Source organism: Macrosteles quadrilineatus, unplaced genomic scaffold, assembly GCF_028750875.1.
Source record: "Macrosteles quadrilineatus isolate MER2022 unplaced genomic scaffold, UCM_ALF_1.0 Scaffold_28__1_contigs__length_1566739, whole genome shotgun sequence".
NCBI lineage: Eukaryota > Metazoa > Arthropoda > Insecta > Hemiptera > Cicadellidae > Macrosteles > Macrosteles quadrilineatus.
This window is the reverse complement of record NW_026542621.1, coordinates 136,177-424,534: the sequence shown is the minus strand read 5'-3', so window position 1 is coordinate 424,534 and position 288,358 is coordinate 136,177. Positions and strand designations below refer to the sequence as shown.

Genomic DNA, 288,358 nt, shown 5'->3' with positions numbered 1-288,358 from the left:
AATACTGTAATCATTAAGAGATTTCAGAAGTACAATAAGTAGATATGTTTGGTGGAGTTTCATGAGCCATCTAGTTATTATTTCTTCTGCACCTTTTGCACTTTAATTAAATTTATTGTATGTAATACTTTGTTTGTAAACAAATTGTTTTATTTTTGTTAATTTAATGTTTAAATATAAAAATAGTTTTTACTTTTTATACTCATTGGTTGTACCAATATGTGCTATTTTTTTCCAAAAGTACTGGAGAGTTGTGATGAAAGGTTATCTGATATTTTCTTTGTTATTTAAAAGACATATTTATTGTAAAAGTGCTTAGTTTATTGATTACTGTATGTGTTTTTTTTCTTGGGAGATATTTTGTAAATAGATTTGATTATATTGAGAATAGGATGTACGTAACTGGATGGGAAACTTTTTCAATAAGTTTTCGAAAGAGGTTCCTAGTTATATTTAGAAGAAATTTAAAGCTAGATAAGTTTTACAGCTGTTAAGACTTGCCTGATACCAAAAGCTTTAATCATAGAGCTGATAATGGTTTATTTTTAGTAGATTTACTATAATAAAATACTACTTAAATTATTTTCTGAGGAGAGTTGTGTCAAGTATTTAATATGATTACTGAATTGATTCATATTTTGTTTCCTTGCTGTAGGTACTAGTTCAAGATTCCAACCTATTTCTAAATTGTTTTAACATTATCTAACAACAATACATGAAAAGTAGTTTTAACACTTAATTAGTAAAGATTACACAGTTATTGATTTGCCAACATTTACAAACTGAACATGGTAGTCTCACAGAATTGTGGATGAATATTATATTGATGACACAAAGAACTTTTTAATTTTGATAATTCTTATGATCTACATTATATTTAATATTCCCTAAGAAAATGTTCTAGGATTTTGTTGTAAAATATGTTAACTAACCCTCTTTAATTCACTTGGAAATAAATAAATCACTTTAAAGGAGGGAGTTCAAAATAAGGCATAGTATAAGCAGGTACAGAAACATCGCCTCGTTTTAATTCATAAAAAGTTGATTTTCCAATAAGCCTAATCTGCTAAAACAAGATTTAAATTTAATATTTTATTACAGATTAAGAAAATATCACTTATAGTGATATTATTTTGTATTAGTTCATTCCGACATGAATGTATATTAGAGATTGTTGATTCTTGTAAATTGTAATAGCGCGTACTCCTAAATTGTAAAATGTAATAGGTACTCGTTAAACCTAATTTTATTGAAATAGATTTAATTGAAAATCAAATCAGGTAAATGGAAATTCACTAAGTCTGCAGGTTTGCTGCGGCGGAGGTATTTTTTATTAAATTATTAATTAGTATGTAACTTTTTAAGTAGGCCTACTCAAAAATTCTTTAGTCATTTGAATTTTAACACCACATTAAAATTTAGGCTATGATCAGTAATTGCCTTATGATCAAATTAACAATAATCTATGCCTTGATCATGTAAAACAAACAAATGGTATTGTATTTTGGTATCTTGTTTTTCAATATAATGTATCATTGTAAAAGAATATATATAACTTTGGTAAAATAATACATAAATATAGTGAAATAAAGTTGTTACAGCTTTGTAATTTTCTTTATATAGTTTTCCCTTTTTTCCTGATTGATTTGCTTGGCCACATACACTCTAAAATGTGGCCACAGATAGACTAAAATATGTACACCACAGATACAGTTTATATTGAGCTTTTTGCAATTGTGAATAATTCCTGAGCGATTGAGGCAAAATTTGGAAAATAAATTGAATTTGCTCTAAGGACTGTTCTCCGGTGTTTTGGTGCTTTCATGAAGACTTAAAACATTATGCTATGTAGTCCAGAGAAATCAGTGGCGGTTCCATGGGGGGGGGCTACAGGGGCTAAAGCCCCCCTTTGGACCCTGGAAAAATCAATTTTAATGTACATTTCTGAATTGATCAATATAGGAGGAATTTGTGGTGTAGGTTTAGAGGCTTTGGAAGATACACATTGGACTCAATATTGCAGTTGAAAATAATTGTATTACCTATCTATCTTTAAGATGCGTCAAAAAATAAACTGCAATTTCTAGAAATGCTATCTAAGAGTTACATTTAATTTCTCTAAATTAACTGAATTAAAGTACTGTACAATATATTTAATTCTGCAGAATATAAATCCAACTCAATTACGACAAGTGTGCAAAATGAACCGTGTGAGCCATCTTCTATTTTTGTGATATTTATTATGAAATCATTTAATTTATAAAAATTCAGTATTTTGGCTCGTATACGTGCTTATTCCTGGAATAAAAAGTAATCCAATCGTTTGGCTCATATGCACTATGATCCGTCATATATTTTCGATAGGCTCGTATAGTTAAGAATTAAGAGCCTGTAGTGCAAGCGCAAGAGTGAACCTGTTATATATACAATAATAACATATTTACAATAATAACATACAATAATAACACGAACGTCTAGACGTTCGTATAGACAATGATCTGTAGAGTAGTGAACCATGTGTTTTAATTACATATTTGGAGGCTCATAGCACAGACAATATAATATTGTAATATGTCTATGATTCGTAGTGTAAGTGAACCACTGCAACTAACCTCCAGTGGTCACGTATCACTAAAGCTGTCAAATCTCAGATAATATTCGTTCAATCTTAAAACATAAGGTGTCAATCGATATGTATTTAAATTGCCTTAAAAAAGTTTCCCTTGTAAAATGTTAGGTAGTAAAATCAACAGTTTTTGAGTAATTTAAGAAACAAAATTGTAAATGACCACCATTTTGTTTTATGAATATGGAAAATTATCATAATGTTTTGTAGCTTTATTTATTTATTTATTTCCAACGGACATCTCCATTTTACAGCATACAAAACAAAACATTAAACTCAGGATGACTCAATTGATAATAACAAATTTTGTGCTTATATATTAGAAATAAAATCAACAATATATAATGATCTAATAACAAACAACAGTAACAATGCCAAACCTAGCCAAACAAAACAAAAACTGACAAAATAACAAAAGGTATACTAATAAATAAATAATTTAAAACAACAACAATAAATAAAAAAATATGAAACAATAACAACAAACCCACTAACAACAATAACAAATGAGAAAGATAAATATATAGATTGACTGATATAAAATTAAATTGATTAAAGAGCAACGACAAACCTAAAGTTAAATGCAAAGACAAAAGTGAAATTTTTAACAGACAAGTAGTATTAGTTTGAATGGTACAACGAAAAACAATTTTTAATTAGGACTGACTGAGACTGATGATCTTCTTTTTCAGTGTAGTTACGCTGTCTTGAAAAAAGTCGACATGCCTTGTCACTTTGTTGCCAGCTCCCTGGACTCGAACCATCGTGCTGTTTGCTGAGTAGCTAGTGTGGTGCTGTTGCTTGATAAACAAATCAGTCGACCTTGTGTTGGAAGGAGTCTTGAAATGGATTTGGCGGAGCATGTCAGGACAGTCGACTCTTCCGTTGATAATCTTGTGCAGCAGGACCGTGTCAGCAATGAGTCTACGTTCCTCCAGCGACTGAAGACCAAGTGCCAGGGATATAGTGTCAATGGGCACCTGAAGGTATGGGAATCCCATCTTGAAGCCCACCATTCGAACAAATCTTCGTTGAATTTTCTCCAGCTCATTTATTAGTAACTTTTGATGAGGACTCCATATTGGTGAACCATATTCGAGAGTTTGCCTCACCAAGGCACAGTAAAGGGACTTTAGAGCTTCTGGACTGCTGAGCTGCTTTGAGAAACGGAAGATGAAACCGAGCGTTCTGTTTGCTCTACAGCTTTGTCTAGTTGTCATAAATATTTGAGCAAAGTTTCAATTTCATATGCTTAACCACTTTTCAAAAAAAAATTAATAAGTGAAAAAAACCAAAATGACGGCTTTGTGGGTATAACTACTAAAAAAATCCACTTCCGGACAATTTAAATATGATATTTAGATATGTTTCTTACCCAGGAACATTGCCCTAAAATATTGCTAGGGAGTTCCGGGACACCCTGTATATTATATCTGACTTGGTGGAAATAAATGAGTTATATTGCAGAGCTTTATCTGTGAGAAATTTTATGAAGAGGTGGCGAACCGGCATATCGGTCCAGGGGGTGGAAAAAATACCCTTGTCCGCCTACAGCATTCTTGACACATAAAATTCACACTTTGGGCTCTCTAAAAGAATGAATTCCCCTTTTAAAATGTTAAAATCTACACATTAGTTTCATCAATACGTATTAACGTAGATAAAATTAAAAACGATTTTTTATTTTAAAAAATATTACTCTTATAACTTCTAGAAAGCCTCTTAACACACTCCCTACTTATTACTCATTTCAATGGCCCTTCTACGAGACCGAAAGGAACTTTCCACGAGAAAACTCTTGGATCCCATTTGGTCGACAACCATAATCGTTGACATACAATTTGGTCGAAAATGAAACTGTTGACTACATGAGATGTCGAAAAACGGGTATATTTCAGTATCGAACACATGGGCTGTCAACCGTCTGGGATCCCACGAGGAAAGCTGGCTAGTTGTTGTTATTCCGTGGTTTCGAATAAATAACCTGCCAAATTGCTGCCACGTACAACCTTCCTCTATGTGCGATAAGCTGAACAAAGGCCTGCTACAGGATAAGACAGAAACTCGAAGTTCTTTACCCACGGGCATCTCAGCTTGCGCATGCGCAGAAATCTCTTGGAGCACTTTCCAAGGTAACTGTTACTTCTGATGTGTATTAGCATCGCACAGCTTTCAGCTGTAACTGTTATTCATTCCTTGAATTAAGTTATGGTTACAGTTAACGCTGTACCAATTAGAAGTACGTGATCGGATTTCAATAATAAATTCATCTTGGACTCGGACTGGACATTGTAACCTACGAAAATGGAATAATAAAAATAGGAAATAGATTTCTGAATATATGTAAGTTGTTTTATGTTAGAGATCATTTATACACCAAAATGTTTGTTTTCTTGAAAAGTATTTTAATAAATTGATTACTCGGGCATTAATTAAGTTAAATAATAGGTGTGTTAATTGATAGCTTAGTATGAAAAAAAAAATTCAGCACAATGTCATTAAGATGGAGACAAGCAAGCTACAACAGTATTTTATTTTATCCTCTATAAGAATAACAAGAAAATTTTAAATTCACTTTTTTTATTTTGTCTGTAATTGTTAGGCATATAACAACGCTTCAAATCAAATAAAAAAAACCCCTTTGACAAAAATGGTCTGGAAATTGCAAAATTTTGTTTTTAGGGTGAAAATTAATGGAAAAATCTCATTTTTATCCCATAAAACCCCAATAACCCATTCCACTCAAAACAGACATAGACATAATGACAAGAATAAGAATAAGAAAGTTTATTACAATTGACCAAGTTGTACATGGAATAAGCATTGTCAAATTACATTAAATAAAATATTATTATATTAATAAACATGCTCATATCTATAGGTACCGTAACAAAGATTGAGGATACCGATTGAGAATTCTTAATTTATAGTATGAAAGATTCCGCTTTAATTTTATACTTCATGAAGTCCTTAACTGAGTAGAATGGGTTAGCTCAAGTGGCTGTGGTTAGCTGCAAGCCAGTTATAAATTTTTGACTTAAAAAGAGGAAGAGAAAGGCTGTCTGCCTGATGAGGCTCAGGCAGCTTATTATATACCTACATTATACAGGGTGGCGCAGATGGATCGGGTGGTTTTAAAATATTTGTCAAACTGCCAATTTTAAAGGTATTGGATTGAAATAAAGTGTAAAACGTGTAGTTACAATGGAAGTTTATTGAAAAAAAAAAATTAGTTAAGTTTTTAAAAATTATATCCATCAAATGCCTTCCTTCTCGAGCGACGCATTCTTGGAGTCGGACCTAGAGGTTCCGCATTGCTCGCTCAAGCACATCACCAGGAATTGATGTGATTTCGTTGTGAATTGCAGCCTTCAACTCCTGAAGCAAGGGTCTACATGAACAAACCCCGGACCATTCAGGAGTTGAAGGCTGCAATTTACAACGAAATCACATCAATTCCTGGTGATGTGCTTGAGCGAGAAATGCGGAACCTCGAAGACCGACTCCAAGAATGCGTCGCTCGAGAAGGAAGGCATTTAATTGATATAATTTTTAAAAACTAACTTAACTAATTTTTTGTCAATAAACTTCCATTGTAACTACACGTTTTACACTTTATTTCAATCCAATACCTTTAAAATTGACAGTTTGACAAGTATTTTAAAACCACCCAATCCATCTGCGCCACCCTGTATTATACATACATTATATTATACTATATACCTGCATTATATTATATTAATTATATTTCATTATATATATTACCTATATTATATTAAATTATATTATTCATTATATTATATACCTACTATTATATAGACAAGGACAACTGTCTAAGTCTAAATGGTTTGGGCCCACACCTCACTCCTATCAAATAAACCTAGACTCACCAAATCTGTAATCTAACAAATTCACACACAACTCGACCTAACATAGACCTAGGCATTTATTAACAATCACTCTTTATTGAGGAATCAGAAAAATTAGTTAAGTGAACATTTAACACTTCATAATAATTACACACAACTTTTATTTGTCAATACTTAATAGCAAATCACTTCAGCTTCAACACTTTCATTTTCATAATAATAATAAAACTTGACTTTTCAAGCAGCTCAGGTCAAAAGTAGACTTCAGACACCGAAACACTTTCACATTCACACTCCACAGTTCGCAACTGCAACTGTTAAAAGCAACTACTATCTAACACTCGACGTTCTGTACCCACGAGCACCTCAGCTTCCACAAGCACAGAAGGCCTTCGAACAACGTCCATGTCACTGGCCCGGCCATGACGGAATTAGTACATAAGAATTATGCTAATATTTAGTACCTATTTCGTACTATTTAGTACCAACAAACAAAAAATTAGTACCCCACTCGGTACCGGATAACTAATTAATTTAGGATTCCGGGCCAGTGACATGCTGGCCCGGCCATTTTCGAATTTGATCCTAATATGTATACCATCATTTAGTACCTATTTCGTACTATTTTGTACCTCCATTAATATAATTTGTACCTCAAAGAAAACCAAGCTACGGGCCCGTTAACTGTACAGGTCAATGACCCCTCAGTCCGGCCATATCGGAACCTATGGTTATAAGCTATACTACTATTTAGTACTTATTTCGTACTATATTGTACCTCCATTAATATAATTTGTACCTCAAAGAAAACCAAGCTACGGGCCCGTTAACTGTACAGGTCAATGACCCCTCAGCCCGGCCATATCGGAACCTATGGTTATAAGCTATACTACTATTTAGTACTTATTTCGTACTATTTTGTACCTCCATTAATATAATTTGTACTTCAAAGATAACCAAGCTACGGGCCCGTTAACTGTACAGGTCAATGACCCCTCAGCCCGGCCATATCGGAACCTGTAGTTATAAGCTATGCTACTATTTAGTACCTTGTTCGTACTTTTTTGTACCTTTCGAGGTAAAAAAATTACCTCAAAGATAAACAAACTACTTATGTTACATATTGTATGTGTAATCATGTTATTGTTAGTGGTTAATTACCCCTCAGCCCGGCCATGTCACAGTTTCTAGTTATAAGGTATGCTATTATTTAGTACTCAATAATTATCAAGTGATGCAGTTATTTGGTGGTTATCTCCAACTATTTAGTTCTTCATATTAAACAATATGTACTACTCATACAACCCAAGTAATCAATGTGTCGAGGTTTAGGCTATTTTGGTGCGAGGGTACTGTGGTGATTTTTTTATTTCATTCAACATTAAGTTCACAACTTTGTTAATTTTTTCTTTCTTTTTTCTTAATTAATTTATGTTGTACAACTTAACGAGCTGTTGGCCCGTCCTACGTACGGGAATTTAGTAGTCAACTAAAACTGAAGTAATATCAATATTTCTAGAATGTAGAATGTTAGCGTCGGCTGCTAGACTTTTTCCAATTTTAAACTTATCTTCTAAAAAACTGAAACCCTAAACTAAAATTATGGCTTCAACATTCCCTAGTTTTCAAAATTATTTGTCTTTCAGTTTTTTTAGTAGTTTTTTTTAGTAGTTTTTTTAGAAGTACAAATTATATTAATGGAGGTACAAAATAGTACGAAATAAGTACTAAATAGTAGTATAGCTTATAACCATAGGTTCCGATATGGCCGGGCTGAGGGGTCATTGACCTGTACAGGTAACGGGCCCGTAGCTTGGTTTTCTTTGAGGTACAAATTATATTAATGGAGGTACAAAATAGTACGAAATAAGTACTAAATAGTAGTATATTTTATAACCATAGGTTACGATATGGCCGGGCTGAGAGGTCATTGACCTGTACAGTTAACGGGCCCGTAGCTTGGTTTTCTTTGAGGTACAAATTATATTAATGGAGGTACAAAATAGTACGAAATAGGTACTAAATGATGGTATACATATTAGGATCAAATTCGAAAATGGCCGGGCCAGCATGTCACTGGCCCGGAATCCTAAATTAATTAGTTATCCGGTACCGAGTGGGGTACTAATTTTTTGTTTGTTGGTACTAAATAGTACGAAATAGGTACTAAATATTAGCATAATTCTTATGTACTAATTCCGTCATGGCCGGGCCAGTGACATGGACGTCTTCGAACAGTACTTGGGATAACAGGTGTTTGTGTAATAGCTTCAACGTATATCTTTATTGGACCTGTTTCTGTTCAGATAGTGTTTTTTTTTCAACAGTTACAGCGAACTGTGCATTAGTGCATTGTGATTTTGAAAAGGTGTTTATTCTTTAATCTGTACTGTTTGTTTACTTTTGACTTGAGCTGCTTGAAAAGGTGTTTTATGATTATGAAAATCAACGTTTTGTGAGTGTGCTGAAGCTGATTTGTTAATAGGTATTGACAATTAGCCTAAATGTTTTGCGTGCATGAATTAATTATGAAGATTTAAATGTTTACTTAACCTATATTTTTCGGATTCCTCAAGAGAGAGTGATTGTTAGGTTAGGTTAGGTGTTTTGTGTGAATTTGTTAGATTGCAGTTTTGGTAGTGGTAGGTCTAAAGTTAGCCTCTAAGGTAAACTTAACTTAGGCATACTCTTATTAATAGATAAGATAATAATTTTACTTTTTTAAAGGCAATAACTTAGACCTAAACTCCACTGAAAGGCCCAACTAACTTAATCAAAATAAACCTTGACCTACCACTACCAAAACTCCAATCTTACAAATTCACATACAAACGCAACTCAACCTAACATTAACAATCACTCTTTCTTGAGGAATCCGAAAAAGATAGGTTAAGTGAACATTTAAAACTTCATAAATAATTCATGCACGCAAAATATTTAATTGTTAATACCTAATAACAAATAATCAGCTTCAGCTCACTCACAACACTTTAATTTTCATAATCATAAAACACCTTTTCATCAGCTCAAGTCAAAAATAAACATAAACAAACAGTAAAGAATAAACACCTTAAAATCACAATGCGAATGCACAGTTCGCAACAGCAACTGCAAACTGCAACTGTTGAAACGAAACAACTATCTCAACAGGTCCAATTAAAGATATACAGTGAAGCTATTACACAAATAGCTGTTATCCTGTGCATGTGGAAGCTGAGGTGCTCGTGGGTACAGAACGTCGAGTCTATCTAACCTGGTCCAAGAAAGTTAAACAGTGAAGCAATTAAACAAATAGCTGTTATCCCCACTGAGCTATAATTCTAACTGGAGGTAGCACTGAATGTCAAAGATGCGTGTCGCCAGCCGCCATGTTTGCGTGAGGTGTGAGTTATAAGAAGCCATATTATTGCTATGGCTATTATTATACTTGGCTTAAAATACCTACTTTGTATGGTCGCCATTTCAAAGAAAATTATTAAAGTATTAAAAGTATTCAAGTATAACAAAAATACTCACTGCTATACCAACCTAGTTATAAGAAGCCATGTTATTGCTATGGTAAGAAAACTTACTGCTATACCAACCTAACAAAATCAGCGACTCGCTTTTAACAGACTTCTGCCATGGCAGTGCTACCTCCAGTTATAATTTTAGCTCAGTGGTTATCCCAGGAACTATTCCAAGGCCTTTTGTGCATGTGGAAGCAGAGTTGCACGTGGGTATAGAACGTTGAGTAAGACAGGACACAAGGATTGAACTGAAAGTCAGTGAAAGTGGATTATCGGAACCGGAACACTGGAATTGAACGGAACATGGAACTGACTGAAACACTGAAACCAGAAACTTTGAAACTGAATCAATTTTTCGATGAGAAAATAGAATTCAGTCTTCGTCTCTTACTCTTACTTAATTTTGCTAAATCAGCAATTATTCAAGTCGTTTTTAGTAATGGTGATTCTGTTTACTTATATCTAGATCTTTTGGTTCAAGTTTTATTTTATAAGTGAGTATTTAGATTAAGTATTATCTTATTATAATACTTCAAATGTTACCATAGCTTACTGCATGGCAACACATTAATGACAAACTAGGCTTAAACCTATTTTGGAATTTGAAATTATGGATGCGTCAACACCGATGAAGTCATATATCTTCTTACGTGGTGATTTATGAATTATTCCTTTCCTAATAACTTTACAATTTGAGTTAAAATATGGTTTAGGCTTGAGGTGGATTACTTTAATAACTTGAGGCCCATGGTAAGTTACCGGTATCTAAAAAGTATTAGCCTAACTTTAAACACCCTGGTCAAACATGGCGGCCTAATTTATACCGGATGACTAAGTTGTCCACCGGCAACCAGTTCTTGTTTAATCCTAATATGTTATATCATTGTTACTATTGATGACATCACCTTTTTAGCCACCTAAGTTAATACTGGAAAACTAGTCCCACCCTAGACCAGTGTCTAGGCCTAATCTCAATCAAATTTAGTCCCTGGGTAGGCTAGGACTAGGTCTAACTAGACTAAATAACTTTTGCTAAGTTTAGGCCCACATTTGCCTGAAGAGTTATTAGGCCTACAATTTTCAATATCTAACTTAGCCTATGTTAGTGTCAGCGAATTTGAGAGTTGCCAATGTCTGATCTAAACCCTGTTCAACATAGGTAGGCTACAAGCTCTCGGCCTACTACAATAGGCTATCTTCAGTTTAAAAGCCTATTGAGCTCCTTTCTAGCAATTAGCTATGATTGTGTTATGTTATGATTGGTTTTCTATTAAGTTTATACCCGTAAAGGGCCTTTCAACTAGAACTTCGATCAATCAACACTCATGTAGGCTACCTAACTTAATTGCCAATAACTTAAGAACCTCTTATAGGCCTAGGCCTTTGAATATTTATCGTAACTAAATTTTTACTTATTAGGTTCTATATGTGTTACGCAGCAGTTAAAACAAATATAAATTATTCAATAAGTTGGGCTAAGTTTATGTTTATTACTTCTAGACTTAACCCTTTGCACTCCGACCTCCTATTTTTTGGACGTTGTCCAAAAACTCCGTGGTCCGATCACTTACATCGGACGTCAGCAAAATGTCCTGAAAACTCCGACGTCCGAAATATCGGACATCAGTAGAATCGATCGTACTGGCTATAGGCTATAAATAGTCCAAACGCGCTAATATTATGACATAGGCTATTTGTTAGAAAGAGCTGTGAAATATTACTCTAGGCCAATGCCTTTTTTTCTTCATACGTAATGTAGCCGTAATTTTTGCTTGTCATCTTTTTTTTCGCGGTGTATGGCGCTGGCCGGCTGACGCAATCCAGCTGTCCTCCAGTTAGTGGGAGGTCGGTGTTTGTTTGCTGTTTGCATTGTTGTTGTTTAGGTACTGCTAACTTAATTTCTATTTACGGTTGGTTTTTTAGTACAATTTTAAGCTTTTATATATTTTAAGTTTATAATGCAAGATTCTGACAGTTCTGATGAAGATAGGCCTATTTATAATAACAGACGACAATCACAGGTTAGTGAAAATGCAATGTTCAGAAACGTAGTGGAATCTTGGTGTTGGTGTTTACGATGACTTGAGTGACATTTTTTTGGAAAACATATCAGATTCTGAAACCTCTGATTGTGAAAACGAAAGTAATGTTTTGTCAGGGTTTGATGATGATAGGCTACTGATGAAGACCCTGACTATGTTTTATCAGAGGAAGAGAAAGTTCAGATGAAGATGCTCAACCTACAAAATCTCTTGATAGAAATATGCCTCTTAGTAGGCCTAGTGACATAGCTGAAAGTATTGAGTTTGTAATTTAGAATTCAGGTAGGCCTAGTCCTAATTTAGCTTCAAATGGTAGGCCTAATCCCTCAACTAACCAATTGCATGATACCAATAATGTAGGTTTAGTCCTAAATGTCCTTGAAGAAAATGTAAATGAGTCTCTTTTGAACAATGAAGTAAATGTATATGCACCCTTTTTTAACTTGGATCTTCTTATTTGTATTTTAGGAATAGGAGTAGTAGGAATAGTAGTAATAGGAATTTCTTATTACATCTTCAATCGTAGCATGAACTGTATTCATGCTACGATTGAAGATGTAATAAGAAATTCCGAACGTTGCAAAACCCCTAACCCTGACCCTGATATTCCACCAGATATGGACCCTAATAAAGAAGAATGGGAACCTGTCCATGAAAGTGATGACCCTGGAATTGACCATAACATTTTATTTTCAAACAACCTGGTCCAAAGCACTGTCCTCCTCGTGATTGTGGACCGATTGATTATTTTTATTTATTTTTCACGGTTACAATCCTAAAAAAATTTGTAAGAGAAACAAGCAGGTATGCTAATCAGTACATCAAATCACATAGACATAATTTGACTCCTAATTCTAGAGCCCATAAATGGAGACCGGTAACACTAGCTGAAATGAAGGCATTTATTGCAGTAATTCAAATATGGACCTAAATAAGAAGAAACCGACAATTTAGAGCTAAGTTACTGGGCAACCTCTGACTCCCAATATACTCCCTGGTACGGAAAGATTTTTTGCCGATCTCGATTTGAAAGTAGGCCTATTATTCAATTTTTTCATATGGTAGACAATTCAAATTTGCCTAAAATTGGGTAGCCTGGATATGACCCATGTGCAAAGAAGCCCCCGCTAGAAGCCATCAACAGACTGTTTAGATTGCACTATACACCACACCGTGAGTTGTCGGTAGATGAAAGTTTAATCGGAACTAAATCAAGGCCTCAGTTGTTGCAATACCTCCCAAACAAACACCATCACAAATGGGGTGTAAAAATATGGATGCTGTGTGATTCCATTTCGGGGTATTGCCTTGCGTTTTACTGTTACAAGGGAATCAAAAGTACTGGGCAGAAAACCACTACAGAGAACCAAAAAACCTGCGATGTATTAAGTTATCGTATTAAATATCGATTAAGATTCAATGATATAGATTCAGTTCCGTATATCGTTTCCAAAATATATGTTTAATTCCAATGTAAACAAACATGGAATTGGGTAGTGATCTGTTTACAAATTGTATTGATATTTTAAATGTAAACATCGAGTTGAGTTACTTATGATTGGTTTACGTTTTTGAATATATAAAACTATCAATATTCAACCAAAAGCAGACTGGCAATATAACTTCACGTCCTTTAAGGTGAGAGATAGGCTATTCTCAAAGGTGATTCACAAGATTGTCAGATGTTAAACCACTTTTTATTGGCCTTTTTAAAACCATTTTAAGAGGTAGGGCTAAACATTTGGGATAAAATAAACAAGCAACTTCATCATTAATTTTTTATTGGTTTTTATTTAAACTTGTATCAGATGGTAGCCTACGATACAATTAGGCTAGTTCTGATTGTTTTCCTGTCTCTGCTCTGCTCCTCCTCGTCGTTAACAGCCAAGTATAGTACCCATTTCTACCGACTACTTTCCCATTCTTGCTGGGTAATTACCCATGAATTACCCTTTTACCCGTCTAATTATCCTTTCTCCCCTATGATTAACCATGTTTTATCTCCCCCACCTAAAATTCTTTAAGAAACTTGTCTTATTGATGTCCTAGAATAAATTAAAAGTGATTTTAGAACATCATTTAAGCTGGGGTCTGGGTCCTTAATAAGTACAGTGAAAACGATTAAGATAGCTGACAAAACGTGATCGGAAATGGTTGCAGTACTGCAACTAAGTTGACCCTTTGCACTTCAGCCAAAAATGTTGGTCCTAGCCAAAAATGCCGGTAATTTGCCGGATAGTACTAGCCACAAACTCCAGACATTTTTACTAATTTTTGTAAGCGTTTGGTAAAATTTATGTAGCACTAATGATTGTTGAAAACGCAAAATGAAATGAAAATGTCGGGAATATTCAAAAAGTAAATATATTCAACCTCATTCATTTTTACTAAAACATGTCATGCAATTAAGTCAATCAATCATGCAAACACAAGACAAAAAAACTATTTACAAACAGGAATTATTTGGCACATTTATGTTCGCTGTTGCAAACACCATGTTACCGCTTGGGGTTGGTTTTATTGAATTCCGGTTAATATTTAGGACAGGAATTGCTTTCCCCCCACTTATTATCCACCAAAACTTCATTTTATTAACTTTTTACACAATTTCACACTTTGGGAGTGTTTAAGCTGAGGTCTGGGTCCTAAATTTTTTGTAGGATTAAAAACCTTGTGACTTACGTCCGTTAAATTCTACAATGCTTGGAAACTGGAACTTTTAAAAGATGATCGATTTAAGTTTTCATGGTTTCCATGGTAAAAGTTTAGTCATAACTTAGGGTTTATTGTGTTTTGCTGTAGATGGCAGAAGCAACAGATGTGCGTAAACTGGTTTACGCTATAGTAAAGTTCCTGAAGTCGCAACTAAATGACGGTGGCCTGTCAGGAGAATGTGCAGAGGGGGTGGAAGTTGGAATTCAGTGTCTTGAGGCAGCTTATAACATTGATTCGTCAGAAACTTCTCTGGATGTGCCTTGTGGTCTCAAGCAAATATTTGACAAGTACCTAGCAGAAATTGTGAGTATTATAGGCTATTTAATAAAGAATTATTCCAATAATGTGTTTGGATGTTAAAGCTCATTTTATCAAACAGTAAATGAACTAGCTGTTTTACCATATCTAGAAATATATTTACTGTCCTTCAGTTAAATTATTGCTAGGTGATAATGATTACTAAACTAATGATTAGTAAACTTACAGTTAACCAAACTTATCAATTACATGATCTGCAAAGGTTCTCCTTAACCTTCCGTTGGGCGCATTGATTTTCAAACACCAAAGGGCGCTCACAGAAGTTACCTCCGGGAGTACAAAAACTATACATTGATGAGTAAAAACATTTTAATAGCAATAAAACTGTAATAAAAACATTTTTTATGAGTTATTAAGTTACACTATTACTTAAGTTGTAAATCAAACAGAAAATGTTATAATAAACATTAAAAATACTTAAGTGTTGTGGATAAAAAAGACTTGCTTTTTGAAACATATACAGTACTATCGTATATTAGGAAAAAAATTGTAATAGTGTATGACATAAAAACACGTATGGTCTAATGAAAATAATCATTTGTTACAAGGACAACTCATTGGATCAAAGCTCTTAGACAAAAATTGCATCAGTGTATGACATAAAATCACCTATGGTATTGTAAAAAAAAAAAATCATTTCATAAGGACAACTGACTTTGTCAAAGGTCTTACAAAAAATCGCAACAGTGTTTGAAATAAAACACCTAATATCTAATGAAAAAAAATCATTTGTTAGAAGGACTACCAAATGACTACCATTTTGTCAAAGCTTTTTCCTGAAAAAAAGTTCCCGAACAAACGCACCATTAGGTCTTTCCACTAAATGAGGTAACTTCCGTGATGCGCCCGTTCGAAGGTTAACCCTTTGAGCCCCAAGTGCCGATTTATCGGCATGTCAATATGGTGCTGAAAATGACACAGTGCCGATAAATCGGCACCCCAAGGTCATGAGCAGAAAGACAATATGCCGAAATATCGGCCATCTACTATTTTATATAGTACAGCACTATTTTAACGTATTTTGTGTATCAGAAAACGTCATTGCGTAGCCAAAGCATAAATAAAATATATTACAAGTAATATTTTGTCAATTTTTATTTTATATAGTACATATTATTGTTTCTAAAACGATATCGGCAGGCTGTGTCGTCTGTATCGCTCAGCTGTCTCATGAGTCAGCAACTCTGTTGATTTGTTGTTGTTTGTTATTTGAGTAACTGCCGGTGTTTGTTATTGTTTTGTTACGTGGATACCGTTATTTTTACTACAGATTTGTGTTGTTTGAAGTTTATTTCAAAAGTTTTATTATTCTTTTAGTGAATTTATCAAAACATCATAATGGTAATCAACTATGAACTTAGTTATCAACTATGAAACAACTATGAACTTGACGTAACTGCATAAGTATTTGGGTGCATGCTATAGCCCTTGCATGGACATGGAAACCTATTTTCATAACTAACTAACTAACTTAGGCCTAGTTCCTTTCTATAAGTTCTTTATCCTTTATTTCTTGCATGTTGACTGTTTTTATTTGTCTCAAATATGAGTAAAAAAAGAACTAGGGCAGAATCTCCTGTTAGTGAAAACACACTGTTGAATAATATTGAAGAAGCTGGTTTGAATGTGATTTCTGATTATAATAGTGACAATTCCGATGAAAGTAATAATATTCTAAGCAGTTCTGATACTGATTCTTCTTCAGATGTTGTTGATGACACGGATGATGATCCCACTTATGATCCAGTGAACAGTGATAGTAATGGTAGGCCTAGGCTTAGCTTCTTGTCAGAACGTAGGCCTAACTGGTCCTATCACTTATATTCAGGGCCGGTTTAACCCATATGCAAACTAAGCGGCCGCATATGGCGCCACGAAAAATTGGCGCCGTGGTGCCAACTGCCAATTTCTTTTTTTTAGTGAACAACGTAATTTTGTTTATTTTCGCTCAGAGTTAAAGTATTCAAAGCACCACAATAAAGGCATTTATTCTGTTTGTACCAACAGCATATGAAAAATGCGTAAATGTGTACAGCACTACAACTCAAGGACGTAATGCCATTTGTAGTTTCGATTTGTAGTGAGCTGACGCTCGGCAGTCGGCAGCGTACTACAGCGCGCGGCGCCTGTGGGTTTCATTTCATGACTCATGTTCTGAACCACATTCTGATGTTCTGAACCAGATTGATACCAACTCTGCAATTAAAGAATTTGCCAAGATCAAAGCTAGGAAAATTAATTTTTAACTGCTTAGAGCTTTTGAACTGTTCAAATTGATAATTTTGTATTCTCTTTTTGTCAAGGTAATAAATTTGGTTTTTCATGTTTTCTTCATGTTTAATGTGTTCAATTAAAAATTCCTCTCTTGTCATCTATCTACACCTGTTTTTCATTGTAATAGGCTTTAACTTATATCGTATCCAAGTTATCCTGTAATAGTATATTACGTTTCTAGTCCTGAAAATAAGTGTTTACCGGACGAGTGTGGTCGTTCCCGTGCGAGACGGTCGAGTACGGGATTACCATACGAGTCCGGTTAACACATTTTTGGACAAGTTACTTACGATAGTTATTTACGCCATACTACTAAATCTGTACAAATCCTTACATATTACCAGTTACCACCAACTAAAGGACTAAAAATCACTAGTCATAACCTTTGAGAGAGGTTATGATTTTGTTTATAACCACTCATTGTCACCCAAATACAGTGTAATCAGCTGATTGGTGTCCGGTAAAACACATTACAGTACAGTAGTACGCAATGAAACCCCATTTGATTAAGCTGGCAGCAAACAGCTGTTTTCTGGACTAAATCCTTGTGTGGGAAGTTCGTCAAAATAGTGTAGTGTGGCGTAAATTGTTTTCACATTTAGAAATAAATTGTTAACTTAGGTCGTGATGCTCTTCAAGCATGACGTCACGATAGAAGACGGCAATGACGTAGGTATTTATTTTCCAAGGAAAGATTAAAACAAGCAGCTGATCACAAACGGCAAAAATTACGTCATTGCCGTCTTCTATCGTGACGTCATGCTTGACGAGCATTACGGCCTGTTTTTTTAGTGTAGCCTTGGTTTTGCTAAAGTTTATACGATGAGTAAAATTGTAAAAATGTTAAATTCCTGGGAATAATAAACAGTCTTTTATTGCAAGTATTCTAACCTAAACTTATAAAAAAGTTCTTCTCAAAATCTTTGGGAAAAATTTCACAAATAGAGTTAAGTAATGTTCATGGGTTGAGGGTGGGGTGGTGGGGGGGGGGTTTCTAAGTGGCGCTGATTCGGGTGTTCGCTTAACTCTGAAAAATTCCTAGAACCGGCCCTGCTTATATTCATCTGATGAAGAATACGTTGATGACGTTGCTCCTTTTGATCAACTGCCCCAAGGGTCCATGAATCCTGAAGAAACTGAAACTGTCACTAGGCCTATGTTCACTGGTACTCCCCCTAATCATACTGTCAGAGGTGTTCCGCAAAGGCAAAGAGGTAGGCCTAGTGAAGTGTTAGTCGGCCTAGAGGTAGGGGAAGAGGTAATATAAATACGCCAAGTGGAAGTGGTCACAATCTGACAAATAGGCCTAATAGGAGTAGGCCTCGTCCTCCTGAGCCTGAATCAAGTGACTGGGATGAGGTCAATGATGAAAATGATCCAGGACACCAGCATTATTTTGCATTTGATGAAGTCCCTGGTGTTAGACATTGCCCTCCAAGAAATTCAAAACCGATTGATTATTTTTTTCTATTTTTTACTCATAATTTGCTGACAACGTTTGTAGTGGAAACCAATAGATATGCTGCCAATTACTTTCAATCTCTAGATCATCCATTGTCACCTCAACGTACTCTAAGAAGTTGGGTAAATTTATCAATTGAAGAACTAAAAGGCTTCCTTGCAGTTATATTTAACATGGGAATAATCCGCAAGCCTTCAATTAGAAGCTATTGGAGCCAATCAAACTCACTATCCACTCCTTGGTTTTCAAAAATGCTTACCCGAACCAGATTTGAACTAATTTTAAAATTTTTCCATCTAGTTGATTCAAGCAAACTCGCAAAACGTGGGGAACCAGGCTATGACCCATGTGGGAGGTTCCAACCCCTGATTGATCATTTGAACCGATTATTCAAGTTTCACTATACACCCTCTCAAAAACTTTCAGTTGACGAATCCTTAGTAGGAACCAAGAAACGAATCAATCTAACCCAATATCTACCAAAAAAAAACACCACAGATGGGGAATCAAACTCTGGGTCCTGTGTGATGCTGTAACGCACTATTGCATGTCGATGTCATGCTACAAAGGAGCTAAGTTCAGAGACGCGGAAAGTGTTGAGCAAGGCCTTGGATTCTATGTTGTAAAAAAGCTTCTAGAAATTTCAAACTGTTTGAATAAAGGCTTTCACCTGTTCTTAGATAATTTTTTTACCACTCTCAGACTTGCAAGATTTTTGTATTCTAAATCAACCTGGTTAACAGGAACCGTTCAAATTGACAGACAAGGAGTTCCAAAACCTTTACGGGGTAAATATGAAGTTGGAAAAAAAACATACCTAAGGAAAGGACCTGCTTTATATATGGCATACAGAGAAAAATCTACCAACAAGAATCAATTTATATTGCTATCAACGAACAGTAAGGCTGGAAATGTAATGTACACTAAACGTAGAAGCGGCAAAGTCATTATAAAAAACAAACCTACTATTGTTCACCAGTACAACAACGGAATGGGAGGAATAGACGGAACCGACCAAATGCTGTACACATACTTGGACGAACGAAGATCAATGAAGCCTTGGAAAAAGGTTATATTTAACATATTTGGACGTATGATGCTGAATTCATATGTTCTTTATAAACTGAACACAGATTCGCCGCTCAGTCGTGTTTCTTTTATTTCAATGGTTATCGATGAACTTTCAAATTCGTGGCTACAAACAAAATTAGGAGTGGTTGGAAATGGAGGTGGAGGTGATGCTCCAAAGGGAAAGGGATTTGGTTTAGAAAAAATACCTGATGGTAAAGAAAAAAACTGTTCCGTCTGTAGTGGCAAGAAAAATCCAGAGGGTAAAAGACGAAGGGCTCGGACAATGTGTTGCATGTGCAAAGCCGGCTTGCACGCCGAGTGTTATAACAACCATCGATGTAACTAATCACATAGTTAAAATAGGCTATCACCTGTTCTTAGATAATTTTTTTACCACTCTCAGACTTGCAAGATTTTTGTATTCTAAATCCTTCAGCTTTTTGTCTAGGCCCTACTGTAAATTCTTATTTTCTTCTTGTTCTGTTACAGTAAGTTCTTGCATGATCTAGATTTCCTTTTTTACTTTGTACTAAGCATGTTTATGTGTTCAGCTTGGGTTCTTTTTGTAAAATCACATAGTTAAAATGGGCTATTAGGAAAAATCCTTCAGCTTTTTGTGTAGGCCATACTGTAAATTATTATTTTCTTCTTGTTCTGTTACAGTAAGTTCTTGCATGTTCTAGATTTCCTTTTTTACTTTGTACTAAGCATGTTTATGTGTTCAGCTTGGGTTCTTTTTGTACAATAAAGCCTAGTGTTAGTCGAAACCATAATAGGCTACCTATATTTTTGTCAAACTGTAAAAAAATCATTCAACTTTATAAAACCATGATATATATGCATACCAATTGTTTCTGCTATGTCAAACTAATTTCCAGCATGTTCTGTATATTTGACTTTTTATGTACCATCATGTGTCATTTGCGTTTTCAAGGACCTAAGCGCTAACTTAGACGAGGCAAATACTATAATTTTTTTTTAAATTTAAATTTTCTTTATCTTTTTAAAAACTAAGCTAAGTTAGTTAGTCTATTTATCTTAGTTCATATTGTCAGGTTCTCTCACATTTAATTATTGCATGTTCTGAATGTCTCGCTTTCCAATAACTTAGATTGATAGGCTACTGTAATGTTCACCCATGTTGAAATAACAGAAATAAACTTTTTCCTAAAAAATGTCATAACTTTTTTATTTATTGATATTTTTGCACAAACTTTTCAGGAACTACTTATAATTATATACTAAAAATTAATACAATAAATAATTTTAATTAAGTTATTGCTTCAATGTGGTTTTTACTTCTTAAAATGCAATTTAAAAAAATACACAAATATATTTTTTTTTATTCTAAAAGGTAATTTTTTTAAATTATTAAATTTTTATTTTTATTTTGTTAATTATTTGTTGCTTAGCTAATAAGCTAAAAGGTTGTACAAAAACCAAGTTTCTATCTTTAAAATGAAAAAAAGTTACAAGTGTTTCTATAGTAACCTGCAAAATTGTCTATTTTGGCCCTGTCATCCTCAGTACCGCTTATTCTAATTGAACCTGTCACCTTAAGAAAATTATCCAGAATTTCCTCAGGGCTCAAAGGGTTAAATAAAAGCCAGCACGCTATTTGACTAAATTAAGAAATTGTCATACTGATCAATTATGTTTCCAAGGATTTCAATGAAATCAGTATTAAAGTACAGCAGTCTTAATCTGCAAGCAATACGTCCCCAATTTTAGTCACTGACTTGATTGTCAATTATGGACATCCACTGCCGCCAACTTAAGTGAAAATGTGATAGGCCTTCTGCAGATTCCTATACGAGTCAACAATTAGGCTTTTTTCTATGGCTACATCAGGAACTAATAAAACATTGTTTAGTGGAGCTGAAAATGAACGTGTCTTTTTTGTTTACAATAATCATTTGTAGTTAATTTTAGGGTATTTTTCTGCATTTCAGGAAAGTGAGAAAGAAGCCTCTCCAGAAGATAAGGCCTCAGCTGAACGTTTGAAGCAGGAAGGCAATAAATTTATGAATATCCAGCAGTTCCAAGATGCAGTAGCTTGTTACACTAAGTAAGTTTTTAACACTTTATTAATAATACTGAAAGAGCTGGTTTAAAACATACAGTTTTTAGTAATGATAAAGTTAAATGTTGAGACAGACGAAGTTAATTTTGTGGAGGATAAGTAAACTGCTGTAGTTTGCTTGCTTATGAACATATTTTGATCAAATTTGGAAAATATTTTTATTTCTTACTAACTATTAACATTTTACAAACACATTTTTACCCTCCCTGTTGCAGCAAACCTAAGTACTCATTAAACTAATTCTATTTAAATAGGGAATAAATGTGATATTTTTAAGGAGACATTTTAGTGTAGCCTAAATCCAATCAGGAGAGTGGAAATTCGCTTAGTCTGCAGGTTTGCTGCGGTGGGGGTATTCTGCAATTTTATTGTCTATTTGATATAAAAAGTTATTTTCATTGATTTTATTGAAAAAAGTTTTGGTCTTGTAGCCTACGTTATGTAATTTAAGTTTAAGAATTTTAAGAAGTTTAAGATGATCCATATCCAGGATTTCCTTCAAATTCCAAAATGAAAGATAGCATTGATTCTTTAAACAATCTATTCAGCCCAGATCTACGTTCCTAATATAAAGATCTGTGTAGTTTCTAAGGTCATAAGAGTAATCTATTATCTTTGATCAAAAGTAATTTCAGTGAGCAGTGCCGGATTTAGGGTACTTGCGGCTCTAGGCCCTATTACTAGAGCGGCCCTCCCCCTTTGGTGGAAATTCCTTGCGATCGCGGAAGTAATCGTGAATATTGCCTAAGCATCAAGAGGACATCATCATCGACACTTGTGATCGTGGATGAAATCGTGGACATCTCTCCCAAACCAAGTCAAAGCCATCATAGGTTTCCGTGACCGTGGCAAAATCGTAAACATCCCCCGCGGGCTGCAACAAAGGGACATCATCCTTGACACTCGTGACTCCGGCGAAATCGTGATCATATCCCATGAGCTGTGACCTTGAGGACATCATCACCATCACCCGCGACCGCAGTAAAATCGTGAACATCTCTCGCAGGCCGCAATCACGGGGACATCATCATTGACACTCGCGACTGTGGCAAAATCGTAAACATCTACCGCGAAGCAGCAATTACGGGGACATCATTATTGAAACTTGCGATCGCGGCAAAGTCGTGTTAAAAACATCTCCCATGGACTGCGATCATGAGGACATCATCACCGTCACCCCCGGCCGTGCCGAAATCGTAAACAAACATCCCCCTCGGGAAACCATCATGGGGACATCCTCATTGACACTCGCGACCGTGGCAAAATCATTAACATCTCCCGTGATCCGCAATCATGGAGACATCATCATCGACACTCGCGACGGTGGCAAAATTGTTAACATCTACCGCAAAGCAGCAATCATAGGGACATCATCATCGACACTTGCGATCACGGCAAAGTCGTGTTAAAAACATCTCCCGTAGACTGTGATCACGAGGACTTTATCATTGTCACCCTTGGCCGTGCCGAAATCGTTAACATCCTCCATCCTCCTCGGGAAGCTATTACGGGGACATCCTCATCAACATTCGCGGCCAGGGTGAAATCATGAACATCTGCCACGGGCCGCAATCACGGGGATATCATCATCGACACTTGAGACAGCGGCTAATTCTTGAACGTCTTCCACGGATTGCGATCATGAGGACACATCACCGTCCCCAGTGGCCGCGGCTAGATTGTGAACGTCTCCCGCGGGACGCAATCACAGTAACATCATCGCCGGCACCCACGGCCCGGGCAAAGTTGTGAACATCTCCCTCGGTCCGCGCGAAGACATCATTATCATCACCTGTGATTGCGGCAAACTGGTGGTTTAAAATAAATTATTTTGTATCTAAAAAAAATTGCTTTAATCAATCCCCTTTTGCTTGCGGCCCTAGGCTGCGGCTAGTGGTAAATACGGCACTGTCAATGAGGGTTTTAAAATTTGGTCAAGGGATCTGACTTAAAATCAGATACACCGATTTATAATGTGTCCTTAAAGTTAAGTGCTACAACAGGCTACAACTCAATTTTTGTCAATTAATTACAGTCTGGTTTAGCAATTACTTAAAAGATTACCTGGAGGACATAGACATGGTAGTGTAGGCCAGTTATGGCTGCATCTACCTACTTAGACCATTGATCAACTAATGCTATCGATTTCCACATTATGGTACAAAACTGTTCTAACTATCCATCAGCATGTACATGTTTCGAATCTGTGATGGTTCATCAGCAGCAGCTAAGACCCTTTTAAAAACTGTCTTTTGTTTAATGTTTGTGTGAACTTGATTTTTTTTTTATATAGGCCTAATTTAATAATTGTATATGAAAGCGTCAAACTTCTCGCAATGTTATTACTTAGACCATAACAATTTTAAAAAAGGTCTTTCTGCCTCTTGTTAAAAGTAAACCTATTACCAATAAAGCTGATTGAAAAAAATGCTTCTATTTATTTACTGATATTTGTTTATTGAGTAGGTAATGTTTTAAACAATTTTAGCAATAAAAATTTCATTTTTCTAGAGCAATTAACCTTGATCCAAAGAATGCTGTATATTATTGTAATCGAGCTGCTGCTTCCAACCGACTCGGAAATTATGAAAGTGCCATTCAAGACTGTAAGACTGCTCTCAAGTATGACCCCTCTTATAGCAAAGCCTATGGAAGATTAGGGTAAGCTGTGTTAATGATTGAGTATTAGTTTTGGTTTTGATGTATTATGTTGGCAGGGAAGGTTATGTAGGAGCATTTAAACTGCTTAAAAGTGTTGAATCCAAAACATGCTGTATCAAAATAAATGTTAGAACCTCTCGTGTAAAATAATATAAAGCCATATCTAATACAGTGATGTTTTCTGTTGAAACTTGGGAGTTAAAAAAACTGATGCGCTGTGGAGGAAATAGTTTCAATAGTCAATATTAACAACTAAAATGGGAAATTGAAAGATAAGCTTTTCAGTAAATTGAAAATATAGTGTTTGGTGACAAAATAAGTTTTTTTGAGATTTTAGTTTCAAGATCCTATCCCCATATGTTAGTAATAACTACCGGTAACTATGTTGTTGTTGTTGTTTGAACAGATTGGCGTACGCTAGCTTGAATAAGCATCCGGAAGCAGTCATGTATTATAAGAAAGCTGTTGAACTGGAGCCTGATAATGAAAACCATAAGACTAACTTGAGAATGGCAGAAGAGGCATTGAGAAATGCTCCTCAGTCATCACCGATGAATTTTCCTAATTTGGACCTGGCCACGATCTTTACCAATACCAACATTCTCACTATGGCCTCTCAGATGTTATCTGAGCCCTCGATGCAAAACATGTAAGTATTTATATTTATTATATATTCTACAAATTCTAATCAAGTTGTAAGAAATTGGTGCTATGAAGAAAAATTATCAAATCCCAAAGCAATATGTTTTTGAAATTTCTGTGACGGACTTAAAATCTCTCAAAATCAATCTGCAGGGATTTACACTTGCCTGTGATTTATTTGAGGATTTCTGGGCTGTTCAAAGTTAGGTAAAATTAGTGATGTGCCGGTTCCAACGGTTCTCGGTGAATTAACTGGGACCGAGAACCATTGGAAAGTTGTTGGTTCTTCAGTCTGAGGTTCCATAAACTACTGTACGTTTTTTTTAGTTCTCAAAAAGATTAGTTAAATAATTTGATTTAAATGATTAGTAACCATGACAACTTGTTGAATAGGTAGATGAAGGGTTAGCCAAGAAAGAATGGAATAAAGAAGAGAATGAATAATGATGGTTTTATGTTGTTATCTTTACCCCCTTTTTAGGGGTTATCTTATGTTTTATAGGTTTACAAAATTATTGTTTTCAACTATGGAAATATCAATTTATAATTATCAACGTGATTCTCTTCTGAAACAGCATTACCGGATGTGTAATAAAGGTCAATGACCTAAAATATCATTATTGCGCAATGTTGTATTTTTATATAAAAATGCAAATCATGGCATTAATTCTAATTCGAATAATTTTCCTGGTCCCTAGCATTTCATACAGGGTGGCTAGTGACCTGGAAAACCTGGAAATGTCAGTGGGAAAATTCAGGGAATTTTGAGATAAGTCAGGGAAAATTGTAAAAGGCTTAAAATAATTTTAACAATTGTTAGGAAAGGTCGATCTGGTGAGAGTACGTGTGCCGTGTGGGTGAAAACTAAGAAATATGTCTGTGTACAGATAAATTTATTCAGTGACAAACAAAATTGCAGGCATTCAAAGAATTCTAGAATTTGCAATGCAATTGTACACTACCTCCTCAGGGAGGCACCTACATTACATTTTTACATTTACATTTGTTGTCATGAGAGCCGAAGCCCCCTGACTGCTTACCCGGTACCTATCCTTCAGGACATACCCGGGCCCCATGATGTAGGCCGAAGCTTACGCATCAACCTTTAGCACATCATGGGCGGATGACTTAAGGTCATCAGGCTCGCCGGCTGCCGAAAGCAGACCCTTCGGAAAGAGGGTTGCCCCTCAATCCTAACCAGGGATTCCGGCTGCTTGTTTAAGCGTCACTCCACCTGGGTTCCACTAGGTCGGAACCTAGAGGTCCATAGTAGAGCGCCCCGACGCATTTAGTGCAAGCAACACTCGGGACCTATCTAATCCCTGACAGGCAGAACCCGCCATCAATAGCCAGGAGGAAGGGGACCATCAGCACGCTGACGGGGGGAACCCCAACCTCCCATTTACACCGCTGCCCGATCGAGGCCTTACCCATTGCTGGGAAACCAGAGATAACCAGAGCGATAGATCCCCAGATACCCCTGGCGGGCTCGGACCCAGCACCCGATCTACTTCGTTTGCCCGTCAGACCCAACATCACTGCCAGGCCATCAGGGTTTCCCAAAAGGAGGCAGGTATAGAAGTGGGACCCACCCGGATGAACCTATCCACCAGAGGTGGCGACACCCTTGACTCAATTGAGGTTCCGGGAAGAACCCCCCACACTCAAGATAACCATACCGTCCGTGCTCAGAGACAGGGATAGGTTTGCATAAGTACCTACAAACCGTTGCCCTCACACTGCGGAAAGTTACGTTGCCCTTGAGTGTCCCCGTGAGCTGCGGGTACTTGCCCGTTTTCACCTCCAGGAAAGGTTACTTCCAAAGTCGAGGATTTGCCCACTGAATGCTGGTCGCACACAACAAGCAGGCCGAAGCCCAAAGAACCACAGACACAGGTAGGTTAGAGATTATGATGTACTTCCATCTCTCCTAGAGCTAAACACCCCTCCATCCTGGATAAAGGAATGTCACTGGGACCCGATGCCCAGTCGACCATGTCTGTGGCCAACTTGAAAATGCCGATACCAACACGGAGCATTTACCTCCCCTCTGGGGGCTCAGGGAGGCACCTGCTAGAAGTCTGAAGAAAATCATAAAAGTATGCCTAGGTCGATATGCAGTATGCACACAGTGGTGTAAGTACAATGAGGCAGCCGGCGGCCCCCCCCCCCCTGGTATATGTGGATGCCCCCGTACCAAAAAGATCACCTCTCATGTTGTTTTTGTTTATCTCAGCAAAAGCCGTGGTCGCGGCAAAATCCAAAAACTTGTGGACGTTCTTTCATCGCTTCCATTGGCCATGGAAACATCGTTATCGTTTTCCATGATCGCCGCCAAATCTTGAATATATCCTTCGTTCAAGTAGACGTCGTCTCCTGCGGTCATTAAAACTCATCATCGGTTTCCGTCATCGTGGCAACACATTGTTTATCATCCTTGTAGACATCATCATCGTCTCCCGTGATCACAAAAACCATCTCATCTTTTTCCGCGACAGCAGCAAAAATCATAATTTATTCTTCAGTCTTAAAGACATCATCCTCGTCTCCCACGGTCATGGAAACAACATAATCTTTTTCTGCGATTGCGGCAAAATCATGGATATATTCCGTCTACCGTGGTTACAGAAACAACATAATCTTTTTCTGCGATTGCGGCAAAATCATGGATATATTCCGTCTACCGTGGTTACAGAAACGACATAATCTTTTTCCCCGGTTTGCCAATATTGTTAATCTTTTCTTTTGTCTTCTAGACATTATCTTTGTCTCCTGCGGTCACGGAAACGATGTCAACTTTTTCTGCGATTTCAGAAAGATCATGAATATATTCTTCGGTCTTGAAGACATCATCTTTGTCTCACGGAGACAAAGTCATATTTTTCCACGATTGCGGCAAAATCATGGATATATTCTTTAGTCATGAAGACACTATCTTTTCCCGCAGCCATGCAAACAACATCATCTTTTCCTGCAATTGCGGCAAATCGTGAATATATTCTTCAGTCTTGAAGACATCATTTTCATTTCCTGTGGTTAGTGTTGTGCGATGCATTGACATTTCTATTCGATTCAGCGTGCATCGAAATCCCGATGCATCGATTTGGTCCCGATGCATCGATTATGTCCCGATGCATAGATAAAACTAATTTTGGCCTCTAAAATGAGTTTTAGATAGGGATGTGTCGATTATCGATACCACCGATACTTGGACGTTGGTATCGGTATCAAGAATTAATTGCCAAAAGTCGATTCTGACACCGACACCCGACAGGGATAGATATTAGGGGTGGGCGAGTACTCGACTGTTGAGTAATTACTCCAGTAGTTGGCAATACTCGACAGTCGAGTTGAGTAGTTAAAGATACTCGTGACTCGAGTCGAGTAGTAGACGTTAAGCCGATTTCGTTATTTTCATTGATATTTGACAAATAAATAGTAAGTTAGGAAAATGTTTAATAAATAGTAAGAAAGGAAAATGTTTGAGTTTTATTTAATCCCTTAACCCCTTTAAATATTGACATACTAGGCCTACTAATAATCGGCAACCTAGACATCGCTTGCGTCATCCATTTCAAAGACAGCGACAGCGCCGACAGCTGAGCTGACACTGGGTGAGGGTGAGTGGGTGATAGCCAGTGAGTGGTGTAGGTGTGCGAGTGCGATGCATCGAATCCCGATTCGATCCAGCATGCATCAAAATCCCGATGCATCGATTACGTCACGATACAGCTCTACTAGTAAAAAGGGATGATTCGATTATCGTCATCGATACCACCGATACTTGGACTGGTATCGGTACCAAGACTCGATTGTCAAAAGTCGATTCCGATGATACCGACATCTGACAGGGATAAATATTTTATTTTAACATTTATTTACTGTATAGCTACAGTATTAGTTTTGTCATCACGGTTAACAATTTTCATAGCCAACTTAGAAACTATCTAGTTCAAAACAGCGACGGTGCCGGTGACATTGTTTAGCTTCAGCATTGCACAACACAATCTACGAATCTACATTTCAAGATGTCAGACTCAACTCAAGAGACAACCGGCGCGCGAATGTCCTGCCAACACGAAATTAATTATACTAAACAATGTCTGTATCAATAAGTCAGACATTTAGATGTATTATTTTTATTTTTAGTACAAAATAAATAACCTAAACACGTCGAAATTTTCAGTTTATTAATCCCTGCATTATACGCATCTAGGGGTGTGCGATGCATCGAAAATGGATCGAAATTTCGATTCGATTCGATTCGATGCATCGAATCGCGATTCGATTCAGTGGTGGTCAAAAAACGATTCGATTCATGAGGGAGTCAGTATCCATATACGAAAAACGCCTGCAGAAAGTCAATGCAATACCCGCAATACAGGAGCGCGTTGCTGTTGCGTTTCGTTTACGAAGGCGTTCTTATTTAATACATTCTTTGCATTAATATAACTTAAATTGTTTTATATTTTTTTGTTTTGACATTGCAAATGATGAGAGGTTTTGTTTTTTGTCTTGATGTAAGCAGTGTGAAAAATATTTTACTACTTGTAAACCTAGCCAAAACAAGATAGGTTACTCCAAAATCATTTTTAAAATAAGTCTGAAAAATTGTTACTTAATACTTAACTAGTAAGATTAATGTTATAGACTGATACATTTGGTATTTTTGTTAGGGGTCTGCCGATCCCCGAATGTTCGGGCAAAAGAAAAAAAAGAACAATTTATTTCCAATGAAACACTCTTATATTATTAGTGTTTGCTATTATATCTATTATTACAGAGGAATTAAAATGTTCAAATGAGAATTAAAGATTAAGTTGGCTCACGACCTAAAGACACAACAGAGCAATTGCCGCACTGCCAGTAGCCAGAGCCAGTCTAGTCGTCTACTGACAAGAGTGACAAGACAAAAGCCGTGACGCAACACTAACAGTGCAAAGAAAACAAAGTCAAAAGAATAGAAAGACTATTTATCCAGACATACTAGTTTAATCATTATTGTTTATTCCACACCTAATAAAAAATATATTTTAGTATTTGTATTTTACATAATAATATAAACATAAGAAATATCTGATAATAGTGAACAGATCTGTATCTTGGTTAGATGGGATTAAAAAAATATATTTCTAAGATCCAATACAATATTTACAACTCACAAATTACAATGAATTAATTTCTTTGAAAATGGTCTGTAACAGTTTTGTGTTTTTGAATAAAGAAATATATTTTTTTGTCTCTACTTCCTTGTTTCATCACTTGAATTGTGTCAGCAATTGAAGCAACTGGGTAGCAACCGGGTTGTGTAAGAGGGGAGGGGGAGGGTCTATGACCTTGAATGCACACATCGTTGCCGGGCCTGGCGGTTGAGAGTGGTTCATTGTTTTTGTTGACATACTACTACCCTTCCTTCAGAGAAAAAGACCCTGCTGTTCCAAAAACATTTTGGGTAGTTTAAAAACATTGACCTGTTGTCCAAGGGCACTAGAAGTTAGCATTTAACTTTCTTATCTCTTAATTTAATATTATTTTAATCTTCTATATATTATTTAAGAGTTACTTTTCGGGTACCTAATTAATTGTGATATTGTTTGGCTTTATTTTATGGATTTTTAATTCTTTTCATTCATTAGCTATCAAAATCAGTTGTTTTAGGATTTTAATCTCGTGCAGTAGGTCTATACTACTGTATGACATGATATGCATTTTTTACAGTCCTTAATAATTATACCATAAACAATGTTTGTGTGTTATTTACTGTTTTTGAGTTTTATAGTAAATTAGTTTACACAATATCTTTTCTTCAATGAGTTCTCCACTTGTCATGTTGCTTAGCCTATTACTATTTTAGGCCCTATAAAAATAATGCCTATGTAAAGCTGTAGGCATACTCATGCCAATAATAGATAATTCTTTATTTATGATGATGTAACAAATAATGTAAGTGTGAGGTTATTATACTAAGGAAGTTAGGAGGTAGGGAATGAATGATACATATTGCATGGTGGAAACATATTATTTTTATTTTCTTCTTGCTTGCAGTCCTGAAGCCGTCCACAGGCCCTAAACTTGTGATATGTAAATTTATTTCTTAATGGTCTTTTTATATTAAGTTCCATTCAAATTTGTTGTAATTTAGCTACCGGTACCTATTTAGTTATTTAAACAGTTATTAAAATGAGAATGAATGTCTTGATAAAAAAAAATATTTTCTTTCTTGCAGTTGAGCCAATTCCAAGTAAAAATTATGAAATAGGGAAGTAAAGCAGCTCACTGGTATTTCCAGCAATACAGGTTATTCTAATCCCTATGATTGAAAATAAATATTTTTTCACCTAAAATTCTTATGTTAAGTATGAATAGGCCTACCACATCAAAAAAAATTTGTATTACACAAATGTGGTAAATTTTAATTATTGTTAATCCACTCAATTGACAATTATGAATAGAAAAATACCGTATTGCTTCGAATCGAGTTGCATCGAATCGAATCGAAAATCTTTTGAATCGAATCGTTGCTTCGAATCGAAAATTTTTTGCTGCTTCGCACACCCCTATACGCATCATTAGAAAAATTATATTCAACCATTAAACTTTAACATCGTCGTATGGTTAGGCTTGCTTTATATTGCGCCAAAAAGTAGATCCATATTTTGATCTGTACTATCTACCTGATTAAAGAGTTTAGTGAAGTTTTAAGTGCTACTATAACATAATGTATTTATTGAAAAATATTATAAGCCTTAGTCCGTGTCGATTTTGTAATGTTAAAACAATTGGTGAATGTTGACAATAAAAGTATGTAACAACAGTTCTCATTGGTCAGGAGGCGTCAGTGCACTACCATGTCAGCCAATCGACTTTTGTGTTTCAATGGAGCAAATGACGATTGCTTTGACATCGTTTAATGTTTTATTGTGGGTGGAAAGGGTATTGATAAATATCGTGATTCGAGATCCGATATGTAGGACGTGTTTGTTTATAAATAATGAGTATTTAAGTATAAAAAACTAGGTTACAGACAGGTTCAAAACTTTGATTGTTCCGATCCATTGTTGACACCCCTACACGGAGGTTATAGTGACGTCGTGCATAAGGGCCAGGCAGGCCGGTTCACAGTGAATCCACTCTGCCGAACCTTGTTCTTGGTATAATCGGGAACATAGTCAAACACTTTTGTTACTAAATAAAACTATGAAATGTTTTTTAAAAGCACTCTTTTGGTCTTTAGGAGATTTTAGTCTCAAAACATAATCTTTATTGTAGGCTAAAAGTAGGGATGGACGAGATTGGATTTTTAGTTCGAGACGAGACAAGATTTTTTATTTCTCATAAAATTTCGAGACGAGATCGAGACGGAATATCCCTTCTCATACACAACAGGAAATGCACGTTCAAAATTTTTACCTGATTTTGTAACATTGTTAGATGACTGTTTAAATACAAAAATAATGATAATAGGCAAGAATATTTACAATCTTTTATTAAAAACATCAGCATAACATTTTTTTATTAATCACGCCTAACTTATTAAAAATGCCTACGATTAGGAAACAAAGTGATATCAGTTAGGATAGAGTTCAACTTATCCTAAAATAAAATAAATCATAAAATAATAGCAATATTAATTTTTATAAAATAGTTACTTGTTTTGACTTTTTATAGTAATAAAACATTCCTCACACTGCTTACACTTAACAAAACTTCTCAAATGTTATTAAAGTAATATATTAAAATAATTAAAGTAATATTTACATTTAAAGAATTAATTAAATAAGAACGCCTTCGCAAAGGAAACACAACTACAACACGCTCCTGTATTGCGGGTATTGCATTGACTTTCTGCAGGCGTTCTAATTTTTTTTTTATTTTTATTTTTTTTTTTATTCTCGTCTTGATAAAAATCTCGTCCAAAAAGAAATCTCGTCTCGTGTGACGAGATTTAAAATTTCCCGAAAATTTCCCGAAATTTCGAGACTTGACCATCCCTAGCTAAAAGTAAAACCTATCTATTGCCATACTTTGCTCCACAGACGTCGACATAGGCTATTATGCAATGTCTTTAAAAAATACCAGGGTTTCAGTCAAAATACTTTTGTAAACATTGACAATGTGCTGTTTTAGCACTGTTCATTCCTTGACCACGATCGTTTTTACTCACTAGTAGAGAAAAGACTCTCCTTACAAAATGTATTTGTAGGCCAAGATGTTTGTAATTTTTTTAATGTATAACTGCAATTGCTTTTAAAAAGAAATACAAAAACTGACAAATGACTTAGATTAATACTGAGAAGAGTTTTTGTGGCAGTGACGTATGTCTCTTGTCTGCTCTTCAAGTTCACACATCTGGACTTCTTTAAAACAATTATAAGTGATAATTTTTATTAAAAATAAATGAAAAACTGTTGACATTGTCAAGGAAAAAAAGTTGAGAAATAAAAGTGTTAAAAATTTTGTTTGATTAGTTATTCTGTATTTCAATAATATCCTCATTTATGATTATGTTTTCAGCTAGACTTGGTGACTTTTTCATAGCTAAACAAATTTTGAAGATATATAATTAGTGAGAAAATGTCATTATATAGGATGTTAGTTTTTACTCACTTGGGGGAAAAAACTTACCTTACAAAGAGTATTTGTAGACCAAGATGTAGGCTAGTACGTAGTAAAAAAAAAAATTATAAACTAATGAGTTAACTAAGACAATTTCATGGAATTTCAAATAAATACAAAAACTGAGAAATGACTTAGATAAATACTTATAAGCCTATTTATAAATTAGAGGAAACTTTATTAAATCTCATGCTTTAGTCAAATTCAAACACGTACAGTAGGCCTATTTTTAAATAAACACTTAGTTCCATATTTTTGCAATTTTTTTGCAATTAATAATAAACCTTTAACACCAAAATATAAGTTTGATACACATACATATTGTGTTTTTTATATGGTATAAAAGTTTTTAACCAGGTCTATTTTTGGTGAATTGAGAAATGCTTTGTTCGTAAAAATGAAGATGGAATATATGTAAAATAAAATTGTTGATTTTCTCGTGAACTACTGGACTCGATACTCGAGTATTAGGGCTAATTACTCGACTCGACTCGAATCGACTCAAAAAAACACTACTCGCCCATCCCTAATAGATATTTTATTTTAACACTTATTTATTTTATAGCTATTAGTTTTGTAATCACGGCTAACAACTTTAGTAGCAAACATAGAACTATTTAGTTTAAAACAGCTACGGTGCCTCTGTTTAGCTTCAGCTGTTCTCTCTGTAGATGATAGTGCACAACACAATCTATATTTCAAGATGTCAGATATACTCAGACAATCGGCGCTCGAATGTCCTGCCAAAACGAAATTATACTAAAAATGTCTGTTTCAATAAGTGATGATTTCAATAAGTGTGGCACATTGGGTATAGTAATAAACATTGCGTAAAGGATTGTTGATTTTGTAATATAATATAATGATTGGTGAATGTTGACAATCTAAGATCAATCTAATAGATTGAAATTGCAACTGCCATTGCCATTTCTCCAGTGGTTGAAAAAGTGGACAGTGACCACAAAAATCTCTACTTTTGTGTTGTATATTTTATGTGTCTCTATGGACTTAAGCCTGCTTTCCTGTCAATTTCCTTAATAATTCTTGGCAAATGCCCTATCTTTCTATCAGATAAGATAAATCAAAGTATGTTACAAGAGTTCTCATTGGTCGACGCTGCACTGCCATGTCAGCCGATGGCACCCCCGTCATAGTAACATCGTAAGGGCCAGGCAGGCCGGTTCACAGTGAATCCACACTGCCCATTGCCCAGCCTTGCTCTTGGTATCATCGGGAACATACTTAAACACTTTTGTTATTAATTAAAACTATGGAATGTTTGTTAAAAGCACCCGAAGAAACATATTTTACTGCACAGTGCACACAATTCTTTTTACAATAGGGTAATGTAGGCTGTTATTTTTTAAAGAAAAATTTGTCGTCTAGTTGCACATTAACTTATTGAAAGTTTAATTGTATCAAACGTGCATTAAGGGGATTTTTGTCCCAAAGCATAATCTTTCTTGTAGGCTAAAAGTAAAACCTATCTATAGCCATACTTTTCTCCACAGACGCCGACTTATTTTAACTGCACTGTCATTAAAATACCAGAGTTTCAGGTTTCAGTCCAAATACTTTAAACATTGACTATGTGCTGTTTTTATCACAGTGTATTCCTTGTCAACGATCATTTTGACTCACTGGAGATAAGACTCTCCTTACAAAAAGTATTTGTAGGCCAAGATGTACGTAAACATTTTTAAATTTATAATGAGTTAACTTAAGTCAATTCATGCAATTGCTTTTACAAAGAAATAAAAAACACTGACAAATGACTGATAAGCCTATTTATAAATTAGAGGAAAGTTTATCAGATCTCATGCTTTAGTCAAATTCAAACGTTTATTTTAAAATTAACACTTAGAAACTTTTGTTTAGTAGAATTCTGCAAGCGACTGAGGGTGAGGGAGGGCATGTGAACCAGGCTTTACAACAAGGGCCAATTCTGCCAAACTTTCTCTTTTCATACCCCTTGTCCCGTTAGACGTTGGTGGGGAGGGGGGTACTTCATACTAAACACTCGCAGTAGAATTGAATTTTTGTGGTAGTGACACATGTCTCGTGTCTGCTCTTCTCAGCTCACACGTTGGCAGCTTTCGCGAAATTATAAGTGATAATTTTTTATTTGTCGTAAATGAGAGAAAAAATGTTGGCCTGTTCAAGGAAAAAAGTTAAGAAATAAAAGTTTTAAAAGTGTGGTTTGTTTCATTATTCTGTATTTAAAAGATATCCTCATTTATGAATGTGTTTTTAGCTAGACTTAGTGACTTATTTTCATTGTTTAAAGTGGAAATTAAGTTACCGTACATCATAAAATATACTAAATTTTATTTAATACAGGTTAAATACAGGGTTAGTTAATAATAATAAGGGTTAGGGTTGTTTTGGTATAGGCTTATTTTAATTGTTAGTGAAGTCTGGATTTCCGCACTGTGTGGGTTGCGGGGGTGTTATTTACGCCACTGTATGCACATCAAATTAAAGGTCTTTATTAGACCAATACAATGCCACAAATGTGAGCTCAAAAGAAAAATTGAGTCAAATTAGCAGCCGTTCAAAGATTCAAAATTGCAAATTCATGTTATCTTTGATCAGCTGTCATTTTTGACTCGGTTGTATGATTGAGTTTGGATTTGTGGCATTGTATGTTACAAACAAAGACCTTTAACCCTTTCCTTTCGTATGTCGCCGCTACGACGACATTCACGTCTGACCGTTCCACATCGGCTTTTTTATTAATAAATCCTTTTTATATAGTGTTTGTATGTTTTGAACTTGTGTTGTATACACACTAAATGATTTCCTCATTCATTTTACATGTCCTTGGTAGCACGATAAATATGTATGTACTATTTAGTCAGCTGTGGAGTTAAGAATAAAGAAGTGACAATAGTAACCATGACGACCAAAATAAACAAATCTTTTGTAAAAATGTAATGTAACCCTTCTTGTAATGGCTGATTTGAATTAGTACAGTAACTAGATAACTAATGTTGATAAAGTATTTTACAAATACTAAAAATATGTTTACTTTTTTAAAAAAGCCCCCCAAAACATATTTATTATTTTTTATAGTTTATTTTTTTTTTTTTTTTTAAATTATGACCATACAAAAACTATTTTACGGTTATATTTATGTTTATTTTATGTTTTACTTGTGTACCATTTTATGTTGAATAAGAATCAAGCCCTCAAGTACAACACATAATTTATTTTAGTCACAATATGTAGAAAAACCCCAAAACATGTTCATTTTGCATGAAATTAAATGCAAGCTTATGGGACAACGAGGGGTCAACTAATCCAAGTAGAATGGGTTAATTTGAAATTAATTGAAATGAAATGAGATTTATTTCCTTTAGGCATTGTACAAATGCAATGGGTATCGTTAATATATACAAACGTCAAACACTATACAAAACTTAAACTAAAGAAAACCATGCGAAGACAGCACGCAAAATAGGCTTTTACTCACATTTTGCTTGAATGTCATATTGAATCGGTGCATATCGTATTTAAAGTGCATGAACTTGTGCTTACTCAAAAAAAAAAAAGTTATTCTGTCTCCTAGTAGGAGACAGAAGATTAGAAGTCTCCATTCAGTATCAAGAATTATCTTTCACTGGCCGTCTATCTCATCACGACGCAGAGGAGATAAAATCACTGAATAATGTGTTAAAATTATTTTATTGCCAAGTAACTTTGTGTAAATTTTTGTAGCTCCATCCGTATTATTATTGTTTGATTAATTGTTCCAGGAATATTTTCCACCCTAAACAAAAAATAAAATTCATTAATATTGAACTTGAGTTAAATGAGAATTTAGAACAGATTATAATAGATAATTAATTAGAAAATCCTAATTTTTATGAATTACTTTACTTCTTTTTTAACTTTTCTAGGATGAGCAGCATTTTTTATGGTGGTGGAGGAAACCAAGAAGCAGGTGGCATAGAAGTTTTGTTGCAGGCGTAAGTTTTAGGATTTATATTGATAACTTATTTCCTGAAACTTCCATGTTTCTAGCGACTGACCACCCAAAGCTACCAGGTTTGAACTAGGGATGTTCAAATCTCACAATACAATCCTAAACATCTTATCCCAAAACTGTATTTTATTTGTAATTTTTATAAAATAAACATGGAATCTACTGCAAAGCTAAACTCTCACTATTATTTACTTTATTCTGAATAGATACTAAACTTTATGATTGATTTTCATAACTCTTAATGTCAGAATCGCAATAATGTTGTAACTCAACATGCTGTGATCATATTTTATGCGATCACATTAACAATAAATATTCTCTAAATGATTTAGATCCTGCACTAAAAATAGAATATGGACTTGAACACCCTTATTCAGAATACATTACGTTGAATGCCTTGAACATACAAAAGGTTTATGGTACTAGATATAGGCACAGGGTATACTAGATATAGATTTAACAATCATTTGATTCTCGAATCCAGTGGATAGAATCTATAGAATGTGGATCTATAATTATGATTTAGCGGATTTGAGATCAAAATTTAAATAGGGGTGGACGGGATTGAAATTTTAGTTTGGGAGACCTTGTCCAAGTAAGAAAAAAGTATTATGTTCGGGTTTCAAGTTTTGGTGTTAGATTTTTTAAGTTTTGGTTCTGAGGTTCGAAATTTCTGGTTTTGTTCATCACTACATAGTTTAAAATTAAGTAGCAGCTGACAGTCCGTTCTGCTGCGCTGATTCCTAAGTATTGGAGAACAATGGCCTTCATTTGCCCTTAGGTGGGATGGTTTCTCCATTAAACCTGTAATTCTAGCTGGATACTTTCCTGTGGTTTGGTAGTCTTCTGTGCTGCAGCTTTGATCAACCACTGTGATTTGGATATATCTTTTTCATCTTAGACTAGAAAAACAAAACTTTCAATTTTTTATCACAGTTTTTTTTATATCCTAATTACATTTCTTTTGCTTTCCCCGTCTATAAAAAATCTGCTATGAATAGCTTTTTCCTAGAGCATATCCAGAAATATCTCACCGTATTAGGTAGGTGAGCTTAGTTAAGAAATTCCAATAGCCTACATTAAACCAAGAACACTACTCTCTTGAAAGTGGGTTTTGGAAAATTAAAAACAAAAAAAAATCAAATTACTATGGCAACTGGATATTAGATGAATACAAAGCTTCTGATGTTGCCTTTAAGCCAAGACAACTCTCCCTTCCCTTCAACCAATAGCGCTACAGCATGAATTTGAAAAGATGCAATCATTCACGCTCCACCCTGTATACTTGTGTTAATTTGATTGTTCATTGACATTGATAAACAAACAATGTGTTTATTTTAGATCACGAGACCTGGCTCAGCAAATGGAGACTGAAAACCCTCAGTTGGTGGAGACACTTCGCCGCCATATGACTGCAGGGGGTGCAGCACCAGGGGTAGGCCCTGGTGGAGACGACAGAACTGGTGATAGTAGTGGGGATGGTGATCCTCTAGCCAAGGAAAACAACAAGGATCCCAAGCCAGAAGCATAATTATGTCTTATTCATACCAAAGGTTCTTCCTATTGCTTGCTATTGGATTTCATGTTTTATCGTTTGAGTTCACTTTTTTATTTTCCCAGTAAAACTTACATTTGTTGCCTTTTATAATTTATGGACATTTTGATTTTGAAGCAAGCATAAACACGTGTTAAGTTATAATGTTTTCCATAATATGTTATTGTTATTGTTTTTTTGTTACATCCTTGTTCTATACTCGGTTGATGCACAATGTATATTAAATATTAATTGAATTGTAAGCAAAACATTCACAGTTTTGATCTGTTTGCTTATTAGGATTTGAAGGCGATGTGGCATTTTTCTCTAAAACCGAAGCATGGAATTTTGTTTTATTTCAAGGAATGTAATTCAAAACAGTTGCTATGATTATGGCCGACTGAATAAAAATCTTTTGTTTAAAAACATGTAACTATCAATAATTTGATAATCTTAAGTATCAAATATTTTTTCACTCATACAATGCCGCATATTTTGTAATGTTGATAATCTTCAAATGGGTTTGTCGTTACTAAGAATTTAAAATCTAAGTTTTGTATTAAAGGTATTTGTTATGTTACTTCCATTAATACTGACATACTATATCTACCATACAAGAAAATGGATTTCAACATCCTAACGATGAGTAACGTGATTCTACCTATCCTCAGTCTGGCTACGGATCCAAAATTTGAATAGCTCCTTTGAGAAGCTAGTGAATGCTGTTTCAGAATGGTATATCACTATTATTATTGCCACTATCTTAGCTTTGTATAGTGCCAGTGTTAAATATTTAATACTATTTTTGGATGTATGGATAGTGTAAAAAGTGTTGATACAGTCAATAAATGATTAAAAGTCTGAGAGTTGTTAATACTAAAACCTTTTGATCAAGTTTTAAACTATACACAATTAGCTCAGCATGCACAAAGAAATCAAATTTTTGAAAAAGGGATATTTTATTGAGTGAAAGTACTCAATGAAAAGATATACTCTTCCCTTGAATATTAAGTGATAAGATCCTCAAATTTTTGATGACAAATCTTTATTAAGATCTTTGACTATTAATTAGTAACCTGTTATTTTTGAGCTTGAGATTATCAGTCATGGCATGGGAAATAGTTCGTTTTCTAAATTAGTTATCCAACTAAAGAAATAAGCTAATAGTAAAGACTACAACAAATTAATATAATAATTGGCTCCTCTCAGCCAATTTGCGATATTCATTGCAATAAATCCTGAGCAATATTTTTACATTGTTTTTAATCTGTAAAAGATATTTCTAATTTCGTGATAACTTTTACATCGGTGACTTTTGAAACATGACGTCATATTATGTAAAACCCAGTTTAAAAGAATCCTTAATATTTAGAAATCAGTTAAAATATTATTATTATTTAATTTGCTCCTTTTGTACTGATGCTTATGAGAGAGGCCCCAAACTTTAAAATATCTCACAATTCCCAATAATATATTGTTTTATATTTTAAAATGTAAATGTTGAAATTTCTATCAGAAACTTTCCATCTAACCTTAACATTCACAAAATAATAAGACGTAGATAATAAGTGCTTATATATCTTGTGTAGTAGATTTTGTATTTATTTACGTCAAGATCTTGACATTTGAACTTCAATGCGCAATAAGGAAACTTTGTACTTAGCAAGGTCACTTTACCTATCAGCCAATAGTTTTAAATATAACAAAGGCCAAATTTTATCTATTGATACCAAAACAAAACATTTTGTTTGTTTTTCTTACACAATCAATTATTTTATAAAATCTCGCTGAAAAATTCAAATTTATTAATCTAATGTTGACAGAAACTTTATTCTGAATTAACGGCTATTACATTTAATGTTTTTTTCAGGAACAATTGTCCTTCTGTTCATTAAAAAACTAATTTAGTATCAAGACAGGTAATGTAAAGAAATGCCCTCATATTTGTAAACAGTTTTTATGATTATAAAAAGAAATATGTAACCAAACTTATGTTGATAATCAGAGATTATTGTCTCAGATACATTCCAGTAATACAGTAGAACCTCTTTAATCCGAACTAATTGGGACCGGGGGTAGTTCAGACTATTGAATAGTTTGGATTACAGAACATATTGTTGTTTTTACATAACAATAGCTAGGAAAAAGTGAAAAATTAAGAGGTTCTACTGTACTTACTTAAAACGTTTGAAAATACTGGTTTACAGAAAATATATGGGGCAGTTGAAGTAGATGGTGCTTGGAGAATAAGAATGAACAAAGAACTACGAGAATTAGTACCAGACATTAAAAGAATAATACAAAGTTTGGTCATAAGTATTGAAAGGGTACAAGTTCATCCCTTGATTTTGAGTTAATAATATTCCAAGTGATCATAACTCCCATAGCTAAATTTGTTAACATTCTGAGCTCACTCACAATTAATTGAGAAGTTCCATGTAGAAGGGGCATATATGGTAAAATACACTTTAGTTTGAGGGCACAAGGTTCAAAGGTTGACATTAGTACAACATTCATACTTTGTGGTGTAGTCTTGTGCAAGCTGCCTATGCAGTTAGTATCTATGGTTACTTTATTTTACAAATATTCAAAGTAATTTAATTGTTGAGGAAAATTTAAACAAAAACCCTTGCATACGTCCTTTTTATAGAGACGAGTGTTCAGCCATGTTTTTTACATACCCTTTTTGAATAGACAGGTGAATAATTTGAATAAACAATGTTCAAATGTTCTTGCATAAGGTTTTTACTGTACCAGTAATAGTAATAAAAATTCAACACTGAACAAATTAAATCTTACAAAACTGGAACTAGGAAAATGGTAATTTAAACTAAACCGGTCCTTTTTTGGCTACTTCAAACATTTCTTCGTACCATTTCACTGTGTCTTCTAAAAATTTGAAGAGACTTCTCAAATCTTTCTCAGCCTCATTGATAAAGGCTCCATTACCTTAACCGGATGGCCGTGGGATGGCGTGCATTAGGCCTGGGTGCAGCAGAGGGTGTATGTGTGTGTGATTGTGTGTTAGGGAAATACATTTATTTAATGTTGTTACACCTATTTGTTTATTTCAATCTTTATTGTTTTATATTGTTAATGTTTATCAGTATTGTTAGTTTTTTAGAGGTTAACTGTAAGAAAGGACCGTGAGGTCCTAAGTTCGCCTCAATAAAGAAGGATTTTCATTTCATTCATTCATAAAGAATGATTTTCATTTAGTGGGATACTATTTGGAGGAGGCAAATGTTCATCCAAGTCAATAGAAATGCCTTTTAGTTTGAAGTACATAAAAGGAACATAAGATTCGCTGTATGTTGAAGCTGCTGCAAGTCTACCTGTGGGTAAAAATGTCAACCGTACATATGATTTAATTTTGAAAACGCATTTGATTCTGTGTGGTTTATTAGACATCACAGTTACAGTTTTTAGACCTTCTGACCACTTTTTTATCACAGGTGTACCATGTTATAAGGAGTCGGGTTCTCTTGAGATTTCTCTAGAAGTTCAATATATTCTTGTAAAGTATGCACTTTCTCTTCTGGTATAATTTTTAAGGCCAAAGTTTTACGATCATTAATAAATAAATTAATTTCCTCTCACAGGAAACGTGTGGTTGACTTTAACTTTATACTTCTTTGCTAACCAGCTGCAAAAGGATGACATCAACAAGTTTTTATTCGGCCACCAGCGGCATCTGAGAGGAGATAGATTTCTTTGTATGAGGTTGAGCCGTTGAATGACGTCAAACAAAAAGGAGCAAACAGAGTCTGGGTTCTTTTTAGATTCAGTCTCTAAACAAATAGTACAAATAGCTACTGTCATTGTGACAATGAAAATTGAACAAGTAAACCCACATTAGTCTTGTACAAATTAAGATGTCTCATTTGTCTTTGGGAGGGGTAGATTCTGCGTAAATTCGAGTAGCCGTAATTTTTTCACTACTTTTTTTTTTAAAAGAGGTTACTTTTAACCTTGTATTTGCCCGTCCACATAGACTAAGCGCCCGTGCGTGGATCGTTTACAGCAAAGCAAGGAGTGAGCCGGTACAGTACAAAGGTGAACTGTACTGATAAAATGTTATCGGCAGTGACCAGGATCCGAACCCACGACATCGCTGCCATGGGCCCGAAGTCCGCGACGCTACCGACTGAGCCACCGACTCACTTGCATCTTTACTTTTTGTAACCAAGTCATTGTTAATTTTTTTATGAGAGCATAATATTTCCTTAAGTGAATTTCATATTGGACCGTACATGGATCATTTGGATTACTTCTGACTTCTGAGTTTCTTGACACTCCGAACAAAAGTCACATAAATCCGTTTTTGGAACAGAAAAACCCATAGTTGGTTTCTTTTTGGAAAAAACCTGGTATTGTAAGCTCGTATTTTTCGTCCAGCTTCACTAACACGTCTTTCTTTACAGAACTGCTTGAACATTTCTTACAACTTATTTATGTACAGATTAGGATAAAAAAAAAACTTTTACTGGATTTTTTCCTAGGGTAATGTGACTCACGGCGGGGCTAGGTCAATACCTAGCCGTGAGTCTAGGTTCACATTTTTCCACAATTTCAATGAATGTTGGAGGAAATTAAGAAATATGTTCTTTGGCAAGATCCCATATAACTTACTGGCATCAATGTTGCGAGGTCTGTTACTGTGGGTACCCTGCCCCTCCCCAAAAGATTGACCAGTTAAAACTTTTTGTTGTATAACTCGCAATCTCTTTTCTGAAATTTCGTATAGTTCACCAAGGGCGGCTCCAGAGGGCAGGCCAGGTAGGCCCGGGCCTACCCAAAATGTTGGTAGATATTTCAAAATTATAAAGAAATGTAATTATATTCAAATAAAGGGAAAGCATTCAAACTATTTATTAAAATTTTAAAGTTCCCTCTTTTTGCTCTTCAAACCTCTCGTCCCCAGATCGAACTCTTTCTTGATCCTTGTCAGGCCTACCCAAAAAGATATTCCTGGATATTGCGTGTAGTACGCGCAAAAAGATCTGACAAACAGAAGTTTCAACCCTATTAAGTTTGGTTTTGTAAGACCATGCATTATCTCTGGATCGTTTTAGGTAAACTTGATGTGTAGCAGGAGTTATGTTGGTCATGCACCCTTGCCAACAAAGTGTGTTACTGCTCATTTGAGCCATCGCAGAAAAACTGAGTGAAAACTGTGTTTTCTTGATCGTTAACACACAAATTATTAAAACATTAATTTTTGCAAATACAAAGTGCAGTACATAGTTTGGTCAAGTATTTAAAGGTTACAAGGTCATCCCTTTATTCCGAGTATTTCCAAGTCTTCATAACTGTCATATCTAAATTAATTAAAATTCTGAGCTCACAATTTACAAACTGTCAAGACACAAACAGTAATTTCGGGATTTCGAGTGATTTGCATTGATAGTTGTTTAAGGATTTTGTTAATGAGTCTGTTAAAAGAGTTCCCATTTTTTTTAGGAAATGTCCTACCTTTGGTAAAACCTCATACTTCCCCTGCTTTTGGTTTCAAAAACTTTAGAGCATTTTTCAATATGTCAATATGTTCAATTTTGTTATGTGTATGTCATTGTACAGAAATATTACCAGGAGTAGTCTAGATGGAAAATGATGTAATAATTTGAAATATAAAAAATACTGAATACTGCACAGATTTGATTGCCCAGTGCAACTTTTTTAATTAGGATATGATATATAGACTATTACTATATTTTATACAAAAAAATCTCCAAACTTACATTTTAGTGAGTGGGGGATGTACTAAGGACAATGGCCTGTTATGTTCATAGATCACCAGCATTGTGAGTTAGGTTATTTTATTTTGTTACTTACATTTTATCATGTTATGGTTACTTCTGAGCTCATTCGTACAAGATGGGAAAGGTAGTCAACTTGAACTGTCACAGCCGCGCACACCTTTCAGTTTAGGGTGGCAATGGAGGCATGTCCACTGATCCTCCCTAATAAACTTTCCCTTGATCAGCATCGCTGGATTGATTGCATCAGAGTTGTGTTGGCTACATAGGGTCGCTAAAGTAGTCCTGCAACGAGTAATAGGCTCTACCAATGAGCCAGGACTTAATATCTGCCATTACTTCCAAGGAGATGGCACCTGGAACTGTGTTCAACATATTTTATTGTTACATCCTTGGAATGTAAATCGGAAACACCACTTAAATTAGTAAATTTAAGTTTTGGAGTCGTCAGTACAATTATCATTGGCCACATCAAATTTCAGGGGATGTAAATGATGAATGATTCGGTGACGATCTCGTATAATTAGAATATCGGGATTCACGCGTTAACCTACTGAACAATGTGCCATGAATATGCACGGAGCTTGGTACAATAGATGGACTAGTCAGCCGATTGTGAAGTGTTGAGTGGTAAAGTGACTGTGATAAGTAGATTAAATCTTGAAAACAACCTGAGGAACGTGCTTTAGAGGTAGCGTCAACATCAACATCATTCGTCATTCGTTACCTGGCTATTATTGTTAACATGATACATTAATTATATCCATACTTGAGGTTTGATGTTTATCTAAGATTCAAGTAATACATTTATGTAGGATGTTTGTGTTATAAGATTGCTTCTTTCCTTGGATCAGTATATAAATACAGTAAGTAAATTAGAGACATACATTTTTTGATGTTTACAAATATACTTTTTATTGAGTAAACTTTTCTTTCTTTAAAGCTGAGCTTAGAACAAAAGAATAATTCATTTGATATATTCTCTAAAACACAGTCGGCAAATATTCATAATTATAAATAACCTATTAGTGAGTAAATAAATTAAATTAAAAATCGTGATTAAAAACTTTAAAATCTAAGATTGCTTCTTTCCTTATATCAGTATACAAATACAGTAAGTAAGTTAGAGACATACATTTTGATTTTAACAGTGATCTCACTACCTTAATAACAGGGTGTCCCTGAACTCTCCTGAACCGACCTTTTAATGTATCGTTTCTGTACTAAAGAAAAACTAATGTCGCATGTTAAAAATGTTCAAACCTAAAAAATTAGGTAACTGAAGAGCCTAAATTTTTTTCAAAACTATTTTTTATTTGATAATGGCTTTTTGTAGTGAATTAACATTTACTGCATAAATTAATAATGCAACTACCTATTTTGAGAAAAAATGTATTTTTTATCTCATGTAGTATGGTGACCATTTTAAATATTCAAACTAAAATAACATAAAAACTAAAAAAAAGTAGTTGTACACACAACTACTGCAGTAATGGTTTACTTATAAGGTTTTCTTACAATTATAATGATACCAAATTTAAGAAAATCGGTTCATAATAAGGGAGATTATTTTAAGAGACTGTGTATCTAACAATATCTACGGTCATTGGGGAAGACTTTTAGTAATACTACAAACACAATCAGCCGTTTCAATTGTTGGTTTCCTGATGAGCGCATCTTAAAAATGAGTTTTTTCCTTATTTTTTAACCGATCTCGTTGGTATCGTTGAATTATAAGAGATGAATTGTCTGAATAAAATATGACTAGAATATTTTTGTTTAGCCTACCTACTGTTTTTATGCTATTTTTGTTTTAATATTTTTAATGGCCGCCATTTTGAAATTACACATGATAATAAATTAATATTTGTTCTAAAAAAAGGACTTAGTATAGTTAACCTGTGCACGAAATTTCAATACCCTACAAAAAAACTGCTATTAAATAAAAAAGTTTTGTGAAAAAACAAAATGGCGGCTCTACAGGTAATTTTGTAGTTTTGGAAATGTTTTACCTGATATTTTAGTTTGTCTTTGGTCCAGGGATGATACCAAGGTTTGGTATCCCTACCAACCAGACACTCTCAGGGCCCTAAGGGTGTTCAGGGTGTTCCCTGTATAAACCAATTCGAAGTCACTGAACTTCGTATTTCTCATAAAAAGTGTAACAATTTCATTGGTGTGTGTAATTGCTGAACCTATTTCAGTAATCTAACATTGTTACATGTTTTGACCGGGTGAATTTTGTCTTTATTGCCTTCTTGTCATCATGATTAATTTATGTTTCGTTGCTTTAACTTCGACTAGACAGTCTGCTATCGAATGCAAATTATGATTCATCTGCATGTGTTAAACATAAATATTTATGCGATGATTTAAAGACGTTTTTTCAGTCCTAAAAACTATGAACTACTATATAGTTTGCAATTCGTTATCATGAGTCATGATAACAAATTAATATAGTCCTAAGCAAGCCATTTCAATAAAAAAAAAACATTCTTAACTCACAAGCGCATTAAAATAAATTTTAAAATCCAGCCATTACAAATAAAATTAATTTTCCTTAAATTGAAAATAACATTCTATTTCAAACGGGAATTAAAAACCATTTGACCATTTTCCTTAAGCATATGCTGAAACAACTGATAGTTAATTGTTCTCAAACATGAACTACCCGCCACCATACACCATGATAAATAGCAATCGGTCAAAGATTTAAAATGGCAGATTAAATAAATATTTGAATGGCTGCCATTTTTGACTCGCTTCTCCGTTTGAGTTCGGATTTGTGGCAATTTATTTTACTAAATAATACCTTTAATTTAATGTCAATCTCGACCTATGCTGCTATTTAAGAATGTTTTTTCTGACTCCTCGTGGGCCGTCCTCGGGATAAACAAAGTGACAATAGCTTAAAAGAGTAGACATTTATGGTTATTATTGATATACCAAGTCTCATAAATTTATCTATATTGGTAAAAGATATATGACATGATTCCGGGACTTTTTAACCACATTGTATATTTGTTCCGGGGCTATAATACATATACAATACAATATATATTTACATATACATATGCAATACAATACATTATAGAATTCTATAGCATTGAGTAATTATGTCTCCATTTGAAGACTCTATTTTGAAGAGCTTAAAAAATAAATAATTTAGTATATTGAAGTGTTTTTGTACGGGATATTGGTTACGGAGAAAATTCAAAAATTGATACACTTAAAATGACCATGCTATTCTTATGGAGAATAAGTAAACTGTTGTAGTTTGCTTATGTCTATGGATATTTTGATCAAACTTGGATAATTTATTTATTTTTTACTAAGCTATTAATATTTTACTAAAAACACACTTTATTACCCACCCCGTAGCAGCAAACCTACTACTACTAGGTACTTGTTGAACCTAATGTTGTTTAAATAGATTTAATTGAAAATCCAATCAGTTAAATGGAAATTCGCTTAGTCGCTGCAGGTTTGCTGCGACGGTAGTATTTTATCCCATATTTTTAATGATAGTTTTTTGGAGTAGTATGTTGAAACAACAGACGAATTAATTTAAATATCATTATATTCCAACATATTTTGAGCAAGGGCGGTTCTAGACATATACTTTGGGGGGAGGGGGGTCACCCGTTGTGTCTGGGAAAAATTTTGGAAATAACGTGGTAAAATGAGTGGTTTTAAAGCTATTTTGTTGTCTTCAAGCTTCCCAATTTATTTAAAGGTCAAAGATTTTTTTTTATAAACGTGTACAATGTCATTTATTTTTGTAATGGCATTATGAGACTTGTGGTTTTAATTACGAAGGAATACTGCAACCACATTATTGATTTACGAAAATACCCTTTCAACTGGTGCCGATGTCCATGTTAAACAGAACGTTTTCAAAATCAGACCAAGATTTCAAACCAGAGAACTTATTTGATCTAAGAAGTGTTAAGAATTTGCACCCAACACGACTGCATTATACGTGCCCAGTGCCCAGTAAGCATCAGTTACCAACTAACGTTGCCCGTTGCCGTCACTGCTACCGAAGAATTGGTTCTCAATGCTCTACGCCTGTGGCATTTTACAAGGGGTCAACGCGAGAATAAAGTTTTTGTGCAATGTTTTTGTGGTTGTGCCGGGAATTAAATCCGTCCCTTCCACATCTAAGTCTGAGACAAAACCATTTTTTTCGTGGATAGCAACATACCAATTGGGATGTGCTATTTTTGTATATGATATCAGGTGCTCTAAATATGAATACTATTTAATATTGAAAGTTTTAAAATTTACTACGGTAATCATTGAATTAGATTACTGTAGTTACAAATTCCTAACGCCGAACTCAGTGATAATTTAATAATCATCTGCCTTTCAAGCTTTGACTATTGATAGAACTTCTTTTCTTTATCCAACCCAATAAAAATTTTCAATCCAAAACATATGAAGTGTTCAGGGTGTTCCCTGTATAAACCAATTCGAAGTCACTGAACTTCGTATTTCTCATAAAAAGTAATTGATAAAATAACTCATCTTTAATCCGTTTGTTAGTTTTAGGAAAAAAATTAGCTGTGTAAATATGAATGATAACATTAAAAATTAAATGAGAAGAAGAATTCGGCCCAAAGTCGAACACCAGCATCGGACACTGCCGTTGCCGTACTGAAAGCGTCCGTCGTCTGCCGATCTTCCCTACTTTTCATAACGTACAAAAAATAGTCGGACTAGAACGATCCCGAGTTTTAGCTTAGAGTTTGTAATTATTCCCTTTGTTCCCCACAAGTATAAGTAAAGACTTAAATGAATTTGGTAGAACGATTTGCAATAAAAATTATTAAGGTTCTCCTTGTATAATAGTTAATGTACCTATGTACAAATATTTTCGGGGGGTCACGACCCTCCTGCCCACCCCCTGAGACCACCCTTGATTTTGAGAGGTATTTTTGGGGCTGATGCCCAGTTGCACCGATGGTCAAGGGAATTTGTAAAGGTCGACAAAGTCCTCCCTCCCAAGAGTGCCCAGTTGTACCTAACCTAACATAACATAACCTAACCTAACCGTTTAACAACATTTCAATGGGAAAGGAGGGTGTCAGGGATCTTTGACCGCCGCACGCCAGTGCAACTGGGCATCACCCTAAAATGGCTATCGGTGCAACTGGGTAACTGCCATTTTTTGATTTCATATTGACTACAGTTTAATTAATTGTATTATTACAGTATACTCGAATGTCTTTTAAATACGATAAACAAGTAAATACAGTAATTGAATACGAAAATATATGCTCGCGAGTTGCAATTTATTACGAAGATGACTATTTCATGATTTTCTCATGATTTCAACAACTCATGTTTTCTATTCCGTTGGTGCTAATTATTTCATTTAATAGTAAAAGTTCTGCAAGGATAGTGTGCAGCCTTATTAAGAAATTTAACCGTAGAAAAAAAACTGTTTCATATCTCCGTACACAGAAAGTATCTGTCATAAAAGAAACAGCTGATACCAAAGAAAGTAATCGTTTCCCAAGCTCTCCCTTGGCTATTCAAGACCACGACGCGACGTTAATTTGAGTTACTCTTATCTTTGTGATAGATAATTTAAGTAATTAAGTGCAAGAAATCTTCTCTCTATCACATAAAAAACACACACGATATTCAGGCACCCGACACGACTATTTTTTTAATAAGGTGGTTTGTGTATTGGTCACTTTGTGTGCTCTCTTTCTCCATCTAAAAATTGTATTTTTATGTCAGCGTGATCCCTATAAGCTACTGTAGGCTAATTCATTGTTAATGGTTTACATGATTTTAACTTCGATATCGAATTATATCCACTGGTACACTAGTTAAAAGGTACACAAGTGTTTATGAATTTAATTGAATTTTATGGTGGTAATAAATTAAATACCCTAAGTAGCCTACTCACCACTAAAGAGTATTTTCCACTAATTTACACACAGAAAAAATGCAACGACTCCTACCGTTTCACATTAAACTCTTACTGGTCAAATCACTCGTATTTCCACACTTCAACTACTGCAAGCAACACTATGGTCAGTGATATGACTGTGACCTTGGCAAAAAAATGCAACGTGTCCACAATTATTGCATTAGATTTTTGTTTAATATTAGGCGTGACGATTACGTCACACCTTATTACATAAATGAATCGATTTTGAAATCAGATGACATCAGAAAAATCCAAATACTTCAATTACTCGTTCAGCCAACAATCTTGGAACTCCAAATTATTTAGCCAAAAAATTAAGTTTTAGCGTGAAAGAAGCTCAAGAAATACTCGCTCTGCTCGTCCACGCTGCGCATTCCACATCACAGGACGACTGTTAATAATAATTCTTAACCATGCCGCCTATGGAACTTTGTACCTTATCCCATAAATCCTTAGAAAACCGATGCCGACTGAAGGCAGTGCTGAAAGAATATATAACCGGATGACCGTGGCGTGGTAGAATAGCGTGTAGTAGGCCTGGGTGCAGCAGAGGGTGTGTGTATGTGTGATTATGTGTCATGGAAAAGTTCACCTCCAGCCTCAATAAAGAAGGAATTTCATTTAATTTAGCCTAATCCCCGCACAGCGAACTCTCAATTGCTTGCCTAGTAATCTGAAGATCGTCACTTCTAGTATAATACAAGTAGAGTCTCTTTTAGAAGTTTCTTAACCGAAGCCAACTATCTAATAGTACTGTATTAAAAATAACCTAGAATGTAAATGCAAAAGAAATAAAAAATAATAATAATAATCAGTTTAACGCTGAACAAACCCGTAAAAACCCCATCCTGTACCTCATTTCACACTTAACGTCACGAGATTGTTTTCACCTCAGACAACCTAAACTTTATCACACTTTTTTCGTCACACTATTGACCCAACAAGAAAGACCATCAAATATTGCAAATTCAAAGAAAATCTACGCCAGCGTAACTCAGCCTTCCTCAGCGTATCAGCAATCTTTGAAACATTGTATTGTAAATTCTAGGAAGTTTTACGACATAAAGGGAGATTCCCTAGTTGAAAGAAACCATATCTAGAAAAAAATGTTTGTGTATCAGGCGTAGTATAAAAAAATCTTTGTAGTTCTAGCTTTCCCCTTTTTAAGGTAATTTTTAAAATTCATTGCCCCCTAAGCTGCAAAAAAAAACTTATCCAGAAAACAAATCAGGACTCTCGGGCTAGAGGGATGCACCTACACTGTATTGTATTTATGTTGCAGCTATCATCTCGGAGGTCATGGCCACTGATAAGACATGTCGGGGCAGCGATCGCTCTCATGATTTACTCCTTCACTCCTGCAGTGCTTGTGTCCGCGATCGCGCCTAATCCACCCCTGTTCGGTAGTGTTGCCATTCTACTCCTAGCCCTCACTGTTCTCGGATATTACTTCTATTGTTATTTTAGAGGTGAGTACTTTGACATAGATATAATGTTTAAATATCCTCCGAATATGTATGAATAGTTTAATGAATAGTTGAATAGTTTTTAATCGGTTGTTTGATGTCGTTTTGATGAAAGATTTACTGGACGAATTTATGTAAATTCTAAGAATAAATAGCACGGTTGGAATGGCTTGTTTGTCGGTTTTTAAATGTTTTTCGTCCAGTTATAAAAATGTTCTTGTTAATTAATAACAGTTTTCGAACGCTATGTCCATTGCAGTATAAGGATTGTTGCACTCAATGGGCAAAAACTGTGGGTCAAACGCAAAACCGTCAAATTATTGTTGTAACAACTTAACCAATTACCGTAAAATAGTTTCATGCGTGTTACAATTTTGATAAATAACTATAAATCCGCCTGTTCGGAATCCCAAAAACCGCGAAATTCCGTTGAATATAAATTACCTGTAGTAAATAGAAGGCCAAAGATCTTAATTGCATTGTGAGTTATCCAATTCAAAGTTTAAAATCAAAACCTATGTTCGTACTCACCAAAATAAGAAGTAAACAGATCAAATATGTTACAAAAATGTTTGAGTTAGTGTTTATAGAACTGCCTTTATAATGCACATTTACTCCTTCTGGTAACCTCATCAAATCTGCAACTAAAATGGCCAATTATTAGAATAATTTAAAATTTCCCTTATACTTGAAACAGTAATATCACTTATATTTACAATAATTGATCAAGAAACAACATTCTTACTGATTTAAAATACAATTTACGTAACCAATTCAGTAACGGGAATTCTCTAATTTTCTTTCGATATTTACAAACAAAACTGGAAAAATAATTATTTAAAAGTCAAACTGAATTTCAATATAATTATCAAACAACATAGTATAGGCCTACGATATAAAGTTGCGTTGAACTTCGTAGTTTGAAATGTAAAACAATTCATTTAACAGTTTAACATGCGCGCTGCGCTGATTTTAAACACATTTTACACACTCTGAAACACTTTATTCTAAAAATAATTTGTAGATATTTACAGAAAATATAAATGACAAAGGAAAAATTATATGTTTACGTAATCAAACTTTGAAATATATGCAGATATTCTATTTTAATAAGTTTACTCTAAAAACCGTGTTATCTGCAATTTTCCTTGCAATTCTCACGAATCCGAAAAAAATAATTTTAGTAATTTAGCAGCTAATGAATGAGAATTCTCTCCTTTTATACAAAATACTACTAAACTATACGTATTATCATTGCAAAACAATGATTATTGTAGGCAAAACGTCTTGCCATGGCACTTTATACTGTTAAGTATTAGTATACTGACCCTACATAGCAAATATATTTATCAAACTGTATTGTTTTAAACATTCAAATATTCTTTGTTTTAACTAGTACGGATGTATATTTTGTATATAAAGAGTGAGGAACAACATAGGAAAACATTCATATACTTAACGGATTCCCTCCCTCAAGATTTTGTACAGATTTGTAGGTGTGGTGTTGATGTACAAAATCTTATTGATTTATCTGTTGTCGTTTAGAAAATATTAAGCCCGTGCGGGACTTAGGTTTGTGATCATTGCCAAGGAAACCCCTCTAAGGCTAAATAAAACTGGTTCGTCAAGGACATTAAATATATGTATCCATAAAAGTCAAGTGATTTTAGAAGACATCGTGAGGGTTTCCAATAGTTACACAATATTTGAGTTGACTCTTTTAAACTCATCGGAAATTATTACTGTTATTAGTTTTTAAATATATTCTGTAATACCGTACTTTGCAATTAGTTGAATTCGAGCAACATGTACACTAATTAATATGATTATTTCAATTAAAGAACATTTACAATCGTGTTTATGGGTGGCCGTGCGATGACGTCAATTGACCTTTAATGTTGAAGTGTTGCGTTTAATTCTCTATATTTTTGTAGTCACTGTATTATTAATTGTATTCTTAAATCAATATAATTAAAATTCTAGATAACTCTAGCACAATGTTCCTGCGTTAATTTGATTTTAATCTAAAATAAACAAACATAAGATCTTTGCTTCACAAAACTAAATCCTAGGCGTTGCGTTAAGCAAGTGAAGTCCAGCTTCTTTCTGAGGATACTCCGAGGACTGAACAAGAAGAGCAGGAAGAGCCATGAAAGGTTGATCATTGACTATGGTCGGCAAATATAAAAGTATGGCAATCAATAATTGATCGTTCAAATAGATTTACTAATACACCGATGTTTTGCAATACCATACGGCCATTGATTATGATGCGTACTAATAATGCTGCTTGAATTTCAAGGCCAACAAAGGATAAACAACATTCTATTAAAATTAGTGTACCGAAACCTATTGTTTACAATATTTTACAAACCAATTACTGAATAGTGGAGTTGTGACGAAATAAGTAAATTTATCATGTAGAGTTTCTTGGCGTTGAGGTTGGTTATAGTGCCACCTAATTTGTCATGTAGAGTTTCTTGGTGTAGAGGTTGGTTATAGTGCCACCTAATTTGTCATGTAGAGTTTCTTAGCGTTGAGGTTGGTTATAGTGCCACCTAATTTGTCATGTAGAGTTTCTTGGCGTTGAGGTTGGTTATAGTGCCACCTAATTTGTCATGTAGAGTTTCTTGGCGTTGAGGTTGGTTATAGTGCCACCTAATTTGTCATGTAGAGTTTCTTGGCGTTGAGGTTGGTTATAGTGCCACCTAATTTGTCATGTAGAGTTTCTTGGCGTTGAGGTTGGTTATAGTGCCACCTAATTTGTCATGTAGAGTTTCTTGGTGTAGAGGTTGGTTATAGTGCCACCTAATTTGTCATGTCGAGTTTCTTGGCGTTGAGGTTGGTTATAGTGCCACCTAATTTGTCATGTAGAGTTTCTTGGTGTAGAGGTTGGTTATAGTGCCACCTAATTTGTCATGTCGAGTTTCTTGGCGTTGAGGTTGGTTATAGTGCCACCTAATTTGTCATGTAGAGTTTCTTGGCGTTGAGGTTGGTTATAGTGCCACCTAATTTGTCATGTAGAGTTTCTTGGCGTTGAGGTTGGTTTAGTGCCACCTAATTTGTCATGTAGAGTTTCTTGGCGTTGAGGTTGGTTATAGTGCCACCTAATTTGTCATGTAGAGTTTCTTGGCGTTGAGGTTGGTTATAGTACCACCTAATTTTTAAAAGGTTGCCGGTTCGACCCTGAGGAACATCAAGTATTTCTTTACGATTTGTAACTGGACACAGCCTGATCATCTTAATACATTGTCCTGGCTAACCGATCAGCTGATCTTACAGTAGCAAAGATCATCTCACTCCATTCTACAATCACCTTGTATTCACATTCAGCTTATAATACACAATTAAAGTAACTCATCGCTGCATTGATAAATTCATTATGTGATTTTGCTTGTATAATCATTAGGTTATAGGTAATAGTTCATTTATAATGTCGTGAGCTGTACGTAAGTGTTTTTAAAATGACCATGTGTGTTAAAAGTGTCATTATGTAGGCTTCTGTTAGCTTGTTCAGCTGCCCTATGCATTACATTCTGGAGGAATCAAAATATTCAAACTTATTGTCTCATTTAAAGTATTTCTGGGTAACCTCAACCTGTGGACCGACCCAGACCAGTGAAGTTTACTGGGATTCAGCTTTTTAATTTTGTATAACAAGAAAATAAATAATATTTTATCTTTAATAAAACATTTTGTTGTACTCTTTACTGTTACAAAAGTTCGTGTTTTTTACAAGTAAGTCGACGAAAGATACAATATCAACTTAGTATTCACTATTAGTATTCCGAATAGTGAACTCAAAATGTCGAGAACATAATACAAACAAGTCTTACCAAAAAATTACACTTCGTCCATAATATTAAAAGAATCCAGTTATCAAACTGATTTTGCAGCCAGAATTTTGCAAGTCCTGTAATACCAAAGGTCATTGTTATAAAAAGATGAAAAGGTCAAGGAAGTTCAAGGGGAGTGAAGCGTCAGGATTTGATAACCCAAGATATCGAGACCTTGTGCTCGTAGGCTGACAACCAAGTGTTGGGCGATTGATACATTGTAATCGGACAAGTGACTTGAGCAGGATATGGTACATTTAATAATAAATACGTTGAAATTTGTACACTTAAGTTTAAACTCCGACCTACACCAAAGTACGTCATATTTCTAACAGTAATAAGTTCTGATTTAATTATTTCTATAAAAAAGTCTTCGATAAAAACTATTTTCACTAGTTCATTTGACTGAAATCCATTTTTAACATTTAAATAATACTACTGATAGGCTTCTATTGTTTCAACCTCATAGGGTAATTTGTTTACAATTTGTCAGACTCTACTTTATTTATTCATATATGTTCTATGTTGACAGTGATAAGTCATTAAGCATGGGTACCTCACACTTGTTATGTTATGCAGTCACTTGGTTGTGCCATCAACACTTTGTAGTGTACCTACATCGATTACCGTCGTATAACCAACGGTCAAGGATCGTGTAATACAGTGTACACTTTCAATATACATAATTATTATTATGTAGATGGAGAACTGGTTTTAAGAAATTATTTATTGGCACACCAGTTGGTACAAAAGATCCCCTCTTGTTATTTTTAAATTTAATGGTAGACTGTGTGCTGAACCTCGCCTGGTCATGAGAAGAGTCAGTAGCTTTTCGATGGTTCGAAACTGGACCTAGCTTAGTTCCCTTGATCATTGGGCTTAAGTAAATGGTGTTTGATAAAACCCAATCTTAGTCAATAACAAAGTTATCATAATCATCTTATACATTCAATATTCACATTTGCCCATAAATACGCCTCCTGGTGAGTTGGCGAGTATCCAATATATTTTCGTCTGTTTCTAATCACATGTCTTCATGTCTTGATTCAAAATCCAATTTCGCTTGCGTACATATTTGTTCCTTCATGCATTTTTCTTTCTTTGTGCTCGACAAACGTTTATACAGAACGAAATTTGCATCGTTGAATCATCCTACTCTTCACCTAAAAGTAAAATCGATGCCATTTTTATCAAGAAATAATCATGATACAGTAATGGTAATAAGCCGATTCGCTTATGCATAATATGGTCGACCGAAGAATATCAGATTTAGACCTAGATCCTGGTATACACTGATTTTGAAATTATAACACTTTTTGGTCATAAACCCCCCTCTTAACCTTTAGGAGGATGAAAATTTAGCTATGCAAATTACGAGTAGTGCTAAACGAGTAGTTGACAATAAATATTATGTATACATTTTTTACGTAATCCGGTACAGTAAAAGGTCACTTATACTACTACGAGCTAGTTCTATTTCTATAGATATGATCTAAGATAATATCATTCATCCTAAGCCGCGAGGGTATGTCCTTACCAAACCATAAAATAAAATAGATATCTATTTATTTAACTTGCATAGAGAACGAGCTCTTCTTTGTGAGTTTTGAGGATAAACTAATTTTATTTTACAACGTGACTGGTAGAAGATTAGGAGAGATTCGAATGACAGACGGATTGGTTGATAATTTGTTTGTGTCGCCGACCTTGGACCAGACGCGGGTTAAGTGTTGACTAAATGGTACAGGTCGGCCCATATAGGAAACATACGTATTGTGGCATAACCGGCATAACCACTTGTAACCGGTGCGTTTAGTATGTGTTGCAAGTGCCGATCTTCCTCGCCTAAACTCCACTTTGTTCACCTACCCCGCCTACCTAAATGATAATTGGTTGAACATTTCTTAAACAATTTACCAATTCAGTTTAACCAATTATCATGTAAATGAGATACTCAGTTTATTATACATTCATTTCAACCAACAGTTAGTTGGCCCCAAATCCCAATCTCGAATACAATATAATTAAATTAAATTTAATTTTAATTCAATTTAATTTTGATAATTAAACATTTTGATAATTAAACAGCAAAGTCTGTTTACTTAGTTGAGACTACAAATTAATTAATACAGGCTACTTAATAATAAAATGTTTACTACTATTAAATTGAAATTGAAAGAAGAAAATTAATAATTCTCAATAATTTCTATATCAGGCCAGGGCGTAAAATTCCGGGGGTAAAAATCCGGCCCGTACATCTACAGTTGCCTAAACGCTAGTTATATCGACAACGGGTAAAATTCTGGTTTTTATTTCTTATCTAATTTATCACGGTCTGGTCTGTCTATTTTCATTAGACTCCCAAATCCGCGGGGGTAAAATTAGCGCTCAAGTGACTACGTCATAGTGACGTCAGCTTTGCCCAGGGGGTAAAAGTCCGCCAACCCTATGTACCCACGTTCTGCAGGTAGCATTTCTTGTATCTTGTTGCTAGTATCTCTAGTGGCGTAGGCCGCTGCGAAGCAAGTACCGGAACCACAAACACAACAAGGTGGACGGGTCGCGAGGCCATCACCACTTCTTTGCGTCATTACCAGTTTTCAAATCTAGTTTTGTCGTTAGAATTTCATATTGAAGTTTCCTTGTTAAAAACTTCCCAGCAAAGAACAAAATTGTTACGTCTGTTCTACATTGGTAACAATCAGTGATTTCCAAGTCCGTTCATATTGGTGGGAAATTAAGAATGTTTTCATGTGTAAAAAAACAACAACCGATGACATTAGTGGTTCTACAATATATATATTGAACCCACAAAAAAAACCCGGTATCAATAAGATGACATATACCTTTCTCCTATTAGCTTGTCGCCAACCCTCATAATGAATGGGTAAGTAGTGGGGGTACCTATGATACTGTGGTAAAATCACAAACATTGCAATAACTTTTGAACCCTATTTTTTATAGCCTTGGGGGTCGTTGCTTAAGTGTTCATTTTATATATGAAACGATGTAAAATGGTTGCTCTTTATTCTGTGCTTATGCACCAGCCCATCGTTGAAGGGGGGTTTCGTCACTTATCTTTCCTCGTGAAAAGTGAGATATTTTAGCCAATTTGGTATTCTATTTTATGGTCAACAAACGCTACTAGTACGTACCGTACTGATTTGTAAATAACGCTAATAAAATAAACTGAGTATTCTGCGTATGTTTAAACAATTATTACATACTACACATATCTACAGCCTTACGAGATGGGTCACGTTTGCACAGGCAAACAATGAAAATAATCAAGTAGGAAATAAAATGCCAAAGTGTGAGCCTGAGATAAATTAAAAGAGACCGTTTCCATTCTCTTTTAGGTACTTGGTGTGAGGAAAACTATGGAGGGATTCACATTTCAATGTGTTTTGATGTTTGTTTCCTGTAGCCCAGCAAGTTTAACACCTCCCTTTTCCCTCCGGAATAATATATTTAATAAAATAACACCAGAAACTCGATTTGGATTACTACTGATTCTATCAAAAGTGATTTAATTTTGAACACCATAAGTATAAAGATTAAACTTAATTTACAAGGAAAATATCATCAAATCAGTCATCAGGCAGCACTAAATAATTCAGTAGAACCAAGATTCAAGATTATTTATTGTCATAAAACACAAAACAGTGCATAGACAAGCGTCAAGAGTAGGATACAACACATAACTTACAATTCTTTTTAGATTATGTACACTCTATGAAACAAATATCATATTATAACATAAGTAATAAATATGGTAAAATCATATGTGATTTTAACAAGCATCTGTACAAAATGTAGAAAAATTTGACTTTACAAATCTTATGTTTCAATACTAAAAACTAACAGTAACGTTCCCAGCATATATTGAAAAAAATCATCACCTTTATAAAGACATTCCATCGATGAGTATATCTTTGATTTTGTCTTTAAAAATTAGAATGTGGCAGTGATTTCAATACTGTTGGCAATGAATTGTAACATTTAATAGAACTATAAAACCAATTTTTTTTGGAAACTGCTATACTTGTATTGTTGAACTCGTAAACAATCTTTATGCCTAGTATTGTAAGAGTGTAAATCGGCATTAATACTGAAAAAGTATAGATTTCTATGAACCAGAGCAGATGAAATACATAAAGAGAGTGAAGAGTTAAAACACGGAGTTGTACTCATCGATGTATAATAACTCCCGATGTAGAGTTATAATCGATGCAGGGTTATACTATAATCGATGTAGAGTTATTATACATCGATGGTTTTACTAACAAATGTTTACAATACATTATGATGATTATGAACACACAGTTCAGTCGGACAGGACCTGCGCCGAAGATAACTAAAGCAACCTCTTGCTTTATTGTCCTGATTTAAATTTAGCTAATTAGATGTTAATGTGTCTAATTTTACTGTTTATCCAACTAAAATGGAAGGTTTTTATGTAATTCAAGAGAGCCTCAGTTAACCGATTATCCATACATATTTGTCTTACGACTAACGACAATGGCGTTCTGTTGTTGACAAGGTAGTTCATGGTAAACAGCTACGGTTTATAAACAACATACCTTCAGATTAAATAACACGAAATACAACTAATACTCGTTCGCGGTAGGCACAATCACCTGTGAGAATCGTTAGTTTCCTCGAGCCACAATCACTCCCAATAATATCTTTATCTAAATGACGATTAATCACGTTTCCCAGGAAAACACATTTTCAAATCGAGAGTGACTTTGCGAATCACTATTAACTTAATTTTAAGTTTCACATCTAAAAATAGTTAATATTGGTGTATCTTGTCGTGTCACACAGGCAGTGTTAGGAGAAGGACATCAATAAACTTTGTCCATTTTAGCTAAGTAGTCGTTTAACATCGTATCATGGAAAACTATTATCACATTATTTACTATTCTCCTGCTAACGGTTAGAAGTTCTCTGATACTATTTACATCTGAAACATGTGTTAATTCCCTAGTTTGCCTGTTCATAGATACAATCATTGAATTCGTTTGAATTGAAGGAGACTGGTGACTATAGTGTTGAAACTAAGGCAATAAGTACGGTAATGAAGTGAACTACTTCCCTTTACGTAAATCGCAAAAGCTAACAACTATACTCTACAACCCAGATAAAGCACAAACTTGGATGAGAACGATATGCTTTGCGATGGAACAAGATCAACGTTTCTGCTAATCTGTAATGTGTTTCTTTCCATTTGTTAGCATTGAAAAATTGAATTGGCCATTTGTGAACATGGTATTTCAATTACACTTATGGTTAGTAGATTCTACCATACCATTAATAACAATAACCGTCCAAGAGAAGATACCTAATTTCTTACCAGAGAAAAACAATGCAAAATCGTAAACCCATTGCAACCTAAGTGGTTAGTGAAATAATTGATTGATTTAAACAAAGGTATACGAATAACCACTTCTGAGAAACCTATCGGTTCAGTTTCTGTTTGACCTGACATACCTTAACCTTCCCGTTTCAGACTTTCCCCTTAGGATTCCTAATCCTAGAACATAACAGTCTAACCCCCCTCTCTCAACATCTGTTAGCGATTTTACTAAAAGTGAATCGTGCTACGTGGTGATCGTGTGGTCTATCTAAGTAGAGGTAGAGAGAGAGACACGTGCAAACTTATTTAGTAGGCATGGAAAATAATTTCTGACATTTAACTCTAAAGTCCTTGTAACAGGCTATGAAGAAATTTTTTTTGTTTTTAATCCAGTGGTTTCTGTACAATTTTTGACTTTGTCAAATCGTCCGCAGAGTTATGAAATAAATAAATAAGCAATGAATTATCAAGCAATTTTCAGTATAACGATTATTTTTCCGAATAACTCTCATTGTGGTCTTCTAATAAAAAATTCACAATAAATGTAAAGAATCACATTAAAATATACAACAAATGCTAAGAAAACACGAATATAACATCTACACTTCGTCTGATTAGTATTTGCTTTATTAAGTTACTTTCTTGACGGATTCAGAATTTTCCATTTATTACCTTGGAAACACGAAACAAATCAAATAAAACATTAACCAAATCAAGATGACTTTTACTCCTATCAAAAGCTGATTTTATTTATTTGTTATTATGTTTATCAACGCTAGTGTCATTTTGTAAGGGATAAAACTAAACCATGATCATTTTAGTCTCTGGATCACTGATCACTTGTTTACGAGTAAAACAGGGGGCCTGCTTTACGATTGGGTAAAAACTGATTAAAACCTTAAGGTTCATTTTCAATCAGAATCCCAAGTTTTTTTAAAAGCCGACAACTTGGTACCTGTTCACCCCTGGGACTGTGAAGAGTCGTCACGAAAACACACACTGGGGTTTCGGCTCCATAGACTGAAACATAACGAAACTAACGTTGTTGAAAACCCCCCCAAACAGAAAAATATCCCAGCCACAGAAACCCTGCAGACTAAGCGAATTTACATTTGTCTGATCTGATTTATTTCCAAAATATGTCCTTGAACATTTCACATTTACCCCCTATTTAGATAATACTGCAATAGGTTTAATGAGTCCAATATGCAATAGGGTTTCTGCTACAATTAATTTAATAAAGTTGGTTTTTATTGAGATTATAGCATTTAAAAAATTATCTGATTTAATTTAAGTATATCCATAAAAAGTAAACTACAACAGTTTATTTATTCTCCATAAGATTTAACATGTATGATGAACAGTGTTCTGAATTTCCTCCGTAACTATTTGGTGTACAACTATGCTCCAATGTACAATTTTGCAAAGCTCTATAACATGGTTAGGAAATAAATTGCGAAATGTTATCTTTTGAGAGTCAACATCGGGAAATCCTCAGTCATTTTCACCCATAAAAACCCGTTCCCATTGTCCGATATCATGCTGGTACGCGAAGGTTTACATGTTGGTACCAAATTGCAACAGAATCGGATGGTTTTGACTCAAGTTATAGTGTTAAGCGGACACACACACACGGACATATGAATTCAAACAGATGGTATTTTTGGCCCCTAGGGACATCAAACCGAAAGAAAATCGGTCCCGGGTCTAGGTCTTACCATTGACTATAAATCCTTAAGGATTTATAGTCAATGGTCTTACCATGAGAATAGTTGCTCCCTTATTGAAGATTAAATCCAAATTGATCTAAGTGCCACAAACAATAATTTTGGGAAATAAGGAAAAACATACCGGTAGTAAAACTGTCAAAAATATAGTTTTTATTTTTCTTAAAATTTTAAAATGTGATTACAATTGATTATAACCTTGGTTTCGCGTTTTAAACAAATTAGATTAAAAAACTACAATTACAAAACCAAAATTTAGACAATACTTGTGCACAATGGTCTAAGTCCTAGATCATAATCTGCTCATATACACTGTTTGTATCCGTCAAATTACTGAGTACATGCCGGGAATCGAACCTTACCTATCACACCGCAGCCCCCTTCCTTTCTCATCACACACTCCATAGAAAATCAAACCCCAGTGACGGCAACTTTTAAATACCAATAAATACTAAATCACCGCAAGAAGAAAAATAATTAAAAGTAACACATCCTGGAAAAAGGCTAATCAAGCTTTAAATGGCGGGTTTCTGCATCATTTCCTACATTTGGAGTGGCAGTGAGTGACAGTACTGCACCAACTAACCTTGTTTGTGTCGTCGCCCGGTAGACGGTAGGCACTGTGAAGCGACAGTAGTTCCGTGGTCTGTGCGTGGAACGGACAGTCTGTGTGTGTATAGTGTTGTGTCCACTTCTTAGTCACCCAACCTTTCAACTAGTCTGTATAAATGTTAGATATTACTCATTTTTTAGAAGAAAAATACATAGAAATAACATCTCAAGAGATAAATAATTTAGATTTATGTCACGGATTTTTCACCAATACGACTTTGTTCATCCATCTGAAGAGTAATTTTTGTGGAAAATCCGTAATTTGTTACCATTTCCTTGAATGAAAATTTCAACTGGCTGTGCGAGTATTAGATATTTAGGTGTACGTAGTTTTAGTATCCAAACTCCACATCAGTTACGATTACATTTTTAACTAAAAAAGTTAAATCTGCTTTAATACACTTTTTCCTCCTAACTATGAAACATTCATCAAATAAGTATCTATTCAAATTAAATCTAACACGTTTTTTGCATATTAAGTCGATTATAAGCGTATTAGAGTATATACTTATTTTATTATTAATATTGCAATCTTGGAAATGGTTATAGATTTGAATGAATCACTTTAGTTGATTCAATTAATTGAAGGTTATAATTTACTTGGAAGTGTGTAGTCGTTACTTTACACATGCATATTTATTTATTTCCAACGGATACCTCCAATTACAATAATGCATATATCTTATGGCGGAAGATGCAATGACTTGAAACAACTAGAGTACATAACAGTTATAATGAATCAATTAAGTTGTGTAACTATAGTAATTGTTTTACAGTGTTGCTGTAGTATAACTATAGTGAAACACTCTGGATAATTCTTTTTATCGTGTTAGCTTTCACACTGGCTTCAGAACCCGAATTCTAGTTCTAAATTTATCCCTTTTAATTTCTGACGAATTTAATTTGTTTTAGGTATATCTAAGATTCCTTAATACTGTAAATAAACTGATATATTTCACTCATAATCAAGCAAGTTTCTTTATTAAATATGATTAAATCATAATAAAACCAAAACGCACAAAAAGACAACCTGAAATTACACGAAAACAAGTAACTTATAACTAACGACGACGAAACATATTTAGAATTGAGATATTAATCAACGCGTTTCCCAAAGTAATTTACTGAATGGTCGAATCTAGAAGCTCCAACAAATTATTGGTTTAGACTATGAAACATAACATGTACTAAGTTGCACTTCTTGATGTCACTAAAATATATAATTTGATATATTAAACATTTTAAATCTACTTGAGCTTATTCTCGTGCCAAAACTTAAACTTTTGATGCAGTTTAACTTATTGAAAAATAGTTTCCACGAATTTACAATTTAACACTTTATTGAGCTTCCAATTCACAATGCAGTACTGTTGTTGAAGAATTCAGACGTATTGTGCAGTACAGTAGTAGTAGAATAATAGAAATAATTGCCGTACTTAATTCTATATAGTTGACTTTAAACATTTTGCGAGTTATCGTCTAAATAAGTTTCTGGACCACCAACCATCTTATTAATGCAGTTCACCTTATAAAATACATGGAGTTCTCGTAGGGTAGAGAATCTGTGTTCACATTCATGGACTTCTCGCCATGCTTTGATTTGGTTGGTGGCGAGAGGAGGGAACCATTGTGATATGAATGAGACGCAATTTACAACAAAAGGTCTTCGCACCAACAATAGACACAGCTGTATATTAGGCTAGCACTTGACTCAAACTGAAATTAATTTTAATTTCCAAGAATCCTTCGATTAGGCTCATTATTTATATTATACTATATTTTAAGCCTTGTTTTTAACAAGTTCGATTTTTAAGGGCAGTCCAATAGTCTAATTAAACATAATATACATTGATGATCAGGAATTTATTTTTTATATACTTTCAAAGGTTGTAGGGAAAAACGCATCGTAAATTATGTTTCATCAGAAGCATACGTTTTTTATAGTTCGTTGAGTTTCCATATAAGCGATATATAATTAATCGATAGGCCTATATCTTTCTCCCAGTAAATAATCGGTTTGTCTTACTGACCCTAGCAAAACGTCAGTCTTATAATGTATTCTCTTGGGTTGATTTTTATATTAAAACATGACGGTAAGATAATACGACTTCAACATATTAATGTATGATTCTTAATTAAAATTAAAAATAACTTTCTTGCAGACAAATTCAACTACCAATACGTCTTTTAGAAAATAGTTTTTATAGCGTGAAAGACTTATGTAAACTACAATCATAAATATGTTGTATTTTTTAGGCATGATGTTTCTGCAATGATGTGTATCTATGTCATTGCTTATTATGTATTTTATTTATAAATTGTGACGCAAGCCATGCATGTAAATATGTTAACTGGCAATGAAGGAATATTTGATTTGATTTGATATGTATAGTGTATAGTCAAACGAACTCAACTCCCTTCATTTAGCAGTTACGCACCATGCTTTACACAACTGAAACAAGCCTGCCTATTTTGAATTGAAGGAGTACAGAGCAGTGAATCTCGCTTGCTTGCGCTTGCATTGAATCGGAATCGTATTGTTTGTTTTGTTCCTTTCGCGTTCACACACACGGAATGATTTAAAAAACAATTCATTTTGTTGCCTATGATGTTATTGGAATAGTGACGCAAATCGTTTATAAGGTCAAATGCGTAGTTTAGACTAGTTCAGAGATAGTTGTTATGATGGTGAGCAAGTAAGAATCTCAAATCTGACAGACAATAATAAACAGTAAGTCAGTAAGTGACAACTGTCAGTGGAAACCATGTCTTTATACTATGGTTCAAAATGACTGAATAACGTATATGTGTAGAAGAAATATAGTTGTTTCTTGATTTGCTGAATAGTTTGAAATAGAAATGTGATAGTTTTGTACATCCAATACAAATATGACTCGAATTGAAGAGCTTTTCAGTGTAATAAGATGGTGTTTTTCGCAGGTAGGCTAACCTCAAAATTCCTCAACCTAACCTAAAAAATTCCTAACAGTACTTGAATAATTTTCCACTTTCCTGAGGGTTTATTTGATAAAGTTCTAGAGATAAATATGTATTTTTTGTGGTATGATTAACTTACTGAGTTGGTAATGTAATTAGAAAATTGTTAGAATGCAATATGAAAATACTTAAAGTAGGCTATTTTGATTGAAAATTGAATCTGCAAGCAGCATTTGCAAGTAAAATGCCTATCCTGTAAATTATAAAATATTTTATGGATATTTTCGGGTACAGTTTCTTAACTGGGCTAGCCTATGCTAATATCGATTGAAACTATCGAATTAAAAATATTGATTAATAATCGATATTTTTAAATACCTTATATCTATTATAAAATTAAACTATCATAACCTATCCTAACCAACCAAACTTGCTGATGGTGAAAAAATCGCATGAAGGTTTACTAGGCCTATCGATAGTTTCAATCGATATTAGCATAGCCCAGTTAAGAAACTGTACCCGTATTTTCTCTTAAAACAATATATTCATTATATTCTGAAAATTACCTAGGTATTCATTATATTGATGTTTATTTGGTAGCCTAGGCCTACTATTCTAGCACCTCAATTGTTGTCTTATTCAATTTTAGAATGTGTTTGACTGTGCTGATCTATGGCCGGAGAAATCTACAGTTTTTTTATCGGATCCTTGAAAGAAATTTTAGAAGAGGTAACTTAGGCCACTACAGTAATAGTTTTCATTGTGCGTTGTGTGCTTTGAAACGATTAACTGTGGATTCATCTAGCCATTCTAACCTTCTTAAGTACATTCTCCCTGTTTCCGAAAAAAAAAACAATGTAGGCCTAACTTTGTTATTGGTTATGTTCTTTAGTAAAATTACATTAAAGCCTGAGTAGGCCTACGACTCCAACATCCCATTATTCTGTCCAGTTAGGTTTTGGCCAGTAAGGCCAGATAAGTTTTGTGATTCCAATGAAAACACATGATTGCATTTAGTGCTATTTATTGACACAACAGCCAATTATCACAACATATGGTGTACGGTAACTTAGTAACTTTATTTGAAATTCAATCTGAAAATAGCGTTTTGAGTAGGGATTCATATCATCTGAAAGTATAAAAATATGTCAAATAATAGGCCTACTTGTAATAATATATTTAAATTACACCATATATAAAACATAAACATAGTCCCTTAGTAGATTTGTCATCCTAATGGAACAGCTGAAGCCAATTTTATTGTTAGTTCTAGGTACGTCCAACTGTAGGGATCATGTTTTGTCTACAATTTGTTTCTTGATAGTTCAGTCATTTAAAACCTCATTTAACCAAATAAAATGATATAATCATGAACAATAACTGGTCTCCTAGTTATATAACCAAATATTAAAGGACAAATCACCCGTACAAAATGTTGTCTATCCCAGGAATTAGTGTGGACGTACACAAACTAAATACATAAAAAAAAACAAGCTTTAAAATTTACAATGGGATGAGGAGTCTACTTGTGTTGCACTATGGTTACACTTATATACCTACTGTTTACTCATAAGACAGTAGATACATAAAATAAAACATAGTCAGTGGGGATCAATTTCAATTGGGCACTCCAATACCAGTTAATTTTGTAACCATAATCATTTGTTAAAGGCTTAATGATCAAAGCAAACTGAGTAGGTCTAATAGAAAATGTCAAAGAGGCTTCAAACCAGAGCGCCCCAAGGTAGTGCAAGGCCCTGCACAAACATTCAAAGCGCTGATTCTTACTACTAAAAAGTACTCCCCCATCACCAGTTTGTTACTCATGCTCATAAGATTTTTTAAAAATAATTATAAAAATAATAATGATATATATTGTATATTAGTCTTGGTATGGTACAATTTGTTTATTTTTATTCTTATGCCACGTTGTCTATACAGGGTGGAAAAAGTCCTGGGACAGTTAAATAATAAATAATAAAGATAGCCTAGAGCAACCAAACTTGGAACAAAGTTACTGATCATAAAAATCATATAAAGAATCCAGGGCCGCCCCCTGAGGAGGTAGGGGATCACTGAATAGTTTTATAGATTGTAGCTTGAATGGATAGCTATGACAACCTAATTAATGTCTATAATATATTTACTCAATGGGTAAAAACATTAAATAGGTAACACTAGACCCAAACATTGAATTAATGTTGAAACATTATAAACAACAATACACATACATACGATAACAATCTCCCACTGTAAATTAGGACTAGCCTAATTTATTTTAAATCAGTCATAAATTTGACAAAAAATACTTTTAAAACTATTAACACCATATTGGCAGCGATTTAGTGGGTATCTCACATGATCACAGCAGCATAATGATTTCGCACTATCTCAATACATTAATAATAATTTCCCACAATTACGGCAACACGCTTGATCATCTCTCATGGTTATAGCAACAACAATGATAAATTTCTGCGATCTCGGCAGATTTTGTCATTCATCAATCACGATCGCGGCAACAATCGTAATGATTTTTTTCAAACTCAGCGACTCCCAGGAGTAGGGCAACACTTTGATAAATTTCAGCGATTGCAATTTTTGCTTGATGACATTTCAAAAATAGGAAAACAGTGATTAATAAAAAAAAACTTCCAAGATAGGTACATCTTGTACAATATATGTATTGGTACAATATGTTTGAGCTATATGTTTATTTTGTCCCAAGCGCAGGGCCTTTCGAGGTCTCTTCTTTAAACATACTTGAGGAACTAAGCAGCAATCCTCAATTTACTAACCGCCCCATCCAGCTATCTTGTTATTTTGTTGATTCCTCAGATTTATTGTATCCTTACAATATAAATCACTTCTACAGGGTGTCCCGGAACTCTCTACCAATATTTTAGGGCATTGCTCCTGGGTAAGAAACATACCTAAATATCATATTTAAATTGTCCGGAAGTCCTTAGTTACTCACACAGCCGCCATTTTGTTTTTTTCAGTTATTAATTTTTTTCTAAAGAATGGGTAAACATACGAAATGGAAACTTTGCACAAGCATTATAGACAACTAGACAAAGCTACAAAAAAATTATGACAATTTTTCAAATTCATAAAACAAAATGGCGGCCATTTAAAATTTTGTTTCTTAATTAACTCAAAAACCGTTGATTTTATAAAAAATTTAAATGGCCGGCATTTTGTTTTGTGAATTTGAAAAATCGTCATAATTTTTTTGTAGCTTTGTCTAGTTGTCATAAATGTTTGTGCAAAGTTTCCATTTCGTATGTTTAACCATTCTTTAGAAAAAAATTAATAACTGAAAAAAACAAAATGGCGGCTGTGTGAGTAACTAAGGAGTTCCGGACAATTTAAATATGATATTTAGGTATGTTTCTTACCCAGGAGCAATGCCCTAAAATATTGGTAGAGAGTTCCGGGACACCCTGTATAAATCACTTTTTGTGATACTGGCAATCAAATCTTTGTTCCTTTAATTCAATTGTTGCAACTGTGTTCATATTCTTTACTAGTTAGTTCCCCTGAAACCTGTAAAGACAAGCATATTTAGTTTTATTAAGATTTTTTTAGCATCTTATGGCAGGTAAATACTGCTGTTTGTTGTTACTTAAATATTTTCACCTTGGCTAAACACATTTTTATTTGAGACTAATGTGTTTTGTAAATAACAAACTGAAGAATAAATCATTATATTTAACCTATCACTCTTGTGCAATAAGTTGTGTAGTTTACTTTAAACAATACAGTAATTATCCTACTCTAGCAAACTAGACAATAAAAATATGGGTTTTCTTATATATTTGGAAAATTTTCCCTGCTGACCAAAAAAGTAAAGGTTCTTTGGTATTACTAGATTACACCTATTAACTATGGATGCATCTGTTCAAAGTGGTGAATTTAGGATGCTACTGAAAAATGTCAGCTTGATCATGATCATTCAATACTTCTTTCTTACTCTTATAAACGTCTTATAGAAATTTTTACCCGTAAACCGGTAGTTTACACCAGGTATTGAGTTTTGTTCTTCAATTAAATACAGGCCTAGATCCTTGATAATTAATAAAGATCTCCATATTCACAGCAAGTAGCGTTATGAACAGTCCCAATCACAGCCTTTCAAAATTCCTTCCTCGAATTGAGAACCAACCAATCAGTTAGTTTACAGTGATTAAGTGTACCTATCATTAATTTCACAACTATAAAACCAGAAACTTTGTAAGTTTTGTTGCAAGTCTTAAAGGAAGCCATAAATAAATAATTAATTGAGAGAAACCTCAATAATATTTTTTCTGTGTCATTGGCATCCTTATTTTTGAAGGCAGTCAAGTTTATACTAATTAATTATTTTCTCTCTCGATGCTGTACGTGCAGTCAAACGTAATACTGTTACTGTAAATTTGCACTATACTATAAGGTTCCTTCAGATTAGACATATTAAAAAAAAAAAACTGTCTAAGAGCCGTACTTAAATAGATTACATACTTGGTACGACATATAATAAAAACAAATTTTTTTATTCACACACACATCTAAATTCATGTAACATGATTAGTTTTTGTAGACGACTGGAAAAATCATAAATTATATCTATAAACAAATACAGTAGCCTACAGAGTAATTTATATAGCCTAACCAAATGTGGATAAAAAACGTTTAATCAATTAAGTTATTTGAAATCAATGAAGTTATTATAAATACGTTAAAAATAACTTAAAGAAATTTTTCTCAGCATCTGGCAAGTGATAAAAAAAATTATTCAGTTACTGTTCCATCCTGGAGGGTCGTTTGATGGACTTTATATGAAAGAGACTGGTTGAAAGTTTGAGAAAACTAAGGTGTTAGAGTGAGTAATGCTAAGTGGGTTTAATACCACCATGAAACGGGTATATATAGAACTGCAAGCAAACTTCACTGACCGGCCTCCTGATGATAGTAAGTATGGAAGTCAAAAATCTATTTTTTTCAGCTTCCCATACATTTTTATTAAGTAAAATATATTGTTAGTAACAGACGTATGATAAAAAATTGTCGAATAGTTTCATTTTTACCAGTACTTTTTTATTTTTTCAAAAGATATGATCCAGTGAAGTATTCAAATGTAGCATCACAGGTGTACCGTGATAATATTTTTTAGGTTGAGATCATCTGTCATAGTTCAAGGCTTTAGCCTACATACAATAAATTACTATGTATATATGTTTTTCATTACATCAGCTATCAGCTTAAACACATTACCAGTTGACTAAAATTGATCTACCTTTAACACCCACTTACATATTAGATTTAATTTTATGGGTTTTAATTGACTTCTTAATATTATATAATTCGTATTTAATTGACTCAATATGACAATTAATGATTGCCGATTGATAGCCGAGGAGGAAGTGTCGAAGTTGAGAAGTTGTCGTAAAGACTGACCTCTGGCCTTACTTCCTGCCGTTGTTAACAGCTCTACTTGCATACCTTTCTTATCACTTCTATCTCAGCTATGTCCCACTCTTCTCTATGCTTATTAACATTTTTAAGAGTTATAATAGGCCAACGGGTGAGATTACTTGAGTAAGGATTTTTAGATTTGTAATTACTAATTAGCTTGACCAGATAACCTAATGATAAGATATCAGTGATTTGCTATTTGCTAGTTATTATTTACTTCAAATTTCCTTTAGTAGTTTACTAAGCTATGGGAATAGTGTGTGAGCTCTCAAGTACGTACGTAAAACCTTTAAAATGTATATTTTAAATGTGAAAACATAAATTCATTAAAGAGTTATATTATGTTGTTTTAATTGAAATAGATTGATAAAAGATAACAGTTTGATTCAAATAAGTAAAATAAAATATCTAATTAATTATCTACATAACTGAATGTACCAGCAGTTTTTTTTCAATTTCAGTGCACTGAATAAACAATTAAATGTTTTGTAGGCAAAATATGTGTTAGTTCAGTAAAATAATTTTAAAATGCAACTCTGTTTAACTTTGGGTTTCTTATTTACATACTTGTGGCATTGTGTCTCATAATTACTATAACATATTGAAACAAAAAATAACTTGTACGCAATTGTAACTTAACACCATTTTGAAATTTGACGTACTGAATGTTGATAATCACTGGTATAATTCTAATTTCAAATTATTTTGTTCTATTAAAATGACAAAAAAACTGATGTTTTTATTATAATTTTTCATCAGGAAATTTGCAATGCTGTATTTAAACAAAATCACATTTTTTAAGTGTTGTTCAGAGAAAAATTATGCTTAAAGCCTATGGGTTTTGTTTTATCATGCTGACTCAATCGAACTGTAAACAACCCAATTTATGAAGAAAACATATACTTACAAAATGTTATTTGTAATGTTGATTTTTAGTGAATTACCCATATAGGGAATAAGCTATTACCGTAGGTCTCATGGTAAAAACTAGACCCGGTACTGATTTACTTTTTACGTTTTGAGGTCCCCAGAGGCCAAAAACAGGGTAGCGGAATTTTACCCCCTGTCGAAACTGACGTCATAAACCAGGGGGTGAAATTCCGGCCGCGAACTTTTGAGTTGCACAGCATCAGTTAAATAGATTAATGGTGGAATATAATGTATATTTTCACGGTTGTGAATTTAATCAGAACACATCAAATTATAAAACCTAAAGTGTACTGGCTGGAATTTTACCCCCGGACTTTCCCCCCTTAATGAGGTCAGCTCAAAATGTATGGCCCGGATTTTTAGCCCCAGAATTTTACCCCCTGGCCAGATATAGAAATTAATGGGAATGATTAATTTTCTTCATTCAGTTTTAATTTAATAGTAGGCCTAAACATTTTACATACATATTAACCAACAGTTGGCCCCAAACCCGAATATAAAATTAATTACCGATAGGCTACTTAATAATAAAATGTTTACTATTAAATTTAAACTGAAAGAAGAAAATTAATCATTCTCAATAATTTCTATATCTGGCCAGTGGTAAAATTTCGTGGGGTAAAAATCTGGGGGTAAAAGTCTGGGCCGTAGGTACTTTCAAATATAGTGTACTAAAGTTGTATAGATTAGAAATTTTCCTGTTTATTTCTTGAACATTTCAGCTAAAAAAATACCCTGAGCTATGTAGGAATGATCACGATTACTTAAAGAGTAAAATGTAACTGTTATTGAATCAAAATCTATTGTTTCAGATCTCGTGAGTGGTGGACCATCCCCACCAGCAGAGGACGTAATGTCGGAACACGCCAACGGTGTTGGAACCGACCAACATCAACCCGAACACCTGACTAACGGGGATGAACCTCCAGTGCAACCTGTCAACTTCATAGTCGGGGACGAGGGAGAAGGGGCGTCCATAGAAAACGGCCACACGGAGGAAGAAAAACAAGAAAACACTGATGCCTTCCCTGGAGAGAACACCACCAAGAATGCTTCTTACAAAGACTTGTTTGGGCTTGCTGAGCGACGAAAAAGGCTCAGGTGAGTTTTGTAGTTTGGCATCTAAAAACATTTTGTTGCTTGATATTAAGGCTCTACCTCAGCTCCTATTTCTCAGTACGATGTTGCTTAACTCCGATGTTCCTATACTATTGCACTGCACAGCGCCATAAAGAGTGCTCTCAAGCGTTTTGAATCTGGGTGATTACATCGTTATCCTTAAACCTTTTAGTAAACTAACTGCAGATTCTCGCTTTTAAGAATCTATTGCACTTCGCTATACATACGTTAGTAGGGCTATTGGGTATGTTTGAATCAGTCTGATACCCGAAATGCTGAAATTTAATCTTTAATATAGTGGATAAACTGACACATACATCCCCCCATTAGATATTTAACAACCCTTAAAGCATGTTGTAAGCGGTGGAAGTAACTGATATTCCATGGGTAAACCACAAAAATTGTAATAGTAATCTTGAATAGTAATCTTTACAGCATTGGGAGGTTGTACAATTATGTCTAGAATTAAATGAGCTACCAGAAAAACATAGCCTACACAATTTTAATCAAAATCGTTCAAGCCGTTTTTGTCAAAATCTGAAATGAAAAAATGATCTTATATTTCCCTCTACATACAAGGCTAGTAAAACTCATTTCCCTCCAACATTTTATTTGCTTTTGGTAGGTTTTTGGACCTGTTGGTGAATGTGTTGTGCTGTTACCTACTAAACTCTTGGGGAACTATGTATGCAAACACTAGATTAAAAACACATTATCATTAAGAGAATCTTATTTTGGTTACAACTGAATTAAAATGATTTACCGTAGCAAATATGTTAAGGAGTATCAAAATGTAGGCCTAGGCCTACCGTAAGAACTTGCAATTTATTTTATTATTTACTTCTATTTTAGATTTTGTTATGTTTGTTGTTTTTATTACCTCATACATGCGAATGGCCGAGGTTTTGTTTGGGTTTGGTGCAGGGATGTCACTTACTTCAATGTCAACCTCACTAACAACGAGGCCATCCGTGACTTTCGTTAGAAGATAGGCCTGTAAGAGAGCGTGCGGGATACCAAAGGACACGTCGACGTGGGTGGGGATTTTAACCCTCCGAGTGTTATTTGTTGCTGCAGCGACACATAACACACTTTGTGTAGTGTTTTGTGTCGCTGTAGCGACTCACAAACACTGTTTACGACGAAGGCTCTATGACTGACAAAATCGGATTGAACTGGATCGAGTTAGGTATCGTTTTATTTGACAGATTCAGAGCTTTCTCCGGAGGTCTGTCTCTAAGCGCTATTCATTTTAGTTCCAAAAATATTGTAGCAGACAGCTGACGTGTGTATTTGTAAACAGCTTGGTTAACCTCGGACCGATGACTGATGTGTTTTATTACGTTTATCATTGTTTTAGTGTTAAAAATCAAAAGTAGTGATATACGTGGTGCATTATAAGAAGATTTAAGTGATTTTGAAGGGCTGGTTGATGATCCTGAAGAAGTAGGTAGGGATATTGATGTAAATTATCAGCCAGATTCCTAGCTATGGTTAGGCTATGCATTCTTAGCTAAACGCTATGTAGCCTACTGAAATCTGTTTTTTGCCCATAACTTATTTATTTGCAAATCTACTTCCTTATATTACTATATATTTGTAATTGTCATAAAATTTAGAACAAAGTGGCTATTTTCAAATATTTATAGGCCTATAATTTATACAATTTCATCGAGCGCGAACTTATTTTTTTTTTGAAAATTTTCCAAAATATCTTTTTTTTACCTAAAAAATTTTTTCAGTATGGGGTGATCTATGGTCGACGCTATTTAGGAGGTGAAGCAAGCCATGATGAGAGCTGAATATTTTAACCACTACTCTTGTAGGGTTGTGCTGCTCGTAACTCTTGATGTGCGAAACACATATTTAATTCCACAAGGTGGCGTGATATGCTGAGGACGCTCTGGAGAACACCTTTCACCTCCCGGCATACCTCATGCGCATCATAGAGGATTGAGGATGTTACCCCCCATTACTTACTAAGTAATGAGTAATAAGTGATAAGTAATAAGTTATCTGCTCATGAGGCGGTATCTCCGGTTCCGCATCCTCATGTATGACACTACAGAAGGCCCGCGGACGATGAGTGTCACTTCTGCTGCTGCCCAAGGTTCCATACTCGGCCCAAACCTCTGGAATGTCGCTTATGACAGCCTTCTGAGGTCTGAAATGCCTGAGGAAACTATTTTGGTTGGGTACGCAGACAACTTTGCAGCTTTGATAGCTGCACATAGCGTTGGGCTGGCTCAGCTAAAGCTGAACGAGTTATGCGTACCTTAAACGCATGGATGGCAGACCACGGTCTCTCGCTCACTTTGAACAAAACCGAGATTGTGATTTTGATAAAAAAAAAAACGGATTGACCCCGTCATGTCGTTCCAAACTGGTCCAAACCGTTCTTACTGCCAAGTACCTTGGGGTCATGGTGGACAGCAAGCTTAGCTGGCGGTATCAGATCTTCCGTACGGATCCCCGTCAAACTTTTGGCGGCGGAGAGGAAGGCAATTTATCAGCGCCGTGGGGAGGACCAGGCTGGAACAGAAGAACGCACCCTCACCTACCAGCTATGGCAGGAGAGCTGGGAACAGGAGACACGGGGACGCTGGACCAGGCGACTGATACAGCAAGTCCAACCTTGGCTTAATCGGCGGTGCGGGGAGGTGAACTTCTACCTCACCCAATTTCCGACGGGTCACGGCTTTTTCCGGTCGTACCTGTTCAGGATGGGAAAAGCCGTGTCACCTGATTGCATATACTGCCCAGGCATTCCCGATGACGTGGAACATACTTTTTTCCTCTGCCAGCATTGGGAAAGGCCCCCTGGAGGCTCAACAGTTCGTTGGACTGCTGTCGGTGGACACGGTCATACCGATGATGATGGAGAGTGAGGGCAATTGGATCTGTGTGTCACATTACATCCAGGGTATCCTCTGCGCTAAGAAGCTCAACCTTGACCGGGATGTGGTGCAGGTCATAAAGAATCTAAATGCCAGAAACAGTGCGAGCCCTGAGGGCTTAGGTCACATGTTGGCCTGACTTGAAGTAATGTGACAAACAATTCCAAGTCTGTGTCCAACAGAGTAGAGGGGGTTTTTAGTGATAGTCTGATAAATTCAGGAGTCTCACAATACAGACTGGCTACCTGTGTGCGTAAAAGCATTTTCCCTCCTCTCCCTAAAAAACCCATATATTCGATACTGTACTAAGTTTGGAGAAATATTTTTTATGTAGAGTGATATTCATTTGGGCTGATCATTAAATTTTATCCTGGGTAAAAGATTGATTAAGTAAGATAACAAAATTCAGGGAATTAAGAGAGAACTGGGAGTGAAATACAATGCTTAATATTGTAAAATAAAATGTAAATATTAAATTATCAATATACATATATACAGTATAGGAGCCTGATATAATGGGACAATTCAAGTCATGAAACAGATCATTAATATTAGATTCAGTTCATTACTTCATGACTTCTATTTATGTCTTTTATGTATATGTCTGTTAGCATGATAACATCAGTAAAAATCATCCAATCTTGATGAAATTTGGTACAAACGTATAAACCTACGTTAATAAATGAGTTTGCGAACCACCATGACCGGACTATGGGAACGAGGATTTTGGGGGTTTTAAATATGAACTCCACTGATTATATTAATTATAATTGTTAATAAATAATGACTTTAAACTACCTCCATTTCTTACTAAGCTACTTTTCTTTAACACTAAAAGAAAAGGATATTATATTTTTATTTTTTTAAATTTTCTGACGAGTTAAGTACTATTATAAAATGAATGGAAAGCGAACAACTATTTGTTATGTGTGAGTTTTATACTACATTTTTTGAATATGAATTATCTTAATGTTCCTGTGTTATTTTATATTAGATTATTATTGATTTTTCATACTTTTGGAATGTTAACTGTCTAAAGTATAAACCAAGAAAAATATATTTAAAGATATGCATTTGATTGGATAGGTTTTTGGTCTCTGGGGACATCAAAACAAACCTATGGTAATAGCTTATTCCTTATATGGGAAATTCGCCCAAAGAGAAAATCTCCAACTCATTTCTATTTAAAAGAAAACTGCAATTTGTAGCCAGCTGGTATATTACATTGGTTATTTAATGGGAATACTTTTTACTAGAAATACTTTTCCTCACTGAGAAGATTAGCCAAATAACCGCATCGATCTTTCAAGTACGGTATACCAAACTGGAAGGTATACCACTAATTAAGCTGATACATATTTATAATATGTACTTTTTCTAAAGTCATTTGTAGCGAGTGAATCGGTTTGTATTTAAGATGAAATCTTTCTACTGATATTTCCCCTGACCCATTATATCAAACTTATAAAAATAAACATTTGATTAAAACCAAAGTTGGAAAACAGCTCTTGAAGTTTGAACTAACCAAACTTAAAATGAGTATTACATTATTCAGGATGTTGTTATCAAATGTTTTTTTTTTTAAGCATAAGCAACAAAAAATAAACAGTTCAGATAAGTTCATAAAGTTGCATTGGTTTTCTTATCATTAGCATTCTCTAAAGCCACATTTTGCTATCAAGTTTAGTTGATTAAAAATAATGTACTATATATTATTATCATTGATTTATAAGACAAATGATTGTATAATATGTCTCTTTTCTATAGACTTATCTTTCATTCATTGAATCTTAAAAGTACTGTTGGTGTGTTTTCCCTTAACGTAATTATAATTTCTTTATAGGAATGAAGAGGTAAGCTTTTTAGTTAATTATTATATTATAACAGAAAATATATTTTGCATACTAACAGTTATGTTTAAAAACTCATTGAAAATTAAATACTGTAATTAAAACTTTGGAAGTAGTAGGCTATTTCTCTACAGGTAAATTATTTGATAAGTTTTGATTTGATAGGTCGTAGAAATTGTTTTTGGACCCAGTGAATAAACCATTTTCACAACCTCAATTGCCTTACAATTTATAAAAGATTTCTGCAAATAATGGAAGTCTTACTATGTTTATGAAGATTTCTGCTATAGAACCATGTCGCCTAATTCATTGTTTACACTTGTAAACATATATACGAGTATATATTATTTTTACTCCAATTGAAATCATGATTTCGCCACAAGGAAGAGAGACGATGATGATGTCTCCTTGACTGCAGTAGTTGTTTTAAGGCCCCTATTAGCCGTGAGCAGCATGTGGCGCAGCTAGTGGAGCCGCCGGTGGACAATAGCGTTTTGGAAACTGGACACTAGTCGCGCGACACATTCGTAGCTCGCTCAAACCGTGGAATTCACCACAATACTCTAGTGCCAAACATGACTTTGAGCAGTTCGGAGCTCCTTCTTCTTGTTCTCCTGTTAAAAAAAAGAGTTGCGATTTCTTCTACTGCATCCACAATTACCACGACACTATTGGCACTAGACATTGTTTTTTCAAAACTAAAGACAACTAAAAACGCTAATGAATGACACAAAAAGGAAAGAATACACCGTTAAAAAGGTCACAGGTAAACAAAGGGAACAGAAGTAACTAATTAATAGACCAACAATATGGCGATGCACGTCTCAATCGACTCAAACCACGATGTAGACTGTGTGGCATGCTCCGTTTTCGCGTTTTTAACGCATGCGCGAGCAGTCAGTGGCGTCGCATGTTGCCCACGGCTAATAGGCTCCATATACTGCAATGCCCCCCGACTGCCTGGACACTAAAACGGTCGGGACACATGTTGCCGGGCAAAATCACTCCCGGCAACACCTCGGGCAGCTTTTTCGGCGGCACCACCGGTCTCCCCGCGGCTAATAGGCACCATTTGACTCCATGCCCCTCTACAGGTCCGACACCGGCGGCTCCACTAGCTGCGCCACATGTTGCTCACGACTAATAGGGGCCTTAGATGGCGTGGCAGTCACAGAGAAATGCTATCCGTTAACTTGGGCAGAAACTGACAAACTTATTTAAATAGGAATTAAATCAAAAAAAAATTTAAGGGAATATTTTAGTACTGTAGAAATCCAGCCAGATAAATCGAAATTTGCTTAGTTTGCAGGTTTGCTGTGGTGGGGGTATTTAAAATTAACGGAATAATAAACAAATGATTTTGATGGTTCAAATAATTTGGGTGAAAAAGTAATAGCCTACTTAACAATTTTAGGAAACAATTCTTTTCATTATTCTGATAAGGGTGGTTTGTGGAGCTGTGCAAATAGATGTTGGTACCTAGGTTAGCATATTTTCAGTTTGATTTCCTATCATACTTAGTGAGCAATGCTTCTATTTGACATTGCATTGACCTAGGAGAATGAGTTTCTTATGTTACTTTATTAACAAGTAACAGATGTCCAAGTAACACCACTATCGTAGTCTGTTCTAGACTAGATCCTAGATTACTTACTAATCTGTATACTTGCAGTGTGTTGGTTTTGCTGGGCTTCTCTTCTCTAGTAGATGTTTTAGTTACCCTGTGATATTTTCCCATAAAATTGGTTTCGAGCTCCAGTTGCACAAACCTAGATAGCAAACAACAAAGATATCTTTTAGGATAGCAGAACTGTCTCTCTGTAGGAGATTTCTTTCACGTAGAAGTTGAACCTTAGTTGATTTGTATTCAGCATTTTGTCTTTGATATGACAAACACTTAGATAACTTCAAGGTTACTGATGAATTCAAAGCTGGAAATATAGCTGGGCAGCAACAACCTAAAAGTTGACAACTGGGACCTAGAAGAATGATTCTGTGTTATTGTTGAAGTATGTCAGTTTTCCAAGCACAATTTCAGGCTTGTAAAATAAAATTACTGAGGTTAAACATTTATGCTTTAATAGTCTAATCTCTTAGAGTACTTGTACACTGATTTCTAAAAACCTCGCAAACAAGTAAAATAGTGGATTGCATGTGCAAAAAGGAAATACCACACCTACGTGCTATGTGAATATTCTATTGGGTTTGAAATAGAAGGTTTCTTCAAAGAGAACCGAAATAATTGAATTAAAGAAGTGAGGGCTCAATCCAAACTATAGTCCTCGCCACCCTAACTTGAGGCAGCCCAAGGCCGCACGCCGTATATCTAGTGCGGGCTTGGGCTGCCTCAACTTAGGGTGGCGAGGACTATACAAGGGTGGTTCAAAGTATCCTTAGAAAAAGATAGAATAACACTTTTTTGTTGTATAAATGTAATTGATTTTTCAACATTATCTCCTTTCAGCTCTGCAAACTTATTTAAATGTTTCTCCAACTTCCTTTTGCTATCCAAATAGTAAAAAGTTGAAAAGCTTTTGAAATACTCATCTTTTTTAGACATGACCTCATCATCTGACATGAAAAATTGCTCACCAAGCCACTTTTTTTATATAAGGAAATTAAAAAAAAGTCACTCAGGGCTAAATCTGTAAAACGGTAGATGAGGCAATAATTTGTACTTCAACTCCATGATCTTTGCCATAAAAACCGTGCATGTGTGCTATCTGCAAAGGTTTGCACTGTCTTCATGAAGGAGGGTCTTTTTATTTTTCAAATGGTGATGTTTTGCCTTAATTTCATCAATGACTGGCTTAATAATGAGGATTAGTACTCTCCAGTTATTGTTTGTCCCTTTGCCAGGTAGTAAATATAAATTTTTCTTTGAGCATCCCAAAAACAGTTGCCAATACTCGCCAGGGATCTCACTGTCTTAGCCTTCTTCGGTGCTCGTTCGTTCGAAAAACCCCACTGCTTGGACTGTTCCCTTCTCATCAGGATTGCTACAATAAAGCGCTAATACAGCTTTGGAATCCACCACATGCTTATTCTCATCTGAAAGCAAGCGTGGCACCCATCTTGCCGAGACTTTTTTTCACACCCAGCTTTTCATATAAAATTGATTACATTGTACCTTGCCAACACCTGTAGCCTCAACTATTAAACACACTGTAATTCACCTGACATTCAAAACCATATCCTGGATTTTGTCAATCATATCAGGGGTAGTCACTTCCACTGGTCGTCCTTAACTAGGTTCACCTTGTGTCGATGTACGGCCACATTTAAACTCCTTTTTGTTTTTTTCCAGTTGTAAACAGTTGCAAATACAGGAACAGATGTGCCATGAACTTGATCCAACTCAGCTTTGATCTCCTTGGGTTTTAAACCCTTAAAAATGTAAATGTTTTATATCCGCTCAAAACTCACTGTTTCCAATTTTTTTTTTTTAATGCTTAAAGGTTTTTTTTTATAAAATCAACAACACAAATTATGAGCTTTTAAAATGAGCTCGTTTTGTTCAGCTGATTTTGACAGAAACTTTGTCAGCCACTTGTTGAATAGTTAAATTGGCTGTGAAAAAACCATTTGCAAAACTATTGTTTTCTAAGGACTTAAAAACGTCCCTGACATTATTGTAACAAAGATGGTAAAAATCATTGATATATTTACAATACCCCCGCCGCAGCAAACCTGCCGTCTCAGCGAATTTCCATTTGGCCGAATTGATTTTCAATTGATCTATTTAAATAACATTAGGTTTAACGAGTACCTAGGTTTGCTGCTACAAGGAAACTAATAAAGTAGTGTATTTTTAGTAAAATATTGATAGCTTACTATAAAATAAATAAATTTGCCAAGTTTGATCAAAATATATCCATAAACAAGCAAACTACAACATTTTACAATATTCTCCATAAGAATAACATGGGAATTTTAAATTTACAATTTTTTTAGTTTTCTCCGTAACCAATAACCGTACAAAAACACTTTGATATACTGAATTGTTTGTTTTTTTAAGCTCTTTAAGAAGGTTTGGAGAAAAATTGGGAAATTTTGTGTTTTGAGGGTAAAAAGTGAGAAAAAGCAATTTTTACCCCATAAAACCCCCCATAAAACCCTGTTCCCATGGTCCGATCATGCTGGATCGCAAACTCATTCAAGTTTATCCCGCCTTACACCTTCAAACCAAATTTCATCAAAATCGGATAAAAATTACTCAAGTTATCGTGTTCACGGACACATATATATATATATAAATCTATATATATATATATATATACATATATAAAAATTTTAACGAATGGTGTTTTTGGCCTCTGGGGACATTAAAATGAAAAAGTAAATCGGTCCCGGGCCTAAGTCTTACCATGAGACCTACGGTAATAGCTACTTCCCTATAGGGAAATTCGCTAAAAAGGAACATTTGAAAGACGTTTTATTACTTGAAATAACTGGACAAGGATATATTGGCATACAAATATTGTCAATCAAACATATCACATAGCTAGAGCTTACCTCTGGTGTCTTGATAGAACTGCACAAGGATATAATTCGTGACATATAGATAATGCCAATAAAACGTATCACATATGTAGCTAGAGCTTACCTCTGGTGTCTTGATAGAACTGCACAAGGATATAATTCGTGACATATAGATTCTACCAATCAAACGTATCACATATGTAGCTAGAGCTTACCTCTGGTGTCTTGATAGAACTGCACAAGGATATAATTCGTGACATATAGATTCTACCAATCAAACATATCACATAGCTAGAGCTTACCTCTGGTGTCTTGATAGAACTGCACAAGGATATAATTCGTGACATATAGATAATGCCAATAAAACGTATCACATATGTAGCTAGAGCTTACCTCTGGTGTCTTGATAGAACTGCACAAGGATATAATTCGTGACAGAGCATATTTTAAGGAATTTCCACTGGGCGACAGTACCGGGGGGTCTGAGGGGCATGGAATACCCCCTATCAAAAAGGGGGGTCCGGTTAAGTTAATTCTTAAGTTTAAGTGAAAATCACACATTGCTACGTATCTTTTAATGAATTTTTCGATTATATTTGCTTGTAAATAGTCCATATAATCTCACTTAATTAGGTATTCTAGAACGTTGTAACAAGCCAAGGCTCCCTTCACAACCTCTTGGGCCAAAATCATAGCTCATTACTCTAAAATATTTACATAATGTTATTTTTTAAATTCCGATACATTTAAAATGTGAATCATAAAAAAAAATACGCCGGCACCACCCATAGTCACTGGGTGACAAAATCTAAGCACTGAGCAACACAAGTGTCGTCCAGTTAACATGTTATTTTATGCCCTGATTCGTGACATATAGATTCTACCAATCAAACGTATCACATATGTAGCTAGAGCTTACCTCTGGTGTCTTGATAGAACTGCACAAGGATATAATTCGTGACATATAGATTCTACCAATCAAACATATCACATAGCTAGAGCTTACCTCTGGTGTCTTGATAGAACTGCACAAGGATATAATTCGTGACATATAGATTCTACCAATCAAACATATCACATAGCTAGAGCTTACCTCTGGTGTCTTGATAGAACTGCACAAGGATATAATTCGTGACATATAGATTCTACTAATCAAACGTATCACATATGTAGCTAGAGCTTACCTCTGGTGTCTTGATAGAACTGCACAAGGATATAATTCGTGACATATAGATTCTACCAATCAAACGTATCACATATGTAGCTAGAGCTTACCTCTGGTGTCTTGATAGAACTGCACAAGGATATAATTCGTGACATATAGATTCTACCAATCAAACGTATCACATATGTAGCTAGAGCTTACCTCTGGTGTCTTGATAGAACTGCACAAGGATATAATTCGTGACATATAGATACTGCCTGAGCCTACTGTGACAACGCATGACTTGTGATTCTCCCTGACCACCTGCTGACGCCCCCGCTATGGACGGTGGATGGGGCCCGAGGTCTCACTGTCCTAGAGAAAGTCCTCAGTGTGTAACGCGCTTGCGCCGTGTTTGGATCGTTACCGCGCCGCCGCGACTGTCATCTCGCCGTTATCATGGTTTGAATTTATTCCCTTTATACCTGGTAGAAGAATATTTGGGGTTTGTTTATTCGTTGACAGTTTATTTGATAATTATTATTTTGGTATAGTATGATTGCCGGCACCTAATTTATCTAGGGCATTAATGTTAAATATCGGTATGTTAAATATACGAGTAATTTTGATTTTTCATTTTAATTAATTCTGTTGTATTTAGGATTTTATTGAGTTCAATAATTAAAATTTCTTGGTGAATAACGTAGTTTGGATGGTAATATTCTTCACAGTAAGACACCTGCTAGAAGAATATTTGCGTTGTATACGATGTTAACTGTTCGGACATTATTTGATTGAATTGTTATTTATTCAGTATGTCAAAACGCTGGTAATTCATTTTTACTTCTAGTTTTGGGCTTAAAATTTAAGTAATTACGAGCGATTTTGTTATATTTTGAATGTTTTTTTCTTAATCTAATAGTAAACATGTCTCAGGGAAGATATAGTTTAGATAGTGGTTGAAGAAGAAAATTCTAATTTTAAGTAATCCCGACGTGAAGTTAGGTTTACCCACCTTGGATTAACTATCTAACTAACTATGTAATTCGGATCAAGGTTCGGGGTCCTTAGAATTTTACTTGATTATTAACGCCATTGCATACCTAGTATAATTAGCCTACTATATCACATATTCAACTAGTTGCATTGACATATATAACGCTGAATCGTCGTACTTGTTACATTGAATTGGACTTAATCGAGTGAGAATACACGTTGAACATTTATAACTGTAGTTTTGGTTAGTAAGTGAGCTATAAATTTGAAACAGTTGTATTTGTCGAGAACAATTTTATCATTTACACTCAATTCGTCAACGATGTGCCGTGTTTGGTCGTGAACTTAACTTAAGGCTAAACAAGATTTCTGAAAATATATCTCAGTCGAATCTCAGTGTTTATTTCCCAGGAAATCTTTCAGGCTAAACTCGTTTTGGTACCTCAAACACGTAAACGATCAAATGCTAGTCAAAATCTAACTTCGATCATTATTGTTTTTTTTATTAGTAGGAAAATTGATATATAAAATTCTATTTGAAAAGTGTTTTAAGCCCATTTGGAGTGGTTTTGATTTTGGCATCACGAGCTAAGTGAGTTATGAGAGGAGGCATGCAGTATTTAATTTTAACAACTAAACATGCAACACCACCGTTAAAATTTTTCAACTTGTAATACTAAAAAGTGGGTTTTAATATTTGATTACGATATAAATCATTGAAACTTGTTCTAAAGATTGATGAAATATATAGTACCAATCAATTAATATGTATTATAGTTCTACATACATTTTAAGAATCGCCTAAAAATGTAGGTATACCTATTCCTTCAGGAACTAAATGTCATTTTATCCTGTATGGGAATTAGGATTATACAATATCGTAACACGGAATCTACGTGTTTCCATGTTTGCTTTTGGAGTGGAACTTTTGTCTATCTTGGGGCCATGTCGACCAATTAGGAAGATGATTTTCCCTTACGCTCAAAGTGACGCGGATCTTCCATACCGGAATTAGCAAAACAGGGAAATTAGCTGAACAATTAAGTAATAATTAGAAACCATCTTCTTGTTCAAAACCCTTCGACATGAACGTGGCTGATTAGAGTACCATTACATTATTACTTTCGTCATTCGTGGAACATTTCCCTGTGGATCTTCAAAATATTACCACTCTATATAATTGTTATTTATGAAAATCTGGAATAATGAAATCTACTTTTTCAAACAACTTTTTAGCTACATGTAATATTATTGTTGGAGTAATATAAAATAACTTGTTCGTTAGCAATTCGATAGCGTTTGTATAGTTAGTTATAAAACCGATAGTGACCATATAGAATACTTCGTGGATAAAATTCAGAAAACTTCAACACAAATTAGGTAATTACAGTTAATTGTTTGGTAAGCACTTCGCTTAGTAATAAAAATATGTTACTTTACAACAGTTGCCTGAGTCTACTGAAGGTTACAGTGTTTACAAATGGCAAATAAGGGTCAAGGACCATACCCCACTAAATCAACTAAATTTGTTAAAGGATATGGCAGTTTTTGCGACCGTTTGTGGGAAGGAACCACAGGAAATACTAGTTTGCCTTCGTGAGGAAAAAATAACGCTAACCATCAATTGATCCTTGTTGTTTACAATCAGAAGCGTAATAATTCGTATACACAATACAGTAGTTTGCTGATTTAAGTTCTATAGTTTCTTTAAGGATCTTTATATACTCAGTTTGTCGTGAAATTTGTAAACTATTCGTGGGAACCAAAGAGGGGGTTTTAATATTAACAGGGATGATTAAATTTGTATTTTACGAAAGTATATGTTCGTGTAAAATAAACTAAAGCAGTTTTTGCGATCCCGTGTGAGGTATAATTCACGTGAACTACTTAGAACAACGCCAATGAATTGATCAACAATCCTCGACAATTCTAGATAATCGATTGACTATAAGACTTTATTGACTATAGTTTACATCACGCCATGTCCTGTAATTTGTGACCAACTGTTAACTTTCATGTTATTTGTAGACGGAGGTTTGTGCTAGGATATGTATACACAGACCTGGCAAGTCGACCTCTTTTCTGGCCGTTTAAAAATTAGGTATCAGGTTTACGGTGCGGCGTTACAAAATCTACCAATTTCAGAAATCAATTTTACAGCGTAACTTACAAACTAATCAAATACATAAAGTTTTAATATTACTTCGTGACAAATATTTAAATTTTGAAATCAAGGAATAAATACATACAGAAAACAGGAAATTTGTCATGCGAATTTAAATTTTAGGTCTTCTAAGTCAAGAAGACCTAAAATTAAAAGTGTATGGTATAACAGGATAACTAAAAAAGGTTAGCATGATATGAAATACGAACACAGTATTCGGCAGAGACTGAGCGAAATGTATATTCTTCGTGTGAACTATAAATTCGTAAGTTTTCAAAATAATTACAATCTCATTTTGAAGCTAGTTTAAGGCGTTAACATACGTTAATATTCTTCTACTACGTAGTTATTAGTGAATCCCACTTTTTGTAGGACCCCTAGAACTGTGGTGAAAGTCAATACAGATATAGTAAAGACATACGGGTGTATAATGATGTGCAAAGTGGGGAGTTGACGTGCAAACTGTGGGAGTTCGCGTCGCCATGATACAACGAAGGAACTCTAGGAGGTTCATCCTCTCAGAGCTGTCACAGGAGGAGGAGGAACCCGAGGTTGAGGTTGAGACCCCAGCCACCCCTGAGCCAATCCCGGACACACCACCTCCGACTCAGAACGAGATACTAAAATGGAGGTCCTTAAAGTCGCTCAGATCTCAGATAACGTAAGTGTTGGGTTTTCAACATTTCTCTCTGATTTTTGTACAGATTTTGATTACTTTTTAGGAGTTTGTTTCCCCCATAAATGTTAGTTTTTGATCTGTCATCGTGTAATAATCTCTTTGTTCGATTGTAATGGGAGAAACGTTAGCACGAATGTTAAATAACAATAGTCAAGTAACGAACTACTTACGATATTCAACTATATGGTGCAAAGACCATTACAAATTTGGACAGCATTGTTTTTACAAAGAGCCATACATGCCAAACTTAGATTACAACCAATCGGTAAAACAACATTTTGGTGAGTTGAATATTTCCACTGTACATATATATGGATTTTACATTTTTCAATCTATACATACGCTATAAACTGAAATGAATAAGAATACAAACCCACTATTGGGAGCCGCACATAATATCTTCATACTTGAAATCGAAACTACCCAGCCATCCAGATACATAATCATCTAGAGTTTTATAATAAAAACCCTTAGCTGCAGGTGCTAGGTTCTTTTACTTTCATACAGGGTTATTGAAAATGGTGCAAAACTTAACGGTTAGTACGTCTGTTTCCGTGATTTCAGCTAGGGCGTGTTTATAAGTTTGTTTTGACTAGGTTTTTTTGTCCCAGTAACTTAGTTGAGTACCACGGTCCACGAAACCTGTTAACAAATGGCTCAATAAAAAATAAGTATTTTGCGTTTTAGTTTGCTCATACTAATTTATATTGTTAGTGTTCAGCGTAATTTTCGGACCAAATCTAGGAAGGAGGCTCCTCATCGGAACTGTATAGATCGTTGGATCAGACATTTCAATACAACTAGACGTTTGTGCCGGGAAGATTCCGGGTCGTCATCAGACTCTGCCAGACGCTGTGGAGAGAATCTAAGCTATACGTTTAGTACAGTAGTGGACATCAGCTGAGACAACCCATGACCTTGAAAAACCTTATAAGTACACCCTTTCTATTATTGTTACAATTTGCTGTTTGAAATCACTGAAACAGACGTACCAACCGTTTCATTTTGCACCATTCTTATTAAATACCCCTGTATGAACGGAATGTGTTTTGGACCTTTGGACCTGATGATCATGTACGCGAGCATAATGAAACTATAAAGTTAATAAATAAATTAACCGTTATGAATTGGTGATCCCACCACAGTCAAAATTCACTGGTCGCTAATAATAATAATAATAATAGTCAATTCTCAATTCTCGGCGATATTACTATTAAAACGTATACTAATAAATGATGGCCAAAGCTAATAAATTAATATTGTAAAACGTGCTTGATATGTGTCATCAACCAAAGTTAAATCATTTCAAAACTTAATAAACATGTTAAAATGCTATACACTTTTGACAAGTTGTATTACATTAGGTAGCGTTTTTAAGCAATTACGTAGAACCTATTAAACATCTCATTTAAATGCATTAACGTTAGAAGTGTTTTCTGTGCCCTATTGTTCGTGTTTAGAGATTCACTTTTGGGTGGTTTGGTGATGTACATCACTGTCAAATGTCTATAACTGGTTACAGGGTGTCCACATTTTGGAAAGTCATGGAGATTAATGACAAATTTTCTGTGGACACCCTGTGGTTATGAAACTCAATTTGGATTTGGTCAGTTTATAGAGGAATTCAGGTTGAATATACAGTACTGCGGTCTTCAGGCCGTTGTATCAGCACAACACAATATTTTAGACTCAGCATTGTGCATCCGTCGCCTTAGCTCGATCAGCTGGATGTACTGTATTTAAAAATTATAAGTGAGTGGAGTTTTGTCCGTTCCACTCAATGGAAAGATTCAAGTTTTATAAAAAAAACTATTTTGGCTGTTATCCGCTTTATTTGGTATGATTTTATTTTGTGTAATAAGTTTAATGTCACCTAAACATATGCGTAAATTCTATAATAGTAGTAAAATAAAATTTACTTTTCACTATACGGGTAGAGTATTGAGTTCTTGACATATAACTGTCCTTAGCAATTAATTACATTAACACAGTTTAATCCCATCTTTCGCTTTGACACTCGTACACAATGTTTATAATATAATGTATAGGCCCTAAATGGTTCGCGACTTGTGCAGGCTCAAATCCCGCCAATCACAAATGGCCTTAAGCTTTCTGATGATTTCGTAACCCAGTGGTTTGCTGCGAGTCAAACTGCCTGGAGATAAATAAGGATGGACCTCTCAGGCGTGGTACCTTTTCTGCATGGAAGAAGTTTCGCTTTTGAAAGCCATGCTCTATATTCTATACAATTAAGCCCCTAAATACTGCTTTTTACTTGCAGTTAATTGGTCCTTTATTCAAGTGTATGCCATATTGCCCCGTTCAAGGTAGAATACAACCGTGAACCTCAATACGTAATCAACAGCAATATCGGGATTCCCTTGCACAAGGTCGTCAGTGACGCCATCATTTATCTAACTTGAGCAAACACTCAACTTATCAACTCTACGTCAATGCGTTATCACGTAAATCCAATATTGAAGGAATGTGCAATAATTAACTACGTTTGCGTTGTTTTATCACTTTTTTTATAATCGGGATTGTGTTCAACGTAAATTTGAATACAATCTGATACCCTGTTAACGTTATTAAAAACTAATGTTATATCTATAATCGCATATAATTCGCAATCCGGAGGCTACTCACACCACAATAATGTTATATTTTTTTCATGCCATATCCAAAATATGGTTATTATCTGGCGATGATCACTTGACCTCTATAGGTACATTTATGGATCGGGATTGGCTTTAATCAATATTCACTTATTATGTCAGCATAGTTTAGTTTATTAAACAAACAATAGACAATAGACAATTAATCTTTATTTACACATTCATTAAGAATAGTAATAGCGTCAAACAACCTCTAATATGACATTGTATGTTCAATTTGGGCCTGTGACTGTATTAGCGTCTCAAAACTTAAATAGTTATACCTACTAATCTGGGTTTGGATACTGTGCGTTTTCCAAACAAGGTGACAATCTCTCGAACTCGTCTGTCAAAGTATGCTCAACGAACATTAACAAATTATAATAATAAGCTAATAAAATAAAAATGTGGTGGTTCAAAGACACCTTGAAAATGTACACAGCGGGTTGCTTTTACTAAAAAGGTTTTACAAAAGTAGATGATTCCAAAAAACTACTAGGCCTATATTTTACCAAATTCGAATATTTAAAAAATTGTGTAAATTGATATTTAGTTTGAAATCATACATGTAAATTATAGTTTAAAAGGTGACTTACATTTTCCACGAGTTGTATTTATTTGAAACCAAGTACAGTCGTGAAGTAATGGTTGTTATTTGAATGTAGAAAAGTCGGCGAGCCTCCTAGATACAATAATCTTATTTAGTCAAGTATATAATGCTAAAGTTAGATAAATTATGTAAATTTTCACGGGTAAATACTTAATATAATAACTGGTATAAATTTGTTCTATCTTGTCAGAAAACAATCCTAAGAATCCCAAGAATAATTTCGTCAATTACTCCTGCTTAAATGGAATGACCATACAAATGAGAAAGCCAAGGTTTCAGTTAATGATACAATACACAGTCAATCGCCGCTAACAGTTTCCTATACATGTATATGCTTTCCGAATACCCTCGCCCAGGGTGTTGCAATGCGCGTGGTTTTTGCCCTCTATGAAAGTGAGTATTCGTAACAAAAACTTGACCTCAGCTCGATGTCCTGAATAAACAAGGACGGCCGTAGGACGCCAGACTACCAATTTGGAAATGGAAACTTACTAGTAGGGAAATGCTAATGATAACGCTACAATCAAGCCGGTTGAGTTTACCATGCCATGATTATGCCGAGAAAATGTGTTACTTTGTCAGAGTCATAGACGTCGGAAGTAGCCACAGTTCCTGAAACTAAAAGTAAATTGCTCATTTGGAATTGGATAACAATATCGCTCGATTCTGTTAACCATGGCGCGATACAGTCTCATTGGTTCTTATAGTTCTAGTTTTTATTCTCTTGTGGGACAATACACAGACTACAATTCAATTATGAGCCATATAGTGGTTTTTTACCCATTATATTTATTATATATTTTATATTTATACCTATCTTACCCCTTACATGTATTGTATACAGGGTGTCCCGGAACTCTCTACCAATATTTTAGGGCATTGTTCCTGAGTAAGAAACATATCTAAATATGATATTTAAACTGTCCGGAAGTCCTTAGTTACTCACACGGCCGCCATTTTGGTTTTTCATTTATTTTTTGTAGTTTTGGATACGAAATTGAAACTTTGCACAAACATTAATGACAACTTGACAAAGCAACAAACAAATTATGAAAATTTTCAAATTCATAAAACAAATTTTGTTACTGAAATAACTCAAAACTCGTTGATTTTACAAACGTTTTATATGGCTGCCATTTTATTTTATGAATTATAAAAATTATCATAATTTTTTGTAGCTTTGTCTGCTTCTATATTAAAATTAAATTTATTTTCTCAAATTATAGTTCGATATGCTAACAAGTTTTTTACAGCGAAATTATCCTATACAGGGTGTCCCGGACCTCTCTACCAATATTTTAGGGCATTGTTCCTGAGTAAGAAACATATCTTAATATCATATTTAAATTGTCCGGAGTCTTTTAGTTGTTAATTCAATTTTATAAACATAAAATTATTGCCCACTGATTATTGTAGAGGTGTGTGTTAAAATTCGAATTAAAAAGTAATCCAAAATTCTGTATTTTGTGAATAGTTTCTAACGGATAAGGTACTTAATCATAACTCACAAACAGAGACCACATTTTGATTCGAGCCTTGTGGGTAATATTTAATGACCAATACCAATACGTCAAATTAAGGTCAAACAACTTACTTAAACCTAAGATCTTTATAAATCGTGTGAGAAAGTCCTAACAAAGATAATGCTGAATCAATGTTGTTATGAAATGATCACATTACAGTTGAACACTATTGCGGTATGTCGGTGGGTCATATTAGGAGTTTGACTAAATGTTCTCTGTAATCCGCCTTACTTACACGTTGTATAGTTTATCTAGAAAGGAAAACTTATCGCTTAGGAAAGTAACCGTGATATAATTACAATAAAAAATTCGTTTTCCTACAGTCACCTGACAAAGTGGGCTTCCTTGCACTGATTGTAGTACAGAACGTTGCTGATTGCTGCACAAAACAGCGTGCTTTTATTAGCCACGTAATCCGTATACGTTTGGAAATAGGTTGGCAACACTTTAAGATACTACGAGTACGATCAGCTGGTGCAGCGTTTCCCATTTCGTTCAACGCTTGGATTTAACCTAACATAAAACGTGTTGTTAAGTGTTTGAAAAACTATTTTTTTCATTTTTTGTAGTAACTGTAGGTAAAATATAATGTGTAATACGAGTGCAAAGTGCATTTGCTGCACTAAGGAAACTTTCCACACTCGCCCGCGGCTCTATCACTTAGATAAAATCCATTGGTGATTTGGCGGGATTTTAACCCGAGACCTCGACCTCAGGGACCAAAGTCGCTCGCTCTAACCACTAGACCAGCTCGCTCCCGCGACGTTTGTACGAATGACAACGACCAATATTAAAATACGGTAAAGCGTATCCAAAATCCATGTCAGGTTTGACATCCACACTGGTTCCGTTTATTACACCTCTGGTTACTATGGAGGCGTTATATCTTCAAAATTCTGATAAACATTATGAAATGGAATACGTTTTATACTCGTTATTCTGGAGGAAACGACGCGTCGCTTAAATTCTGGTCAATCTCGAACCACGAGTTAATGGCTTATTTTGAAATTCAAAAGATCTCAAACATTACACAAGAGTTTGGTATCCAAACGCAGTCCATGGAGACTTACAGGGATTATATGAACAAAATGTGACTAAATTTAGGTTAAATTGTACCTCGCGGGTTAAGTATCACTTTTGTCTGTCACGTTTTTATTCCTGTTAGTAAGGATAATCTACTGTCTCAAGTTTTTACTCAATGAGTTGAGTTAGGCTATGTTTATTTTTGCGTATCACATCTCTATGGATTACCTTGTGGGTTAGTTTAACCTATTTTTGTCATGTTTTCACCCCTGTCACTTAGGCTTTATCTATATTCTCAAGTTTTTTCTTTTCCCGAAGTTTTTACTCTGAGTGTCAAGTTTCTCCTTTAAGGGTTAAAATTTACCCTGTGGTAGGTTTCTCTGTGTGTAATTTTTTTTAGATATTTGAGCCAGGTATCTATTGCCTCAAGTTCAGTCGCTGTCCCAGGGGGGGTTGATCTCCCCAAAATGTCAGGGTGGGCCCTGTTTTTAAGCTTTATATTTTACAGGGTAGGAGGGGGCTTCCCTTCGAAATAAAATTCCGTCACTGCTCAAGCTTTTAACGTGTGTGTAATTTTTACTCTGTGTGTACATGTTTCCTCTCTGGGTTGATTTTACCTCCGTGTAACCTTTTACTTACGTGAGCCAGGTTCCATCTGTTGTCTCAAGTTTTTACTTTTTAGCCTGAGAGGACAATGGTTACCCCGTCATCTTCGACCCTGCCAGTCATCTCCAAGCTATTTGTCGACCATTACTACAGTCACCACTAATTGCAGACATAACTTGTATTCGTGGCATCATGGAGGACTGGAGGAAAGGAATCCGAGTTGTGAAAACACATGTTTGTTTTACCCGCCTTGTGCTTGTCAAGCCAGACGGCGAGGTCGAACGAAGTCTTGTCGGTAGAAGCAAGAATTACCTCTCACGTTTTTAAAATTACTGAAAACACAATAAATTACAAAAATATAATAACAATTGTAGTAAAGAATCTAGTGGCTCAAAACGTGTTGTGTTCGTACAACTTTAGCTTAATGAAAAACAGGTATTTAGTGATTCGGTATTTATTATTTCATTGTAAAATACATAAAAATACATAAAATAACAGAGAAAGATGGGGCCTAGGCCTATTATAGTTAAAAGTAGTTAAATCGTGTCCATAAAACTGGATGTCGTTTACTTAAACTAAAAGTATTTCGTCTAACACAATAAATTTATTATTAAATATTATATAAACATTACAGAAAACGTACTTATTTGGCCGTATTATTAATTAATACTTTGTAGGCTTACGATTGGGTTTCCTATCCTCCCTATGGCCCGATACCAATGTTTTCTAATACCTTATCGCTCGATAGATATGATTAAGATAATTTGTTTTTCTTAATGTTGAATATGTTCTGGTTGTGAATATGATTGGGTTATTAATTTTTATCGCGTCTAATACGTGTAACACGTGCAATACGGTGTCCAGCTCTGGGGCTACATATAAATATCAATGGTCTGGGGCTATAGTCCTCGCCACCCTAAGTTGAGGCAGCCAAAGGCCGCACGGCGTATATCTAGTGCGACCTTTGGCTGCCTCAACTTAGGGTGGCGAGGACTATAACAACCATGTAGGTACTGAACTTACAAAGCCAGACCTTATAACACTTTCCCATCCTCATGCGTTATCGTATTGTCCTGAGGAATGATCGCAGAGGTTGTCTCAATCGCCTACGTACCCGTGAGAACTAACCAATATACCAAAAAGTAACATTCACGCGACAAGGAAATGTCAGAGAAAGGATTGCTTCAGCCGGAACTTCTGAGTGTGAAGCAACCATAGTCCTTTATTGCGCTAGACCAATTTCTACTCTGTAGTCCATTTCGGGGATCACACGAAATACCTCTGCAGGGCAGAAATGTTCGGTGACTTATTGTAAGTACATACGTAGTAAACCCGTAATCTGTTTATTATTGCAGCGAAAGCTGCTTTCCCAAGTGTGGATATGGGATTTGGATTTATGTTGGGTTGAGTTGATCGGCACTTTCATCCGTATTGGTTATCTATAGTTGTGACATTCTGATTTGTGTTTGAAAGCAATTTGTTCTGTTTATTTATTTTGTTTTTAGTTCTGCGAAAAGTCCAAAAACTTAGATGCTAAAAGACTCTCAAAAGTACAATACCAAAATCAAATTAATTCATCTATAATTTTCTCGTTCACAAAAAAAAAATATTGCCTTTGACGGTATCCTATTAATAAAAACTTATATTCTCTGAGTTATAGTTTCACTTGCTATCCCAGATCTTGCTTAGTTCAATTTTGTGTGTTCATAAAAACGTGTCTTGTCATACGAAAAACACCATGTTTCAAGTTGGTAATGAAAATAATTTATTGGGAAGGTCAAACCACGACCTACTCCAGAAGGTGAGGACTCGCTGCAAGGTCGCAGGTTCAATCCCCACCACACTGTATAATTACGTGCTGGAGGAAGGGGGAGCAGTTTGCCTAATGCCTATCTCTTTCTGTAAAGAACGGAGGGCCTACAGATTAGTGGAACACAACTGAAGAACTGTTTGCTTAATGTACAAATATCTCTAGTAGCCGTACTGTATTTTGAATTGATATTACAATATTTGATTGGAGACCTTGGTCGTGAAAGTTATGAGGCTGTTCGGGTCTCTGTGACTGTGACATGCTGACGTAACTGCAGCACCTTGCCCACAGGAGAAAGTACTGTACTTCGATAACACTTTCTTTGTTCTGTCATTCCTCTATGCCTCTCGTCCTCGTCTTATATTCTTCTACTTTTACTTCTAATGTTTCCTCTTTTAGGTGTCTTTTGCCAATTTTATTGTTGCTGGCGGGTTTTTGATCTGACGAGGCCTTCTATATCACTATGACACGAGTTATAGATATTCACGAAACTAAGACATATTCTAATCTAAATACAAAAGCAATACCAGTGAGGGATTAGTGAGATGATTTGTGTTGCGCAGCTTTTTTTACAGACTGAGGTCACTTTTTTTAGCCTGATCCAGTTTGTTTGGCAAAATATACAACTTGTGGTTTTAACCACAACAATTTCGAAAACTCAAAAATTTAAGACCATTGTATTTTTCTTGTAAAAAATGGTGCAACAATTTATAAATAAATAAATAAATTTCCATACCCCCCCGGCGAGGCCCTAAGCCTTCTGCCTGCAACTCCTCCCCCCCCCCTTCAGGGCAAAATCCTGCTGGATACGCAAATGATGACCCTCAGTCGTCAAAGTTTTCAGGCAGCAACAAACACTCCGGCCCTGCACTCAAAGTCGACGAATTAATCTTAATGTTCTCCTACATTTAAATAATTATCGGTATGAAAGTGATTTGAGTAAATCGCTTGGTACATTTTCGCCATAGAGTTTGAGTATACAGGGTGAATAAAAAGTCAAGCCCTCTATAATTTTGTAGTAAATATCCAGAGATACAGTATCCTTTTGGTGGTCGTACGATCTTAGCAGGAAGTTTCATTTTACGATTTTGAAATATTTTAATGTCCTACAGAAAGGGGGATTTTGGGGGCAACTCAACAATTTTAAATGTACCTAAACCCCCTTCAAGTGACACCTCATTTTGAAGTGTTTACAAAAACTTAAAGAATGGCGAATACCATAGTTCACTATCTCATCTCTATCCAAAATGGTAGCCTGTCAAATGTTATGGAAAATCAACGGTAATATTGGTTCGTAATGATAATATTTACAACCATTTTGGACAGAGAAGAGATACTGTAGCGAACTCTGGTTTTCACCATTCTTTAGGTTTTTGTAAACACTTCAAAATGAGGTGACACTTGAAGGGGCTTTACATTTAAAATTGTTTAGTTGCCCCCAAAATCCCCCTTTTTGGGGGCACTCAAAAATTTTAAAATCATAAAATGAAACTTCCTGCTAAGGTTGCACGACCACCATACGGATATCTACTTATGAAAGTATTAGATGGAGGGGTCTTGACTTTATATTCGCCCTGTATAATTTTGCATTTTAACAGCCTATTTACTTATTTACGGTAAATTAAAATTAGTGACTAACCATTTTTTTGTCTGAAAATCCAATAGGCCTAATAAGAAATTCCACTTTAACGTTTGTAGCCAGTACAGTAGCAAAAAATCCCGTTTCATCCAGCGTATGCTCTGAATATCCCGTATTCGGGAATAAAATCCCACGCATGGACATTCTGGTTTCCATTCATAATGTAGACTTTACTTACCAAGATGAATCATGCGTTGTCATTGGTCAAGAAAAATCACGCCACCATCGAGGAGTGGAGGATTCGTTCATATCTGGCATGACGTCACGTTGTTTAGTCAAAACGTCATCTTGCTTTGCTCCTGAGTCCTGTTGTCCGTATCTCTTAACACAGCTGTCAAAATGACTTAAATACTTTAGGCCTACCTTGTAAACTCTTACGATGTATATTTTCAATGGCATGGGATAATAGTTATTACAGGCTGTGTCTTTTGGTATGATTTTGAATGTTGTCACTCCCGTGCTTGTTTCTGGTGAAAATTTGTGTTTATGATTATGAAGCATAACCTAACTTAACATTGTTGTCATCTACCCTACCATGACTAAATGTAAATGTGAGTACTCGAATTTGAATGGTCTCGAATTAGAGAAACATTTTAATGGAAAGGATTACAGCGAAACAAAATGCTCTATGAGGTATGATAATTTGTACCTGAATTAATTGTTAAAGCGACTCTAGGTCCTAGGCTTTCCTGTGTTATTATTTTATAGGTTAGTTATAACTATTTTCACAATAATACTAGCGGCGTAAACTATTTGTGAGCAGTAGGACTTAATCAACATTTTAGAAACTGACTTAGCTTTGCAATTAATATAAGTTAGGCCTAAAGGCCACGGCTATACTGATAGGCCTAACCTTTGAGATAAAAACCATGAATTTATCTTAACTGGGCTACGCTACTATCGATTGAGAATATCGATTAGATTAGTAAACCTTCATTTTATTTTTAACTTAGGATAGGCCTATATAAATTATAAAATTAAACTGTTAAACCTATTAAAAACTGCTGATGATAAAAAAATTGATTGACGGTTTACTAATCCAATCGCTGTTTTCAATCGATAGTAGCGTAGCCTAGTTAAGGAACTGTACCCCTTAACTTAATCCTTTCAGTGCTATGCGAATATATATCAATATTTTCTTATATCGTTATATGTATATATTGATATACATACGTATTGAATAACTTAGGCCTATATCGTTGTGCGTCTTTTTCCCAAAAAAAGCTATGAAACAATATAACTTATCGTTGTTCACGTTTGATCTGAAAAGTGCTTAGCGACGATTTATTGTGCCGGCGCGACTTTGGAACGTGTGTAAATGGGCATAGGCTATCGGTTGGGGTTGACTCAGTTAAGAAACTGTACCTCTTAACTTAATCCTTTCAGTGCTTTGCGACAATATATCGTTGTGAGTCTTTTTCCCAAAAAGTGCTATGGAACAATATATCTTTGGTCACGTTTCATCTGAAAAGTGCTAAACGACGATTTATTGTGCCATGGCGACTTTGGATCGTTTGTAAATGGGCATAGGCAATCGGTTGGGGTTGACTCGGTTGTTGTTTCGAAACAGCATATGATTTATTTCGATTCCTCATATGATCGAGGCCCAATATATCGTTTCTTAGCACTTTCGAGATAAAAAATTTTATTTTAGATACCGGTTTTGTTTCACACACACTACACTTCGCCTCCGTGGCAAGCCTAGCACTTTTTAGACTAAATAAGTAAATAGGCCTACCTCTAGCATTTTTCGGAAAATTTACTAAAAAAAAAATTTGCATCGGAAGGGTTAAGTAGAGGTATTTGATGTTTTGGCCTTAAATTTTTTACAAACGTATATAAGTACTGTCTTCGTAATCCAGATTTGTTATTGCATTAGCCTTATAGCCGTTTCGGAGGTTAAGTTACTCTATCGTCGGGTGTGTAGTCGTACACTAATCTAAATGTTTAGTGTAGGAGGCTACAGGGTGAGTTTTAAAAGAGTTCCCCCCCCTACTGTTTTCTACATTTCTTAAGATATCAACCCCGGACCACGTCAGATCACTGTAGAGTAGTAAGTACCTACTTGATTTTGACTGGGTAGGTATACATTTATGGCCGCCATCTTGGATCCGCCATATTGGATACCTACAAAGTTTTTTTTTAAATGTAAAGGTAGGGTTGTGACCCATTATTTCAAACTAGAATTTTACGCTGATTACAATGTCGCAATTAGTTTTTAAAAATCTTTATCCGTTCTAAAATTATGAGGACTTTTTATACATTTATTTTGAGCCCATTTTAACATTGTGCATTTTTACAAACTAAGACCATAATCTCAAAATAGTATTAGATAAAGATAAGTATACACCACCATTTATTGTCGACCTATTTTCACTTGGTTATGACGGATGTATTTTTTCGACCGCCATCTTGGATCCGCCATTTTGAAATGTGACAAATTAATTTAAATATGAAGGTGATGTTGTGACCCATCATTTTGAGCTACCGTACTTTTTTATGCTGAACACAATGCCGCAATCCGTTTTTCATTTTCTATATTTGGTTTTTGAAATATTGAAGTTTTTGAATAAGATAATTTTAATATTTCATCAAGAATGCTTGATAACCAAAAACGGATTGCAGCATTGAGTTCAGCATAAAAAAATAGTTCAAAATGATGGGTCTAAACACCACTTTTCATATTTAAATTAATTTATCAGATTTCAAAATGGCAGATCCAAGATGGCGGCAAAAAAAAAATACATCCGTCATAATCAAGTGAAAATAGGTCAACAATGAATGGTGGTGTATACTTATCTTTATCTCGCACTATTTTGAGATTATGGTCTTAGTTTGTAAATGCACAATGTTAAAATGGGCTAAAAATAAAGTTATAAAAAGTCCTTATAACTTTAGAACGGATAAAGATTTTTAAAAACTAATTTCTGCATTGTAATCAGCGTAAAATTCTAGTTGAAATAATGGGTCACAACCCTACCTTTACATTTGAAAAAAACTGTTTTGTATCCAAGATGGCGGCCAAAAATGTATACCCAGTCAAAATGGAGTACTTACTACTCAACAATGATCTGATGTGGTCCTTGGTTAATATTTTAAGAAATGTAGAAAAAAGTAGGGGGGGGGGAACTCATTAAAAACTCACCCTGTATTTATCTACACACAATCTGCCAAATTGAAAAAAATCATTTATTATTTTATCAACTTATTTTTTCGATATTAGGTTAAGTTAATTCTTTTCAAAGAACTGCGTAGGCCTATAGGCCTAACTGTTTACTAGCTTGGACAACGGTTCGTATTAAGATGGCGACAATCTACCAATGTGAACCTTGGAAACTACAAAAACTTATGGTATATTATTTGTACTAAGAGTGAATATTTATTAGTGAATACCTAGCATCAGAAAACGGTTATAATTGTGGAACACTCCTGCCATACAGACATCAAAACAGATATAATGCGGATGTAAAAAACTGTATGTTATCCTAGTATAAAAACGCAGATTGTTATAGTTGATGAGATACCAAATATGCACATTACATTGAAAAAGGACGTTCAAGGGCTAGGTAGCCAAACTTCAGTTGTGTCTAGTTAAAAATTATTATAGGCCTATTGTAACGTCTATTGTTGAAGTTAGTCAATTTTTATTATTCCATTTTGGAATTGTTATTGTACTATTCTGTACTTTATTGGTCATTAAGTAAGAGTGGTCATAAATAGACTTTCTGCTTGTTAAACAGTAGGCTTACTTATTGTGCCAGTGATTGCCAGAACATTTATATAGGGCCTACACCATTCCCCCCCCCCACCAGACTTCACTGCTAAACATTAGGCTATTTGTAATTGCCAACGTTTAAACTGACTTATCATAACCAAACCCAATAATGATCGTATTTATTTTTTTAATTGGAAACTTAACAAATTATGCTAAATTTCAGTGTTTTGTTGGGAAAAGGTTTTTGAAGGTGTGTCCTCAATTTTCCCAACTTAAAAATTGGATTAGGCTAGGTTAAGAATGCCCATTTTAGACTTAGACCTTGAGTTATTGATTCTCATAACAGCAAGCTGTTTAAGTTACTCGCTTCGGCTGTTTAGTCTGTCTGATTATTTTAGGAGGTAGTTAGACCCATACATTTGGGAAAACACTTGAATACTAGTTTGGGTTTACCAATTTAGTTATATAAATGACTTCTAGTTAGAACTTTGGTCGCTAGCAATCCGTATAGGTTGTTCAACCAAAACGCCAATTGACTGCTAGAATCAACATGTTCAGTATATTCAAGTACCGTATTTAAGAGCAGCACGACATATTCCATTAGGCTATTTCTATGTGACTTGGCGAATAATAAATTTTTCAACGTTGAGTTGTAAGAATTTTGTAAGTACAAAACAAAACAACACCTACCTAACAACTACCTACTACTAGATAGCTACACAATAGTTAATCTATGTGTTTAGGTAATACATTTTTTTTTTTTTTTTTTTTTTTTGTGGGGGCTGGGGTAGTGGCATACCCCTAGCTACTTCGGCCTGGAGACCTTTTGTAGCACCCTTTAATTCATTCTGACAGCCCTAGGCTCCTCAAGTTGCCCAGGAGCTGAAAGACACCCAGCTTCCTTATCTCTGTTGGTTCCAGGAATAACCTCCCCAGAGATGTAACCTATACATTGGTCTATGGGCCAACGCTGGACAGTCCAGCCATAAGTGTTCTGAGGTTTCTACCTCGTTCTCACAGAACCTGCAGAGGTCTGTCTGTGACCTCCCTATGGTCCTGAGATGTTTCCTGATAGGACCGTGCCCTGTTAACACTCCTACTAGTAGACTAATGTCCCCTTTCTTAAGGCTCAGCAAGTCTTTCCAACCTTTATCAGTAGGGTCGATTAGTAATTTGGACGTCCTCATACCTGGGTGGTTCATCCAGGCCAGAGCCTTTTGAACCTTGACCCAGTCTTGGACTTTGGCTACTTACTCCAGTGAATCTAAATAAAAAGTATCTGGTTCATTGTTTCATTTCATTAATACTCAAAGAATTTTGTTAGTGTTGGTGCTTTTTCTGAATGTTTGTAGAGTGTAGTCAAGCCATCTGCCCTATACATTGGCCAGGGATTGTTGCTATGATTTAATCAGGCTAACAGCCAAGGGCTTGAGCTTAATGCTTTTGCGTTACTCACATAATTACCCTCAAAGATCAGTCAAATACTGCAAAGGATCTTGTGGAAAATCTGTAGGGTCCACGATTGTGTGTTCTTAACCGTTTGCTTATTCTCACTACTTGCACTATTATTGATTTGGGAATGGCATTATGTATTACAAAGGAAATAATTGATGTGCCTTATTGAAATGTTTAACATCGATATTCCCTTAGTGTATTCTTTGGTCGATCTTAAAAATGATCGACGACAGTACTATTAGGATCCTAACAACTTATTATAGACAACATAGTTTACTACTTTGTAAGTAATTCCTCCTTTGCAGTCCATCCTGCCTTTAACCTATCCTTGTTTCCTTCCAGAAATCGATTGCCAATATAATTTTACCTTCATCTTCCTAAGTTCTCAGTGATCCTGTAGCAAGATGAGTACGAATCCTCTAGACGGGTATGTAATATTGATTGTATTTTAAGATCAGCCTCATCAATCCTAAAAAGTGAAGCTCCTCTAATGACTTGTTTTGTCTTAATTTATTGTTACTAACTCTAATGAAGCAATTCACATCATGACAGTTAACTCTGTACGGTACTGTTCTAATTAAAAAAATGTTAGTTAATAACATCATTTATGTATTTTATAAAATGGCTTAACATTTTAAAAATCAATCTTTACTCTTTATTAGGCTAGGGGATATTTAATTTGTCAAGTAGGCTAATATTCAAACCAATAAATATTACAATTTGTAATAAACATTTTTGTAGGTTTATGATAATCTATAAATTTAAATATAAAATTTAAATTGTATTCATTTTGATCATATATTAGCCTATATATCTCTAATTATTTGTATTCTAACTGTCACAGATGCATTTTTCATATACATTTTAAGATATATTCAGTAGGAAGCTAAATACCATGAGGTAGAACAATTATGAGGTAGCTCATAATGTTATGAGTTTTATTAAAAAAGAATTATACTTCTTTAATAGTATAAAATTAATTTTACTCTTGTTTTATGAATTACTAGTTTAAACTCATTTCCTCCTAGCAAAGAAGAGTAGGCAATCATGTTGTTGAACAAGTTTTATCTGACAATCTTATCTACTATTTTGGCCTTACTGATATAAATAAGCCAAACATGTAACATGGTAAATATTTTTATTTCATTTGCATATCAAAGATTTTAAGAGTTGGTTTGAGTAATAGGATTTTAGAAGAAACCACAAGAGATCATTTAGGTACCGTACCTGTCCTGGATCCTGTCAGTCATTGTTACTTTTTCCGGACCTTTTCCATTAATTCATTAACCACTATGTGTAACAATTTACACAATTGAAATTTTAGGTTATGTCTTGGTTTTACCTTACTCTGAACATATTTGTAGATAATTCTAAAATTATTTAAACCTTAAAAACATATTGGTAAAAATAAACGGAAAAGGTCCCTCTTTCCTTCTCCAGAACTGTCATAGCCTACTAGCAGAGCAGCACATATGTATTAGTTGTTAGGTATATAAATTTCTAAAGTAAAATAGTTGATAGTATTTTGTTAATTTCAGGCCGAGTATGTCCCAAGGGACAGTGATCCATGCTCGCCAGTTGGACAAAGACTTCACTGTAGCCACTCCTGAAGAGTTTGTAAGAAGATTTAAGGGAACTAAAGTTATCAACAAGGTACGTTTGAACGTGATTTTACTCTTATAACGTCTTTAAAATATCAATTTTATCTCCTTTTGGAGAATTTCCCATATAGAGAATAAGCTATTACCGTAGGTCTCATAAGACCTAGACCCGGGATAAGTGACCATTTTGTAAAAATACGAATCTATTTTATTATAAAGCACAAAGTTATGGAAAAAATTTTTTTTTCTTTGGAAAAAGTTTTTTGATGGTTTGAAACTGGACACAGCTGTCCTTGATCAATGGTCTTTTATTAAATCATCAAGATTGTTGAAAAAGCTGATCTTATCAGTAAGGCTATAGCCACACAGGTTTTTTCATGCGGTAAAACGTAGCTTATTTTTGTGCCGGTTGAAATCCATGAGCGGTAAAACGAAGTGGGAACCCACAGTTGAATGCTGAATTCACACGATTTTATGTTGAATTTCTTCCTAATGGCAGGTTTTTGAATAGGCTTAGTGAAGAAGAAACATCAATGATTTTACCAAATTTTAATATTAAAACAATTTTTAAGTTTACTTTTATTTTGATGACCTTTTATGTAGCTATTTACATGTAACATAGTGCGTTAAATAAAATATAAAATAAATCTACATCTTGCCAAAGTGATTGTAATTTAAATATCCGTTAAAACGTCTAGGCTCCAAGGACTCTTAAAATAAAATTTCCAACAAGTTTTCGATCAACTCTAAGAATATTACTACAATTAATTGCTCTAATCAAAGCTCCAAGTTTTCATCAATGTTAGGTTTCTTTACTATGCAGCTCCGCATGGGTTTCCTTTTAATTCCATAAATGCTTCTTCACATTTTCTTAGTTCAAGTAAATTTCTTTCCTTGTCATGAAAAACTATTAAGTGGTTCCAGTAAGGTAGAAATTTCTGGGACAAAACCTGTACCTATAGTAGTTGGCTGGACCATAAAATATTTTACGCTTTTCAAAAGAAATTACATTTATCTCGATTTACGAACAATTAAGACAGGACCACCTGTTGACTCCCGCCCGTATCGTGTGGCCAGGAACTGAGCGTGAAAACAAACTTCAAGCTTTCATAGACACGCCCGCTGCTGGGGGAAAACACACTGCCTGTGGCATCTTACATACCCCATTACATATAGTGCTGCTGCTCATATTTCTCCCGGATTTTCACGCTGCGTTTGCGTGTGAAAAAACGCCTATGTGGCTGTAGCCTAACAAAGCTACACAGATAATCTCACACCATTCTATACTTATCCTTCACTCATACTTGGGTTAAAATAAGCACCGAGGTTTCGTCCCCATCTCAATTGCTAATGCTAATGCTAAGTTCAACATTCTGAGAGCAATCACCTGGTTTTAATGTAATGCTCTTGGTCTCAAATTTCAATGTTATCAAGATTTGTTTAGTAAGTCGGAGAGAGAAAACAAACTCCCTAGAAGGCTATTATGCTAAGTTCAGTGAACAAAAACCTACATGAGATAGCTATGTTGTCACTTCTATTATGCGATCTTATATTCACCTATAAGTCCTACTCACTTAGTTCACTTGGTAGTTAGTTGTTTGCCTTCAAATTAGATTATTGAGTTATTATACTCGAGACTGTAAGTTAGTTTTCATACAATTCAATACAATGACTTACCCTGATGATTTATCTTAGGTTTTGATCGCCAACAATGGAATTGCTGCTGTCAAGTGTATGCGATCTATCAGAAGATGGTCTTATGAGATGTTCAGGAATGAGAGGGCCATTCGATTTGTTGTCATGGTCACCCCAGAAGATCTTAAAGGTAATTATTATTTAATAATAGACCTAAGTAATTTGAAACAAAAGCGTAAACAAATTATTTACCTAAACAGACTCAATCATAGAGTACTATAAAGTAAACTGTTTGATATAAATTTGCAAGTTCTTTGTTTCAATGGAGAAAGTCAAACTGTACAGACCTACCTAAATGATATGATATCTAATTATCCTGACGAGCATTTAATTCTCTTAAATACGTATCTAATCTATGGAAGAAGATATCACATTTATTATTTCTCCCCTGTTTACCTTAAGAATTTCAAAATTATGATGTTCATATTGATGTCAAGCCGTAACAACAACAATATGTTTCTTCTACTGAAAATTTCCCTATTCAAACACATTGATTCATAAAACCGAGCAAGACCAAAATGTGAATATAACATTTTGATTCCATCAACTTTTTCTCTTGCATTTGAAGAATCACTTGCTCCAAAGTATTTCTAGTTACTCACTGTAATTATTGTGTCTTTAAAGTTACAACTGTATTTATTTCCTCTTAATCGTCGTTCAGCTAATGCTGAGTACATCAAGATGGCTGACCACTACGTCCCAGTACCTGGAGGAACAAACAATAACAACTACGCCAATGTTGAGCTCATTGTCGACATTGCTGTGCGCACACAAGTACAGGTATGACTTTTCTTGTTAATTGTTTATAATTTTCGAACCATTGTTTTAAATATTGGGCCATTCAGTACAATACATACTGCTCTAAGATCTCTATAATATTTTTACTTTGTTTTTGTTTGATAAAAATTAAGATCTAGTGTCGGTTCTGTTTTATTGAAATTAAAATGAATGTAAGTAAAGTTACACTTGCGTCCTAATGGCAAAGTCAATGGCAGAGTCAGAACTTGACATGACAATCTCAGTCGGAGTGCGTGTCTGGTTGTTGGTGGGACAAGTGTTTGTTTGTGTGTGGTTTCAAATTCATTAAATTCAATTGCAGCGTACAAAACTCTCCAATGTAGCTTAAGCTCCTTATGATAACATGGGTCAAAACGGACTGAAACAAAGTTTCCCATGGAAAGTTGATACAGTTTGAGATCTTAAAAAATCTGTTATGCTAGTCAGTCCTGTAAACCCAGATACAATAACAGATCAGTGCTATCGACTTGTACTGTCTCTTTTGATTAGCCTATTTAAAATATTACTTTTCCATTATTAATTAAATATGCTTTTTCACAGGGAGTGTGGGCTGGTTGGGGCCACGCTTCAGAAAATCCAAAACTCCCAGAATTGCTACACAAGAATAACATAGCATTCATCGGGCCTCCAGAAAAGGCTATGTGGGCCTTGGGAGACAAAATCGCTTCAAGTATCGTGGCTCAAACTGCTGAAGTTCCCTGTCTGCCATGGTCTGGCTCAGGTTAGTAACAAGAATTGAATAATTCTCCTGGTGTACTTTAAACCAACCGCTATACAGAAGCTGTACCTAACAATGTTGTTACCTAAGAGCCGAGCCAAACCCATCGAACCGACCCTAATGGGACCGGACCTAGGCTGGGTAACTCAAAAGGTCGGTTAAAAGGCACAATCCATAAAAACTAGGGATGGGTCGGTACCACGTTTTCAATGTCGATACCGGTTCCTAACCAAAATTGATTCTCGGTTCTCGGTTCTGGTGACCATCGGTACCTCATTTTAAATTAGGCTATTTAATTGTTTTATTTTAAAATCAAAATATCTTTTCAAAATATATTTCAATTTTTAAAACACTTTTTTTCATTAGTGAAGGTTTGTTATATTAAGGGATTAAGAAAATAAAACTTAGGCCTATTTGTACAAAAACACTTTAAGAGCCAACCAAAAACATTCAAATCAAAAGAATACCATACCAGAAGTGTTAAATATATAGCCTATATGTTGAAATGATTCACTGCTAAACCAATAAATTTAACATAGGCTACTAATCATGGAAAGAAAAGTGGCTCTGGAAATTTGTTAAACTATGTTAACTGCCCGTTAAGTTCTAGCTAAATATTTAGAAGGGAGTAATTTCAAGTGATTTTGTACCTATAGCCTGCATTAAGTTAATTTTAGGCTCCAGTATTAAGGACAATTTAGAAAAAAAAAATATTTATGGAAAGTACATTTTGAACAAAACTTTTAAAAAAATAGGCAAATATTCATTTGAGGTCATAACTTAACTTAATTTAAGGTGCAGGCTTGTTGAAAAAAAATTTTACAAAGGCTTAGTTTCGTGACTGTTATGGTTATTTTTTTGTAGACCTAGTGCCTGTACCGGTAGGGTTCATAAACTTCCATAGCATCAATGTTTATAGGTTTTACATTTTAAAACAATACATTGTCTCTGTCACACTCACTACGACCGGCAGCCACTGTAAAAGTAAGCAACTACAGTAATAGACAATGTGCTCGTGCTGTATACAGTCCTAGTTTGAAATAGTTCTGAGATTTGCCGTTAGATTCCACCACCTACTGGGCTGCGTCATGACTAGAGGGTCTCATAAAATCGCTGTAAAGAGTTAAAACTACTACACATAAGCTTTGGGTTTACCAGAATCCTTAGCAAGGTTTTCCGTCATTACTGATCAATATCCGAGCTGTCTAAGGTGGGTCAGGTCTGGGTGCAACTCATCAGTTCACCAATCAGCTGCTAAGTTGTTGGTAGAAGTTAGTTAAAATAAACGGTGGATGGCTCAGATGAATGTTTACCGCTTGTATGGATTCTTTGAGAGTTTGACCTCTGACGAGGTATTTTGTTACCAGCCGTACTCTGTGTCTCGAGCAAAAACTTGATCTGTTTGAATTTGAATTTTTGTGTACAAATACAAAGTAAAAACATAATAAAAATGACACTGTTAGTTAAATCATTGTAAAATCTATGGGAATCAAAGGGTAAAATCATTGTATCTGTAATCATCAGTTATATACTTAAATATGTTTCTTACAGAACTGATAGCTGTGTATGCCAACAAGAAGATTAAATTAATATGTTTCGTACAGAACTGATAGATGTGTATGCCAACAATAAGATTAAATTAATATGTTTCTTACAGAACTGATAGCTGTGTATGCCAAGAAGAAGATTAAATAAATATATGTTTCTTACAGAACTGAAAGCTGTGTATGCCAACAAGAAGATTAAGATTAGTTCAGAACTGTACAAGAAAGGTTGTGTTACAACGTGGGAGGAGGGGTTGGTTTCTGCCCAGAAGATCGGCTTCCCTGTAATGATCAAGGCTAGTGAGGGAGGTGGTGGCAAAGGTATCCGTAAAGTCGACGGTCCAGAGGGTTTCGACAATCTCTTCAGACAGGTATTTATTAAAATCATGATGGTTATTATAATTAGTCTTATACGGTAAAGTCCCACAATCTCGCCACCTGGTGGCAGTCCAATGTTCTCGTCAAATCTGTTCTCCAGAAGAATTCAAATCCAATCAAATCATTCTTTATTCGTTATACATAAAATGACATGTATTGAATAGAGTTAAATAGGCTATAAATACATATATATATATGTAAATATTACCTACTTCATATTACAAAGTGCTTAAAATATACTACAAGATTTATTGTCTACAAAATAATCTTTAAAAAGTGAAGAATCTCTAACTGAATATTAAAAAAAAATATATAACATTATTGCAATCACAATAACATGAGCAGTTAATAAAATAAAAAAAAACATGCATCCATTTTCCGGACTTAAATAAATAAAAAAAAACAAGTATCACTTATCATGGTGAAAATTTAAATTGTTCCCCTAATTTTTCTATGGAATTCAAAATATGCAAGCTACTATATATTTTTTTTGTTTTTTTTGTAGTTTTCTATGGAATAAAATTTGTCTACAAAATAATCTTTAAAAAGTGAAGAATCTCTAACTGAATATTAAAAAAAAATATATAACATTATTGCAATCACAATAACATGAGCAGTTAATAAAATTAAAAAAAACATGCATCCATTTTCCGGACTTAAATAAATAAAAAAAAACAAGTATCACTTATCATGGTGAAAATTTAAATTGTTCCCCTAATTTTTCTATGGAATTCAAAATATGCAAGCTACTATATATTTTTTTTGTTTTTTTGTAGTTTTCTATGGAATAAAATGGAAATTTGATTAAAAAGACTTTTAGTATTCTTTTAAATTTATTCAAATTGTCACTAAAAAGATGTTGTATTCGTACAACCTTGTTCCCTTTATCAATTGCATTTATAATAGACTCTATAAATTCTATACCTGCTGTTACTGTGGATTTTCCTTTTCGAAAGCCATGTTGCTTCCAATTCTTCCCTAAGTTCAACAAAACCAGGTTATTTACAACCTTCGTAACTTCAATAGCTATGAACTACTCCATTACTACAAACTGCTTACTTTATTTCTTTGCTATTTGGAGTTAGCGCTACTTGCGAACGATAGAAACAGGAAACGTGCATGACGCATGCCTGATTACCGCAGTGCTACTTAGTGAAATTGATGATGATTGTTTGTCAATCAGTTCTGTAACCATGTTTTCTCCAATACATTTTCTTCAACAAATCTACCTATTTTGACATTATAATGTTTAAATTTAGTATGGTAAAGGTAGTAAATTACATTCCCCAATTGAACGCATACAAATTTGTATTACAAGATATTTATTTAAATAAATACATATACACGTTTTAGTATGTTCTACAAATTAGTATGTAGAAAAATTATTCCTTGTGAGTCTAATTTATGTGTGTGAGGAAGAGTCCTTCAGCACAGTTGGTCTCTACAGTTGCTTGATAACCAATAACGGCTGTGTTTGTTTGATAACAGGTGCAATCAGAAGTTCCTGGCTCTCCCATTTTCATTATGAAGCTTGCCAGCTGTGCTCGGCATTTGGAAGTCCAGCTGTTAGCTGATCAATATGGAAATGCTATTTCATTGTTCGGCCGTGACTGTTCCATTCAGAGACGTCACCAGAAGATCATTGAAGAGGCTCCTGCAGCTATTGCCAAACCTGATGTCTTTGAAGAGATGGAAAGGGTAAGAAATTTTAGAAATGATTTTTTCATTCAATGTACAGGTCAGCCTAAATTTTATCTATGTAGGGCCTACATGTACTAACATGGATTGATAAATACCTCATCAGTAGTTACTAGTTTTGATTTTTGCTGTCTACAGTTCAAAAGTTGTCGTACAAAGTGGTATTTTGTTAATTTGAATTAGTTTGCAAAACAGCTGATTTCCCGACATTTCACTACATGGCCATTACTTCACCCACTACCTTGTTAACTACTTTGCTCACTCCAAATGACAACTGAACAAAATAAAATGTAGACTAACTTTATTTAATCCCTAGGAAATGACTCGTACATACGTTACACTAATACTTAGGTTTAAATTTAAAATATTACAAATATACAACAAAAACAGCATTTTAGGTCTAAAATGAAATAATTATTTATGAACATAATAAACAGCAAGTTAACAGAGAATAATTTTTTGAGTTTTTAAGTTGTCAAAGGCGTTGTTGCCTTAAGCACATAATAATCCATATGTTGTGTGATTTTTACTTATATTTGGAAGGAATGGACACTTTGGATAGATCAGAAGATGATAAAATTTCTAATGTTCCACTGGAAATAGTGGGAAAAGCTTAATATTTTGTATTATATTCACTTCCTCAACGATTTAGGGAAAGTACAAATATCAATATGAACTGTTTGTGTTGTAAACAAACAATAAAGTTCTTAAGATTTTTATCTGGTACAAAATAACAACTGTAGACAAAATGTAATGCAACTGTATTTTTAAACTAAGTAAAAAACAGTGTTCTCCCGTTTAAAAATTGCCACTTTTCTCACCAGTAATACAAATAAGTATGTATTTAATTTAATTAGTTTTCTCCAAATTTATTTGAGAAATAAATTGACAAGTAGGCTTATGCCTAATAGTACTAGTAGAGTAGAGAACCCATTGGTATACTTGGTCAAGGAATTATGTATTTGTATAATGAATGAGTCTTCCTCCTAAAAAGACATATAATAATTTTAATTTTATGGTATCATAATACCTTACTGTTTGCCATTGTTAGACAGTATGTGTGTGGAAGTAACCAGCTTGTTCTTGTTAGACTAAGCTAAATGTGGGTTTCAGGCTGCAGTAAGGTTGGCCAAAATGGTAGGATATGTCAGCGCAGGAACCGTAGAATACCTCTATGACACTGCCGAAGAAGACTTCTATTTCCTAGAGTTGAATCCTAGGCTGCAAGTAGAGCATCCTTGTACAGAAATGGTTTCTGATGTCAACTTACCTGCCTCACAACTTCAAGTAAGTTTTACTTCTTGCCTAAACATTGCCAAAGGTTAACAACATAGTACCAAGGATTATACTAAGACTTTGATGTAGTATAGCGGTCATATTAATAATATAGAAGAAAGTGTAGAAATTAAAAATATTAGGTAATCTTTTGTCAGTTTGTTTTCTTCAATCTTTTACATCAATCATTTTAATGTCTAAGTGACACCTTTTCAATTCGGGTTGAAGTCAGATTGTGGCTTAGGCCCCGGCCACACGAGGCGGTTTAACCGCGCGAAGTTAAGCCGCGCAAAGTTAAGGGGATCGACAACACATTGAATCAAATGAGAGTGGCCACACGAGGCGAAGTTTAGCCGCATGTGCGGTTGAGCCGCGACATGTCGTCCCCCGACCGCGCGAAGTTTAGCCGCGTTGGAGGGGATGACACACGTAGTCTTATAAGAGTGGCCACACGATACGGTTCGACCGCGCGGTAGCCGCGCTTATCGGAAATATTCTTCGGACATTTCCAATGGTTTTATAAGTTTGTTTTGATTGTTTTTTACCGGTTGTGTGTTGTTCAAACAATGTTTGATACATACAAACTCCGAACTATGGTTTCGCATGTGCACGTAAAAGGTTTGGAACACAAAAAATGGTTTTCCGTTATGAAGGGATGGACCAAATGATTTATGTTAACATTTGGTTCCAGATCACCACAAGCTACTAATGCACAAACTAACATAAGTGTTTTGTCCATGACTAAAAAGAGTGGACTGAACTATTTAATAGAGTACTGATACTGGAAAAACCCAACAGGAAGCGGTTCATCCGCCCCGTGTGGCCAGGCACTTCGCGCGGCTTAACTTCGCGCGAAGATAAGCCGCGCGGCTTAAATTCGCCTCGTGTGGCCGGGGCCTTACTGAAAAGTATATTTTGACTTACGAACCAACGAATAAAAACATGTTGTGGAAAAATTTTCTACTTCGCACAAAGTAGTTTATTTCTTATTATGGTATTTTTTATTTGTTATCATTGTAACTGATAATTGACATGATATAGAATGTTCAATGGCACAAGCACACACGCATACATTGGTTAAACTACACAATTTCCTAATTTTTATGTTTTAGAGATATTTTTGGCAAAGTCCCTATAAAAGACAAAAATGTATTTTTGCATATTTTCATATTTTAGACATTATTAAGACTACTACACCATTCCATATATCAGTAAATACTAATCATTTATTTTTTCCAGTCAAACCAATCAATAATGCTTTTGTTCCGTAGGTCGCTATGGGCTTACCCCTGCACAAAATTAAAGATATTAGAATGTACTATGGTGAATCACCTTGGGGAGACAGCCTCATAGACTTTGAAAATCCGACGCACAAACCATCTCCTTGGGGTCACGTCATTGCTGCTCGTATCACCAGTGAAAACCCTGACGAAGGTAACGTTACCCTCTGTACCGCTGTACCTAGAGGTTTCATATTCCCCTTGTTTGATAACAATTCGAGTAATTTTATTTACTAAAGTCAAAGTCTTTCTTTCCATAATATACACATTTGTATCTATGGCAATGTCACTTAGCATTAACTAACACTACTATAATTTGAACATACAATACACAAATTCAATAATTTAGCAATTTGAATTTAGAAGTGTTGTGTGCAAACTTTAAAATGTTTGCACAAATATTTTATTTGTTTTATTTTATTTTGAGAAAATGATTTCCTATGAATAAATGGTATTTGACTACAGTATTACAGTCATAATCATAGTCAGGAATCTTAATTCATTATGTACGAGGGTTATTACAAAAGTAAGGTCCGATTTGCTGCAACTATTTGAAGTGGGCGCCAACGATAAAACACGCAAACGCCCCGACTCCTGGCATGTCTTGCGTGTCAAGCGCCGCCATGAGCGTTGTTATTGTTACTGTGTGCTGTTTATAGTGTCAGATCACAATTTTTAAGACAATTGATCGGCCCGCCGATTGTAAAGTAAAGACAGCGAAGCAGTTTTGTCTGCAAGAAACATTTCAGCGGCAGAAATTCATCGACAGATTACTGAAGTTTACGGTCCTATCCTAATATAATGAGTGACAGTAAAGTGTGCAAGTGGGTGCAAGCTTTTAATGAATCACGCTCTGGCCGACCATCAGTGATTTCAAAAGATTTGGTCAATGCGGTTGACCAAAATATTTTTGAAGATCGACGATTCACTATTTCAGATCTCCACTTGTTTTCCAATTTTCTCACTTTGATTTCCACTTGTTCCGCTACCTCAAGGAGTTTCTTGGCGGCAATCGCTTCAACACAGATGATGAAGTAAAAGAAGCAGCTAAAAACTGGTTATTTTCGCAGGCGGCCGATTTCTACGACTTAGGCATTTAAAAGCTTGTTGAACGATGTGACAAATGTTTGAATAAGCATGGAAATTATGTAGAAAAATAGACAAATATGCACGGAATGTTAATAAAACAATTGTTTTGGGGAAAATTTTGAGTTTTAATTTGTTTTTCTCAACAGGACCTTACTTTTGGAATAACCCTCGTATATACAATTACAATATTTTACATGAATAACATCACCTAAACTACATAAACTAAGACTAACTAACTAAGACTTAAACTAAAATAACACGGCTGCCAAATCATCCAAAGAGTAATTGGACAAGTCTATCATATCTTTTCCTTGAGTAGGTGGTTTTTAAGTGTATTAATTTTGTCTTCCAAAAATACAATTAGGCCTATAGCCTTCCAAACTTTCGTGTATTTCTAAGGATCTCGTAAGTGATGGTCCTTTGATACAAAATAATATTTCTATCTTTTTTGAATCTACAATTACATTCCAATTATGGCCATGTAAATTTTTTTTTAATTTTCAAGATACAAAATATTAAACATCTTGATTTTTAGGTTACTGCTTAAATACATTGAAGACATTGGACTGTTATTAAAGTTGTATGTACCTCATTTAACAGGATTCAAACCTAGTTCTGGTACTGTCCAAGAACTTAATTTCCGTTCCTCCAAGAATGTGTGGGGTTACTTCAGTGTTGCTGCGTCAGGAGGTCTCCACGAGTTTGCTGACTCCCAGTTCGGTCACTGTTTCTCATGGGGAGAAAACAGAGAACAGGCTAGAGAGTAAGTCATCATAATAACACTAAAATTCTTGGTCCTAGCCATAAAGTTCAGGTCAAGTGTAAGAGAGGGCCATGTGGCCCTAACTTTGCCTGGTAAAACAAAGAAGTTTTCATTTAATTTAAATTTGGAACTGAGATGAGGGTTGTAAACTTGTAAATTAACATTGTAACAACTCAAATATAAATGTTGGTTGTTGTTGCAAAGTTAATAAAGATACACTTTTGATTACTTTGCTTATTCATGTGTTAGTCCCTGTCCTTAGAAGCTCAGATAAACTTCTGGATAAAAAACAGTTACAAAAATACCAATTACTACCGTATTTGGTAGCAGTGCACTTGTAAAAAAATTTCTAGCCATACTAGTACAAAACCTGTAATAAATCAGAATACCAACTTTCACTATACCTTGAAAATTGACCTTTTACTGTATATTTTATTTGTGGTTTTTTTATTATTTAACTATAATGAAAGCTGGTAATTTAATACGTAGCATAAACTTTAATCTGTGATATGTAAAATTGTAAATTTAATGTTGTAGTTATTTTATGTGATTTACGATTTTCAGAAACTTAGTCATTGCACTGAAGGAGTTGTCGATTAGAGGAGATTTCCGAACAACTGTCGAATACCTTATCACTCTATTAGAAACTGACGCCTTCCAGGTTTGTTTTTGAAGCTTGCATAATATTTTCTTAAGTTACCTATAATAATATGTTTTTCTATTATTCTGGATTTTGATTTGAATCTTTTTAACTTTTATTGAATATTTCAACTCGATTGTACTGTCTTATTTTTCAAAAGATATGTAAAATTAAATTTGTATTTAAATACAACATGTTTTTACTTACATGAGATAGTGATTATGATAGAATATCTTTGGTCAACAATATTTTAAAGGTGTTCTTAGAAATATCATAACAGTTTGGACAAAAAGTTTTCAAATTGCCCACTAGTTCTATTCACAACATTTAAAACTACAATTTGTTTAGGTATGTAACATCTTAAATACCTGTGTTAACGTTTCACTTTTTAAAATATTGCTGTCTGTTGTTCATACAAAATTTTTACGAAAAAATAAAAGAACTGAGTGTGAAATAGAAAACCAATAAGCCTACGCTGTAATCTCAGAAGAATATATAATTATTGCTTTATGACAGACTAAAGATCACTGCACCTAAGAGGTACATTCAGTACTCCTTTACCAAATAAATATTTTTTCAAATAGCAAATTTTCCAGGGATTTTTTTTTTTTTTGTTGCCTCTTGTAAGAAAATATTGTTTGAGAAATATCAGTGAACATTGTCTTTTACAGAACAACACTATTGATACTGCTTGGTTGGACAAACTGATTGCCAAGAAGATGCAAGCAGAAAAGCCAGACATAATGTTAGGAGTGATCTGTGGAGCTTTGCACATTGCAGACAGAAGAGTTGTTGAAAATTTCCAGAACTTCCAGAACTCGCTGGAGAGGTAGCAAAAACCTGTTTCATAATTTTGCTGTAATGTTGAGAGATTTTTTCATTGAACTGCTAAGCCCACAATAAATTTCTTTGAGCCTTCGGTCCAAAGCCTAAAAAGTTTTTATCTACTTTTTGTATACAATTGAAAACTGTATGTTTTGATTTACTTGATTTTAACATGTTGTCTATCAGCTGTTACACTCCTCTTTATGAGTGGCTTTGTGCCATCTGGTAGTAAACTAGTTAAACCTAAACAAACAGAAACATCAACACCTTTAAACAATGCACAATTACAAGTATAGTGTCAACAAACAACAGCAGGCTGTGAAAGTATACTCGTTATGGGTCGTAAATGTACAGAAAAAATGGAAAAAAACACATTATAGTATAGATCAATACAACTTACATGCCCTATCACTAAATGCATCACAAAGCAGGGACACAATTCCGAAAAATTAAATGTGAATTGCTGACTTAATTCCCCATACCATCTAGTGATTTTGATATAAATTTGACTTGCTACAGGGCAACTATCATATAACAACTTTATGGTTATAAAATTTAAATACTGGAAAACCATACATCATAGTCTTCTACAATCCTAGAAACTGGAAGAAAAAGCTTTTCAAACTAATGGAACTTGTGAATGATTGCATTAAATTCCCAATGCTACTATCATTAGACATGGAATCTATTCTCCCTGCAATAGGAATTGAGGAATCCAGCCACACAGAGCTACTCCAAATACTCTTGCAGTTTGGGTGTAATGCATACCTGCATCGCATTCGTCTCTACACAAAGGAGAGAAGAACAAAGAAGGCTGTAAACAAAATAATAGACAGCTGCCTTATTAAACATCAGAGAAAAATACAGAGGATAACCCCCTGCAGGGATACCAACTGCTATAGTATCAGAGCTGCAATGAATCAATAGAAAGAATTATGGAGAGCAAGAGAAGTATACCTTTTAATTCAGTTCCGGACCATCTACAAGGAGTATAACCTTCAAGATCTGAAAGAAGCTAACAGTGAGCTAGAAGATCACCTGTTTCCAGTATAAATGTAAATATGCTGTTATAGACCTAATAACTGGAAGGTTTCTTCTAAAACAAGAACTTGACAAACCTCACCAATTTGGCTTTGATGGTTCACAGTTTGTGGAGCTAGTAAGGAAGACAATGGAAAATATAAGGCTGCTCCAGACACCTGCCCAATCAACAACACCCTGCTAGTCTCAAGTGACACAATTTTAATGAATGACCTTAGACTGTTTAGTGCTGTAAAGAAACTAGACTTTGATAACAGCCAGAGATTGAACTAGACGTGGTACAAGGTGTCCCAGGGTGTGGAAAAACAACATTTATTTTGAACAACTACAGAGAGGGGGACCGGATCCTATTTCCAACTAAAGATGCTGTTCAGGATTTTAGAACTCGTTTTACAAAACTTCACCCAAACTGCAGTAAGAGTAATATAATTGACTTGTTTGAAACTACACATTCATTCATCATCAATGCAACCAGACACTTGAAAAACGGAGAGATGTATCACAGAGTAATCATAGATGAAGCCCTCATGCTGCATGCAGGTAAAGTACTGTTTGCAGCAGTACTCTCCGGTGCAAAAGAAGCACTACTGGTGGGCGATATTAACCAAATACCATACTTTAGCAGAACTGGATTTTTTGAAACCAAATACCACAGGTTAACAAAAATATTGCAAACATTTCTAATACCCTCAACATATCATGCAGATGCACCAAAACCACAACAGCACTCCTGGCAAACATCTACCAACAAAAAATTAAAACTACTAGCAACATAGAAAATGAGATGACCCTATCAGTTTTCAAAGACCTTAATAGTTTTTCTGTTGACAAACAAAAATATGAGCTTTTGACCTTTAAACAGTCCGATAAAAGAGACCTGCAAAAACTTGGCAACAAAGCCTCAACCATACACAAATTCCAAGGACAACAAGCTCGACATATAGCCGTAGTAAGAATGTCAAAAAACAAAGAACAAATAAATGACTTGGTTGCTATATCCAGACACAACGAAACTTTTATTTACATAACCCCAACCCCAACTGACCAGCTTGCTTCGTGGGTATATAAGGCTTCCTGTCTCACAACTAATGCTCTTAATAGTGTAAAAACAATGCACATACCAGATGACAATAAACCAAAACTACCTGAGATCACATTGCACCTTAGTATAGGGCCTCCTCACTTGGTTCTGTAGGTGGACCAACACCCAGTGGCAGAAGGTAGCTCTCCGCACCTAACAAACGAGAGTGGGAGTTTATGTGTGGTAAATCTGCCGAACCAACCCCACGTGCGAGGTTTGGCCAAAACGGCGCGAAAGGTTCTCCTACTCACTTAACCTTCCATTTTTTGTTCAACACAAAAATTATAAAACTATCACCCTATTTCACTCCTGTCCACATTCTCAAATATAATAGAAAAAATAGCACTCACAAGGATGTCACAACACTTAGACAATCAACAACTACTAAAAAAAAATTAACATGGCTTCTTGAAAGGAAGGTCAACCATCACTGCCATTGCAAGCTTTGTAGAGCACATTACAAACCAACTTGAAGATTACAAACATGTCTCACCCATTCTGCTTGATTACAGTAAGGCATTTGACTGCTTAGGTCACAAGCTAGTACTTAACAAACTATCCCTACTAGGGATTAAAGGCAAAGCCCTTGACTGGATAGCAAGCTTTCTATTTCTAGAAGACTGTGCACAGATAGTTGAAATACAAAAAACATTAAATGGAACAAGACACTCCTTCAAAAAACAAGCCCAAAAACAACCACCAGGGGAGTTCCTCAGGGTTCGGTTCTGGGTCCTTTTCTATTTATACTTTTCACTAATGACTTCATAGACTTTATTAATAATGAGAATGCCAAACCGATCATGATACAACATTGATTATTAAGAATGATACAACTCATGGACTGTAGTCAGAGATCACTGAACTAACCAATAAAGCAACAATGTACTGTCTTCAAAATGACTTGGCTATAAATCCAACAAAAACTATGCAGATAAATTTCAGCAAAAGACAGCTACAGTCAACTGAAGCTTCAAATATCACTGTCAATGAAAAGTCCAAACTAATAGGCATGACCGTCGATGCTAAACTCTCTTGGACAGAACATGTGAATAGCCTGTGCAAAAAAATAGGATCAGGAATTTATGTAATGCGTAGAATTAAATGGATAGGAGGACAGGAAGCAACTAAGACTGCATACTATGCCTTAGTAGAGTTCCACATATGATATGGATTAGTGGTCTGGGGTGGAACCACAGATTAGAACCTTACAAGAATACTGCGACTTCAGAAAAAAGCGATAAGAACACTAGCTGATCTCAGCCCTACAGAAAGCTGCAGGGAAGCTTATAAATCACTAAAAATCATGACTGTGATATCACTATACATCCTTGCAAAACAGAATGAGCTTACTAAAGGAAAAGATTCTCACTTTCACAACACTCAAAGAGCTACAGACTACCTTCTCCCAGCTCACCATACAACTCAATACAGCAGGAAGCCTACCTACAATAGTCTGCCCAACCACTTGAAGATCTTAAGAAATCAAGACCTGAAGAGGAAACTCAAAGACTGGCTAATGGATCAACCATTCTACTCACTAAAGGAATTCTTTGATCAAAATTGTTAAGCAAGATGAAAATTGAAATTACAATCTATGTATATGACTATTGTATGTCTTAAAGAAATCTCAATAAAGAAAATTGATTGATTACTAATAACTGAGACAAATATGAAAACACAGTATATCAAAGGATACAACCTAATGATAGTTTAGTTGGAAAGCAACTTGGTCTTTATTTGAATGTCTTTGAAAAATCACAAAACTAGAATTTGAATTTTGAAATTTGGGGGGCAACAAATATAAGCTTTCTCCATTCACACTTGTTCAAAAATCAAATATAATTTTCCTTTCAATTGTTTCTATATGCGAAAATCTTTATTTCACTGAAATGGACGTAAAACGATTTTGTCTAATCTTGTCACAAAATCAAACAAGTGAAGATTTAAAACTAATTTCCCTAAATTTACAATAATTTATGTTTTTTATTTCAGAGGCCAAATCCAAGGTTCTAACACACTGGACCATACTGTCAACGCAGAGCTGATCCATGATGGATACAAGTACAAAGTGAGTGCCACCAAGTCTGGACCTAACCAATACTTCCTTGTTATGAACGGTTCCTTCAAGGAGATTGAAATCCACCGTCTTAACGATGGAGGTCAGTACTACTTTGATTAAAGAAATGTATCAGCATAGTTGGATTTTTGTACACTGAAATATAATGTGTATTGTGGCTGTTAAACATACATAATGGTTGTTGTTTTATCCCTAGGTTCTTTATATTAATGCTAATTGAATTCCTTGACCAGAAATACTGTTACAGCAATTTGATAATGCTGGTAATAATATGATTTACCGCAATATAATATATAACACCTTTGACTATTAATACAACTAGACATTCCATCTCCATGTTAAATTTGTCGCTAAATTTTTTACCAAAACCGTCGTAGATGATGTGAGCCAATAACAGATTGTACTAATCTAAATTACTAATTTCTGTCAAATACAAGAACCTTTTTACCAAGTTAAACTAATAAACTAATAGAATGACTAATTGTGAGCTATAGCAACTGTAATGATCAATCAACTTGGTCAGCAACAACAAATAAGGTAGGAAATCAAACTTTAGCCTCTAACACATTCTGTGACGGGATCACACAACTAAATTCTTTTTCAATCAAAAATTGGTGACAGCTGTTCCATATAGATGGGATGGAATTACTGCTTCAGTATCCAATAGTAAATGATAACACTCTTGATAAATAAGAAAAATACATGCTGGGTAGAAAATCACTGATGGAAATTAAACCTCTGCATGTGCCTAGATTGGAACTCAAACTACGCCTTGGTATAGTTGGTGGCGAGAGTGAGAGCGAGAAGGTCATTATTCTGCATTTTTTAGGCCTACATTTGTCTTTGTCTCCTTTTACTTTGTTCTTAAAATTAAATAAAAAATGTTCTTATCATACCAAACAATATTTAGTTATTTACTTTATAACAGTAATAAATAATTAATACCCCCGCCGCAGCAAACCTGTCGACTAAGCGAATTTCCATTTGTCTGAATTGATTTTAAATTAAATATATTTAAATAACATTAGGTTGAACGAGTACCTAGGTTTGCTGCTACAAGGAAACTAATAATGTGTGTTTTTAGTGAGTTATTGATAGCTTAGTATAAAATAAATAAGTTTGATCAAATATCCATAAACAAGCAAACTGCAACATTTTACAATATTCTCCATAAGAATAACATGGGAATTTTAAATTTACAATTTTTTAAATTTTCTCCGTTACCAATAATTGAACAAAAATATTTTTATATACTAAATTATTTGTTTTTTTAAGCTCATTATAAAGGTCCAAAGAGAAATTGGGAAATTTTGTTTTTTGAGGGTCAAAAGTGAGAAAAACCAATTTTTACCCCATAAAACCCCCCCGTAAAGCCCCGTTCCCATGGTACGATCATGCTGGTTCGCGAACTCATTCAAGTTTATCCCGCTTTACACCTTTAAACCAAATTTCATCAAAATCGGACAAAAATTACTCAAGTTATCGCGTTCACGGACGTATATATATATATATATATATAAATCTATATATATATATATTAATAAATAATATGTAAAATAACATGACTACCCTTTTTTTATATTCTTTTTTATTTAATAAAACACAGCATGTTTCGTCTCTAAGGACATTTTCAAGTGTGTTAACCTAATTTCAAACAAAAATATTATGTTATGAATAAATACAGCTGTTAATTTTGTTAGTATGTGTAATTAGTATATACATACAAATTTGAACAAATGGTGTTTTTGGCCTCTGGGGACATCTAAATGAAAAAGTAAATCGGTCCCGGGTCTAAGTCTTACCGTGCCACCTACGGTAATAGCTACTTCCCCATAGGGAAATTCGATAATACTTCCCTATAGGGAAATTCGCTAATAATTTAACTAATAGAAAGAAAGTAGTGATAAGAGGATAAATGTTAGAAAATGTTTTCATACAATTTTAGGATTCTTAAGTTATCTAGTTCTTTCTGAAGGATTTGGCTGTCCCCATAGGACTCGGGCTGTGTGTGGAACAGGGGTGAACTACATTAGTACAGTACAAGAGTTGAACTGTAGCAGGTACCAGGGATCAAACCCACAACATCGCTGTCATGGATCCAAAGTCCGTTGTGCTACCCACTGATCCGCCAACTCACCAAACATGGAGTGTTTAACTTTATCCGAATTTATAAGTTTTATAAGTTTCCTATCTTGCTTTTTAGGTATTTTGCTGTCAGTGGATGGAGCCAGTTTTACAACATACATGAGGGAGGAAGTGGATCGGTACCGAGTGGTTATCGGAAACCAGACCTGCATCTTTGAGAAGGAAAATGACCCTTCTCTCCTGAGGTCTCCCTCTGCTGGTAAACTGCTCAACTTCCTGGTAGAAGATGGAGGACATGTCAACAAAGGACAAGCCTACGCTGAAATTGAGGTTAGATATAGACAAGGATGTATCATAATAATTAATCATAGCCAATATGCACTCCTTGGATTCTGTAGCCCACAGCGAAATACTAGAAGAGGCAAAACAATGATTAGAGCACTAGATCCTGAGCTTAATCTTAAATTAAAGAATTAATTTATTTGTTAAGGTAAAAAGCATTTAATATGGAAATGAGGGAGATAACTGTAGATTTACGAGTTTGGGGGAAAAATTGGTAATATGCACACAAAAAAACTTGAGAAATGAGTAAGGTGGAGATTATGACCATCCAGAAAAAAAAATAAAAAAACTGATGAAAAAGTAGGCCTATTCTGACAGAGAAAGTACAAATTTTTTCAATCTCATCCTTTCATATATTACATATGGGATGTTTTAGAGGGGTTTCAGGACAAGTGCTTGCTTGCAATATTGTGTGATTATAGGATTTGGAAAGGTAGAGATAGAAACAGACACATGTTGTCGTTCCTCTCTTCTTTGTCATTTTCTCAATTGAAAAATATTTAATAGCATAGAATATTGGCTACAAGTATGTTTTTTTTTTCATTTGAATTTTTTATATTTACAGTCATTTCAATACAAACACTTAATGACTATAGAATCTAGTCTCCCTAAATAAAAATTTGAATTTTCTAATATAGGCCTGGTTCTTTGTTTGAGGTTTAGTTTTGTGACAGTAAGTTTATGTTATTCTAGCTAATATTAAAAATTAAAAATTGCATACATTTTACATCAGGATTAGTATTAAAGGTTTTATGATGTTTTGGGATCTGGAATCTTATCTCGCCTCAGGTGAGAAAGTATCTAAGATAAAATTATTACACTCATACAGTCAAAGCTGAAAAATCACTAAGGAAAACCACATAGAGAACTAAGAACATATAGTTGTTTAGCCTAATTCAACGTATTTAGAATACAACTCCAAACATCAAAAAATTTTTGTCATTAGGTAATGAAAATGGTGATGACGCTGACAGCCAATGAGTCCGGTTCAGTGTTCTACACCAAGAGACCCGGAGCAGTGTTGGATGCTGGCACTCTCATGGGTCACCTGGAGTTAGATGACCCGTCCTTGGTCACCCGGGCAGTCGACTACAAGGGACAATTCCCTGAGTTGGACGTCTCCACACCCATCATGGGTGACAAGCTCAACCATGTCCACAACAGCTACCGCACAATGCTGGAGAACATATTGGCTGGTCAGTCGAATGTCATTTGGTTTTAACATTTTTAATTTTACCTTTCAGCACTACAAAAAGTGCATTGGAGTAAACTGAAATCAATGCAAAACATGGTAGCAAATCCTTCATGCTTGGATGTAACCTGAATGTTTTGACCAGGGTATTGCCTGCCTGAGCCTTACAACCTTGCCCGTCTCCGTGAAGTGATAGAGAAGTACATGAGCTCGTTGAGAGATCCGACTCTACCATTGCTTGAGCTACAGGAAGTCATTGCATCCATGTCTGGCCGTATTCCCATCTCTGTAGAGAAGAAGATACGCAAGTTGATGAACCAATACGAACGCAACATCACCTCCGTACTCACACAGTTCCCAAGTCAACAAATTGCTAGTGTCATTGACGGGTAACTATATTTAAACATCTATAGCTATTAAAGTTTTGTTATTTTTAGCTCTAGCTCTAGATATTTTGCTTCAAAGTAGTATTATTCAAAGGTTTTGCTACTCGACAAACTTGAGTTGTTGTACTTGAGCTGGGTTTGTGTATAAGACTATTTTAATGAGTAACAGTAGCAGCTCCATATGTTGTATCCTTTTTTATTAAGTTCTAAAATTTGATAATTAATTTTTATAAACAATAGTTTTAGCAATGTTTTTAGAGTAAACACTTAATTGTGTTAATACAATCAATGTATAGGTCTTGTATTCAAAACATTTAAAGCTCTTGATCTTCAACAAACAATACATTAATCACGCTTAAATACTTACTTCTAAAATATTACATTAGAACTCTAATTATCCGAACTCCAACTATCCAAATCGCTGATTATTTGAATCACTAAAGAAACCGTTTTAAAACCTAAAACTACAGTAACAAGATGTGCATGGTTATTATCTTTTGTGATCACAGCAAAATCCTGAACACCTTCAAGCGGTTTTTTAGACATCATCATCTCCTGAGATCATGAAAACATCATCATGCTATTCCATGATTGCGGTAAAATCTTGAATACCACCCGCGTTTGTGTGGACATCATCTTCGTCTCCTGTGGTCACAAAAAATCATAATCCTCCTCAGTCTCGGCAACAGCTTGAATTGTTTGAACACAAAATGTGTTCTGCAATAGCAATTCTAAGAGTTCAGCTTGACTTTGCCTATTTCCTGTCAAATACCAAAAAATTTCGGTAAAAATCCAACTATCCGAATTTTTGATTATCTGAATTTAGGGTCCTAATTGATTAAAATTCTACTGTACCTCAATTGGATTTTCTTGTAAACCAATTAGTTGACCTATTTATTCTAGTATTAAGGCATATTTTTATGGATTAATCTTAATTTTCAGGCATGCTGCGACCCTCCAGAAGAGAACAGAAAGGGATGGCTTCTTCCTGACTACTCAGGGAATCATTCAGCTGGTGCAGAGGTACAGGAATGGTATCAGAGGACGCATGAAATCTGCAGTCCACGAGTTGTTGAGGCAGTATTACGAGGTGGAGAGTCAGTTCCAGCAAGGTTAGTAGCTCCGTAGCATAGACCATAGACTGATGATCTAAATACAGTGAAGTACCAATACGGTGGGCCAAACACGCTACCAGTACCAAATAGCAACTGTGTTTGGTAGCTCAATACTTCCCTCTCAATATTTGTTAATATTTCCAGTAGTTATATTTTTCTGTTGATAATGATGGCGTATCCTTAATATCAAATAGTTCTCTTTACCAATATGCATAGGTGAAATGGTGTCTAAAAATAACAACGAGTTAAAATACCAGGTTTATTTTTAGATGTCTTAATGATCCAACAATCTATGATCTTACGATGACGATGATGTTGAGTTGATATAGTTAGCAGAAAAATAATGATTCAGCGTAATTTATTATTTTAAATCAGTAATCATCTTAATTGCCAATACTTTTTTTGTAAGTGAATGTGAATAATAATTATGAATTTGACACCTTGAAATCTAAAATAAAACCCAAAATTGAATGAAACAAACGAAACAAAATAAACTGCGTGAAAATGAAAAACAATAAAAAAATCACTTGTTCATGTAACACACAAGTTTATATGTTTTGTATGAATAAAAAAATCACAATAAATTGACTTAAATACACACTAATTACAACTTAAAAACCCAAGTTTTAAATCAAAGAATAACATAAATACAGTTGTAAAGTAAGTTTAGTTTAGTTAACAACAGTCTATTTTAACAAAAATGTCCAACTATTTTACACAAAACCCCAGAATGTTACATAAATTTGAAAAGTTTCTGTGGCCTTCATTGACATCTCTGGCAATGGTTAGTTTGTTATGAGGTTGGATATTTTACATGGAGGTTTCCTCCAATAGTCTACTAACATTACGATCCTTTGATTCCAGGAAGCTACGACAAGTGTGTTGCAGCCGTTCAAGAGAAGTACAAAGATGATGCTTCTGCCGTAGCTTCCATCATCTTCTCACACTCTCAGGTAAGCTGTAACTTTGAATACCTCTATGAAGCCTATTTTCGTACATCATAATGGCTTGAGGATTAGTTTTAAACAGTAATAAATAATCGTTACTTTTTTATATGTTTACAAAATAAAATGTACAGTTATTTTTTAGGGGTTCATAAACATTTTCAAATGCATAACAAAGTAAATCTGGGGTATACTATGAGTTGTAAAAGAAACGCACTGAAACATAAACCAACATTAGGAAAGTCTAGATGTAATATTACAACAATAAACAAGTTTTTGATTTCTTATGCTTATGAATTGAAATTTACATATCAATATTCCCCTCATACAATAACATAACTTTCCTCTTCTTATTATTCAGGTAGCCAAAAAGAACATGTTGGTAACAATGCTGATAGATCATCTGTGGTCTAATGAGCCGGGCCTGACTGATGAGCTCGCTGCTACTCTCAATGAGTTGACATCTCTCAACCGCAGTGAACACTCCCGAGTGGCCCTCCGTGCCAGACAGGTAAAATAACTCTCTTAACATTCATTTCTAATTTTTCGGAATCCAATTAGCTTTTTGACTCTGTTAGGCTTATATTTTAAGACAGAGCACAAAACACAGCTGGTTTTACTTTCAGTTAAGTTTAGACAATTTTTTACTTAATATGTTTTTAACTGAAAATATCCTATTGCAAAATTTGTTTTATAAAACTAGTTTTTCACAAGCATTTATTTTTAATATTTTTTTTTGACAGGTACTTATTGCCGCCCACCAACCGGCCTACGAGTTAAGGCACAACCAGATGGAATCTATCTTCCTCTCAGCCGTAGACATGTACGGACATGACTTCCATCCAGAGAATCTCCAAAAACTCATTCAATCCGAGACTTCTATCTTTGACATCCTGCATGATTTCTTCTACCACACAAACCGCGCTGTCTGTAACGCTGCTCTTGAGGTAAAGAAATTAATTTTCAAGTAAAGATATTTAGATATTACATACTTACATGTTAAACAAAGATATTTTAAGTTACATATGCAAAGTGTGGTTGGAAAGTAATAGTGCTTAAGGTTGAGTTGATGGACTTTTCCCATCCACATTTTAGTGGTGTAATAACTGTGGTAACTGAATTAACATAGAATGTTTAAATGTTTTTAATTACTTTATTACGAGTATTTTTCTCAGCATAAGACCATTTTTTACTCATAGGTTTATGTTCGGAGGGTCTACATCTCATACGACTTGACATGTCTACAACATCTAGAACTGTCAGGAGAAATTCCTCTTATACATTTCCAGTTCCTACTACCGAGCTCTCATCCGAATAGGTTGGTATTTTTTTACACACCTTTTTATTAATATATTTAACTACTTAGTGCAAGACATACATATTCTCTTTCAAAAACTTATAATAAAGGTTTCTTCGTAGCCTTTTTGCTTTCACTATTGCCTTTCCCTAACCATTATGTTGAGCCGGTCATAATATAACCTTTCCTACTTCTTAAACAGTAATTAGTGTTTTCATATCTACTAAATTAAAACCATTTGGCATAGTATCAAATCAAAATGTTTCAAATTTTAATAAAGATTGGTATTAAATTTTTAATAAGTTTTTGGTAGGCATATACATTGACTATACTTAAAATAGATTTCCCATATAATGTAAAATGTGAATCCCAAAAAACTTTGTGCAATCTGTTGAGATGGTCTACCAGCTAATGACAATATTCTGTGTCAAATGATAAATCAATCACCTGTTTGCTATGATAACGCATTGATTTCAATTAATATTTAACTCGATACACTAGTACCTTCTAGTAAGATGGTCCTGAACATCTATTTTCTTGGCTTCAAATTTTTACATTACTTGGGAAGTCTATTCTGTGTATAGTCAATGGCATATTGCAATAACTCTTTTTCTTCTCTTCTATGACTCAAACACTTCAAAAGTCACTATCCTAACTATGGGAGTACTGTAGTGAAATTTACTCTGATATTTATCGATACTTTTACTAAGAAACACGTTGGCTCGTTTAACAGGTTTACTTTGATGTTGACAATAGTGAACACAACATTTTGTTAAGAACTTTTCTGAATTTACACTTGTTTAAATCACATTTACGAGACATTTTAAGTTGGTTTGTAATAGGGGTGGGCGAGTAGTGATTTTTCAATTCGAGTCGAGTCGAGTCGAGTATTTGAGTAAAAACTCGAGTATCGAGTCGAGTCGAGTAGTTGCGCGTTAAGTAGGCCTAGGCCCAGGGTTTAAGCTGCGGTAGTATTTTTAGCATCTTGCTTTTCACAACTTAAAAATGCTAAGTTTAACTTACATTGTTTTGCAGGCTAGGTCTATGGCAAATTTTCTACAAATAAAATTTAAATATGTAACGTTCAAACAAATGTAATATTAGCCTACTGGAATTTTTTGTTTTAAATGCCTAAGTTATTGAATAATATTTTTTCTACAGTTAAGTTAGCCTAACTTAGTTTTTGTCTTTGCAGAGAGTTTGCAGCATTTTGCTGAAACAAATTTCATCCTAGCCTAAACCCTGCCTAGGCCTAAATAGGTAGTTTAAGTACTTATACCAAATTTTCTAAGTTATATGGTTACTAATTATTAGTACCTCCTACCTTAGGCCTAATACAAAATTTGGCCTAGACTACTTGTTGGTTGCAGCATTAAATTATTTAGGCCTACACATCACTTGTTCTTGTGTGTTTTATTTTTCCTTGCCTTTAATTCCTCCTCACTAACATGATAATCAACCTAAATAACTAACTTAATAAGGTAACTTTAAGAATTAATTTCTATTCAAATAAGAAACAGAATTTATAAAAATGAATTTATTTATAAAACAGAAAACTAATATCAAACTACATATTGTATCACAAGTTAAAAACATCAATATGCAATTAGGTATTTAAAAATAATCACTATTGGATAAGCACTTCATCTCTCTTAAGTTTGAAGGTTATGGGTACTAGGGCTATCCTCTTCACTCAGTATACATTTATAAAAATGATCAAGTCACTGTCTCTGACAGACTGAAAATATCAAACAAAAACATAGTAGGCCTATTATCTCGAAATAAAATCCCACATTAAACACTTAATTTAAAATAAAACACATTTCACTGTAGCCCGGTATAGCCTATTTGGCCTTTCTTTATAAACTCACATTTTCTAGGTTAAGTTACAATTCAAACTGTCGTTGTCATGTTTCTGCCACCAGATTGAAAATTGCACAATCAAAATCACAAACAGAATATGTTTATTTTACTTTCTATTAAACTTGCACTAACAAAATCCATTTTATTTTAAGTTACAAATTCACTTGAAAGTAAAAACATTCAAAACTGACAAGACAATTGACATAACTTCAATCACTCCAATCCATTGTTTTGTTGTTACGCCAGCCCAGCTGTCACCATATCTGCTCTCTCTCTCTCTCCTCTCTAGTCAGTCTGCTCATTCTGCTTCTGCTTTGTTTTCCCATCAAACAGCTGTTTTGCAGGGCTGACGTTGCCATATTTATCATTACACCATTATGGTGAATGTCGGTAAAATTATCACAAAATTGCTAGCTATAGCTTTTATTTCGTAAAAAAATTTATAGTTTGACTAATTTTAATCATGTTTATGTAAACTGATTAGAAAATAAATTATACTTATAGTTTGTTTACGCCAATACCACAGTTGTAAAAGTACAACAATTATCGTCCATCTGGCAACACTGAGTTTAAAGTGGAACTGATCTTTTCTTTCTTTCTGCCAAGACCCAATGAGATTGCGTCATTCAGATGCATCGATGTTCCTTGTAGTAACTTATCGGTTTGTAAAACTAAACACCAATACCGATTAATGTGAAAAAATATTATGCTACAACAGGTTATTTTTATTTGTTGTATTTCTATATTTTGGTATAAAATATTTTGTTATTTCTATATTTTGGTTTAAAATATTTTTATGGCAGTTCAAACTAAATCTGATACTGTACTTTATAATATCTTCAAGAATCGTCTGCCATTGTTATACTAGTCTCGAGAATCCCTTGTTGACTATCGACTATTGCAATTCGATAGATTCATTCAATGCTTTATTTCAACTTACTGTATCGTTATCGAGACGTATTGTTGACTGTTGTAGGATAGTGAAAGTCTGTTTCTGTTAGTAGTCCTCTTGCTAGCTCTGCTGAATGACGATGGGTGTTTGTTGAACATTTGGTTTACGCTGGTCTAACCTATATGAGGTTAGATAGTTGTTTTTGTAGGAATGGGGATTAAATAAAGCATCAACACAAAACAAAATATAATTTATTAAATATGGGTGTAGAAAATCGTGAAGTGGCAATATTTATAACTACTCGACTCGACTTTTCGAGTAGTAATTACTACTCGACTCGAGGTCGAGTATTTGAAAAAACTCGAGTAATTACTCGAAGGTCGAGTACTCGCCCACCCCTAGTTTGTAAATGCACTATAGTCAATTTGTCATAATTACCAATTTTGCTGATCATTCTTATTTTTGTTTATCACCCTTTGACAAGCATTGCAAATTAAGTTGATTTACGATTTTGTTTGGGTATAATTCTTGTAAATTAATTTAGTTTATTGCACCTTTGTCAGTAAATAGTGACTATAATTATCGTTATAGACAAAAGCACTCTGATGCATTGAAAGAGAACATTGTGGCTTTGGCTGGAAGTGCAGATACCCTGGAGACTCTAGGACCAACCATTCTGCACAGCTTCCAGAGAACTGGCTGCATGGCAGCATTTGAATCTTTCCAACAGTTTGAAAACTACGCTGATGAAATCCTAGATCTACTTGAGGTATGATATTCATCTAGAGAAAAATACTAGTGAATTTGTATTGTGTGGTTTTAGCCAGCATCTACTCTGTATACGGGAAATTCTACAACAACAAACCAGATATCATAAATAGTTACATTTTAAGGAAAAACCAAGTTGCTGGTTATAAATAATTTTTAAATGTTTAGAGTAGGGATGGACGGGATTGAATTTTTAGTTCGGGACGGGACGGGACAGGATTTTTATTTCCTTCCCGATTTTCGGGACGGGACGGGATTTTTTTCTGTGCATAAAAAGAAAGTCTTGAGTATTGCAGTTACCAAAAAAGGCATACGAAATCAATCTTTCCCGTTTGTGGCACTGATCTATAAAACCAAAAAATGGGTAACAATTTTTCAGGTACCTACAGAAACTTGTGACTCGCGGTATGACTCACGGTCACGGCGCGATCGTCGGTATGACTCCGCGGTCACGGCGTGATCGTCGGTATGACTCACGGCCACGGCGCGATCGTCGGTATGACTCACGGTCACGGCATGATCGTCAGTATGACTCACGGCCACGGCGCGATCGTCGGTATGACTCACGGCCACGGCCCGATCGTCGGTATGACTCACGGCCACGGCGCGATCGTCGGTATGACTCACGGCCACGGCGCGATCGTCGGTATGACTCACGGCCACGGCGTGATCGTCGGTATGACTCACGGTCACGGCGCGATCGTCGGTAAGACTCCGTGGTCACGGCGCGATCGTCGGTATAACTCCCCGGTCACGGCGTGATCGTCGGTATGACTCCGCGGTCACGGCGTGATCGTCGGTATGACTCCGCGGTCACGGCGTGATCGTCGGTATGACTCCGCGGTCACGGCGCGATCGTCGGTATGACTCCGCGGTCACGGCGCGATCGTCGGTATGACTCCGGGGTCACGGCATGATCGTCGGTATGACACCGCGGTCACGGGGTGATCGTCGGTATGACTCCGCGGTCACGGGGTGATCGTCGGTATGACTCCGCGGTCACGGCGTGATCGTCGGTATGACTCTGCGGTCATGGCGCGATCGTCGGTATGACTCCGCGGTCACGGCGCGATCGTCGGTATGACTCCGTGGTCACGGCGTGATCGTCGGTATGACTCCGTGGTCACGGCGTGATCGTCGGTATGACTCCGCGGTCACGGCACAATCGTTGTTATGACTCCGCGGTCACGGCGCAACCGTCGAAACGACTTCGTCTCCTGCGTTCGCGGACCTATCGCTCGCAATAGCGGCGTCATCGGCACTCGCGAAGCGGCAAAATCGCCGGCGATCAGACCAAATCCCGTCCCGAAAAATTCCCGAATCAAATGTAATCCCGTCCCGATAATCGGGAATATTTTTTTCCCGAAAAATTCCCGAAATTTCGGGACCCGTCCATCCCTAGTTTAGAGTTCAGCTAGCGTACCTAAGAAAATTAGTCCAGAGGCTAATAGATAAAAAAAAACTTAACACCGGTATTTATTTTTTATATTAGTGTAATGTTTTGTTTTTTTACTTTTGCCCTAGGTCTCTAATTTTCTCAGGTAAGCCAGCTGAAATTTTCTCCCTTTTCAAACAATTCTATATAAATTAAATTCAGCTAGCCTATAACTCAAATTTATAGATATGTAATAAATGAAAAGTATTTTGGTTATAGATTATTTTATTCATTGAATGATGTACTAGTTTGAGTGATTTGTTGTGACATACTTTTATACTATTTTAAGTTTGAAAATAACCTAATTTAACCTAAAATGGGGTTTCATTTGTTTAAATATACCTCTACAGTTTTTATGTAGATGTTAAATATGAATTAAACAATCAATTAATTGGATAGTTAACAACAGAGCTGTGAAAAATGTTTATTTCTTGCAGGACTTTGCAAACCCAAGTGTCGTATCGCCAAAGATTCTAGAAGCTGTTGAAAGTGGAAGTGAATCTCAGAACATGAGTACGTCCATCAATGTTTCACTCTCAGCTGATGTTAAGCCAGCAGTAGACGAAAACATCCAGGTAAGTCATGTCCAACTTTTAGTTTAACTACCTACAGTTTTTTTTTCAAAACAAAATTTCAAACAGGAAAGCTATTTTTATTTTTATTATTCCTTGTTTATGATTTAGATTCAGTGATTGCTCGTTAAATTGTTACAAAAATTTAAATCTGTATCTGCTTGTGTTTGTTATGCAATCAATTTTAATAAAAAAATATTTACTTTATGATTGTATTTAAGGTACAGAGAATCGAGTCATGATAAAAGTAAGTTTCCTCTTGTTTGTACTATAACCTATGTATAAGCTTTTTCTTACGTTTTAGTTGTAATAATAGTGTTTTTGTTGTAATAGTAACAAAAATAAAACAAATAGAACTCGTGTAACTTCTCTTAAAACATTTTTTACCATTATTAAAGAATTGTCTTTTTTGTAGACATGTATTTAGTACTATTAGCTGAAGCTGTACATGATAGCAAATTTTTAAATTATCCTTAAAAATCACCTAAAAATTAAAAGAAAAACCAACTAAGTTATTGGTAATCTTACTGGATGTTTTCCAATAATTAACATTATGGCCTAGAATTTCCCAGACATTCAGTTGATCATGCAGAACATGATATTTTAATTTTTAACGATCAAAAATGTTTTAACCACATTAGTGATTAAACTGTGTGTGTTGTATATAAATATATAACATATCATTCCTCATGTTAAATGTGTCGGGGAAGAAAAGAAAAGAAAAATAATATTAATAAGCTGAATGCAAAGTTACTATGAAATTAAGACCAGGAACATAATAATCAACATTCTTACTTGTATAACTCAAATACTTCTTTGCTTGAATAACATTTTCTAGACTCTCATAGCAAGTATGCAATTTGTTTGTACATTGCTTGAGAATCCAGTCAACAGTTAAGCCCTACTATTATTCTAGTTGTGGGATATACAGTAATACAAGTTCTTGAGCACTGTTTTCCTTCATTACACATTTTTTCTTACAACTCAATTACTCTTTCAAGATTCAACCAAACCATCTGCATTGAAATATTTTCTATTCAACAATTGGAACTGTTGTTCTTTGGCAATATCCTAAATAATTATAAATGTGAATTTACTCCTTTTGTTTCATTACGAACCTAATCGCACTAGTTAGTCTTAAAAAAACTACCTACCATTAATTAGGTACGCAATTTTCAACTTATAAAACCGTCATATATTGTTAGTAATTATACATGTATTTTACAATGAAAACATAGCCATAGTTTTTATATATTGTAATACTTAAGGAGTATGAATCTCGGTTCAAATTGGCTGTCCATTACTTCAAAATAGAAGTCCAAAAATCAGTAGGCTGAGTCGATACTGGACCCAAGGCGTACTGTGTTGCCATCTGGTTTAACAGTATTTGCCGATTTTTTTTTCAATTAACAACTCAATCGAGTGGGTCCCTTTCTGTAGATTCATATTTCATAAGTAAATGGACACATTTGTATTTCTCTGGTATCTGCTCAGCCTTAGCCCATCAATCATTGCAATATTTTGAAGGGACATTCTCACGGATCTGATTTGATAATGGAATCACATGATTTGGCACAAAATATTGCACATCTGTCAGGAGTCGTCACACAGGACGGGAAAATTGTAAAACAATACATTGTCAAAAATACCCTCGTTCTGAGCGATAGTCTAGGTAGAGGAGTGTCTCTTATATTGAGTGATAGATTAGGACCGAAACACAAAGTGAGTGGAGTCGTAAAAGCCGGGGCTGGGATTTTTGAAGTCGTAAAAGACACGACAAGCAGAGACAAATCAGAGGCCGATACGATCGTCATTATCGCTGGGGCAGATGCCACAAGACTCGGTCAGTTCAAATCTCTGTTTGAGAAGATGGAACACATTGTGACTAGTTTCCCCAAGAGTGACACAATAGTTGTGACTGTCCCGACCAGAGTAGATCTGAAAGAAGACGATCCCCTCAACTGCAACATTCGCCTCTTGAATGCCTATTTAAAAGAGTTGAGTGAGAGACTCCCCAACGTCAGAGTCCTAGATCTAGATATACTCAAGCGAAGGCACTTTGCCAAGAACGGAATCCATTTAAACAAAAAAGGAAAACTGCGGGTGTCTAAGCTTTTAATACCGATGATTCAACAAAATGAAGAGCCAAACAACAATATTATCAGAGAGACACTCCCTGGCATTTCTTCAGTCCCGCAGCAAAGTAGTAAGGTAGATATCTGGATTAATGTAGTCTATGTTACTCACTGTTAGGGTTAGTTAGGAGTTAGGCATTTATATTGTGATGGATGCAACAGTTTTCTCTGTCTCATAAATAGATGTTTCTATGTAATATTTAAGATTATCTCCCATATTAATTGAAACTTACTGAATATGAAAAGTGTTTAACAATAGTTTAGTGTAGCATTAAATAACACTTTTACACAACAGAAAATCACTTTATTAGCATTTTGTTTGGATCCTTTATTAGGTTAATTAATTGGAGTAAGTTATAGTTTAGCTTGAAAAAACCCGTCTTAAGTCATATATCTTTACTGCCCAGGTACATGACAATATTAAAAACATAAAACAATAATCAATTGTTCTTCATCTACACCATTGTTGTCGAATGGTATTAGAGTCAACACAATTTTTATCATGATATTTATATTGCCTTACAATTTTCAACGCTTTTAGAAACAATAATTGTGAGAAAAAATATTATTAAAATACAAACACTTTACACAAAATTGAGGAAAAGGAGTAAAATATGAGGGCTACATATTAATCTGAAAATGTTATTGAACATTATTTTTATTGTAACAACAAACTCTCGTAAGCATGCTGTAAAACCTCCCAGATCTGACATCAACTTAACCATTTGTTACCATATGTCCATCAGCTACCTTCTTTCCTGTTGCCTAAGTTTAGATTTGAGTTGATTGCATTGTTTAATCATTTGTAAATATCTTTTATTAAATTAATTTTGCGTACTAGCAAGAAATATTTGGTTTGTTTCACTGTAAAAACCCTTACACTTTACGTGACATCCTAACTATTGACGTCTTAACTATATTTTATTGACAGATATTGATATTACTAAAAGGAATTTAGCCCTAACATGCTTTTACAAACACATTTTATTTGGGTTTTCTTTTTACTTTTTAGTATATAACTGCAATATATTTGCAATATTATCTTGGGAATTCATGGTCTAATATCTCCCTCTCAAATAAAAGCAGTTTTTCCAATGTTTACTCCTGTAATAAAAGCCCTCGGTTGAAATCTTATCAGAAAATTGTTGCATCCTGACATTTTCCAATTGATATCCGAATCTCAATAAATAAGTAAATGAATTAACTGCCTGGTTGTACAGTAGAACCTGAGTGTTGCTCTCATAGGTAGATCAAGTTATACAAGTGTGGTTGCTCTCTTGTCTGCAGGTTGAACCAATCCATATCCTGTGCATTGCAGTCAAGGACAATGGAGACATGGAGGACTCTAAACTATCCAAGATGTTTGGAGATTTCTGTGCCCAACATTTGGAGGAGCTCAAGCAAAGATCAATCAGAAGAATTACATTCCTCGCTCTAAACAAGTAATTTCACTTTGGAATTCTTATCAAATGTATATGATTTACAACCTATTATTTAAATAGGTTATATTCGGTTATAAATAGGTTATAGTTTCGGTTTTATTTTAATTTTCCGTGTTCTATTAGTACACGATTGCCTTTTGAGTAGTGTTATGTAGGACAAACAAATATTTGTTCTCCTGTCTCTTAAATATTTATTCTGTATGTAAATAATGATTTCATAATCTGTGTCACTGTACAAAGAAATGATCATACTTATTTTATTGTGATTGAAATTAAGTTTCCCTTACTTTGTCTGCCCACTTGTGGAGAAATGAATCCCAATGAAGCTTATGGAAATAATCAACTCTTTGTTAACTCCTAAGATAAGACAGTTAATGTGAGAGGGCGTAAGATTCTAGATGTTATGGACAACATGGGATTTATTATTTTGAATGGGAGATCCAGAAGTGATAAGGACGGGGAGTACACGTTTATAGGGTCAGTGGGTTCTTCAGTTATTGATTATGCATTGGTATCTGTAAACTGTTTATCCATGGTTAGTGATTTTAAAGTTGTGCCATACCCGGGGTCTGACCATCTCCCTTGTGAAGTTAGTTTAATTGCTGTGAGCCCAGGTGCAGAGGGACAGAATGAAGGGAAGCTATTACCTTTATTACCTAAATTAAAATGGTCCACCAATGATTGTTTAAATTACAATGAACGTATTAAGCTGAACTTAGTGCAAGTTAAAATCTCAAATAACAACCAGGACAATGTGAATGAGTTAATGGAGTGTATCTTAAGGTCGTCTGAACACAAACAAAACAATGTCGTAGGAAAAAATAAAGTAGGAAATAAGCAGCCATGGTTTGACTACAAATGCTTAGCTGAAAGAAAAAGAATGTTCAGGCTAAAACCTATATAGGAAAACAAATTCAAAGATAGTCAAACTCGATTATATAAAACAGTCAAATATTTATAAGACATTGTGTGTTATAAAGAAAAGGTCTTATTATGATAAAGTTATATTTGATTTAAGTAATATAAAATGTGACAGTAAATCTTTTTGGCGGTCCATGAACACATTAAAAAAGAAAGGTAGTAATGTTGTGGGAGAAATATCGCCTGAAAGATGGATAACACATTTTAGGAATTTATTGAATCCCCCAATCAGAGCAGGTGCGATCAGCTATGCGGAACCGCTTATAGATAACTGCCGATTAGATAGTGACTTCACTCTTGCTGAACTGAAGAATATTTTGAAAACATTAAAGTGTGATAAGGCCCCGGGGCCAGATAGAATTCCTTATGAATTTTTCAAAAATGCACCCGAAAATTTTTTGTTTATTTTATTAATGATCTACAACAAAATTTTAAAAAGTGAAATTGTTCCAAAATATTTCAAAACCTCAATTATTTTCCCTCTACACAAAAAAGGAGACCTCGATTTAGTTGAAAACTACCGTGGATTATCTTTTATTGATAGCGTGGCCAAAATTTTCACAAGTCTCATAAACAATAGAATACAAACGTGGGTTCAAGAAAATGAAATATTAACGGAATTCCAAGCGGGTTTTAGGAAAGGTTACTCCACCATTGATAACATTTTTAATCTGGCTTGTATGGTTAAGTTACGTCTATCACAAAAAGGGGGGAAACTTTATGCGTTTTTTGTTGACTTTAGTGCGGCTTTTGATACAATCGATCGAAAATCAATGTTTTTTAAACTGTCAAGTTTGGGATTATCGACGCGCATGCTGAATGTATTAAAAAACTACTACAACAACACCAGTTCGAGTGTGTGGTGTGAAGGAGGTGTAACTGACAGTTTCGAAACTAACACAGGTCTGAGGCAAGGCTGCAATCTCTCACCGACTTTATTCAGTTTATTTATCAATGACCTGCCGGAGGCGGTAGGAGGTGGATGCCATTTTGGTGGATCGAAAATAAATATGTTGCTTTACGCTGATGACATTATTCTTCTGTCTCCAACTAGTACCGGGCTGCAGCACATGATAAAAAAATTTAGAAACCTACTGTGGGACATGGAATTTAACTGTAAATTTAAATAAATCAAAGATTATTGTTTTTAGAAATGGTGGGAAATTGAAGACGAGCGACAAATGGTGGTATATGGGTAAAATTATTGAGGTAGTAAATGAGTACAAATATTTAGGAATCACGTTTACAAGTTCCCTTTCATGGAGTAATCATTTCAAAGAAAAAGCCAGAATAGGTCAATTTGCTGTTAATTCAGTCTGGAGTGCTTTATTTAAAAACCCAAAAGTACCGCTAAGTTCTAAAATGTGTTGTTTCGAAGCGGTAGTGCGAGCTACAATCTGCTACGGAGCTCAGGTGTGGGGATGTATAGAAAGCGATCAAATAGAATCTGTTCAAAAAATATTTCTCAAAAAATTATTCTCTTTACCTTTTAACACACCAAATTATGCATTATATTTGGAAACATGCTGTGAAAAGTTATACTTTTATACTTTGAATGTAAATCTAAATTATTTATTGAAATGTTTAACGTTACCAGCGGGAAGATTGCCCAAAATTTTAGCTAAACAAATTATTTCAAGGAATGTATTTTGGAGTAAAGAATGGAAGCTTCTGGGACAACAATTTAATATAAATATTAATTTTCAAAATGATGATTTAGCGGAGCTTAGCGAACAGTTGAGGTCGGTATCGGAGGGGCTACGTTGTAGGTGGAGGGGGGAGTGTGTTGGTCAAGCGCGCACCTCCGTCCATCACAGCCAGTTACTCACGCTCGACCTTGAACTTGGAGATAAGAGTCCCCTCAAACTCAACAATACTCGTACCATTTCGTGGATTCTTAAAGCAAGATTAGAGCTTATCAACCTGAACTACAAGCCTTGGCTCAATCAAAATTATAGATGTTCTTTATGTAACCTAAATGAAAATGAAACAGTCTATCATTTTATTGCACTTTGTCCGATTTTAAAACACATAAGACATTTGTGGCTGGGAAAACCTTTTTTAAACGAAATAGAATATCATCAATTTATAAATGGGAGGAATTGGCGAGCTTTAGCTAGTTATCTAGAAAACGCTTGGAAGTATAGATGGGAGATAGTGACCTAATTTAACTTTTGAACCTAAATAATTGTATATGAAACTCGTCTACAGATAAGTTAGGATCAGTATGTTTTTGTTTTTTATCACTTATGTAATAATATTTCGTTCTCTCTTATATCTTTTCTCGTCTTTATTTCAGAAATATTAATAAATCTTTTTAGTGCTCAATAGGCCTACTATTCTAATCTTAAGTAATGGAACAACTCTAGTGCCAACAAAACAGACGGTTATTAACCATTGTTTTTATGTGTCTGTGTAAAAATGTATTTATGTTCTAAATTGTACAATAAAGCACATTTTCATTTCATTTCATTTAATTTTAACTCCTAAATTTGTTTGGACAGTATTATACTGATAGTTCACAGTTAGTTACAACAGTAAAATATTACAGTTGGTTAGTAGTTTATTCTTTCCCACAGGCGCCAGTTCCCTAAGCTGTTTACATTCCGTAACTGTGACAACTTTGTGGAAGACCGCATCTACAGACATCTAGAACCTGGCATGGCCTTCCAACTGGAACTCAACAGAATGAGGACTTATGATTTGGAGGCTCTTCCCACTTCCAACAGGAAGATGTACCTTTACCTGGGAAAAGCCAAGGTGATTGTCAATAATAAACCACATTGATCAAATAACATTTTAAAGTTTAGACTTTTTGGTTTTACTCTCACTATAAAAAAACAGTGACTATATACTTGCAGGACAACCAGCCTTAAGAAACAAAACAATGCATAGTGCGTGGACGAAAACCACATAGTTACCATCTGTTGTGTCTAGCACTAGTCCTTAAAACTATGGGAATGGCTCACGCTCTTCAGCAAAAGCAAAAACATTAGACATTTTGAATTTTTATCAATAAATTAAACTTTAGGCCAGTCATCTTGTCACTTCAAATGTTGAAACAAGCTCAATACTTACAAAAAAGAAGTGAGAAGAAAGGTTAACAAAAAGTAATTTTCCGTCATGAATGTAAAGGTGACAACGGCTTGTAATTAATTGTACTCGCCAATCGGCAATTAAATCACTGCCTATCTTGTTCACGTTACAGACTAATGCATTATGCCTTACATCCGTAGTGAATTATATAATCAATGGTAAACCCCTCTAGGCCATGACATATCACTCAAACTTGGATTTGATGTTACAGGTTGCTAAGGGACAGGCTGTCACAGATTTCAGATTCTTCATCCGCTCCATCATCCGACACTCAGATCTCATCACTAAAGAAGCCAGTTTCGAGTATCTGCAGAACGAAGGAGAAAGAGTTCTCCTGGAGGCAATGGATGAGCTAGAGGTTGCCTTCAGTCATCCATTCGCCCGTCGCACTGACTGTAACCATATCTTCCTCAACTTTGTTCCAACTGTTATCATGGATCCATCCAAGGTAATCATATAGGACTAAACCACTTAAATGCAATATTATTCACACTAGTGATGTGTTGGTTCCATTTTCTAATGGAACGGTTTCTCAGTTCCTAGTCCTAGGGGTGTTGCGTCGCCATAATAGTTTACAGCCGTTGTATGTATGAAGGCAATTTTACAACAAACTGTTTAATAGTTCCGCTTATTAGAGTTTTGGTTTTAAAGTACTGTTTTACAGTAGAAAAATCTACTACTGTACTGTTGCGTAGGCAATAGATTTAGTGTTTCAAAAAGGCAGAATAGAAACACTAGAAAGGCAAAACAATAGTAGGTTTGGGAAATGACCTCAAAAGGAGCTCTCGGGCCACAGTGAGTCAAGAAGGGCGGGGGAAGGGGTGGGTACGATCTTGAAGCTATATTTAGACTTGCACCACTTCCCTTGTAGATGATTCAAAGTTTTTTTTCGGGAATTCCTTGTCCGGTTTGCCTTTTGATTGTCTTTTTCCGTGTTTGGACTTTGAATCATCAAAAATATAATTTTATGTTTTTAGGAAAAAGCATTTAATCAAAAATATAATTTGGAATTTACTGCAATTATTTTTAACATTGATAGCATTGAAATACTAGGGACCAGGAGAAATATCAGAATTCGAACTGTATAATTTGCAATTTTACATTAAAATGCAATATTGCACTATAATTTAATTTTAGGTCATTGATCTATATTATGCACGGCTTAAATTATAAATTGATCCTCTCGTAGTTGAAAACAATTATTTTGTAAACCTATAAAACATTAGATAACCCATAAAACAGTGTAAAATAATACATAAAGGATAGTAACAGCTCTCCTAAAAGGGTATAAGATAACAACAAAAAAAATCAGTATTCTTTTCTATTCCATTGTTTTTTGGGCTTCCCTTAATTCACATTTAACAAGTTGCCATGGTTGCGTAAGCGTGACTTGACGTTGGGCTGCTTCAATTTTGATTTCCTCAAATGAAATGTGATGTTTTTAAAACAACAATTTGGGAGCCTTCTGACTGATGGTATGCTACAATTTTACTGTGAATTAGCTTTTTCCATATGCCTCTTTATTCATCCATACCCAACCCCACTTGAAAATGAAAAGTGTTTGTATTATAGTACAAAATTGTTTCCTATAATAGTAATTACAATCAGGGATTTGTAATTAAATGGGATTATCAATCGGCAATCAGTAACTGCGACAATGTTAATGAAACAGTTGATGTATTATTGTTTTTGCTTACAGATTGAGGAGAGTGTCACCAGCATGGTTATGAGGTATGGACCCAGGCTGTGGAAACTGCGTGTTCTTCAGGCTGAGCTGCGAATGACCATTAGGCCTTCACCCAACGCCAAGACATCCAATGTTCGACTTTGTCTGGCTAATGACTCCGGATACTACCTCGACATCAGTCTTTACAAGGAAGTCACCGATCCCAAGACTGGTGTGGTAAGTACAACAACAAGCCTACTAACTAGAATGTTGCCGGTTCTATCTTTCGATAAGAGTCAAAAGCTTTCGATGGTTTGAAACTGAATCCAGCTGATTTGATCAATGGGCTTTTAAAAAAAGTTTTTAAAATTAAAATTTTAAAATGGGTCTTATTTTAGTTGCCAAAGCAACTTCTTGTAATTTATTTTAGCTTCAGTTTGAGTTATGTATCCTTCATTGTATACTCTTTAAATCAACAAAACAGCTGTCAATCAAGTATGTTTTACTCTTGGATCTTATTATATTCTTGTTATGTACATTTCAACCAGCCAAGATCAATTTGATTTTTAAGAGGATAATTTCATGTGTCTTGGTCAGTGTTTACTGTTGTTGATCATTTATCAGCATAAAAATACGGGAAAATATTTCAGTTATTTCAGTCAAAAATCCACCAGGCAATTTAAAATTTTAGGGACGGATGGGTTTATTCTAGGTTGGGACAGGTCAGGATATTTACTCCCGGGCAGATGGGGTTTGTTTTAAAAATCTCGAGTAAACATTCTTGCAGACGGTAATAATGACAAACAAAATACTGATAAATAAAAACCAACAACAAGTAAACACATCAGTGATAACTGTTAGTAAATTTCATATTTGGTGCAATTCAACTGTGGACCAGACTGCGTTACCAGCCAGGAAACAAGTAGACGGTCGGACATGAGGTCAGATATCCCAAGGAGTCGGTAATCCCGAGGTCGGACATGGGGGGTTCTACTGTATTACTTTATTAATAGACCTCAAGTAAAAAAAAATTAAATTTCCAACGGAATTCTGTTTTTGATTGTTACAGTTTATTCCTATTTTTAGTTGAAATTTGCAAAAAAATCATTATCCCTATCATTGTACAAATGCCAGGGTGTGTGTTACTAAGCCTGATTTTTTTCAAGCAATCAGTGTAGAAAAACAAATCATTACACTTACCTAATTTAAATCTGGACAGATCCGTCTGGAGAGTATGGGAGCCAAGCAAGGGTCTATGCATGGTATGCCTGTTTCCACTCCCTACCTTACCAAGGACTATCTACAACAGAAGAGATTCCAGGCCCAGAGCCAAGGCACCACCTACGTCTACGATCTGCCAGACATGTTCAGACAAGTCACTGAGAGATTGTGGCAAGAGTACATTGACGAGAGACCTAGTGGTAAATTGTCTTTCTTGAACAAGTATCTTATTTGTAACTATTAGCCAGCACTGATCTTTGTAATGTTTGTTGGGCCAGTAGCTCAGGCGGTAGCAAGACAGACTGTGAAACTAAGACAGTGATGTGGTGAGTTCACGTCCTGGTGTCATAAAATTTATCAGTACAGCTCATTTTTGTACTTGCCGGCTCACCCTTTGTTTTGTGCGATACGTTCCACACACATACACAAAAGAACTGAAAGAGGCTGCCAACCTCTTAAAAAAAAGTGTGTTCTCTTATCAATTTGCTTAGCATACATTTACTGTTATTGTTGAAGGTCTATAACTAATTTGTCTGTTGTAGAGGCAATCGTGAAGCCAATATCTGTGATGGATTGTATCGAACTGGTTCTTGAAATTGGTGAAGATGGACAGATGAGTTTGGTGGAGCAAAAGAGGTTACCAGGAGAAAATAATGTAAGTATACATCTTAAGATAAGTCTTTAGCTGATGAAGGAAAATTTAATTCTTTACGATAGACCAGTATCATTGTACAAAATTGCAGTACGTTTAAGAGTTATAGTAAAATGTAATGTATGCTATATTTTAAACTTTTTGCTAAGCAGTTTTGTGTTCCAGGTGGGTATGGTAGCCTGGAGGTTGACCTTAAACACTCCGGAATACCCTGAGGGTCGAGACTTGATCCTCATTTCTAACGACATCACATTCCTCATCGGATCTTTTGGTCCTAAGGAAGATATTGTGTTCAACCTCGCCTCAGAATACGCCAGAAAACTCAAAGTCCCAAGGATATACTTTGCTGCCAACAGTGGAGCCAGGATAGGTCAGTTATCTTGAAATAAAGTTATTAAAAAAATTATAATATTTTACAATTGACTATTTATTTTTACATTAAACATTTTTAGACAGTTGGTAACCTGAGGCTCGGAGAGTTTATATCTAGACCAACACAAATTTACAAGCAATTAATAGTTGTACTGAAAATTTTATTTGGAGTATTATGTGGATTGTTAAATTTTGGCATATTAAAGTAATGTCAAATCAATTTAATCGGACTTAAATCTTTTAAAGTCTAATAAAATAGAATGACTCTCATTTATCTGGTTTTCTAAGTAACAGTTTCTTCCTTTCAAATATTATTGATTTACTTATTGATTTCTTGTGTTTCTAGGTCTTGCGGAAGAAGTCAAAAACTTGTTCAAGATTGCTTGGGAGGATTCTGAAGAACCAGACAAGGTATGTTTCTTTTGTACATTTTATATAGGAATGGGCTAAATCTGATTCTAAATACCTCGATAGGCCTACTTCACTTCATTGCACTCGACTGAAGTTGCAGGTTGTAAAGAGTGGCACATCTTAGTTTATTTGGAATACTCAAAAGTCGGCTAATATAAATAATTCCAAGTTGATTAGCTCACATCCTTAATCGTTGTATAATCCAAAAATGGGGTGTGCCCTTGCATTTCACAATGAATTACGTGTTACATTGACAACTGGTAGAACACTAGTTAAATTATAGAGGCTTATCACTTGTCACCATGTTGTCAGATCGAGGACGATGTTGCCAGATTGGCCAGATGGTACAAGCATTGAATTAGGGATGGACGAGATTGGATTTTTAGTTCGAGACGAGACGAGACGAGATTTTTTATTTCTCATAAAATTTCGAGACGAGATCGAGACGGGATTTCCCTTCTCATACACAACGGGAAATGCACGTTCAAAATTTTTACCTGATTTTGTAACATTGTTAGATGACTGTTTAAATACAAAAATAATGATAATAGGCAAGAATATTTACAATCTTTTATTAAAAAACATCAGCATACAATTTTTTATTAATCACGCCTAACTTATTAAAAATGCCTACGATAAGGAAACATAGTGATATCAGTTAGGATAGAGTTCAACTTATCCTAAAATAAAATAAATCATAAAATAAAAGCAATATTAATTTTTATAAAATAGTTACTTGTTTTGACTTTTTGTAGTAATAAAGCATTCCTCACACTGCTTACACTTAACAAAACTTCTCAAATGTTATTAAAGTAATAGGCATATTATTAAAATAATTAAAGTAATATATACATTTAAAGAATTAATTAAATAAGAACGCCTTCGCAAAGGAAACACAACTACAACACGCTCCTGTATTGCGGGTATTGCATTGACTTTCTGCAGGCGTTTTTAATTTTTTTTTTTTTTTTTTTTTTTTTTTTTTTTATTGTCTCGATAAAAACCTCGGCCAAAAAGAAATCTCGTCTCGTGTAACGAGATTTAAAATTTCCCGAAAATTTCCCGAAATTTCGAGACTTGACCATCCCTACATTGAATATAATACACACAAAGTGTATATAGTCAATGGCACTAGTATAACTCACATTTTCTAACTCACGATAGGCTTGATGTTCATTTCATGAGCAGCTAAAGAGCTTGATAACTTGCTGATCATAGTGTAAAATATGATTGACTTTTGACCCTAAACACATTTCAAGAGTATATGTATAGTCAATGGTTGATCCTTATTAAATTAATTTGTATGTAACGAGTGCGGAATCAAGAATCAAAACCAAAGTTTTGGAATCGGAATCGGTATCGGAAATGACCAATTCTGGAATCGGCCCATCACTAATTTAACGTAATATTTGTTCTAATATTGGAGTTCTCAACCTAAGAGGTTTATGCACAGAACCATTTGTTTAGTATAAACCTTGATTTAATGACTTTTGGGACATTGATTAGTTGTTAACACCCTTGGGAACATAGGTTAAAGATAAAATCTATATTTTTTACATTAGACCTATGATTTTCAAAATGTGTTGCATGGAACATCTTTTTAGAAAATTTAAATGCATTCAATTTGTGTTATGATAAATACTTAAATATTTAAACCCAAATTATTGATTTTTCTTGCAATTATTTATGTATTCAACTTTAATACATTTATGAATCAGGAATCACCCAATGTTTTAACTTAATGAGGGATTATTAGGGGTATGCTCTACAGAAATATTAAAGGTCGGTATGGTACATGATTTTATACCTCGATTCTCATTACAAAATCGGTGCGGTTACCAGTATTTTTGCTGTTTTTTTCCTCAGGATTGTATTAAATTATTTTTTATTTTGATATATTGAGATTACTATAAAGAGATGGATAGTATCCAACATTCATGGTTTTCTATTAAAAATCACCCTACATTATTGAAACATTTTACTCCTAACAGGATTATGTCAAGAAAAAGAAAAACATTTAAGATATACCTATTATATTACTAAGGCCGGGGCCACACTTGTAATTTTTAACCAGCGAGATTGGTTTTCACGTGCGACGCACGTGGAAGAGTTTGGCCGTGGCCACACTCGTCTTACGAGATAGGTTTTTCAGACTAACCTGTTCACTGTTCACTCCCATAAGCTGCAATGACCCGCAACTAGTTTTATGTGCAACGCCCGTGGAATGTTAGTAGAGAATACACGTGCAAATCTGTTTGTCTTTTCAAATTAGGTTAAGCATTTTTAAGAACTAAACCTGTTTATTTATGAAGCAACAATTCTACAAGATAATTTAACACAACTGGTAAACTTTATTCCAACTAATACAATAACTTTGGGGTTAATTTAAACTTTTAAAAACATATCAATGGCACAACACAATGTATCTTTGAGTACAAAGACAAAGCGAATCATATTCAACGACAATGAAAGACTGGGGGCTGAAGTAAAGACAAAAAAAGAAAAATACTTCAAAACCTATATGGTCTATAATAGTATCAATTTAAAATGTTGTACAATTTCCACAATACTGTTCATGTTATAAACTTATAGCGTGTTATTAAAAGTAGTGTTGAAAGACAAAAGTTATATCTGAACTTGAAACTCCGTTATTCCATGTAATGAGAATTATAACAAATGGGGTTATGACAATTGTTCCTGAGTACTGTCCAAGGGAGTTAGTTTGTTTGTCTAATGCAGTTGTAAGCTTGTAATCTTTAGCTGACTGTCGTCTGCTAGGCTTCTGTGTATGTGTCAGTACCTACAAATTGATTGAGTCCCTGTCTCTCATTATATTTAAAAAAAAGGTATTTTTTCTATATTTGATGATATTTTATTCACTTAACCTAAAATAACAAAAAAGGAACAAGGGAATATAATGAAACAACACAAATAATACTACTACAAATATATTTTTATTCTATATTCCTTTGATAATTAATTTCAAGTACTATTGCTTACATCGTGTCTGGCTTTTGCCATCTGCACACATTTTGTGGCAACCACCTTAACCCTTTGCGGTCGAATGGCGAGAATAGGTCGCCGCCCGCCACTTTCCCGACTGCTCAAAAATGGCAATCTCTACTTACAAAAAATTTTCCCGGCTGCTCATATGGTGACCAATACTCACCGAAAAATGAAAAAAATTCGACCTCAAAGGGTTAATGAAAATCTATTGTGCATACTTTGATTCATTAGTGTTATTGTTTGACTTGAGAAAAACAAAGTTTTGACTACGATAGTGAACTATAATAACTTCTTGATCAGCTTCGTAGGTGTTATTAAATTACCTGAAAAAAAAATAAAGATATACGTCTAATAACACTAGTAAACTACCCCACTATTACCCGTTACTAGTGTTATTAGACGTATATCTTTTTTGTTTTTTCAGTGAACTAAAAGTAATTAATTATTGTATAGACTGTACCGAACCGGATTTGTACCGAGAAAAATGTTGTACTGAACCGATGACGGTAATTAAATCAGAACCATACCGTTCTAACCTTTTTGGTCCACCTCAGACCCCTAGAGATTATTGCAGTATCGTTTGGAAAACTAACTCCATACAGGAGTGTTTGGTATTTTGTATCTCATAAACAAAACGCTGAACTTATCATGTGATTTTAATTTTCAGGGTTTCAAATACTTATACCTCACAACTGAAGACTACACCAAAATCTCCGCCCTCAATTCTGTCAAGGCAATACTCATAGAAGATGAGGGTGAAGCTAGGTACAAGGTTACAGACATTATTGGTACGTAAAGCATTCGGTGTCATTTAGTTGTTCAAACATATTTCGTACCATTTATTTTTTAATGTATTATTGTGATGTATTTTAATTAATTAATATTAATTTAATTGACACACATAATTTTTTTGACCACCAAGGTAGTTTCGAGACGGGAAATGGACGTTCGACATTTTTACCTGATTTTGTAACATTTTTAGATGACTGTTTCAATACAAAAATAATAATAATATTTAATTTTTTTTAAACATCTAAAAAAATGTATATTAATTAATTACGCCTAACTTATTAAAAATAATGCTTCCGCTTAGGAAACATGGTGCAATCAGTTAGAATAGAGTTAAACTTATCTTAAAATAAAATAAATCATAAAATAAAAGCAATATTAATTCGTATAAAATAAAATACTTACTTGTTTTTGCTATGTTTACATTAGTAAAACATGCCTCTCACTGCTTAAACTTAAGAAAACTTCTCAAATGATAAAACAATTAAAGCAATATTTACACGTAAAGAATTAATTAAATAAGAACTCCTTTGCAAAGGAAACACAACTACAACACGCTCCTGTATTGCGGGTATTGAATTGACTTTCTCCAGGCGTTTTTAAAATTTTTTTTTATCTTGTCTCAAAAAATCTCGATAAAAAAATCTTGTCTTGTAGAATAAGATTTAAATTTTCCAGAAAATTTCCCGAAATTTTCTCCGGAGACTTGTCTATCCCTGATAAAAATTAAGTGTAATATTTTATTTTGTTGAAAACGATATTGTCTGTGTCTGCTAAATCTGCCCAATCGATGTGTTGTTCCCTAAAACAAAATACTATTCTCCAATTCCTCTTCAAAATTTTTTCTTGTAAATTACACAGGAAATTATTAGGGGTCTGCGGTACAGAAAATTTAATGTCTGTACGGTTTGGTACGGTACAATATTTTGTACCTCGGTTCTCAGTACAAAAACCTCGGTACGTGGCCGTATTTTTGCGGTTTTCTTCTCAGAACTGCATTATTAAAACAAAACCTTTAACCCTCCGAGCGTCACTTGTCAAAAAATCGACTCACGACACACTTTGTGTGATGTCACTTGTCGATTTTTCGACACACGAACATCGTTTACGGCGAAAGCTCTATGACTGACTGAATCGGATTGAACTGGATCGAGTTAGGTATCGTTCTTTTTGTTAGATTCAGAGCTTTCTCCGGAGGTCTGTGTCTAAGCGCTATTCATTTTAGTTCCGAAAATATTGTAGCAGACAGCTGACGTGCGTATTTGTAAACAGCTTGGTTAACCTCGGACCGATGACTGATGTGTTTTATTACGTTTATCATTGTTTTAGTGTTAAAAATCAAAAGTAGTGATATACGTGGTGCATTATAAGAAGATTTAAGTGATTTTGAAGGGCTGGTTGATGATCCTGAAGAAGTAGGTAGTGATATTGATGTAAATTATCAGCCAGATTCCTAGCTATGGTTAGGCTATGCATTCTTAGCTAAACGCTATGTACTGAAATCTGTTTTTTGCCCATAACTTATTTATTTGCAAATCTACTTCCTTATATTATTATATATTTGTAATCCTCATAAAATTTAGAACAAAGTGGCTATTTTCAAATATTTATAGGCCTATAATTTATACAATTTCATTGAGCGCAAACTTATTTTTTTTTTTTTAAATTTTCCAAAATATTTTTTTTTTACCTAAAATTTGTTTTTGAAACAAATGTTCCTTATGTTTTATGTATAATATTGAAGCCCATGATTTTCCAACAAAATGGTATATAGAACAGTAGAATTAACATTGTTTTAAGGTTCTCAGATCCGTTTTAATAAAACCTTGCAAATGCGCCAAAAATAGGCAAAATAGGCGTAGGAGGGTTAACTACTACGAGGATTGTGTCAAGAAAAATCACAGTTATGATAAAGGCTTTGGTACCTATTTTACGCCGAGATACTTTGAATAGCCATGATAAAGTGGTTTTAAAATTAGGATAAGAGTGTTTAGGGTTAAACATGTTTGAAACATTTATTGATAAGATAATTTCTAGGGATGGGCGAGTAGTGTTTTTTTGAGTCGAGTCGAGTCGAGTAATTAGCCCTAATACTCGAGTATCGAGTCGAGTCGAGTCGAGTAGTTCACGAGAAAATCAAAAATTTTATTTTACATATATTCCATCTTCATTTTTACGAACAAAGCATTTCTCAATTCACCAAAAATAGACCTGGTTAAAAACTTGTATACCATATAAAAAACACAATATGTATGTGTATCAAACTTATATTTTGGTGTTAAAGGTTAATTATTAATTGCAAAAATATGGAACTAAGTGTTTATTTTAAAATAGGCCTACTGTAAATATTTGAATTTGACTAAAGCATGAGATATAATAAAGTTTCCTCTAATTTATAAATAGGCTTATAAGTATTCATTTAAGTCATTTCTAGGGGTGTGCGAATAGAAATTTTCAACCTCGAGCCGAGCCGAGCCGAGTTTTTTCAAAAATTTTCGAGCTCGAGCTTTTTCGAGCCGAGCTTTTTCTAGCGTCACCTTATCTAAATTATTAAACTTTTTTTCTTAAAAAAGTGCATAATAATAATGTTCAGTCAATTTTTAAATAAACACAATGTTATATTAATATGTTTAAAAACCTTGAGAATTGTCAAGACATCAAATAGTAGATAATCACGAAAAGAACTGAACTGAACTAAATTAAGATGCAAGAAATAAAAGGATATCGATTGAAGGCCTGACGAGATATGCAGTGCAGACTGAGACAATCAGATTGTCTTTCATAACAGAACAGCAACGCGACCTTGAATGACGACAAAACAACTAGCAAGTCGATTATATTATTATGTATATTGTAACTACTATGAATATTTAATTCTATTTTGTATAAATAAGTACAAAATAAATTTATAAACACGTGATTATTCTTGTTGTTTTCCATGCACAAAATATTTTAGTTTTATCAATCGTATTAATCAAAAATGAACATAGTTGGTTTGGATCCAAAAAGGTGGAGAGACAAGTAAAAAGTAAACTTATATTAAAAAAGATATAATTGACATATGGAGGAAATAGACCAAAACACTAAAATTAATAGAATAACACACAAATTAAACAAGAAATGAAATAAAGAACACTATGAATTAACACTGTCACTCAATTTTGTTATCTAGAAGGGTCGGCAACTAATCAATAAATAGCTAAAACTAGTTTCCTCCCCTTCTTGCAGTCCCACCACCACCCCTCCCCCCTAAACCGGGAGGCCCAACACTTTGTCCTTGAAACACCCACGTCCTTTGTACCCCTATGAAACAATAAACCCTTACACCCGTCCTGTTTTGACAACAGGTTTATGAATGCGATCACTATTTTTCATTTTCCAGAATTAACTATCAATTATAATTTGCAAGTTACAAATAGGAAACTACATCACATTATGGTATTCAATGACCCATGTATTATTATCAAAAATTAATAATTCATTACTTATTTTGATAATAAAAAGCATTCACTACAGCACGCACCACTTATTGATACATATAATCATCAAGGTAACTGTTACTTTATACAAAATAAAAAAGTACAAAATTGTGTGGCCAGTCAAACTTTATAAACAAACATTTTATTATATAAAATACATATGGTAATGGTAAATAGGGGTTGGTTTAAAGGAAATAAAATACAAAACAGATAATTAATTATTTTGATAAACATTAGAAAGGTTATAGGATTGATTGAACTAAAATAACTGCAGGGAAACTTATAAGTAGTAAAGTCTTCAACCACAATCTGTTTAATCAGTACATTGTTAGAGAGAGAGAGAGAGAGAAAGAGAGATAGCAGATAGGGGCGTTTGATAAGGAATCTGAAAAAGTAAACAGACAAGGAACAACGACGACATGACGATACTGGTTTACAGCCTTATTGTGTCGCCCATAATACATCAATAAGGATCACGCCTTATAATACATTTGCACACGTGACCACTTTTTGTTTCTTCCTTATCTTTCATCCGTCCCAAAATAGAATTCCTGAAATTGTTTGTTGATATAATCTCCCCTCCCACACAAGGCGCAGTGCTCAATGCGCACTGTAGGTTGTCACGGCAACCGTGTGTCGTCATAGCGACAAGCCAATCACGCACTCGCACTGCGTTGTATATTACGATACAAATAGCTGTTAGAAAGACAACCCGATAGGTTAGGTGGTCGTTTGTCTCTTTCCTATCTCCTCAAAATTACGATCGATAATCATTGCGTCTTGACTGAGCTGAGGTTTGTGCTTATCAAACCTCGAATGCATGAACAACGTAGAATTGTGATAACATTGTTTTCCATTATGACCCAAATTAAGTGTTTTGACTTAGTATTAAAAGCTCGGCTCGAACTTCGAGCTTTTTCAAAATGCCTCGAGCCGAGCCGAATAATGAAAAGCTCGACCAAAAAGCTCGAAGATTCGAGTACTTGCACACCCCTAGTCATTTCTCAGTTTTTGTATTTATTTGAAATTCCATGAAATTGTCTTAGTTAACTCATTAGTTTATACATTTTTTTTAAATTACGTAGCCTACATCTTGGTCTACAAATACTCTTTGTAAGGTAAGTTTTTTCCCCCAAGTGAGTAAAAACTAACTTCCTATATAATGACATTTTCTCACTAATTATATATCTTCAAAATTTGTTTAACTATGAAAAAGTCACCAAGTCTAGCTGAAAACATAATCATAAATGAGGATATTTTTGAAATACAAAATAACTAATCAAACAAAATTTTTAACACTTTTATTTCTTAACTTTTTTTCCTTGAAAATGTCAACAGTTTTTCACTTATTTTTAATAAAAATTATCACTTATAATTGTTTTAAAGAAGTCCAGATGTGTGAACTTGAAGAGCAGACAAGAGACATACGTCACTGCCACTAAAACTCTTCTCTACTGTGAATGAATGAACTGTTTATTGTGTGAAGCCCCACCCACCGTCTAACGGGACATGGGGGAGGAAAAGAGAAAGTTTGGCAGAATTTGCCCTTGTTCTAAAGCCTGGTTCACATGCCCTCCCTCACCCTCGGCCTCAGTCGCTTGCAGATTTCCATTACACAAGAGTATTAATTAATTATTTTGAAATACTGTAAATGTTTGAATTTGACTATGATGAGATCTAATAGTTTCCTCTAATTTATAAATAGGATTAACTTTTTAAGTATTAATCTAAGTCATTTGTCAGTTTTTGTATTTCTTTTTAAAAGCAATTGCAGTTATACATTAAAAAAATTACAAACATCTTGGCCTACAAATACATTTTGTAAGGAGAGTCTTTTCTCTAGTGAGTAAAAACGATCGTGGTCAAGGAATGAACTGTGCTAAAACAGCACATTGTCAATGTTTACAAAAGTATTTTGACTGAAACACCAAACCCTGGTATTTTTTAAAGACATTGCATAATAGCCTAAGTCGACGTCGAGAAAAGTATGGCAATAGATAGGTTTTACTTTTAGCCTACAATAAAGATTATGTTTTGGGACTAAAATCTCCAAAAGACCAAAAGAGTGCTTTTAACAAATCCGATTATACATGGATTATACCAAGAACAAGGTTCGGCAGAGTGGATTCACTGTGAACCGGCCTGCCTGGCCCTTATGCACGACGTCACTATAACCTCCGTGTAGGGGTGTCAACAATGGATCGGAACAATCGAAGTTTTGAACCTGTCTGTAACCTAGTTTTTTATACTTTTTAATACTCATTATTTATAAACAAACACGTCCTACATATCGGATCTCGAATCACGATATTTATCGATACCCTTTCCACCCACAATAAAACATTAAACGATGTCAAAGCAATAGTCATTTGCTCCATTGAAACACGAAAGTCGATTGGCTCACATGGTACTGCACTGACGCCTCCTGACCAATGAGAACTGTCGTTACATACTTTTATTGTAAACACTCACCATTCGTTATAACATTACAAAATCGACGCGGACTAAGGCTTATAATATTTTTCAATAAATACATTATGTTATAGTAGCACTTAAAACTTCACTTAACTCTTTAATCAGGTAGATAGTACAGATCAAAATATGGATCTACTTTTTGGCGCAATATAAAGCAAGCCTAACCATACGACGATGTTAAAGTTTAATGGTTGAATATAATTTTTCTAATGATGCGTATAATGCAGGGATTATTAAACTGAAAATTTCGACGTGTTTAGGTTATTTATTTTGTACTAAAAATAAAAATAATACATCTAAATGTCTGACTTATTGATACAGACATTGTTTAGTATAATTAATTTCGTGTTGGCAGGACATTCGCGCGCCGGTTGTCTCTTGAGTTGAGTCTGACATCTTGAAATTTAGATTCGTAGATTGTGTTGTGCAATGCTGAAGCTAAACAATGTCACCGGCACTGTCGCTGTTTTGAACTAGATAGTTTCTAAGTTGGCTATGAAAATTGTTAACCGTGATTACAAAACTAATACTGTAGCTATACAGTAAATAAATGTTAAAATAAAATATTTATCCCTGTCAGATGTCGGTATCATCGGAATCGACTTTTGACAATCGAGTCTTAGTACCGATACCAATGTCCAAGTATCGGTGGTATCGATGACGATAATCGACTCATCCCTTTTTACTAGTAGAGCTGTATCGTGACGTAATCGATGCATCGGGATTTTGATGCATGCTGGATCGAATCGGGATTCGATGCATCGCACTCGCACACCTACACCACTGCCTATCACCCAGTGACCCAGTGTCAGCTGTCGGCGCGGCGGGTCGGCTCGGCGCTGTCGCTGTCAGTGAAATGGATGACGCAAGCGATGTCTAGGTTGCCGATTATTAGTACTGTAGGCCTAGTATGTCAATATTTAAAGGGGTTAAGGGATTAAATAAAACTCAAACATTTTCCTTTCTTACTATTTATTTGTCAAATATCAATGAAAATAACAAAATCGGCTTAACGTCTACTACTCGACTCGAGTCACGAGTATCTTTAACTACTCGACTCGGCTGTCGAGTATTGCCAACTACTCGAGTAATTACTCGACAGTCGAGTACTCGCCCACCCCTAATAATTTCACACAACTGGTAAATTATTTTACCAACACCACCAACACAATGTCTAGTTGTTTTTAAAAATTTTAAAAACATATAAAAGCATTCAGTACGAAGACAGTGTAATTGCCAGCTGTTCACAGCAGACGACAATGAAAAACTGGAGGTTATGATGAAGTAATGGCAAAGCGTATTTTTTATCAGCTTTGAAACTAATTACAAGATGGATACAACTCTTGCAAAGTTTTTTTCTGAAACCAAAATTTGGGTTATCACAGAGTAAGATTTTTGTCTTTTCATTTACAAAGTTAACATCCACACATATCAATCATTAGTTTATCTCAGGCTCAATCCAATTTTCTTAGTATATTTTAAAGCTCTTCCAAAGAATCAAAAGACCCAGGCCTAGACCTAATTATTTAGGAGGGCCTATATATAAATTGATTAGGTTACAATGAGGGTAGCAAAATCACTATCTAGTTCATAAGATTTAGATTGCATAAAGTACCTTCAACACAACAAAAAATACAGGAAACTAAAAAACATTTAGGCCTTAAACAGCCACATCTAACAATATAAGACAAGATACAGAACATGCAACGACATAATTTGAGACCGAGTAGGCTTGCATAACGAAAAAAAAAAAATGCAAACAACAACAACTATGCTTGTGGTTTCGTCAATAGAAAGATAAAATATCTATAACAAATATAAAATAATAAAATATATAATATATAAAAAATGTATAAAATAAGATTGTAGATTAGTTACAAGTTTAATATGTAGCCATAAACAGTTTTATGGCAGTAGAAAATGGCCAGCGGCAAATTGAATATTCACGAAAATACTGACTGAGTTAGAGATAACATTTAACAGTCATCATAAAACTATTATTTTTATGATAAAATAGAATTGGGGAAAGTCGTAAATAGATAAAAGTGATAAAACTCAACACTTCTTGAAAGTACTTGAATGTACAACAATTGTTGTCGTGATAAAATGTTAATGGATTTGGGACTGCTAATGGGTTTTTTATTGCATTATCACCCTAGTAATAAATTATGAAGATGTAAACAAAACCCAAAATGCTTTACGAACTGATGACGGTAATTAAGCTTGTGACTTTTTCGGTGCACCGCAGACCCATAGAAATTATACATTTCTAGGAAAATGCCTAGATATACTCCAAACCATGAAATTACTGTGTAGTTTATAATTCGTATTATTCATGTACTGATCAAACCAAAAAACATTTGTTTTGTTAATAATTAAAAATTGTGATTTATTTAACATAAAAGTGTTTGGCGTTAAAATTTATTTTAAGAATTTTTAATTTATCTGTAGAATAGGCGAGAAGCCCAATCACACAGTAATATGGTCAGTAGTGGTGATCACATTTGATAATTCATCTCCCACTTTGACAGTAGGTAAACGTTGGGTGAGACTATAAACATAACATTTATCTTTTCTTATCATCAGTAGTCCTTCACTAGATTATCTCTATCTAGATATAATATTTTGTCACTGCACTATCACTTACACACAGGTACATAAAAGAAAAAAAAAATGTTAAATTTGAATGCAGCCAGCAAAGGCAATAGGAACCTAGACTTGTAGTAATGGATATTTTAAGTCCAGGGTTGGTTCTTCGAAGGATTCCTTCAGAAAGAAAAAACTCTTTCTTAAAACTAAAAGTGAGGTGTTAAGTCTTTATTAGCATGTTTGATTATAATTTTCACTTTTAACTGAAAGTCTGTTGCACATTTTATACTCACACACCTAACTTTACTCAAATTACACCTCGGTATGTTTAAAGTTTCTACAGCCTTGCGTATTGTTTTGCAGGCAAGGACGATGGTCTTGGTGTTGAGAACTTGAAGTACGCAGGTATGGTAGCAGGAGAGACTTCTCAAGCGTACAAAGAAGTGGTGACCATCTCAGTGGTGTCTTGTCGTGCCATTGGTATCGGATCCTACCTGGTGAGGTTAGGACAGAGAACTATCCAAATAGACAACTCTCACATCATCCTCACGGGCTGCAGTGCTCTCAACAAGGTGAGTTATCCAATGGATAAACAACTTGCCCATGAAAAGTGTTCCAGATAGTTCACTAAAAACTTGGTACAAAATTGATTTAAAATGTTACCTCCACTTCATAAATAAGTGGAGTGGGTATTCTACTAAGTCCATTTTACTGCTCCCTAATATAAAATTTAAGTATTATTTTATAATGTATCAACATTTTGATTAAATCGTTATTGGTTCCATATCAGTGTTACCTAGCTCTGATGGAAGATTTGACCATTGTCAAAACTGTACCAAATCTGTTATTATGTGTTGAACTTGTAACCAAAAAGGTTTTTTTAAGTGTTAGCCAGTTTTGCTGCCTTAATTGACCACCCACTATATGAATCTTTCCATATAATCAAATCAAATCAAATTTATAGTCCCCCTAATTATTGTTAAGGTTTTGACAGTATTTCTGGGTTCTGACATGGCATTTATAAGTACTTCAAAGCTCACCAAAAGGCTGACTTGAAACTGAGCTGTCAGTCTAGATAGTCGATTTCCTAGGTTTAGACTTCATCAAAACATCAATTATGGTATTTTTCAGATCTTGGGTAGGGCAGTGTATGCCTCCAACAATCAGTTGGGTGGTACACAGATTATGTACAACAACGGTGTAACACACAAGACTGAGCCCCGAGACCTCGATGGTATCTACACTACCATGAAGTGGCTCTCTTACATTCCTAAAGACAAGTTGTCTCCTGTGCCTATCATCAAACCCGTGGACTCTGTCGACAGAGAGATAGGGTTCATGCCTACAAAGACTCCATACGACCCTCGGTGGATGCTGGCAGGAAGACAAAACCCCAGTAAGTACAAAAAAATGGCTTTAGAAGTTATGAGTCCGTTGATATAAATAAATAAATTAATGAATAGTGATTGTTACTAATTAAAAACTGTCACAGGTAAAGTAGTGTACGCAACTCGCATAAATAGTCTTAACGACACTTGTAGATGTTTTTTAGACACTCAACAAAACTCTTACCTTAAATTTCTACTTGTGTCGTTAACACAATCTTTAAGCGATTGTTGCGTAAACTACTTTATCGACATTCTTCTGTCCTGAAACAGCATGTATCAGTAGCCTGTGACTAGCAATAGGTACTAAAATTTCTATTAATCTGTTCTTTATGTGATTTATTGCTGTACAGTGTTTGGATTTTTTTTTTTAGTTAAAGTTTGAGTAAGCTGTGATTTTAAAGTTCAAATGATAGCTTTTATTACTACTGAGCCAAGGTTAATGAATGACTTAACATATCATGATTGCACTAACCTACTTATTGTATTTTGATGATGTAATATGCAAATGATCACATTAACATCCATTTATACAGTTTTACACTTTTCTATGGGGTTTTTATGTTATGTTGGATTAACCTTGGTTTCAGTTATCCGTGGTCTCTCTCCTCCCCATCACTCCAGATAATCGAGGTTCTTGAAAACTGACACGAATTATATTTGATTATTTCCCTATAAATTTGTTCTACTTCCCGTTTAAATTGTGACTTATCGCAGCTCTTAGGTCCTGCCTATGTTGTCTTTTTCCTTGGTTATGGATGGTATTTTTTTTACAATCTTTTGTTCACTCTATTCTACGGGATATAATTTTTATTAGTAATGTTTGCTGTATTATTTATGAGTAAAAAAAATTCTATTACTCTATGTATAAAATTAATGTGAATAAAGTATAATTCCATTTAATTTTATTTTTAAATTTACTATAGCTAACTCAATTGTTTTATACAAAACAGCAACATTATTTATTTAAAATTTTCAGGAAAAGGTAAACTTTCATTGCACCTACCTTCTTTTTATTAAATTCATTTGGTTGTATTTAGTCCAGGAGAAGTGATCACTTTATTTTGTTGAAAGATAACACAGCTCAATGGGAGACTGGGTTCTTTGACCATGGTTCCTGGGAGGAGATCATGCAACCTTGGGCTCAAACTGTGGTCTGTGGTCGTGCCAGGCTCGGTGGTATCCCAGTTGGAGTTATTGCAGTTGAAACCAGAACTGTGGAGCTCAAACTACCCGCCGACCCTGCCAATATTGACTCTGAAGCAAAGGTAATATTAAACATGAATCTTTCTCAGAAAATAGTTATCACAAAGTAATTTTAACCAGTTTCATGTTATGAAAGTTCTCAAACTACAAGTAACGAAAGAAATCTATTTGAAAGAATATAGAAGGAAATACTGTCACCTCTGAACAATTAATTAATGACAGTAGTGTTTGAATTTTGTACAAAGCCAAATGTAATTAATGTTAGTTCAACCTTCTTTATTTTTCAACAAGAATAATTAGGTACCTAATTAATTTGATAAGTATGAGTATGTATCAAGTATGTAGTTCCAGTTAGTTATTAACGTTATTAAATCGTCAGCCAAGTGGCCTGTGTTATTTGTTTTAATAATAATAAACATTTTTATCACTCCATCCGGAAAGTAGGTATTTTCCACAACAGCTGATATCACAGGAATTAGCTGTTTCCCAAGTTCTAATTAAGATAAAGGGAAAAACGATCAGCTGAATTTCCCTCTCTCTAAATTTAATTTCCCTTTTTCTCTATTAGTTCTCCATTTATCCACTACGCATGGTTTATTTTAATGATTAAAATCAGCTGTTTTCATTGTTGCACAATCTAAATGTATACAGAATGAATGAATGAATGAGTTATCTCTTTATTCCAACAAATTATTTACAGAATATGTACACAAATATTTAAAGGAAGAAAAAAACATAAGTGAATTTAAAAGAATAAAATAAAATTAACCTTTTCATTACATCTATGATAAAAAAAAAAAAAAAACATACATGTTGAGAAACAGGCATTTGTTTGTTTTGCTGTGTTTTTGTTTTTAACATGGTATGTGTTTGAAATTGCTCAAAATATGTCTAACATTCCTGATGATTTGATGAAAAAAGCTTCAGAGATAACTAAACAAACAACTTCCATGATAAAGAGTGGTCTAAAACTATTTTAATATTACTGAGGTCTGTTAATCTGTATGTGTGTATTTTTGCGTTGTGATGAAAAGTATTGTTCATAACTTGTACCGAAAGTAATTTTTCCGGCACTTGCTCCATTACTCCCATCCTTGGCTTCGCCTCGTATGGGAAAATAACTCTCGTATTCGGCTTTGCCTCACACATGAACCTTGAGTGCTCACCGCAAAATGTTACTCTCGGTTGTAGTAATGAAATGTACTATTAGTAGTGTGCATATATCAGTGATACATTTTTTCTTTGCTTTCAGACTGTATCACAAGCTGGGCAGGTATGGTTCCCTGACTCAGCTTACAAGACTTCACAGGCTATCAAGGACTTTGGTCATGAGGGACTTCCACTTATCATCTTCCCTAACTGGAGAGGGTTCAGTGGTGGTATGAAAGGTAAGTTGTTCAACAAATACAAAATATAAAGTTCAAGTGTTGCCATAATCAAAAGATTCAGTTAATAATCTATAAGTAAATACTGTTGCATAAAAATGAGATGAATGTCAAAATTTAGTATATTAGGGATTGATGGGTCCCGATTAATATATACTATCAATCTTTAAAAATAGACAATTTGATTAGAGAAGTGCAAGTAGCTTGATTTTTGAGTAAAGCCAAACCAAGCCTTCAATGCCTTCAGGCTCGAGAGATTGAACTCCAACTCAGAAAATTGAAATTGAGCCTAGCTTTTACAATCGCTATCACAGTACGCGTCTGCTAAGATCACGTGATTGGAAAATTCTGGCTTTTGCCATGATCTTGGTTGACAGAGATAAAGTTTCTTCGATCGCAAATGAGATGATGATGTCTCCAAAACCGCAGGAGATATTTAGGATTTTGCCGAGATGGCCGAAGACGATAATGATCTTTCCATGACTGCAGGAACAGTACAGGATTTAGCCGTAATGTCCATGGAAGGGTTGCACAGGATTTTGCTGCAATGACCGAAGACGATCATTATATTTCCCTAGGCCACAGAACGGTCTAGGCAGAATTCGACCTTGATCGCGGAAGTGGATGATAATGTCTTTGTTACCGCGGGAGACGATGATGATGTCTACACAACCACGGTAGACATCCTTGGTTTTGTCAAGATCGCGTAAGACAATAATGATATTTCAGTTACCAATGGAGAAGATGATGATGGTTCCATTACTGCGGGAGACGATGATGATGGATTTTTCTAAGGCCACGGGGTTCGCCTAGGATTTTGCCGCGATCAATGAAGATGGTGACTTTTCCATGACCGCGGGAATGGCCCTGGATTTGGCTGCGATCTCATAAGACGATGATGTTTTCGGGACTGTGGGAGATAAACAGGATTTTTTACTGCCATTGCAGGAGATGGTGATGATGACCAAGGGAAATTATCATAATCTTACCGTGATATCATTGTGACATTGTTTTTAATGCAATGTAAACCAAATTTATGATTACTAAATTTAATACTGCTTGCCTAAATACATCATAATATCATTAGCAATTTCAGTGTGATTGCTTTTGACGACGATGGTGTCTCCACAATTGCTGGAGATGAGCTAGATTTCACCGCTATTGTGGGATGCAATGATAATGTTTTGCATATTAATACACCTAGTTACGCCCCCTTGATCTGTTGCAGACATGTATGAGCAAATCCTCAAGTTTGGAGCATACATTGTGGACGGACTGAGAGAGTACAAGCAACCCATCATCACTTATATCCCACCTAATGGAGAGTTAAGAGGAGGTGCTTGGGCTGTGGTAGACTCTACCATCAACCCCAACCATATGGAGATGTATGCCGATCCTGACAGCAGGTAACTGGCTCACATTACATACATCAGATCTTTGGTAGTTGAAAAACCATAATCAATACTTTTTACCTTTTGATAATCAAGATATCCTGAGAATAATGTATAAGAACTCAGAACTCTTATAAGGTGTGTTGCTAGCATAGTAGTTAGGGTCCCAAGCTACAGTTCTAGAGGGATGGTTTCATTCCCAGCACATACACAAAAATTTGAGGTTTTGGATTGCTTTCCCTCAAAAGTGTATGCAATTCTTACGTATAGACCTTTTTAAAAATTAGAACAATCTATGAAACAGTTAAACTATTAAAATATCTGATTAGATTAAATTCATTTGCTTGCAAAAGTGCCAAATTAGTTTGGAGTTTGGTAGTGGTGCTATTTTAGTCGTAGTTCATAGATTATTGCTCTTCCTACGTAATAAATTTAGGGCCATGTATAGTTTATTAACGTAACTACAAATAAATGGTAGGCCTACTCAGTTATCTGATAATTTTTAGTTCAACACAATCTGACGCTGCACTAAATGAGCCATTGGTCAATATCTGCACAGTTCTGGAATTTGATTCAATTTTTGTATTCAATAATAATAAATTAATAAATGTTAATTTGCTTAACAAAAATAGTTGCTTTGCTAAACTTATCAACTTTAATAACCATAATAGTGGTGTATGCATCAACACATCGTAAGTTGACTTTCTTTGCTGATAGTTAAGGAAGTCAGATGTTTTGGTTGTGCTAACACTATCCCAGTCCTGAAGTGAGATTGTTGAGGCTCAGCTGCAGCTCTATTGACCATATTATTATTTATTTTTTTTACTCGGTTGACATAATTGATTGTTTATTCAGGTTGCAGTTCACTGATTGAAAGAATGTATAGAAATATGTTTCATTAGCATTTAAAATTTGCCAACTGTCCAAAACTCGGAAGGTAATTATTTCAAAGAGGAAATTATACATGCTCAAAGTTAGTTAAAGATCATTTCCAGCATATGAGTGCTGTGGCTGGCTGAAATAACTTCCAATCTGGAAGTCCAGTTTTCGATCACTTTATCCAGCAGCTGGGGCCCTATACCGACAATCATATAACAAACACTTTATTCAGTGATGAGACTCATTTCTGGTTGAACGGCCATGTGTGTCAATAAGCAAAATTGCCGGATTTGGAGTAAAGAAAATCAAGAACATTTATGGAAAAGCAGTTGCATCCATTACAAGTCACTGTTTGGTGTGTATTGTAGGCTGGTGGGATCATTGGCCCATATTTTTTTCAAAGTTAGCCAAGTTATGATTTTATTGTAAATAGAGGGTTTTATAGTGCTTTGAACAACATCTTTTTGGTTCCTCGCTTCTTTGGTTTCAGCATGATGGCGCTACTTGCCTTACAGCACACGTAGTAATAGACTTATTGCAAGAATAAGATGTGTTTGGTAATGGCGTATGAACTAGCCTCCACTATCATGTGATGTGACACCAGTAGACAATTTTTTGGGGGGAAATGTAAAGAATCTAGTCTATGCCAATAATCCACAAACTTTGGACAATTTGGAAGCAAACATCAGTCGTGTGATTGGCCGGTACATGGCCCAGCTGCTGGATAAATTGATCAAAAACTGGATCCCCAGATTGCTCTTCATTTGAGCCAAATCACCCTTATTGTTGAAAATAGGGTTTAAAAACTATCTGTAAAATCAAACATTACTAATAAATAACTAGTTAGTGTTTAAGATGTTATTGAAAGTGTTTTGACGTTATATTTGTTTTCAGGGGTGGAGTCCTGGAGCCTGAGGGTATTGTGGAGATCAAATTCAGAGAGAAGGATCTCTTGAAGGTGATGAACCGAGTGGACCCAGTGCTGCTGCAACTCAAGAACAAGTTGACTGGAGAACTGAGCACTGATGACAAGACAAAGACAGAGAAGTCTATCTCTGAGAGAGAGAAGTTCCTGATGCCCACGTACCACCAAGTGGCCGTGCACTTTGCTGATCTCCACGACACTCCTGAGAGAATGCATGAGAAAGGAGTCATCGTGGTAAATGAACCTCCATATTACAATAAAACTATGGTTATACATTTAACATTTGTTTTTCATTGTAAATTTATAAAATGTCAAAAATATTTACCTATTCAACTAGCTTTTTGACTAAATTACACTAGACTAGATCCAGCAGCACATTTAGAAATTTGGCAGTGTTGGATTACTAAAAATGCTGGTTTACTGTGAGCTGTCTAAAAATACCCGTTATTGTAAGAACATCTGAAATATTACGCAAATATATACTCAAGAAGCTGTCAAGCCGATATCAGACTGCCTTGCCTCCTGCCTGCTCAAGCATCCTTATTTGATATTCCGGTCAGTTTATGAGGGACTATACATACCGTTTTGCACTTGTTCTAATTGTGATTTTTGTCCAACTGCTTATTTAGTGTTACGAAATTGAAACCAATATCATTTAAGCAGAATTACTACTGTGGTTGAATTTTACTAATTCAAAAAAAAAAACCTGTCCTTAGTTGTAACAATAAAAACAAAAACATTTTTTTCTTAATCAAAATTATCTTTTAATTTTAAAATACCCCTGCTGCAGCAAACCTAGTATAAAACCCAGTTCCTGTGGTCCGATCACGCTGGTTAGCAAACCTGATCAAATAAACATGGGTTTACACGTTTGTACCAAATTTGATCAAAATCGGATCACTTTTGCTAGAGTTATGGTACTAACAGACGTATATGCAAATTTGAACGGATGGTGTTTTTGGCCTATGGGGACATCAAAATGAAAAAGTAAATCAGTCCAGGTCTTACCGTGAGACCTACGGTAATAGTGTATTCCCTATATGAAATTCGCTATAGTAAAATAAAATCTATTTAAACAAACTTACAGTTGAATATTTATCATAGGATGAAATTTCCTCTCTATATTACTACCTCTCATATTAGCCTTAGATATATTAACTATAAAGGATATTTTTCTATCACTCTTGTATATCTACAGGATATCGTTCCATGGAGGAAATCAAGGACCATTCTGTACTGGAGGCTAAAGAGATTACTGTACGAGAATGAAGTGAAGAAAGAAATCATCAAGACACAACCGAACCTCAACGAGAACCAGCTACAAGCTATGATCAGACGGTGGTTTGTTGAAGACAAAGGAACTACTTATGCTTACCTATGGGAAAACAACGAATCAGTGGTTTCCTGGCTCCAAGAGCAACTCAGCAATGCTGATTCAACAGTACATAACAACATTAAGTCAGTCATGAGAGACGCAGTCATTCAACAAGTCAAAGCTGCCCTTGAGGTAAATATTAGCACTCTCATCAACACAATCAAATCCATTAATAATCTTACTTTTTAATTGCCAAGAAAGTATTTTTATTTTTAAATACACTATTTCTTTATCTTGGGGTTCCTACTAAAAAACTCAATTCCATGCATGTGATTGAGTTTAAGCAAGAAAGTAAGGGCTCAGTCAATGTAGTATTGAAGAATATTACATGAGTTTAACCACACAAGTTCCTTTGTTTGGTGGCTGGTCTATGGCTATTGTGTTTTCCCAGCTATGTCATTGGAAAACATACTACAGGGTGTATAGTAGATGCATGTGCCAGTCATACCACACGTGTCCTACGAACAACAGTACTCATGCATTATCTAATGTATTGTCTAATCCATAGAAAACTTAACTCAGCGGGGAATCTACTCAACAGAGAAAATTAAATTAACCAACCACTATAAGTTTTTAAATCAAGAAGAGCCCTGAATTTTGAGGTTACATAATTAAAGACAATTGCTCCAATTAATTCTCAATTCCGCAAAAGTTTCTGCAGGGATGATGATTTTTGATTGAATGGCCTTCAATAGTGTGTCGTTAAATGTTTAATTCCAACACAGATTCTAGAATCTACCGATTGTGGACAAAATGTAATTTTTTGATTGCACAAACCTTGCAGATGGTTTTGCAACTCAAGGTTCCGTCCCATACATTTAAGAAATTATTAAAATCTAACTTAACTAACTGGAATAAAAGTTTCCCAAATGTCAGGGTCTCACTTTTAAATAAAAAATTGAATTTTGAAAGCAACTGTCTGCAGGAACATGTTTGGTACCTTAATAATGTGTGAAGTCTGGTAGACTGCACCTCAATTTCACCGTTCTTCCTCCTTTAAACCAAGCTTATCTGAACCTTATCAAGTTCACAAAAACATTCAAATATGACCGTATGAATTTCATATTCTAGTTTGAGTGAGGACACTGGCCCAGTTATTGCTACTATTAATTCTTTCAATAAATCTGACACTGGTATATAGAAGAGAAAATTTGTTGAAACTGTTCAGCTGTTAATGTCTGATATTTGCAGAACTCCCCGGATGTAGCGCTGGACGCACTAGTGGAGATGTTCCAAGCCCTCCCTCCCTCTAAGAAGTCAGAAGCTGTGAGAACTCTCTCATATCTCGAGAGCATACCACCTCAGCAGCCTCCTGATGTTCAGAGTGACGGATGAAACCCACTCCAACTAGATTACGTAGTACTCGGTACTCAGGTATGCAACATCATATGTCTGTCAGAAAACACTTCCCATTTCCCTTTGTATAATATAGTGTGTATATAAGGTCTCTACACTTTCTGGTACATTTTTGCTATTTTATTTCATTTAACCTTGTGCAATATTGTGTTAAAAAACCTTTTAGTCACACATCAGTGCTAGCCAACAAAGATTCCAATGAATTGTGCTTGAAAACCACATGAATATTCTTTTATCACACATGTTGTATTTCAAATTGTATTTATTAATCCTACTTATTTATTTCCAAAAAATACAAATTTATAGAAATTTATAGACAAATTTATACAAATTTATTTTGATTTACAAACACATACAATAATATAGCTACAAAAGCCCGTAATGGCTTGTCTGCGGCAGATAATTATTATAATTAAAGTCATACCACAGTGTTTTTTTTTCTAAAAAAAAATATACTTTGATGAAAAATAGCTAGAGAAGAAATAAATAGAGGATATATTGAACGGTACACTTGAGTGGTGTCTGGCACCAGTCGCTGGTGTCTAGAGCAAATTCTATTCATCGTCCCCTTCCGCTCTCCTTTCCCCCTTCACTATCACGTACTACCACACTACGCTTGTGCTCACTTGTTAGGAAGACCCTGTGCGCTACAACTGCTCTACAAATATGCTGTGTGGCCATCGCCGTTTGGGCTCTTCCTTGTTCGAAACTAGTACATTTCCACCCCAATATACCAGAGCTGAAAGCGGGCGGTTGTCCCATTAGCTTTTATCTTATTCTCTACGTGAAGAATGCTACAGTGGAATAACCTGGTCACATTTATTTTCAATCTCCCCAATAAATGTGCTTGTGCTGTTTGGGTGGTTTTATTCTCTTTACATACAATAAAAAAATTGCCTTTATCTCAAGAATTTCATATATTATGACTCGGATATGTTTATTTCTGGCAATATTTTTATTTTTTTATCTGATAACATTGTAATTATTTTTATCAGCTAGCCTCATTTTATGAATTTCCTTCATGTAAGTTTTGCATTGTACTCTCTCTCTACATAGAAGAAATTTACTTATTTGGTTTTTGTGTAAAACATTTTATTTAGTCTCCTCATACCTCTTTTAGTGTTAAATTGCTTACAAAACTGACCTCTTTGTACCTTTGAGTAGAATTTCAATTTCAATATTTAAAATTGTAGAGACTTGGGCCTAATGTCTGATTTGATGTGTTTGTACAGGGCAGATTTACAGTAGCGAGCACCCCTTCGGCTTTGATGGTGAGGGCTCCAAGAGCTAAACTCTTGTGATGGAGATTTGCGCAACATGACATCTTGCGACACAAGCCGCCGCTCAAACCTACTGCGGTCTGCTTTCGTACATACACAATATATATATTGTATATAAGTGAATGACAGCAAATACCAAAGTGCCCTTGTTTGTTTTTATTCATGTTGGTAATTTTTGTACTGGATCATAATATTTATTGTTATTTCTATTAATTTAAGAAATTGTGGATCATTCTTGTAAAAATTAGTGTAAAAATTCAATAATTGAGTTTTTATCATTGTTCATATATAAAAGTTAGAAAAAAAAAAAAATACAAAGCAAACTGAGTTATGTACATTTTATTAACCTGGTAAAAGTTGTGATTTGATTGTGGGATTGATTGTTATGAGAAGGAGCAAATATATGAACATTAGGTTATCCTAGTTTTGTAACTTGCTAATGAGCTTTCTAACTTCAGTTAAATAGAACATGAAAAACACTGTCATTTAACAAGTAAAAGCCGCCTTGAGGTAAATATTGACATAAATCAATCCTTTCCATTCATAATACCTAATTTTTTTAAATCCAAGAAAGTTTTCAATACAATGTCACTAAATGTCAGTTTTATTATTTTGGTTGTTGTTCTTTGCCTGTGGCATTACATTTTTCACGACCGATATAATTAGCTGATGGTGTTAAAAAGGGGTCATAGTGAAATATGTTTTTATTTGAAAATTAAGACAATTCATCTATAGACAGTTTAAAACTATTTTTCCTACAGTCGCCCGACAAAGTGGGCTTCCTTGCACTGATTATAGTACAGAAAGCTGCTAATTGCTGCATTTACCTACTTTTGCCGCACACTTTTTTATTGCCGCACCAGTATTCCAACCAAACAACACAAAACAGTGTGCTTTTATTGTACACGTAATCCCGTATACGTTTCGAAATAGGTTGACAACACTTCAAGATACTACGACTACGATCAGCTGGTGCTCCCATTTCGTTTTCAACGCTTGGATTTAACCTAACCTAAACCGTGTTGTTTACTGTTTGAAAGACTAATTATTTCTATGCTTTATAGTAACTGTAGAAAAAATATAATATGTAACACTAGTGCAAAGTGCCTTTGCTGAACTCTAGAAACTTTCCTCACTCGTCTGCGGCTTGTGCGTAAGAATTTCTCTCGTGTGCAGCAAAGTGCTACTTCGCACACTAGTTACACAAATAACTATTGTCTAAAAACTTGTGTTTTTCAACACTCCACAATAAGCTGATGAGTTTAGTACTCTTTTTAGACCAGACAGGGATCGTTAAGTCATCTGGAGTACAGTAAATTTACTGATCAGTTATGCAATAATCTTTAAACATAGCTACCCCAACTATGCTACCTCCTCCTAGTAGTTAAGTTGAAAAAAATTAAATAAAAATTCCCTCATAGCAGCGAACCTGCAGATTAAGCGAATTTCCATTTGCCTGATTTGATTTTCAATTAAATATATTCAAATAACATTAGGTTTGATGTTATTAGCTGGCAGGAAACTGCAGCAGCTGCAAAGGCTGTGTAAAGAGTGGTGAAATGGATGAAATCCTGCCCCACAGCTGCAATGGAGGCAATATTCAACATGCTTCCACTAGGGCTGGAAGTCAAGAAACGTGCAGCCACTGCTGTGCTCAAAATGGGAAGCAGAGGTGAGTTGAAATATCAGAGGCTGGTCACCTGTCCATTCTAAGGGACTTCCCAAGTGTGAACATGGAACTAAATATGCCAGACCTCATGACAAAGTAATTCAACTTCAAGATTCCTTACCAAGTGACGATAGGAGGAAGATATGACTGGCAACAGTGCAACCTTAAGAGGGACAGAACATGATTGGTATACTACACAGATGGAAGTCAAAAGGATGAGAGATCGGGGTTGGGGATGTATGGCAACAAAACCAACATTTCCTTAGCACTGGGAAGCACAGTAACAGTAGTATTTCAATCAGAGGTCCTAGCGATTGAGTGCTGTGCAAATGCCATCCTAGGCAAGAACCTGAGAAAGGGGAAAATAGTGATCCTCTCAGACAGCCAAGCTGCATTAAAAGTAGTGATGGACGATACGGACGCGTATCGCGATACAGCGATACGATACGTATCGGAAAAAAATATCGAATCGGGCGTCTGTATCGCGATACGCGAATCGTATCGTCAAAAATATCGAAAAACGATACGTATCGTATCGTTTTCCCCCTCCCCTACCTAACCTAGAAACGGCTAATTTATATAAGTACCTGGGGATCGAGCTTTGCTCGGGGAAAAGCATTAGTTTACTCTGAAAACAGTCGGTACTTTCCTGTTAAAGGGAACATTCATTATTATCGATGATTTTTTTTCGATATACCGGTATCGATATTTTTGTTTACCGATCCATTACATATTTACAAATGATCTTGTTTAGGCTAAAATAGGTAGTCTATTATTTGGATTAAGAAATGAAACTGTTCTCAGCTAACCTAACATAACCAACAAAACTTGCTGAAGCCTAGTAGCCTACTATTTAAAAATCCTTTTGATAACAGAAAAAGCCAATTTAAACATGGAATGTTACACAGCAAGTTTGGTTAGTTATGTTAGGTTATTTTTTTTAGAACAGTTTCATTTCATTATTGTTTGTTGATACTGAAAAATATTTATCGTAGTTGTCAGCTGATATGTTTAAATTCGTAATATCGATACATCGAGAAAAAAAATCATCGATAATAATGAATGTGCAATGTTCCCTTTAACAAGAAAGTGCCAAACAGTCTTAAGTATTGCAGATACATTAATCCATTCCCACACTCCACACTGCTCGCCTTTACTACTTCCTTCACAACTCCCTACGTCTTGGACCTGTTTCCCTATCCTTCCCATAGCATTTTAGGATTGCAGATACATTAATGTAATTGCCACAGACAGTTCCCACACTCTGCAGTCTGCACTGCTAGTGCTAGATAGGACGCTAGTGGAAATAGACTGGACTGGGATGGGACTGGTACATTTTATCATTTTATTAAGTAAAAACCAAAAATACAGACGTCAAAAACTCCTATTTCAAACTACACATCCACAGAGTACAGATTTTGCAGTTTGCTCGGCCTGCGCAAAAAAAGCTTAAAAATATCGTTTTGACATGAATCGTATCGCTCTATGTGCCGATATAAATACAAATATCGTTTTAGGCGATACGATACGTATCGTTTTTCAAATATCGTATCGAAATATCGTATCGTCCCTCGCGTATCGCGATATTCCGATACGATACGATACGTATCGCACATCACTAATTAAAAGCGATGGTGTCTTGTGTGACAGAGTCACAAACAGTAAAGGGGTTTAAAAACACCCTCAAAAAGCTAGCTAAGCGGAACCAAGTGAAACTAGCTTGGGTCCCTGGACACTGGGGGCATGAGGGGAATGAGAAAGCCGATGCTTTGGTCAGGAAGGGTGCGGAAGAACAATTGACAGGACCAGAACCCTACTGTGGCACCCCAAACCTCTGAACACTTATGGCTGGATTGTCCAGCGTTGGCCCAAAGAAAGTTCACGTCTCTGGGAAGAGTGGGAAGGCTGCACTTGGAACCTACAGAGATGAGGAAACTGGGTGTCTTTCAGCTCCTGGGCTACATCAGAAGCCTAGGGCTGTCAGAATGATCTTAGGGGTGCTACAATAGGCTATAAGGCCGGAGTAGCTTGGGGTAGGTGAATACCCCAACCCCACCGAGGGGAAAAAACATTAGGTTTAACAAGTACCTAGGTTTGCTGCCTACAGGGAGGGTAATAAAGTGTTTTTTTAATAAAATAATAATAGCTTAGTTATAAAATAAATAGATTTGCCAACTTTGATCCAAATATTCATAAACAAGCAAACTACAACAGTTTACTTATTCTCCATAAGAATAACATAGGAATTTTTTATTAAAAAATTTCTCCATAACCAATAACCATACAAAAACACTTCAATGTACTAAATTATTTGTTTTTTTAATCTCTTCAAAATGGTCAAGAGAAAATTTGGGAAATTTTATGTTTTAGCGAATTTCCCTATAGGGAAGTAGCTATTACCGTAGGTGGCACGGTAAGACCTAGACCTGGGACCGATTTACTTTTTAATTTTGATGTCCCCAGAGGCCAAAAACACCATTCGTTCAAATTTTTATATATGTATATATATATATATATATATATATATAGACTTATATATATATATATACGTCCGTGAACGCGATAACTTGAGTAATTTTTGTCCGATTTTGATGAAATTTGGTTTAAGGGTGTAAAGCGGGATAAACTTGAATGAGTTCGCAAACCAGCACGATCGGACCATGGGAACGGGGCTTTACGGGGGGTTTTATGGGGTAAAATTTGGTTTTTCTCACTTTTGACCCTCAAAACACAAAATTTCCCGATTTCTCTTTAGACCTTTTTAAAGAGCTTAAAAAAACAAATAATTTAGTATATAAAAGTATTTTTGTTCAATTATTAGTTACGGAGAAAATTAAAAAAATTGTAAATTTAAAATTCCTATGTTATTCTTATGGAGAATATTGTCAAATGTTGTAGTTTGCTTGTTTATGGATATATTTTGATCAAACTTGGCAAATTTATTTACTTTGTACTAAGCTATCAATATTTTACTCAAAAACACACTTTATTAGTTTCCTTGTAGCAGCAAACCTAGGTACTCGTTAAACCTAATGTTATTAAAATATATTTAACTGAAAATCAATTCAGACAAATGGAAATTCGCTTAGTCGGCAGGTTTGCTGCGGCGGGGGTATTTAGGGTCAAAAATTAGAAAAACCAATTTTCATCCCATAAATCCCCGTATAAAACCCTATTCCTATGGTCCGATCATGCTGGTTCGCAAACTTGTTTGTATAAACGTAGGTTTACACGTTTGTACCAAATTTCATCGAAATCGACGGATGGTGTATTTGGTTTCTAGGGACATCAAAATGAAAAAGTAAATCGGTCCAAGTCTTACCATGAGACCTACGGTAATAGCTTATTGCCTATATGGAAAATTCGGTAAAGAGTAAAAAAGAGGCATGATTTGATTTAGAGTATTACTTGTTTTTTAAGTGGCAAAAGAGAAATATTAGCAAGGTTATTTATGTTAGTCTACATTTTTGAATTAGCAAAGATTTCATGTGCAAACGTGTTGCTGGTAGTGTGGTAAAAAGTATAATACGTGTGGCACACCCGGGAAGGTGTGTACAGTAAATGGTACTCACATAAAATCCTGTGCAGAGCAAGCATCCCATGGGAACTTTCATGCTCGTACCGTGAACGCCTACTTCCCGGCCTTTTGTGTAATACAACATAATATACAACTAAGGTATGCATACTTTGAGTGTTAAGTTACATGAGTGAATACCTAAACTGAGTTACTTAAGTGTTAATACCTGAGTATTATCGGTTTCAGTATTTACGGTCTTCTTATGTAATCATCAATCAGACATAACCTTTAGCTGAGGGTAGAAGTTACTTAATCCATAAAGATTATGAAACCGCTTCCTATTCTACTGACATTTAAGTAAGGGTTATTTTGTGTTTCTGTCCTTGGATACAGTGGTAACAGAACACAGGTAAATGATTGCAAACTGTGTTTCTAAAAATTCAACACTTTAAAACATATCTTATGGAAACTATGCAAGACTCTTCTAAATTCTAATGTAATTTACTTTTCTAATTTGTTTATAACATTTAACAAAAGTGGTCCCTAAAGATATGTGTGTCTTTCTTTGAACATTAACATTTTGATTGTGTTATCACTTTTTGATAATTGACATTATATTTACCAAATGTCTCAAACCTACATTCAATACATCCAAATGCACAACCACATTTAGTTGAATGATTCACATGTTGTTGGCAAACACTTTTAGGTCCGCTTTGAAAAGACTAAGTGTGACTGAGAATATCATCTTCGTATGACGTTCCTAAGGTCATGTTCTGGTTTGGTGAATCGTCTGTCCCACGAAGTTCTCCTGATCACCTCACTAAGTCTACTGGAGTTTTGAGTGTTACGGATCGCACTTAGTAGTTCATCATACTCGTCAGTTCGTGTAGTTCCTTTTTCATACTTTTCTTCCTTCTTGAGAAGCCTTTCTCTCTGAATTTGAGTCTTCACTTCTCTGGGTACGTCTGGGATCACGTAAGCCATTATCCCAGTTAGAGCAAAGACAATGTGCTGCAAATAACATTAAATGTTCTAAAAGTTGTATTAATCTACAGAATTACATTATTATATCTTGGATCTAATAACACAACCATTTTAGGTAAAGTATCGTAAGAAAGAATTGCAATTAAATTTCACCTAGGAAGGTGTTACTCACTGTTACTACTGCACCTCCCTTATCCTAGGTCGGTTGATGGGTAACTTTGTAAACATTTCAAATAGAAATTGACACAAATGAAAAACACAGTTTTATATTGATGCTTGGTCCTGCAGTGTGTTCTTGTAAAGTATACTGTACTCAAGTATCAATGAAGATACTTACTTGGTTAAGATTGTCTACTGTATTGATACGCATAGACGTGTTACACATTCTTTCAGACAGTTATTAAAATTTTTGTTGTTTTTTTTTCATTTAAATGAAGAACTAAGAAAATTAAATTAGAGACTGTTTTAGGAGTCGACTAACCTCAAAGACCACAACAAATGCAAGCCTAGCAGCAAACACGTGCCAATATTGTGGAGAGAGGCCGTACTTATCCTCATGCTCTGGACCGTTGCGATAACCTCGGTATTGACATATCTCAGGCTCATCATCATCGTAGTTGTTCTTATCAATGCCCATGTCCTCATCAAAGTCCGAAGTATTGAATACTATAAAACACATATAAATATATAACTAAACATACGGTAAATATTCGTTTCATATTTACAACCCCATCTTATACCTCTCTATGTCTTCGGAATAAGAACTACCCTAAAAACCCTAGTTCAGGAATATCTTGCTCGAAGATTTCATAGTAGAGACAGGTTTTTTGCCAGTCTTTCCTCAATTTTTTGTGTGAATGAGATCTTAGACAATGAACAAGAACAAGTAATCAAATACTAACTTACTGAACCACTGCAAGTTAATATTCTGGATAATTATTGTACAACTTACCAGACAGTGATGAGTCGATATATCCTTCTAGAGTTTGAGTTTTCGAATACACAAATACATAGACCATCCGAGGAATGTAATCACTGGTATAAGCGATGACAAATGCCTGAAAAATGATTAACCTTGTGTTCAGTTTTAATCCGTAATTGAGAGGGAACTACTTTAGTTCTAATTTTTTAAACACTGTAATGTTTTACCACATAATAATACCGAGACTCAATAAATTACTTTGAGCGTCTAGATAAGGGGAAATTTCAGTATCCATGGAGCTTTGGACGAGTGAACAACATGCGTTTGGTGTCAAGGTATATTAAAAAAATGTGGATATTGTGGTTTGTGCTCAGTGCGCTTTATGTTGTGAGGTCAGTTTACTGCCATGGACTCCTGTGTCGTCAAGGAAGCTACCCTTTGGGTATAGCTTTCAACTGCTACCACAAGAAGCACTACAAAACAACTCCAGAAGTTTTGCAGATGCTAAAAACTTCGTGGGTGGATTTCATTTCAGACTTCAATAATGTGTGCAAAACCACAACCTCACTGACATGGGTTGATAAAAAATTATTTTTGACTCATGTACTTAAGATTTATGTTAAAACAATATTCTTTTTTCTAAACAAATTATTTGTGATTCTTCAAAATCGTACCATTTTACTGCCTCATTCTGTAACACTTTCAATTTTTTTAATAATTCATTGCACATTTGTTTAGTTTACTACTCACATTGGAGACGACGGCGCAGTAGGTGATGCCTTGAAGGATGCCGTACCAGGCCCCAATGTCCTCCACTCTCTCTGCCAATGGCCGTCTTGCTTGGGTCACCATCTTGTAGGCATCCAACCTTATCTCTCCAATGTTGTTCAGCAGGGCAAACAGTGGGGCCAGGGGGAAAGCAGCAACAAATAACGTCACAAATCCATACTGGATCACTGTAACCATTTCCAGTAATGATGTAACATGGTAAATGTTGCTATGTTTTGGGAGTAAACTTACAAAGGTTGATATTGAAATTTAAGATCATAACATTAGATATTTGCAGTACTGCTTAGTCAACAGTTATGATTGAATAGTACATTTCAATACCAATAACTGCTGCCAGAATACCAAAACCAATTACAGTAGACTTTGGATCTGTTTGGTTGGACTTCAAAAGTCACCTGCATATGATTAAAACACTAGGACATCTTGGACCATAGTAAACAAACAAGTCGACAATGTGATTGATATGTACAGATGTGATTGATGTAGGCCTACTCTTTTATTTGCTCTTACTAACTCTATAGTTTACTGATATTCCACACATGTGATTTTGAAATGTATCCATCAGATTTGGTTAACTTCCACTGATGGTATAACTTTTTTAGTTTGGACAAAGGAGTCCAGTAGTGGTCAGAGGATAGGGAGTCCAGATTCAATTGAAGCTTGGATTTGTCCTCCCTTTCTATTTTCTAACCATTGTGGCCACAGTTTCAGGTACTTCCACCGCCATCTACCTATGTCTCTAGACTAAGTAACTGTAGAGTGTAGATGACAGAACGCTATCTTACCCATTTCCAGATATTCCTCAAACAATGCCAACCGCCCTGGATCCTGAAGCTGGTAATCCTCCTCCCACCGAGTGTAGGGTCTCGTTGTATCCTTCGTGTCACTCCGTTGTTTCCTGTACCTCCACCAGTTCAAAATTGCACTGAAAAATTACAATCGTTATACTAAGAGATGTTGTGAGGACCAGGACAGCTTTATAAAATTATCTTTCAAATATCGTAGTATCAAATAATATACAGGGTGTTTTTTTTTAAACTTGCATTTTTATTTATGTAAAAACCGCAATAGATAGAAATATGCAGTTGGCGGTAATCATCTATTGACGTAGGGGGCACAATGTTTTTGAATTCAACGTTACATTCACATTCCCCCCCTTTCCCCCCTGCCCCCAACTTAATTTTTTTAAATAGCAAGGTAGCCCTTGTGACATATCAAATAAAAGAGCATAAAAAAAGAAAATGTTTGATGAAAAAAAATTGAAAATCGGTTCATAAATGTGTGAGATATTCCCCCCCTCCCCCCCCCCCGGAACTTAATTTTTTTTAATAGCAAGGTACCCCTTGTGACATATCAAATGAAAGAGCATGAAAAAAGAAAATGTTTGGTGAAAAAAAATTAAAATCGGCTCATGAATTTGTGAGATAATCCCCCCCCTTTTCCCCTACCCATAACTTGTTTTGTAATAGCAAGGTACCCGCCCTTGTGACATATCAAATGAAAAATAAATTTCAATAAACATTTTCTTTTGTCATGCTCTTTTGTTTGATATGTCACAAGGGGTACCTTGCTATTAAAAAAAAACTAAGTTCCGGTGAGGGGGGGGGGGAAATATCTCGCAAATTTATGAACCGATTTTCAATTTTTTTTCATCAAACATTTTCTTTTTTCATGCTCTTTCATTTGATATGTCACAAGGGGTACCTTGCTATTAAAAAAAATTAAGTTGAGGGCAGGGGGGGAAAGGGGGGGAATGTGAATGTAACGTTGAATTCAAAACAATTGGGCCCCCTACGTCTATAGGTGATTCCCGCAAACTGCATATTTCTATCTATTGCAGTTTTTACATAAATAAAGATGCAAGTTTTTAAAAATAACCCTGTATAGGCTGTTGTATACTGCTTGTATGACAGTCATTAATGATAGATAATATTTTATATAATTATGAGAAATTTACAATAACTTTTCAAAGTTTAAAACTACAGTATTTAGCTTATATTATTTGAAAACTGTGAAACCCCGGGCAGGGGTCCTGGTCAGTACCGTTGTTAAGGTCGGCAGTGAGTGTGCTGGCCCCGCTGGCCCCAAGCCCTTCTGTCCCAACCCAATGAGTAAAAGTTGTGAGATCCAGAGTTTGGATAGGGAACCATGCACTCGAGTGTGGAGTAGTGGCCTGGTTTGTGAACCTGTGAGTGATGCAGCCTGGAAGAGGTGTGTTTTAGCCCTCTGGCGAAAGTTTTTATCCTCTGATGGCGAAAGTTTTTGGTGCTGGACCCATGAGTAGTACAACCTGGGATAGGTGGAATAGTAGGTCAGGGACTGAAGGCGGTCTAACAAAGAGGTGTGTTGGCCATCTATGTTTGTGTAGTGAAGGAAGTGATATAGTCGATCTAGTAGAGAGGTGAATACACACTGAGTTGTAGGAGGAAGAACGTGTATGGGGAAATGTTTTATGGAGGAGGAATTCCGAAATTGACTGATTTTGAACAATTAGTGGTTTTTAAATTAGCACACCTTCAGAAGGGTGATAGGGATAATATATTTCTGGTACTGTGGAAATTTAGATCACTGTTTTACAATGCTGCCGCACCACTAGGGTGTACAACCCTGATCGTTGTAATAAAATTCCCAAGGGGGATGCACTTCGGTAGTTCTGCACCCTACAGGTTGCCTGAGTCATTAAAGGGAGTTGTTCAGGAATTACACATTAGTGACATGTTAGATATAGACATAATACAACCGTCAACCTTGAATTGGGCGTCACCCCTAAATTATAAGTTAGTACAGATAGTGTCACGGTGTGTGGCGCCTCGCTGGAGCATGCGCACTGAGAGCTTTCCCCCACTACGCCTTGATGTACGGTACAGTCACGTTCAAATACTGAAGTTGTGAACTAGCATCAGCTGTCAAATTAGTTTGCTTTATGTTTACGTTTTTGTATTTTTCTGTCTCTCTCGCACTGCCTCCCCTACATGCCAAGCACGGTGAAACGGTCTGTACTGTGTAACCTCCTCCGGTGACCACAAATTCCGGCCGTTGTCGGTACCCTCGTTTTGCAACTAACTGCTTAAATGCCCGTAGTAGGCTAACTATATTTAGTAACTGATGTGTGTGTACTCTATTAATTACCAAATCATGTATTTTGAAAAGTAACATTGTCCAATTCATTAGGTAATATTCATTGCGAAACTCCTCTGTATTCTATGTATTTTTCTCTGTGTCAAGGATTGCAGAAATTGTATCCATTACCATAAGCAATACTACCTGTAAACTGAAATGTATCCTATGTCACGAGAGAGAGAGACTGCATATTCAAATTCATTAATGAGGGGCGATTGTTGTCACTAAAATCCCAGAAACCGTTATTTTAGTAACAACACTAGAAATCCCCCTATGTAATTCTAGTCCCGAAGCCATTCACTGGGGCTCTCCCCCATCCTGAATTAGGGTGAAACAACCTTACTATATTTATTCTATCGAAGCATTTTAACTTTGCTTCAAATCATCGGGCTTCCCAATCTATCTATTCATAGAGCCCCATATCACGGGATGGCCACTGACGCTACTGCGGATTATATAAAAAGGGCCCTTCCCTCCGGTGTTATCATTCCGAGTCCGTATCGCCACCGATCGGTATGCTGGCTGTACTAAGTGAGTTTTGACATTATCTCTCTCTCTTTAATTCCTCATGTAGACTATTAATGTAATTCAGCATCACATATTGTAATTTAATAGTATAAAAAGGGCTATCTTGTCTTACGATTGTAATACTATTGCCTATTCTTGTATCAATTAAATAATGTTACTTATCATACTCCTCTAGTGTCACTTCATATTCTAAAGCTCTTAATTAGCTTTGTCCTAAGTGGCAACTAACGCTAATACAGCACTAAAATGAACAAAATTAAAATTATACAGTATCGATATCGAGAATCGATAAATTTTCGTATTGACACATCACTAGAGTAGGTAGTAATATGAATTCCATCTCCTGCTAGTTTGTTGTTCTTATTATAAAATTCACATTTTCATAACTGATTTAACAGGTTAATCATACATAAATCACTACATCTTAGTCCTAAAAAGGTAGCCACATAATTAGAGTAGAACCCCTGATATCCCTTTGGCATAACCCACCCCCCGGGATATCCGACTTAGTCTCTTACAGGGCTACTGGCCACAGAGCTCCTTGGGAAAAATTACACATTTTCCCTGATTTTTCATACATAAAAACCTGGTTTCCCTGTCGCCTAGTGTACCTTTTACAAGGGGTCAGCAGGACCATAGCCCAGTCTCGTGATGGTCGTATATGTGGGGTTCTACGTAATTTCAAAGTAATAATAATTTTTCTTCAAAGATAGCTAGGCAACTAATAATTGTGTGAGTATCATCGATTTATCAATTTATAATTGTTCAAGGTAAACATGGCTGCAATTTTCAAATGTTAATTAATTATGACTTAATTATTTTTCTGAACTCGTATGAAGATTTTTAAATTTAAATAAGTCCATCAAATTTTAGTTTACCTGTGTGAATTTTAGTTAGGTACTTGTTGAATCAAATTGCAAAGTTATGCCTTACTTTTGCTAGTCACTGTAGTTTTATTATGTTTATCTTGTTACTAACGGGTAAGCAAGTTCCAGGAAGTTGTTGAAGCACTGTTTGCCGACCATGATGATGGCCAACTGGATACAAAGTTCACTGAGGCAGCCTGCTGGATCACATATGTCTCCCTTCAGCCGTAGAAACTGTGAACTCCTAGCGTCTCTGTCCCCCGGATGACTGTAGAACCTTCCCTGTCAGAATGAGGGCAAGGTATTTCAAATATGACATCAACTTTCTTTAGCAGTTGAGACTAATCGTCTCATAGAGATTGGAATGGGTTAGAATAGTAGTGGATAAAGTTGGTCTCAGATTTGAACTGACTTGCTTAATGGCTGCGCCGGGAGCCGGGAGCAATGGAGACCTTAATTTACGTATAGCCCCATAGTTTAGCTTAAACTACAGGTTACTGAAAATGGAGCATGCTGGTCTCGTGGCAGAGCGCACGTCTACGATCCTCAAGGACCAAGTTCCGAACTCAAATCCTGCCAATCACCAATGGATTTAGCGATGTGATAACGCCGCAACCCTCTTGTGCTAGCCTGCAGTAAAGTCTAAAACGGTTCCAGGATAGAGCCCATAGAGTCATGGGATGTAAAAGGAGGACATTCAAAGATCACAAAATTGGTATCTAAGGCTGGTATGTAAGCGGGTATATCTGAGTTATATTGAAACTATTGAAAGTCAAATGACTTTAATTTCAAGACATTTTAAGTTTGGGATTATTTATCAGGACTAAAGAAAAAAAAAATGAAAATAGTGATTTAATTCGTTTTTCAAAAATAATTGAAGCAACTATGGAAAAAAGATACAAAGTTAATTTTTCCATGAAATAAGCTTTACCGGTAAAAAATTAACTGTACAGTCAACGTATAAACTCATAATTTACTTAGCGATCAACTAATGTTTCCTGAAGTTCAGGGAGCTCCCTCTCTTTTATAAGATAGCATGCTGAAGATAATTCTTTACAGAAAATTTTCTCTGAAGATCACTGATTTTATATAAGAGAACTGATAGTAGACTTCCTGATAATGATGTGGTTGAAAAAAATTGGGATGTATATGTAGCATGGAATGTATTGGAAAGTATCAGATATTGTAAATTGAAGCATCTCCGTAGTGTTTTTGCCTACACTTATTATATAGTAGGCCCTATTCAAGATATACAAGATGGCCACAATATGTAGATAAAAGGATGTTGTGAAACATTTTGATCCACCACTCCCTAATAGAACGCCATTATTGGTCATTGGTCATTATCAGTATCAACATACATTCACCACGTCCACTTGACCATATGGGACTGAAAGGGCTGATTAACTATCAACTATCAGATAACTAAATGATTTATTGAATTCAATGAATATATTTGTCTATTTATTTAACATGAATATGATAACCAGTACAATCCTAATAAATAATATATCATTGAAAATAAAAATTTCAGTAAAAAAATGTTACTATCCTAAAAAAAATGGCCAATTTTCCATCATGAAAATATGACTCAGTATACTCAGAAGAGTCGAACCCCTCTAAGACCTTACAAACCTTACCTTAAAAAATGCAATATAGATGAGAGAAGAGTAGAAATTCATAAACTCAAAAAGGAAAATCTTGAAAGTGTAGCTATCTTCATACTCAGTCTGAGTGCGAGGGTTCTCTTTATTTGTAAGCCATAAAGCTAAATGATGATAAACCTGAAATTATGAAAGTCGGTTTTAATTTACAACATAAAACTCATCTTCAAAGTAATGTGGGAACTTATTTTCTTACAAACGTTTAAAAGAAAAGTCTAGAAAGTTCAGAAATACCGAAAAGAGAACAAACTATAGTATAAACACAAAATTACTACAGGTTAAATCGTAGTTATAATAGTTGATCAGCTGCTCGTAGTATTATGTATTATTTTTCTTTAAGTGTTGCCAGCCTATTTCCAAGCGTACACGGATTACGTGCATAATAGAACCACGCTGTTACGTTGGAATCCTGATGCGCGCTAAAGTATAAACCGTACGACAAAGTATAAACCGTACGACAATAGTTATTTGTGCAACTAGTGAGCAAAGTGAGCAATTGACTCACTCGAGAGAAATCCTTACTCACAGGAATGGTTTCTCGAGTGAGGCTAAAAATATGTCATGTTTCTTTACTAATTTTCTGTGTTTGTTGTAACTGTAGGAAAAATATTTCTCTGGAGTGAGGCAATTGCACTTTGCACTCGAGTTGCACATTATATTTTTCCTACAGTTACAATAAAACAAATAAATTAGTAAAGAAACGTGACATATTTTTACACAGAAGTGAACTTTTAATATGACATTATTTAATGATCAACACGATCAACAACAGTACAACAGCTGACCAGCTGATTTACAGCCAGTGCTAGTGCTGCCAACGTATTTCGCACGCATACAACCTTGCCTGCATGTTACGCGCTCACTATTTCGTACCTTCACATTGCAAATCTGGAGTGAGACAAAGTAATTAGAGTGAGACAATGTTAACATTGTCTCACTGATGAGCAAATTGGCCACTTTTCTTTCTCAAATCAGCGAGAGAACATGTACATTGTTAGGTAACTGTAGGAAATAGTTATTTGTGCAACTAGTGAGCAAAGTGAGCAATTGACTCACTCGAGAGAAATACTTACTCACGAGCCGTAGGCGAGTGAGGAATGGTTTCTCGAGTGAGGCAATTGCACTTTGCACTCGAGTTGCACATTATATTTTTCCTACAGATACCATAAAACAAATAAATTGGTAAAGAAACGTAACATATTTTTACACAGAAATGATCTTTTAATATGACATTTAATGATATGACAGTACAACAGCTGACCAGCTGATTTACAGCCAATGCTGCCAACGTATTTCGCGCGCATACGACCTTGTCTGCATGTTACGCGCTCACTATTTCGTGCCTTCACGTTGCAAATCTGGAGTGAGACAAAGTAATTAGAGTGAGACAATGTTAACATTGTCTCACTGATGAGCGAATTGGCCACTTTGCTTTCTCAAATCAGTGAGAGAACATGTACATTGTTAGGTAACTGTAGGAAAAGTATAAATATGCAGCAATTAGCAGCTTTCTGTACTTAAACAGTACAAGGAAGCCAACTTTGTCGGGTGACTGTAGGAAAACACCTTTTTTCGCAGCTAAATGGTGGAAGGCTGGATTTTTATATGTGATAGAACCATATAAAAGGTTTATGATCCCAGAAGTCCCCACTTCAACCCCTTGAGCTTTTCCCCCACCCCTCCAAACCTAGAAATTGCACTGTATTACTTAATTGACCATAAGTCGAATACCATGTATACTATTATGCTGCAATTTGTTTTATTTTATTCATAATTAGTTATGACAACTTTTGTGTTTAACATTTTTTTCTAAAACCAGTATTTAGGGAGATATAGAATTTAAACTTCGTTAAAAGCCTTGTTTCAGAGTACACAATTTTGTTTTTCTCTATAGGTATGTACTTTTAAATAGAAATAATTCTAAATTATGGACCGGACAAAAGTTTTAGTACGTTCTTCAAGGTTTACAAATACAATATTTGTTAGTCATCTATGTGAACTGGTGAACAGCTGGGCGTCGGCAAATAAAGCGCATTGAAACTCCTCTGCGCTGCGTCGTCGCATCTAGTCCAGTCAATAAACGCATAGACTGCCTCTTTTCGTAGCTAAATAGTGGGAAGCTGTTTAGCTGGATTTGTTATATGTGATAGAACCACTTAAAACCATCGATGTATAATTATACATCGATGCTTAAGACGTGTATTTTCGAAAAGTCCCCGATTCTCCTCCTTGAGCTTTCCCCCACTCCCTCCAAACCTGGAAATTGCAGTAGTTTACTTTATTGGATATAATTCAAATTCTACGCATGCTATTGTATTGAAATTTTATTATTTATAATTAGTTTGTTTACCACTTTTGTACAGGTATTCCTTTAAATATTTTAACAGGGTAGGCATGTTTAATACATTTGAAATATTTTTCAGTGTTTACAAAATATATTTTAAAACATGTTCAAAACATTGAGTAATATTTAGCTCTGAAATGAACATGGGTGCAGTAAAACCTTTTAAAATAGTTTTAAATGTTTTTAGAAATATTTATAAAATTGATATTAAATATTTTACAATCCTTTTCAAAATATTGCAGTAAAACATGTTTAAAATAATGTTAAAAGGGTTTCAAAATATTTATCAATCTTTTAATAATATTTTGATATCTAAAATCAAATCTTTTAAAAATGTTTTTGTGCTACTAGGGTAACTGTGCCTCGCGGTCAGTAAAATTCTAAACAGTAAACTGCAAAAAAAAATGCCAATTAGATGAAACCTAAACATTTGTACATTTCTTAAATTTATTGTTGGTTTTAACTCGTTTCTCAGTTGAAATAATAATTTATTTTATCATTTCTATCAACGGCTACACATTTTGCAATAATATACATGGATATATATATACAATATTAAGTATTATTGTGATTAGGGCTACTACTATATACAATTGAAAACATTTTAAACACATTAGTACCCTTTCAACTCATTTTAATTATCAAACGACTAGTTTCAACACTTAGGTCATAGTCATGTTAACATTTCATAAAACAATTTTTATATATATACAGGGTGTCCATAAAAAACGTTTCAGGACTTTGGGAAATGAATCCCAATATCCTCTGAATAAGGCGTATATCCGAAAGTTATCATGATTTAATAAAAAAACAATCATCTTCAATAGTTGTGCCCCCATACATGCAGGCAAGACTATTTACGTGATACAGGCAGATTATGAAAATATCCTTTCTTTACACATTGTGTAAATGTGTCAATCAAATTGTGTTTTTTATTTTCAGTATTGCGAATCTGCTTTACTAATTGCTAGTACTAATTCGTGGTCGAGATCAACCATTTTTAGAGACTGTATACTGTGAATCTCAGTGAAGTTCTGTTCTCTTATATTTGATTGTTTTCATGTTAAAATAAAAATGAGTCAGCATAATAGTTACTTATTGGTTTGTGGTAGACATTATGTAAACGTTTAACATTGCTAGTAAAGAAGAAGGCGTCTTATGAAGTGTTTTAAAATGTCCGGTATGTGGACTTAAAAAAAACACCTGCTAGTTTTAATTTTTAAGTTTGATTAAAAATTCCTTATAAATATTAACGACAGTTTCCTACGTGGTTCGTGATATAATTTAACACAGGGTAACAACTCGTGGCAAAGCGGAAGCTAACCCTTGTTAGCGGGAAGAGTGAAGAGGGGGCATAGCAACGTCAGGACGCAGTTTGTATCAAGGATTAGTTTGTTGGTGAAAAAGTTTTACTGGCCGCGAGGCGGTTCATTTAGTTACGGACCGTGACTCATGGGTTAGCTTGGAAACAGATTGTTTTGGTACAGTATTAAATAAAAATTGCAAGGGTTAGGATTTGTATCAAACAGTTGAAAACTTAGTGGTGCCGTTGCTTACGACTGGGTGCGACGGGAAACGGAACACTGGCGAGCTCTGGCCCTAATCCGGGGTCGAACCCTTTTACGCTTCATTAGGCTTCAGTTCGCACACCAACTAGCTTTCCCCCCAAGAATACCGATCTCCCCAAAAATACCTGACGCGTGGGTAAGAGAGGAGGATGCTCCGGTGGGGGGAGGAGTGACCTTCCTGGAATAGAATTCTTATTGTTGAGATATTAAGTTAAACAAAATGTATTGTAGCCAATTCTTTGAATCACTAGAGTAATAGGATAAAGACGATTCAGGAAATGAGCTAGCTATTTCCGTCTTAAACTTAATATATGATTCCGTCTTAAGCATGAGTAATATATGAACAGCTCAGGAAATTACCAAATAGTTTCTAATAGTATATTTTCTGTTCCCTTAGTGCACTGTTTTGTTTTACAATAAAAACCAAAAACTTAGCTATGTTTTTTTGTGAATTTTATTATCGGATCATTATTATTGTATATTTATTATTGTCAATTTGATTTTTTAAGTTTTGTTATCTATTTAGTCAATCAAATGCATAAAAAAATTAATAGTTATATACATACCTAGTTGAGTTCACAATAAAAGTAACTTTAATTTGGACCGTATTTAAATAATGACGATTAAATTTGAAATAATAATGTAGTAACTAGTGTTGCATATACAACATTCGGTTGTGAATTTTCTTGTGCTTTGTCTTGAAACAAACATTAGTTATATATGAGCGGTCTCTGGAAGATCACGCGGGTTTGTATGAATAGTTTAATGATGCCTATTGATTTGTTTCTATTGTTTCAGTATAAATTGTTAATTCGATCAGTTTGTTAAGCGAATTTCCTATTCAAAGGTGTAGGCTTATTTCCGGAGGTCTCTTAGTAAAACTCCTGGGACTAATTTACTTTTTCGTTTTGAAGGGTCATAGAGGCCAAAAACACCATCCGTCCACATTTTTATGTCCGTCAGCACGATAACTCGAGCAAATATAGTCTGATTTTGATTCAATTAGGTATAAACGTGTAAACTTACGTTCAATAATAAATGAGGGATTTCCCGTTTTGAACCTAAAACAAACAGTTTTTCTATTTCTTTTTAAAAATTTTCTAGAGCTTCAAAAAAATTATTTAGTACCACGAAGCGTTGTTTGGTACGCCTGACGGGGGGATAAAATTCAACAAAAATTGTAAAGTAAATATTACTATGTTATTTTCATGAAGAATAAATAAACTGTTGCAGTTTGCTTGTTTATTGACGGATATTGTACCTAATACAATCGGAGAGTTTGTTTATTTCATACCAAGCTATCGACATTTTAACCAACAAACACTCTCTTGACTATCACTTTAGCAGCAAACTTAGGTGATCATTAAATCACTGTTATTTAATTTGGAAATAAATTAGACAGTTTTAAAGGAATATTTTTTTGTAAATCATAGGTAAATCTTAGGCGATCCTCTAGGTAAGCGGAAATTAGCTTAGTCTGCAGGTTAACTACGGCGGGGGTAGTTTATTATGAAACCGTTTACACTCCAAAGGATTTAAATCTGTACAAAAATTAACCAATAAAGAAAATTAAAGATACAAAAAATTATCAATTTGTACCATACAGTTACAACTAACTCATTAAAATAAATTTGATTCCGATGAGAAATCAAACTGCGTTATTTAAAAATCCTCGCCGCAGCAAACCTGCAGACTAAGGAAATTTTAATTCGTCTGTTTGGATCTCCAAGAAGAACTGGTAATATTGCGATGAGTACAATTTAAATTTATTTACTTATATACATATAAATAATGTTAACTAATAGTGGTTTTGTCCATTAGGGTGCCAAAATGCAAAAAAAAAAATATATATTGTTCCCGGGCCCAGGTCTTACGATGAAACCTTCAGTAATAGCATTTTTACTTAGTTAAATATCACTATTATAATTCCAATAGATAAATTACTACATCTATAAAATGTTATAAAATGTACATCTATGAAATGTACATTTATAAATATATAAAACTAGCAGAGTATCCGTTCTTCGTACGCGGTTGGCTTATAGGTATAAAATGATTATTGCAGTTATACTCTAGCTTTGCTTTTGCAATGGGGGAGGATAAGACTTGAGAGAATTCGGTTCTTTATATTTACGGTATGCTATAGTATTACAGATATAGTTCAGTATATACAGTAGGCCTATAGTAGCCTATTACATATCTACCATAGCCATTCTGTTCCACCCCTGCACCTGAACAATATAAAATAGTAAATTATCAAACATTCACACAATATTACAAATTATATATTAAATTAAAAACATAAACATTACTGTAAAAATTCCTACTTTGACAGTTCTCATAGTGTATCAAAGCTTTTTGGTGCTGCTTACTTCAAATTAGCTGGTATCTCAATGGAAAAATATATAATAGTGTGTTGGTAAACCTTATCACTTTTTAATGCTATTGAATATCATAGAATAACTTTATTGGTGGAATCAGCTGACAAAATTATTTAACTCCTTTTAAATGTGAATACGCATAAGGTTAACATGGGAAACTCCAGAGCCACTGAGGCGGAGCCTGAAAGGAGTTTTGAAATAACAATATGCCTATATGTTAATCGGGAATGTGAGCTATCATCACCCCAAATTTCAGCCCAATCCGACCAGTAATTTTCGTGTTTACTTGTCACAAACATACATACATACATACATACCGGTACATCCAAACTTTCGTATTTATAATATTCGTAGGATGTTCTTGTTAGAAGAATCATTTAATTACTGCATTCAATAAACCAAACTTAACTATATTTTCTAGGCCTATTACATTATATTAGCCAATATTAGCCTAGTTAGTAGTGTACCATAACTTAACTTGACATAACTTGGTTAACATGGTTAACATAACTTGACTTGACTAACATGACTTTTCATTTTAATTTACCAAATTAAATTTACTTATCATCAATTGGTCATTTTTTTAACACAACGTGATCATTCCTATTTTGGTACTAAGCAAAGTATAATTTGAATCAAATGTAACAGTTTTAACTGAACTTAAATATACAATACTAGCGGAATACCCGTGCTTCGCTACGGTAACTTTCAAATTGGTAGAAGTTTTAAATGAATTAGTGTCGTATAAAATTCATATAAAAAGTTTGTATTATCAAAATTAAAAACAATCTGAAATTAGTTTTGAGGGGTTCTATTTTCATTTATTATCATAGAACCAACTTGTGCAGTTGAAATAGCTGACAAAATTCTGTATTTCGTATTGAATATAAATACTCATATAGACATGGTAAACTCCAGAGCCACTGGGGCGAAGCCCGAATTTCATTTTTGAGATAAGAATATGTCTATATGTCAATCGGGAATGTGAGCTATCATCATACCAAATTCAACCCTGTCGGTTTAGTATTTTTCGCCTTTACTTGTCACAAACTTCATCCATCCATCCAAACTTTGTCACTTATAATATTGTTAGAATAAGCACCGGTTAACATATGACTTTTAACAATAACTGGTCTCCTAGTTATATAACCAAATAGTAAAGCACAAATCATAAAAATAAAGCTAAAATAATATAAACAAAACTTCGTCTACCCCAGCGATCAGTGTGGACGTATGAACTAGACACGAAAATCAAGCTTCAAAATTTACAATGGGATGAGAAGTCTACGCCTTCACTCTCCTCACACTCTCTCTCACTCTCCCGCCCCCTCTTTACTCGACCACCCCTTTCCCCCAGTCCCAGCGAAATACCCGGTATGGTACTGGCGGGGAGAATAGGCTTATGCCAGGTAGTCTTCTCCACTCGCCTCGACACTTTAATGACCCCTGAATTTACGAGTTCGATAAGACGACTAGCCAGTTCTCCTACACTCGGGTGCGACGCATCCGTCGAATCGACGGACGACGGTGCGCGGATGTTTACACGCGCTCTATTTGCCGATGCCCAGCTGTTCACAGTTCATACCTAGATGACTAACCAATAATATATTTGTAAACCTTGAAAAGCTTATTAAAACTTTTGTTTGGTCCATTACATATTATTTCTATTTAAAAGTAACTTATATATAGAGAAAAACGAAATTTTGTACTCTGAAACAAAGCTTTAAACGAAGTTTAAATTTGTTATCTCCCTAAATATTGGTTTTAGAAAGAAATGTTAAATACAAAAGTTATAGGAAACCTAATCAGAAGTATAACAAAACCAATTGCAACATGATAGTATACATAGTATTCAACTTATGATCAATTAAGTGAAACACTGCTTTCTAAGTTTGGAGGGGGTGGGGGAACGTCAAGGGGGAAAGCTTAAGGGGTAGAAGTGGGGACTTTTGGGAAAATACATCTCTCATGTGGTTCTATCACGTATAACAAATCGAGCTTTCCACCATTTAGTTGCGATAAAAAAATCTTTATTTACTGACAAGGCTTTAGGAATGGGAAGTTTTGCCTTGACTGCTTTTCCATGTTTTTACAGTAGATATTGTATATCTCGCAAATAGGTTTATTGAAAATATTACCTTCTTTTGCTCCCCTGGCCCACGTTTTTGCTCAAACATTTAACATTTTCTGTGATTATACACCTTATAGATATAGGGGGTAAGGAATTGCAATACATGTCAACTAACTAAGGAAAACCATAACAATAATTAAAATAATCAAAAAGATCACATTTAATCCATATTACAGGGGTGTGTATCTTTACTTTTCTTATACCTACTAATTGTACCCTTAAGTTAATGCTGTTTACCTTTGTAAGAATCATGATGATGACCAAGTTGATGAGAGCAGCAGTCATAGAAGTGAAGATCTTGGCGTGCCTTTTCACAAACACATTTCCACCCTCGTATATAACAGTAACTACGGACAGCCTGTAGATAATTGTGCCCAACACGGCACTCACCACAACACAGATCTGCAAAACAAAATATAATATGAATATGAATTCACACTCTACAATCCCTAAGCCATATTTTACTATTAAGCTTTAGCTATGTAAACCAAAAACGTATGGAAACTACTGCATAGCCTACATTTTGACCTTTCTTGTAAAAAGATTTAAAACAATGTATAAAAAAACAAACATTGATTTTATCCATAGCAAATAAGCATAAAAATACAACTCTCAAATTGAAACAGTGCCAATACTTAAGTATAAGACATGTTCGATTAGTGTATAGGACCAAGGAAGTATTTCGTATTAGCCTACTAGAGGGGAATTGATGATGAAATAATTCATTAATTTATTAATCAACCAGAAGAACGCTTTGTATCAACAATTAATTGCATTTACCTCTAGTAATCAGAAAATAACCTCCTTGAATTACATGTTTTAAATTTCACGATCCGCGCTCGTGCATGCGTCGTTAGCTGTTACTGTATGTGAAAGTTGGTCAACCATTTAAATCGCTGTCTGGAAATAAATCAAATGCTTAGGGGGTCAAACTTTTGAAGCCCTTTAGAAGCATTATATCCTACTCCCTTTATCAAAATATCCTTTTTAATTACCACTTTGTGTTGCGCTAGATCTTTAGCTTTAAAATTACACCTCAATCGTAAAAATCGGTGAAGTAGTTCGGGTGAAAAATGGCTGTTACAGCTTATTGAATTGGGTAGATTTCTGGGGCTAAATTTTTGGGGGTAAAATTCCAGGTGTCAGGTTTATTGTGATTTTTATTAATTGCAACTGTTAAGTAACCCGTGAAATGTGAGTTGATTGAAATAAATAATAATTTATCCGTATAAAAAAAGTTCGCGGCCGGAAATCTACCCCCAGACATATGATGTCAAAATGACGTAGGCGTTTTTTCATGGGGGTAAATATCCGGGGGTAGAATTCTGGCAACCCCCACTTCAGCGGGGAATTGTTATGCCAATATGTGGGTAAGAATGGTTTTTGCCTGGGTTTGACCTTCAAATTAATGTAACCACCCAGAGTCGCCGGAATTAATGTCCGGCCCCGGAATTCTACCACTTTTAACCAAAAACCATTCATACTCACATGATATTTGTTAATGGGCTGTCTAACCAAAGGTCAACGTTAGATAGGGTTAGGACCGTTCCCTCACTAAAAACGGGAAAATGTCAATGGCGTAGACAAATAAAATAAATAAACAAGCTAAACAAATTAACACAAATGTATTAATCTTACACTATCGAGTGAAATAGTTTTAAGTAAAAAATATTTATATACAGATTATGTTAATGGTTTGGTTTACAAACCACATATGAAAGCTACTGCATAGCCTACATTAATTGTGACCATTCTCGTTAAAAAAACTAAAAAAATGTATAAATACCCCCGTAGCAGCAAACCTGCCGTCTAAGCGAATTTCCATTTACCTGAAATGATTTTCAATTCATCTATTTAAGTAACATTATGTTTAACGAGTACCTTGGTTTGCTGCCATAAGGAAACTAATAAAGTGTGTTTTTATGTAAAATAATTATAGCTTAATATAAAATCAATAAGTTTGCCAGGTTTGATCAAATAATATATCCATAAACAAGCAAACTACAACATTTTACAATATAAGAATAACATGGGAATTTTAGTTTTACAATTTTTTTTAGTTTTCAACCGTACAAAACGTACAAAATCACTTTAATATACTGAATTATTTATTTTTTTTAGCTCTTTAAGAAGCTCTAGAGAGAAATTGGGAAATGTTATGTTTTGAGGGTCAAAAATGAGAAAACCCAATTTTTACCCCATAAAACCCCGTTCCCATGGTCCGACCATGCTGGACCACGAACTCATTCAAGTTTATCCCGCCTTACACCTTCAAACCAAATTTCATAAAAAAAAAAAATACTCAAGTTATCAAGTTCACGGATACATATACCTGCATATATATATCGGTCCCGGGAATATGTCTTACCGTGCCACCTACGGTAATAACTACTTCCCTATAGGGAAATTCGCTAAAATACAAAAATTGATTTTATCTATAGCAAATAAACATTCAATAAAAATACAACAATCTAATTGAAACAATAGGCCTACCAATACAGTACACAACATGAATATAAAATTTAACAGTTGTTTTTCAAGTAATTCTAAAAAATTTGAAATTTTGTAGCGACTTTCATTAGACCATTTTAATGATTTTCTATAGTTATTGTTTTATGAATTATTAACTGTTTGATGGTTAAATTTTAAATGTATATACTTATGTTAAATAGTCTTTAAGTTAGTTGGTTCAAGCTTTGTTACTGTTTAGGGGAAAAAGCTAATAATATGGCTGACTCAACATGTATTGTAAAAAAGACTAAAGTAAAATCAAGAAATCCTGTGGACAAGTCCTCTATAATACCTATGCAGCTTAAGTGTTAAATGGATCTGTATTGCCTTTGTATTGAGTGAGTAAATCAAATACAAATTATAAATACACAGTAAAAGTCTAGCATGGAGAGTTGAGAGACACCTACCATAAAGAAGACCATGCTGCCCGTGACAGCGAAGCGTAACATTTTGTTCCAAGCAGGGATGTAGGGTTCCTTGCGTCTAGTAACAGGGTTAGTGCGAAATGTTTTCACTGTAGCCTCAAACTCTGGCCTCGGTTCCTCGTCCTCCTCCACATTCTGCAAGTCCCACTCCCAAGCAACTACAGCCTGCTTGCGCTTCCATAGCTCCAAAAAGGTGGTTGCTACAAATCATTCATTATACATAACAAATTTCCTCAAACTGAGATGACAAGATATAAATAGTAAACATATAGAAAGAACTGGTTTCAGCTCCTACATGGAGTCATCGTTAGGCGGCCGATGATGGCTCAATATAGGAGCTGAAACTAGTTCTTCCCTAATTATATAGATTAGTTAATTGTGGTATTTAAACCTTTATTAACATTATTCGGCAGTCTGGGGGCTAAAATATACAATGAAGCTATTTCAATTTTTTCCATCAGTTCGTGAATCATAAGAGGGTTCTCTTTGGTGCCTATCCCTCAATATATATGTACCCACTTAGCCATATGTACAACACTTAGGACTTGTAAGAGATTTTTGTGTAACACTATTTGATAATATTGTGAATACGAATAATTTTCCTTTCTTCCTTAATTAATTTGTGCTAGTGTCAAGATTATATTTTCTACATTATTTTTTGTTGCTGACCAAGTTGATGGGTCATAACAATCGCTATAGTTTACAATTGGTTTTTCCATTTGTGCTTGGTAAAAATAATCGCATATTCGACAGAAATTAGTAATTTAGATCAGCACAATCTGTCGGTGGCTCACATCAACTACGACGATTTTGATTTAAAAACTGGCCAAAACATGGGGTTCCATCCGTCTAGTTGTATCAATCGTCAAAGGTTCTATTCACAATAACATGTTCAAACAGGATTGTACATGTTTTAAGGAAATCCCTCCCTTACCCCAAAAAGACATGAAGATAGCGAACAATACTGTGGCAGGGTTGTCGAAGAGATAAGTTATCTTGGCAAAGACGCAGCTTTCCCCCAGTCTTTGGTAGTCACAGGCTTTATCACATTGAGGACAAAGAGTTATGTTTCCTGCCAATGTACTGTTGCAGATCTCCTTGCTACAACAAACATTCATAGTCTATAGTAATAGTGATAAGAGGATATCTTGAGAAGACCCCTGAAGATGCCACACAACTTGGCGAAATAAAGCACAAAATACCCACTGATCTAAATATGTATATGTTTATTAGACTAGTCTATGTGAAACGTTATGATATAGAATATTACACTATCAAATAAGGTCCATGACCACTTTACCAGGACAAGTAACCTGACATTTATTAATAAGTTTAGGCTTAGTAAAACTTCAAATTCATTGTTACGAGTCCTCAGGATAAACTGAAAACAAGAAAGTTTCAGCAAAATTGTCTTTGAATGGATTGTGGAAAACCCATTCCTCCATGATAACGAGTTTTAAATATGTCATCGGATTATTCAACTCTGTATTTGGATTAACATCATGGTTGAATGTGACTTAATTTGTGCCACGATTACTAGAAAAATACCGGTATGGATCATAAACATAAACAAATTACGTTGTTGGCCCGAATCCTATAGTAATAGCATTGAACATATGTTTTGGCAGTTCCATTTAATCAATGTTAAATAATGTTTATTTTCGGGCCAAAAACGTCATTTGTTTATGTTTATGATACACACCGGTATTTTTCTAGTATTCGTGATTTATGCGTAATATTATTTTACACGTGGCACTTTCTATTACGTATATATAAATGTTTAATGACAACAAAAGATTATATTCTATTCTATTCTGCTCATAGGGTTACACGAACACATTACCTACTCAAGAACTACAGACATCAACAATAAAGGTAAATCTAATGTAATGATCGCTTCTTGAAACTGGTACAACAACAAGATGTATAGACCCTCGTACATTAGGAGTACAACACTGGTATAACATGATTATAACCACAGTTGCGCTTTTCTATATGTGTATTGCTTTATATGTTAATTATCTATAGTTTTTTATATAGGCATTGAATGATATAGTTTCCACCCAATTTACACTATTGACCTGCTTTCCAAGCCAATCTTTGAATAAATAATCAAACATGGAAATAGGTTTTCAGTCAAGTAGGTTAAAAGATACCATTACTAAACAGTTCAATATTAAACAAAGTCAAGCCATCAGTCGGCACGATCTTAGTTTCTTAATGACTTATTCTGAATGCCTTCGTTACACATTCCCAAAGAAAATCTAATATTATTGTCCTGGTTTGGATTCATACACTCTGACCATTCAAGTCTTGAGCCTCAGACAGTGTAGTATAACAGGTACTTGAAAATATACAAAGAGGTATTGATATCGAATTAGATTAATTTGTTAACTTAGGAAACGACTCTTATTTTTTCATATTTAAATATTTGTTGTTATTTTTTTTAAGACGGAATAGAAGCTAAGTAATTATAATAATAAATATATTTGCAATACTACCTGGGAATGTTATCCCTGGAATCCATGGACAAAACACCGTAGATAAAACATAGAAGACCAGCAACTGATGCAGGTATTAACATCTTTGTGTAGAATCCTAACCAAGTAAAGTAGAGTGCGATCTTGTCTCCAAAGTACTTTCGCACCAGCCAAAGAGGTTGCTTCTTGTACCAACGTCCTGGTCTAGCCCACTCCGTGTACAGCAACTGATATTCATTGAAAACAATGTCAATATAAAATATACCAGCAGTGCACATAGTAGTTTAAAGAGTTACTGCATTAAACGAATAAACAATTAATCAAACTAATGTACAAATTAATTAACAAAATATTAATCTAATGTTTGATTTGGATCCATATTGGAAGTGTATTTATTTATTTATACATGCAATGTAATCTGCTTTAGCCAATACATAAGATCGAGAAAGTTTAGATTACTAACAGTTTTTGTATATCTAGGATAACACGATTTTAATGTGTTGCGACAAAACAATACAAACACTTACCGGTAACAATACATACTACAACTCAGTAGAATAACAATAGATAGATATAAGAATAAATAAATTTAAAATAGAATAAATATAAAAATATATAAATATACCAATATGATATAAATATAACAATACATCATCAATGTGTAGGTTGATGGTATATAAAAAACATATTTTATACTACAACTATATTTTAATGTCTTAACCTTAGGACTTTAATGCATTGGCTGTGTTAAACCGTGTATAAGTTTGGATGAAAATTGCATATAAAGTCTATATTTTTATTTTTTGCTATACAGTATAAGTATTGCTAGAACAGTTTTGACCTACCCTGCGGTCATATATGAAGCCATTTCTAGAGGGATGTTTGTGGCTACCCTCGTGTAAAGGGAAAGCACTGATGTATGTACCATTGTTGAGAAGCCTCCGAATGCCCACCTGTAGTCAAACAGAACAAAATGAGAAATCAAAGATTGGACAAGCAAGATTAGTAAATTGTTATCCAAGAAACAATTTGAGAGCCATTTTCTAAAAGTGAAGCATATATGTAAAAGGAAATTATATTAATTAATGACAAAATCTTGAAAGCAGCTTTTGGTTCATCTACGCTATGGAGTTTTATTAATGGATTTGATTATGAGAAGACATATTGCATGATGGCAAAAATAAATGAACTTTTCCTCATAGTAATGTTGCCTAAGATTTCAAAATATGAAGCAACTATATGTTATGTAAACACTATTTGAGTAATTAATTCTACAAAATGTAGAATATAAAATTGCCGAAATATCACGATTTTTAATTGTAAAATGAGGCAGAATAAGGTGAAACCTGCCTAGCTTAGCCTTATCCTACCTCAATTTACAAGAAAATCAGTATATTTCAGCAATTTTTATTAGTATTTTTGAACTGGTGTTGAAAGTGTTCCTGATATTTTTCATTAAATCAGCCATTTTATTGTAATTTAAATTAAAAGAAAATTAAATGACCGCCATTTTAAAATTTTGAGTAGGACCAAGATAGTTCTATAACACGGGCCTGTTTACTTTAACGTAGATATCCATTTAAAATGTTAATCTTCATCCAACGATAAATAAGTCAATTTTAAAAACACAAAATGGTTTATGTTGATGTTTGAGAACAGTTTTATTCTTGATTTTCTCCTTATTTTGATCCAAGGAATCACTACTAAAATTATGTACCCACCCTTTTGAACATACAAACTACGTAGAACGCGTTTGTATATTTGTTTTTAATCCTTAGGTAAAAAATGTAGAAACGTCATACTGTACCAGATTTCTAAATTCTACCAATTCAAAATGGCAATAGTTTAAAATGTTCAAAATGTATAAAAATCTTAAAAATTTGCGGTTCAACTGAAAGTTAGTTATTAGGAGTTTTCGTTTTAGCAAATTGTATGAATAATCCAACGGTACTTCAATCGTACAGATCGGTCAATAAATGATCAAGTTATTACAACTTTTGTGAGACCGTGTATATGGATGTTATGATGTCTAATGGGCCCCATATAGGTAAATGTGTATAATTGCACAATATTATTGAACATGTATGGCGAAACACAGATTGCGCAATATATTGAGTGAATATAAAAAGTTTTGAAAATTATTGAAAAATATTTTTAAAAAATGAATCGTGTGTGGGTAGTATTGCGCAATATCCCGTCAGTCTGCTCGAGGTTGGTCGTTTTTGTATAAATAATGTGTTTTACATGTTTAAATATTGTGAATTATTTAGCTTTACAACTACAGATAAAAGCAGTATCGAATTTCCTAATATAAGGCTTAACCAAACGCAATAACTTATCAAACGATTCTGCGTCTAGTCTGAGAAAGCTTTTAAAGCCACTTGGTTCACTTCGAAGCTCATTCAGCAGCCTCATATTTGTAAAGGCTGTTTGTGTGCCGCATGTGTCATTCCATTTTTTTTCAACCACTCCTTCATCCACACCCTATATTCTTCCTATTCTTCGTCTTCGCCAGCAATACAACTACAACACACGCTGCAGCATACAAATCACACATGATAACTAAACTAAAACAAGTTACTAAACTGAGGAATTTTGTTACTAATACTGACGACTTTAACGAGGGCTTTAAACCGTGTATAGTGGCTCTTATTCAACAAGTTTGCGCAACATATTGCACAATTAATATTGACCGTGTATGGCCTGCTTAAATATCGTCCAATAGTCCAATGCCATCGACACTTCGCGTCGGCGAGGAAAGGTACGGCCATGCATGGTCACGCAAAAATGTAATATATTAGATTTTCCTTATCCGATTTTTACATGAGGTATTGTAAAATCGTAGGGTTAGTCACGTAATTTTTTTGTTTGTTTAATAATAGTTTTTTAGTATAATCATTTAGTTTAATGAAAATAAATTTTAAATGGTCTCCATTTTGAATTGGTAGAATTAAGAAACCTGATACCTTGTACAAAAGCTAATCCTACCTGTCATTACATATGCAGTTTGTTTGAAGTCAATCACAAAGGATACATACACTCTTATTTAGCATTTAAAATTCCCTATCAACCAACACCAACTTCAGCTGATGAATCACAGTTTTTGGGGCAAAGCTTTTTTTGCCGGTGATTTTTTAAGGTGAAGGAGTGCGATTTTCGGAAAACGCTTGAGATATTGGGTAGAAAACTTAATTCCTGACCATGAAAATACTTTCAAATCTTTGCCTGTACACCTAAAATTGTTAACACTTAAGAAAGCGTTTTCAAAAAATCGCACTCCTTCACCTTCAAAAATCGCCCTACTTCTAAATTTTGTAAAAAATCCGAGAAATTTTACAAATTTTAGAAGTAGGGTGATTTTTGAAGGTGAAGGAGTGCGATTTTCGGAAAACGCTTGAGATATTGGGTAGAAAACTTAATTCCTGACCATGAAAATACTTTCAAATCTTTGCTAGCTCTTACCATTTTCGAGCTACAGCCGTTTAAAAAACACGTTTTTCTTAAAAAAGGGGGCGAAAATTCAAATTTTGAACTACCATAACTTTTGATAGGATTGAAGGAGAGATCTCTAGTTTCCGCCATTCTTTTTATTTTTTCATGCCCTCATATTTGATATGTCAAAAGGTGTACCTTGTAATTTAAAAAAGTTATGTTAAGGGTAGGGGGTGAATGGGAACTTCTCATTAAATTCACAACAATTGTGGCCCCTACGTAAATAGACGATTCCCGCAAACTGCATATTTCTATCTATTGCAGTTTTTACATAAATAAAGAAGCGAGTAAAAAAAAACACCGTAGATACACTTATAGATACAGGTGTTTAAATCACATACAGACAGACAGAAAACCAGACATTTTAGACTCATGTTTGCATGATGGGTTTTCATTGTTTTGACCTAAGGGACAAAGAAAGAGCGTCCCAGAGAGTTTATGTACAGCCTGTATATCTATGTCCGTTAGCACAATAACTCGAGTAAAAGTCATCCGATTTTGATTTTGTACAAACAAGTAAACCTACGTTTATTCGAACGACTACGCAAACAGACAAGATTGGTCTATGGGACACATGGTTTTATGGGGTAAACATTGGTTTTACTTATTTTTTACCCTAAAACGTAAAATATTGTAATTTATTTCTAAACAATTTTGCAGAGCTTAAAAAACAAATAATTTAGTACATTTAAGTGTTTTGTGTACATTTGATGGTTATGGAGAAAATTCCAAAAACTGTAAACATTTAAGATTCCCATGTTTTTTTTAGGATACGTTAACTTTTCTGTAGTTAGCTTTTTATGGAGATATATAGAGTGCCCCGTAAGTAAGTACAAAGAATTCAGAAAATGGTTTAATGGGCCAAAATAAAACGAAAATTGAGAATGAACCGTTTTCCAAAAATGCTTGGTTAGTTTGACATCCGCCATTTTTTAATAATTGCTATTTTCGAATAACTGTGAGGTATTAAACGTCACCTGCGTGGAATTATTTTCAAGAAAATATATGTATAGTAATTATTTTTAGAGAGGTTATATAGTTGTATGTTTTAAATCTATTTTGTAGTGTAGCTAGAGTAACCTAAAATCCACTGATTTTAGACCTTGTATTTTAAAGATTATAACTGTTATCTAAAACATTACAGGTATCTGAATGGATTATAAAACATATTTAATATTACTGTGAAGGACCTTATAAGATGTCATGTTACCATGCATTAAACTGTTATATCTTTTCCATGAACCATGTTTGACTGCCCAATTAAAGTAATAATTAATTTTGTTTTTAGGTTTTTTTTTACTTATTGTCCTATATAATGAGTAATTTTTAACGTACATCATAATACAATGTACATACCCTCGCACCATCATCGTATTTAGTCCTAAGCAAGATCTGCCACACTACTTGACTTCTCTGGGCTGATGTGTAGAAAGATTCACGATCCTTCACTACAAACCTGTGAAACAAAACAACTAGACTATATACTGTCCATCGCAGCTAAACACCTTACATCAGCGCCTTGCTCCCATCCCTCTGCGACGATTAGGCCTAGTCTTAGAATCGCTGAAACATTAGAAGTACCTGTTTTTGTTTATTTCATGTTATCAAACTTTATAATTTCTTTCTTATCGTAACATAATACGACTCACTCCCACGCACGGGTTATCCCATGTGGGATTAATTTCGTTTATTTTTTTTAGATAATGGTCTTAAAACTTATTTCTATTGTACACATATACTTTGTAAAAATTGTCTATTTAAAACGTAATAAAGGAAATTTTGATTTGATTTGATTTGATTTCTTGTCATAGCTGAAGATTGATGTGAAGGAAATCGCTCCAGCCAAATAAGAAATGCATTTTTTGTTGGAGTCCCTGACTGTTGGTTAATCCTGTGCTTTTTATATGTTATCAATGATATTTCAAAATCTCACTTAACATAAAATTAAATGCTTAGTAAAGATCAATTAAGCATTAAATTGCTGTACTGAGGATTGTTAGTTTGCATCCTATCATAGACTAAGTAACAAATTATTGGTTTTATATTATCTGTGATCCTATTCACCTACGTACTTCACTAATACTTAAATGACCTTTTTTTGCGGAATTGAGAGTCCATCCCTCTAGATCAGCAAAGAGCCCTGTGTAAAAGTTTTCTGTTGCTCAATACTTCAATACAACAAACTCAATTGTTTACTCGACGCTGTTACTCAACAACGTTCGTCTGCATAAATGTTAATTGGCTCATATATATTTATGCAGTACAGATGGAATGTCATCTCTAGGACAGAAAAATGTGTCCAATAGTCCAATGCAATATTTTGTGTTATTTTCTCTAGTTCCAAATAAAAACAAGCAATTTTCCTTATGGTTCATAACATTCTAATCATATTTTATCGTCAACTGATATTAAATAAGTTTTTCCAATAAAGACCACTAAAATTAGGGTTAACATATTTAAAATTAAGGTATTGCATACCCATACCTATAGTAACCTTTGTTATAATTTTTTTTATATATCAAAACAACAAATAGTAAATATTGAATAAAACAATTTATCTCATTCGCTTCATAACAATTAATTAATTTATAACTATCAGAATTCAAGTACAACACTTTCGTTCATAGTATAACAGTGGCTTTGGAACTAATTGTACAATACTTTCGTTCATAGTATAACAGTGGCTTTGCAACTAATAGTACAACACTTTCGTTCATGGTATAACAGTGGCTTTGCAACTAATAGTACAATACTTTCGTTCATAGTATAACGGTGGCTTTGCAACTAATAGTACAATACTTTCGTTCATAGTATAACGGTGGCTTTGCAACTAATAGTACAATACTTTCGTTCATAGTATAACGGTGGCTTTGCAACTAATAGTACAATACTTTCGTTCATAGTATAACGGTGGCTTTGCAACTAATAGTACAACACTTTCGTTCATAGTATAACGGTGGCTTTGCAACTAATAGTACAATACTTTCGTTCATAGTATAACGGTGGCTTTGCAACTAATAGTACAATACTTTCGTTCATAGTATAACAGTGGATTTGCAACTAATAGTACAACACTTTTGTTCATAGTATAACAAAATCACAGACTAGAGTGGTACAATACTTGTCAGCGAGTGCTGTTAACAGTAAATTATGAATACAATTTTAAGGATTTTATGTTTTTATAAATGCCTAATCTTTTTTCTTTTGACATATCTAATAAAACTATTTAAAAAAAAGTATAAGTTTGATACAATGCGGAAAACTCACCTGTAAACTTCAAAGTGTAAACAACAAAATCCCAAATGTCGTCTTGTATGTGTTAATAATAAAAGATATTTTATATTTAGTTTTAAAAAGTCTTATGCCCTATGTTTGTCTTAATATTTTACCATGAAATGTCCATGATTACATAGTACTCACTGTTCCTCCCTATCAGTGCTATGGGTCGCGCTATAGAAGGAAGGCTCCTGGGCAATCGTTCTAGGGTCCAAATCAAACAGTCTTCGCAGGGAAAACCCAACCTCCTGGTTATCTGGTTCCTTCTCAGCCCCCTCCTGTTGTAAAAGATACATATACTCTGTAGAGACAAGCTTCAATTGTATTTCATATAAACAGTATCAGGAAACTGACTCATACTTTCTCCCATTGTGTCATTTTTGACACATGCTCGTCAAACTCCCGTTATAATGGGTAAGCGGTGGGAGCAACTATGATATTTTATAGGTAAAATCACAAAAATTGCAGTCACTTCTGAACCCTAATTTTTACACTATTGGGAAAGGACCATAACATACCAAATTTTATTTCAAATAGTGTGTGTCGTTTTTGTACAAATCAGATTTTTCTGGTATTTTATGAATATTTTGGGAAAATCCCCATAAAAAATCAATTTAAAAAAATGAAAAAATGCGTAGAGATACAACTGATTATTAGTACCGACATACCAAATGCTATCATAATCGGACCACGGGTGTAGTCTGTAGCTCTGTTCACATTCACACACACACTTTAGGTACTTTGTATAGGGAGGGAAAGTAAAAATTGAATCAACAATGTATCCCACTAAAGGAGAGAAGGTTGTGTTTAATTGTATTTTGATATCTGTTTTTTCTGCTGTTGAGTTTCAAGCATGTAGTGCTTTCGATGCATCTAGAATAATTATTCAAAAATATTAAACCTCTTCGTGGGACACCTATATGAGTGTATGTAAAAAATTCTGCCATCCTACAGAAGAGAAAAAGGTTTGAAACAATTTACAATCAATAAAAGTATAGCATAAAATTGTAAATTTTGTAGCCCGTCAAGGTTATTTAAGCCACATTGTAAATGGTAAAATCGAAAAACGTTTCTTAAAATAAACTAATAAAAAAGTTGTTAAATACCTATTGTGGGTTAGAGTAATCTGGGTTGTATAAATGAGTTTGGCTGGTGAAAAAAGTTAACAACAGAAACAAGAAAAGAAACTTGGCCTTAACTCAATATCCAAGTTTCATTTTATTCATTAAATTAAGTGTAAACTAATAAAACAGACCTTTCAGTATCGATTAATTGTATAAAGAATCACTTGAAGATTTTCCATTAGGTCGATGAAGAACTAAAGTAAACATTTACAGTATTGACTCAAATCAAATGAACTAAAAGAATGAGAAAGAAAAAAAATGATTGACTTGTTCAAACATGGTATACAAATATTCAGTAGGTGAGGTATATTGACCAAATGCTACCTGTTGACTGTAGAATCAGTTATGTTAGCACACTCCAGTTAGGTCATCAATCCCTACAATCATACACTACGACTTCTGCTAAACTACTTTCTATTCCTCAGAGTAGTGTAAACATTTTAATTTTCTCAAGTGATTATTTACTAGAATGTATACTTAATTGTATGATCACATTATCAGTAGCGCACATTGTCAAATTTAACACATAATACATGTGTTTAAGAGAATAAAAATTAAGGATAAGACCATTTTGTTGTCAATAATTGCTGGAGAAAATGTATTTGAAAATTCTTTAGTCTGATCCCTCATCCATTTGAAATGACAACTAACCCTTAAATGAATTGAGAGTGCTTCTTGGTACTCCATTCATCCCTCAAAACTTCAACCCTTGGAAAGCAAGGAGGTGGTAAAATAATACTTGTCCATTTAAGCTGACAATTCTTTGTCATACAAGAGTTGCTAGAAGTCCCTTAACTAAGCCACTGGAAATCACCTATTAGTGAATGAACTACATAATTTTCTTTGATATCAGAGCGTTTTATATGAGAATAGCAGTGAAGTTGACTTACCCATGCTTTAACGCTGATGGAGAGGAACCTCTAAAAGAAAGGGAATTAGGAATTTATTAGTTGGACGTTACAAATTTCACAAACTCTGTTCAACAGAAAAAAAACCTTTATTAAATAATACTTTACTTATGAGTTATCTTTTTAAACTCATCTGCATCAGTGATTCCCTGTTCTACATTTATTGCGAGCCAAAACCTTAAAAATAATTCTAATTCTATTATTTTTCATAGATCAGCGATTGACAATTCCTATACCATTTATTGTAAAAATTTGGCTTGCAACATTAACCAATTAATTACAAACAATAATTGTAAGACTACAAACAGATTAACGCAGGATGATTAACTTTTAGGCGAAAGATATGTACAAACACAGTATGATGTTCAAAGGTATTGTTATAAATATTTAGTTCTAGTTCATATGTTAATATTATATTAAATTAGGTACAACAGTCATAATTTTTTTCTCAATTCTTCTATAAATTAAAGATTCAATAATTTTTAGAATATAAAAACAATATTATATTTCTTACTTTTGTTGGTGTTTTCAAGTTCATTGCTTCTGCATACTTCAGTATAACTCTCCATGGAGCGTGGACTTTGAGGAAAAAGGTTTTCTGATCAAATGAGCTCTGCAAATAATACTCTTACAATGTAACAAAAGTTTTGTTTCAATTTCACTAGGACGGCCACAAATAACATTTAATGCTATTATTTGTACAATGGTACTACAAACAAATCTTTTACTGAATAGTATATTATAAAACAGACTAATCTTTACAAAATGATGTCAGTGATCAAAATGACAGTGATGTCATTGTCATAAGTCATTTATTCTCTGAATAGGTAAAATCTTTTACAATTATACATCGGTAACTGCTATGTAGCCTTCAAAATGGTTTTAAATATAAATAGAACTAGACATTCCATTTCCATGTTGAAGTTGTAGCCAGTTCAGAACAATAATGCATGTAGTTGAATTGATCAACTACACCGACAGAGTCATTGATATTGATATACATTATTTATTTCCATCAAATACGCCAACTTTTCAACAAAGGAAACCTAAAAGAACTACTAACTGTAATCTTTTACATCACATCAACATAGAACAAGAACAAAAAGTAGGCCTAATTAGAATCCGGGATTGTAGCACACTCTGTGGAGTGGCTTACTCAACAATTTAGTTGAGATTCAAAATTGGCTACAGCAGGTCCATATATGGTGTATTTTTCGGTATACCAAAGACGTATTTGTACCTCCTTGTCCTCGAGCTCAGTTTCTAATCCCTCCTGGCGCATATTGTCATGAAACTGTCTTCTCCAGAACTGCCTGAGAGTGTCCTGTTCAGTCAACACTCCCAGACTCATGTCCTCCTCCTCGTACACCAGGACAAGGTCAATTCTACGTCGTCCGTCATGGAAGAACAGTGTCTCAGAGTCAGCAATCTAAAATGCCAAAAGTTAAGTAGTGAAGATGAAGTAGTGGATGAAGTATATGAATATGAAGATTGCTTGGAAGTCAAGTGGTGAAGATTTGGGCGGGTTTAACAATGTATTATCTGATTAAATTAAAAGATACCTTCGTGCGTATTTTACGTGTATTATGTCTTTTGCACGTTAGAGATATTTCTCCTACTATACTGTGGTCAATTGAGACAAAATTCGGTCAGGGAACAAGATACGATTGTTAATAACCCTTTCCAGAAAACGTCGTTTCGGCCCAACAGCTGAACCAACGATTACACATTTAAATCACACAATGTACGACATTTTTTCATAAAATTATCAATTTTTTTGTAATTCCAATTTTAAAAATTTAAATGGCCGCCATTTTGAAATTTGGATTGGATTAAGATCAATCTTTTTTTTAGATGGGTCTGGTTTATTTCAACATATGTATGTTAAAATAAGATATACATTACATCCTAAATTACACATAATACATTATGTAATTATTATATAGTAAGTGGTTTTCTGTTTTTTGTATGTACCAAGTTTCGTAATGATCGGTAAAAAAAATCAAAGATTATGTGTATGTGAAAAAATCAAAATGGTGGATATCTGGTTAAGGTAGCGATTTCGGAAAGATATATTCTTGATTTTCTCTTTATTTTGACCCATAGAACCGTTTCCCGAAGTTTGGCTAGTTACTTAAGGGACACCATGTATATTAGAGCTATAACTAGCTATAAACTAGCTGTGAACAAACAGTAAAGCTATATCAATTGTTTAGTTTGTTATACCAAATACCGTAGTTAGTGTTTGGTTGGTTAACATAGTTGTTTATTTGCAATGGTTGTAAACAGGTATAATGCATGTTAGAATCGTAACAGGTACATTTAACAGTTACAGCAATGGCATTTCCAACTGTTATCGAAATGGGTGACAAAACAGTCTGGAAACGGCTTGATAACTTTTTAACTAAATTCGTTAGAAAATTCAAACCTTTCACATAAACTTATATGTATGAAAACTACTTTTTGCAAGTATTACCATTTTTTTAACTTCACTAGGGGACGGCCCATGAGGAGTAGGTACATAATCTTTAATGTAAGCATAGGTTGATATGCATTTTTTTAACTTCACTAGGGGACGGCCCTTGAGGAGTAGGTACATAATCTTTAATGTAAGCATAGGTTGATATGCACATAATTTTAAAAGTCTGGTCAAGTGGAGTTTATTGCCGGAAACCGCGTCAAAAAAGGTTCATTCGTTACAAAATGGCGGCATTTCAAAGTTCTTGTGGAATATACATGCACAGGCCTTAGTAATGGTAAATACTCATAGTCAAAATTAGCCGGGAAATCTGAAACCCGGTTAAATTTGTTTTGAAGATTGAATAAACTTAGTCTATGGGCTAGTTGACTTTAAAATACAGTTTCAGCTCTCAAGATAATGTTTAATACGAGTATTTACCAATATTAAGGCCTGTAAAGGTATATTCCACAAGAACTTTGAAATGCCACCATTTTGTAACGAACGAACCTTTTCAGATGCGGTTTCCGGCAATGAACTCCACTTGACCAGACCTTTAAAATGATATGCATATCAACCTATGCTTACGTTAAAGATTATGTACCTACTCCTCATGGGTCGTCCCCTGGTAGAGGTAAAAACATGAAAATGCTTGGAAAAAGTAGTTTTTATACATGTAAGTTGATGTGAAAAGTTTGACTTTTCTAACGGATTTAGTTAAAAAGATATTAAGCCGTTTCCAGACTTTTTTGTCACCCTGTATAATAAATTATTTATAGTAAATTGATTGCCAAGACGCCATTGCTGTTATGATAGGCCATATTTCAAATCATCAAAACGAGACGTGCCCGTGTCGTAACATTTCGGCCCGAAACCCTCAGATGTGGCCTACGGTCCAACTCTCTACCTGCCCACTAGTAACACTTCGTCCCAACAAAATATTTGACAGGTTAGGTTAGGTTAGGTAAGATTCCACCGATTCTCCGTCATGTGAGGTCAGAGGATGCAAGGGGTGACGGTTGGGCGACATTCCACCAGAGGGTGGTTGCAAAGTATACAGGTCATGTACCTCCTACTACCTGAACTGCGTTCCTCAACCCTTGTCAATTTTTCGCCGGGCCGAAATGTTACTCCATTAGCTTATTTAATCATCTGTAAAAGCGAGTGGGACGAAGTGATACTGTTTTTCTAAGAAATTTGAGTTTGGCCGAAATGTTACTGGGCCGAAGTGTTACTACATCGACGTGCCCACCTCACGGCACGTAGGCTTGTGGCAACTTTAGAAACACCTAATAAATGTTCCATTTAAATGTAATCAATGGGAAGAATACAGGGTGATTTGTACTCAGTGTGACAAAATTTGTTTGGTGTAAGTACAAAGTAAATGAAGTGTGATGATACATATAATATGTTCCAAGTCTAAAAATTAGCTTCCCAAAAAATTATTTTATGTTTTTCAAAAATAACCATGCTTTTAAACTTAATACATCGATTTCTCAATTACCTGTATATGGATTTGAGTAGATAATGTAATTTTCGTGTTCTACATTAAATTTTGAACAAGAATAATAGAAAATGACGGAGGATCAGTTGTAAAAACTCCATTGTAAATAGATTCAAAGATAAAAATTAAGATGTTTGATAAAAATAGGAAAAACAATGGTATATTGCATTTTTTACACCCTGTATACAAGAAAGTGTCGGAATATGTTAAAAACTGCGCCATTTTATAAGCTTTCCAACGATATGCTACACTATTGAGGTTTATGTCTGCTTATGTACGCGTTAATGGTTTGAAGACTACAAAGCATGGTGTCTTTAACATTTAAAACATAGAAAGTCGGCATGTATTAAGCAAAAGATGTGTTTTTAATTCAACATGAACAGTAAAAACAGTAAAAAGTTCCCTGTTTTCTGGTATTCAAACCACTAAAACAAACAAAAAAAATATCTAAACATCAACAGTGTAGCATATGTTTGGAAAGCTTATAAAATGGCGCAGTTTTTAACATATTCCGACACTTTCTTATATACAGGGTGTGAAAAATACAATAGACCTTGGTTTTTAAAATTTGTATCAAATATCTTAATTTTTATCTTTGAATCTATTTACAATGGAATTTTTACAACTGATCCTCCGTCATTTCTCCATTATTCTTGTTCAAAATTTAATGTAGAACACGAAAATGACATTATCTACTCAAATCCATATACAGGTAATTGAGAAATCGCTGTATTAAGTTTAAAACCATGGTTATTTTTGAAAAACATAATAGTTATTTGTGCAACTAGTGAGAAAAGTGAGCAATTGACTCACTCGAGAGAAATCCTTACCCACGAGTCGTAGGCGAGTGAGGAATGGTTTCTCGAGTGAGGAATTTGTTCTTTGAACTCGAGTTTCACATTATACTTTTCCTACAGTTACCATAAAACAAATAAATTTGTGAAGAAACATAACCTATTTTTACACAGAAGTGAAATTTTAATATAACATTTAATGTGAAGTGACAAATACAAAAGTACAACAGCTGACCAGCTGATTTACAGCCAGTGCTGCCAACGTATTTCGCGCGCATACGACGTTAAAGTAATTAGAGTGAGACAATGTTAACATTGTCTCACTGATGAGCGAATTGGCCACTTCGCTTTCTCAAATCAGTGAGAGAACATGTACATTGTTAGGTAACTGTAGGAAAAATAATTTTTTGGGACGCTAATTTTGAGACTTGGAACATATGCATCATCACACTTCATTTACTTTGTACTTACATCAAAAAAATTTTGTCACACTTAGTACAAATCACCCTGTATATGTTAGTTTCTAATCTTATAAACATGTAATCTGAAGGGAAATTTTGATTTTTTTTTATATATATCATACTAGAAACTATTTTACCTGTTAAGTGCGCCATCCACATTTAACATTTTTGGGAAACGGACTTTCGGCCTGCGCTGCCCCTGACTCGGCCTGCGCTGCCCCTGACTCGGCCTGCGCTGCCCCTGACTCGGCCTGCGCTGCCCCTGACTCGGCCTGCGCTGCCCCTGACTCGGCCTGGGCTGCCCCTATTGTGTGTTGTAAAGGGTAGGTTTCTCGGGAGCAGGTACCTGACCTCAGCTTGCACTTTACCCATTAAATCCCAGGAATCTCCCAGAAATACTTGTGGGGTAGTAGTCAGGGTCGTCGACACAGGAGGCATGGGCCAAGCCTTCTAAGAAATACATTACTATTGTTCTAGAATATTACTGTAATCTTTGGCATTAAAGATTCAGGAAGTGATGGTGTGATGGTGGTAGTGAATATCCGCCACAAATAAACGTCGTTTTGTTTCAACATTTAAAATACAAAAATATGTAAATGTCTACTACATATAATTCATCAGTTATGCTTCTTTTTATGGGATATTTTGATAGTGATTTTCTAAAAAACTAATTTTTATCGATAATTGTACTTGGAGAAATACAACTTTTTAAACATGCTTCGCAAACAAGTGAACCACCCTAGGTAAAAGATAGTTGAGGAAAAAAATTGTTTAAAGTCAAAGACATCAACTGTCTTTGCTTTGAATTGTACATTATGTTTCTTGTTTTAAAATAAAACTAAATATTTAGATAAGGAATTCCATTTAATGAGCTACAAGTAAGTTTGTTTACTAAAACATTGTTTACAAAAAACAACATAATAATAATTAAGAACCATATGACTTTATAGTCATATGTCACATTATGAAAGATTTCAATGTAATTGTTAGAACTTGAGTTCTTTATTTCGTTTGCCGCACACGCTAAATATAAAAATAACAGATTTTCGTGTACAGTAGTAAAACAATACAAAATAGTGCATTTTATCACTAGAGGGTGCCTGTTGAACTGTATTGCGAACAATTTAAATGTAAAATACCTGTAGCAATTTGAACTTGAATTCTTTATTTCTTTGGCCGTGTGCGCTAAATATAAAAGTAATTGTGTAAAGTACCTAGTAAAAGAATATAAAATTGTGCATTTCATCACTAAAGGGTGCCTATTTAACTGTATTACGAAATATTTAAATGTAAAATACTTGTAGTAATTGGAAATTGAATTCTTTATTTCGTTGGCCACGTACGCTAAATATAAAAGTGTTCAGTAAAAGTTAATTTTGACACATTTCCTCTGATATTTTACCTAATAAAACATTAAATTTAATTCTATCCAACTGATTTTTTTTGTAAATACAATGTTGAATTATGTGTTCCAATTATTATATTGCAAATTGCATTGATTGTTGAATGAAATTCACAGATTCATATTGGATTAGATATATTATTATATCTAATTATATTATAAGATGAAAATGTTATACCAATTAAGCGAGATATATTGAAATATACAGGATGAGTCTTCTAAGGTGTCCTAAACAGATTGCAGACAAACGGCTTGACATACAGAGATGAAAAAAAAAAACTTTTCCCCACTAATTCATATACAAGGAACAACGTGGTTGATACCAGGGTTAGAATCTCAGAGTTTTCAAATGTAAACGTGCAGGACTGTATTGAAAAGTGTATCTGCATCCACTAATCTCCAGTACTGCACGTTTAACATAGGTTGTATATGGGCAATTGGAGTTTTTGGTTAATTACTAGAAAACTACTAAAGATGGGTTTAAATTTATAAGTTTTTTTTGCAATACCTTCAAAATGATACGCCATTTGACATATGTTTATATTTAAATTTTTTTATTTACATGGCTACCAATATAAAAAAAATCATTGAAAAAATATTTAGTTTTTAAAACTTTGACATATTACATATAATATTAAAGCAGAACTCACGAGGATTAAGAATTTTTAAACAGAACGAAAACAGGTTTAGTGGTTTTAACAGGGTATTCTGTAAATATCAATTAATATTTTCAATACAAATGGCCGCCATTTTGAAACGGATAGAGATAAAGGAGTTCTGTTTTCACTAAATTGCTTGTCTAGTCTAGAGCTAAAAACTATGCATAACATGACATATGTTAAAAAAACTTTTTACGTTGTTCCTTGCGTATGAATTCGTGGGGAAAAGTTTTGTTTCATCTCTGTAAGTCAAGCTGTTTGTCTGCAATCTGTTTAGGATAGCTTAGAAGACTCACCCCGTATTTGGTTGATACTAAGGAGTTGTCTTTTGGATTTCGTTGGAATTATTTTAAATGTGACAAAAATAATTTTATTTTGGATCTAAGTCCATGTTAGATATTAGCCAATGTAAGATTTAAATAGACGCCTCCATCTATAAAATAAATTGCCTTTCCGGATTTACCAAAAGGATTATGACCAATTAAATTAATAAAATTAGAATTTCGCTGATTCATTGTTTTTTTGTTTAGCATAGTTTAATTTTTATTTTATTTTAAGCCTAACAACTCAATTGTATCTGTTTGTCTGATATGGGTGTGGTTGTTTGTTCATTTGTTACGCTTAAGCACCATATTTGTTACTGTAAAAAACAAGTGTACAATTATTGTTAATCAAAATGTTTAATGGTATAGTACCTATGAAATGGTGAGGTGGTGTTAAGCAATTTTTAACTAGGGTAGAAAGGAGTCCTAAATAAAAAAAAATAGTTTTCTTCATGTTAAGTGGTCTGGAAATTCTTGATTTACTCAACGTTTAAATTTGTTTCAATGTTTAACTCCTATGGCAAACAAGTCTTAATTAACTTTTGTCACCACAGATCGTTCCACATGACGAATTTTACGAAAGATTCGGTAACGTGAAAGTAGTTAAAATAGAGTCACGCAATTGCTTTTTTTTGTACAGTAATAATAACATTTTTAACATGCAACCGATTGTTATTTTTAAGTATACATGTATACGTCGTATAAACATTCTGTAAAAGTTAAATTCATCGTATAAATGCTTTTTCAAATAACGTGTAAATAATTTATTTAATTTATAAATGGTTTATAAAACTTTAATACATATATTATGTAAGGCGGATGTTGTCCCCACCTTCTACAGTAGCCTGTCTATAAAAACTATAACGTCTTTAACTAATATAATGGTAAATTTATACATACACCACTGTTTTGGTATCTTTAACTTTTTGGGCTGACCCATACGTGGTCAAATTGTCGTTAAAGTCGGTTAAAAACTGTTTAAATGAACAATTTCAAGCTCGGTGTTTGTGGCTAAGCCAGTCTAGACATTGAATTAAATCCATCTAATGCCTGCTCTAGAGTGCCCTGGGGCTCAGGTCCTTCCTGGAAGTACTAATCCAGAATCCTATTCATAGTTTTTGCCCAGCTTGCTGTGTCACACACCCCTATCTCCCCTTCCCTACTTCCTTTTATCCACAAAACCTTTGAAATTAACCTATAGGGAATCTTTCGGGAGCAACAGACTCAGAGCTACCTATGTTCCCTATTGTTTGTTGCGGAGGGTAAGTTCCTCATAATCACCCCAGGCCGAAAGTCCTACACTCAACATTTTTGAACACATCGCTTACTAAGATTAGGATTTGAAGGGGCCTAAAAGCAAAACCCGAGACCTTCAAAATTCAAATTTGGTCTACACATATAGTTACTGACATGATTATCTTACTGGCCCTCCTAATAATATTCACAGTTTAACTTGAGAATCAATTGAAATATTAACATTTCAGGGTTTCCTATAAACCATCCGTATTTGTCTCGTTTTGCTTTTGACTGATATTTAAAAGTTGGCTTATGCAACCACATTCGCACTAGGGTAAGTAGGTGTAATTATTGTAAGATCAAACGTCGAGTCCTTTGGCTGTGAAGCAATGTCAACGTGAAATGTTCGCACATAGTAGGCCTAGTCCATGAATGAAGCTTTTCTTGAAGGATCGTCTGGTCCATAAAATGGTACGAGGCAATACTTTAGTGTCAAATGGCATTTAAAATTCAAGAATAATTAGGGTGATTTAGGATTATTTTTAGTGAAGGTCCCATGTAAGGAACAAACTTTTACCGTAGATCTCATAGTAAGACCCGGGACCAACTTCCTTTTTCGTTTTGTTGTCTCCAGAGGCCTATAACTCCATCAGTTTGAATTCATATATATCTATGTGTGTGTCTGTTACAGCGATAACTCGAGTAAAAAACCCCGATTTTTATGAAATTTGGTACCGACTTGTAAATCTATGTTATTCAAACGAGTTCGCGATCGGATCATGCGATCGGGGTTAACGGGATAAAAATTGTTTTTCTCTAATTTTTGATACTAAAACATAACATTTTCCAAATTTCTCTCCCAAACATTTTGAACAGCTTAAAAGCGAATAATACAATATACTGTATTGAGGTGTTTTGTACAGTTATTGGTTACGGAGAAAATTAAAAAATTGTAAATTTAAAATTCCCTTGTTATTCTTATGGAGAACAAGTAAACTGTTATATTTTACTTTTATAAAGCGGCAAACCTAAGTACTTGTCAAACCTAATGTTATTAAATCGATTTAAGTGAAAATCAAATCAGGCAAATGGAATTTCGCTTAGTCTGCAGGTTTGCTGTGACAGGTGTATTTGGATTTAGCTTAATTCATTCTAGTGGTCATAACTGAAAAAGGCTATCTGATATGATAGACCCTGCTGTTTCCACGAATCGTAAAGTTTACCACTGTGACTGTCTTAGTGTTAAACAGTCGAACTGCACCACTGCACGCCCACCTGACTGATCAATAATTGATACCCTAGATATCAGCGGCTGATATATCACGAACTGACAATATATCATTGACGATCCAAAGGCAATCGTTAACTCGTTAAAATAGACATTAATTGAAACATATTTTATTATGAATGGTCTGTGGTTTGTAGAAACTAGATTAGAACTGTCTTTTAAAGTCATAAATTTCAAGACCCCTTTTATGCACTTTTCTCTCTAAATTACTTTAAATTAAAACTGGAACGGGTGGCGTCGTCCTGTAATCCAACTACTAGGAGGTCACGAATTGTGGATATTTATAGGCATGCACTGTGGATGCGATACTCCCTAGAGTGGATTAACGTCCGCACGAGTAAGTACTTCGACTATCCGCAGTACTACTCTGAAAATCAGACCAATAGAGAAAGGCCTTTAAACAGTTAACTGCTATTTACCACTGTTTATATCAATGTTAAATGCTTATGTTTTTATTACATATTTTGTTGAATTATAAAACAGAAATGATTTAAAAATACAAAAAAAATATTCTAGCAGTTGATCTTTTTAACTTTTTATTCGATGACTTGTGAAAATAGTGAAATGACGTTCTGTAGTAAATAAAACCCCAGAAACGATCACAATTGTACTGCAATTTGAAAACCGCTGTGAACGTTTTTCTAATTACATTTTTTTCAATGCAAGGTCTCAAAGGTCTGATTAGTTGATTAGTTGATTGTTTGATTGCAATGATTAGTTTACTAATTACCGATAAATGAAAAACTATTATATTATAAGTTTAGAGTATTATAAAATAGTTATGATTATAGTTTCATTTAATAAGTTTAAAATACATTAATGAACAAGTAAATAACCATACGTTTAAACTAAAACCAACCTAATCGACTTAAAGAAGCAGAGCCCGGCGATTATATACAGTTATTGTGCGTTAATCATTGCCATGGTTGTATTTTTTTATATTATTTATTGTATATTTTTATTTACTGAGGTAACACATTTAAACATTAATTCGGAATTTACATGCTTCAGCTTTATAATAATGATAGTGTACTATTTCTTTATAAATATGTATGTTGTTAATCATATGAATAATTTTTGAAAAGAATAAAAACAATTAAGTGTCTTCTTCCTTGCAAACTAAATTTGTATACACTTTTAAGGTGGTGAGAAACATTCAAAGTGACAAGTAGTAGCTGGTTGGGAAACTTGTTAAAGAAATAATATATTGTTGTCGACTCATACACTCACGCATTTGCTCAGAGAAACTGGTGCTAAAATTGGGGTCAATAGTTATGAATATATTATAAACCTTCCTACTACCCTGCCCGTGACCCCGTACTGGCTCCCTCCCCTCGACTGTTTCCCTATACACTTCATTGCCTTTATATCCCGATGGAAACATGAAATTAATCAAATCGATAAACCAATTAATGCTTTTACATCACTTGATCGTGTGTCCAAACAGTTGTCATGCAGATTTTAATAGACTTGCTACCCACATTGAATCAATGATTTAATTAAATTATAAATCACCTACCGGTTGGGAGGAGGGTTTATAATTTAACCCTAAACTTTAGAAAGTTAAAAAATATATTAGGAACGTTAATATTTTAGATTAACAGATTGATGAAATGTCCAAATGACCAAGTGAGAGGATGCATTTTGTTAATCTCTGTGGCATAAAACCTCAAACACAGAAATATGCTTTAAATTCACTGCTAATTTTAAAATATTTGCGATGCATGTAGAGTTTTATTAACAATTTAAATGCTCACCACCATAATGCAAAAGTACTGCCTTTGAAGCAGTTCAATCCAAGGTAAAACTGATATGTGTATGATTAAAACAAAATATTTCTTATATTATTATAAAATGTAAATAAGAATTAATACAAAATTCCCATAATGGCCATTACGTCATCAAAGAGCCATATTTGTTACAATCAGTTATCGTAATATTCATTATCATTGGAATCATACCAGTTGTTAGATATTGTATCTAAACAGTATCATTCACTCTGTTGCTCTCTACTAACATTTTTATCGACGTATGGAGGAATGCCTCCTGTAGAGTCCTCTAATTGGTCCTCTTGGTCCTCGTCCTCCTCCTCCAGAGACGTACTTAATGGCAGTCTTACGTCGTCTGATGGTGAAGGTCCCGGGGAGGATGGCAATGGAGTCCCTGGAATAACGTCTTCGCCGACCTTCCCGCAAGGTGCTTCGTTCAGTGGACCTGCGATCGGTATAGGAAGACATATCCGACAATAGCAATGACAAAAGCATTACATGTTATTCAAGGGATTATTGTAGAAATTTACTTTGAGATCAGTAAAACAATTTTCAAAGACGCTTCGAGATCTGGAATCTGACCCCATTCTTAGATAATAAAATATCTTAAACAAAATAATATTAGTAGCCTACACGAACCAAGCCAAAACAACGTGGTCATAATTGGTTCCTCACTTAAGGGCGGGATCAGACTTCAAATCCCGAAACGTATTTAATATATAAAATTTGCTTGTATTAATCGTGATGGAAAGTTGTCACAATAATTCCTCAAATAATATAAACTTATAATCATCAAAATTTATCCCAAATTAAATGAATCATTAGACTAGTTAATTTTTAAGTATACAAAAAATTGATTTTGTAGGACGATGATTTAACAGCTGACGAAAATATCGAAAGAACAATAGGATCATTTAAATTTCATAGTAAACAAATATTGACATAAGTTGGATCATTGTTATTTGTGCAACTAGTGTGCGAAGTGGCACTTACTTGGATACTTGGATACTTGGAGAATTCCCACTGGTATCGCATCAGCGACGTGGTCGTCAGGTTTTTATACATTTCTTCATATTAATTTATATAGATGGATTCATTTCCTCTTCAAGATTGTACATGGCCTAGACATACATTTCGTCAACACTGTAGTAGGCCACTTGACTTAAGAAAGTTTTTAGCGGGTTCTTGAATTTGTTGATAGAGGGCTCTTGTGTGATGTACTGAGGCAATTTATTGTAAATTTTTATACTATTGAAGTAAGGGCTCTTGCTTGCAAGGGTGGAATTTACTCGAGGTACATGTGGATTTGTTGCTCTTCTTGTATTGTAATTGTGGACCATGCTGTTTGTTACAAAAATATTGGGGTTCTTCTTAACAAGCAATGCGGATTCCAATATAAAGAGGGACGGAAGTGTGAGGATGTTCAGTTCTTGGAACAAAGGTTTACAGTGTGTCCGTCTATGGACTCCACATATTCTTCTAATTGCACGCTTTTGAAGGATGAAGATGCGTTTTGCCTCACTACAACCACCCCAAAATACCAAACCATATGAGATTATGCTATGAAAACAGCCATAATAAACCTTAAGGAGAATCTCGATGTCAACCAGCTTTTGAAGTCTAAACAGCAGGTAGGTGACAGATGACAGTCTGGGCGCTATTGCATCGACATGTGTTCCCCAATTAAGTTTCTCCGTAATGTGTAGGCCCAAGTATTTGGTTTCACTACAGGTTTCAAGTAGCACCCCGTCCAAGGTCAATATCGGAGGTGGTTCAGGCTTCTTCCTGTTATAAAATTCCATTAATTTGGTTTTACTAGAATTTAGGACCAGATGATTTTTGCTACACCAAGTTGACATTTCAAGCAAGCCAGTTTGGGCGTTTTCAATCGTGATGTTTCGATTTGGGCCTGGGACTAGGTGACAGGCGTCATCGGCAAAAAGCCATAAATTTCCAGATGATATGGAACTTTGCGCTCGCGTTACACTTTATATTTTTCCTACAGTTACCTGAAAAAGTGGGCTTCCTTGTACTGATTGTAGCACGCAAAGTAGCTAATTGCTGTATTTACTTACTTTTGCCGCACTCAAATAACTATTTGTGTTACGTTGCCAAATTATTTTCAAGCGTATACGTAACATGGGCCTAATAAAACGATGTTTTGTGTTGTTTGGTTGGAATACTGAAGTGCGGCAAAAGTAAGTAAATGCCGCAATTAGCTACTTCACGTTCTATAATCAGTGCAAGGAAACCCACTTTGTAAGGTAACTGTAGAAAAAAGTTGACAGAAAATCTCCACTGTAATCGTATCTACATACCGAATGCCTCTTGTATGGCGTAGCTCTGGGAGGGGGCTACGGTGGAACGTGACAATCTTCGCTGCCGACCCATGGTGGATGTGGTCCCTGGAAGTTCCGGAAAAATCAGGTCTGATTATGCAAATATTTATACCAACTTAGCAATAAGGTGTCATACGAACATACTTACATACATACATATATATTTATATATATATATATATACATATACAGGGTGAAAAAAGTCCCGGGACAGTTTAATATTTCAAAATGTGGTACAGATAAAGCATCAAAACTTGATACACAGGTCCTGGGCATTAACATCTTTTTAACACATTATTTAATGATGCGCTACCTCCTCAGGGGGACGGCCCGCTAGGAGTCACAAAAACAAAAAAATCTTAAATGTAAGCATAGGTTGATATGCACATAAAAATAAAGGCCTTTGATAGTAAAATACAATGCCTTAAACGAACTTAAACGGTCAACCGAGTCAAAAATGGCAGCCGTTTAAAGATTTATTAAATCTGCCCTTCTGAATCTTTGAGCGCCTGCCCTTTTTTAACCAGTAGTTCTTTTGAGCTCAAATTTGCGGCATTGTATTCTACTAATAAACACCTTTAATTCTATGTTCACATCGACCTATGCATACGTTTATGATTTTCTTCTGACTTCAAGCGGACTTGTAGGGGGATGTAGGCACCCTGAGAAGCTATGCGTATAACAATACAAATTCAATGCATCTAGAATAGCTGTCATTTTTGACTCGGTAGTCCGATTGAGTTCGGGTTTGTGGCAGTGTATTTTACAATGAAAGACCTTTAATTTTATGTGTATATCAACCTATGCTTTTATTTAAGATTTTCTTCTGACTCCTAGCAGACCGCCCCCCGAGGAGGTAGCGCATCACTGAATGTGTTGAGATGACTTAAATGCCCAGGTAATGTGCACCATGTTTTGAAGCTCTATCTTTATTACTTTTTGAAATATTTAACCGTCCCGGCACTTTTTTCCTCCCTCTATACATATACGAATACGTTTTAGACCGGTGCGATTGGATAAATTTATCGATTTATACGATTTCATGTTATGGGTTGTCTATAGGTTTGACCTTGTATCTGTTTCTTCTGGACGCAAACACCACTGAAAATACTTGGCTGAAATTTAAAAAAAGTGGATTATGAACACGGTCAAAGTATTTCTATCCAAGTAAAATTAGCACTGACATTAGTAGCTGATCAAATTAATCCAAATAAATTTGTGAAAACTCAATGGTATAGTGGAGATTTCTTACTTCAATTATCGTGAGGCATGTGTATATAACTACGTTTCCCTCAGAACCACATATTTCTAGTCAACGTCTTTGTTCCGTTGCGAATCACGGATACAGGATTTACAAGTAGGGGTTTATTTATGATTGAAGCCCCGTCCAGTCAAATTCCCTTAGTAGTTTGAAAAGGCATGGCTTATATTTTCAATCACTACAAAGTAAAAGTTTAGAGATACAAAATTACGGCAAAGTTGTTTTGCACAATATAAACTCGCACACATTTTCCTTGAGTTATATATCACGGTTAGTCTTTAATTCGTACTCCTGTACTGTTCGTACCACTGTACATACAATAAGTAAAACCAAAACCATGTTGGGTCTTGGACAACAATTTTATGGTGGTGTCGTTTTTTGGATCACTGTAACGATGAATGAAAATTAAAATTCCCTACTCCGCAATGTCAGCCTGCGTTGATCATGATATTTTAGGCGACGACGTCGCGTCGTCGAAGCGGGGAGCAAGCTGGGTCTAGTCGTAAAGAGTAGGTGGTCTCCCTCCCCGAGGACGCAGGTTCAAATCCCACCAATCACCAATGACTTTAAGCTATGTGATAATGCTAGTTGGGGTACAGAGCAACCCGACATATCCGCGTAAAGCACCTCGGGACTTTGGCTCGCCCCTCCATTGGAAGACATCCGGAATATAGGAGCGCCGAAACACGTAATCTGTTAGGACCAACTCAGGAGTAAGGTATTGTAAGTATCGTATCGAAAATCAAATTGTTTCAGAACCAAAATATCGTATATCGCATACAGACTATCTACATAGATGATAATGTGTATCATCGTAGGATACGAGGGTAGGACTTACCCAGAGACTGTGTGAGAGCCGAGCCTCGGTGGTATACCGGACTCATGAGTTGGCCTCCCTCCGTCTCCCCCGGTGTGGACCCAAGGTCACTGAAGGACACTCGTCGTGCCAGAGCCGCCGCATCTGACCCCTTGAGGTCTCTGGTTCTCTCATTGCCTGTAAGTCATAACCAAATTTTAACACACATGTGCCCGTGGTTCCACCAGATATGATTAATTTTTAAGCGATTTTATCATGAACGAGAGGTAACATAACCAACGGTGTTTAATATACAGCGTGTTCAAAAAATAGGGGACATAATTGACGTAGTGATTCCTTGTGTCAAAATAAAGAGAAAATTTAGTATAAAGTTTTTTTTCAAAAATCCCTTCGTTAACCAGATATCCACCATTTTGTATTTTTTTACATACCGGTAAGCATATCTTTGATTTTTCTCTACCAATCTTTGTGAAACTTGGTATGTATGTTAAGATAGACGAGACAAATGTTAGGAAAAAAATCATCTTGATTCAACCTAAAATTTCAAAATGGCGGCCGTGTTAAATTTTAAAACTCAAATTACTCCAAAATGGCTGATTTTAGAAAAAAATTTCAAAAATACTTTTACTTTGAATTTTTAATTTTCTATCAAGCGATACCAAGTTAAAAAAATCGAATAAGAAATAGCTAAAATATTACGATCTTTAGTTGTAAAATGGGGCAAACCTGTCTAGTTTCTGCCTTATTCTACCACATTTTACAACTAAAAATCTTAATAGTTCAGCTATTTCATATTCGATCTTTTTAAACTTGATGTCAGTTGATAGAGTATTAAAAATTCTAAATAATTGCGTCCTTGAAATTTTTCATAAAATCAGCCATTTTTGGGTAATTTAAGTTTTAACATTTAAAACGGCCGCCATTTTGAAATTTTTGGTTGAATCTAAATGATTTTTGTTTATAACATCTGCATTTTCTACCTTAACATACATATCAAGTTTCATAAAGATCGCTTTAAAAAATGCAAAGATGAAAATGATTACGAAAAAAATACAAAACGGCGGTCATCTGGTTAACGAAGCGATTTTGAAAAAAAAAACTTTATTAGTGATTTTCTCTTTATTTTGACCCAACGAATCGATACGTAAATTATATCCCCACCTTTTTTGAACACCCTGTATAAGGTTAAACGGTCATGACTTCACATACAAATCCTAAAAGCCGCCATTTTAAGGGAATTGCAATATTCCCATGCCATCAAGTTGAATCATACCTGACCATAGCAACAACTTATGAACCACTTATGCATTAATGTGCAATTTGTACTATGGTATATGATTGTTCTAAGAAATTTGGTTATAGCGACGATAAAGCGTTAAATACAGAACATATAATTGACTATATTATAAACACTAGTGTTTATATAGCAATTAAAATATCCGTTATTATCCTTGCGGAGGGTAATTTAATTTATGTATTTCGTTTGTAAATATTATTCACATTGTATAATATAAATTTAAATATTTTATTACAATACGACAATGTATAAATATTAATTGTAGCTTTTTATTTGCTACAAAAATAAGTGGAAATATTTGGATAACCTTTGACAAATGGATTTATTTCATACTAAGTTATTAACATTTCACTAAAACACTTTGATAACTTCTCTGCAACAGCAAACCTAACCTAATGATATTTAAATAGGAAATACATCTAAAGATTTGATTATGCAGTTTGAAACATGCTTGGTCAACAGGTTTGTTGTAGCGGGGGTATTATGTTTTGATCACAATCTTTACATTAGTGTACAATACTGCAATATGTTGAGTTGCATGTTAATGTTGCTTATAGCCCTGTCGTATGGTATCACACATGAATCTGTAAGTTATCGCGATGATTGCATTTTTTATCCTGCTTTAATCGATGTTGAATGTTTGGAAAGCTAATAACCATTTTAATGCTTTGTTATCGTATTACTTCATAGTGTGCACATTACTCAACGATCACATAAGACCACATTACTTCCCTCTTTTCATGACCGAACAAATTGAGACAATCGCTCCAAAAAGGGGTGTAGTGAATACAGTATTTATAACGTTAAATTTACTTTCTTAATTCATAGATAAGAATCCACGCCAATTAGGTGGGGTTAAATTGATGTTTTCCAGTGGGGCAGAAATAGTAGAATGGCCACAGCGATTCCTCAAGTGGGGGAGGTCAATTTGGTAACGTTGAAGGAGAAACGTGAATAATTTAATCCCTTATTTCCCTTACCTATCACAATGACGTTTTTTGAAACAAATCATCTACTGATTTCTTAGTAATGTGCCTTACATCGCGGTACTTTTTAGTGAATTTCTCATATAGGGAATCTCGTATTATTGTATGTCTCATTGTAAGACCTGGACCCAGGACTGATTATTGCGTTGATGACCCCAGAGGCCAAACTACCATCCGTTCAAATTTATATGTGTGTGTTTCCGTTTGCACGATAGCTCTAGAAAAAATCATCCGATTTTGATGAAATTGGCTACAAACGTGTAAACCTGCGTCTATTCAAACGAGTTTGCGAACCGTTATGATCGTATCATAGTAACGGGGTTTTATGGGGTGTTTTATGCGATAAAAATGGGGTTTTCTTATCTTTTGAACTCAAAATACCGTACCTATATAATTTCCCACGTTTTCGTTAAGCCATTTTGTAGAGCTTAAAAACAAAATAATAATTTAGTATCTTGAAGTGTTTTGTACGGTTATTGGCAACGGATAAAATTCAAAAACTTGTAAATTTAAAATGCCCATGTTATTCTTCTGGGGTATAAGTAAATTGTTTTAGATTGCTTGTTTAGGGATAGATATATTTTTATCAAACTTGAGAACTCTATTTATTTTGTATATAAGCTACATTTTACTAAAAACACAATTTATTACCTTCCCTGTAGCAGCAAACCTAAGTACTCGTTAAACCTGATGTTGTTTATATATGGACGTAATCTGCCATGTTTAAGGAAATATTTAAGTGAAAATACAATCAGGCAAATGGAAATTCGCTTAGTCAGCAGGTTTGCTGTGGCGGGGGTATTTAGAGGTTATACTAACTATTAATTTACATCAAATGCCAATTGTTATAGTAGGTCCTAATTTAATTTAAAAATAAAAGCAGGTTAATTAATTGGTTCTCAAAAATTAAGTTTGTAGTAGTTTGTATTGTTCTGAAGAAACTCAAGTATGAACTACTATAAAACTATTATCTGCAAGAACAAAAACCTGTATGCCAACTAGAAGCAAGGGCACTGCAATTATCAAAGGCATTCTGCATTCATATACAGTACTGTAGATGCACTTTGTTAGGCTTAAATATACGTATATTATGTAGAATTATATTTCTGAAACCAAGCCCTGTTATAACAAAACTTGTTTTTAATGTGTACAGATTAATATAATTTACAATTGGAAGTTTTAAGTTGTAATATTCAGGGCGTCTTCTTGATCTACAATTTTTGATTGCCTTTAAATTTTTTCTATATTAAATCTCTTAACCCGTTATGCTGCATTCCTCATCTTTTGTTATTGATTTTCAAAGCGCTGTCGTATATACTAAGTACATTTTAGTACATACAATTATAACCATACATCTTAAATACAGCCCTAAAAGAAAAGTAAATATTTTCACACGAGACAAAGTAAACACGTTAAAATATATGAACTATGAGTTATTTATGCAGCTTATTCACAGCTCTTATAGTCATAACACTCACGAAAGTTATTGACATAAAAATATCTCCTAAAATATAAATATTGAATTTCATATTGTAAGAAAGTTAGTATTTTTCCAGTAATTTACAAGAGCAGTATTTTCCAAACTAGTTCATTGTATGTTTTCTGCAATTCAGAAACGCCTTTTGGATTGCCTCAGTCAATAAGACTATAAAACAAAACGAAAAAACAATCTAAAATTAAGTTTAGAAAATAAAATTTCTGAATAAAATGTTAAGTCTGAAATATGAATTATTCGTTTCTCATCTCTCCCCGTCTAACTGGCCGAGCCGCGGTGTCTATATAAATCACTCTTTTACCATCCCTTAAAATTACCCATATACACACCATACCCATTTACCCATTAATTTACCCATTAAACCGCCCACTAATTTACGTGTTTTTTACCAGCTCAGGGGGTCGGCGATCGATTTATATTGGACACTCCAATCATCATTAGACCCAATAGGCGAATGACATAACTAATGACCATGAATTTGCCACACATTAAGTCATAATCATATTTATGACTTAAACTAAATTATGATGAGGCAGTTCAAGTGTAGTCACTTTCATACATCTCTAGTAGGCGAAAAAATAAAATCATAAATATAACATAAATGCTAAATAAATTAAAATTATTTGTTTAATCACAGTTAACTGTTATCTCAATCTTACCTGTATTGTTCCCGACCTTAATGAAACACCGCTGTGCATGTTGAAATATATCCCTCATTTATATACTCAAAGACGGTACAGGTGCATATGGTAGTGTGGCAAATCATGAATATGCAAAGTGCTGGAATATCCATGTTTAATGACAACTAGTGGTGTATCATTAATGTCAGTCTATTGCGAGGACCCAATGTTGTTGTATCGTCACTGTGCTGTTGCCAGGTTCTCACCCCCCCCCCCCCCCCCGGAGACTTGAGGAGGGGACTTGAAGGGGGGGTGACAAACAGAAATACTCAGCACTTATATACGTCAAGTAGTTTGAAAGTTTGAGAACTATCATAGGACGATAACAACTGGTCACATCTTTAAGATATTTACAACTACAGCGACATCGACCAATATTCCAGGTCAGAGGGAAGAACGTAATAGTTTTTGTATCAACAGGCACACTTGAAACTTGACATTACTGGCATGAAATAAAAGATAAAACGAATCTATTGTTTTTTGTGTCTTAAATGTTATACGGTACTGATATTTTATGTGAGACGGGGAGGCGGCGACAAAGTCGGAGCACATGAAAAGAGCCCGAAATTTTAATCCCCAAAAAGGTTCACTAATCTTAAGCATGGAAAAAGCCCGGGTCTCCACAGGTACCTGAGGAGGAGGACGCTGACTATAAATTGTGTGTATACATAGTAGTGTTTTAGTAAATAGTGTTGTGTTTGGTTGGGTTAGGTTAGGTTAGGTAAGGTAAACAGACTATATCTTTTAGTAATGTAAATATCTTTGAATAATATAGCCTATATTTTATTAATGTATCTTTTAACAGTGTATCTTTTAATATTGTAAATAATTTCATGTATTTCAACTGTGTTATTGGTTCTTTCTCCTTAGACCCGTTGTGAAAGTTCTAGAAAGAGACCAGGCTCTTTTCGCACCGTCCTAAGAGGGACCTTGGAGGTCCGGGCGCTTTTCAAGCGTCTGCCTCAATTTTTGGGCTCTTTTCATGTGCGCCCGACAAAGTTTCATGTCATAAATGATGCCCCTACCGCAGAAAACCTGTACAACAAGCTAATTTCCATTCGCCTAATTGGATTTTCACTAAAACATTTACATAGACATATCAAATTTATTCGTTATTAATATAATATAGATTAACGAGTACTAAGGTTTGCCGCTACAGGGTAGGAAAAGTTGTGGTTTAATACTAATAGTATAAAATGAATAAATTTGACAAAAAATAACATTTAAAATTTTAAATGTTCAGTTTTTTAATGTTCATCGTAGCCTTTATATGTACAACTACAGTTCAATATACAAGTGTATTTTCACGCTCTACAGTATACTCGATTATAGTAATGAAAATTAGGATTTTTATGTTTTTGGGGTAAAAATATGAAAACCCCATTTTTTAAAGATGTATAAGCCCATAACACTCTGTACCCATGGCCCGATCTTGTTGGTTCGTGAACTCATTAAAGTATATCCAGCCCCACACAATAATGTAATTTTTCATTAAAATTTGATAAAAATTTCTGTTATGAGTCATCGGGTTGACAAACGCGCAAATTTTTTTCGCATACACACACATAATTATACTCGTATTATATCCTAACTTTAATTTTATATATGTTATTTATTTAGGGGGGTGAGGATGCTGGCCCACAAATTTAAATTCAGGTCATCAATGTAAAATTTATGTTTTTGAACAGAACAAAATGTCTATTCTATCATTTTGAAAACCTAAATATAACTCAACTTTCTCTTAAATTATACTGTATCAAAATAAAATTAAAACAATGACTCTATTTTTTAGTTTGTCTAAGTTTTCATGGATGTCTCAAAATATTTTTTCAATAAATAATGCCTATTTTTTATTCCATTGACCAATTTATCAATTATTACTCCAAATACATAAAATTCTCATACATTTTCTACGATAAAAAGGGCTTTAAAAACTTGAAATGAGCGAAAGGTGTTTTTAAATAGTTTTGGTAAATAACTTTTTAGCTATTTTGCACTATACAGAATATGTTAATTTTATATTTTAAAATGTTGTACTATTATTTATTCATAAAGAGAAATAAAAAGGTAAGAATATAATGATGTTTTATCATTGTGGTGTTATAGGTTTTTCTTGTAAAAATATTAGATGAAATAAAAAAAGTACAAATACAATGCTGTCTTATGCTGTCCCATATACTTGTCCTACCCAAAAGTATATTTTGAAATCTTGTTGAATAATCAGGTCTAAGTGAATTATTTAAGTATAATTAGTAAGGTGTTTTTAAACCTTGAAAAAGATTTATTTTGAAATTTGTTAAAATCTTTTTGAAAAATTTAGTTAAAAAGCTAACAGTACGATGTCTTTAAACCTTGCTCTCTTCAGAACATATATTATTTTTTTATATAATTAAGTGAAAGAAAATGTACGAATAGTATGCTGTCTACATATTCTTGTCATTTTACGTTAAATATACAAGTACAAATAGTATGGTGCTTTATTTATTGTACAATTTGGAACATTACACAATGATACATACTTATGTGCACACAAAAACAATGGTTACTAAACCGTCTGTTTGGTTGACACATTAATTTTTGTTTTAAATAAATAACCGAAAGTAACTCCTTGACAAAAGACTGAAAATAAAATAATAAACTTAACATAAAATACCTTTTTTTTAAATCTATCTATAAACAGAGCTGATAACAAAAGTCACAAACAAGGAAAAATAATTTTTGAGATTACTTGCTTTTTCAGTTGTCTAAAAGTTAAACTCCTGTATTATATCCCATCTTACACTCCAAGCATCTCTTAAAAAACCACCCAAAGCCCTCCAATCCCTTCAATTTAAATAATCAAAGAATTCGTCTTCACTCAAAGAATGTGCTTTTAGCCAAAAATATCTGATATTCTTTAGAATTGGGCATACTGCTACGTAATGAAACACTGATTCAATTTGCCTATTATTGCATAGAGAGCAAATGTAATTTTTATTCTCTATCCAAGGTTGATAATTTAATGACAGTAGCCCTGCTCTGGCCTTAATAATCCAGGATATAAGGGAAATGTCCAAGTTATCAGTGAGCAAGGGTCTGTCGCCGAGCTCAAGGTCAAGAGAGAGATATTGTTGGTGGTACATAGACGTTATCGCTCTCCCCTCGCACTCCCCCTTCCATGCGCGCCGCTCTACCTCTACCACACCAAACAGCTGTGTCTGGAGTGAGTCTAAATCATCAATATTAAAATCTATCGTCATTCCTCTTTTGCACCCAATCGATTTTAATTGCTTGCACCAGTAAATATTTTTTGAAATAATTTGTTTAGCAAGAATATGTGGGAGTCTATTTTCTGGGAGTAATAAAACTTTTAATATTGTCTTGATATGTAGTGCTAATGTATAAAAATGCAATTTCTCGAAACCTGTCTCTAAATATAACACATAATTGGGAGTGTTTCTAGGTAGACGGAATAATTTTTTAAGAAAAAAGTTTTGTGCGTTCTCTATTGTTTTGGATTCCAAAAAGCCCCACACTTGTGCTCCATAACATAAAATCGATCTTAAAACTGCGTTATAACAAACTATTTTTGAGCTTAGCGGAATCTTACTGCCCCTTATGAAACTAGCCCATATTGAATTAATTGCTAGTTTTGTCATAATATTCTTTTGATGGAAATATAAGTTCCACGACAAAGATGGAGTAAAATCGACCCCTAGATATTTATAGCTGTTTACTACCTCTATTGTTTTGCCTTTGTACCACCATTGACAATTTGTTCCAAGCCTCCCTCCTTTCCTAAATACCATGACTTTTGATTTATTTAAATTGAGGTTGAGGTTCCATATTTCACAGTAATTTTCTAGCCTATTTATCATGTGCTGCAGACCTGTAGCTGTCGGAGATATAATCACTATATCGTCTGCATACATCAGCATATTGACCTCTGACCACCAAAGTTGCACCCACCTTCTAACACTTCTGGCAGATCATTAATGAATAATGAGAAATTAATAGGGCTGATTAGACATCCCTGTCTTAAGCCCATGGAGGTATTAAAGCTGTTGGTTATTCCTCCAGGAACCCATATTGACGCCGTGGTTCCCGAGTAATAGTTCTTCAATATAGTTAGTAATTTTGTTGATAAGCCACGATAATTTGAACATAAGGGCATCTCTGTCTTACAAATAGTATGGTGTGCAAATATATTTGTCTCATTCAAAAATTATACTTCAAAAATCTTGTTAAATAATTAAGTGAGATAATAATGTAAGAATAGTATGCTGTCTTTAAACCTTGTCTTAATTAAAAGATTGATTATTTTAAATTTAAAAACAATCTTGTTGACTTTTTAGTGAAATAAAAAAGTACGAATAGAACGCTGTCGAAATACCCGTTTGCTATTAAAAATAGATTTATAAATTTTAGGAAATCTAGTTAAAAGTTTAAGTGAAATAAAAAAGTACGAATAGTATTTGTATATTAATATCCTTGTACTATGCAAAAATATATTTCAAATTGTTTTTAGATAATCAAGTGAAAGTATGGATAAAATGTTGTGTATGTATCCTTGTCCTTAATAAATAAAAATTTCAAATTATTATACAGCATAGCCTACTCTAACATTTAAAAATGCTTTTATCTATATCTTTAAGTTGAAATTATTTGTTGGTTTATTGCAGCCTCTACATTCTATATTGATGATTTGTTTCTTTTTGCAAACACAATACTTGATCATTTCCCCCATACATGATATTTATTTCTTCTTTTTGTACATTTGGATCATTATTTTGGGGCTTAGTGTTTAGTTTTTCTTCATTATAGATGAACGAATCGGGTTTTTGGCTTCTGGTTACATAAAAATGAAAAGAGTAAATCGGTTCCGGGTCTAGGACTTACCGTGCGACCTACGGTAATAACTTCATACCTATATTGGGGAGGACTACACATAAATCATAACCATAACTAATAATCATAAATTTCGGAGTTCCCAAACTAAATTTAACCTTTTGCACTAAAACGTAAGGATTGAGCATTGAGCACATGGCGTTCCAATAACTTTCCTCCTAGAAAACTATTATATCAATACAGTAGGCCTTAAAAAACGACGTGTTCGCAAGAACGAAAAGACGATGACGACGTCCGGCTGAAGATGATCCCGTGAGGATAAAAACCGGTCGCCTTTCAAGGTCAAAAGGATCACTTGACAGCAGGTAATTTCACCAGTACACGTATTGATCAGTGATTCGGAGGCTTAACTCAAACAAAATCCAATTATAAGAGTTGTTGACAAGCTAATGGGAGAAATATGTGTCATATTTGCTGATACCGTTTGTTTTTTAATATGTACATAATAAAGAGTGTTTATAGAACACATTCTTTATAATGTAACCTGTCACTTCAACTTATCTGTTATCAATTTTATCTTTGCAAACGTTTTTTGCTCTAAATTATTTAATGATGACATTTTCTACAGACAGTAAAGATAGTGTCTGTCAATGGAAAAAAGGAGAGTATTTTCCTCCTATTGACAATTTGTTAGAATAGTTCAATTGTTCTAATTATATATAGTCATGCAATTAATGCTGTATAAACTTCTATCTAGACTTGCACTTCTAGAGATGAGTCGGTGAAGATAGAATCGGTGTTTCAGATGCGTTGTAGAAGTCCGTCTTCGAGGCCAACTCAAACTAGGCTACTTGACATTATTCTAGGAAATACATCGTTTATTAATTAATTTAGTTTGAGAAAGGATTCCGACGCATATACTTGCAATTATCTGCTTCACGAAGGTAAGACGCAATGATTTGTATCATTGACTATATACTATATGGTATATTCAATGTTTGTATCCATCCTCAATAAACAATAGTTGAAGGATGATGTAAATGTTTTAGGTCTTACATGCATAAGAGGTGATACAATTCTTATTTTCTCAAACCAATCGTGAATTGAACTTTTTCAAATATTGTCACCAACATGTAATTTATGTACTGTCTCTAAAATGTAATTGAAGAACCATTTTGATAAACTGTATCGATGAGGGTGAAAGTGTTATAACACAAAACGACTGGTATATGTAGGCATTGAGTAGGTTACAAAAAAAAAAAAAAAACATATTTTGCGAAACATAAATAATAATTGTACAAAATTACAGTTTTACAAGCAGGATGACTTCTGTATTTGAAGAATTCTCGTACGTAGAGTGATTCGGCAGCGTTTTCTGAAAATGATATGTCTTAGCCAATTTTCCTACACGGATATTTATGTAATATTTTAGCCATCGGCAACAGGAAATATCTTTTACCGTGATCATTTTCTACCTTGCGTTTTAGGATCACATATGCATACGTAAATTGGTCGGCAAAAATTAATACAACTACGTATATTTTAAGATGTATTAAAACTGTGGACGTTATAGAAGTATCTATTCCAGAAACTTGTATTCATTTAAATGTTTTAATTTCATTTGCGCGCGAAGTGAAATTTCAAGGCATTTATATTTATTTTGATATGTAAGTTTAATGTTTTTTAAGAAAATCTTAGTTATAACTTAAATTTTCCGTTTATTTAATTTTTTTTATATACTCTAAAAGCCATTGACGGTAAATATTTTGTTCATTCGGCAAAGGTATTGCATTTCGATTAACATAGATTGTATAAACACTATAAACCCTAGAGGAGATCGTTGGATTCTTTTTAATATGTATAACAGACATTGTAGTATTGTGAGAGCATCTCATAAGTTATCCATACGTATACAATTAATTATTTCCAAAAGAGTGTCTTTGATTATCTTATGTATCCCTCTCTAAATTGTATTACAGCCTAAACACTCTAATTTTGTGTGGCTTATTTATTTTATCGTCCACGTTTTTTAGTTGTATGAATTTCTCCCATTCATCATAGGTGTTAAAGGTCGGCTGCTTTCTGTAATTTTAATTGTGTCTTTTTCTTAGTGTTACAGTCATATTTAAACAAAAATTCATATCGTACACAAAACTCAAAACATAATTAAAGATATTTTAGATTATTTAGTTGATGCAATTTATATCTGATGATTTTTATGAATATCTTTGATCGTGTGATTAAAATTACAAACATAAAAACGTAAAAATCCGCATGAAGAATAAATAATCACAGAGAGAAGTAACCACCTAATAATTAGAATTTTCTATAATTTGAGCACTTATTGAATCAAAATTTAAACTATAAAAGAACCGTTTTGAAACACAAAAACCTACTATGCGGCTATGACTAACAGTGTTTTCTAAATTTACAATTCCAGCTTGTTGAATTAATGGGTATTGAATTATTGTGTTGAAAAGTTGAATTAAGTTGAAAAGGTAATATTTGTAATGTATTCAACATTTAACTGTGTGTATAGGTAAAGTTAAATTTTACAATGCTTGCTAATGGTAAACTGACGATATTCAGCTGAAATATTAAAACAAATGACTTAATAATGTTTCGTACACTGAACATCTTTTATAATTCCAGAGTTTTTTTTCAACGATATAATGTTAAATTGTCTTACTTTCTGACTGCGGCCGGTTGGTGTCGACGTCGCCGGCGGGGAAGCCGTTGGACATAGACGACGGCGGAGGTGGCGGGTGGATGGTGGTAGCTGCCGATACCACACTACCAGTAGCCACTCGACATCACTACACCACTACTGACACAGTAACTCATCGATCATCGAGTTAAAACAATGCGCGATTCAATCAGAACTTCGATCGCCATTACCACACAGTCCTGGTGGACACTCGAGGCCCGAGGCCTATACTTCACCTGCAGCCCGCACGCTGACAATCACACGTAGGCCTATAACGTCAACGTCTGCCTCGAGTATGTAACACATTCAATGTTGTGTAAATAAATGAAATATATACACTCACTCTACACTTAAGTGTTTTCTTTAGACAGCGGCGCGTTTTAAGCTAGTCAGATGGGTGGCTATAATATACATGTACGCCTACTAAGTAATCATGACCTCAGAATGGAGTGAATGCATGAATGCATGATTTATTCCATTAAATCTGCTACATGGTACAAATGTATACAATTTTTAAAATAAATTTTAAGTTTCACAAACATAAAAAAGTAATTAAGGAAACAGAAAGAAAAAATCAACAAAGTTGTGAACTTAATGTTGAATGGTTTTAAAAAACCAATAAAACGAACATAATACAAATACACTTGATGATTTTGTTGCTAGTTATAATTTGTAATTGGTCTGCAGAATCAGCAGACATAGACAAACTCTGCCTGTGCGTCTGTTGGGTTGCTATAGTCTTTTAATTTACTTAAATTTATTAATATGAAAATTTAAACGGTGAATGAATCAAAAACTAAAACAATGATTAGTTTGCATTTTATTTGAGGATGAATGATATGTAATTGACATGAAAATAATGGTAGATGTATAACGATCATTTCTGTGAGTTGCATTGCGTAGCTTAACTGACTATAAGACTACAAAAATCATTAGTTTTTAGCATCACTTCAATTAACAGCGGGTTACATTTTGAAACCAACAACTAGCTTTCACATTCATCCCAGGATCGAACCAGCGATCTTCTGATTTTAAAACGCGCTATGCAACTATTCAGTTACCTAGACGTTCCAGTGTGGATCAAAGTACGATTAGCAGAATGTTAAGAGTATTTGTGGCGATATTTCTGGAACTTGAGGTAGGGGAAAACAAAATCGTCAAACGTTTACAATTTTCAACTAAAACATACTTATTGAACATAACAATTTACTGTATAGTTGCGGTCTGAGCGCCGATGAGGAAGGACCTCTTATCTCGTAGTTGGTAGTTCCAACCTTATGTTAACGCGTGCCTAGTCCTGCTCAGTGCTTACAATACCGTCTGTTTTAGGTTATGTAAGACTTTGCAACACATCTTAATTATTTAATTATTTATCTTCGTTACCATCTGTGAGTCAGCATGAGTGTCAAATGCGGAAATTGCGACGTCTTATGTTCGTCCGGTGATACTACCGCCAAGTGTACCGCGTGCAAGTCGACGTTCCACGCCACGTGTGTGCGGGGTTTTACTATGTTTCTTAGTGCCCTAGATGACTTGAAAACTGAAATTAATTCCAACACAGACGAAAGGGTATCAGTTCTTCAACAACAGTTGTCTGAGTTTAAAATGCAGTTAAACATAGTCCGGCGTACAGACGCCGTGGAGACGTCTCAACAGCATCTGGAAGAGCGATGTACCAAGTTTGAATAGGATAACGTGCGGATTCGCGACGAGCTCCAGACGAATCGCATGCAACTCGCTGACATCGAGCAGTACAGCCGTATCAACAGCCTAGAGATCACCGGCGTACCTGTAACTGCGGAGGAAGACATTTACACCTGTCTAGAGATGCTAGCCAATGTCATCGGCGTTGCATACAGGTGGGCGGACATCTCCATTGCTCATCGGCTTCGTTTGTTCTCGGATAAACTCGACCACCCTCCCATCATCGTGCAATTCACCTCGAGAACAGCGAAGGACGCCTGGCTGTCAGCGGTGAGGAACAAGAAGACCATCGAGACCAGGAAGATCGCCGCAACCCTTCGTCCAGGGAAGGTGTACGTCAATGAGCATCTGACACCTCTCAACAAAACCATCCTGGGGCGGGCCAGACGACTGAAAAAAGCAGGGAAGCTGCACTACGGAATTAATTTTTATTTTAATGTTAATCTAGATATCATAGTCTCATCAGAGTGTTGGTTGAACGGAAATTTTCAGAAGAAGATTATGCCAACTCCATATTATATTATATATGGAGTCTATTATAATAATAGACCTATAGTAACAGCCTATAGTTATTACCAGATTTATTTTTTTACATAATCTAAATGAAATGAATCATGCTTGTGACAATGCAGGATAATCTAACTTCTAAACAAAGAGTTTGGTTGGTGGGAGTTGCCCCTGCCTTCTAAAGGTTGATTCTACATCAATGCGATCGTGGAATTAAGGTGTAGATTATCGGCAGTTTCTTAGATTGTGTAATTTACTACATCAGTTTATCCAAGGTCTTCTTTAATCCTGACAGCAACACCGCCCCGAACACTAATAGGGAAGGAACTCTCATCTTATCGTCTGCCTAGCCCTATACAGAGACCTTCTTTACAGTACGTTTTGGGTCTTCGTCTGTTTTCTACCGGTGACGTTACGCGCGTACTGCGCAGCTTCATGAAGACTAAAAGTTTGATTAGCGCTGCAAGCTACAATGAAGGCTCGTCTTCCACTTCCAGTGACATCACTCGATAAAGACGTTGGCGAGTGGAGTATAGGACTTTGATAGAGCTTCTAAGGACGTTATGATTAAATAATTTTCTTATATCTGGTTTAATCGTGTCAGCAACTCTTTCTTTATCGCTATAACCAACAATACTACTCAGATTTTAAATCGTAGGTTAGAATCGTAGGCTCATGTAGGTAGGGCTAACATTACATAGTTGTATGGCATATGTATGCTCAATAGAAAACAACGGTATTTTGATTTATTCATTGAGGTATGGGAAAAGGACAATGAAGTAGATTGGCATATTATCTCGATGTTCATCATGTTAAAACAATTCAATAGTACACAAAAACTACGTCGAGCTCATAGTCAAACCAAACAATGCCTGCTTCTGGAATGTCTAGAAATTCAAATTCATGGATCAGTCGTAATTTAATTGAATGGGGTGTAAATTGTTAATTTCGTACCCAAGCAATGTTTGTATCCAATTTCAAATTAGGCTACTAAGTTAGTTTAGAACACCGAAATTACAGAAACGAGAACTGTTTAATAAATATATATTGGTTTTTTTTATAGTTCCTGTTGTTTAGTAAGTATAGGCCTAATAATGTGGCCTGGTCAAGAGATATGGCGCATGCTTTCTGTCCTGCAAAATCAGGTTCAAATGTTACCAATCACCATTGATTGACAATTTCCAAAGCAATAATGCTGTAAAAATGGTTGTTTGGTCAGAAGAACCCCTTAAGCTCATGGTCCATATATAAAAAATGTATAATTATCTTAGCTGGAGAAAATTATCTGTATAGTGAAGATCGCCTTCCTTAAAGAGCTATATAGTTATTGATTTGGAGTACCATAATACACATTTAAATTAGTTCTAAAAATAGTGTTGTTGTGGGAATACAACTACATGGAACACACAAGATATCATGATGACCACCACACATAGATAGACAAACATTATTGCATGGTGGGTGACTATTATTGTACCACTATTAGTATTCCATCAAGTATGATGTTGGGACATTGAAAGATACAAAATACTCCTATGTTTTACTTATGATGATTCAAAAAAGGTTGATATATCCACAGAATAAGTTTAAGAGGGGGTCGTGGCACTAACTTTGCCTGTATAAATAAAGAATTTTCATAAATAACTTCAAAAAACTCTCCGAAATCTGAAGTGGACACTTGCAGCTAATTGATAAGTAGAATGTTTTTGTTACTAATGAATACCGACATTTAGAAATATAATTTGTTCTCGAATTAGCTATACACTAATACACTTACTTGTAAGACTCCAGGTTCAATCTGGGCATCGGTAGGCAATTATGAGTGTTATCAGAAATTAGTAGTCTTGGGGGCACCTCAAGATTTTATAAATAATCAAACCTCATATCGATGGTCTTCATGAGGAATAAGGTATGATTACAAAATACTAATCTTAAAAAGCAAATAATATAAAACATATGACCAAAACTGTATTTTTTCGCTTTTCGATCGGATTTGTCCTTAAAAGGTGCATAATGTTCAGCTTCAAAGTCTTTCAAAAATTATATTTTAAACCAACACTAAATCTAACTAGAAACAATATTTGACAAGCAAAATCATGATAATTTCAAACTACAGTTGATAATTATTCAGTTATATTTAACCCATAAAAAATCTTTCTGTAAAAGAAAGTTGCAAGATTACTAAAGAAGTAAGGACAAAAGGCTACGATTGGATCCTAGAATAGAACTTACCAATTTATTGGACATCAGGTTGAATATTTAATTTACAGTGGGTAAAAATAGGCCAGGGCAATTACTTTAAGATTTCTTGTCATTATTTAACATTAAACTTTAAACGCCCCATTACCCACTTTTCATCATAAACCACTTTCCATCCGTTCTTTCTACAACATATTTTCAATGTTTTTTCTACAAATTTTGACTTAATGGGTAATCAATTTATTTGGTAGCTTTAACAAATATCTCAATCCTGCTAACAGACAACTCTAGTGAAATATTGCTAGGAAGTGAATGTTGCATTAAACTAAATGCTTAAATGCTTATGTGACGATATATGAACAACTAACAAAGGTTTGATCATGTTTACATATTACCTTGCGGTTTATGAAGTCATGATCACACCCAAGCAACATTCAAATCTGTAAAAAATAATTATTAAGTCTTTGTTATTTTTTTAATTTTGGAAATTAGTTAAACACTTCATTGTAGGAATATAACAAAATTTATCACTGTATGAGCAAATGAATATGGTAAATAAAACACTGCTACAAATGGTATAATTTTATATATGAACAATTAGTTAAATAAATAAATAAATATAAATTAACTAGGCCTAAAGTGACTTGAAAGAAACTTAATGTATAATCTAATTGCATTACAAACAATAATAAACAAAACAAATAAATAAATAAATAAATAAGGTAATAATAAACTATTCCTGTCTTTTAAAAAGTTACACAAATTATAGTGTGGATGTAAAGTAAAAAACAATACAAAGTAAATCAAAATATAAACTTAAATGTAGACATAAAAAGTTGATTTAAGATCCAAACTCATCCATTGCATTATTTACAGATATTAAAAGATTTCTCTAAGACTACAATACTCTCATTTTTGTTTTGTACAATTCCTACTTCGATTTAGAAAAAAATTAAATATTGGAAAAATACAGATACTGCATCAAATAATCCGTGCAGCTTGACAAAATTTATATTTATACAATGTTAAACAAAATTAGTAATCATTGGAGTTCAAATAAAATCAAATAAAAAGTTACTTGAAATATACAGAAAAATGTGTCTCCTTTTTTAGAATGTTGAGATTTTTCTTTTAATTTCTACTCCAAAATGATGAAAAATTGAAAAAAAATTATTGGTAATGTGTTATGTGTTTACTTCATAACAGGCACTACTTTCTCATGGATTTTCTTATGCCATTCATCAAGGCATTCTGATTAATTTACTAAAAAAAATTGTTTTAATTGTTTGTTGATCTTTTGTAAATAGAGAAGGTAAGGTGCAACTTAACACATTTTAAAATATGAAGATGCGTACTACAGAACATATAAACAGAGTCATCATATTAAGGATATTTTACTAATTTGTACTAAAACTGAGGGAAAATTCATGTAACCCTCTCATGAGTATGGTATGCTATTGCAAGATATAGTTTAGTTTAGTTTATCCTATTCAATAGAAGTACAGGTTCACAAGTTTTGAATCGGCTCATTTATTTGTAAATTGACATCAAGACATACTGTACTTAATTTTGTGTTGTGTAATTCCCAAATGTGATCGTCATCGTAGTGATGTAGAAAAATATACTGCAATTAGTGTTTCAGACTTTCAACTACCTGAATTCAACTCAAACTGGCAAAGGGATGCGGGTGACAGCTTCGGGGAGAGCTGGGATTGATGGAGATGTTACGCTGCCTGCACCAGAATAGCAAGTCAACATGTAGTCTAAACGAAACCCATGTCCTGTCACATTCTCATTTGTATGAAACCGCAAGATCAGTGGTCCGTTGGTTTTGTCTGGAAAAAATAAATAGGTCATACGATTATTTTCTTCCTCCCCTTCTCAAATAGATCATCACTAAAAGATGGTATAGGTGATTCGGTAGTGCAAAAGAATATTACGGGGTGCATTGCAGTTATTTTGTGTGTTTGCAGCCTGGTACCAGCAATTAATTTCATCAGTACAGTTCACTCTTGTAGTGTAACCTTGCTTTCCTGGATATGTTCCATGGATAGACCAGAGTGGTAACATCAGTGATAAGATAAGTGTAGGTGGATGGTCTTGAACCTGCAATGTCTGTCTTATCAGTTCAATACAATAGTGTGTTCAGTGTGGAAATATACTAGAACTAAAACATTACCAGGAACTATAGATTGTTAAGACAATCTTAATCTGGAACTTTCAAATATAATTTATCATATAGATATGAAATCTAATTTCTTACAAATAATGATCAACAAATATACTGTTCATTGGTTGGTTATCATATCTACCAAACAATAGTGTACACATGAAATAAGAAGATGCTGTAAAGTCTAGTGCAAACAGCCAGTTTCAATGAAAACCTTAAAATATGACACCCCTTTAAACAATTCCAACACAGTATTGGATGTGTTGGATCCACCCCTTGAAGTTGAGGGATGAGTCAGAGATTTACTTATACCTCTTTTAGCGAATTTCTTACATAGGGAATAAGCTATTACCGTGGTATTCATGATAAGACCTGGACCCGGGACCAATTTGCTTTTTCATTTTGAGGTTCCTAGAGGTCAAAAACATCATCCGTTCAAATTCATATATATATATATATATATATATATATATATGTGTGTGTGTGTGTGTGTGTCCGTTAGCACAATAACTCGACAAAAATTATCTGATTTTGATGAAATTTTGTATAAACCTGTAAACCTATATTTATTCGAATGAGATTGCGAACCAGCATTATTAGACTATGGAAACGGGGGTTTATGGGGGGTTTTATGGGGTAAAAATGGGGTATCCCATTTTTGACCCTAAAAACATAAAATTTTGCAATTTCTTTTGAAACCATTTTTTTATCGAGTTATCGCGCTGTATATATATATATATATATATATATATTAACGGAGGGTGTTTTTGGCCTCTGGGGACATCAACACGAAAAAGTAAAATGGTCCCGGGTCTAGGTCTTACCATGAGACCTACGGTAATAGCTTATTCCCTATATGGGAAATTCGATAAAAGAGGTTAACTTGGGGTCTCAAAGGGCCCCCACAATGATGAAAGCTACAGAACATTTAAACTAGAGTCATCATAAATTAAAGGATACTTTACTTAATTTGTACCAAATCTGAGGGACCAAATTTAAATTTAAATTTGTCTTATAGGGTCAAGCCCATATTGATGGACACCAATGGGTCGAGGAGACATTTACTTAGTTATTCTTTCCCTTCTCTTGGGCAAAGTCTACTTATTTCCATGTAGCCAACAAATGACACTTGTAACTAAACTTACCTTCAACAGGAGAGTTTTTAGAGTAGTCAATGGTAGTAGAACCATCATTGAGTTTGTAGCCACAAAGTTTGATAGTGGATGTTGAGATATAGTCATCAGGACAGTCAAAACTTTCAGCTCCTGCCTGTCCCTCAGGTACAGTGGATGTTCCGTCTGAGGATAAATAAACCAGAAGAATGTTGCGGTATTAACCTCAATACAGGTGAGTTAGTGAGGATAGCGTTGAAGGACAAAAAACCCTTCCCCAGTGGCTATACCCGTATGGTTCTGTAGAACGTCCAAAGACTTATAAAACCATTATTTTCCTCACTGTATGCACAAAAAATATCTATACAAGCTGCATTTTTTGTGGATTTGACAGAACTTTGGAGAAAAGTAAATAAGGGCTCCTACCTTAATACATATATAATATGTTTCTTGAGTTTAAAGAGTATTTTTAGATGCATTGGATTTGAGTACAGTACCAGCAGAAATATTGATGTGTAAACTAAGTATTTTACTCTTACAACTTCATACTATTGATATTACCATAAACAAATAGAATAAATATAGACTGTCAAAGGAAGGTTCATGCGCCCACCACTAGGAGTGCCGTGTAGTTACGGTGCACACCGCTGCAGGCGAGGAGCGCAGGAGCCGTATGCGACTAGCAGACGCTGCAACGGTGTGCGCCGTAATTACACGGCAAACCTAGTGGTGGACGCCAGAACTTATGCTAACTGCAGCATAGCTGAAGGTCTATATTTATTCTATTTGTCTATGATATTACTTACAACTGAAACTGAATCAAGGGTCATTTTTAGTTATCATTATCTTTACAATGCCATATTATCCAGTAGCTTACCACTTTCACGGTTAACAATTTGAAATGGGTATTCCATTCCGCCAGCTGCGTTGGAATACACAATCCCACACTGTCCATCTGGTGATTTCTTGAAGCATATTGCATAATCAAGATTGTTCTGAAAATAAACCTCAGTCAAAATATGTATACTATAGATCAGCATGGAGCTTATTGAAAGTAGAATGAACTAAGAATTAAAGAAGATTTTAAAATTTTTTTAATGTCAGTATAGTTGGAGAAGTTTTTTTTATTAGTTGAAGCCACTAACTTTTTAATGAGCTAGTATCTTCAATCAATATAAATTTAACAGAAATTATAGGACTTGAAAAAAATCTTAGAGTGTAAAATGTTTGATGAAATACTTAAAAATAGATGGGTTTATCTTTAGTTTGATTATTTATTTAGTCATCTTATAATTTTAATTTTTTGAGAAAAGGCTTGTGTATGCTAAATACAGGGTGATTACTGGGAAACGCATGTTTTTGACTTGCGTAGTATACAAGGAATATCGTTCGGCGACAGCCAAAAGTTGTTGCGCTGTGGGGGGGAAGAGTGCAGTTTCAATTATTGCCGAGATGTGGAACCTTGAGCATTGTACGTTTGTCATGCGACAATATTACGCAAATGGTGAATCTCTCACTCAGACTCAGCGAGACTTTCGTGCACATTTTAACATTGCACGGCATGGTGCTATCCCTGATCGTCACGATATTGGGTTGGATACATAATGTTAACACAACTGGATCTTTGATTAAGAAGAAACCTCCTGGACCGGTAAGGACAGTCACCCCTGAGACAGTTGAAAGAGTGCGCCTTGCAACAGTTCAGAGTCCCAGCCGGTCAATTCAAAAGCGGGCATCTGCTCTTGGACTTCGCCCATCCATTGTGAGAAAGATTTTGGTCAAAGATCTTAAATTTCATTCTTTCAAGCTGGCAGTATGTCATAAATTGAGTCAAGCAGATAAGAGGCAACGTGTAAATTTTTGTAACAATGAGTGAAGTTTTCGATGAAAACGACAAAGCAGCTATCCTTATGAGTGATGAAGCGCATTTTCACTTGGAAAGAGCAGTCAACAATCAGATTTTACGATTTTGGTGTGCAAAAAATCCTCAAAAACGTAACTGAGAGACCTCTTCATAGATTAGGTGTGACTGTGGTATGCGGTTAGTGAAAAGGGATCATTGGTCCTTATTTTTTTTAAGACAACGATGGCGGAGCAGTGAGAGTAAATGCACAACAGGACCTAGAAATGTTGGAAGAATATTTCTTGCCAGAACTGCGCTGTCAATGTGTAGAGATGTGTAATGTATGGTTCCAACGAGATGGGGCAACAACCCATGCGGCTCGCATTAGTATGGAATTCCTTCGGCGAACATTCCCTACAAGAGTTATCTTGCATTTTGGTGATGTCACTTGGCCTTCTCGCTCACCGGATCTTACAATTCCAGATTTCTTTCTATGGGGATTTTTGAAATCTAGAGTTTACATAAACAAACCACAAACAATTCAGGAACTTAAAGAAACTATTTGCCAGGAAATTAGCGCTATTCCTAGAGATATGTTAGCAAAACCCGTAGCAAGTTTTTAGGAACGCCTTCAACACTATAAACAAGCAGAAGGCGACCTTAGAGTTGTAATGTTTAAATGCTAAATTTTAAGTAATTTTATTCTGAAATTGCCTATTGTGTACACTGTTTTTCCACTCATAAATACATTTTTTGCTCTGAATCTCCCGAGTACTCGTTATTTGAAAAACATTTGTTTCTCGGTAATCACCCTGTAAATCAGACAAATATATATAATAATCATCAATCAAAATCCACTTGCAAGAAACCAATAAGAAGTGAGTGAGATGAACTTAGGTAGCAAGGTAACCTCAACTTGAAGGTATTATCAAACTATCGTAGCAAATACCACAAACATCAACAACAACACCACAAACCACAAACATCACAAGACTAAAAATACCCTTCAGTACCCTCAAACAGCTCATGGTAAAAAAAAATATCTATATATTTACTTGGGATCAACCCAGTAAAAGTTAACAGATTAAATCAACAACTACATTATACAAAACTATTTAAAATTAATTTGTTTATGAATGAGGGCTAGATACATTTTTTGTTCCAAAATTGTCTAGGGGAATGATAATTTGGTAAAACTAGCCAAACAAATAGAACATACAAATGAATACATTAGTGAACCCCTAAAAAACCACACATTTGATTTATTACCATTTTCTAATTCAGTAAACTTCACAAGACTAGGTAACCTTCCTAACTTCCCCTCTGAACATTAAAAAAAGCTTCAAACAACCAAAAATCCATACAAAAAAAAGGGTCATTTACAAAATATCCAGAGGATGAGCCTGTAGGGGCTGGATCATAGTTGAAGGACTCTACGCTGCCTCTAGGTTCTGTGTAGTACTGAAGACAGTTGCGAGGGGCTAGTAGGGGATGGCCAAGGGTCATTTGGGTCACCCTGACCCTTAGGTCACGGGGAACTCCTTGGGCTCCGGACGACAACAGTGTTAGTGAGACTGGGCCTTCCGTCTCATCCACATCAACGTACACTACATGCAACAGTAAGTGAAGAGTGGATAGATCATAGGAAATTCAATTCAATTCAATTTGTTTTATTGGCCATTAGTAATCTATATTTTCACTCACTTTCTACAAACGCTTAGACATTAAGTTTCACACATATCAACACTTTGTCAGGGTCAAACAATTTATTTCTTGTCTGGGGGTATCATTCTGAGGATAGAATCGTAGAGGGTAAGAATCCAGGTCATACATAAACAGTTTTCTGAAATGTTAGGTGTATTAGCAGTGGTAAGATTGTGACTTCTATTACTGATAAATATCATCACGCTCTGTCTATTTTAATTTAACTCCAATGAGTAACTTTTATCATGAGGGGTGGATTTCTGTTCAAGGGCAAACTCAAAATCTTTCAGATTAATACAATATAGTGACATTGTCAGTGCCTGCGGGGTTGGATTCCAGGACAGCATGATTTCTCTACCCCTTCATCAAGACTAGAAACAATCAACTCTATTCACATCCAATTAATCTTACTCCTGAGTACAAAGTACTTAATAAAAAAAAAGAAATGAGTTAAAATTAGTGGGAGCAAAGTTGTGACAAATCATTAGGTGGGGATTGTAATCAAAATTCCAGTCATTTGAAGTTGAACCCACAACACTACTGCTTAAGAGTGCATGGCAGTTTAACCACTTTCCTTCCATAACAAAAAAAAAAAAAAATCGCGAGGGGGGGTGGTTGTGACGCTTAGCGCCACTATTTTATATAGTGCCACACAACTAAATCGCTGGCCTTGCGATCGGCGCGCCTCCTTCGGTCTGCCGCTTGCCTTTTTTCGAGAAACGTCAAGGAGCTACGAAATTGAGTTTTCCTCCGTCTTGTCTGTCGCCGGTCTTCGTTCCCTTCGTTGGATTTTCTGATCGTCCGTTTACTGAGATCGACATGCCCTCGTTTTATCAGGATGGGTCTATAATTATTAAGTAGAGCTAAGACTAGGATGACAGGCTAGATTAACAATATAAGGGGAAGCTGGCAGGCTTTCGCCCCACTCGCAGAAATGTAATTCCAAAAGAATGATTACCTCGCTTAACGAGGTAATCATTCCTAGACATGCAATAATCACCACGTTGAAAGTTTAAGTATTAATTCATTCAGGAATCGCCTTATGAGTCCAAATTGGTTCAGTAACGAGTTAGGGAACGAAATTTACCTGTTTTATCATCATTTCCGTTTTACACTAATTAGCAGTTTAGTTTGGAAGGTTAGCTATAGTTCTGTTTAATAGTTAAAAATAAGTAATCAAAGCTGGCTTGGCCTGCTTCTGGTCTGGGTAAAGATTTCCGCCCTCTGGTTCCCCAACAACGTTTCCAATTAAATTGTCATTTTAAGATGGTAGTAGAGTACAGCACGTTCTTAATTGCAACATGCTAGGGTCCTCCAGGCCCTAGCACCCACAGCAGCCAATTACCAACACGTTTAACTTAATTACAATTAATACATCACATCACCACAGAAACCATAACCAGTTTTCACCCCCAATTATCTCTCCTTAGGGCCACAGAGTGCATGGCAGTTAAACTGAGTACCTATCAAAACTATCGGCCAGTTCAATTGATTTATGCTGAAATCTTGTTTATTTACTTAAATAACAATATAAATTGGTGTAAATACCTGCTTCTATGTAATCCAAATTGTTGCAAAGGCACACAACTAGTTTTGACTTCACAAAGAAGTAATCTTCAGGCGTCCAGGGGATGTCAAAATCACTTCATCAGATACACATACAGTATTGTACATTTACACACAAACACATATACGAACAACATAGTTTCCAAAAAAGGTACATTTACAACGAATGGGAGACGAATAAAAATAGTAACTTAGGGATGATGTGTCATGACGAGAAGGACGCTACTGTTTGGACGCTACATTCATCTTTCGTGAAGCATCATCCCTAAGTTACCATTTTTATTCGTCTCCCACTCGTTGTAAATGTGCATTTTTTTTGTAACTATGTTCGTGTTTGTGTGCGTATTTGTGTGTAAATGTACCTACAGTATGTGTATCAACGACCTTCTGAAGGAGTGATTTTGACATCCCCTGGACGCCTGAAGATGACTTCTTCGTGAAATGGAAACTAGTTTTGCAGCAATTTGAATTACATAGAAGCAGGTATTTACACCAATTTATATATTCAACGGAATCTGGAGGCTAACATCAAAAATGCAATTAAATAACAAGTTTTAGTGTTTTACTGTATGACTGTTTATCATAAATAAACCGACTGTATGATATCAGTGAAATGTTGAACACAAGGCAATCTGTCAGGGACTATGAGTAAATGGTGACCAGTTTGTTTTGAGAGAAATTAATGTAATTAAATTTATAATCTGAAATCTTGAATAAAGAAGTGAGAGCACTCACCATGTTTGCCAGAGTTAAAGCCACAGATCGCAGGAATTATGTCATTTCTATTCTGCCCAGTCACTACAATCCTGTCCACAACACAGTTCCCTTCCACAGGTCCTGCAAGCTGCAAAACAAATGTTATTAAGGTATCCATCTAAAAATGTGTTGGTAATACGTTTTCCATACCAAACCAACAATTTTGTAACATGCATACAAACACTGTGTCCTTTGTGACTTTGCCTCAAAAATCTAACATGTTCAAAAGTTGAAATCTCAAAAAACTAAACCTGACACTAACCTGACATGTTGGTATTCTTATGCATTATAGTTTGATTACATGTAAGATTGATAACGATTAGAGTTATCATGTTATGCTGATATCATGTCAATATGCTTTCATCTTCAGAATATTATCCAAAATATTAAATATCATATAAAACTTGGTAACAACAGAATATAGTCCCAAGAAAACATAGTGTAGTCCCAACACAGGTATTGTCTACTAATCTACTATGGTAATAAAGCTTTCACAATGTGACTTAAAATAGGTTTTATAGTATGACAATTTATGTACATTAAAGGTCTAAAACAAGTAATACTGTAACCACCAAGCAAGCTAGTTCAAATTTGACACCATCATTACATTCTTACCTTCATCACTATTATTCTAGATTATTAAATAAATCTACACTTTCAATTATGAATGACTATTGTACACACTTGGTAATTAACATAGAGTGACTTATTTTCATAAAACATGAGCCTTCCATTTAAAAGTCCAGCAAAAACTTCTTTACCACTTTATTCAAACCATCTTTACCACATTTCATAAAGGACAAATAAATTAAAACAATGTGAAAACAACCTGAAAGTTGTCGAATGAGAGTCTGAATTGAACGACGCTGGGGTGAGACTTGTAGATGGTGATGGAGCAGATATATACTCCAGAGTCCATGTCTTGGGAGACCGCAGCGGAAGTGATGTAAGTGTTGTTGACTACTGAGCTTTCCCCACATGTCCTTACCACTGGAAGGTAAACATAACAACTCCTTAGATTAAATAAAGTTACTGATGCTTTCCTATTATGATAATGATTTGTATCAAATGCTGAACTATAAAATATTATATTTTACTTATATCTTCAATTATGTTTCTCTTGTAGGGTATGTGTTTTTAACTTTAAGTTATTGTGTAGCTGTTTATGTAGCTGGTGTTGTAGGGATTGTTTTGATTAGTAAAAGACTTACATAAAAAATAAAAGATTTACATTTACATACAAACACAACATGCACAATTGAGATGAGCCACATAATTCTTTAATTGTTATCATTCAGTGGTTGTTTCATGAAGGGGGGGGGGCTAAAGCCGCCTGGAATTATAAATTTAAACATACATTTTATCGTAAAAACGTGAAAGAGGTTTTTGGACACTGTTCTAGATGATAAAATGGTTTTAAAAGTCACCTAACAGCTTAAAAAGTAGAGGCGCCCCTAGAGTTAGCCCGATCTTGACAAGGTCCTAGTACCACCGCTGTTATCATTGTCTGTGTAAAAATGGTATGTTATAACCACCGTTACACATACATGATCACATATCATGTCTGGTTGGTAGACATGATCTACGTTAAAAGAAGCAATCTGTTATCGTAAATTTTTAGTGGTCAAATACTGATGGAATTATCTTTGTATGTGTTAATATTATCTTTGGACTATTAAGTATCAATTTGGACGATGTAAATCAGTGCTGTAAGTTGATTTTATTATTAGCTAAAGCTTTGATAACCGCAAAACCGAGACTGATAAGACATTGCGGCAGCGTGTTTTGTACGATTGCGCAATCATCCCCGCGCAGCCGTGTTCAGGACTACCAGTTACAGTGAATTCTGCCCAGCCGATGCTCCCTGCCACTGCCGACGCTGAGCCGCTGACAGCGTATTTAAGCCTACACTTTCAGCGAAGCAACTACCACGTCACTCAAACGAAGGTGTACCATCTCAGGTATTGCAGGCGCACTCCATTGGTAAACTGTGCACACACTTTCCCATCTTATTATTTTATTCTCTATGGAATGACCAGGCGATTTAATGGTTGGTTGTACGGTCTATTCTCTGTAGTTGAACAAATTTTTGTACTGAGACGGAAAGTTTAATTTCTGAATTCTGTCTCCAATTAAGTAAGCTTGTAGCTAATAGTGAATTGAATTGTTTTGATCACCTAATTAATGTCACAGCAAAAGTTGTTTTGGAATTTAATGTTATACGTGGTGAGCATCTAGATACCAATCAGAGATTAAAAGATGCCAAGTACAAAATAAAAGAGTTGGAAGGCTTCCTGGACGAGTCCAAGCAAAATTTTTGGTTGAAATTAATTAAGTGAATCTTTGGTTGTGTTGTAAATGATTATCTTATAAGTGAAAAACAAACTCTGGAATGTAGGATACATGACAGCTTAAGAAAGGTTTCAAGTAAAAGTATAAAAGATAGAGACTTGCAATCTAAGTTTGATACACTTGTTGAAGATTATGATAGGCTACAATGTGTGAATAGTAAATTCATTGTAGAAAACAGTCGATTAAAGAAACTGCTTGACAAGAAATTGTTAGAAGCAAGTGGCTAGCAGCAAAACTTTGTGATGTGCCTGAAACTCTCAACAACCTGAAAGCTACAATGATAACAAAAGTAAGTGGTTATCAGACAATCTATTTTCGTCATACTTTAATTTGTTTAATTCTGAGTAAAGATGTAATATTTATGGGAGCATCAGTTACCCACATTCTAAAGCTATAAAATAAGATACAAGTTGAAGCGGTGCTATCTGAATTGGATTTTAAAAACAAGTGACTTGTTTTCTTCTGTTTAAACAACTCTCTAGATGATGGAGGTGGAACCCACTGGAGTCTGTTAGTGCTAGATACAGTCTCAAACACTGCTGTGCACTACGAATCAACCCAAGGCATGAACAGACACCATGCTGAGATTCTGATAGAGAATCTAACCATATACTCCAACGTCAAACTTGTAGGGTTTAGTGTGGCCCAACAGACAGCCAGCTATGAGTGTGGGCTACATGTCATTGTCAACGCTTGGCTGCTGTTAGTGCAACTCTGCTCAGAGACTTCAGCTCCTACCTTCCCACATCCTAATAACCCACAGATTATGACAACCACTGAGACCGCTTCTACCAACAGAAATATTAAGAATAAAACTACTTAAAGTCCGGTTTCATAATTGATCAAACATGGTTCTAAGAACAAAACTACAAACAAAGAAAATCCCTAAGCATGTAAACTAGACAAAGACATTTCCACTCCTCTCCAAGCACCAAAATAATAAAAAGAATATTCTTATTTTAGCAGACAGTCATGGGAGATACCTTAGTAAAAACCTAGCATCTATCATGGCAGGGGAATGACTACAATATAAACTGTATTTTTAAACCAAGCGCTACGATGGAAAAGGTTTTATAAAAGTAGAAGAACTTACCAAATTATTTATGAAAGCCAATGTGATAGGAGGATCGAATAATGAAATTGTGCAGGCTGAGTTAAGCTACAATAAGAACAATTTTGAACAAGACAAATCACAAAAATGTCATTGTCTCTGCTCTGCCTTATAGACATAGACACACCAGGATTGAATAGAAGAATAACCTATATAAATATGGACCAGCACTGAAGAGTCTGTAGGAGAATACAGTGGGGAGTGATAAGTGAAGTGGGGAGAGCAAGCCCTATTGTATTGTTTCCATCAAAAAATAACACAGAGGGACTTCACTTTAAACTCCCCGCTCGTGCTAGGTATGGAAGAAAAATAATACAACCTAAAAACATTTTTGTCAATAAATATAACAGTAAAATAAAAATATTGAATCAGAACATTCAACATTTAGCAAGCCGCATCGAACCACTAGAAATTATTTTAAACTAAAGTAACCCCGATACAGTAGTTTTAACAGATCATAAATTAAATCAAAATGAGATCTCTAGATTGCATGTAAATAAATTAAAATTACTTTCTCATTATTGCCGCACCATCTCGACGGGTGGTGGTGCTGCCATCTTTGAGCGTGGAGCTGTAGAGTGGAGTCCAGTTGTTATTCCTGAAGTGTCCTTACATGAAGAAAAACAGTTTGAGAGCAGAATGTTTGTTTTAAATCCGATACTGGGTCATTCTAAAGTACTTAATTTCTAAAGTTTCATTTTTAGGGAATTTCCCATGCAGGGAATAAGCTATTACCGTAGGTCTCGTGGTGAGACAAGACCCAGGACCGATTTACTAATTCGTTTTGAGGTCCCCAGAGGCCAAAAACACCATCCTTTCAAATTCATATATATATATGTCCGTTAGCGCGATAACTATAGAGCAAAAATGATCCGATTTTGATTAAATTTGGCACAAACGTGTAAACCTACGTTTATTCAAACGAGTTTGCGAACCAGCATAATCGGACTATGGGAACGGGGTTTTATGAGGTAAAAATAGATTTTTCCCATTTTTTACCATAAAAACACAAAATTTCATATTTCTCTCCAAACTATTTTGTAGGGCTTAAAAAAAGAATTAATTTTGTATATTGAAGCATTGTTGTGTGCCCAACAGTTTGGGAGATAATTTAAAAAAAATGTAAATTTAAAATTCCCATGTTATTCTTACGGAGAATAAATCAACTGTTTAGTTTACTTGTTTATTTAACCAAATTTGGAAATTTTGTTTGTTTCATTCTAAGCTATCAACATTCAATAAAAAAACACACCTCAATATCTTCCCTGTACCAGCAAACCTAAGTACTCACCAAAATTAATGTTATTTAGATAGGAAACAAATCTGACAACGTTAAGGAAATATTTTAGTAGAAATCCAGCCAGGTAAATGGAAATTCGCTTAGTCTACAGGTTGGCTGCGGCGGGTTATTTTTACATCGGCTAAGCAAGCTATTAGACATTGTACTAGCTAGGAATAAATATATTATAGTGGCTGGTGACATAAATATTAACACATTATGAAATGATAGGAATGCCGATCTAAACTCCGTTATAGTTAGACATGAATTTAAATATCTGGTTGATTTTCCCACAAGGGTAGTAGGGCCCTCGGAATCTGCATAAAAAAGCAAATTGATCAAACATAAGAACCTAATCCTAATCTAAACCTAATCTAAAAATAGAGGGACTGGTTACATATCTGTATGATCATGATGCCCAAATTTTGACCTTTGATAAATTCTCGCGGTCCTGTAGACTTAAATATCGTCTTCGATGATCGCGGCAATATATGAACATATCCCACGGTCGTGAGGATACTATCGTCTAGCGGGAATGAAGCAAAATCATCATAATGTCCTGCGGTTGTGTGAACATTTTCATCGTCTTCTGCGATCGTGGTAAAATTCTGCTCATCCCTGGCGGTCGTGTATAGACATATTATCATGTACCGCGGTAAGGGAAACGTCACTGTTGTAATGTGTGATCACGGTAAATTGAAAATTCCAGGTATAAATGCAAAATTCACGCATAATTCCCGGTTCAAAAAACTTACATATAAATCCCAATTTCCCGGTTGGTGGACACCCTGTTATATAAAAATATTGCGAAGGGGCACTACTATAAGTTGTGCCTAGTGCGCTAACAGTGTCAAAAACGGGCTTGAGTTTACATTGTTTCATCTGTGTTGTTGAAAAAAGATAACTCAATGGATAATGCTTGCTAAAGGCAATCATTAAAGTCAAAATTTGCGACTGTAACAATCTTTAAACCTCTGCCATAGAAGTTGCTTATCTTGAAAAGCCTCTACAAATTATCTATACCAAATTGACACAACTGTTCAGAATTATTTCTTATTATTTTGATTGTAATCTCACCAAAGCAGCAGACACCGAAGCCTTGGGCACATGAACCGTGGGGCTGCCCTCCCAAACTATGACATTCTGAGGAATGGTAACAAACTCCCACCATACCCTCCTCTGAGTAACACAGCTCATTGGTGAAGTTAACAATGGTGAAAATGTTCAAGACTGAAATACCAATCCAGACTTTAGAACAAGATTCTATGCATGTTTCACTGTGATTAAAAGATACCTGTAGAATAATTCTTGTACTAATTTTAGTTACCACTGTAAACTGGTTGGTTCATTCTGTGAATAAATTATTTGAATTGAACCCAACAAATTGTTTGGACACTTGCTTTCCAAAATCCAATAATTATTACTAAAAATCATTTCATTACAACTCAAAAGGTCGGGTTTCTTTATACATTTTTTCATTCCAGTACACATAAATATATCAGTACTTTTCATCTACAAGTTACAACATAAGCTTAAGAGGATCCACAAAACAAGGATATTAACTTTCAGGAGGCTGATGAAGTTTTAACTGCTTAATAAAACTATAGTTCGGCCACTTAGAAAGCAACCTGTGCACTAATGCTAACCAATGCTGGAGGAGGTTGCTTTCTAAAAAAACTAAGATTTTTTATTATAATTTTTGTTAAGATTTTATTGTGCATCCCATATACATTTTACTTTGTTTACATTATTTTAAATTCCATTTTAAACTTTATATCCAAAGTCAAATTGTAGAATCTTTGTGTTTCAACTGAAAATTTTACAATTTGACGAGTCCAATTTGGATATAATGTTTTAGTATACCACTTGAAAATGCCACATTTGGCAAAACATATGTAGTGGATTATAAAACACTATATTTGAACTGCAAGACGAGGTATGTGATAGTTTAGAGTTTACATTTTACTACAACATATTTTGAAGAATTTGTAAAGAAAACTCAAAATTAACATGAACAAATGACTTTTTCCTACAGTTACCTAACAATGTACATGTTTTCTCACTGATTTAAGAAAGCAAAGTGGCCAATTCGCTCATCAGTGAGAGTGAGACAATGTTAACATTGTCTCACTCTAATTACTTTGTCTCACTCCAGATTTGCAACGTGAAGGCACGAACTAGTGAGCGCGTAACATGCAGGCAACGCCGTATGCGCGCGAAATACGTTGGCAGCACTGGCTGTAAATCAGCTGGTCAGCTGTTGTACTGTTGTATTTGTCACTTCACATTAAATGTTATATTTAAAGTTCACTTCTGTGTAAAAATAGGTTATGTTCCTTCACAAATTTATTTGTTTTATGGTAACTGTAGGAAAAGTATAATGTGCAACTCGAGTTCAAAGTACAATTGCCTCAATCGAGAAACCATTCCTCACTCGCCTACGGCTCGTGAGTAAGGATTTCTCTCGAGTGAGTCAATTGCTCACTTTTCTCACTAGTTGCACAAATAACTATTGTTATTACAGGATACACAATGTTTATCTCCACAAATATTAAGGCTTACAGTGGATTCTTATACAATTATTATAAGGGATGGAAAAGTATTTTTAATATACTAAGTCTGTGTGTGAATAAGAGCCTTTTAGTACTGTTTACAAGGTCTTAGTATCATCACTGCCAAAAATGGGTAAAAGTATTTTATGTTTAATGAATATTGCAGAGTAGGATGGTATGTATAAACTGCATACTTACGTTTAGCAATTTTATCAGCACCGACTTTGATATCAATTCCAGATTTCTTAGTTGGCTGAACTGTATTGTTTGCTGAAATAGTTTTATTTCTTTTCTTTATGGAAAAGTGCAATTTATATGGATCTGTAGTATTGAGTTTCTGTATTTTTGCTTTGTACTTCATAATTTTCACATTATGAGCAGTAACATCTTTATTAGTTTGTTTTTGTGTCAATTGAACATTATTTTTAATACGAGAACTGTGACTTCCAAAGTGATCAACCAGCACAAATTTATTTCCATCGATTTCATTACTTATCTTTTTGTAATATTTTAATGATCTTTCACTTGAAGTCACATTGTGTTTTGGAAGGTAAATTGTTCGAGTTTCGGATCCATTGTTCTGAATTCGGATAATGTTTACATCATCAAATGAATGTCCAGAACAAAGCACTACTTGAAGCACTGCAGACAACATGAAACTTTTGAATAACTTATTCATCATTTTAGGCACCTAAAAAGTCGTATAAATTAGTTCTTTTTGTTCTTATACTTTGAGTATGATAGTATGTGAGTGCCTTGATCTTCATCTGTTTGTGTACATATTGACCGAGAAAGGAACTACCAGCCAGATTAACAAGAACACGTAGCAGAGCCGGCCTTCGGTGGAGGGGGCACAGTGCAAACATTTAGAGTGGGGCCCCTTACTACCAAAAACGTAGTATACCATCAATACTAACAAACTCTCAATGTGAAATACTAGTATTCCTGCTCCCCCCTTTTTATTTTTGATAATTGTCGTAAAATTCAAAGATAATAGTAACAAATTCAATGATTTTTAACAATTTTTTTGTATTTTCACCAAACGCAGGGCCCCCCGAGGCTTGAGGTCCTGTACGGCTGCACCTTTCGCAAGTGCCTAAGGCTGGCTCTACTACCTTGTTATTTTGACAAATTAAAAAAAAGTATTTCTCACAAATCAACCTTTGTTCATTGTATTTTTCAGCATCAAATTTCCCATAAAATTTACTTTTGTGAAAAACCTTAGCTGAATCCAAACTATCCACTACTAAGTACTCAACAGCTTTCCAACATGATGTTAATTTCTGTTGGACTGAGCCCTGCTTGGCGTAAAAGATCAAATTTACTGCTTTGGCAATCTGTGTAAATCTATATAAACTTTGATTTAGCTTGTTTTAATTTAGTTTTGAACCACTCTTTACATTGAGTGGAAAATTGTATTAGGCTTACAATTTTAACTTAGATAAGAATCATTTAGTAATATCCTATAAAAATTTAGTGATGAAAAATGCTCAACATATATTAAACAAAACAGAAAAATCAAACTGCCAAACATGAAAAAAATCTTCATAATTAGCAAAACAAATACTCTACAACCCTTGTTCAGCAAAATGTTTACCATTCTATTTTGACCCAGAATACAGTAGGATCTTTATTCGACTCATTAGACAAATATACTAAGAAAACTGTAATTTTTACTCTTAACGTTATGAAACACAAAACAAACAACTTCAACTTCCAATTCACAGATCATCAGCATATCAGAGGACTCCTTCATTCCAAGATATTTGTCTTTTTAATGCTTTGCTGCTTATTATAATCAGATGCATGCCTAACTAAATATATGAAAAAATGTTTATAATTTTTGCTATAAAAATGTTTTTTTAACGTCAGTGAGTATTCAAATTTTTAATTATTGTTATCTTGTATATTTTTTATACTGACTCATTGCTTATTATTTTTACTTACTGGTTTATTATTGTTTATTTTAGATTTCGCTGTAACTTAATCTCCTATCATTAAGGGTTTACCTTATTATGTGGTGTACTTAAATAGGATCCACCAAGAACTGACCTATAGCAGTGAGTAAGGAAGGGTAAGATACTCCTACTCACAACAAGTAAGTAGCACTTGTCAATGTCAATGCCACACTACTCACAATAGCTCCAGGCTGGAATCATGTGGGACACTATACACGCTCTGTTGGCTCCAGACCTTGATTCGCTTCTTACACACTGTCTCACTATGCCATTATCCACACTTAATTAATTCCAACAGCAATATTGTCATCATCTTTGTGTATGTGACCTGTTTTGGTTTCGAGACTACAATTTACCTTTCTTTTACATGAGTTATTATTCAAATTTCCTTCATGGTTAACTATTTCTGGATTTTGAACATACCACAATTTTTAAAATGTTTTTACTTTACCATTATTGGGCTAGGATTATTGTTTGGTTATTTTTGGCAACTCTTAATGCCACCTTAATAGTGTGTCAAACAGCTGATAAAAATAACATCATTTTTGTCATTATTGACGTATTGAAAGTACAACTGGGGTGGTAATAATCTATTACCACCATTGTCTTTTTTAGTTTTTATTTTAGCTATAGTTGACTGACGTTTTCCAGCAATGTAACCGCATTTTATGGAAATAAAATTTCTTGATTCTTGATTATTAAGGTTAACTTAAATGTTTCCACCATAATTGTGAGTGTGTATTTTCTAGTCATTAATTTATAGTAGTTTACGCAACGATCGCGTAAAGATATTGTTAATGACATTAGTAGAAAATTTATGGTACAAGCCTTAGCGAGTGCCTTAAAAACTTAGTGCCGTAGAAAATAGTGTCGTTAACACTATTTACCCGAGTTGCGTAAACTACTTTATATACGACCGGTTTTTAATTACTATTAATCCTTACTCAAAATTTCTAAGAGAGGTTATGGTTTCGTTTATAAGCTCTCATTGCCACTGACATTGATGCAATGACTCATTGTACCAATCACTAATTGCACCAATCGTTAACAATTAAATTGGTAAACAGCTGACTAGTTGAAGTTCAAAGCATTACAATTTTACTTCTTTTCTCTCAATCCTTGAAGCTCATTGGTCCGTTACCCGTGTTGTTAAGTAAAACAATGTTGTTATGTGAAACTTTTCAATTCTAAGAACTGAACTGAAAAGGCTATTTCAAAAAACAGTCGTAGGTAAAATTATTAACATAAGTTTCACTAGTGTAGAAGACATTTTATAAATTTTAGATGTTCTTATTAGTTTCCTGAATCCATCAAGCATACAAGCCATGTATAAAAAGTGAAGGAAGGGAATAAATAACTCACCTTAGAAGTGAAAGTTATTTAATATAAATGCATTAGATACTTACAACATGTCTTTTACAATAATACTAACAAATCACAGTACGTTGGTAAACTTCAACTATTGTCACCATCATAGTCACGGCAACACAGTTCTGGAAAAAAACAACAATTAAAAGAATAGATAAAGATTTAGATAGGCCTACAGATAAAATGTACAAATACCCAACTATTGATTGGCATATAAAAAAATTAAACGTTATAAATTTAATCAAAAAAGATTGTTTAAGTTTCTCGACAATAATAACAGTTGTATAGGACTGAAAATCTGTATTTAAGAGAGTAAACATTAAAATTAAAATTAATTTAATTATCTGTTGGTATCATGCTCCTAACAGAGGTTAGCCCATACAGGATACTAATCCTTTTTATTGGTTTACAATTCTTAAAATATCAGGAAGACAGTTTAAATTTACATTTATTACATTTTTAATACTCATTGAAAAATATGAAATATGGATTGTGGTTATTTTATACTTTGAATTTGTTGATGAGAACCAACAATAATTAAAGCGTAGAACCCTTATCTTCATCATTGCTTGCTTCATTAAAGTTTAGAGTACACTGCCCCAGAGAAGCGAGTTGGTCTAGTGGTAGAGAGTTCAAATCCTTGAGGTCACTAATGGATTTTAGCAATGTCATAATGCTACGACCCTCTAGGCCTTTAGTAATGTGTCGGGATAAAACCTAGCACCCTGCGATGTGAGGTTGCGACCCAGTTATAAGCCATAAAGAGCACAAAGTGCTTGGTTGAATTGTACCTATTGGATGATGATAGACAATTAGTCTTATTTGTGGATTTTAAATTAATCACTTTATAGCCCCGTTCACACGGGGCAAGTTTACAAGCTACATGCCGGCTTTTTTACACGCAGCTAGTAAAATAGCTCAGTGTGAACGACGTACTCGCTCAAAAGCTGCTTGTAAAAAAGCTCTGGAAAAAGTTGACGCTGCCGCTACTTTACACGCCAACTCGCCAGCTTTTGAGCGAGTAGGCGTGTAAAGTAGCCCAGTGTGAACACAGTTGCTTGTGCTTGTGCGCTTGTTACTCAAAGATGTTGGAGGATTTGGTTCAAGCCAGCTACTGAGCGAGTTGAAAAAGCATCGTGTGAACGACTACAAGCGCACTCGCCAACTCGCCGGCTTCTTACACGCTGGCGTGTAGCTTGTAAACTCGCCCCGTGTGAACGGGCCTTATGTTAGGAGCCACAGTGAAAAATGTTCAATACTTTTTTACTGATACAGTAGAACCTCTCTTGCAAAATAAAGGGAGGGGAAGTAGTTTCGGGTGACTGAAATATCTTAGCCAAAAAGGTATTATGTTTAAAAGAGGTATATTATAGTGGGCCTATTATGTTTTAAAGCCTAAAAATCTTAGGTATTATGTTAGGATGAAAATTATTGTTTCAGTATTTAAAGTGATGAGAATAAGACAATAACTAAAGTACATATTAAGGTTACACAACACTTTTAATGAACATTAAAGCATAATTGAAACAGATAGAGATATATTTTGCATCTAAAAAAACTACTGGATTTTAAGCTGATTTAAAAAACCTTTAATTTTTTCTTGATGTTTACGCCAGTGGGATTTTTACAGGAGAGGCAATGTACAGTGTACTTGTGGCTGGGTATTTTTTGACTAGCTATTTAATGTAAAAGGTCTCTGCGTTGACAAATAAAGAAGTTCTTATTTCATTTGATGATGTGCCGGGAATCAAACCTGTCCGTCCCGCACCGTTGTGATAACCACTACACTAGTAACGCATCCTCGTTATTTTCTTCTTGCAACGTTTTTCAACTACACCATCACTACCTATAACGATTACAGACTGGCATCTGTTTCCGTCTTCTTCTAGTAATAAGGTCCAGCTTAGGGCTGTGCCAGTCGGGTGGGTGCAAAAATAACAAAAAGTCTGGTGGGGGGGGGGGGTGGTGCTGAAATGGGAACTTGCACAAGTAGAAATTTACCCTCAAGACAGCCCTGCTCCTCTAAGACAGATGTGTAAATCATAGTATATGCGATTAGGAGTTTGTAATTTGTAAGGACGAAAGACTTTCAAAAATAAATGTTTACAAACCCTTGTCTGTTAAGCCATCTCTTGAAAATAGGTACTAAAAGACCACCAAGGATGATTTGTGTTGGATGGTAGACTAGTAGTGGGAGCGTTATCTGGGAGAAATGTGCGTAGCCAGAAAACAGTATCCTTAGAATAGGAACTCCTGAAACCAAAATCAACTGATGAACTTCAACTGAAAACAAAAAGTTTTGGGAATTTTTTATCAAATTAAAAGACAGATTAAAACTATGAGAATCTCATTCATATTAAACATGACAGACAATAACGGATAAGTTTAGTTCTCCAGGCAATTTTTATTGCAAATAATGTTCTTTATTTCACTTGTACGGTAACAAATAAATCACTACATTTCATTTTGTGGAGTGCACAAAAGCTGATGTCATCAATGCTTTAAAATCGTTGCAAATTAAACATTCATGAGGATGGGATAGGATCCCAATCAATCTCATGGAAAAAAAAATCAAAATTTATATTCAAACCACATTTAACAAAGAAAGATCTCCATGCCCGAGACACCTATTATATTACATTCTAGAAAGGTGGACCTACAAGTGTCATAATCATTAAGGTACATTTAAGGTAAATAAAACCCATTAGTAGATTTGAACCCTGGCCTACCCTACATAAGTACCGAGCTATAATAGACCAGTTATGTTATGTTATCATAAACTATTTCAATAGTAATAAATAAATAATAATTTAAAATTGTGTATTTAATTATTTTAATCAAACGACATTTAAGTAATTATTTACAAATAATGACGATGTCAATTACAATAATGTATTGTTTAAAGACTGAATAAATGACTATTCAATGACTATTCAATATAAGCTAGAGTATAATTTTAAAATGTAGAAATTGTACCCAATGTGAGAGACTTGTGTGTAGAACAGAAGGTAATTGTGATCACATCAGCTGGAGTGTAGAAAAACTCAGCCAGGTGGAAAGTGATGTATAACAGGGCCACCTGGAGTAGTAGAACTGAAAAATATAACATGAACACTTACACGGTGTCATGTAGGCCTAAGTACAAAAAATTAGGAACAACGGTTTTTCGAAAAACCTCTTAGAGGCAAGATTCCGCCATTTTGTTTTTTGTATTAAAATTTGTATCTTAAAAAAATGAAGTTTATGAAATTTTGGATACAATTTAAAATAGCAATAATCTACTTATGAAAAAATAGTAGGCCTAATTGAAAAATATTTCTTTGTTTCAAATTGGCGGCTATATTTATAACTTAAATTAGTTAAATTACAAAGAAATGGCTGATTTTATGAAAAAAATGCCCACTTTTCTTTAGCATTTAGAGTTTCCTCTCAAACAACACCAAGTTAAAAGATTGAATAATCAATGGCTGAAAAATAACTATTTTAGTTGTAGAGGACAGGTAAAATGGGCCTGACAGCTTGGTCTCATTTTACCTGGCCAGTCAATGGAATACCTGCTAAGGTATCAAGAGCTACTTGAAATGGACTCCTGTGGGGGTAGGTCTTAAAACAAAAAAAGGTTTATTGGGAACACAGTTTAGTATATAAGTAATTGAATAGAATAGGTTAGGTTTTTATCCAATTAAAAACACTCGGTACTAACAGTATTTTGATCATGCCACCCATGTTAATAAAGCACATTCTATAACAAGAACTATTTTTGCCACACTGTTTTAATGAACTTTCCACACAAAGATTTAGCCCGGAAAACAGCTGTTTCAATTATGTTTTACTGTACTGTAATGAATTTTTACCGGACACCAGCTGATTATACAACGAGTAATGCAATGAGTGGTCGGTACAATAAGATGTTGCATCACAATCAGTGGTAATGAGAGTTTATAAACAAAAACATAACCACTCTTAGAAGTTATGAGTAGTGATTGTTAAGTCCATTAGTCAGTGGGAATACTTATAACGGCTTTGTACAGTGATTTTATTGTTAGGATAGTTTAGGGTAGTAGGCTATTATGAAAAATATAGTCACTCGACAAAAATGTGTTTTCCCTATTCGTATGGTAATCCTGCACGAGTCTTTGCAAGTCTCGTGCGGAAACAACCATACTTGTCCGGCAAACACTTATTTTCCTGACTAGTAATGTAATATTACTATTATTTATGAACAAACAATTTGTCATTGTTTTCTTACTGTAACACTACCAGTATCATTGTTTCTTTTGGACAATGATACAGTACCAATAAAATACTGGAAACCAATGCTAGATTTTGAATAGAAAAATAAACTACTTTATATTTTATAATAAGACACAGTTAATAATGGAATAGTACACACTACCAAAGACTGATAAGATTAAAGACCGACCGAAAATTATGATGTATAGCTAGATCAAATTCTATTATAAAAAAATGTGTTTCCCAAACAAACTTGACAAGTATCTTCACAGTAATATAAATTATTCAAAACTACACATCTCTTCATGAATTACCTTACAAAATTTAACAAAAAAAAAAAAACAAATGCATTTTCCTCAAGAATTTTTTGCATAAGTTTTTGCAAATGCATATAGTAGTTTACGCATCGACCGCGTAAAGATAGTTTTAACAGCTAATTATGCGAGTTGCATACACTACTTTAAATACGAAAGATTTGTTTATTTACTAACAATACTACTCATAATGTCTAAGAGAGGTTATGTTTTTGTTTATAACTTCTCAATGCCACTGATAGTGATGCTGATGCAGCGACTTACTTACTTGAATACTTGAATACTGCATCGTTGACCGACAAAGTCGGAATAGATTGCGTCACATATAATAATACTACTATTTACAAAAGATTTAACTAAGATGGCGGCGGGTTGCCAAAAAGTGGTGTGTCGTCCAGCTCACTTAGTGAGTACAGAGGTCTGCCCACCAGATAGTCTCTCAGGGTGTCCTTGAAGGCCCTAATGTCCAGCTCGCGCACTTCAATTGGGAGCATGTTATAGAGCTTACTTGTGTAGTAGGGGTAGCCCTTTTGAGTCCAGGCTAGTCGGCATCTAGGTAGGTCAATGAGATGGCCATGTCGCGTTTGATAGGAATGCTGGTCCTCACGTCGAGCAAGTTTTGCCGAATTTTCTTTAAGTAGCACCATACTATTTAAAACGTACTGGCTGTAGATGGTCAGAACCTTATTACTCATTGTCTCATTGTCCCAACCACTCACTAATTTTATAATCAATTATTAAATTGGCCTGAACAGCTGTTTAGTTGAAGTTCGAAGCATTACAATTTTACTTCTTTTCTCTCAATCCTTGAACCTCATTGGTCCGTTACCCGTATTTTTGAGCAAAAAAAAAAAAACAATGCTGTTAAATGAATCTTTTCAATTCTAAGAACTGAACTGAAGTGGCTAGTTTAAAAAACGGTCGTAGGTAAAATAGTTAACATATTAGTAGATTTAGTAAATCAGCTGATTAGCATGTTGATAGAGTTGAGGCAGTTATCTGTCTTGAGATCATTTGACATCTCAAGCTTTAACGTGTTCACTGCTAATGACACGCAATAGCGTCATCAGTATGTCAGCAGGCATATAAATATATTATGTACATAATTATACAATGTATTTTCATTTACAATTTATAGGAGAAAATATATTCAATTTAAGATAAATTAGCACTCCACATACCTGATTATGTTTATGTTTATGTTTTAGGCCTAATGTAAAAGTATTATATATCATTAGCAGTGAATGTGTTAATGAGATGCATGTACAACATACCTAGGCCTACAGTGATGAGTATGTCACTGGCATTCATTCCAACATCATGAGTTTTTAAAGCATCACAAAATGTGGTGAAGATGATAAAGAGAAGAGCAGTTTCCCCCACAGTGGATAGAGGGAGACGATGAACAAGACTGGCCAAGCCATACCTAACAATTACAGTCAAGTTAGGTCATATCAAATATACAGTTACTTGTCAATTATCTCACCCTATATATTTGATATTAGTGATGTGTCCAAACTGAATCTCAAAACCATCACAAGGTTCAATTTTGAGATTTGATCGGCAAGTTTCAAGATTCAAAGGGGTTTTTTTAAATTTTTTTATTCTTCTAGAAAAACAATTCTAGTACAACGGTTTAAGATATAATTGAGTAAAAAAACCGCTTTAACGAAGATAAATATTGTTATATATAATACTATAACAAAAGATGGAGCAAAAATCCACGGAGCCTAAAGACTATCTACTTATCTAACCTAGCCAAATGTGTACAATAAACTAAGTGAGTTGAAGTCATGGAAACAACCAGTAAAAAAATATGGTTTGTTATGGATATATAGTAGTATCCTGGTAAGTTTTGTAAGGCTAACATGCTCTTGCTCACTGAAATACCCCCACTGCAGCAAACCTGCAGACTAAGCAAATTTCCATTTGCCTGATTGGATTTACACTAAAACGTCTCCTTAAATATATCACATTTATTCCCTATTTAAATATAATTAGTTTAATGAGTACCTACTAACGTTTGCTGCAACAAGGAGGGTAAAAAAGTGTTTTTTTTTTTTTTTTGTAAAATGTTAATAGCTTAGTAAGAAATAAATGCATTTTCCAAATTTGATCAAAGTATGTTCATATACAAGCAAACTACAACAGTTTACTTATTCTCCATAAGAATAGCATGGGAACTCGGTCGGCTGACAACCGAGAGGTTATTGCTGTAGCGCGTAGGCACGTTCCCTGCGTGGGACGAACTTGTATTATGTTTTGAGTATTTTAAAAATAAAGCGATTTTTTATTCAAAATAACATGGGAATTTTAAATTTACAGATTTTTTGGAATTATCTCCGTAACCATAAGGCCCATAATAACGCTTCATTATACTAAATTATTTGTTTTTTTAAGCTCTACAAAATGGTTTGGAAAGAAATTGCTAAATTTTATGTTTTTTTGTAAAAAATGGGAAAAACCAATTTTTACCCCATTACCGATCATGGTTCCCATGGTCCGATCATTCTGGTACGCAAACTCGTTTGAATAAATGTAGGTTTCAACGTTTATACCAAATTTCATCAAAATCGGATCATTTTTGCTCGAGTTATCGTGCTAACGGATATATATGTATATATATATGAATTTGAACCGATGATGTTTTTGGCCACTAGGGACCTCAAAACGAAAAAGAAAATCGGTCCCGGATTCAGGCATGACTACTACGGTAATAGCTTATTCCCTATATGGGAAATTCGCTAAAACCAGAAATAAGCGGTTATGGGAGTAGCTTTTTTTTACTTAGTCTACATAAAAGCTAACAGATATAAAGTAATCTTAGAGCACATCACAAGATTTCAAAAATCTGTTAAAACTTTATAATCAGTACACTGCCAATGTCTTCTATAGCTTGTATGTCCTGTGACTATTATGAGTTTCTAATCTACAAGCAAATATTTTACTTAAATTCCTTGCTGAATTTATAATCTAGTTTAATTCTACCACAGGCCTGATATTTTTTTTTCTGAAATAAAATTTAAGAGAAGATACTTTGTAAATGTAGGGTAGGCCTCATGTTACTCAGCTTGTGCAAGAGTATTCGGTTTTAGAAGCCAATTTTTGAATTCTGCTAATCACCAAATGCTTTAAGGTATGTTATAATATAATGCCACCACCCTGTTGTTTTTAGACCACCTTAAGCTAAAAGTCCACCAATATGGAAAACCAGAAAGGATAGGTTTATCATGCAAGGTTCCGTAACGATAATTAAGATAGTATTTAATGAAATAAAAAATATGGAGATGGGAGTCAATTTGAGTTGATTTTTTACCACTGAGAAACTCAGACAAAGCAGAAAAGGTTCTACAGGTTCTGTTTTAAAGTTTTTTTTTAGTAAAGCCTAGCCTTTTTTAGTATTGGGGAGTTCTAATCGCTTACAAGACCTAATTTTCTAGGTAGATTCGCTTATTTTACGGTGGAGTCCACAGTAAGCTGAAGGTAGGTTCTGAACCTCATGATTTGAAAGTATGTATCACAACTACTAAATGGATAACACCCGTACAGAAATGTCAGTTGTACATAGACAAGTGGTGAGATTACAATTTACCTGCGTGACAGCTGGCCCAGACAAAGTGGAAAAAGCACAGTTTGGTAAAGTACCGCCACAGAGTTGAATAGCGACACAACAGCAGTCGACCCCAACTGTCCAATACAAATAGGGTATGACAGCAATTTAAACCAAGGATTTAAATCTTATTGTAACTTATAGTAGTTGACTATCAATGACTTTTTTCAAGAGGCCAACCTTAAATAAACAGTTGACAGCTCGCAAAAGTCCTTGTGGCGTAAGTGAGACGTAGGAATTAGCTCTGGAACTCACTGACCCGGTCGGGTGGCGGAACTGGCTAACCTACCCAGTCAGGAATTGGCTTACTCCGGAACCCGCTAACTTGATTTTGTCCCGCGGCAGGATTTTTTTTTATTTTAAGAGGTTGGCGGCCTCTTTTAACCTTGCATTTGCCCGTCCACATAGACTAAGCGCCCGTGCGTGGATCGTTTACAGCAAAGCAAGGAGTGAGCCGGTACAGTACAAAGGTGAACTGTACTGATAAATTTTAGTGGCAGTGACCAGGATCCGAACCCACGACATCACTGCCTTGGGCCTGAAGTCCGCTACGCTACCGACTGAGCCACCGACTCACAATTCACTAACTCTGGATTACTAACCCGGCCGCACCCACTGCACGGAGCATTGCCAACCTTGTTCGACGAAATAATCGTACCTTTCCGTATTTCAAAATATCAGTGTCATTCCATTTTAGATTCGCGATCATCACCCGAAGACCAAGATTTGAAAATCTGCAGTGACCGTGGAAGCCTATCTTCTAGACTAGATTGTGGGTTTTCTTTGTTTCACTTAACTGTGAATAATTGAATTCATTAACATTTTTATTTTAATAAAGGTTTCTTGGGTGCGGTCCTATTCTCCTAAAATCACTTGATTTTTCGGAAACACAGATTATTTGACATATCAGTTTTATTTATGAAATGTGTGTTTATAAAAAATATACCGTCCACCGTCTTTATCTGTATTTTTAAGACTAACAAGATGCCAGTTGCCTTTCGTGTGTAATAGAAATAACGTAATCGGTTCAGTTTAGTAGGCCTATATAGAGTAACTTTATCGCCCATAACGATTTAGGCCCTTATTAGACGAGGCAGCCAAGTTGCGCAGCCAGCCGGGCAGCCAGTCGGCCAGCTAGTCACTGGGCATTGGTTCTTATGGAGCTTATTACACGAGGGCAGCCAGTTGCGCAGCCACTGTTTGGCTGCCGGCTGGTTGCCGAGCCCGCCGACCGCACAGGCAACCACTGGCTGCTCGGTCTGGTCGCGCTCCTGTGTAGCTTACGGATCTTATTACACTGGGCAGCCAGTCGCCCTCTGCCGGTCACATCATTGTGTGTTGTTTTCCTCAGTATTCTTGTAATATAATTGTGTAATTGGTGTAATATAATCCTTTTTCTGTTCTTGATGAAAGAATAGGATGTATATGCATTCTTCTCTTCCTTATCTTCTCTTTTTCATGAGTAGCAGAAGAAGCAAATATTCATCTCGCATTCTGACAGCATCTCTCCCCAACAGAACTGTTCCACCAACACTGTTCCACTGTCAACAAGAGACTGGCCTAGTTGGTAATTTTGTGGCTGCCCTGTGGCACAGAAAAAGTAAAACGTACTACTTTTTCTGTGCCTGTGGCTGCTCTACTGGTTGCTCTACTGGTTGCTACGCTAGGCAGCCAGACAGGCAACTGGCTGCCCGGCTGGTTGCACAACTTGGCTGCCTCGTCTAATAAGAGCCTTAAAAAACAGCTACATCGATTCCCTCCAAATGGTTAGAAATATGTTAGTTATTGACTAAAAACAATGTTTATGATAAATTCTCTCTTCTATAAAAATATGGTTTAGTATAGTGATTGTGATAGTATAGAATAGTGTTGAAGGACGAGTGTTGTGAAAGAGCTACTTAACAGACCTAGAGCTTTGTTGTTGGATAAGACCAGCTGTCTCTATAGCTATGGCCACCATTCATAAAAGTGGTAAAAACAAGAACATCTGGGTCCATCAGATTTTATTAAATACTGAAAGATACAAAATTAATATTGAATAAACAAAATTAAGAATACAACCCGTTATACACTAATAGCCTGGTATAATATAAATTTACTTTTATTTGGCTCTATTTAAAAATATATTTATTAATACTACTATAATGCACTTCTGTAATGACGTTTAACTTGTAAATTTGATCGGTAAGTTAATTCTCAAAATCGTAGGCGTACCTCTAGATCTTATGACATACCGTAGACCTCTACAACAATTACTGGAGCTTATTTTACACAGTCTGATTAATTGTTAGTTGCCTCGAATAAGAGAGACTAAGTTTATTACAATACTGTTTGAATTTTTGTAAAGAGATTATATTTTCCCAACAACATTTAATGTATTAACACTTAAATTCCTTTGTTTGGCTAAAGTAAAGACACAATATTGTAATACATTGTTAACGTTTTAGATTTCCGTAATGAATTAATGTAGTAACTAGGTAAATCTTGTACCTATACAAGTACCGTGCCTTAACTTATTAACTTATTTAATTTTTTACTAACAATATGATTCAGAATTATTTTAGTAATAATACAGAAATAATAAGAAGAACCAATACAGTAGGCTACTGTAACACAGAACCAACAATAGTGTTAACAACTGCACGACGGATATAATAGGCCTTTCAAATCAAAGAATCAAATATTATAGCCTATCTGTAATTATTCGAATAAAAAAAAACAATTTATCGCCTACGAAAAAAGATATTTCATAAACTGTAAAAGATCCAAATGTACTATCTTTTCACAAACGAACAAACAACTATTAAATAAAACTATAATATGTTTTCCATGATAATAATACTCATAATAACAATAATAAACACATTTCTCAATATACATTTATTCTACATCGACTACATTGCTCAAACTCCTAATTATTCGTAGGATACGATATTATGGTACCGATACGAACGTAGGTACTACACTTTCGGCAACACTCGCCAACAATATTCGTGCTTGGCTCCCATTGAACGGCATGCGAGGCTTCTGATTGGGAGTTAGCGAGTTCCGCCGAGGGACCAAGTTACGTACTAGAACTGAGTTCGCTAACCAGGCTATAGTATAGTAACCAGGCTATAGGCTATAGAACCGCAGGGGGCTCACGCTTGCGTGGGTTCGTGGCCTGGGCGACCACGCGGACCCTAGCTCTCCCAGAGGGGAGGTAACTGCCCGGTGTCAGACCCGGCACTTCAGGTAGACCACAGTTATGGACGACTGGTAAGCGCCAGCCCCTTAGGGGGAGCCTCCAGTGACATTCCCTCCATTCAGGGTGGGGGGGGTGTTTAGCTCTCAGTGACGCCGTTAATTCCGCCTCTCCTCAACTACCTGTAACTGTGGTTGTGACTGAGTCCTACCTGTTGTGTTCGACTGACATTTTGTGAGGCATATCCTCGACTTTGGAAGTAGCCTCGTCCTGGGAGGTGAAATACCTAGCCCCCAGAGGGGAGGTAAATGCTCCGTGTTGGTATCGGCATTTTCAAGTTGGCCACAGACATGGTCGACTGGGCATAGGGTCCCAGTGACATTCCTTTATCCAGGATGGAGGGGTGTTTAGCTCTAGGAGAGATGGAAGTACATCATAATCTCTAACCTACCTGTGTCTGTGGTACTTTGGGCTTCGGCCTGCTTGTGGTGTGCGACCAGCATTCAGTGGGCAAATCCTCGACTTTGGAAGTAACCTTTCCTGGAGGTGAAAACGGGCAAGTACCCGCAGCTCACGGGGACACTCAAGGGCAACGTAACTTTCCGCAGTGTGAGGGCAACGGTTTGTAGGTACTTATGCAAACCTATCCCTGTCTCTGAGCACGGACGGTATGGTTATCTTGAGTGTGGGGGGTTCTTCCCGGAACCTCAATTGAGTCAAGGGTGTCGCCACCTCTGGTGGATAGGTTCATCCGGGTGGGTCCCACTTCTATACCTGCCTCCTTTTGGGAAACCCTGATGGCCTGGCAGTGATGTTGGGTCTGACGGGCAAACGAAGTAGATCGGGTGCTGGGTCCGAGCCCGCCAGGGGTATCTGGGGATCTATCGCTCTGGATATCTCTGGTTCCCAGCAATGGGTCAGGCCTCGATCGGGCAGCGGTGTAAATGGGAGATTGGGGTTCCCCCCGTCAGCGTGCTGATGGTCCCCTTCCTCCTGGCTATTGATGGCGGGTTCTGCCTGTCAGGGATGAGATAGGTCCCGAGTGTTGCTTGCACTAAATGCGTCGGGGCGCTCTACTATGGACCTCTAGGTTCCGACCTAGTGGAACCCAGGTGGAGTGACGCTTAAACAAGCAGCCGGAATCCCTGGTTAGGATTGAGGGGCAACCCTCTTTCCGAAGGGTCTGCTTCGGCAGCCGGCGAGCCTGATGACCTTAAGTCATCCGCCCATGATGTGCTAAAGGTTGATGCGTAAGCTTCGGCCTACATCATGGGGCCCGGGTATGTCCTGAAGGATAGGTACCGGGTAAGCAGTCAGGGGGCTTCGGCTCTCATGACAACAAATCTAAATCTAAATCTAAATCTAAATCTAAATCTAAATCTAACCAGGCTATAGATCGGGTTAACGGGTTCCGGAGTTAGCCAATTCCAAAACCTAACAAGTTAGCGAGTTCCGCTTATCGACCAAATTTGAAGATAGGGCATTTAACATGTAGTTGGCGAGTTCCAGAGTTATCCAATTCCGCAGACCCGCGTATGTGTGCCGATGACCCCCTTTGGACACCCCTGCTTACTGAGAAAAATAGGATAGCAAATAATAACCTAATATTGATTCCAAACCATGTCATACTTAAGTATAAGTATTCAGTAGGGGGGCCTACAGGTTAACTTAAGTGTAAGAAAGGGACATGTGGCCCTAACTTTACTGTCAAAATAAATAATTTTTCATTTCATTTCATTTCAGTATCTTGCTGAGCAAATCACTTAATTTACGCATACACCAGTCATTGAACAGACATTGCTCAGATAATTTATACTTAACAGTGCCAGATATAGTTTACATGCATTAACTTGAGCGGCCCCCGTCCCTTAAGTGGAACTCCCCGGCGATCAAAGGACATCATCATCATCATCGCCACTCACAATTATGACAAATTTGGAATTTTAGAAAATAAAAAAATCTATATTTGTTTTAGACAATTGTTTTTTGGACAAAACGCTGTGGCCCCCTTTTACTTGCAGCCCTATTTGGCTTAGCAGTAAATCCGGCACTGATTTTAAACCTACAAAAACATAATGTTAATAAAGTTTAATGATTAACGAAAAAGTATCATTGTTTCAGTGGTATTCTCCTGCTTTTTTATGACACAAAACCCTTTACTTTTAATAATAATTGTAATTTAAATAATTAAATATTTATAATTTAAATATATGCTTACTAAGAACAATAGTATGGCTGGTGTTATGAATATTCCCAAGAAACTGCCAACCACTGAAATGAATATTGCAGCAGCTTCACTGCCACCAACTGCCTTGGTTAGGATAACAGCCGATGAAACGGGGGGTGGCATACAACTCACAGTTGCCAGTCTGTGAAAAAGAAAAGAATGAGTGAAACACACTTATCAAGCAACTGGTTTTGATATTAGTCAGGTCGCGGAGGTGGCTTCTATGTGCGCCCAATGGATCTACTGCAATATAGCATTTAGTCCCAATTTTATAAATACCAACTTGTTTGATTTAGAATTTTTGTAATGTTTTCCTTACGGTTATTAAAAACTATAAAATATTTGTTAATTTATAATTTTTATTTTAACAATGCCTTTTAGTGCTCTTGAAAAATCATACTTAGGGCCTATAATAAATTATAAGCTCCACACAATGAATTCTGTAGAACGTAACAAATATTTCCAAAACATTTTTTATTGTTTAGAAATATATGATGTTTATTGCAATATATAACATAAAATCAAGATAATTCCTAAACATTGCAAGTGACCATCGCATGCACAAAATTGAGTTTATACGACTTGTAAACTGAATACATTTAAATATTAATAATCATTGGAGCCATTTATAAGAGTTGGTCTTATTTTATTCTACTTAGTTTGTTGGGTTGATTCTCCTTAAAAGTAAGTTTTTTTTAATTAAAAACCTGGAGATATTGTGGTTTTTTATCGTAGCCTGCATAACAAATTAGGTATCCATCCATGTCTACTGATAAACCAAGACAGTTGAATGCATCTAGTCTGCTCAGAAGCTTTAGTCCATCACAAGGCTAACTATCCTATTCACACATTTCATCATAGTAGGCCTACAGGGTGTAGTGATTTAGAACAACCTTTCCAAATCTGACTTAACTTTTATTTAACCTGATATAACTCTAGCATAATTTACCAGACACACTAGCTCATTGTTAACCTCTTGCTAAAATATTTAGAAGATATGTGTGTAAGCGTAATACCGGTACTGTTATTTAATGTTAAGTAGGCTACTCACCCTTTCAATATCCACTCGTTGACACCAAAAACTCTCCGTAAAATACCATTGACAAATAGGACTAGAGTTGGAATGAATATAAAAGTAAATGTTAGAATAAAAATATGAACTTTCACTTTGGTGGCAGCAAAGAAAAGATCATTAAAACTTAAAGTCATTCCACTGATAAAAAATATCAAAGCAATAGCTCCATATTTCACTGTCCATTCTGGTTTCAGTGGTCCTGAAACGAGAATATTAATTATTAAAACAGGATTTATTAGGGTTAAGAACCATGTAATGTTCTATTGCTATTGCAATATCTACCAAATACTTCTAGGACAGATATAAGAGAAATAAGACAAATAACAACAACTAAGTTTTTATAGTAATACATATATTGTATTACTATAAATATATGATTGTTAAAATCATTTAAATATTAATAGAAACATAATTTTTCCATTCAGTTTATTCACAATCTATGTATTCAGTTAACTAATACTTCATGTTCCTATGGCTTCATTTACTCTCATTGTACGTTATTTATTCGTATACTTTGTTATATTGATGTAGGTACTTTGACTATTAATTAATAAATGTAGTACCGGTACCGTACCTAGTAATATGCATTCATTAGGGATTTTAATCATCTTCTCATTTGTTATCTATTGTGGTCCTGGTCCCAATGGACACAGTAATTAGAGATCACTGTACTTGATCTAAAAGGAATGTAAAGCAATAACACAAATTGAAATAATAAAACATTTCTAATGCTTGGTAACCACCAAAGCCTTGGGCAAGACAGAGTCTACGCTTATTCGCGTGCGCAGAATCCTGCCTCGAACATGCGTAATCGACGAACTACGATATAGGTACAACTTTAAATAATTATATTAAACGTGACTGGTAATGAAATAGAGTGTTATTGTGTTGCTCTACACCTTCCAGTGTTCGTATAGTCTCGGGATTCCTAATATCGGCTATCGCCAGATATTGTTCGTGGGGAATCGTGTACTAAATGTTTCGGTGGTTGGAGTACGAATGACAACCCGGGGCGCTTCTTGAGCGGTTCTTTCCTACCGCCCCTGGCGTTCAAATTCATATATATATGTGTCCGTTGTACCGATTCGTCGTATAAAACAACGAATTATCGTGTAGCAGACGCAACAAATCTAGTCAGCTGATCAGATACCCACAATTCTATCTAACCACACAAGTGGAAGGGGTAAGAACCCAGCCGCCAGCAACGAGTCTGTCTGTCTGTCCCGTGCCTTCCTTGTAGCTAGTCGGTAAAGTTTCGGATCGTGCAAATTAAATTCATTTCGCGGTGTTGGTCGGACAATCTTTATTTTCTAAAAATCGTTTAGCCTATATCCCGAAGGGATATAATTGCAACGCGAGTGGAAAATAGAAACAGTTTTTTTGCAAAACAAGTTTTAAAAGTTCGTTTTTACCGATCAACACAATCCGCCATTTGAAAATTTCACGTTCGTCACACGAGTTCAAATCGATCGCGTTTTTATCGGAAAACCGTCTAGTTACAATTCCCCATCCCTATCCCTGTATTGTTGTCATTGTTGTTAATTGTAATTGTGTTTTGTGTTATGTGTCATCGTTGTGATCTCCTGGCTGGGTCAAAAATGCTCCGAGGTGAAATGAGATGTCGGTTTGTCCTTGCGGCCGTCGCGGATAATTTTTTTCTGCTAGGGGGCATTTTGTACCGATTCGTCGGTACAAAATCGAATCGGTACACCGTTAACACGATAACTCTAGCAAAAATGATCCGATTTTGATGAATTTGGTATAAACGTGTAAACCTTACATTTATTCGAACAAATTCGCGAACCAGCTTGATCGGACCATGGGAACAGGGGTTTATGGGGGGTTTTATGGGGTAACAATTTTTTTTCTCATTTTTGGCCCTAAAAACATAAAATTTAGCAATTTCTTTCCAAATAATCTTGTAGAGCTTAAAAAAAACAAATAATTTAGCATATATTGAAGCGTTATTATGCGCCTAATGGCTACGGAGAAAATTTAAAAAATGTAAATTTCAAATTCCCTTGTTATTCTTATGGAAAATAGTAAACTGTTGTTGTTTGCTTGTAGGCTATTTTTATGTACCGGTATAAACATACTTTGATCAAATCTGGAAAATCCATTTATTTCTTACTGAACTATTAACATTTTACAAAAACACTTTTATACCCTCCCCGTTGCAGCAAACCTAGAGTACTCGTTAAACTAATGCTATTTAAATAGGGAATAAATGTCATATTATTAACCCTAGACTGGCAGTCATTTTATTCACCAGTGAATAAAATATTATATTATATACCATACCATCTGACAAATTTTTTTCGTCATGTAGGAAATAATAGAATGCATCAACAGAAAATAAAATGATTCTGTAGGCTAGAATAGGAAATAAAAGATCTTTTATCCAATAAGATCTTTCAGCCGATAATCGACCAGCGCCACTGAAAACTCGTGTTTTAGTGGTAAAAAATCGACCAGCGCCAGATAGAGTGATTAAGGAGACATTTTAGTGTAAATCCAATTAGGCAAATGGAAATTTGCTTAGTCCGCAGGTTTGCTGTGACGGGGATATTTAAATCATCACTTCTTTGCTGTTTGATCTAGCAATCTTGCAACTTAGGCTGTTATAGAGGGGGCCCAATAAGCTAGAGCACAGAAAACATACTACTATAACCCAGAATGCCAACCGCATGGTAAAAAGCGTTAAGTACTTTGAGAGAGCTGAGTGCATAGCAAAGCTGGTGGCGCTGCCTACGAATTGACAGGCAAAGCTCTCTCAAAGTACTTAACACTTTTTACCATGCTATTATCTAGCTCAGTGGTAGACTGGTTGAGCCAAAGCGGAGAGCGGCAGGGGCAAAGAGAGTCAAATTACGGTCATTAAACAAATGTGTGGTTAAGATAGTTTTGCCTCAAATAAGTTAGGTACAATAAATAGACTGCTTGTACGATAATTTACGCTAATCAATCTGGCAACACTGACAAGGTTCCTTGAAAAGTTCTTGAAATCTTACCTCCAGTGGCACCAATGGAAGGGACAATATCAGCCAAAACTATGGAAAAAAGTAGCCCAAACAAGAACCAATATTTCTTCAACAGATCAACAAATTTGGGCTTAGCCATCAAAGACTGCACTTATACTATCTGAAACAAAATTTGGGAGCTATGATTAGCCTGTTGAATATTTGTTTATTAATCAATTTGTAATGTGGTGCATCAGGATTTAGGTTATACAACTACTGAAGATAGCATTATAAATTTAGTCAGATAAAAAGATGTCATACCCATGCCTACCATTTAAACTTCACCAGGTTAGTTGTCCTTAGATTCGTTGACATAGCAGCTGAACAACCTTCAATTAAATAAATTAATCACGCTTCGCTTTCTTTTTGTTTATTGTTATCGTAGAACAGCTAGATTAGCTTTAGCTTTAGCTAGCTAGAAGGACTCGACTAGGAACAGAAACTTGGAGTAGGATAGGACTGGAGCTGGAGCACTGGTGGACTGTTTTGTTTTGTTTTCTTTTTCTTTTGTTTGTAGATTTGCGAGCGTTTCGGGGCAGGAATTGGACTAGCCTACTGCGCATGCGCAAACCGTAAAATTGAGCTGATCTCAAATGAACGACTCTCACACAATTGAAGCAAAAGAGTTGTTTACTGTTCTCGTTCTGTCGTTCTGTCATCATCTGTCTGCCCCTGCCGTGCCCCAGCGATTGTAGTTTTCAAAGTCTTTAAGCTGTGTTTTTTTTTTTTTTTTAATAATTTGAGGTTTTATCGAAGTATCGTATATGTTTTGAAGTCGGATTTAAGATTTAAGTGTATAAAAGAGTGTTTATTGTTATGCGTTCTACCGTGCCATCCCCGTGCACCCTTGTAAGTTAAAGTTAGTTTTTATACTGTAGGCCTAGTCTTTAAAAGTGTTTGTTGTGTTTTGTTCCAAGTGTTGTCCAAATAAAACAAGGATACAGTTTCTTAACTGGGCTACACTAATAACGATTGAAACTATCGATTCGATTAGTAAACTGCGATTTTTTCACCATCAACAAGTTAGGTTAGGTTATGACAGATTAATTTTATAATAGACATTATATTTTAAGATATCGATTATTAATCAAGATTTCAATTCAATAGTTCCAATCGATATTAGCGTAGCCCAGTTAAGAAACTGTTGTACCCCTGTAGGGTCACACAGTTAGGACTACAGTACCGACATTTCCCATAAACATTGCAAAAGGACAAATCTTATAATTATATAACTGTCTAGGCTGTGTGGTAAAAGGCACTTAAAAATAAGTTACCAAGCGGTGTAACTTTTGTATTAGAAACCCTTGGGTGAGTTGTATAAAGGCCTACTAATCTTTAGGTTGACACATTTAAACCTATAGCCTGTAAACCATTATCTGTTTGGAAAAAAGTCTATGCCGTAGACTAAATATGGTCCTTAAGCCAATTAAATGTGTAGGCTAGGCTAACTAACTAACATTTAAATAACTTAGGCCTTGGCTAGGCTTTGCATTACCCTGGCGTAGGACGACCGTGAAGACAGCTATCGCCAGCTGTCGACCCTACATTTTTTCCCCTCCCACAACGACTTCCCCTCTTCTCCCTCTCGACCAATCAGATACCGCCTAGCTTAGAGTAGTACAGTCGATGTTCAAAAAAGAGACCTCGCATATGCAACTACCTACTACGGATAATTTACAGATTTCCAAACCAAAACTAATTCGCTATACTTATTTATTAAGTAGTGAATATACTTAAATAATATATGTATTACGACAAAGTATACTAGTGGAAAATTATATAGTTATTTACTTTTATCGCAATATACATATATTACCTAAATAATGTATAAACTCGTTTCTATCTAAAGCTACTGTTTGAAATATAAAAGTAACTATAAAAACTCAGTATAAATAAATTTTTTATTTCAAAATCTCAATATACACTATATTATTATATATTATAATTATATTAATTATATACATTAATTATATACATATATATAGAGGTAGGTCTATATGTAAGCTTTAATTGTAAATATGTAGGTAAATTGTAACCTAAAAGTGTACATATGTTATAACAAAATAAAAAGTGGTGGAAAATAGGTCAAAGTTCCCCTAATCTCTTCCATACCGCTTATGCTGAAAAATCCAGTCAGCCTTCGACGGGTTATACAATTATGTTCCTTAACAATTCCCAAACTTTTTATTGCTGAAATTAGTTAAATTACATGTAACCTTAAGGTGGACATATGTGATAAGACAATAAAAGTGGTGGAAAATAGGTTAAAGTTCTCCTAACCATTTCCATACCGCGTACTCTGAAAAATCCAGTCAACTTTCGACGGGTTATGAAATTATGTTCCTTATCAATACCCAAACTTTTTATTGCTGAAATTAGTTTAGGTACATGTAACCTAAAAGTGTACATATGTTATAACAAAATAAAAGTGGTGGAAAATAGGTTAAAGTTCCCCTAACCATTTACTTACCATTCAATCTGTAGAACTCACTCAACTTTCGACGGGTAATAAAATAATCTTCCTTATCAATTCCCAAACTTTTTATTGCTGAAATTAGTTGAGGTACATGTAACCTAAAAGTGTACATATGTTATAACAAAATAAAAGTGGTGGAAAATAGGTTAAAGTTCCCCTAACCATTTACTTACCATTCAATCTGTAGAACTCACTCAACTTTCGACGGGTAATAAAATAATGTTCCTTATCAATTCCCAAACTTTTTATTGCTGAAATTAGTTGAGGTACATGTAACCTAAAAGTGTACATATGTTATAACAAAATAAAAGTGGTGGAAAATAGGTTAAAGTTACCCTAATCATTTATATACCGCTCACTCTGGAAAATCGAGAAAACATTCGACGGATAATAAAATTATGTTACATATCAATTCCCAAACTTTTTATTGCTGAAATTACTAGAGGTACATGTAACCTTAAAGTGGACATATGTTAAAAGAAAATAAAAGTGGTGGAAAATAGGTTAAAGTTCCCCTAACCATTTACTTATTATTCAATCTGTAGAACTCACTCAACTTTCGACGGGTAATAAAATAATGTTCCTTATCAATTCCCAAACTTTTTATTGCTGAAATTAGTTAAGGTACATGTAACCTAAAAGTGTACATATGTTATAACAAATTAAAGGTGGTGGAAAATAGGTTAAAGTTACCCTAACCATTTCCATACAACGTACGCTGAAAAATCTAGTCAACTTTCGACGGATAATAAAATTATGTTTCTATTTTCCACCACTTTTATTTTGTTATAACATATGTACACTTTTAGATTACATGTACCTCAAATAATTTCAGCAATAAAAAGTTTGGGAATTGATAAGGAACATTATTTTATTACCCGTCGAATGTCGAGTGAGTTCTACAGATTGAGTGGTAAGTAAATGGTTAGGGGAACTTTAACCTAATTTCCACCATTTTTATTTTCTTTTAACATGTGTCCACTTTAAGGTTACATTTACCTCTAGTAATTTCAGCAATAAAAAGTTTGGGAATTGATAAGGAACATAATTTTATTATCCGTCGAAGGTTGTCTGTACGCTAAGCGCCAATTCGTTAGCTGGACTTCTAGCTCAAAATAACTAACATTTTATTTATATATTTTTTTAATTTTTTATGCATTCAAGTATTTCCCCCATTTAAATCGTTAATATGTGCTGGAAAACGCTACATTATGTGTTATATTGTTAAAAAAAGGTTTTAAAATTTTTAATAAATTTGAGGTCTATTTCCGTTTTATTAGACTGTACACAGAATGGGTGGTGGGGGTATGGAATTCTCCGCCCGCCGTTAGCTGGCGATAGCTGTCTTCACGATCGTTGGCGTAGGGCAAGGCTAGGTTCCGCTATCGATAGACAGGCCTACACTATAGTACCCTATTAGGTTATTATATTGGGTCTCTCACTCTTTGGCAGTTTCCTGTTAAAGGGAACATTCATTATTATCGATGATTTCTTTTCGATATAAGCTTATCAATATTTTTGTTTTACTTCATGATTCATAACTTATTCCTTCTGTTATCTTCAAACACATTTAAATTATCTACTAATTTAGAAGTAGGCCGAACCTTGTTTAGGCAAACATTAAATAGCCTATTTTATTGGATTATAAAATCAAACTAAGCTAATCTAACCTAAGTTATAACATAACTAACCAAACTTGCTGTATAGGCTATGTTACCGTTTCAAAATTCCGTTTAATAACAGAAAAGGAATGGAGAATGGCTGTTTAACGGACAGAAAAATAAAATTTTGATATTCAAAAAGAAATTATCTACATATACTGTAATAAATGTTCCCTTTAACAGGAAAGTACCCATTCTTTACATTATACCATAGACAAAAAGAATTAAATATAGACCGTCAGCTGTGCTGCGGTTACCATAGGTTCTGGCGCACACCGCTTGAGCACCACGGTAGTTACGGCGTACGCGCTACGTAAACTACAGCGGTGTGCGCCGGAACCTATGGTAACCATGGCAACCGCAGCACGGCTGGTAGTCTGTATATAATTCTTTTTGTCTATGATTATACTTGCTACTCATACACACATATAGTCTCTAACTTAATAAGAATGCTGTAACCTTTTGAAAGAGGCATTTTCTCACGCTGTTGTAATAGTCAGAATATTAAAACATCGTTTGTTTAATTTAAATAGCGGTTTGTTTGAAGTTATTTAGAGTAACATGGCCATGAGAAACATGCTATTTGAAACTCCAACGACAGGAAAATATATGTTAAGTTTTATAAACGATTAAATTGTAGGCTATTAATTTGTAGCGGCCAAAAACTGTTGTCCCGTTACCTACTTTTAGGAATAAACAATCTGTCCTCTACTTAGTGATGTAAAAATCATTATACAGGTTGTTACGGTCATCTTACTAATTATAATATTATTATTAAGATCAAAATAACTAGGCCTACAATTTATTCTTTAGTTGGGGTAATTTTGATGAAACAAATAACAATACATTTACAGTCTTCATTTTATGCTAGAATGTTTTACTATAAACAATGTAGGCTATTAAGAACTGCACTAAAGTCCTTTAGACAACCTGCAATATCAGTACCTTCAATACCTTTAATAACTTATATATTGGGTGAAATATCTGTTCGTTATACAAATAGTATTTTATATTATTCCCTGCGATATAAATTCCGATTTTTGTTTTGAGTATTAAAGTTACTGTATCGTGATATGAATATTTAAAGCCATAGATTCTTTTCAAATAGACTTTCACACTGTGCTGTGGTGGTTAAACAAGGTTAGTTCAGTTTGGTTTAGTTTATGTTAATAAAAACCAGATAACACCTAAATAAATAGCCTACAAATTGTTCCAATAGTATCATCATTGGGTTGGGTTAGTGTTGTACAGTTTTCTATCAAAACTGATTGTCAAAAGCGCCAAATTATACCTAGTCGTGTCATTTCATGAGTAACTTAGCTTATAGAAAAAAGCTAAACGTTTTGTTAATGATACCTTGTTTGTTTATAAACTATAGGCCTACCACTTTCAAAAGAACCTGCGCAGAACCATGGCTGTCTCGCGCATGTAGGGGTGAAGGGTGATGGTGGGGAAGGGCCTGGAGCAGTGGTGGGGATAAGTCGTTGGGGCGAGGTGTCTTTCCCCACCACTCTGACTCTCCTGCTGTCCTGCATGCTCGACTCATACAGGTGCGTGGTTTTTTCTATGTGGTAGGCCTATAAGCTAACATAACCTAAACGCCGCAATGGTCTGTAAAAGATTGGCGGGTGGTCCTCTTTTTAAAAAGACCATAGGCTAACAGATTAATAAGCAGGCCTATTTCTTAATCAATATATTTTATATAAATTTGAAGCTATTGTCAGTAGGCCTATTAATTTATAGAAACTGAAAATTTGATAGGATAGTATAATACATTAAAGTTTCTCTGTAGTGGGGTGGGATAGCTGAAAAATATTTCACATCTGGCAACCAACGCGCCCCTTTAGATTCAGATAGTACATGGGTAGACGAGCCCAAAAAGCCCGGGACACAAATTTTTCGGCCACTCTATGGGTGTTGATGACGTAATCAAGATGGCCGCCAAAATTGTGTGACACGATTCTACATTTCCCTATATAACTCGAGTTCATATTTTAAAAGTGCCCTACATATTTAGTGATTATTAATCCTGAAAAAATTACCTTTCCGATGGTGTATTTTACTTCATTGTTTAGATTCATAATACTACGAACATTTATAGTTTTATTAAATATTTTGTTTTTGATTTAGATTTTTTTTAAATCATTTTGCTAAGTGTCATAGATTCCGTTACACGTAGCTGAAAACGTCTTACATACACTTTTTTGTCAGAATATTACCTTTCTAACGGTATATATAACTTATATTTTAATACAAAAACAATGCTGAAAATTTGCCATAAAAATGTAGTGGTACACAGTGAGTCGTTATGACAACAATGCAATTTATATGGGGTCCTAAAAGTAATAGCGCTATTTAGAGCTATTTAACTTTCACTTTCGTTTTAAAATTAGAGACAATAAAATTAAGTACAATAATTGAACACCCCCGCCGAAGCAAACCTGCCGACTAAGCGAATTTCCATTTGCCTGGATTGATTTTCAATTATTAATCTATTAAATTAACACTTATGTTTAACGAGTACCTAGGTTAGCTGCTACAGGGAAACAAATAAAGTGTGTTTTTTTATTAAAATATCAATAGCTTAGTATGAAATAAATAAAAACGCCAAGTTTGATCAAAATATATCCATAAACAAGCAAACTACAACATATTATAATATTCTCCATAAGAATAACATGGGAATTTTTTATTAACATTTTTTTGATTTTTCTACGTAACCAATTATTGTACAAATACACTTTGATATACTAAATTATTTGTTTTTTTAAGCTCTTTAAAAAGGTATAGAGAAAAGTTAATAAATTTTGTGTTTTAGGGGTAAAAAATGAGAAAACCCCATTTTTATCCCATTAAACCCCCCGTTAAACCCCATTCCCATGGTCTGATCATGCTGGATCGCGAACTCATTAAAGTTTATCCCGCCTTACACCTTCAAACCAAATTTTATCAAAATCGGACAAAAATTACTCAAGTTATCCCGTTTACGGACGTTTTATATATATATATATATATATATATATATATATTTGAACGAATGGTGTTTTTGGCCTCTGGAGACATCAAATTAAAAAATCAAATCGGTCCCGGGTCCATGTCTTACCGTGCCACCTACGGTAATAGCTATTTCGAAATAGGGAAATTCGCTAAAATTAAGTACAAGAAATAAATACAAAATAGTGTAGCTTACGATACAATATTATTTTTATTATATATTTAAATTCATTAATGGCCTATACTATGCCAAATGCACTAATGTTAACCATAAAATTCAAATTACATAATACCTTGAACTGACATATGCAACATTATCAAAATGTTTTGTATAAATTCACTTGTGATCACCGATCACTGACGGAGCACTGTTCTTCACATACACAAAGTTTCGTGCATCTCATTCCTATCCTAACACATTTACAAGATGTGCATCGCTTGCGGCAAGTACATGAGGTAAGTTGTACACAGTTATATATATATATAAAACGTCCGTAAACGGGATAACTTGAGTAATTTTTGTCCGATTTTGATAAAATTTGGTTTGAAGGTGTAAGGCGGGATAAACTTTAATGAGTTCGCGAACCAGCATGATCAGACCATGGGAATGGGGTTTAACGGGGGGTTTAATGGGATAAAAATGGGGTTTTCTCATTTTTTACCCCTAAAACACAAAATTTATTAACTTTTCTCTATACCTTTTTAAAGAGCTTAAAAAAACAAATAATTTAGTATATCAAAGTGTATTTGTACAATAATTGGTTACGTAGAAAAATCAAAAAAATGTTAATAAAAAATTCCCATGTTATTCTTATGGAGAATATTATAATATGTTGTAGTTTGCTTGTTTATGGATATATTTTGATCAAAATTGGCGTTTTTATTTATTTCATACTAAGCTATTGATATTTTAATAAAAAAACACACTTTATTAGTTTCCCTGTAGCAGCTAACCTAGGTACTCGTTAAACATAAGTGTTAATTTAATAGATTAATAATTGAAAATCAATCCAGGCAAATGGAAATTCGCTTAGTCGGCAGGTTTGCTTCGGCGGGGGTGTTTAATTATTGTACTTAATTTTATTGTCTCTAATTTTAAAACGAAAGTGAAAGTTAAATAGCTCTAAATAGCGCTATTACTTTTAGGACCCCATATAAATTGCATTGTTGTCATAACGACTCACTGTGTACCACTACATTTTTATGGCAAATTTTCAGCATTGTTTTTGTATTAAAATATAAGTTATATATACCGTTAGAAAGGTAATATTCTGACAAAAAAGTGTATGTAAGACGTTTTCAGCTACGTGTAACGGAATCCATGACACTTAGCAAAATGATTAAAAAAAATCTAAATCAAAAACAAAATATTTAATAAAACTATAAATATTCGTAGTATTATGAATCTAAACAATGAAGTAAAATACACCATCGGAAAGGTAATTTTTTCAGGATTAATAATCACTAAAAATGTAGGGCACTTTTAAAATATGAACTCGAGTTATATAGGGAAATGTAGAATCGTGTCACACAACTTTGGCGGCCATCTTAATTACGTCATCAACACCCATAGAGTGGCCGAAAAATTTGTGTCCCGGGCTTTTTGGACTCGTCTATCCATGTACTATCTGAATCCAAAGGAGCGCGTTGGTTGCCAGATGTGAAATATTTTGATGTAATTTGTTGCTAACCCACCCCACTACTGCCGAACTTTACCCCATAACATTGCTGTTGCAGTGCAATGTAATTTTCAGAATCAGTCTTCTTCGCTTTGTATTTAGGCTAAGTAAAATTTATTTTCCTTGCTGCATATTAGGGAACATTATTACTATGTTTAATAGCCATGATAAGGTACAGTAGACTCCCTCTTATTTGGACACCTTTTAACCTGACATCGGTTAAACCAGACAACACTCGGTGGAAATTACATCTCTTAAGGCCTATTTTGCTTGGAGCGACTGTAGCGATAGTCGCACAGCGATTATCACTCAGCTACTATAGCTGACAAGGCGGCCGTTTTGCTTAGAGCGTTTGATTTTCGATCGCACAGCGATTTTTCATAGTTAGTTAAATATCAGCACTCACAATGGTGAAGTCATGAGTGTGAATTGTAATTCATTAAAGCGTCTCCTCGGTGAGGATTTAGGAGACGAGGCTCCACTCGACCCTAGTGGAAGTATCAATGGACGATCGATTGAAAATACATAGTGATACTTAGGATTAGGGACGGATACGTATCACTAGGACATAAATAGAAAACTGTAGTGATATCAATGAAAAAATATTATTTATATAAATAAAAAAAAATAGTGATATCAATAAGAGTACATGAATGTCGGAAAATAAAACCTGGAGTCTAAATAAAAATTGTAAGAAATATTCACAAAAACTGACACAGTATTAACGCCCACACTACGTAAATAACACATAACAACTTGGAACAGTCAAGCATTTTATATTTAATAAATTTGAATAGATGTAAATTATCTTAACAAATTTAAACAAGTCGCCTGTTTCTACTAAAATTTAATTTAGAAAATGAAATTAATGTGTAATGAAATATAACCAAAACAGTAGAATCGTAACAGCACATGAATAGAAAAATTAATGTGAACAATAAAGAAAATTATGGTTAATTTAACCCCTATTATGTGCCTACTGAGTGAATTGCACTGTTTTGAGGTTCTGCGCATCAGTCGCGGCGCGATTATCGCTCAGACTGGTCCCTGGGGCAGTGGTCCGCGACTGTAGCTAGCGACTCTTGCGATAGTCGCTCCAAGCAAAACAGGACAACGCAAACTCCGTCAGAGCAGTGCCCGGCTACTATCGCGGAGCGATTATCGCCACGCGTCTATCACTGCAATCGCTCCAAGCAAAATAGGCCTTTAACCGGGCAATTTTTATCAGCACATCGGTTTAACCGGACTAGGTCGGCAGGAAGTGGGAGGTAAGCGTTACTGAAACGACTGTTCTTGTGTTAAGGATATGAGAACAGTGATTATGCTCTACTACATTTTAGTCAAATACTGTATATACAGTATACATTTAAACGGTCAGTTTTAATGAGTTTGTGGGACGTCAGTTTAACGAGAAAACCCATTATCCGGACTGACCTCGGTCCCGAGAGTCTGGATAAGAGGAAGTCTATTGTAGGCTACTGTACATTTTACTATGTTATAGTGACACGAATAAAAAAATAAAAGCCAAAACTTCATGCAATAACCCCATAGTACCACATACAATATGTTTACTAGTGTGAACTACGCTGTAGGCTTCACATTGAATGTGTTGCCCATGTTTATTAAATTAACCTAAAACAGAGTTGTTTTGTTACAGAGTCATTGATTGAGGTGCTGGTGAACTGATTGAAGACTTAAAAATGTTTTGTCATTAGTGTGAGGTGTGATAGTACGGACTGTTGTGATAAATTACCACTGTTTATGATTTACTTTATATGTTTTAAAATAAATGTTCTACATAAACTATTAAAATTGAATGATCATTTACAATGCCACTATTTCCAGCTGTAATAATTTTTTTTATACTTCTTTTAATTATTTTTTACTTTGTTTCTAAACATAAGTTCTGATGTAGTCAATATTTGCATAATATGCACTTTCAAAAATATAAAATAGTAAACACAACAGCTTTTTATATACCATTGTTATTATTTATTGGCGTTTTTGTATTGCAATAAGAATAAGAATAAGAAAGTTTATTGCCATTGACCAAGTTGTAC

At 34.7% G+C, this 288,358-nt stretch overlaps 5 protein-coding genes and 1 long non-coding RNA gene across 10 annotated transcripts; 4 read left to right on the top strand and 2 right to left on the bottom strand.

Moving 5' to 3' along the window:
• Nucleotides 1-10,371: 10,371 nt before the first annotated feature.
• Nucleotides 10,372-40,271, top strand: LOC129005642 (small glutamine-rich tetratricopeptide repeat-containing protein alpha-like). The gene is made up of 7 exons (XM_054434602.1): nt 10,372-10,498; nt 14,849-15,064; nt 21,839-21,954; nt 24,481-24,630; nt 25,037-25,279; nt 37,791-37,859; nt 39,218-40,271. Exons 2-7 carry the CDS (start codon nt 14,849-14,851, stop codon nt 39,405-39,407), a joined length of 984 nt encoding a protein of 327 aa, XP_054290577.1. The 5' UTR covers nt 10,372-10,498; the 3' UTR covers nt 39,408-40,271.
• A 12,169-nt stretch (nt 40,272-52,440) lies between these two features.
• LOC129005621 (acetyl-CoA carboxylase-like) lies at nt 52,441-170,966 on the top strand. 5 transcript variants are annotated; one of them, XM_054434573.1, is made up of 42 exons: nt 52,441-52,585; nt 74,256-74,544; nt 105,348-105,462; nt 107,106-107,235; nt 107,767-107,885; nt 108,444-108,624; nt 110,334-110,536; nt 112,032-112,241; nt 113,355-113,528; nt 114,788-114,950; nt 116,486-116,648; nt 117,213-117,309; nt 117,960-118,117; nt 122,228-122,394; nt 124,516-124,727; nt 125,686-125,935; nt 126,077-126,320; nt 127,260-127,429; nt 128,297-128,385; nt 128,738-128,887; nt 129,120-129,323; nt 129,576-129,694; nt 133,020-133,197; nt 135,069-135,206; nt 138,626-138,780; nt 142,281-142,461; nt 143,009-143,245; nt 144,497-144,700; nt 145,683-145,884; nt 146,227-146,339; nt 146,502-146,706; nt 147,055-147,119; nt 150,793-150,913; nt 159,821-160,029; nt 160,589-160,853; nt 161,917-162,110; nt 163,301-163,436; nt 164,662-164,839; nt 166,598-166,862; nt 167,827-168,135; nt 169,195-169,377; nt 170,592-170,966. In XM_054434573.1, exons 1-41 carry the CDS (start codon nt 52,456-52,458, stop codon nt 169,336-169,338), a joined length of 7,236 nt encoding a protein of 2,411 aa, XP_054290548.1. In that variant the 5' UTR covers nt 52,441-52,455; the 3' UTR covers nt 169,339-169,377; nt 170,592-170,966. The 5 variants fall into 5 exon arrangements, with proteins under 5 accessions (XP_054290548.1, XP_054290551.1, XP_054290549.1 ...); XM_054434576.1 differs by lacking the exon at nt 52,441-52,585 and adding an exon at nt 67,029-67,059; XM_054434574.1 differs by lacking the exon at nt 52,441-52,585 and adding an exon at nt 71,937-72,009.
• A 5,407-nt stretch (nt 170,967-176,373) lies between these two features.
• On the bottom strand, nt 176,374-235,681 carry LOC129005649 (anoctamin-4-like). Its single transcript, XM_054434608.1, has 22 exons — nt 235,627-235,681; nt 223,674-223,829; nt 221,554-221,640; nt 219,484-219,680; nt 212,763-213,008; nt 208,582-208,770; nt 207,856-207,954; nt 207,324-207,353; nt 205,454-205,587; nt 203,390-203,489; nt 199,387-199,494; nt 198,563-198,768; nt 196,996-197,162; nt 196,044-196,261; nt 193,363-193,527; nt 184,678-184,821; nt 183,150-183,319; nt 179,309-179,448; nt 178,485-178,690; nt 177,765-177,870; nt 177,294-177,478; nt 176,374-176,839 (listed from the first exon to the last, which is right to left on the bottom strand). Exons 1-22 carry the CDS (start codon nt 235,679-235,681, stop codon nt 176,570-176,572), a joined length of 3,378 nt encoding a protein of 1,125 aa, XP_054290583.1. The 3' UTR covers nt 176,374-176,569.
• A 14,502-nt stretch (nt 235,682-250,183) lies between these two features.
• LOC129005648 (sentrin-specific protease 8-like) lies at nt 250,184-252,380 on the top strand. The gene is made up of 2 exons (XM_054434607.1): nt 250,184-250,202; nt 252,040-252,380. The coding sequence occupies exons 1-2, from the start codon at nt 250,184-250,186 to the stop codon at nt 252,378-252,380; spliced, it is 360 nt and encodes a 119-aa protein (XP_054290582.1).
• Nucleotides 252,381-259,820: 7,440 nt separating this feature from the next.
• On the bottom strand, nt 259,821-277,919 carry LOC129005639 (sodium/bile acid cotransporter 7-B-like). Its single transcript, XM_054434598.1, has 9 exons — nt 277,760-277,919; nt 277,480-277,609; nt 274,445-274,667; nt 273,385-273,535; nt 267,965-268,059; nt 265,647-265,798; nt 262,802-262,918; nt 261,937-262,078; nt 259,821-259,950 (listed from the first exon to the last, which is right to left on the bottom strand). Exons 2-9 carry the CDS (start codon nt 277,586-277,588, stop codon nt 259,935-259,937), a joined length of 1,005 nt encoding a protein of 334 aa, XP_054290573.1. The 5' UTR covers nt 277,589-277,609; nt 277,760-277,919; the 3' UTR covers nt 259,821-259,934.
• Nucleotides 277,920-278,055: 136 nt separating this feature from the next.
• On the top strand, nt 278,056-288,155 carry LOC129005640 (uncharacterized). Its single transcript, XR_008491853.1, has 3 exons — nt 278,056-278,337; nt 283,004-283,175; nt 287,956-288,155. It is a non-coding gene; the product is annotated as an uncharacterized LOC129005640 (long non-coding RNA).
• The last annotated feature ends 203 nt before the right edge of the window (nt 288,156-288,358 follow it).

Bases quoted from the DNA above. Each gene is read 5' to 3' on its own strand.
- LOC129005642 (XM_054434602.1), top strand. From the start codon at position 14,849: ATGGCAGAAGCAACAGATGTGCGTAAACTGGTTTACGCTATAGTAAAG. The intron at 15,065-21,838 runs GTGAGTATTATA...TCTGCATTTCAG, and splicing joins ACAAGTACCTAGCAGAAATT to GAAAGTGAGAAAGAAGCCTC. The intron at 24,631-25,036 runs GTAAGCTGTGTT...TTGTTTGAACAG, and splicing joins AAAGCCTATGGAAGATTAGG to ATTGGCGTACGCTAGCTTGA.
- LOC129005621 (XM_054434573.1), top strand. From the start codon at position 52,456: ATGATTTACTCCTTCACTCCTGCAGTGCTTGTGTCCGCGATCGCGCCT. The intron at 52,586-74,255 runs GTGAGTACTTTG...CTATTGTTTCAG, and splicing joins CTTCTATTGTTATTTTAGAG to ATCTCGTGAGTGGTGGACCA. The intron at 128,386-128,737 runs GTAAGCTGTAAC...CTTATTATTCAG, and splicing joins TCATCTTCTCACACTCTCAG to GTAGCCAAAAAGAACATGTT.
- LOC129005649 (XM_054434608.1), bottom strand. From the start codon at position 235,681: ATGTCCAACGGCTTCCCCGCCGGCGACGTCGACACCAACCGGCCGCAG. The intron at 223,830-235,626 runs GTAAGACAATTT...TATGACTTACAG, and splicing joins CAACCGGCCGCAGTCAGAAA to GCAATGAGAGAACCAGAGAC. The intron at 205,588-207,323 runs GTAAGTCAACTT...CTTTTACAACAG, and splicing joins CCATCAGCGTTAAAGCATGG to GAGGGGGCTGAGAAGGAACC.
- LOC129005639 (XM_054434598.1), bottom strand. From the start codon at position 277,588: ATGGCTAAGCCCAAATTTGTTGATCTGTTGAAGAAATATTGGTTCTTG. The intron at 274,668-277,479 runs GTAAGATTTCAA...TTCTCGTTTCAG, and splicing joins TTCCATTGGTGCCACTGGAG to GACCACTGAAACCAGAATGG. The intron at 262,079-262,801 runs GTACAATTTCTA...TTTTGGTTTCAG, and splicing joins ACACAAGTCTCTCACATTGG to GAGTTCCTATTCTAAGGATA.